The sequence below is a fragment of the Geotrypetes seraphini genome, chromosome 1, assembly GCF_902459505.1.
Source record: "Geotrypetes seraphini chromosome 1, aGeoSer1.1, whole genome shotgun sequence".
In the NCBI taxonomy this organism is placed as follows: domain Eukaryota; kingdom Metazoa; phylum Chordata; class Amphibia; order Gymnophiona; family Dermophiidae; genus Geotrypetes; species Geotrypetes seraphini.
The window spans coordinates 216,572,652-216,814,537 of record NC_047084.1 but is presented as its reverse complement, the minus strand read 5'-3'; the positions used below and the strand labels follow the sequence as shown (position 1 = coordinate 216,814,537).

Here is a 241,886-nt window from a genome sequence, read left to right as displayed (position 1 = left end):
CCATAGCCAGTCGCATTTTCAGGACACTCGCGATGAATACTTACATGCAAATTAACTGGTGATATTTGTTATGGATATTCTGAAAACTTGAGTGGCTGCGGTACCCCCAGGACAAGTTTGGAAATCACTGCATTAACTGAAAAGGAGGGTCAAGGTTTATAGAGCAGTGAGGCTTCGTCGACTCAAAATATCGTTGAATGTGGTTTCCTGGTGGTGATCTGGAAATACAAACACAAAAGCAGAAAACCACCTTAGTATCAACCATAAATAGAAAGTTATTTTTAATTTAGATTTGATACATCCACATGGTTTTGAACATGACTATAGTCCTCTTTTGTAATTTCATCTTTGGGCTCCTTTTAAATTTATTCCCCTGAGGCAAATGCACCATTCAACTCCTATGGGCTTTGGTGTATTTAGGGCCCCTTTTACAAAGCTGTGGCAGTCCTTAGTTTGGAAGTTTCTGTTTCCATTAGCTTTTCTATATTTAATTATTTCTTTTCTCCTTCTTTCCTATCCCCTTTCAATTCCTTTTATGTATATTTTTCACATTTTATTTTTTATTCAATTTTATTTTTTCCTTATATGTGTTTTTATTTTTCTCTCCTACCTCGTTTTCTTGTTTTCTGCCTCTAGACTATCTGCACTTTTTCCATGGGTATTGACTCCAAGGTGTGTCTAGGGACCTTTTTTTCATTTATATTTACATAGCATCATTTTTTATAATACACAGCAGGGGTAGGGCTTTGTCCGGGTTTTGAAAAGCTTCCAACAAATCGCTGTTGGGCAGGAGGGTATCCGCAGGCAGTGTTTGGGGGGGGGGGGGGGAGGCTGGGTGGGTCTAAGGGTCTGGATTTTCCTTAATCTTAAACAGGGCCAGCCTTATAATGAGGCCAACTGAGGCACTCTTGAAGGAACGGCATTTTACCACTGCCCAGACTGCCTGTTTGACAGCATTTATTTCTCTCTTTCTGCAGAACACTAGGTGTTCAATCCCTTCCCGCAATCTGGGAGTTGCAGAAATCCAAACACTTTTTTGAGCATATGCTCCTCCCACAACAGAGAGAGAATTAGAGCCCCCTGAAGTTTTCTATTTCTGCAAGCAATCCATGCAGAAGTCTTTTGGATTTCCTCTGCATATTTTTCTTATTTTTTTTGCTTAAAGTCCGTCTTTTCAGTGGCTTGAGTGTCTTGAGACCCCTTAGCAGTGGCTCTCTTTCGGAGGAAAGGACACAGTCCCGCTGAGCCGAACTACTGCTTCACTATGAACCTTTGGTGGGTCTGTGGAGCCAGCCTGCTGTGTGCCACCCTTCCTGGACTTGGGATCCATTCCTCTGGAAGCTCACTTGCCCCAGACCATGTCAGGGGTTTAAGCACAGGCTGTATTCGCCCTAACCAAAAAAAAAAAAAATCCTCCGGGTTTCAGGGCGCAGGCTGCATTTCCTGCCCCCGGTCGCGTGGAGAGGATCTGTGAGAGCAGAGATTACAGTTGGTGTCCGGCTGACTAGCAATCCAAAGATTTTCAAGTCTGGTCATTTTGGAGTTGTTCTGAGGCAGAAAATCCTTTCTTCCATTCAGCTGCAGTGGAAAAAAAGCTGACAGGCAAGGCACTTCAGTGACTGTGAGTAAACCTCCATTATTTCCTATGAGAACTTTGGGGGTGGACTCTGAAACTCTGTAAAACTATTTTTTCAGAGTTTCTGAGGATAGAACTCAGGTCTCCCGCCTCCCCAAACCCCAAATCGCTATTTTTTATTTTCAGATTTTGCTTATTTTCGGCGTTTTTGGCACGAATTTGCTGGTGGCAGCCACCTTGGATTTTAATTGATCTTTTATTCAAAGTTTTATTACTGCCTCAAAACCCCTTGATTTGATTGAAAATAATTTGGGATGGACTCCCCAGCATCTACTCTGTTGACCATGTGCATTGATTGTGCCAGATTATCGACTGTATACCGCGTGCTATAGCGCACTGGGGGAGGAGGTGGGAGCTTCAGGCTTTGCCTTCTTCAGGTCCTTCAGGGATGGGGAGCTGGCATGGGTCTGTACTTTCAGAAAAATATCTCGCCCAGCAACTGTTCTGGAGTTTGGCGCCAAACGCCTGCGTTCTGAGTCCGGGGACTCAAAGTGTGGTGCAAGACCCTCAACAGGGCCCTGCAGTGGACAAGGTGTGACTTTTCACCTGAATTTTTGGCTACTTTGGAAAGTGTATTCTTTGGACCCAATTCGTTGGACACAGCAGGTGGGCATGTTGGTTTCTTCTAAACCAGTTGCGCCAATGGCAGAAGTCCCTTTTCAGGAGCCCTCTCATCTGGCTATGGCAGAGTTTGATTGTATTATGCCATATGGATATTATGCTGCTTTTGTCTCCTAACATTGCTTTTATTTTGGATCCGACTGATACCATTGCTGGGACTAGTCAACATGGTCACCCTGAGAGTTCAGATTTGGATGAGAACCCCTCCATCATGGCTTTGTCCACCATTTTATTGCTGGGGTTCTGAAAGAGCAAAAATAAAATAAAATTGGAATCTCCTCTTTCCATGTTACAGTGTTCAGTCATGGACCGTTCTAATGTGCTGTTCTCTTTTTCCATCTCACACACAGCTTATTGGTATAGTTATGGAACAATGGGATATCCCAGAAAGCTCTTTCAGGCTCTCTAAAGCTATGTCTAAGCTTTATCTGCTGGCTCCTGATTTTCAGCAGTTTTTTGAGCAACCTAAGGTGGATTCCACCGTGGTACTGGTTAGCAGACACACGGCCTTCCTTAGTGATGGAGGAGTACTGCTTGTGGACTTTATATTGAAAAAAGCTTTTTGAAGTGGCTTCTTCTGGTATTAAGGTGGTGGCAGCAGACTCTTTTGCGATGTGTGCTTGCGCAGTGTGCGTTCTGTGGAAGTGGATGCCTGTCCACAGCTAGTGATGGACTGTGTGGATTATGTGGCGGATGCCCTTTATGATCTCATCCAAGTTATTAGTAAGGTCTCAGCTTATGTGATGTTCTTCGCTGGACTTTTTTGATCCATCATAAGAACATAATACCCTTACTGGATCAGTCCATCAAGCCCAGTTGCCTGTCCTCAAGGTGGCGAAAACCCAAAAAGTAGCAACATTCCATGCTACCGGTGGGCAAAAACCCAAAGAGTAGCAACATTCCATACTACCGATCCAGGGCAAGCAGTGGCTTCCCCCATGTCTTTCTCAATAACAGACTATGAACTTTTCCTCCAGGAAATTGTCCAAACCTTTCTTAAAACCAGCTACGCTATCTGCTCTTATCGCAACCTCTGGCAATGCGTTCCAGAGCTTATCTATTCTCTGAGTAAGAAAATATTTCCTCCTATTGGTTATAAAAGTATTTCCCTGTAACTTCATAGAGTGTCCCATAGTTTTTGTAATTTTTGATGGAGTGCAAAATCGATTCACTTGAACCCATTCTACTCCACTCAGGATTTTGTAGACTTCAATATCTCCCCTCAGCTATCTCTTTTCCAAGCTGAAGAGCCCTAACCTTTTTAGTCTTTCCTCATAGGAGAGGAGTTCCATCCCCTTTATCATCTTGGTCGCAGTTCTTTGAACCTTTTCTAATGCCGCTATATCTTTCTTGAGAAAAGGAGACCAGAATTGAACGCAGTACTCCAGGTGAGTTCACACCATGGAGTGATACAGAGGTCTGGAGACGCTGCCTCCAAGGCCACTTTAAACAGCCTTCCTTTCAAGGGTCAGCTTGTTTTTGGGAAAGGACTGGATGACCTCATGGCCAGGGTCACTGATTGCTGCCTTAAGTCTCTCTCTGTGAACAAATCTCGCCATACTTCTGAAGGAGACCATAGTACTTTTTGTCCCTCCCACAGATTTCATCAGGGGTAATCGGGTTCTTCCTTCCAGAGATATTTCCAAGGAAACTATCCTCGTTACAACAATTCCAATTCCAGATGTCCTCAGGCATCTGGATTCCAGGCAGCTACTGCTCCTAAAAATCCCCAATGACACCAAAAGTCAGGCAGAGCTTCCATATATCGGGGTTTAACTCTCTCCGTTTTACAGTGAGTAGACTCGCATATCCTCGGATCAATTGGTGCTGGACATCATTCGGAAGGGGCACAAGATAAATTTCTTTAGCTTGCTTCCAGATTTGTTTCTGGACTCGCCAGCAGATCGGCCAGAAAAGGAGTTAAAGGTCCACACTACTTTGCAGCGTCTCAAGGACATCCGAGCACTAGAACCAGTTCCAGAACACAAATCAGGCTTCGGCAGATACTCTTTTTATACTTCATCATATCAAAGTACGGCTTGGAGGACTGGAGGCTCATTCTGAATCTCATGTCAGTCACACACTTCCTGCGGATTCCTTATTTACAAATGGAAACTGCGCACAGTCATTGCTGCTGTCTCTCCAGGGGAGTTCTAGCGTCCTTGGATCTCATAGAGGCTTTCCTCTATCTATATATATAAAATCGGAGGTATGTATGTGTGTGTGTATGTGCCACGATCACGCAAAAACGGCTTGACCGATTTGAACGAAACTTGGTATGCAGATCCCTCACTACCTGGGGTGATATGTTCTGGGGGTCTCGCGGCCCTCCTGCACACGTGGGTGGAGCTACAAACAGAACATCAGATTTCACCCATTCATGTCAATGGAAAAATTGTTAAAAACTGCCATTCTCACAGTAATTCAAAACCGGCTTGACCGCGTTGAACGAAACTTGGTATGCCGATCCCTCACTACCTGGGGTGATATGTTCTGGGGGTCTCGCGGCCCACCTGCACACGTGGGCGGAGCTACAAACAGAAAATCAGATTTCACCCATTCATGTCAAAGGAAAAATTGTAAAAAGCTGCCATTCTCACAGTAATTCCAACTACCTGGGGTGATATGTTCTGGGGGTCTCGCGGCCCACCTGCACACGTGGGCGGAGCTACAAACATAACATCAGATTTCACCCATTCATGTCAATGGAAAAAATGTAAAAAGCTGCCATTCTTACAGTAATTCAAAAACGGCTTGACCAATTAGAACGAAACTTGGTATGCTGATCCCTCACTACCTGGGGTGATATGTTCTGGGGGGTCTCGCGACCCACCTGCACACGTGGGCGGAGCTACAAACATAAAATCAGATTTCACCCATTCATGTCAATGGAAAAAATGTTAAAAACTGCCATTCTCACAGTAATTCCAACTACCTGGGGTGATATGTTCTGGGGGGTCTCGCGGCCCACCTGCTCACGTGGGCGGAGCTACAAACATAAAATCAGATTTCACCCATTCATGTCAATGGTACAAATGTAAAAAGCTGCCATTCTCACAGTAATTCCAACTATAAAACACTTTCTATGACACTATAACCACTAGGGACATCGTTTCTATTCTACCACGGACACCATACATATAGTGTTTGTATGTAGAATACAAGTCTATTGATACAGTAGTAGATGCTGATGAGGTCATCAATTTCCCAACAGAATTCCTAAACTCACTTGATCCTGCTGGATTACCACCACATCGTCTTTTACTTAAAGTGGGATCTCCAGTTATTTTACTTCGCAACCTTGACCCACCAAAACTTTGCTATGCACCAGGCTTTGTGTAAACAGGTTACTGGCCAATGTAATTGAAGCAACTATCTTAACCGGAAAGGGACAAGGTGAAACCGTATTTATCCCGCGGATACCACTTATTCCAACAGATCTTCCTTTTCAGTTTAAGAGATTGCAAATTCCAGTGAGCCTTGCATTCTCTATCACAATCAACAAATCACAAGGACAGACTATTACATACTGTGGAGTGGATTTAAGATCCCCCTGTTTTTCCCATGGACAACTCTATGTTGCTTGCTCAAGGGTGGGTTCACCCAAGAATTTATATGTTCTTGCTCCTGGAGGTGAAACTAAAAATGTTGTTTATAATCAAGTTTTGTGTTAGTTGTATTTTATTCATTTTGTCAAATATTTCACTTTATAATTTGAATATTGTACTTTTTATAAAGCTGTAAAAAAATAATTTCATTCACCACTATAAAGTATCTTTTTTTTAAATCCATTTACTGTGTTATTGCTATAATTAAATACCCGTGCAACGCCGGGGCTTCAGCTAGTAAATAATAAAACATACATACATTTTATAAAATGTATGTGTATACTGTATATGTCAGAAGAATGAACAAATGTAGCCACCAGATGGAGCATAAAGCACATGTTATGAAAACCACCAATATCATCAATAGGTATCAGCACTTGTTTTGTACAAACACTGTACAGTTTGAAACTACTACTATTAATTATTTCTAGAGCAGATGTGCACAGTGCTGTACAGAATCATGAAGGAGAGAGTCCCTGCTCAAATGAGCTTACAATCTAGACCAGTATTCTTCAACCTTTTTACACCTATGGACTGGTAGAAATAAAAAAATTATTTTGTGGACCGGCATCGGTCTGCGGACCGGCGGTTGAAGAACATTGGGCTAAGACGTGAGCTAGACCCTGTCCATCTCTACCGAATCTCCACCCCAGACCCTGCCCCATAATAGTACTAATTGTAACACTATATAATCTTATTAACAACACATAATGGTTAACTACAAAATTAAACTACACAAAGCACACTGACAGCAGATGTAAATTCTCAAAATTGACATATTTCAGTCACTAAATTCAAAAATAAAATTATTCCCCCCCTAACTTTGTTGTCTCCCTCCCTCTATGCCAGTGGTCTCAAACTCGCGGCCCGGGGGCCACATGCGGCCCGCCAGGTCCTATTTTGAGGCCCTCGGTATATTTATCATAATCACAAAAGTAAAATAAAACCGTTTTGATCATATGTCTCTTTACCTACAAATTACAATATTATTATTAAAACTTAGCCAAAAGGAAAGATTTATAAACTATAAAGAGTTTTACCTCATGCAAAATTGTCATTTCTTTAATAAGAAGAAATTAACTATTCTTTCTGCGGCCCTCCAAGTACCTACAAATCCAAAATGTGGCCCTACAAAGGGTTTGAGTTTGAGACCACTGTTCTATGCTATGCCTTACCTTCTGGTCTGCTCCCGCCTGGCCATTTTATACCGCCCCGGTGTTATCTTCAGGCCGGCTCCCTTTTCCTTACTGATGCAGTGCACAAAGCTGCAGGCAGCGACTCCTTGCACACCCCACACCTCATCTGGAAGCCTTCCCTCTGACGTTGCGACATCAGAGAGAAACTTCCGGTTCAGGCGCAGGACGCACGTAGGAGCCGCTGCTCATGGCTTTGTGCACTGAATCAGTGAGGAAGAGGGAGCTGGCTCGAAGATAACGCTGCACTGAGCACACCGTGGACCGGCTGTTGAAGAACACTGTTTTGGGCCTGATGCATGTGCCGGCCCTGTGGACCAGCAGGACATTTCTGTGGACCGGCACCGGTCCACGGACTGGTGGTTGAAGAACACTGATCTAAACAATCAAAACAGACACAGGATGCCAGAGTAAGGCTTACAGTTAGAGGGAATGGTTAAACTGCTGGCTAGGGTGTTGAGCAGAGGGGAGTAGGGTTATGAGTTGAAGTTTTCAACCTACTTTTGATAAGGGAAGGGGCTTGCCAAATGGACTCAGGTAGTTTATTCCAGGCATACAGGGCGGCGAGATAAAAGGAACAAAGTCTAGAATTGGCAGTGGAGGAGAAGGGTACAGTTAAAGAGCAACTTATTTGAGGAACAGAGTTCTCAGGGAGCCATATAAATGGAATTGCTAGGCTAAAAGATGCTGGGAACCAATATGTGGAGAGTGATGAAGAGAAAGCAAATGTGCTAAACAAATACTTCTGTTCTGTGTTCACAGAAGAAAATCCTAGAGAAGGACCGAGATTGTCTGGCAAAGTTACACGAGAAAATGGAGTAGATTCTGCACCGTTCACGGAGGAGGGTGTTTATGAGCAACTTGAAAAACTGAAGGTGGACAAAGCGATGGGACCAGATGGGATCTATCCCAGGATACTAAGGGAGCTCAGAGAGGTTCTGGCGAGTCCTATTAAAGACTTGTTCAACAAATCTCTGGAGACGGGAGTGATTCCTGGGGATTGGAGGAGAGCGGATGTGGTCCCTATTCATAAAAGTGGTCACAGGGATGAAGCAGGAAACTACAGGCTGGTGAGCCTCACTTCAGTTGTTGGAAAAATAATGGAAGTGTTGCTGAAATAAAGGATAGTGTACTTCCTTGAATCTAATGGGTTACAGGATCCGAGGCAACATGGCTTTACAAAAAGGTAAATCGTGCCAAACGAACCTGATTGAATTTTTTGATTGGGTGACCAGAGAGCTGGATCGAGGACATATGCTAGATGTAATTTACTTGGATTTCAGCAAAGCCTTTGATACAGTTCCTCATAGGAGGCTGTTAAACAAACTTGAAGGGCTGAAGTTAGGACCCAAAGTGGTGAACTGGGCCAGAAACTGGCTGTCGGACAGACACCAGAGGGTGGTGGTTAATGGAAGTCGCTCGAAGGAAGGAAAGGTGACTAGTGGAGTTCCTCAGGGTTCGGTGCTGGGACCAATCCTGTTCAATATGTTTGTGAGTGACATTGCTGAAGGGTTAGAAGTAAAAGTGTGCCTTTTTGCAGATGATACCAAGATTTGTAACAGAGTAGACACCGAAGAGGGAGTGGAAAATATGAAAAAGGATCTGCAAAAGTTAAAGGAATGGTCTAATGCCTGGCAACTAAAATTCAATGCAAAGAAATGCAGAATAATGCATTTGGGGATTAATAATAGGAAGGAACCGTATATGCTGGGAGGAGAGAGGGACCTTGGGGTTATAATGTCCGAAGATCTAAAGGCGAAAAAACAGTGTGACAAGGCAGTGGCTGCTGCCAGAAGGATGCTAGGCTGTATAAAGAGAGGCGTAGTCAGTAGAAGGAAGAAGGTGTTGATGCCCCTGTACAGGTCATTGGTAAGGCCCCACTTGGAGTATTGTGTTCAGTTTTGGAGACCGTATCTGGCAAAAGACGTAAGAAGACTTGAGGCGATCCAGAGGAGGGTGACAAAAATGATAGGAGGCTTGCGCCAGAAGACGTATGAGGAGAGACTGGAAGCCCTGAATATGTATACCCTAGAGCAGGGGTGCCCAACACGTCGATCGTGATCGACCAGTAGCTCAGGAAGGCAACACGAGTCGATCGCGGAGCCCATCCCAGGCTCCGTGATAGACTCGTGTAGCCGTCCTGATCTACCGAGCTATCAGCCTTCCTCTCCAGTGTTCTCTCTAGGGCCTTTTAGCTGGGCGATCCGCCCAGCTGTCATCTGCTGCTGCCGCCGCTGCTGAACATTAAAAAAAAACAAAAAAAAAACCCGGCTTGGAGATTTCAGCCCGTAGCGAACTTATGCTCCGTGGCTCTAACGTGTGCATGCTTCCCTTCTCTTCCCTCCGAAACCGGAAGTTATGTCCGGGGGGGGAGAGAAGGGAAGCCGGCACGCACATGTTGAGAGCCCTGAAGCAAGCGTTCACTATGGGCTAAGGCGGGAGACAGGTTAGTGAAGCATTTGCTCTTCTTGCTGCTGGGTCCTGCCGACTTTCTGTTTCCGCGAAGGCAGGACCCGGCAGCATTTCCCCCAATAGGTCGATCGCGATCTTGGGCCAATCAGCCTTCCTCTCCCTGACGGCAGAATTGACATCGGGGAGAGGAATGCTGGTCGGCGAAGCAGGGAGCACTTGGGGCGTCGTCGCTTTCGGGCCTGTTATTGGTGGCGGTTTGGGTCCTGGTCCCCGATGGCAGTGGCTTGGGGGAGGGCAGGGAGAAAGAAAGAAAAAGGGCAGGCAGAGAGAAAGAAAGGGCAGGGAGAGAGGAAGGAAAAGTTGGGGGAGGGAACGAGGTCTGGAGGAGAGGAAGCATACAGGCTAAAAGAAGGGAAGAAAGATTGGATGCACAGTCAGAAGAAGAAAGTGCAACCAGAGACTCATGAAATCACCAGACAAGGTAGGAAAAATGATTTTATTTTAAATTTAGTGATCAAAATGTGTCTGAATTTATATCTGCTGTCTATATTTTACACTAAGGTCCCCTTTTACTAAACCGCAATAGAGTTTTTTAGCGCAGGGAGCCTAAGAGCGTCGAGAGCAGCGCTGGGCATTCAGCGCAGCTCCCTGCGCTCTAAAAACTGCTATCGTGGTTTAGTAAAAAGGGAGGGGGGTATATTTGTCTATTTTTGTATGGTTGTTACTGAGGTGATAGTGCATAGAGTCATCTGCTTTGACCTCTTTGAAAAACCATGGAATAGGAATGATAATTAACATTTTCTATGCGTACAGTGTGCGTTGTGTTTTTTTAAAATTTTATTGTTGGTAGATCATTTTGACTTGGTCATTTTAAAAGTAGCTCGCAAGCCCAAAAAGTGTGGGCACCCCTGCCCTAGAGGAAAGGAGAGACAGGGGAGATATGATTCAGATGTTCAAATACTTGAAGGGTATTAACATAGAACAAAATCTTTTCCAGAGAAAGGAAAATGGTAAAACCAGAGGACATAATTTGAGGTTGAGGGGTGGTAGATTCAGGGGCAATGTTAGGAAATTCTACTTTACGGAGAGGGTAGTGGATGCCTGGAATGCACACCCGAGAGAGGTGGTGGAGAGTAAAACTGTGACTGAGTTCAAAGAAGCGTGGGATGAACACAGAAGATTTAGAATCAGAAAATAATATTAAATATTGAACTAGGCCAGTACTGGGCAGACTTGCACGGTCTGTGTCTGTGTATGGCCGTTTGGTGGAGGATGGGCTGGGGAGGGCTTCAATGGCTGGGAAGGTGTAGATGGGCTGGAGTAAGTCTTAACAGAGATTTCAGCAGTTGGAACCCAAGCACAGTACCGGGTAAAGCTTTGGATTCTTGCCCAGAAATAGCTAAGAAGAAAAAAAATAAATAAATTTAAATTTAATCAGGTTGGGCAGACTGGATGAACCATTCGGGTCTTTATCTGCCGTCATCTACTATGTTACTATGTTACAAGAGAGAGATACTGAAAGGCTGAAGAACACATACACTTGTAGGTTAGTAATAGAAGATTGAACTGTATGTGAAGAAGGATAAGGACCCAGTGAACTGATTTGAGGGGAGGGGTAGCGTGAATGTGGCGAGGTTGGCAGAAGATAAGTCATGTAGCATAGTTCTGCACAGATTGAAGGGAGGAGAGGCTTCTCAGTAGGAGACTTGTTAGAAGTGCATCATGTTTCCCCGCTTCTATCAAAACTTCACTGGCTTCCGGTAATTTCTAGGATTCACTTTAAATGTATCTGCCTAATTTTCAAGATCCTACATGGCATTCTTCCTCCCCTAATCCTACTATCCTGGAATTCTTCGAGACCTGACACTACCATATCCACCCACATACTCAAACTATCTTTCCCCTCGTGTCATGTATGCAGGTATATTTGGGTAATCCGTTTTCTTCAAAGTCACTGAGCTTTGGAATAACCTCCCTGCCCCGCTGCGGAACCTAGGCTCATTCCAATTATTCCGAAAGCATCTAAAACCCTGGCTTTTCTCCAAAATGTAAAGCTATCTAGTTAAAATGTAAAGCTAGCTATCCTCTTCATAACCTCTAATTTCTTATTATGTCCTTCCCTCATTTATTGAATTACCTGTAAACCGTGTCGAGCTCTATCTTTATGGAGATGATGTGGTATACAAACTTAAGGTTTAGTTTAGTTTACATTGCAGTAATCTAAGCATGAGCTTAAGAGGGTGTGGACAACGGTCCGAGTACTGTGCTCAGAGAAGAAGGGGCAAATTTTGGTGGTTGTAGAAATAGAAGCAACAGGCTTTGGTAGTCTGTTGGATGTGTCTAGAAAATGACAGGTCAGAGTGGAAACAACTCCAAGGTTACAAGCAGAGGAGACAGGAACAAAAACAGTATTATTTACAGAGGCAGAGAATGGAGGGAGCAGAGTGGATGGTTTAGGAGGAAAGAGGAGTAGCTCAGTCTTGGACATGTTTAGTTTCAGGTACTGATGGGACATCCAGGTAGCAATGTCAGCCAAACACGGTGAGAATTTTTCTTCGATTACAGGTGAAATCTTGGGTGTAGAGAGGTAGATCTCGGAATCATCAGCATACAGGTGATACTGTAAGCCATGGGAGGAGATCAGGGCACTGAGGGAAGAGGTCTAGAGAGAGAAGGGAAGAAGTTCTAGGATGCCAACTGTTAGTAGGATAACAGCAGAGGAGGAGCCACTAGAAACATAGAATATGATGGCAGAAAAGGGCCACCGGCCCAACAAGTCTGCCCACTCTAATGACCCTCCCCCCTAAGTTCTTCCTTGAAGTGATCCCACATGCTTATCCCATTTTTTCTTAAAATCTAGCACGTTGCTGGCCTCAATTACCTGCAGTGGAAGATCATTCCAATGATCAACCACCCTTTCGGTGAAGAAATACTTCCTAGAGTCGCTATGAAATTACCCACCCCTGATTTTCAACGGATGTCCTCTTGTTGCCATAGGTCCTTTAAGGAAAAAGATATCTTCTACCTCAATACGGCCCGTAACATATTTGAACCTCTCAATCATGTCACCCCTCTCTCTGCGTTCCTCGAGTGAGTATAGCTGCAACTTACCCAGACGTTCCTCATAAGGGAGATCCTTGAGTCCTGAGACCATCCTGGTGGCCATTCGCTGAACTAACTCAACTCTCAGCACATCCTTTTGATAATGTGGCCTCCAGAATTGTACACAATATTCAAGATGAGGTCTCACCATGGACCTGTACAAAGGCATTACAACTTTGGGCTTCCGGCTGACGAAACTTCTTCGGATACAACCCAGCATTTGTCTAGCTTTGGATGAAGCTTTCTCCACTTAATTGGCAGTCTTCATATCTTCACTAATGATCACTCCTAAGTCCCGTTCTGCTGCAGTTCTTGCTAAAGTCTCACCATTTAGGGTGTAAGTTCTGCATGGATTTCTGCTGCCAAGGTGCAAGACCTTACACTTTTTGGCATTAAAACTTAGTTGCCAAGTTGTGGACCAATGTTCCAGTAAGAGTAGGTCCTGTGCCATACTGTCGGGCACTGTGCTTTTGCCCACTATGTTGCATAGTTTAGCGTCATCGGCAAATAATGTATTTTACCTTGAAGCCTCCGAGCCAGGTCCCTTACGAAGATATTAAATAGGATCGGACCCAAGACCGAGCCCTGCGGCACTCCATAAGAACATAAGAATTGCCATCTCCGGATCAGACCCTGGGTCCATCAAGTCCGGTGATCCGCACATGCGGAGGCCCCGCCAGGTCTACCCTGGCATAGTTTTAGTCCCCATTATCACTATATGCTTCTCAAGGGAGATGTGCATCTAATTTACCTTTACCCGTATCACTCTATGCCACTCTTAAGGAGATGTGCATCTAGTTTACCCTTAAATCCTAGAACAGTGGATTCTGCAATTACTTCCTCTGGGAGAGCCTTCCAGGTGTCCACCACTCGCTGCGTGAAACAGAACTTCCTGATATTCGTCCTGGTCCTGTCCCCCCTCAGCTTCAGTCTATGTCCTCTTGTCCGTGTCACATCGGACATTGTAAATAACTGCTTTCCCTGCTCCATTTTGTCAAATCCTTTCAGTATTTTGAAAGTCTCGATCAGATCCCCTCGCAGTCTCCTCTTCTGAAGGGAGAACAACCCCAGTCTCCTAATTCGTTCCTCGTAGTCCAGGTTCTCCATACCTTTCACTAGCTTTGTTGCTCATCTCTGCACCCTCTCTAGCAGTTTTATATCCTTCTTTAGGTATGGAGACCAGTGCTGGACGCAGTATTCCAGGTGCGGTCTGACCATGGCTCTGTAGAGCGGTATTATAACTTTCCCTTCTTTATCATGCCTAGCATTCTGTTTGCTTTCGCCGCCGCCGCCACACATTGCACCAACGGTTTCAGGGTCCTATCTATCAGTACACCCAGGTCCTTTTCCTGTTCGGTCTTTCCCAGAGTTACATTTGACATACTATACTTGTGATCTTTATTTTTTCTGCCTAAATGCATCACTTTGCATTTTTCCACTTTAAAATTCATCTGCCATTTATCTGCCCACTTCTCCAATTGATTCAAGTCGCTCTGGAGTTCCTCGCTGTCCTTCTGCGATCTGTTTGCCCGGCATAGCTTTGTGTCGTCTGCAAACTTGATGATTTCACTGGATGTTCCTTCTTCCAGGTCATTTATGAAAATATGAAATAAGATGGGTCCAAGTACAAAGCCCTGGGGTACACCGCTAGTCACTTTTTTCCATTCTGAGAACTTCCCATTTATGCCCACTCTCTGTTTTCTGTTCTCTAGCCATTTGCCTATCCATCTTAGTATATCTGCCTCTATTCCATGGCCTTGTAATTTCCTGAGAAGTCTTACATGTGGAACCTTGTTGAACGCTTTCTGAAAGTCCAAGTATACAATATCTACCAGTTCTCAACTATCAATTTAATTATCTGTTCACTGTCTCAAAAAATTGAAGTAGGTTCATCAAACATGAATTCCCTTTCCTGAACCCATGTTGACTGGCTCTCATCAGGTTGTGTGTGCCGGACTATGCTATCTTTGATCAGCACCTCAACCATCTTTCCAGGGACAGACGTGAGACTCACAGGTCTGTAGTTGCCTGGCACTCCTCTCGATCCTTTTTTAAATATCGGCGTGACATTTGCTATCTTCCAGTCGTCCGGTATCTGTCCTGTTTTGATTGACAGGTTGGCAAGTTTTTGCAATAGTTCTCCGATTTCAAATTTCAGTTCTTTTAGGACTCTCGGATGAATTCCGTCCGGTCCAGGAGATTTATCACTTTTAAGTTTGTCGATCTGGTGGTAAATCTGGTCCAAGTCCACTTCTATTGTGGTGAGGCTGTCCTGTACGTCTCCCTTGAACACTTTCACTGTGTCATGTCAGGTATTGTTGTGGTGTCTTCCTTTGTAAAGACAGTCGCAAAGAAGGAATTCAGTCTGTCTGCAATTTGTTTGTCATCCTTGACGCACCCTTTTCCTCCCAGGTCGTCCAGCGGTCCCACTGCCTCCCGTGCAGGTTTTTTCCCTTTTACGTATCTAAAAAAGGGCTTGAAATTTTTGGCCTCTCGCACTATTTTCTCCTCGTAGACCTTTTTGGCAACCCTCACCACCTTGTGACATTTTTTCTGATCATCTCTATGTTTGTTCCAAGCTTCAGATGTTTTCGTGCATTTCCAAGTCTTAAAGGAGTCCTTCTTTTCATTTATGGCTTCCTTCACCTCTTTGGTAAGCCATGCCGGCTCTCTTTTGCCTTTGGTTTTCTTTATTTTGGACATCTGCGCTTCCGTGATAGTATTTTTCAGTAGGAACCATGCCTGTTCCACCGTTATGACTTTGCCATCTTTTCTTGATCCGTTTTTTCACCATGGCTCTTATGCTGTCGTATCTTCCCTTTTTAAAGTTTAAAGTCGTGGTTGAGGTTTTGGTACCTTTCCCTTTCCCGACATCAAGTATGAAGTTGATCATGTTGTGATCGCTCGTCCCCAGCAGGATCGTGACTTCTACTTCCTTTGCCGGACCCGTAATGCCATTTAGGACCAGGTCCAAGGTGACATTTCCTCTCGTCGGCTCTCCTACCATCTGTTCCAGGAAGCAGTCCCCTAGCACTTCCAGGAACTTTGCCTCCTTGCCACAGTTGGAGGGACCCAAGTCCCAGTCTATCCCCGGGAAATTGAAATCCCCCAAGATTATGATATTACCTGTCTTACATTCTTGTTTAATTTCCTCTATCATTTCCAAGTCTGTCTCCTCCCTCTGTGCCCGCGGTCGGTAGTAAAGGCCAATCTTTATGCAAGCATCGTTGTGTCTGGGAATCCTGATCCAGAGGGATTCCAGCTTCTCTTTCTCTTCCGCCATAGTCTCTCTCACGGATTCTAATTCTTCCCGAACATATAGGGCAATACCTCCACCTTTCTGCCCCACTCTATCTTTTCTGTACAGTTTGTATCCCTGTTGTATTGTGTTCCATTTGTTTTCGTCATTCCACCATGTTTCTGTTATGCCAATAATTTCCAGTTCGTTGTTTTTTGCTATTGCTTCTAACTCTCCCAATTTGTTTCCCAAACTTCTAGCATTCATATACATACATTTGAATTCCCTTTGTGTTACCTTCTTGGACTTTTTAAGCTTAGCAGTATCTACTGTTTCTACCACGGCATCCTTTTCTGCTGCTGTGTTGTCTTCCTCATTTGCTTTGTGGTCAACCTCTCCCATGTCTGGGTAGTTGTCCGTAATTCCTTCTACGGGGCATCCAGTTGCCTGGGCCATCGACTGATGGTCGACTGTCGGCTTTCCCCTATCCTTTAGTTTAAAGCCTTCTCTATGGCCCTCTTCATGTTGCTTGCCAGTACTCTTACTCCTTCCTTGTTGAGGTGCAGTCCGTCTTTTCTGTAGTACTTGCTTTTTCCTCAGAACGCCGTCCAGTTGCGCACAAAGTCAAAGCCTTCCTCTTCGCACCATCGTCTCATCCAGGCGTTGATTGCTTGCAGTTCACCTTGTCTCTTTGCATCCGCTCTTGGTACCGGGAGGATCTCGGAGAAGGCCACCTTCACCTCCCTGATCTTCAATTTTCTTCCGAGTGAGCAGAGCTGTCCCTTCATCTCTTCCCTGTCATACTTCCGTCCGCTCACATCGTTAGTTCCCACGTGGATAAGCACTGCAGTGTCCTCTCCCCCCAGTGCTGTCTATGATCCTGGAGATCCTGTTGGCCACATCCTTCACTCTTGCTCCAGGCAGGCAGGTGACGATTCTATCCTCTCTCCCTCCTGCGGTGTGGCTGTCCACATGACGTACGATGGAGTCTCCCACGATGATCCCTATCTTCTTTATTCAGGGGTTTCTTGGGGGTTGTAGGTCAACATCCATGGTATAGGACCAATCTTCTCCCTCCTTCGGTACTCCTTCGGTTGTTTTCTGTTCTTCGGGTGGGGGGACGTCCCCATGCAGTCTCCCTCTTACTCCTGGTGTACGATCGCACCTTATCTCTGCTTCCGTTCCTCCAGAATTTACAGGGCTGTCTTCTCTTCTTTCATCCAGGCCTTCTTCCTGAGTTGTTCGGATACAGTTCTCCACATGCTGTTGGTGAGCTTCCTCAATGTATCTCTCTAGCTTCTTAACCTCGTCGTTTGGACTGTACTCCACTAGAAGCTTCTCCTGTTCGCGGATTTCTTCTTCAAAGGTGAGGAGTTCTTTTAGTCCCAGCACTGTCTCCTCTAGCAGCTGGACCTTCCTTTTTAGGCTATCCAGCTCCATGCAACGACTGCAAATGTATGCCCGAATCCCTGAAGGGAGGTAGTCATACATGTTGCAGCTGGTGCAGAAGACTGGGAAGCTCATCTTCTGGCTTCCTTGGGCATCCATCTCTTGCTCCCCTTCTGCGTTGTCTGAGCAAATCAGTTGTGAACCTTCTGTCTCTGTTTCAGAGAGAGTACCATTTACTACCACCCTCTGAAGTCTACCTCTGAGCCAGTCTTTATCCCATGCAGTCAATGTTTCTCCTAATCCCAACAAACTCATCTTGCTCAATAACCTATCAAAAGCCTTACTGAAGTCCATATCTAACTTTTTAGTTGCCCAGTCAAAGAAACTGATTAGATTGGATTGGCAGGACCTTTCCTTTGTAAATCCATGTTGATAGGGATCTCGTAGATTCTCATCGTTCAGGATCGTATCTAATTTGTGTTTGATTAATGTTTCCATAAGTTTACTCACTATCGATGTGAGACTTACCGGTCTGTAATTTGCAGCCTCCGTCCTGCAACCCTTTTATGGAGTGGAATGACGTTAGCTGTTTTCCAGTCCAATGGTACTCTTCCTGTACTTAGGGAAAGATTGAAGAGCGCAGATAACAGTTCCGCCAGGACATCTCTCAACTCCCTAAGCATTCTGGAATGTAGTTTATCCGGTCCCATGGCTTTGTTCACTTTGAGCCTTGATAGTTCATGGAAAAACATAAGAAGCCTTACTGGGTCAGACCAATGTTCCATCTAGCCCAGTAGCCACCTTTACGGTGGACAATCCAGGTCACTAGTACTTGGCAAAAATCTAAATAGTAGTAACATTCCATGCTACCGATCCAGGGCAAGCAGTGGCTTCCCCTATGTCTGTCTCAATAACAGACTATGAACTCTTCCTTCAGGAAATTGTCCAAATCTTTCTTAAAACCAGCTAACTAAATTAAACCTTAAGTTTGTATACCGCATCATCTCCACAGAAGTAGAGCTCGGCACAGTTTACAGGAATTGATATAGAAAGGAACTCCAAAGAAAAGTAGAAGAACTTGGTACAGAGAAGATTAGAGAGACTTAGTATATCGAAGAGGGAGATATTGTTACATTTTTAGAGAAAAGCCATGTTTTTAAATGTTTTCGGAAGAGTTAGAGGGAGGTCAGACTCCGAAGCGGGATAGTAAAGCTGTTCCAGAGTTCGGTGATCCTGAAGAAGAGGGATGTCCCTAATTTTCCTGCATGGGATATGCCTTTTAAAGAGGGGAAGGATAGTTTGAATTTTTGAGTAGATCTGGTGGTGTTGGGATTCGAGGAGTTCCAAGATAGTGGAAAAAGAGGAGGAAGGATGCCATGTAGAGACTTGAAGGTTAGGCAGGCGCATTTGTAGTGGACTCTAAGGATTACTGGGAGCCAGTGAAGCTTAGACAGAAGTGGGGAGACGTGGTCGAATTTGCTTTTTGCAAAGATTAGTTTAGCCGCGGTGTTCTGAATCCGCTGGAGTCTAAGAAGGCTTTTCTTTGTTAGGCTTAGGTAGATGGAGTTACAGTAATCCAGTCTGGAAAGAATGATGGATTGAACGAGGACAGCAAAGTGTTGTTGATGGAAACAGGATCTCACTTTCCTTAACATGTGAAGATTGAAAAAGCATTTTTTTACTAGGGAGTTAAGGTGGTCATTGAAGGACAGTGTAGAATCAATGATGATGCCCAAAATTTTGCTTGAGTGTTTAAGCTGAAAAGTGGTGCCAGAAGAAAGTGGGCTGATCTAATTTTGGTCTTGTTTAGTTTCATTTGTACGGTGAGGGCCCAGGATTGGAGGTTTGATATAGATGAAGAGATGTTCTCAGAGAGATTGATGAGGTTAGAGTCGGTCTCGAGGAGGACAAGGATGTCATCGGCTTAAGTGTATATTAACCACTCTTACCATAATTTTTGGCAATGTGTTCCAGAGCTTAACTATTTTCTGAGTGAAAAAATATTTCTTCCTATTTTGGTTTTAAAAGTATCTCCCTGTAACTTAATTGAGTGTCCTCTATCTTTGTAATTTTTGATGGAGTAAAAAAAAAATTGATCCACTTGTACCCATTCTACACCACTCAGGATTTTGTAGGCTTCAATCATATCTTCCTTCAGCTGTCACTTTTCCAAGCCCTAACCTAAAAGTGTGACGGGAGTGGTAGGAGACAAACCAGGAGAGGATAAATTTGTAGAATCCAAGTGAGGACAGTATATCAAGGAGTAAGCAGTGATTAACAATATCAAAAGCAGCAGACAGTTCAAGAAAGATGAGGATTGAGTAAAGGCCCTTAGATCTGGCCAGGAACAGGTCACTGTAGACCCTTACAAAAATTAAACCCATTGAAAATTGGAAAGAATTATATAGAAGTGAACATAAGAACATAAGAATAGGCATACTGGGTCAGACCAATGGATCCAGTATTCTGTTTCCAAGCAGTGGCTTCCCACATGTCTATCTCAATAGCAGAGTATGGATTAAATAAGATATGTGAAAAAAAACAAAGAAAGCAAGAAAAAATGTTGATGGGAAGACACAAAAAGGGTAGAAAAAAGCGCTCTTACAGAGTGTCCAAAAATACATGACTTCTTAGCTTCACGGAAGAGTAAGAACTGATGGTCCCACGAGTTGACATCTGGTGGGAAGGTACTGGTGTATGCGCAGTACAGGCGGTTTCGAGACTTCTAAAAAAGTGAATGTGACAATACACTTTTGCACTGTCCATACCAGGGCTCCGTGGATGATGTTACCCATCTGTAAGAATATGCTGCCTTCTTGTCCTGGGATAATGACCTGTACAGGGCATCAACACATCCTATCTTCTGCTGGTTATAGCTCTCTCTATACAGCTTAGCATCCTTCTGGATACAGCCACCACCTTGTCACACTGTTTCATCACTTCAGATCCTCAGGAACTATCACCCCAAGGTACCTCTCCCCATTCGTGCATATCAACCTCTCACTTCCCGGCACATACATCTCCCTCAGATTTCAACTCCCCAAATGCATCACTCTGCACTTCTTTGCAGTAAATTTCAGTTGCCAGACATTAGACCACCCTTCCAACTTTTGCAGATCTTTTCTCATGTTTTCCACTCCCTCTGGGATGTCCACTCTGTTACAAATCTTGGAATCATCCACAAAAAGGCAAACCTTTCCTTCTAACCCTTCGGCAATATTGCTCAAGTGGTGTACCAATGGGGGGGGGGGGGGGGCGCAGACAGCTCTGGGTGCACACCCTATGGGGGGGTGCACAACCAGCCGGGTCCAGGTCCAGAATGTCCTGCCCTACTATGCAACAGGACCTACACCTCACCACGGCTGCCAGTGCACCCCCTCCGACGTACTTGCTCTGGAACAGAATCAGCAGCCGCGCTGAGATGCAGGAAGGTCTCGCAATGACTACGTCTGCTGGCTCTGCTCAGGAAGAAGTAAGTTATGTCAGAGGGGGTGGAGTCGGTAGACGCAGTCATCGCAGGACCTCCCTGTACCTCAGCATGGCTGCCGACTTTGCTCCAGAGCAACTACGTCAGAGTGGGGTGGACCGGCAGCCAGCAGCTACAGTCATCGCGGGACCTTGCTGCATGAAGGGAGAGAAGGGAGCAGGACTGCTGGTATGGAAGGATGGTGGAGGGAGAGAAAGGGGACAGCGTGGTACTGATGGAATTGGTGTGTAGGGAAAGGGGAGAGAGACATAAGGGGGAAGGATACTGGATGGAATTGGATTGGAGGGAAAAAAAGGGGGCAGATGCTGATGGAAATGGGGGAAGTGAGAGACAAGGGGTAGATGCTAATTGAAGAGGGGTAAATGGAGAGAGACATTGGATGGTAGTGGGGAGGGTAGAGAGGGAGCCTATGTTGGGTGGAAGTGCGGATGGGAGAGATAAGGGAGCAGATGCAGGGAGGAGAGAAAGAGGGGAGCAGACACTGGATGGAAGTGGACAGAGAGAGGAGAAGGTACTAGATCAGACATGGGCAACTCCAGTCCTTGAGGGCTGGAATCCAGTAAATTCAACATATGCAGCTGTATTTAACACACATTCATTATGGATAACCTAAGACCCAGACTGGATGGGATGTTCCCAAGGACTGGGATGAGATCCAGAAAACTTATTACCTTGAGGAAATGGCAGATTTAGATTGCTCATAAACTGATATCCTGTAGCTTTTCTTGTTTAGCAACAAGGGTGTGGAGTCTCTTAAATATATATATATAGCAGTCTCTTAAATTGTCTTTCTTAAGAATGACTTAGTCATCAATTTTTTAGAAATCAACAGAGCTCAGCTATTTAAAACACAGTGTAATTATACAGCAAAACTATGGTTACCGTTCAACTGCATGTGACAAGAAGAAATTTGCAAATGGCAAAGCTGCATAGTTCTGTGAGTTATTCACATCTATTTCTAGGCATCCTTGTATGAAGTATTGCAAGAGTGGCTTCTAGAATGATTACCAGCTATGATCTAGTGCTTTGGAGGGTTGAAAACACTACCCCATGTGATGTACCATATCACAGTTTTGATGGCTGTTGGTTCCTTCATAAGAACATAAGAATAGCCTTACTGGGTCAGACCAATGATCCATCAAGCCCAGTAGCCCGTTCTCACAGTGGCCAATCCGGGTCACTAGTACTTGGCCAGAACTCAAGGTGTAGCAATATTCCATGCTACCGATACAGGGCAAGTAGTGGCTTCCCCTGTGTCTTTCTTAATCCAGTGTTTCTCAACTTCTTTAAGCCAAGTATCCCCTAAGTCTAACAAATATCAACCAAGCACCCCCACCCAAGCTCCACCCCAGACCCACCCAGGCACAACCCCAGATCTGCCCATTCTCCGCCCCTGACCCCACCCCCATAATAATAGTACTAATTGTAATGCAATTTCTTCTATCCATTTTTCATATACACACAATATAATCTTATTAATACATAATGGTAACCACAATATCCCAGGCCCTCTTGAATTCAGACATAGTCTCTGTTTCCATCACCTCTTCCGGTAAACTGTTCAACGCATCTACCACCCTTTCTGTAAAAAGTATTTCCTCAGATTACTCCAGAGCCTATCACCTCTTAACTTCATCCTATGCCCTCTCATTCCAGAGTTTCCTTTCAAATGAAAGAGACTCGACTCATGCACATTTATATCATGTAGGAATTTAAACGACTCTATCATATCTCCCCTCTCCCGCCTTTCCTCAAAAGTATACAGATTGAGATCTTTAATTCTGTCCCCATACGCCTTATCTCGAAGACCACACACCATTTTAGTAACCTTCCTCTGGACCGATTCCATCCTTTTTATATCTTTTTGAAGGTGCGGCCTCTAGAATTGTACACAATATTCTAAATGAGGTCTCACCAGAGTCTTATACAGAAGCATCAAAATTTCCTTTTTCCTACTGGCCATACCTCTCCCTATGGAACCTAGCATCCTTCTAGCTTTCGCTGTCACCTTTACAGCCTGTTTGGCCACCTTAAGATCGTCACATACAATCACACCCAAGTCCCGCACATAAGTTCTTCACCCCCTAAACTGTACCGTTCCCTCTGGTTTTTGCAGCCTAAATGCATGGCCTTGCATTTCTTACCAATAAATTTTAGCTGCCAAATTTCAGACCATTCTTCAAGCTTCGCCAAGTCTTTCTTCATGTTATTCACACCATCTGGCGTGTCTACTCTATTGCAGATTTTGGTATCATCTGCAAAGAGGCAAATCTTACCCGATAACCCTTCAGCTATATCATTTATAAAAATGTTAAAAAGAACATGCCCAAGAACAGAATCTTGAGGCATACCACTGATAACATCCCTTTCCTCAGAGTGATCTCCATTGATCACTATCCTCTGTCGCCTTCTACTCAACCAGTTCCTGACCCAGCTCATCACTTTGGGACCAATCCCAAGGGCACTCAGTTTATTTATTAAACGTCTGTTTGGAACACTGTCAAAGGCTTTGCTAAAATCTAAATACACCACATCTAGCGTACATCCTCTATCCAATTCTCTAGTCACCCAGTCAAAGAAATATCAGATTTGTCCAACAAGAACTACCTCTAATTGACTTTCTGAGGTATAGCCTATGGGAAGGGCTTTAGGTGCCTGGGCCAATCAGGACCTTAGGCCCTCCCCGGTGCATCCCAGGATGCAACAGGAAGGGGAAGGCTCACCATTATAAAGAAGCATCCCTCTGGTAGGCCTTACAGCAAAAGGTATGGTGGGGCTTGGGGGTGTTGAGATTATTGGTGTTCGAGGGGGGTCATGGATTTAGGGTGTTTAGGGGTGTTGGTGTTCGGGGGTATCAGTGGTTGGGGGCAGGTCATGGGTTGGGGGGGGGCTGCAGACAGGAGGGAGTAGGCATCCCTCCTGCCATGGGATTTCAAAAGGGGGATTCAGGTTTTCCAGCAGGAGGGAGTGGGCATCTCTCCTGCCAATGTTGGGGGTCCCCTGCTGCAGCTGATTGGCAGATTGCAGTAGGGGTATTGCCCCACAATCAGCTGAGCCGTCAGGACTCCTTGAAGCCATGGCTTTGGGGGAGCATTGTTGGCTCAGCTGACTGGGGATAACTTCCCCTGCCGCGATCAGCTTATGGCTGCTGCAGTCTGACTTTAAGATCCTGTAGCGGCATAGATAGGTGGCTGAAATGTAGGCCAGGGTTTTCCTGGCCTACATTTCAGCTGCCTATCTTGCCATGAATCACAGCTAAGTAGCCTGTCTAGCACCACTTTCGGCATTTGCCACGCCTACTTTGGTGTTACATGGACTAAAGCAGTTACCTAGCCAGAATGCCAGCTGCCTTTTATTTGTAGACTCTTCAACACTGCCATTTTTTGCCGTTTCTGATGGCGTTTTTCAATTAACTTAGGTATCAGCAGGGCACCTACCAATGCCTAAGTTTGGGTGCTGGTTATAGAATTTTCCTGTAAGGGATAATGTAGTAAATGAACCAGGAACACAGACCTGACACAATGTTGACAGGCTAAAGTCTGTCAGCCATTAAAGGGGGATGACACTTGATATAATGCTTTTCCAGTGTGGATTACACAATCAAAGCGGTTTACATGAGGCAATGAAGTGTCACAAAGAGCTGCAGTGGGAATCAAACTCACAATCTCAGGGTGCTGAGGCAGCTGCTCTAACCATTAGATCACTCCTACACTCCATTACCATATAAGGTGCCAGGATTGGCAGCTGGCAGAAATCCAAGCCTCCTCCACCCCAAAAAAATTATGTTGAAGGAAAGGTCATGACACATGGCTGCAACATCATTGGCCACAACCTCAGACCCAACCTTTGCAAAATGGGCCCACCTTTACTCAAATGTTTCCACATGATAAAGGTGAACCGTGTGGGTAAGACACCAATGACATAAACCCAAACCATATGAAGTGTCATTGGTAGAAGAAGGATATGAATGTAGGCACTTCACATAACAGTGCTCTCATGTCTACAACTACTCCCATATCAGTCCTTTCCCTCTATTTTTATGCCATTGTGGATTCTCACAGCAGCTCCTAGAGGCCATGTATTAAACATGTCCACTTCTGTTTTAGATGCTTCAGAGTTCATTAAGACCAGATGCAATGAATCAGTCAATGCCTTGCTTCTGAATGAGGTAAGTAGCAGGTTGACAGCAGCATGACTACTAAGTGGCTGTCATTGACATCAAACAAATACAACAAGACTTTTTTTGTGGCCAAAATTATTGATCTTTTTTTAAATTCTTTATTTAATAATTTTAATACAATAATCTCAATATAACATATAGTTAACATTAAATATAGTTCATAAGCTTAATAAACTAATAAAAATAATGCATCTTATCTATACTACAATTAAAACAATCCCATTTCCTCCCTTCTCCACTCCCCCTCCCTGGAGACCTGGCTTCTAAAACCATAAGGGTAGGATATTATACATCTCAATTCTTTCATAGAGCTTCAAAATTATTGATCTATATGAAAAATAGATAATCAATGAATACAAAATATTCATTTAATATAATAAAACGCTAGAGCGCGCATGCGCTCTCGAAAATTCGTGCGGTGTGGCGCCGTGAGGTGTGCTTCTGTGGCAACATTCTAACCTCACGGTGCATGTGGGGGCTGAAGGCGCGCGACTGTGCTCTCTACAAACCTCCCGGCTCCAGCGGAGTAGGCAGCACCAGTGGACAGCAGCCCCGCTCCGGCCGTTCACCCTCCACAAACCTCCCGGCTCTAGCGGCGTAGGCAGCACTATAAACACGCTGCTTTGTGCCCTTCTCTGCCGCGTCTCTGATGACATCATCGGAGACAGACGCGGCAGAGGAAATCGGCAGTAGAAGGCCGCGAAGCAGCGTGTTTAAAGTGCTGCCTACGCGGCTGGAGCCCCAAGGTTTGTCGGCGGTGGGAGGGTCAGGAGCAGGCCGGATCGAGCAGGACAATGGCAGTACAAGAAGGGGGAGGGGCCGAATGGAGCAGGGAAGAGAAGGGAAATTGGGTGGGGGAAAATGCTGCTACTGCTTCTGCACAAGAAAGGGGGGGATAGGAGGGAAATGCTGTTGCTGCTGCATAGGGAAGTGGGATGGAAATGCTGCTGCACAGGGAAATGGGAAAAAATGACAGACAGACAGCGGAGAGAGGGAGACAGAAAGAAAGACAGACACGGGCAGGGAGAGGGACAGAAAGACAGACAGAGAAAGGGGGCCAGAGAGAGAGTCAGCGGGAGAGGGAAAGGGGGCTGCTTTGGGGGGAGGGGTGTGTTTGGGGCAAACAGCTTTGCTCTGGGGGAAAACAGAAGGGGTCATGGAGAGACAGGGAGAGAGAAAGGGGGCTGCTTTGGGTGGAGGGGTGTGCTGGGGGGAGACAGAAGGGGCCATGGAGAGATTGGGAAAGGGGGCTGCTTTGTGGGGAGGTGTGTTGGGGACAGACAGCTTTGCTCTGGGGGGGAAGACAGAAGAGGGCCATGGAGAGACATTTGGGGGGGAGGTGGGTGCTAGGGGCAGACAGCTTTGCTCAGGGGGAGGGGGAGACAGAAGGATACAGACAGCCGCCAAGGAGAGAGAGATAAAGAAAGACAGACAGACACATCTATTCTAGCACCCGTTAATGTAATGGGCTTAAAGACTAGTATAATATAATTCTCTATAAACAATTGTTATTTGTGATAATTGACCTTCTGAGGTATAGCTTTCAAGGTAATGTGGTCAGACAACGGCCACTAAACACATAGGTATCTGGCCAGTCGGAGTCTTAGGCCACTCCCAGTGCATCCCAGAATGCACTGGGAAGCAGGCTTAAGACTCTGGTTGGCCCAGGCGCCTAAGGCCCCTCCTTAAGCACCCGGGCCAATCAGGGCCTTAGACCCCTCCTCAGTGCATCCCAGGAAGGGGAAGGCACGCCTTTGTGAAAAGGTGGGCCTGCCAGCAAGAGGGTGTAGGCATCCCCCAGTTGGCCTTACAGCAAAAGGTATAGGGGGTTGGGGCTTGGGAGATATTGGGAGTATCAGTGTTTGGGGGGCTCAGGGGAATTGGGGTTTGGGGGGTGTTGAGGTGGGGGTTCGGGTATATTAGCAGTTGGAGCAAGTCATGGTATCCCTCCTGCCTATCATGGTTGAGGGGGTGCTTTGTGGGTTCTGGCAGGAGAGAGTGGGCATCCCTCCTGCCGTGGAACTTTGAAGGGGGATTTGGGGGGTTCCAGAAGGAGGGAGAGGGCATCCCTGTTGTCATGAGACTTAAAAGGGAGGTTCAGGGGTTCCGGCAGGCATCTTTCCTGTCGGTCATGGGGTCCTCCTGATCAGCTGAGCCAGCAGGACTCTCCAAAGCCACAGTTTCAGGGAGCACTGCCAGCTCAGCTGATTAGGAATAACTTCCATGTCTGCGATCAGTTTATGGCTCCTGCAGCCTGACTAGGATCCTGTGGTGGCATAGAAAGATGGCTGAAATGTAGGCCAGAGTTTTCCGGGCCCACATTTCAGCTGAATTTTGGCATGATTCTGTAACTGGAACTGTCGTGATTGACACACGATTGGCGGCCACTGACATAGGTGCCGGTTACAGAATCCAGCCCTTAGTGCAATACTGGTTGGCTTCAGTGTTTCAGAGCTTGTGCAACTGTAGCACTGTTATTTGGTAGGGAAGGGCCAATGCCATATGTCAGTCATTCAAACTGGTATTTGCCTATGTGTCATTTCCTAAGTGGCATCCCTGTTCTAACTATGGCCTGAAAAGTTGTGTGTGTGTGTGGGGGGGGGGGGGGGTGTTTGGGGTTTTTTTTTTGGGGGGGAGAAGGGGTAAGCACTTGAGGACATGTGTTGCAGCTTACCCTGCCTGGATTATCCAGATTCTTTCTCTGACCCTACATGTTTCAGTATTAGGTATCCATTTACTACACAGCCTGAAGAGCTGGACCTCATTGGCTATCATGAAAATTACCAGAAGGCTGCTATCTTCTTGCAAAATGTTCTGCTCTCTCGTGGTAGTGATCTTCCTTATGTTTGATAAGTAGCAGAGACTATTGTACTATGCAGGACTGGAAACACATCATTGTTTGGCTCCACACAGCTCATAGTGTGCAGCCACAAGCCATGCAGGAGCACCTATGTACATGGGCTATGCACAAGGGCTTTATACACATTTCTCTTGAAGATTGGTGGCATCGACGTGTGCAACTCGCCATCAGCAGCCCATTTAAAAAACATATGTATATTGCATACAGAGTAGGAATGCACATCTATCTCCATGATTTCTACATCTTTTCTTCCGTCAATATGTGTGGCCTTTTCAAATGTGGATGCCTCCCTATTTTGGACAGAGCAACTTCTAAGTGCCAATGGGATATCAGATTACCCTCTGAGAAGTATAGCCCTAAGGGGTTAACTCCTCATATTTCCCCGGAGGCACAATCCTCACTGTTCTTATTATATTTTCTTTTTATCCTTTATCTATTATCTTTCTTCTTTCTTAATTTACTACATTTCATATTTCTTATCAAATTTCTATAAATAACTTCATAAATACTTTCTTTCAATAATTTAATATTTATCTTAGCTTAGCTTTCCAGCCATCACTGTTAATCCCTGTTATGAGGAGTTAACCCCTTAGAGCAGTGGTCTCAAACTCAAACCCTTTGCAGGGCCACATTTTGGATCTGTAGGTACTTGGAGGGCCTCAGAAAAAAAATAGTTAATGTCTTATTAAAGAAATGACAATTTTGCATGAGGTAAAACTCTTTATTTTATTTAATTCAATTTCTATCCCATCCTCCCAGTAGCTCAGAATGGGTTACAAGGTTTATAGTTTATAAATCTTTCCTTTTGGCTAAGTCCTAATAATAATATTGTAATTTATAGCTAGAGACATAGGATCAAGAAACTTTTATTTTGCTTTTGTGATTATGATAAACATACTGAGGGCCTCAAAATAGTACCTGGCGGGCCTCATGTGGCCCCCCACGCCGCGAGTTTGAGACCACTGCCTTAGAGCTTTACTGCTCAGAGGGTAATCTGATATCCCATTGGCATTTAGAAGTTGCTCTGTCTAGACTGGACTGTATTTTATATTGTGGAGCGAATCTATTAAAAAGGACAACGAATATAGTATAACAGATCCCTATTTTGGAAACATACTTGCGTATCTGCTTATGAGTGAGTCTATAGAATGCTGGCACTTCCCATTGAGAACACTCCTTCGCATTGTCACAGTCACCTTAAAACCCTAGTCCTGCAGAAGAGGGGTAGGGCCAGGAGGGCAGGGTCCAGGAAATATAAAATGCCAGGCCAGAGCTAGGTTAAGCTGAGAAACTACAACCACTATGTTCAAGTAGGTCACGTTCAACTTGGAGCCTTGAAGAGTTTGAGTTTTTCTTTTGTACCTCCTAGAGACTATGCTGGTAACTCTGGATCTAGAGACCAATATGAGTTGTTGCCGAGCTGAGAAATATTCATGTATGCTGTGGTCCTGTACAGCACTAGCTTTGAGTATTGTTTACTTCCTACCTGTGAAATCAACAGGAACCTTACCTTTAATAAATATTATTGGCTTACACTGTAATTTGCTGAGTGTGTGTGGCCTACTCTTGCTCACATTACCACATTGCTGTTCTTCATAATTTTTAAAAACATTTATTCCAAGTGGCAGAGATGTGTTGATTTTACAACATGCAGGCCTACTCTTATAGAATGATGCCTAATGTGACCATTTATTTTTTTCATCAAAACGAGACATCTATTAATATTCAGTCCCGCCCCAATCCCACCCTAGCCCCACCCCAGCCCTGCCCCCAATTTCTTCCATTCATTTTCATGTACACACAATTTCTTATTAATTCATAATGGTAAACAAAAAATATAAAAAAACCACAAAGCACACTGTACGCAGAGAAAATGTTAATTATCATTTACGAGTTTCGGGTTTTTTTCAAAGATGTCAAGGCAGATTACTTTAAAATATGCAATGTCACCTCAGTAACTATAAAAAAAAAGACAAATATAGTGCAAAATATAGACAGCAGATATAAATTCTCAAATCAGACACATTTTGATCACTAAATTGAAAATAAAATAATTTTCCTACCTTTGTTGTCTGGTAATTTCACGAGTCTCTGGTTGCTCTTCCTTCTTACTGTGCATCCAATCTTTCTTTCTTTTGCATCCAACATTTCCTTAGCAACAGCAGCAGAGGAATCCAGAGACCAATGGGATAACACACCTCTACCAGCAGGTGGAGATAGAGAAACTGATTAGCAGGTGGTCCTATTGGCTGGCACGCCTCCCACATATCCAGTATGCTCTATCTCCCAGCAGGTGATGGTCGCTATTCAACTAGCTCCTGAATTCTGGCTGTGACTGGAAAATTATTTTCTCCTGCTGAGGTTTCTCTTCAGTGAGATGGCAATTTTACTCTCCTGTTGAGGTTTCTCTTCAGTCAGATGGCAATTCTATTTCTCCTGTTGAAGTTTCTCTTCATTGAGACAGGGGTGTCCAGCTGAACGGTGCTGGCTTTAGGGGTTATACCTGGGCCCCCCCAGGTCCCTGCCTCACCCTCCCTCCAATGATAGAGGGTCTGACTGGGTCTCAATTTTTCTTCTTTCCCTTCACTGAAAAAAAAAAAAAAAAGACCACAGTGACTATTAAACAATTCTGCCCTCATAATGCTGAGCAACCGGCATCTCCCGGCACTATCAACAAAGTTGTGAGTATATGTTTTATTTGCACTTCTTTTCTGGTTTCTGGTTGTGGTGGAGCTGCGGGTTCGGTGTGAGTCTACAGAAGGAATATGTTTTTTATCAAACGCTATATATGTGGAAATGGTTTAGTGACTGACAAGTAAAGTTACATTTCTATGAAGTTTATTCAGTAAAGGGCTTCAGGTGTATAGATAGAGCTCTGTTGACAGAACTAGTGCCTTCCCGCGTGTTGTAGGTGCGCGCTTTTTTTCATACTCTGGCAGCAGCGCCACAGCGGTAGTGGGATTTCTCCCCGAGGCGGACTTTGCTTGGCAGTTCCCGTAGCCAGGTGGAGGTAAATATTTGGATGGCTCCCGGTGTGTTCTTCCCATAGCCGGTTCCTGACTGAGCGCAAGAGGCATGTGCTTATTTTCCTAAGTTGAGAACGAAGCAGCATTCCTTTATTTCTCTCGAATGTTTATTTTAAGCATTTTATACCATGATAGTGGGAAAAATATTTTAATTGTTGGCTCATGGTAGGTTTTTAATGCATTGTTGATAAAGCCAGCTCATTTCAGCATGAAACAGGCATGCGCTTGGGTCTCCGGCGTTAGCGGGAGCACCGCAGCGTTCATGGAGTTTATTTTGCAGCTGACTTAGGTCACTATCCTGCAGCTTCCCTGTTTTCGGGGTTCTACGCGTCAGGAGTGTTTCAACAGCTTTTGCCACTGTTGCAGTGATATCCTTGTGTGTGTGTTTCCCTACTCTCTGTTTGAAAAGACTTAACTACTTTAATTGCGACTGTACTGTTATGCCTCATGGTGCTTAAGATAGAGATTCTGCCCTGTGCTCAGCCGCCCAATCTCGGTTTTTTGCCATTATGGGTCGGCAGAAGGCAAATTGCTGCACAGTGATGTCAGCGGCATGAGAGTACCTTGTGTTTCATATGGGTATCTTCTTGTCTCTCTTGGTGTCCCTGAAGGCTGAGTCTATGTAGGTTTAGAGGTTTTCTTATTCTTTGTGCCTCTGTGCAGCACTGTGTGTGTCTGGTAGCACTAAAGCGCTGTGTGTGTCTGGTAGCACTATAGAATTGATTCCTGAACTGTCTTTTCTATTTCTAATGTGCCAGGGACTGCAAGTTAAGCTTCTCGCACAGATTTCTCAGGTTGCCATCTTCTCATGGCACCTGCTAGACAGTCCCTCAAACTGGCAGGAAGAGCTGTGTGGCTCCTTCAAACCAGGGACAAGTTACCTATTCTCCCAAACCCACAGAGTAGCAAATGCTATGTGGCTTTTGGAATCATCCCTGAAGCTCTCTTTAGGGATGTGAGCTTTATCTGATAACAATTAGGGTGCAGATTGTTTCCCATGGGGCGGTCAATGCAGCTTCTAGATTACGTCTAGTACGTCTTCACTTTAAAGGCAGTAAGTTTTTGGCTAACATTACATGGAGTTAGTACTGTTTTCAGAATTCCAACATACTCCATCTTACATCGCAAAGCTGGATTTTTTTCTGGGAAAGTTCCTTTCTTCTTCCAGAATTTACAGCTCTAGTCCAGCCATTCCACGACTGTCTGCTCTTCATTCTGAAGGGGTCTTCACTTCCTCTGGTAACTCTTTATGCTTTCTCATGAGGGGGAGACACTATGATGTTAGGTCAGGGGGCTTTGGGCATTTTTCAGGATGCTTGGAACTTTGAATCCTCCTCCCATTTCAGATTCTTTCTTAGAGTGACCATGTATTGAGCTTCCAAAAGTTACGTTTGTGCGAGACCCCTTTTAAGTGTTACTGGTATTCGGGGCAGTAGCTTTAGTTCTTCCAGAATAAGGGAAATTATTCCATTTACTTCATAGTGCCTAAGATGGGGGATTTGGTCAGAAGGGGACTGGATCTCATTCTGGTAAATTCGTTTCTTAGAGTTAGACATTTCCAGAGAAAAAAAACTGTGAGAATATTTACAATTTCCCTATGGACACCAGATTTGCACTATCTTCGCTTGGCTCTTATCGAGCAGCGCTATCAGTTTTGGCAGATGCCATTTGGCCTAGCCATGGCTCCATGAATATTTTAGAAAATGAGGGCAGTAGTGGCATTTTGGCACAAACAGGGGTTTCAGGTACTTTCTTTCTTAGACGACTGCTTGATTTCGATGTCTTCCAGCCAGGTCAATTTGTTAGACAAAAACAGGTGATTTCTTTTATTTGTACTTCTTTTCTTCAATTCTTTGGATGTTAATCTTCAAATTTCCAAAGAGCTCTGGAATATCAGGGGATGTTGTTCACATAGGAGAGGAATGTGTTTCTTCCCAGAGACTGGGGCAACAGGTTACAGTCTCAGGTTTGTCTTCTTCCATCACCAAGAACAAGAGTATGGGATTCTATACAGGTTCTAGAATCTATGGTGGTGACTCCACTGGGAACTTCGGCTCGCTTTCACATGAGAACGCTACAGCAGTCGCTTTTGTTCCAGTGGTTCCTGGTATCTCAAGGCTCCAATTGTAGTATCTAGTAGGCTCCTCAAGCATCGCTCAATATAATTTGGTGGCTCAGTGAGATTGATCTTTTCAAAGGCATGCCTCGGTCTTTGCTGGACTGGCTCAAAGTCGCCAAACATCCCAGGCTGTTGGGTTGGGGGACTCAGTGTCTTCAATCCTCAGCGCATTGAGTCAGTGCATGGAGTCTTCTGGACTGAAGCATGGTCTGGCTACCGTTTCAGACCATTCTTCCGGAATGACAATAAAGGTCTTTTAGGACAGTGTTATGATGGTGGTATTTCTCTACAGCCAGGAAAGTACGTGATGTACTCAGTTGGCGAGTAATGTCTCTACTTCAATGGGTGGAATCTCTTCTTCCTCTTCTGTCAGCGCATCATTTTACAGGACAGGAAAAGGGTTTAGATAGACTTTCTCACCACAAAATTTGAGCATGGATCGTCTATTGTATGTTAAAATGTGCAGCGCTGTGTACGCCTTTCAGCGCTTTAGAAATAATAAAATCTTCTACATCCTGGAAATTGGGAACAATTTGCTCAGGCATTCCAGCTGTTTATATAAAGGTGAGATATCCTAGAACTAGACCGCATGGCCTCGTCTCGAATTTCAAAGCTTCCTAGCTTCTTCAGCAGACGCAGGGAGTGGCAGTCAGAGGGGGTAGCAAAATTGCTTCTTTCTCGCCTCTGGTTTCTCTTTTTGTTTTCCCCTGGCTGATGATTGGATGGATTTGCCATCTCAAGCTCGCTTTCAGGGCACAGTAATTAGAGAATCTCTGAATTGGCTGCGCCATTCTTGCTATGCAGATCTGATGAGTCTTTTGACGGCTGAACTGTTGAGATTCCTGGTATCTCCGGATTTACTCACCTAGGGTCCAATCAACATGGATATTAGTCCTACTTTGATATTACGACCTAGCTTTTGAAAAGTCACAGCTTTTCCTTTCTTGGGTACTTCTCAACATTGGCACCCATCCAGAGTTCTATGTTTTATATTCTTTCTTTTTTGGCACAAGCGTATTGCCAAGGACTTAGCATTCAATTCCCTTCAGCTTCAAGTGGCAATCTTAGCTTGTTACAAGGGCTAGGTATCTCGCTCTTCGCTTACTATTCAGCTTCATGTAGTTCATTTCCTAAAAGGAGTACAGTATATTCCTTTCCTAAAAGGAGTACACCTCTTAAGAAGCCCTGTCCAGAGTACAGTCTTAAGGTACTTCTTTGCAGTTTACAGAAGGCTTCGTTTCAACCTTGTCTTTTGAGACTCTAAAAGGCTGTGACGTTGAATACAGTGTTTCTTGTGGCCATGGCTTCAGCTCGGCAGTTTTCTGAGTTGCAGGCCTTGTACGGCGGGGATTCTTATTTCTGATTTACAAATTCTGGGGTATCAGTTCGGACAGTACCACAATTTCTTTCTAAGGTGGTGTCATCCTTTCTTTTATGCCGCGCTCACTTTTCCTTCCTTCTTCCTGGAAGGAGAAATGGGGAGGCAAGCTTTTCTTCACTGTTTTTTAAAAGTGCATAGCATTCTCCGCAATCTGTAAGTTTCTAACGACTTTTAGTCATTTAAATCACCTCTTTGTATTATTCAAGGGACGCGACAAACGTATGGCAGCGTCCAAAGCCTCCATCGCTTGAAGGGTCCAGGAGGACATTCTTTATGCTTATTTGATGGCAGGGAAGCAGTTGGCGGAAGAACTTCATGACCATTCAGCCAGAGCAATGGTGGCTACTTGGACTCAGTCCAGAGGTTTTTTTTCCTTGGAGGAGTTTTGTCACGCGGCTACTTGGTCTTCCAAGAATACTTTATCTCAGCATTACCAGTTGGATGTGGGGGCGCATGCGGAGGTTGCGTTTAGTGCTTCAGTTGTTGCGGAGGCGGCGTTTGCTTCCAGCCCAGATTGAGGATTGCTATGTTAATCCCATTGGTCTCTGGATTCATCTGCTGCTGTTGCTAAGGAAGGAAAAATTATGTTCTTACCTGTTAATTTTCTTTCCTTTAGACGCATGTGGTGAATCCAGAGCCCCACCCTTTCTGGATATTGACTGTCATTTTTTTCTTTTGCAACTTTCGAAGTCTGTTATTATTGATAGTTGTATTCTGTATTATTACCTTTTGAAATTTGTTATGGGAAAGAAGTTTTTTACATGCTAAGCATATTGATGGTTACGGATGCTTGGGCAAGGAGCAATACTGAAGATGCAGGAGGCGTGCCAGCCAATAGGACCACCTGTTAATCAGTTTCTCTATTTCCACCTGCTGGTAAATGTGTGCTATCCCATTGGTCTCTGGATTCATCTGCTGCGTCTAAAGGAAAGAAAATTAACAGGTAAGAATATAATTTTTCCTTCTTTCACAATCCAGCCCCATGCCCTTTGGGTCCAGGTCTCTCTCTCTTTTCCCTCTGTTACCCTCCCCAGATCCAGTGTCAGTTCTCCTTTGTGCCTTTGTTCCAGGTCTCCCTCTCTCTCCATCTCTGTCTGAACCTCCCATAGTCCTGCATCTGCCTCTTGTCTTTCCCCTTTTGTCCAGGACTGTAGTCTTTCTAATCTGCTTACAAACCCCCCCACTTTCTCTGCCTCTTTCATTATTTCCTCCCTCCCTCCCAGCAGATTTTAGCATATATCTCTCCTCCTTTTCTCCCCTGAGATCTAGTATCTGTCTCCTTCCTCTTTTCCTCTCAGGTCTGGTATCTGTCTCTTCCTCTTTTCCTCTCAGGTCTGGTATCTGTCTCTCCACTCCCTTCCTCCTGTTCTTCCCTGGTCTTCCTTCTCAATTTATTTTCTTTCTTACTATTCATTCCTCAATTTCCCTCTTTCACTGTGTCTACCTATAGCTTGCCATCTCTTTCCCTCACCCCTTCCAGTATCTAACTCTATCCTCTTCCCTCAATCCAGCATGTGCCCTTTTTTATTTCTCCTCCCTACTTCCTTCCAACGCCTGCTCCCCCTCTCCCCCACACTTCCATTCTGCGGCTGACCCTCCTCTCTCCCACACTTCCATTCAATGTCTGTCTCCCTCTCTCTAGCCCTTTCATCTACTGTTCACCCTCTGTCTCGCCCCTTCCATTCACTATCCTCTCTGCCCTTTCCATCCAGTGTCCGCCCTCTCTCTCTTCCATATGGCATCGTCCCTCTTTTTATGTCCCTTCAATAGACTGTCATGTCTATTCTTGGGCAGTCACTCTCTAAATACTATGCTTGAAGATGTGTTTAAGGTCATTGCTTTACTCCATCGCTGTCTTTCCAGTTTATAGTGCAGCTGTTTTACTCACAAATGGGGAGGATTAGTGCCCAAATGACGGCAGAAAAAGACCAATTCGGAGCATCCTTTCTGACTGGTTGCGATTCTTTTGCTTCTTGAAGATGAGAGTATATATTGCCATGTGCAGCTCTCAACCCTCGTGTCTTCTGCCTGATATTTCAAACCCTTTCCTACCACTGCTATAAGAATCCCTCTCAATCATGCTCAGAAACTGTTTACAGTGACAGTCCTGCCAATAACTAAGGCACACAGGAAGATAACTCACGAGAGCACACGTGTACTGGGCTCAGTTCACTCTAACACTGTGCACGCCGGTTTCCCTTCTCCTCTGAAACAGGAAGTTACGTCATTCCTGTTTTGGAGGAGACGGGAAGGCGGCACATACAGTGTTAGAGCGAACTGAATCTGGAGGGGGGGAGGGGGGTGTTCTAACACTGTGCATGCTGTGAGGGAGTGGGAGGGAGGGAATCTGATTACCTGGCAGTCGGGAACCCCCTGCCCTGTTTGCTCCATTCTCCCCAATGTCAAGTCTCATGTCGGAGAGGAAGTTCCGGGCCAGCCAGGCAGCGATTGGCTGGCCCGGAACTTCCTCTCCGACGTTAGAATTGACGCCGGGGAGAAGGATTCTGGGCCGGAACCTGTACCTTCCGTTTTTGCGCTTGTTGCTGCGGCAAAGAAGCAGGGAAACAGCCCATTCTTCTGCGATCCCCTGTCCCGTTGTCCTCACTCACAGGTTCGGGACGCCATCTCTGAAAACGGGACATTTTGGCATTGCGAAGCTGTGAGTGGGGACAACGGGGCAGGGGATATGAAAAAGGGGCAGTTCCATTCAAAACGGGACGTATGGTCACCTTAATGATGCTCCAAATATACACATTTTTACTTCAACATTTATTGTCTCACGTATACGTTCAATCTAAAATGAACTTTCAAATGTCTTATGAAATATTTTGTTTGTCCTATTTTGATAATATATGTTGTGGTATTAGCAGCCAAGGGTGTGTGTGTGTGTTGGGGGGGAGGTTTCCCCTCAGATTTCTGGATTTTAAATATTAATGAATAAATAAATAAAATGTCAAAGCATGATGGCAGTCAAACCTGAGGTGGGAGGACAGTATTGCCCTGGGGCTAAGGGACTGCTGCTTCTAGTGTAATCAAGTCCACATGAACCAGGGCTGCTCCTGCTCTAGTTCACTGCTGGACCACCAAGGATTGTAAAAGGTACATGGATAAGGCAGGAGGGAGGTAAAGGAAGGCACAGTCAGCCAGGACAGGAGGGGGGAGGGATCCCTCCTGTCCCAGCCCACCCCATCCCCACCAGGGATTTTAAAGGTATATGAGGGAGGCAGGAGGGTGGGTAAAAGATTTTCAAGTCAGCCAGGATAGGAGGTGAGAGGGATCCCTCCTGTCCCAGCCCACTGCTGGCCCACCAGGTCTTACAGAAGACCCAGCGGAGGCCTGTAAGGCATCAGGAGGAAGGGAGAGGGTACAGGGCACAGGAAGGGAGGTGGGACAGGTGCAGAGCCTGGTAAGGCAGGGAGGGAAGGGAGGCTGGGTGCAGAGCCTGGCAGGTCAGGGAGGGAGGGGGGCTAGGTGTATAGCCTGGTAGGAAGGGAAAGGGCAGTGTGCAGAAGCAGGGTACTTGAATAATAACCACTCAGTTTATATTCGAGTCAAACTTTTTTCCTCCTTTTGGAGAGAAAAAGGTTTCCTCAATTTATATTCGGGTCAGCTTATATTCGAGTATATACAGTACTTCTGCTTGTACTTTAGAAAAGGAGAATACATCTTATATTTTCCCATTTTATCCTGTTGCTTATTGCTTGTTTTGTTTTAATTCAACTATTTCTCCATATACTGATTTTCCAGTTCTGTTTCAGTTTTTAAATAAAACTCTATTCTACTATCGCAGAGGGAATCCAGTGATTTAACAGGACAATGCCATTCTAGCAGTAAGGAATGATAGGCATTCTAATGACATCATCTCATTACTGACTTCAGATCCATGCAATTTGAATTACTTTAGGGAATGCCCATGAATTTTATAAATTACATTTAATTATAAATATGATTTTCATTTTGAACCAGTAGAACTTTATACCAGGAACAGTAATCTAGGGAAAGAAGCCAAAACTACTTACTAGATGTGACCATACCATAATTCTGAATAAAAATAAGAATGCTTTACAATTATTAACAATAGCAGCACATTTAGCTGTTTTTTAGAGTTGAACCTATAGGAATCTTCTCTAATGTTTTATGTGTGAAGTGCAAGGACAGATATATGATAATGCTAAACAATGAAATGGGGTGACTAATTCAAAAAATTGGAAAACACTTTAGAACACCAAGAGTACTGTTCTAATTTCCTATACTAACAAAGCATCTCATGTAAAATAGCACTTGATTTAACAAAGTAACAACTACTATGTTTTGGTAATTTTCCAAATGTTTCCCAATAAAATCTTAAAGTACAATAATGTGTTAGGTGTGGGTGTAAAAGTGAACTTGCTATATGTGATTCAGTCCAGCAACAATGTGGTGGTGCCATCAGATGAGATGAAATTGCTGCAGTAATGAAACCTGTCTAGTTAGACAGGTCCTTAGAGAGAGAGAGAGGAGGTGTAGCTGTGAGAGGACTTCCAGAAACAGAGAGATCATCACTGGTAAGACTTTGCTGTGAAATTAAGACCATAGGAATAGCCTTAATGGGTCAGACCAATGGTCCATCAAGCCCAGTAGCCCGTTCCCACAGTGGCCAATCTAGGTCACTAGTACCTGGCCAAAACCCAAAGAGTAGCAGCATTCCATACAGAATCCCCAAAGAGTAGCAAGATTCTAGAATCCCAAGGAGCAGCAATATTCCATGATACCGATCCAGGGCAAGCAGTGGCTTCCCCCATGTCTTTCTCAATAACAGACTATGGACTTTTCCTCCAGGAACTTGTCCAAACCTTTCTTAAAACCACAACCTTTGGCAATGCATTCCAGAGCTTAACTATTCTCTGAGAGAAAAAAAAATTTCCTCCTATTGGTTTTAAAAATATTTCCCTGTAACTTATTTTATTTAAAGTACTTGCTCTCTTAGCAAGGGAGTTTTAGGGCTAAAAATGTTTTCCCTTAGAATAGGAAGTCTCTGTTAGTGTGCATAGGCTAGCATTTCAAGGGACTATTTTACAATGATATTTAAGGATTTGTAAATTTGATTTTCATATGTGTTGATGATGTTTTGAAGAATGTTTTATATCATTTTTGTTTTTTGTATGTTTATTTGGAAACCGCTGTGACTCCAGGTGGTATATTAAGTTTTTTAATAAAATAAATAAATAAAATTGCTATAGTATTAGTATAAAGTACAGCTAATGGGCACAGACAGCTTCGGTTTAGATTTTAATTCCCTTCCTCTCTCACACCCACCCCAGCCTGATTTCTGATATATAGGTCCTTGAACCAATTAGAAGGCTAAAAAGCAATTAGCTAATCTCTATTAGCTAGTAATTACAGTAGCTCTTAAGAAATTGTTTAAGAAATCCTTGGAGGGTATCCTACCAATGACAACATTACAAAATAATAATAAAAATCAAACATTACCATAGCCTAACATATAGGGGGTCTTTAACTAAGGCACGCTAACCAATTTAGCATGTGCTAAATGCTAACACGTCCATAGAATATAATGGGTGTGTTAGCATTAGCACACGCTAAATTGGTTAGCATGCCTTAGTAAAAGAGGGGGATAATTAGCAATCTTAGGGGACCTTAATGTACTTATTCCAACTCCCTTAGCAACTTAACAAATTACCAATATTACGAGGGAAGTAAAGATGGCGAACGGTTTTGATTGAGCTTCGAACGCTCAGTGAAGTATTTCCTTTCTTCTACTAGTTTCGAGTTTGCTGCAAGCTTTTTAGTTTAAAATGGCGCATACTAAACGAAAGGTACAGTGAGGACGTTGAAATTACCAGCTCTTACTTCTGCTCCGCATTAACCGACACTTCAGCAGCTGTTTGAGCGTCGTGAGTGAAAATCGGGGAGCTGATCCTGCTAAAAGTTTGAGTGAGGGAGAGCTCACTTCTTTGGAACAGGACATTTCTTTGTCGCCCCCAACGATCTCCATACCTATCTGTCTAGTGGAAGTGCGGAGTGGAGAATCCAGCCCTGAGGTGGAGGTCGAGGAGATCCCCGCAGTTAGACGAGGGAGGAGCCTCAGCTGCTGGTGTGCCTCTGATTGACCCAGGTGGGCCAGATGGGAGGGGCCTTAGGCACCTGAGCCAATCAGAGTCTTAGGCCCCTCTCAATGTATCCCAGGATACACCAGGAAGGGGAAGGCTCACCATTTTGAAGAGGTGGGCTTGCCGACAGGTGGGAGTAGGCATCCCTCCTGCTGGATTGTCATTTAAGATACGGGGTTATGGAGGGGTGTCAGGGGTTTGAGGGGGCCCGGCAGCAGGAAGGAGTGGGCATCCATCCTGCAGATTTGAATGTTGGGAGGTTAGGGGGTGTCAGGCAGGAGAGAGTGGGCATCCCTCCTGCTGATGGGGGGGGGTCTCCTGTCCGCTGCAGCCAGCTGAGCTGATTGTGGCAGGGGTTTCCCCCAATCAGCTGAGCCAATAGGACTCCCTGAAGCCACAGTTTTGGTGAGTTCTGCCAGCTCAACTGATCGGGGATAAATTCCCCTTCCATAACCAGCTTATGGCAGTTGTGTTCTAGTTTTAGGAACCCACAACAAAGATAGGTGGCTGAAATGTAGGTTTTCTGGGCCTACATTTCAGTCACATATAAGAACATAAGAATAGCCTTACTGGGAATGACCAATGGTCCATCTAGCCCAATATCCTGTCTTCACGGAGGCCAATCCAAGTCACAAGTACCTGGAAAAAACCCAAATAGTAGCAACATTCTATGCCACCAATCCAGGGCAAGAAGCGGCTCCCCACTTCTGTATCAACAGCAGACTATGAACTTTTCCTCAAAAAACTTGTTCAAATCTTTTTTAAAACCAGCTACATTAACTGCTCTTACCACATCCTCTGGCAACGCGTTTCAGAGCTTTACTATTCTCTGGGTGAAAAAATATTTCCTCCTATTGGTTTTAAACTATTACCCTGCAACTTTATCGAGTGTCCTCTAGTCCTTGTAAATCTTGATGGCAGTAAAAAAAATCGATCCACTTGTACCTCTTCTACACCACTCAGGATTTTGTAGACTTTAATCATATCTCCCCTCAGCTGTCTCTTTTCCAAGCTGAAGAGCCCTAACCTCTTTAGTCTGTCCTCATATAAGAGGAGTTCCATCCCCTTTATCATCTTGGTCACTCTTTGAATCTTTTCTAATGGCACTATATCTTTGCAATCAGGCGCAATTCTGTAACCGGTGTTGTCGCGTGATTGACACACAATTGGTGGCCACAAACATGGGTGCCGGTTAGAGAATCCGGAGGTAAAAGCATTAGCAAAAGCTAACCGCTGAAGTCATGCATAGGAATATAACGAGCATCTTTAAGAGTTAGCACACGCTAATACGATTAGAGCCCTATGATGAATTCTCCCCTGTCACAACATATTATAAGTGGGACTGCTTGTCTGTTCTATTTCTTCATTAGTTATGCAAAGATTTGTATATGTGAAAATATGAAAAAGTGTTCTTCATGGAGTCTAGAAAATGACCGAAGGGACAAAATTTGTCCCCTTGCCTGCAGGCTCCGTCTCTATCCCATCCCCATGAGCTCTATCCTCATTTGCCCAAGCACTGAACACTTATGATTTTATATTTAAATGTTTTTATTAAAGCTGTGTCTCCCAAACTTTCTGGCCGGCGGCACATTAAATTAAGTGCCCCGGCCAGAAGGCACAAGGAAGTGTGCGGACATCATCGCATCAACGTCCATGCATGTGCAGAGGCCTATCTGGTCACAACCTACTTCAGTGGAGGGGAGAGGAGGAGAGACACCGGCCAGGAGGAGAGTCATCTGCACCGGTTGACTTCCTACAAGATGTGCCTCTTGCCGCATGGTAATGTGGCTGCAGCCTGATTTTCGCTGTCATGCCCACTCTCTACTACTCTCACCCCCTAGATAGCCAGCTTCCATAAAAATTCACATTTTTTTTAGCACAGCATAGCACATGGTTTGTGCACGGACATTGAGCTAGATTCACTGAGGACACCGATCCTGTTCCGACCACTTTGTGACCCCAACTCGATTCACTAACCTTACTCCCGATCCATGCATGCAAATGAGGGGGAATGGCATGCAAATGTAGGAAGGCAGCGATTCACTAACTAAATCAGGAACACCGACTGGGCTGGCCGATCAACAAAGAAGCGACTGCTGGGGACCAGTCGCTCACATCCTTTCCAACTGCCCTGCTCTCTGGCCCGACTCTCCTGCTCTTGCCGCCCCGCTCTCTGCCCTGACTCTCCTGCTTGCCACCCTGATCTCTGCCCCGACTCTCTAGTTCTTGCCGCCCCGACTCTGTGGTTTTAACCTGCGGGTTTAAAGCGGGGCTGCACTATGGCGTGTTCTGTTAAGTTCCAGAACATGCCGCAGTGCAGCCCCGCTTTAAACCCGTGGGTTAAAACCATGGGCTCGCGATTCAAAATAAAAATAAAAGTCAAAAAACAAAAGAGCAATTTTGTTCACGGAAAGCAAAAGCGCGTGCGCGGACCATCTACAGATAAAGAAGATGGTCTGTGCAAGTGTCAGGATTGCTCTCCAGCGACTCATGCGGTTAGTTCGGGGCGTGACTCCAATCACCCCCATTTGCATGAGGACGCATCATGAATCGGGCACCCAGCAACCTCACGGATCAGATCGCTAACGGATCGGATCTGTGAGGTTAGTGAATCTAGCCCATTGTGATTTTACTTGTGTGTTCCACCGTAAGCGCATGTTAGCACTTACTGCACTTTAGTAAAAGGATCTTTAAATAAATAAATAAATAACCCCCTCCTTTACAAAGCCACGCTAGAGTTTTTAGCGCTGGCTGTGGCGATAACAGATCAGACCCTCATAAGCCTCGGAGCTGTTATCATGGCGGACAGTGCTAAACACACTAGTGCAGCTTTGTAAATAAATATTGTATATCCTTTGACCTCGGTATTTTCCCTTCTTGGAAAATACCTCTTTTTAGTAGTCTCTTTTTAATCCGCCAGCGAAAATCTGAATTGATCAAAGATGGGGGGGGGGGGGGAAAGTAAGGAGTCTTGGGAATAAGATTCAAAGTGGGACGCTGCAGATTGTAAGACACAAATCACTCCTACAATTTGCATGTAAAGCAGTCAGCTGGGAGAAGTTGCTTCCAAATACCCCTACTAGAAAGGAGCAGAAAATACACCTCCTCTGCATCCTCTTCTTGAGCCTAACTTCTTGAGAATGGAAGAGGAAATCGAGTGGGAGGCGGGGTGTCTGGGCTCAATATGCCACGCTTGGCCATGGAGCACTTGAGCTGAGGAAAGCTGGCGGTGCTGCTACGGCTGCTCTTGCTTCAGATGGATTCAGGTGCTGGAGTCCGGGGTGTCCTAGTGCTCCAGGGCGCTCGAAGATAGGTGTCCTGTAGCGCATGTTTCCAGTCGGGCTTTCCTCTTAGAGCCACAAAAGTTAGTTTGTAGCCGAGGTCATAGGAGCCCCTCGGCGCCAGATGGTGGCCGCAGGTGAGGGGAGGGAAGCGATCCCCTCCTGACTGCAGTTGGGGGGGGGGGGAACGGAGTGATGATCTGGCTACATTCGCTTTTGGATGTGGCTATGGGATGCGTCCGATTTCTTTTAACTTTAGTTGAGTGTTAGTTGATTCCTGGGCACCGGTTTAAACCAGCTTGTTTTGTGTGAGTTGTTTTGGTAGCACGGTGCGTAGGAGCTCTGTGAGGACTGATGGAACAGACAATCTGCAGCTCCTGTTCTTCACTGCAGTGAATTGTGGACCAGGAGCATCAGAAGCTTTGTTTAAGAGTTTTAGTTGGAGCTGCTGCTGTATCGTGCTTTATGTACCAAAACAGATATATCCGTTTATTTTGTTTCATGTAGTTGTATTTCCAGACGTTTTATCTAAAATGTAATAAACAATGATTAACAAACATTAAACCTAAAAATTACCACAGCCCACTCCTCTTATGTATCCTTATTTATAAAACGATTCTGTATTTTCAGGTAATTTAAGCATAAATTAAATACCAAGTATCATCAATATTAAATCACTTTTGTCTATTTCCTGCCGAATCACCAGGGTTTATGGCAAGTTACACTTAAAGATTCGCACTAGGCATTCAGCTAGGATGGTAGCAAATGGAGGGCATGGACAGTGGGACAAGTGTGCCTGCATCTCATTTTCTGTTCCCTTGCTATTGCTGCAGTTCTCCCCCTTCTAGAGTCAAAGAAGAAAGTAAATTAGTGTTGAGCACATGCCCAGGCTTGAGGGCCCTGTACAATATGCTGTTGCTTCTGCCCCTCTCCCTACTCTGCAGTATCAGCAGGCTCAGTAGGAGGAGGGGGAAAAAGGAGAGAAGACATGCTGAATGGATGAAAACAAGGGAAAAGGGAGATGATAATGAACTGTTGGGGCAGGGGGCACGGCAGATTGCCAGAGTTTCACCTAAGTCATTATTTACCAATGGACTGGCCCTGCAAGCAGTAGGATTTTATTGACAATGAGGTGATAACAAAAAATTACAAGAATCAGCATATCCATATGAAGCATATCCATATCCAGAAGACCTTCTGGTTGAAGGTCTTCTGGCTGCCCCAAGGATCTGCTTGATGTCATGTCGTAGGTTCAACCTCTCAACCTCCATGCGGTTAGGGCTAAAGACCGCATGATGTGGTGGGGAGTGGAGCTCCCGTGTTGTGTGATAAGATCTGCACTGACTGGGAGGGGGAGTGGCAGGTGAACCGATAGCCGTTGCAGGAACGGGAACCATAGTTGCCAGGGTCAGAACGGGGCAATCATAATCACCGTTGCTCTGTCCTGAAGATTCTTCTGCAGGACCTTGGGTTTGAGAGGCATTGGCGGGTATGCATCGATGAGTCCATGGTTCCAAATCAGAGACAGGGTTGGGGATGAGGCGGTGATGGGCCGGTCTCTTGGAGCAGAAGGCCGTGCATTTGGAGTTCTGTTCCATGGCGAACATGTTGATACTTGGTGTTCCCCAAGTGCTGAAGATCTCCTTTGAAAGCGCAAGGTTGAGGGGCCACTTGTAGGGATCTAGGCTGTCAGCTAAGTTGTTCTGCTCATCTGGGAGGCAAGTGGACTGGAAGGGGCAGTGTATGGAGTTAACGAACTCCCATATGCAGCAAGCTTCCGACCCCGTCCCTCTCTGCTTGTTGATGTAGTACATAGCCACCTGGTTGTCCATTTGAACGAGTACTGTTCTGCCTGCCACTCATTGTTTGAAGGTCTTGAAGGCCTTCCCTATGGCCCTGAACTCCAGTAGGTTGATATGGAGTGTGGAAACTTGGGCGAAGGTGGAGAAAATGCACCCCCCCATCCGTGTTTGGAGGCATCTTTGGTGGCCACCAGCTGGTGAGTAGGTGGTCTGAATGGCTTCCCCTTAGCTAGGTTGTCTCGGGCCATCCTCCAGTTGAGACTTGTGGATGGGTCGGTGGATGGGTATCTTGAGTGGCCAGTGGTTGGGTATGCAGGTTCCAGTGGCGTCTGAGGTGCCCTTGCAGGGATCTCATGTGCAGACTGGTATGCGGGACAATCAAGACCACAGCCCCCATATAGCCCAGGAAGCGCTGGGCAAGAGATGTTATGGCATTGATCTGGCAGTCCGGTAGAAAGGCCTTGGTTTTTGTGGTGTTGATGACTGCTCTGATGAACATAATCCTCTGGGGGGGGGGAGGTATCAAGTAAGACTTTTTGTAGTTCATGAGGAACCCCAGATCTTCGAAAAGGGTTATGGTGGTCGTCGGGGCCAACTGTGCCTCCCTTTGTGAGGGAACCACTATCAGCTAGTCATTGAAATAAGGGAGGATGCATACCCCCTGAAGGGGAAGATGTGCTGCAGCCACAGCCATGCACTTTGTGAACACTCTTGGAGCTGTTGAGAATCCAAAAGGTAGGATCTTATACTGAAGTGTCTGTCTCGGATTTTGAAGCAAAGATACTTCCTGTGGACTGGGTGTATGCGTCCTGTAAGTCCAGGGAGACTAGCCTGTCGTCGGGCTGTAACAGGGGCAAGACTGTACCCAGAGAGTGCATCCGGAATCATTCCTTGTATATGCACCTGTTGAGCTTACAGAGATCCAGGATCGAGCGTCTGTCCTTGTCCATGAGTACGAGGAAGTACCTGGAGTAAAAACCCCTTATTGATCTCCTCTGGTTGGCACCGCCTATTATTGCTTCTGCCCATCGGATGAAGGGTGCCCCACCCACTATGGTGGTTTTTCCGGGGGACAGGAGTGGAGATAAATTCGGTATCCCTGCTTGATGATGCTGAGGAGCCACTCGTCAGTAGTGATCCTGGGCCAAGCATTCGCAGACAATCCGATTTTGCCTCTCCCCCCCAGCCCCTGATGGGCCGAAGGATGGTCATAGGTTCTGCTTTTGTTTGGGGGGGAGGGCTGCCCTTGGTTGCCCCTGTCCCTCAGGCAGCGCTTGTTTGCTTAGGAGTTATTGTACTGTTGCGCGTGCTTGGGCCCGGACTGCTGCCAGCGTGGTGTTATGGGGTATCACTTGGGGGCGGTGAAAGACTTGTGAGTTTGGTTCCTCTGGTGTCTTCATGGGTGTTCCCAGCATTCTAAGCCATTGGAAGCAAGGGTTTGGAAGGTGGTGCAGTCGTCTTTGGTGCCATTGATTATCTCCTTAACCTTGTCCCTGAACAGGTTATCCCCCCTGTGCTTGGTGCATTTGATAGAGACTTGTGGAGGTCGCACAAAACTAGGCTAAGCGCTGGGCTAGGATGGCTGTTTCCCCAGTGTGGCTGGATATGAAAAAAAAGTCAAAGGCTGCCTTGAAGAGATGCTTGCTGCATTCCTCTAAAATCTAAATCATGGAGAAGGGGTGAGAGAGAATCCTGGGCCAGCTTGGTGGTGAGCTGGAAGCCCTGTTTTAGTTTTCTCTCTATGGCCTCCTGATAAAGCAGCATCTGGAACTGGAGTGCAGCAATTTGTGAGCTGAGCATTGTGCCCTCAAAGGTCTTTTTTCCTGTGGAATCCAGGGTTTTTCAGGTCCTTCCCTAGCGGGGAATTGGAGGGGGGTCACACTGTCTTATTTCTCTTGAGCGCTGAGGCTACCACACTGGACTTGTGAGGCAGCTGCAGTTTGTCGAACCCCGGGACCAGAAGGATCTGGTACTTTACTTCCAGTCTCTTAGATGTTAGTCGCCCTGAGGAGGGGGAACGCCAAATCTTGTCTGCAGTCCAGGAGGTTCTAGTGGACCGGAATTGCCACCGCCTGCCTGGAGTTGTCCTGGCATTGTAGGAGTCTGTCTTGGGTTTTGGTGGTCCACCCACGTGGATCTTGAGAAGGGCTGTGAGTTTCTGAAGGAACTTGGGGTAGGTCCTAGGGTTGTTTTTTGTTTTTTTTTTGTGGGTGGTGACTCAGGGGCATGGCTGAAGGCTGGTTTGCTGCTCTTTGGTCTGCCCGCTGATTGGCTGTTCCTCTGTTGCTTGGGTGCATGGCCTGCCGCTGGAATGCGCCATGCTGTTGTGTGTGGCTTTCTCTAAAGGGGGGCACTGGGGGAGTGTTCCTCTCTCAGCGGGAAACACTCCCCCAGTGCCCCCCGCTGAGAGAGGATCTGGGTCAGCAGGAGGATTAACTGCTGCTGCTGGTCCAACCCTGGTGGTTCGCAGATTCATGTGCTGCTCCGCTTGACTGGTTGGGTGGCTCCACGTACCCTGTCAACATTCTCTGGGGTCCTTCTTGTGAGGGGGGTGAGCCTGCAGAGAAGGGGCAGGATGCACCCCTGTGACTGTGCCGCTGCCCCTGGCTGCATTACCTGCTGTGACTGGAGGCAGAGGAAGAGGAGTGGTGATGGTGCCTCCTGTGTGGGCTTCTCCTGCTGTGATTGTAAACTCTTCTGAGCAGAGACTGTCTATTGTATGTTAAAATGTACAGTGCTGCATACGCCTTTCAGCACTGTAGACATAATAAATAGTAGTAGTGTTACCTTGATGAGTGTCCCTCCTGCTGGCTGTGAGCTGTGGAAAGCACATTCTGCCCAAGTTCTTGAAGTACAGTGAACAGCTCCTGAGATTGAGAAGTTTCATCCCCCCCCCCCCCCGGGAGGCGTGGTATGACATGCCCCATCACTGATGATCTCAGCAACCACACACTGTGAAGAGCTCCACAGGACTGCTCCTGTTGCCAAGGAGGAAGGGAAGGTCTGCACTGCAATTGGTTGCTCCTGTCTCCATCACGGCCAGTTGCTGAGGCAGGGGGGAGGAACACTTCTGGAATTGGTAGCCCCACAGATGGCTCCAGTGCTTAATGAGTTCTCAGAGAGGGGAGAAATAGTGAGAGGCAGACCTGAGGTGCTGCAAAGAGTTTTCCAACATAAGGGTCATCCCGGGAGGGAGGGAGGGAGGGAGAGGTCTGCCTGTCTTGATGAGGGGAAGAAGCATCGATGTTGTGTGTTGGGGGGGGGGGGAGGTGAGAGGGGCAGAGCCCTCTGGCTGCAGGAGTTCTCAGAAGATTCAGAGAGCAGGCAGATGGGGGCTTGGGTGGGAGGGAGGAGGGGTACCCCTATCGGCTGCATGCAGGGTGCAGACAGGGGAGTTGCTGGGCTAAGGCATCCTAGAGGCTGGAGGAAATGGGTAGTGCTAGGGCATGCCCAGTGCACGTGCTCAGAGAGAGAGAGAGGAAAAAAAAAATCTCTGAGCTATTGGAGAGCTTATGTGCAAATGGGAGCTGATGGGACATCACCCATATGTGGCTGGCTCATCCTGTTTGTCCTAGGAGAAACACACCTCCTCTGCATCCTCTTCTTGAGCCTGACTTCTTGAGAACGGAAGAGGAAATCGAGTGGGAGGCGGGGTGTCTGGGCTCAATACGCCACGCTTGGACGTGGAGCACTTGAGCTGAGAAGCTGGCGGTGCTGCTGCGGCCGCTCTTGCTTCAGACGGATTCAGGTGCTGGAGTCCGGGGTGTCCTAGTGCTCCAGGGCGCTGGAAGGTAGGTGCCCTGTAGCGCATGTTTCCGGTCGGGCTTTCCTCTTACAGCCGCAAAAGTTAGTTTGTAGCCGAGGTCATAGGAGCCCCCCAGAGCCGGATGATGGCCGCAGGGGAGGGGAGGGAAGCGATCCCCTCTTGACTGCAGTTGGGGAGGGGGGGGGGGCGGAGTGATGATCTGGATTCATTCGCTTTTGGATGTGGCTATGGGATGCGTCCGATTTCTTTTAACTTTAGTCGAGTGTTAGTTGATTCCTGGGCACCGGTTTAAACCAGCTTGTTTTGTGTGAGTTGTTTTGGTAAAATAGAACGGTGCGTAGGAGCTCCGTGAGGACTGATGGAACAGACAATCTGCAGTTCCTGTTCTTCACTGCAGTGAGTTGTGGACCAGGAACATCAGAAGCTTTGTTTAGAGTTTTAGTTGGAGCTGCTGCTGTATCGTGCTTTATGTACCAAAACAGATATATCCGTTTATTTTGTTTCATGTAGTTGTATTTCCAGAGACGTTTCATCTAAAATGTAATAAACAATGATTAACAAACATTAAACCTAAAAATTACCACAGCCCACTCCTCATATGTATCCTTATTTATAAAACGATATTGTATTTTCAAGTAATTTTATTTAAGCATAAATTAAATACCAAACACCATCAATTTCCTGCCAAATCACCAGGGTTTATGGCAAGTTACATTTAAACATTCACACTAGGCATTCAGCTAGGATGGTAGCAAATGGAGGGCATGGACAGTGGGACAAGTATGCCTGCATCTCATTTTCTGTTCCCTTTCTATTGCTGCAGTTCTCCCCCTTCTAGAGTCCCCCTTCTAGAGTCAAAGAAGAAAGTAAATTAGTGTTGAGCACATGCCCAGGCTTGAGGGTCCTGTACAGTATGCTGTTGCTTCTGCCCCTCTCCCCACTCTGCAGTAGCAGCAGACTCAGTAGGAGGAGGGGAAGGAGGAGAGAGGACAAGCCAAATGGGTGAGAACAAGGGAAAAGGGAGATGATAATGATCTGTTGTGGGAAGGGGGTACAGCAGATGGCCAGAGGTTCACCTAAGGCATTATTTACCATTGGACTGGCCCTGCAAGCAGTAGGATTTTATTGACAATGAGGCAATAACAAAAGACTACAAGAATCAGCATATCCATATGAACATTAGCTCCCATCCTTCACAGGTTTAGTTGCATATGTGTTAAAAGACATATGCTGCTTCATGAAATAGGACTAGATTCACTAAGCAAACCGATCTTGTATCGATCGGTTTGCAAGCCCTTTGTGACCAAATTTCCCTCCAACCCATTCACTAAAGGCAGTAGCGATCCGATCCTGATCCTCCCAAGCAAATTAGCCAAGCGATTGATTCACTAACAATTGCTTGGCTATTTTGAATCGGGTTTTACTATTTATTGGCAAACCCGACTGCTGCAGACTTTCGGTAATTGAGTTACTGACAGGTTTTTTGACAGGCCTGCCTGTATTTTGTATTCATTTTTTTTTCATGGCACACACAAAATATCTGCCCCATAAAAAAAAAAGAAAAGACAGGCAGGCTGCCCTTACATGCACTGCGAGCCCGTGGTTTTAACCTGCGGGTTAAAACCATAGGCTCACTGCCCGAAAAAGGGGAAAAAAAAGTTGTGATGCCCCCCCTCCACGTTGATGCCCCCCTACAATGCCTCGCAAAAGGTAGGAGGGATGCCAACTCCCTCCTGCCATGTTAAACCCCTCCTGGCCTGACTGGGACCAACCCGGCCCACCTTCCTCCCTGTTGCAAAATCTAGTCCAGCCGGCTGGCTGAGCCCAGCCCATTCACCCACCAAAAAAACTGCAGGAGGGATGCCAACTCCCTCTTGCCAAACCCCCCCCCCCCCAAGACACCCCCTCAACATTCCAGGCCCCCTTTCCAGCCACCTCCCCATATCTTTAACGGAGCAGAAGGAGTGCTCAACCCCTCCTGCTCCAGTGCCTCCTGCAACAACTCTGAGGCCTTAGGCCCCGCCCCAGCGCATCATGCGAGGCACAGTGTGGGGCCTAAGGCCCTGATTGGCTCAGGCTTCTACCTTGGGAGGGGCTAGGGGCACCTGAGCCAATCAGGGACTTCCTTAGGGCTAAGCCTTAGGAAGTCCCTGATAGGCTATTGATTTGACCAATCAGGGACTTCCTTAGGCTCAACCCTAAGGAAGTCCCTGATTGGCTCAGGCACCCCAGGTCCCTTCCAAGGTGGGAGCCTGAGCCATTCAGGGCCTAAGGCTCCTTCCTGTGCATCACATGATGCAATGGGGCGGGACCTAAGGCTTCAGAATCATCGCAGGAGGCATTGGAGCAGGAGGGGTTGAGCACCCCTTCTGCTCCGTTAAAGTACGGGGAGGGGGGTGAAAAGGGGGCCTGGAATGGGGAAGGGGGTGTCCGGGGGGTGTGGGGTGGCAAGAGGGAGTTGGCATCCCTCCTACAGTTTGTGTTTTGGTTGGTGAGTATGTTGGTGGGCCAGGCCCAGCCAGCCGGCTTGACTAGATTTTGCAACAGGGAGGGAGGTGGGCAGGGCCCAGCCAGGCCAGGAGGAGTTTAACTTGGCAGGAGGGAGTTGGCATCCCTCCTGCCTTTTGTAGGGCATCGGCACGTGGGGGGCATTGTGGGGGGGGGGGGCATCGCAACTTTTTTTTTTTCCTTTTTCCAACTTTTTATAGGCCAGGATGCCCATGGTTTTAACCCGCTGGTTACAACCACAGGCTCCCAGTACAGGAAGGGCAGGAGAGATTCGGGGCGAGATCGGGGTGGCAGGAGAGATTCAGGGCAAGAGCGGGAGAGTTGGGGCAGGCAGATTTGGGGCACAGCTTCACGGCAGCAGAGGCAATTTGTTGGGAGGGGGAGTTTAATTTTTTTTTTTTTAAATCAAGCAGATATTAAAAAAGCTGGCAGGAGCCCTGACAGCAGTGACAGGAGGCTTCAGCGATCTGTGTAGTTGGCTGGGGGCGTGCCAACGATCGTCTCCATTTGCATGCAGGCCTTTAGTGAATTCGTCGGCCTGCATGCAAACAGAAACGGATCGTACACAGATCGGAGGGTTTGTGCTCACTTTCCTACTACAGCTCAATTCACTAACCTTCCTCCAGACTCCATCTGCACCCTATCCGATCTGCGCACGCAAATGAGTTAAAAGGCATGTAAATTTCTTTAGGCATCGATTCATGAAACCATTTAGTCCAAACCGACTGGCCTTTCCGTTCCAAAAAGTTTCGACCGCTGCCGACTATTCCTGCCTAGCAATTGCCGCGTGCATGTTAAGAACCCCATTAAACATATATATCTACCCCGCAAAATATCCAAAATATATCTAAACTTGAATATATTTAAATTTTCATGTCCATAAGCATTAGAAATATTTTTTTTTATATTTTTGAATGCGCATAGCGAGCATGGGAGTGAATCTCCGATTTGTAATGACAAATTTTTAAAAAATCAAAAATAACTTTTAAGGGCCAGCTATCCCTCCCCCCCTCCTTCCTTCCAGCTAGATTGTCGCGTGCACCTGACGTCATGGGGTCGCCTTTGGTTGCTTCGTGCTTCACGGCAGAAAGAGCCACACAGCCTCCTGGAATTCGTAGGTTGTATATAACAGCGTGTGTTAACTGTTGTGCCTTCTAGCAACTTAACAGTTCTTTTCCTGAGAGAAATGTTAAGCTGTTTGGAAGCGTGCAATAAACTTTGAGATCGATCCATAAAAAAATGATGAACTCGAAGAATTCCACAGCTCACTCACAAACCTCTGATGCTATTTCTCCTTAAACCTCTCCAACAAATTTTTCAAAAGCTACGGTCACAGCTTATACAGCTTGCAACAGCACTTAAGAAAAAAAGAGAGATTGGTTAAGACTACAGTTCTTACATTGCATTTTTTACGACAACAGTGCTTTGCGGTAGGCGCATTCGGAGCCCGCCAATGACATCCTTGATTAAACCCCACTCCATTTCTACGCAGTGAAGTCCTAAAGAGCTAGCGCATGTGTTATGTGCTTCAAAACCAACAAGGAGACAGTGTGCACGTGCATCGATCGATGTTACAGTGAGACACGGGGGCATGTTTACAATTTGATCATTTTCATGGACAAGCTTTACTGAATCAATCGGCCAGAATGACTCGGAAATGGATAGGATATGAATAGGATAGATTTGTGGACTTTAGTGAATCTAGCCCATAGTTCAGGTTTGCCTGAAGAGTTGAGTCTTCAGGGGAGTTCTGCATTTATCTTAACTGATATAAAGCATTACACAAAATTATTGTGTATGGTACAGAAATGCTCATCCTCTTGTGGCTTGATTCCTACCCACAATAATGACAATGCATAAATATTTTGTGAACATGCACTAAAGGAGGTGGCAGTCTGCTTTCCCTGCCAGGAGGGTGATTAATAACTGTACAGTTAGGATATGTGCTTGAGAGACTCTTCCCTCCCCCCACCCGAGAACAGCAGTAGTATATATACTTTACAGAACACAGCAAAGATAGAACAAGACAGAAAAATTAGGAAATGGGTTTTAATCTGGAAAGAACTTGAAAAAGAGATAAGTAAGCTGAAAATACTATTAATGCTATTGGTAGACAGAGGGACCAGATGCCTGCTGAATAAATCATCTGAAAAAGGTGTAGGTACAATTTTGTGGTAAAGTGTAAAAGAATTGGATGGTGCTTTGTATAATGTTCTACACACAATAAATGTAATTATTTTTAAGAAATTTGTAAAAATAGGCCATCACTATTATAACTGTCAAATCCATGAAATGCCCTCTTCGGAACTTAAGCTCTCTCCAAGTTTTCCGCAAACATCTGAAAACCTGGCTTTTCTCAAAAAATGTAAGTCTTCCTCCAACTTAGGAATCAAGGAAACTCTTATATCTTGGCATCCCAAGTCCTGTAAATTTTCTTCACACTTCTACCTCTAACCCTCTGTTGTAGTTCCTTCCTATTTCTCCTACTGTAAACCGTGTCGAGCTGTACGAACATGGAGATAATGCGGTATACAAACCTAAGGATTAGATTAGATTAGATTAGATTAAGCCTAGGCTTTAATGCTTTAGGATGTGTAAGGGCCTCTTGGAGAAAAGGACACTTTAAGCAACTCTAGTTTTATAATAAGTAAACAGCAAAGATCTTACTAACTTGTTTCTTAAAACAGAGACACTGGCTTTAACAAAGCTGTAGCAGAGGTAAATGCTCTGACACAGAATTCCTATAAAACCTCTACCACTGTTTAGTAAAAGGCGCTCAGAATTCTTTGAACTAGCTAATAGGTTTGAGTTTGGCTGTGATTGCATAAGAGTTGCTAATTGATGCTACAAGTGTAGTTTTGCAGATGGTATTTATATTGTGTTGCTGTTTTTAAATAGCACCTTCCACTATGGTATTCACCTTATAATTTAATATTCATTTATGGCACACCCACAAGATAATAAGGTATGTTAAGAAGTAGGATGGGGCTGATGGTGTGTTCTATTTATTCTCCATTCTGAAGGGAAGAAAGTTTATAAAGTTGACAGGGGAAAGATGGCCCATAACAGGGTTGTTTATGATTCACACAACAGATTTTTGGGACATACCAGGGAAATTGAGAGGATTCTGATGGGAGCATTTCATTGGGATCCACATATGTGTGGATGCATATGCATCCTAGAATGTAGAATGTCAACTCAATTCTACATGGAACTTTATTTTAAAATTGTTAGCAACAAGATTCTACAAATGATTGAACTTGTGGTTAATATTTATTTGAATGCAGTTCACCTTTCACTGGAACTTCAAGGCATATTCAGTGGTACCTTGGTTTACGAGCATAATTCGTTCCAGAAGCATGCTCGTAAATCAAGTTACTCGTATATCAAAGCGAGTTTCCCCATAGGAATGAATGGAAACTCTCTTTGATTCGTTCCACCAAACCCCCCTCCCCCACCTGAGGCTACCGGCGCTGCTCCCTCCCCCCGCTCTAACCGGCATCGCACCCCCCCAAACCGGCATCGCACCCCTCCCCCCCCGCGAACGCCCCCCCCCCCGCGAGAACCGCATCGCACCCCCCTGCTGAAAGCGGCATCCGCCCGCCCTTCCTCTCAAACACGCTCCTTACCCCTTCTGCTGGTTGTGAGGGTGAAAGCAAGCTCCCGCCTCTTGCCTGGGCCGGGCCTTGAGCATCTGTGCATGCTCAAGGCCTTCTGGCTCTCGTTCTCTCAAGCAGATGCTCAAGGCCCGGCCCAGGAAAGAGGTGGGAGCTTGCTTTCACTCTCACAACCAGCAGAAGGGGTAAGGAAAGTGTTTGAGAGGAAGGGCAGGCGGATGCCGCTTTCAGCACGGGGGTGCGATGCGGTTCTCGCGGGGTGGGGGCGTTCGCGGGGGGGGGGGGTGCGATGCCGGTTTGGGGGGGTGCGATGCCGGTTAGAGCAGGGAGAAGGTGCTCGCATATTGGAACATGCTCGGTTTGCGAAGCAAAAGTTTGCTGAGTGTTTTGCTCGTCTTGCAAAACACTCACAAATCGGGTTACTCGCAAACCGAGGTTCCACTGTACATTCAGATTCAGTAAGTACGGTATTTCTCTCCTCTCAGGGCTCACATTCTAAGAGCTTTGTGCACTAAGTATTCTCATGGCCCATTTTATAGAAGCAGAGGAAAATGAAGGCTGATAAAAACCATATGGTCTATCCATTCTGCCCATTCCTGCCATCTGCCCATTCCTTAAATATTCTAGAGAGAGAAAGAGATATTGGTTACCGTGCATGGGCAAACTAGATGGGCCATTTGGCCTTTATCTGCCATCATGTTTCTATGAGTTAAGATTTAGTATTCATCCCTACCACCTCTACTGGAAGGCTGTTCCACACATTCACCAACCTTTTTGTGAAGTAGTATTTTCTTAGGATACTAGTGTTTAAACCCGTTACATTAACGGGTGCTAGAATATATGTCTGTCATTCTTTCTGTGTCACTCCCTGCCCCTGTCTCTTTCTTCCTTTCTTTCTGTCTCTCTCCCTCCCGATGTCTGTCTTTCTTTCTGTCTGTCTCTCTCCCTGGCCCCCTTTGTCTGTCTCTTTGTCTTTCTTTTTGTCTGTCTGTCTCTCTGGCCCACTGTCTATCTGTTGTTCGTTCCCCTGCGTTGCCTGCCTGTCTTTCGGTTTCTCTCCAAGGCCCCCTTCTGTCTCCCCCCCAAAGCAAATCAAGATTGCTCCCTGGCCCCCTTTCCCTCTCTCCCCCCATTCCCTGTGCAGCAGCAGAATTTCCCCCATTCCCTGTGCAGCAGCAGCATTGCCCCCACTTCCCTGTGCAGCAGCAGCATTCCCCCCACTTCCCTGTGCAGCAGCATCCCCCCTCCTTCTCTGTGCAGCAGCATTCCTCCGCTTCCCTGTGCACCCACCCCTTGCCTGCTCCCCCTGTCCTGCAGTAGCCCTTCTTCCTTCCATTTACCTCCCCCCTGTCCAGCAGCACCCATTCCGTTCTCCCTGTCCTGCAGTAGCCCTTTTCCCTTCCCCCATCCAGCAGCACCCCTTCCCTGCTCCCCCTGTCCTGTAGTAGGCCAGCCATCAGTAGCGTTTCTCATCTCTCCCCCTCCCCTATCTTCAAGGATCTCACACTATGTCGGCAATGGGTAAAATCGGTGCTGCAGGCTCCTCTTATGCACCACAAATCAAACTGCCACAGACTCCACCGCTGCACATGCGCCGCATATAGAACATGGCCATGGAAGTAGAAATCACGGTGGCAGGGATCACGCCGTTTCAACTATGCATGCGCGGGTAAGGGTTTTATTATATTAGATTTCCAAGTCTTTCCCCTTTTCATCTTCATCCTTTTTTCAGAGCTTCCTTTCAATTGAGAGTCTCGCCTTCTATGCCTTTTTACATCACAGTGCAATGGAGGCTTAAGTGATTTGTCCAGAGTCACAAGAAGCTACAGTGGGGGGAAAAATAAATAACATACCTCTTAATCGTGTGATTACAAATTTTAATTGAAATGCAGCTCTAACTTATATATATTTTGTTCAGGTTCTTTGTTCAAACTTCAAATATTTTATGTGGCCTATATTTCTGTAAGTAATCAAATTTCTCTTACATTTACTATATATAGTCCCCTTTTTATCAAGCTGTGTTAAGATTTTTTTTATCACCGGCTGCTGTGATTAAAGCTCTGATGTTCATAGAATCCTGAGCGTTGGAGCTTTTACCTCAGTGGCTGGCAATAAAAAAAACCCTAATGCAGTTTGATGAAAGAGGGCCATAGTACAATTTGGAGTCAAAAATTTGCTGCCTCTTTTACAAAGCCACACAGCAACGGTCCCAAAGCTCTTTAAATCTCTTTGGGCTTCAGGGCCATTAGCGCAGCACAGCCACTAATGCGGCTTTGTAAAAGAGGCCGTTGGTGTATCAACCCTACAGCCCTGATGATGCTAAGAAATGAAACCCATTGCTAACATAACTACCTTATTCTTGTATTTGCTGCTGTCAGGGCAGGATTAACCAATAGGCACGTGCCTAGGGCCCGAAATGGTCATGGGGGCCCGATGAAGGAGGGCATCAACATTGTTTTTTCCAAACGGTGATGGGCCCCTCCAGCATCGATCGGCAACGCGGGCCCCACCCCGATTGGCAATGCAGCTCCTCCCCCCAATCGACGGAAAGTAAGACAAGCAAGCACCGTGGATAAGAAAGGCAACGGGAACTGTAATTGTGCAAGCAGTGCTGCTTGCCCAAAGCTTCCCTCTGATGCAGCTTCCTGTTTCCGCCTAGGTGCATAGTGTAGTTGGGCGGGGAAGGGGGGCCCAGTGTACTTGTGTGCCTAGGGGCCCTCGACAAATTAATCCTGCCCTGGCTGCTGTTGCTATGTTTTATAATCATTGCAAACCCGAGACAGCTCCTTGACTGTCTCATTACCAGACAATTCTACTATCTGGCAGTGAAGTCACAAAATCTCTCCTGGGTAAGTAAAACTGCATCTTCTGTACAGACCCTGCAGTGAATAGCATGCCTTAACAGCATTACTGGTTGTGTAGGAAATGATCTACAAATAGAAGAAACCCTTTAGTAAATAGGCCCCTAAAATTTGAACCCTAAGGGGCTCATAATAATAATAAAAAAAAAAGTCTACAAAGTGGCCTAAATGGGTACTTGAACGATCAAAAAATCTGATCGTCCAAGTACCCATAACCAAAGCTGGTTTTAGACGTATCTAAAACCAGCTTAGGCCTTTCCCCTGTCTCTAAATGCATAGAACAAAAAGAGCCATGTTTAGAGGAGGGGAAAGGGTGAGAGTTGGGCAGGAGGTGGACCGACCTACACTTAGTCATACAATAGGTATAACCAAAACATTTCACAGGTTACCTAGTTGGCATTTATACGTTTTGACTTAGGCACATGGGCTGGGTTGAGCCCGTATGCCTAAGGCCACAGGAGGGGCCTAAGGCAACTGGGCCAATTCTGGTTGACCAAGGCGCTTAAGGCCCTCCTGTGGGCGGGGCTTGAGGTGCCTGGACCATTCAGGCCCTAAAGCCCGCCATTCTGCAGATGGCGGGCCTGCCAGACAGATGGGTTTGGGACCCGTCCGTTCGTCCAACTTTTTTAAGGTACGGGGGTGGGGGGACGGGTCGGCAGGTGGTCTCGTGGGTCAGCGGGTGGGGGGCATTCGGGGGGGGGGCCGATCGGGGGTTCGGGGAGGGCTGTCGTGGGGGGGCTGCTTTGGGGCAGGAGGGTTTGGTCTCCCTGCTACCCGGATCGAGTGGGGGGGGTGGGGGGTCATCGGGGCAGGAGGGGTTGGGCTCCCTCCTGCCCATGTCAAGTCGGGGGGGGGGTCATTGGGGCAGGAGGAGTTGGGCTCCCTCCTGCCCATGTCGAGTTGGGGAGTTGGATCACGGCAGGAGAGATGGCCAATCTTTCCTGCTGCGATGGCGATCACCCCCCCCCCCCCCGAACAGCGGCACTTCAGGGACGAGGATTGCAGCAGAGTAGATGGCTCATCTCCCCTGCCGCAATGCTCACCCCGATGTGCCGCCATTCGTGGGGGTTGGCGATCGTCATCGCGACAGGGGAAATGAGCCATCTCTGGGGGGAGGCGGGATAGATTCTGTAACCGGTGTCCTTTTTGATAGACACCGGTTACAGAATCCAGCTTTTAGGCGAAGGACTTGCTCCTCCTTCGCCTAAAAGGCCTGGTTTTGCGTGTTTGGGACTTAGGTTGTTTTTTTGGTTGGTAATGTATCTTAAGTGTAGACGGAGGTTGTTTTTTTGGTTGGTAATGTATCTTAAGTGTAGACGTAGTGGTGGTCTGGGTGTTTAAACAGCTGAACGTAGAGGTAGGCCATTCTCAAAAAAAAACTCATTTCAGCGTTTAGGGCCTAGGCCAAAGGGGATTTAAACATTTTTTTTTATTATGCCTCTCTAAGCTTTCTTGGAGGGTGGGAAATAAGTCAAAATAAATCATGATGTTTCATTTTTATACATTTGAACAGTAAGACAAATAGAAACAATTAGGAAAATCAAATTTTAATGAAAACTTAAATCCCAAATCTCCATATGGTTCATAGAAGGCTTCCAAAATTTAGAATATGAGAGAAATCTTCAGAATAGGAAAGAGAGAGGATTTATAACCCAAGCAGAACCTATTTTATACATAGAACATTTTAAATGGTGACGGAAACAGAGATTTTCAGTCCCTCCTGCACCCTTGATCAAATCTTTAATTACTGATGTTTGAACATTTCTTTTATCTTCCTTATCTCTTTCTAATTCAATCATGTGTCCAGATTTTTCTCAATTTGCATATACATCATAGAAACATTCTAAAAAAGAGCATTCACCTGAGGTATCATAACTGGTTAAATATAATGGCTTGCTAGATTACTGGATACTGTCCTATTGTCCTAAAATATATTAAAACAATGAACAGTGAAGTACAAACCTGCCTAACTTCACTGCCAAAAAGTCAATATTGAAACATGTACCATGTTTTTTGGCAGTAAGGTTAGATGGGTTGGCATTTCACTGTTTGTTTCTTTACAGACCTTGAATATATTTTAGGACAATTTGACTGTATCTAGTAGATAAGTCCCCTGATGCAGGTGTTCCGCCGAAACATGGACTATGTTGGTGGGGGGGTGTTAAAAAAATAAATTCTGTTTTGATGCCGGCCCATTTTTTTGTTGGCTTAGCATACTTTCTATCAACATTTGTTCATCTAAGGGCTCCTTTTACAAAGGCGCGCTAGCCTTTTTAGCGCACGCAACGGATTAGCGTGTGCTATAGCATACACTAGCCGAAAAATTACCGCCTGCTTAAAAGGAGACAGTAGCGGCTAGCGCGCACGCTAAAACCACTAGCACACCTTTGTAAAAAGAGCCCTATATGTTTAGAATAATTGCTTATATGAATGTACAAAACAATACAATTCCACCTTTAACCTCGCAGCTCAATGCGGATTACAAATTTAATATACTGAATTACATACAATTCATAAAAACCATTCATGTACTGTATTTCAACCTTTTACTTCTCAAAAGTCAAATCAGTTTAGATATTCTTCAAACAATATAGGCTTGACTATCTTTCTAAATTTGAAATAATTTGTAATCCATCTTACTTCCAATGGAATGTTATTCCATATAGCAATGATCTATTCTCCCAAAATGGCCCAAACCAATCCAATACCGTGCCTCAAAAATACCCATGACCTGTAATCTTGCTATCTTTATGCTAGTTGGTGGTCCACAGTAATAAATCACCTCCTGTTCCAAGACTTGCTAATTTCCTAAAAACTGTCTGATAGGGATCAGTATTAAATGCATTCTGTTGTACCCATCAATTTTTTGTCATCTTCTGATTCCTTTTTTTTTTGTAGTCTTAGTTTATTTATTGAAGTTTTGCAATCATACAAAAAATACAAAGAACATAACCATGGATATACATGTTACATAGACCAACATCAGTGTAGCATCAAATCGTAGAAGTGGGATAATCTGAGGAAGAGTTAAAATTCAACATCAAATATGTTTTGAGAGTAGACCATTTTTGTATGAAAGATAGAGGAGTACCAGTCAAACAGCTTCTCTTAACAGAGTAACATTCGTATCTATATGTGAGACATAACAAGTTCTATCAGTGAGTATATGAGACTTTAGATAAGTCTTTCCAACATGAGCAGACAACTTTTAAAGCAGTTGCTAACATCGTGTCTAGTAAATGACAGGAAGATGTTGGCAAAGTGTCAGCAAAAAGAGCCCTTTCAGGATAACAATGTTAAGAGAAATAGGTTTCAGAATAGGGAGAATAGCAGTAATAGTAGACCAAATATTCATCCAGTATTGCTGTAAATGTGATCATTCAGATATATTCAGATACCACCGGTATGGGAACCACAGGACCAACATAATTTAGAAATTTTTTGGTCAATTTGATGGGAATGTAAGGGGGGTCCATAATGCCCTATGAATAAGAAAAAATAAAAATTGGATAGTCGAGGCCGATTTGGAAGATTTATATAAGGATTGCCAAACTCTAGACCATTCAGAGTCAGGAATTGCAGATTTAATGTCAGATTCCCAAGAGGAACGAAGGCCAGAGAGCTGGGAGGGGTGGGGGGGTCTGATGTTTTTGAAGTGTCTGTAAATTTTTGAGGTAATGTGACTCCCTTGGCTTAATTTCTGGGAGAGGTCAAATATGGAGGCATTATCTACTAATGTAGTAATAGGGATATAACTTTTACGTAGGGAGGATCTCAGTTGCAACCATGGGAAGAACTGAGAGTCTGACAATGCATGTGATAACTGGGCTTGAGCAAAAGTGTTCCAGAGTTTGATAGCAGGATTGATAAAAAATGAGATATCCCAAACATTGAGCAACTGCCAGTAGGGCCAGGAGACCTTTTTTTGTCAATTAAAATAGCTGGATTATTCCAAAGGGGGATGTGAAGGGAACTAGAAATAGGAATTGTTAAAGTAGAATCTAGAAATTTGAGAGAGTCGTAAGTGCATTTTATAATAGGGTTATTTTTCCTGTGTTTAGTGAGTCATGCTAAGGAGTTTAGATAAGGAGAGAGGATGCATATAATGAACTTCAAAAAAGAGCCATATAGATTTGGTGGTTATGTGGGATGGTAAAATCCATTCGAGTCCTTGGCGTATGATGAAGGATCTGTGATATAAAAAAAGATCAGGAAAGTTCCTCCCCCCTGCAAATTTGAGGCATTTCAGTTTCTGTAAAGATATTCTAGGGGGTTTTCCATTTCATAGGAAATTAGTCAAGAGTCTTTCCAAAGATTTGTAAAAAGGAGCTGGAAATAGTACTGGGAACATGTATAAGAGATATAGAACCTTTGGGACGAGGACCATCTTAAGGAGATTCCAGTCTCCCCCACCAAGAGAGGTGTAAGGGGAACAATGAGAGGATAGATTGCTTAAGTTTTTGTAATATAATGCCCATATTAATTTTAGCAGAGGTAGAGAAGTATTTACTGAAGTGTTTTCCTAAATATTTAATGGACGAGGGGACCCACTTTAAAGTGTAATTAGGTAAATAGAAAGGGATACACTGATCATTTAATGCCATCAACTCCATCTTATCACAATTGATTCTATAGCCTGAAAAATTGGAAAATGAATTAATAAGATCAATAAAGGCATGCATGGAGTTTTCGGGATCAGACAGATATCTGCATAAGCAGATGCCTTGTATTCTTCACTCCCAAGTGTATATACGTAAATGTTAACATTAGACCTTATTGCCATTAAAAGAGGCTCTAACGCCAGATTAAAAAGTAGGGACGATATAGGGCACCCCTGTCTGGTACCTCTCTGGAGTATGAAGGGGCCAGGGAGGTCACCATTAGCCATAAGCCTGGCAGATGAGGTGGTTTATAGAATTTGTAGCATATGTATAAAGGAGGGTGGAAAGCCAGAATTTTCTAATACAGCAACTAGGTAATTCCACTCGACCCGATCGAAGGCCTTCTCTGCATCTAGAGATACTGCCAAGACAGGAGAGGTCCTCAATCGGGCCGAGTGGATCACATTACAAAATAATATGCTATTTGTCAGATCCGAATATATCATTTAGAAAACCAACTTGATCTTTATGGATAAGAGACTGAACAACTTTTTCCAGGTGAAAACTGAGAAGTTTGGTGTAAATTTTATAGTCCAAATTAAGCAGAAAAATGGGTCTGTAGTTTTGTACCAATTGATCATCTCTTCCAGGTTTGGAAATAAGGACTACCGATGCTTCTGAAAATCTGCCCAAGGAAGCAGGTTGGAAAGCAAAGCTTGGTAGTAAGATTGAAGCTTGATAGACAGAAATGAGGAGAGGGATTTGTACAATTCAGCGTGGAGGTCGTCAGGGCCAGGGGATTTAGCTGGAGGGAGTGACTTGATTGCTGCACAAATTTCATCAGGTTTGATTGGAGCCTGTAGAACTTGAAAATGGGAAGGGTCGATGTGTGGCATGTTGAGATCTGAGAGGAAGTGACAAATTACATCAGGAGATGCTATACACTCAAAGGTATATAGAGAACAATAGAATTCCTGAAAAGCCTGTAAGATTTGGGATATAGAAGTGACAAGTTTGCCAGATTTCACTTTAATGGAGGCGATGCGATGTTTGATTCTGTATCCCTTCAAGTATGATGCGAGTAGTTTGCCTGATTTATTGGATTCAGCATAATATAAAGCACTCTGACAAAATGAGAAAGCTATTGAGATATCAGATAATATAGTGTTACAGTCAAACTTTAACTGTTGTTGTTGTGTAGTAGGGTCAGAGTGGTTATACGAAGTTGCTTCAAAGTCATGAATATCTTTTTCCATATTGGAAATAGTAGAATGAAGAGTCTTCCGCTTAGGGGCGGTAAAACTAATCACTACACCTCTGAAGTATGCTTTGTAGGCTTCCCAGATGTGTACGAAGGAAATTTCAGGATCTTCATTGGAATCAAAGAAGTGTGTAGTATGTTGTTGAAGGTATAATAAGAATTTTTAATCTCAAAGCAAAGATGAGTTGAGTCTCCAAGGATTTGAAAACTTGTGTTCTGAAGACCAGTTCAAGGAGCATTGGATTGCAGCGTGGTCTGAAATTGAAATCCCTTGGTGTTATTTAATATTCATTCATGTTTATTTACAGAATATCACTTAAGTGTGTATATGCAAAAATTTACTTGGATAATCAACTTACAATAGAACAACAGGTTAATTATGGTCAAGAGCATGTTTTTAGCATTGAGAAAACTGAGGCAAATAAGAAAGCATACTGAACCTGCAAAATTAGCATTGGTAGTTCAAGCACCGATTCTATCCAAGTTGGATTATTATAACGCAGTATATGTTGACTGTAGTGTTTTGCAAGACAAGCAAAACATTTTATTAAATTTTAACTTTATATAGAAGAAAGGTCTTGCAATATAAGTGCATACAGTATTTTTTATTAAAGTTTTTAAGTTGTAGAACGAATCGTCTGAGTTTCCATTATTTCTTATAGGAAAATTTTCTTTGATATACGAGTGTTTTGGATTACAAGCATGTTTTCGGAACGAGTTATGCTCGCAAACCAAGGTTTTACTGTATTTTAATGTTTAAGATATATTACATTAGTGATTTCTATTCCACCAATTGCGGTTCAAGGCGGATTACATCAAAGTTATCAAGAATTACATTAAAAGTTTGCAGGAATAGCATAAGCAATTTCATAATATTTACTTAAGAAGTATCAAAGAGTTGTCGAGATCTTAAGGTGATAAGTGTTGGGTAAATTAGAAGCATTTTAGACTTTGTTGGGTAGTTAGAAGCACATTAGAGTGTATTAAGGGTATAGAGAGGGTAGGAGGGACTGGTCGTGCTAGATGGATTTTATGTATTTTTTGAAGAGTATGGTTTTAATATCTTTCTTTAAGGTTTTGTAGTCTGTGGTCGATGATAACAGAATGGTGATTTGTCTGTCCAGTTTAGCTGGTTTGGAGGCTATTAGGTTGTCATATAGTTTTTTTCTTTTGACATTTTTGGATGATGGGTGTGTGAATAGTGAGTGGGTTCTCCTGTGCCTGGTTGAAGAGGATTGAGTTAGTCGGTTATTCCAGTAGGTTGGGTTTTCTCCGTTAATAGCCTTGAAAAGTAGGTAGTAGAATTTGAAGTGTACTCTTGCTTGAATTGGAAGCCAGTGTGAGTCATGGTATGCTTCTGTGATATGGTCATATTTTTTCAGTGAGTAGACGAGTCTTAGGGCTGTATTTTGTATTGTTTGTAATTGTTTTTATCATGGTCGCTGGGCATGGGAGGTATAGTATGTTGCAGTAGTCTATTAGTCCAAGGATAAGAGATTGTACCAAAAGTAGGAGTTGTTTCCTGTTGAATTTTCGGATTTTTCTTAGATTTCTCATGGTCACGAACGATGCTTTTATTACTTTGTTGATTTGTGGTTGCATGGTACAGCCTCTGTCAATTATTACTCCCAGAAGTTTTAGTGTGGGTTGAATGGGATTGAGTTTATTACTAGATTGAGTTTGAGATTGAATGAGATTGAGTTTATTACTAGATTTGTTAAGGTTGGAATTTTGATGTTTTCTAGGAGGATGAAGTTTGTCAGGTTTAAGTTTTAATTTGTGCTCTGTCATCCATGTTGCTACTGTTTCGAGTGTTCTGTGTATTGTGCTTGTCATGGTGGGTTCTGGGTGGTTGAAGGGGAGGAGAATAGTGATGTCATCTGAATAGCTGTATGAAGTTACGCCATGTTTGTCTAGGTAGGAGCTGAGGGAGGCTATGTATATATTGAATAGTGTGGGTGATAAGGGTGATCCTTGGGGAATTCTGCAGGGGTTGGACCATGGTTCTGATTTTTCTTGCATTGTTTTAACCCTGTAGGTTCTGAATTGTAGGAAGCCTTTGAACCATGCAAGTACTTTGCCTGAGATTCCTATGGAGTCTAGAGTTTGTAGAAGAATGTCGTGATCTACCAGATCAAAGGCTACAGAGAGGTCTCGTTGTATGAGCAGGATTTTCTTGCCTGTACAGAGGTATTGTCTGGCAACATCCATTAGTGTTCCTAGTAGGGTCTCCGTGCTGTAGTTGGCTTTGAAGCCCGACTGTGTGGGGTGGAGTAAGTTGTGATTATCTAGGTATGAGGCTAAAGTTTTGGCTACGAGGCCTTCCATCAGTTTGACGTACAGTGGGATTGAGGCTATGGGTCTGTAGTTAGATGGTTGGTCCGTTGCTCCTTTGGGGTCTTTTAATATCGGAGTTATGATTTCTCTGAGTTCTTGTGGGAAATGACCCTCTAGTAGTAAAGAATGTATCCACTGTAGAAGCAGTGAGCGAAATAATGTACTTGAGGTTTTCAGTAGGTATGGGGGGCAATGGTTAAGGTCTCAGGCTGCATGGCTGTATTTATTATAAAGATTGTTGAAGTCTGACCATTGTATGGGTGAGAAATGGGACCAGGTTCTATCTGCTGCAACTGGTTCTTTTTCTGTAGGGGGAAATGATGTCTCTATGTGTGGGGGGGTTCCATTGAATGAGGCTCTGATGTTTGCAATCTTGGTTTTGAAGTATGTGGCTAAGAGGGGGGCTGAAGGAGGGGGGAGTTGCTGTTGGCTATGTAGGGTGTGGTGTTTGTGAGAATTTTTAGTAGCTGGAATAGCTTTTTTGTGTCTTGGGGTCCTTCTATTTGTTTTGAGTAATATGTCTTTCTTTTTTCTTTCAGTTTTTGTATGTATTTTTGGTTTGTTACTATCCATGCTGTTTTTGTGGATTCTTGGCTGCTTTTTCTCCATTTTCTTTCTAGTTGTCTGCATTGTCTTTTGAGTTGGAGTAGTTCGTTGTCGAACCACTTGTCTGATTTTCTGTAGATTTTGGTTTTGGGTTTTTCTGGGGCTAGTTCGTCCAGGGTAGCAGTACTTAGATGGTTCCATTTTGAGATGAAGTCTTTGGGTGTGCAGTATTGGATTATGGTGTCTGGTTTTGTCCAGAATGTGGTGGGTTGCGTGAGTTGTAGGTTGTCTGTTGAGTAGTTGAAATGTTTTTGTTACTGGTCCAATTGATTTCGAAGGAGTAAGTGTAGTGATCAGACCAAAGGGAACAGTTCCATTTTCCGTTTGACGTTTGGATCTCTGGTTGTGTGGTCTGTTGGGGACATGTAGGCTGCGATGTCTAGTTGGTGTCCTTTTTCGTATGTGGTTTGAGGATCTAAGATTTTATATGTTAAGGCCTCGAGATATGCTAGTAAGGTTTTTACATTTTTGCAGGATTGGTTTTCGATGTGGAGGTTGAGGTCTCCTAGAAGGAGGTTGTAGGTTGTCGCTAGAGAGTTTCGATAAATAAATTCTTCAAATATTGGTTTAGCTGTGCTCCAGTTACTTGGGGTTATGTAGCATAGTATGTAGCATAGTATGCATGTTAGTGTTCCTTTAAGTCAGTGGTCTCAAACTCGCGGCCCGCCAGGTACTATTTTGAGGCCCTCGGTATGTTTATCATAATCACAAAAGTAAAATAAAACAGTTTCTTGATCATATGTCTCTTTAGCTATAAATGACAATATTATTATTAAGACTTAGCCAAAAGGAAAGATTTATAAACTATAAAGAGTTTTACCTCATGCAGAATTGTCATTTCTTTACAAACGCATTAACTATTTATTCTGAGGCCCTCCGAGTACCTACAAATCCAAAATGTGGCCCTGGAAAGGGTTTGAGTTTGAGACCACTGCTTTAAGTAATGTGCTTGAAAGTTGACAGGCTAGTAAACCCATATATTAGTCGGTTGTTTTGTCATGTATTTTTATGTTTAATGTGTTTCTGGCTATGATGGCAATTCCTCCTCCTCTTTTATTTTCTCTGCATACTAATGTTATTTTGTGGCTTTTTGGGCAAACTTCAGTTATTCTGGGGTCCGTGTCAGAGGTAAGCCAAGTCTCTGTGAGGAAAAGGCAGTCTAGGTCAGGGGTGCCCACACTTTTTGGGCTTGCGAGCTACTTTTTAAATGACCAAGTCAAAATGATCTACCAACAATAAAATTAAAAAAAAACACAAAGCACACTGTATGCATAGAAAATGTTAATCATCATTCCTATTCCAGGGTTTTTCAAAGAGGTCAAAGCAGATGACTCTAAGCACTATCACCTCAGTAACAACCATACAAATATAGACAAATATACCCCCTCCCTTTTTACTAAACCACGATAGCAGTTTTTAGCGCAGGGAGCTGCGCTGAATGCCCAGCGCTGCTCTCGACACTCATAGGCTCCCTGCGCTAAAAACCTCTATTGCGGTTTAGTAAAAGGGGACCTTAGTGTAAAATATAGACAGCAGATATAAATTCAGACACATTTTGATCACTAAATTTAAAATAAAATCATTTTCCCTACCTTGTCTGGTGATTTCATGAGTCTCTGGTTGCACTTTCTTCTTCTGACTGTGCATACAATCTTTCTTCCCTTCTTTTAGCCTGTATGCTTCTTCTCCTCCAGACCTCATTCCTTCCCCCCAACTTTTCCTTCCTCTTCCCTGCCCTTTCTTTCTCTCTGCCTCCTTTTCATTTTTTTCTGTTTCTCTTCTTTCCTTCTGTCTCCCTGCCTGCCCTTTTTCTTTCTTTCTCCCTGCCCTCCCCCAAGCCACTGCCACTGCCATTACCATTACCATCGGGGACCAGGACCCAAACGCCACCAATAACAGGCCCCAAGCTCTCCCTGCTTCGGCCAACCAGCATTCCTCTCCCTGACGTCAATTCTGCTGTCGGGAAGAGGAAAGCTGATCAGCCCAAGATCGTGATCAACCTATTGGGGGAAATGCTGCCGGGTCCTGCCTTCGCGGAAACAGAAAGTAGGCAGGACCCGGCAGGAACAAGAACAAATGCTTCACTAACCTGTCTCCCGCATTAGCCCGTAGCGAACGCTTGCTTCAGGGCTCTCAACATGTGCGTGCAGGCTTCCCTTCTCCCCCCCCCTCCCCGGACATAACTTCCGGTTTCGTAGGGAAGAGAAGAGAAGCCTGCACGCACACGTTAGAGCCCGGAGCATAAGTTCGCTAGGGACTGAAATCTCCAAGCCGTTTTTGGGGTTTTTTTTTTAAATGTTCAGCAGCGGCAGATGACAGCTGGGTGGACCGCCCAGCTAAAAGGCCCTAGAGAGAACACTGGAGAGGAAGGCTGATCGGCCTGTAGATCAGGACGGCAACACGAGTGCGATCGACTCGAGTTGCCTTCCTGAGCTACTGGTCGATCGCGATCGACGCGTTGGGCACCCCTGGTCTAGGTTATCTTCTTCTATCCAGTTTTTTATGCGTCCTGTTTTAGGGCCTATGGCTCTGATGTTCATATAAGCACATTTGAGAGTGGTGTATTCTATTGGTGCATTGTGAGTTGTTTTCGGGTATTTGAGTGATCTTTGGTAGGGTTGTTTTTTGGTTTTGTATGGGTTTGTTGGTTTTCTACTTGTTGATTTTGGGGAGGGTTGGTATGTGAAAGACTGATGGTTTGAGTTTCTGTTTATTGTGAGATGCCAGTTTGGTTGGGTAATTCCTTTGGAGTTTGCTATGATTGGTATTGGATATATATTGTTTGCAGTTGCTTTCCAGTCTGTTAGGAGCAGGAGTATCAGAAGGATTGCTTGTGTAAAATTTGGAGGTGTGGTTCTCATTGGTAGTACTAAGTGTGGTGATCATTGTACCTAACATATCTAGTTTGGTATAGGTTTGAGGAGTTAATCAGTTTTAATACCTTAATCAATTCTAATATTGTTTCTAATCTAAAATTATTTTGTCTTTTAATGGTAAAAGTTTCCAATATATTATAAATCTGTCATCTAGTGATTAATTAATTCTAATACATTAATCAATTCTAATATATTGAGTTTCTAATCTAATATTATTCTGTCTTCTAGTGGTAATAGTTTCCAATCTGCTATAAGTCTGTTATCTAGTGGTAATAGTTTTTATTAGTCAGACTTTTAAATTCGGCAAACATTAGCTTTAAACTTTTAGATTCAACAAACATTTAACAAAGCTATTAAGACTTTTAAACTTTTAAATTTTTTTTTAACTTTAAATTTTTTTTTTTTTTTTCAAGAGCTAAAACTGGTTGTTATACTTATCAGGTGGTTTTGGTATCAGTCTTTATCCCAGGACAAGCAGGCATGATATTCTCACATGTGGGTGACGTCATCTACGGAGCCCCGGCGCGGACAGCTTTTCAAGCAAACTTGATAGAAGTTTCAAGTTTGCACACTGCACCACGCATGTGCGTGCCTTCTCGCCCACTAGAGGGCGCATCCCACCTCGTGGTCCTCAGTTCAAATTTTTCCGCGGAGCAAGAAAGCCCTGTGGATCTGAGCTCCAGTGTTTTTGCCTTCTAGCTGCCGCGTTTAGTTTATTTTTCCATCGAATTAGTTCGCGGTACTGCTTTTTCTTTTCGGTTCTTTTCAAAAAAAAAAAAAAAAGTATTTCGTTTTCGTCTGGCTCCGGGGGCTCCCGGAAGCCGTGGCCGGGGACGTCGGTACGTTCCCGGCCTTCTTCGTTTTCTTCGTGGATGTCCCGTCCTGTTACGGGATTCAAAAAGTGCAGCCGGTGCGAGAGGTTGCTTTCCATCACTGACCCTCACCGGTGGTGCATTGTCTGTCTGGGGCCCGAACATCCGACAGAGTCGTGTGATCGCTGCTCTACCTTCCAAAACAGGGCCCTACGTCGCCGCAAGGCCAGAATGGCGGATTTGTTCGCCGTCGACGCGCCGCCTAAGGCCTCGACGTCGGCCCCGGCTTCGGCCCCGGCCTTGACCTCGGCCTCGGCGTCCTCAGGGGCCTCGGCCTCGCCCCGACCCTCTTCCTCGAAGGCGTCGTCAGTGAAGCAAGCTTCGGGTAAGTCCTCTGTTCCATCCCCTTCAGCAAAGAAGCCATCCTCGAGTCAGGCCAAAGCGGGTGGGTCGACCCCGGCCCCGCATCGGACCTCGACTCCGCACACCCCGAGGGAATACTCGAGACCGAGGTCGCCCTCCAGGGAGTGTGCCCCGGACTCGGAACTCCCCACCTTCGTGGGGATTCCGGCCTTCCAGGATCTCCTCCGAGCTCTGATCTCATCGGAGCTATCGGGAGCCCTGGAAGTGTTGCAGCGTGCTGCGGTCCCGGCGGCCTCGACCTCGGCCGGAGCGCCTTCGGTCTCGGAGGCCCCGGCCTCGGCCCCCTCGACCGCGGGAGCCCCGACCTCGGCGACCTCGGTCTCGGGTACAGTGACCCCATTCACCTCGGTCCCGGCCCCGCCCCGGACCTCGACCTCGGGGGAACCCCCTGAGCGGAGTGTAAGGCCCAAAGAAAAGTTGCGCAGAGTGCGCCGTCTTTCCTCCTCTTCCTCCGGGTCTTCCAGACACGCCTCGCCCTCGACGCGACCTCGAACAGGGCGTCGATCGAGGAAGTCTAAGCGACCTCGAGGCTCGCCTCGGCGCGACCGTTCCTCGTCGTTCGGGGGCGAGGCGCTGCAGGTGTCGGAGTTGCGCCTCGACAATCCGAGGCTCCTCCGCTCACCTCGTGGGAAGTCTTCCCGGGCCGCCTCGCCGAGGAAACGGGAAAGTGTCCCACGAACCCCGGGGTCCTCACCCAAGGGCTCTGCGAGGAGGACAACTTCCCCTTCCCCCTCGAGGGTCCTCGAGAGGGGATCCTGGGATTCGGGATCGGTTAGGGATCCTCATTATTCCCATGAGGCCTCCCCCCTCTCCTCGTTGGGGCGGTCAAGAACCCCGTCTCCCCAGGCTAGGCCGTCCTCATTTTCATCCTTCGTTCAGGACATGGCCCAAGCCCTGGGGATTGACCAGATGGTATGTTCTCGGTATTCCAAAGAATTTTTGGAGGAACAGGACCTCCCCACTCCTCCTAGAGAGGTGCCTAGACTCCCTCTCAACAGCGTCCTTCTGCAGACCTGGCTGAAGAACTTGTCAAACCCTCTTACAGTCACGTCTGTACCTTCAAAAATGGAATCGAAGTATAGAACGATTCCTCCTAAAGGGTTCGATAAGGCGCAGCTCTCACACCAGTCCCTTCTGGTGGAGTCAGCTCTTAAAAAATCACAGCCCTCACGGGTTTCTGCGACGGTTCCACCAGGCAGGGAAGGGCGGACCCTGGACAAGTTTGGCCGTCGCCTCTATTCAAATTCCCTGATGGCCACCAGGGTTCTAAATTACGCCTTCACCTTTTCCTCCTATTTGCGGGGTATGGTGAAGGATCTTCCTCAATATCGAAACTCGTTACCGGACTCCCAAAGAGCAGGATTCGACAAGTTTATGTCCAACCTGTCTCAATTGCGGTTGTACCTATTCCATGCAGTGTACGACGCCTTTGAGCTGGTTTCGAGGGTGTCGGCCCTCGCGGTGGCCATGCGCCGCTTGGCCTGGCTTCGCACCCTCGACATGGACCCAAACCTGCAGGAACGCCTGGCAGACTTGCCTTGTGTGGGGTCCGAGCTATTCGACGAGTCGTTGGATGCGGCGACCAAACGCTTGTCGGAACAGGAGCGCTCTCTAGCATCCCTGGTCCGCCCCAAACCTAGGCCCCCGCCTCAGAAACCCTTTCGGCCTCCGCCGCGCCGATACCCTCAGAAGTCGACCCCGGCTTTCTCGAGACCGCCTCCGAGACGTCCGTCTCAACGAGGCAGAGGGGGACAAACCCAAGCCCCGGCGCAGGGCCCTTCTAAGCCAGCGCCTTCCTTTTGACGGGCTGAGCGGACGGGGCGGGTTCCCCTCCGCACTTTCACAGGAACCCCTTCCTATCGGGGGCCGCCTCCGGTCCTTCCGGGAGGCATGGACCGGGATTACCTCAGACGCTTGGGTGCTCCGGATCGTCTCCGAGGGCTACTCGCTCAACTTTGTGTCCTCGCCGCCGGACAGTCCCCCGAGTCTAGTCCCCTGCAACCGTTCGCAGCTGCCGACCCTTATAACCGAAGCCAAAGCCCTCTTGAAGCTTCGGGCGGTCGAGCCGGTCCCCAAGGACCAGTGGGGTACGGGGTTTTACTCCCGCTACTTTTTGGTCCCAAAAAAGACCGGGGACCTGCGCCCCATATTGGACCTCAGGAAGCTCAACAAATTCCTGGCCCGGGAGAAGTTTCGAATGCTATCTCTCCCGGTTCTGTATCCCCTCTTGGAGGAAGGGGACTGGATGTGCTCCCTCGACCTGAAGGAAGCATACACCCATGTTCCGGTGCACCCCGCCTGTCGAAGATTCTTACGATTCCAGGTGGGGGACCTCCACCTCCAGTACAGGGTACTGCCCTTCGGCCTGGCCGCGTCCCCACGAGTATTCACGAAGTGCATGGTGGTGGTTGCAGCAGCCCTCAGGTCATGGGGACTCCACGTGTTCCCTTACCTGGACGATTGGCTCATCAAAGCCCCGACCAGGGAGGGGGTTATCTCAGCGACCCGACAGTCTATTACCTTCCTGCAAACTCTCGGGTTCGAGATAAACTTTCCAAAGTCTCAGTTGAGGCCTTCGCAGTCTCTTCAATTCATAGGTGCGGTGCTGGACACGGTGCGCCTACGCTCCTACCTGCCGACCCAGCGGTTGGAAGCCTTGGTACGGATGAGCCGCCAGGTCTCTCAACTATCGAGGGTGTCGGCCAAGCGCATGATGATGCTGCTGGGCCATATGGCCTCGACGGTACATGTCACGCCGTTTGCGAGGCTACATCTGAGGATCCCTCAGTGGACCCTCGCGTCCCAGTGGCGTCAGGAGTGCGACCCGGTGTCTCGCCTCATTTCGGTGACTCCGCCCTTGCGGAAATCGCTGCGTTGGTGGACAGACTCTTCAAATCTGTCCATGGGGCTATTGTTCCGCACTCCGCCTTTTCGCAAGGTCCTGACCACGGACTCCTCGGAGTACGCGTGGGGAGCCCATCTCGACGGTCTTCGCACGCAGGGCCTGTGGTCGGCAGAAGACCGTCAGTGTCATATCAACGTGCTAGAGCTGCGGGCCATCTTCCTAGCACTTCGAGCCTTCGTTCACATATTGCAGGACCAGGTGGTCCTCGTCCGCACGGACAATCAGGTGGCAATGTATTATGTGAACAAGCAGGGAGGAACGGGGTCATGGCCCCTCTGCTCCGAGGCTCTTCGCCTCTGGGAGTGGGCGGCCTCCCGGAACATCTTCCTCCGGGCGGTCTACATCCAAGGAGAACGGAATTGCCTGGCGGACAAACTGAGTCGACTTCTGCAACCGCACGAGTGGACTCTACACTCAGCAGTTCTACGCGAGGTTTTCGCTCGCTGGGGAACGCCACAGGTGGATCTGTTTGCCTCTCCGGAGACACACAAACTACCACTATATTGTTCTCGGATGTACTCGCAGGACCGTCTGGAAGCGGATGCCTTCCTACTCGACTGGGAAGGAAGGTTCCTGTATGCATTCCCTCCGTTCCCTCTGATCATGCGAACGTTGGTACACCTAAAATCGTCCTCGGCCACGATGATTCTCATAGCACCTCGGTGGCCGCGTCAGCACTGGTTCTCCCTGCTGCTCCAACTCAGTGCCAGGGAGCCTCTCCCCCTGCCTGTCTCTCCTTCTCTGCTGTCTCAGAGTCAAGGATCCATGTTACATCCCAATCTGCAGTCATTGCACCTGACAGCCTGGTTTCTTGTTCCCTGACTCCTCCGGACCTGTCTCAATCGGTGAAGGAGGTGTTGGAAGCCTCCCGCAAGATCTCGACGAGGCTTTGCTATGCGCAGAAATGGACCAGGTTTTCCACCTGGTGCTCGTCTTTTCACCTGGATCCGGTATCAGTGCCGGTATCCTCGGTTTTAGAATATTTGTTTCATTTGTCGCGCTCCGGCTTGAAAACCACTTCGGTGCGGGTTCATCTCAGTGCGATTTCTGCATTCCACCAACCTCTGGATGGACGCCCTCTGTCACTCCATCCCCTGGTGACACGCTTCATGAAGGGGTTACTCAGGGTTTGTCCCCCTCTTAAGCCTCCGCCCGTCGTGTGGAATTTGAATGTGGTCCTGGCTCAACTGATGAAACCCCCGTTTGAGCCACTTAACAAGTCCCTCTTGAAATTTCTGACTTGGAAGGCGGTGTTTCTAATTGCCCTCACCTCCGCCAGGCGGATCGGGGAGTTGCAAGCCTTGGTTGCGGACCCTCCTTTCACTGTCTTTCATCACGACAAGGTGGTCCTCCGCACCCATCCTAAGTTTGTACCTAAAGTTGTTTCTGACTTCCACCTCAATCAGTCCATTGTCCTTCCTGTGTTCTTCCCGAAGCCCCACTCCCATCCAGGCGAGACGGCGCTTCACACGCTTGACTGTAAGAGGGCGTTGGCATTTTATCTTCAACGCACCAGGCCTCATCGGAAGGTTCCTCAATTGTTTTTGTCCTTCGATCCCAATCGATTAGGGCACCCAGTTTCCAAGCGCACTCTGTCTAACTGGTTGGCCGCTTGCATTTCCTTTTGCTACGCTCAGGCTGGCCTTCCTCCCCCGGGTCGAGTCACGGGGCACAAGGTCCGAGCGATGGCAGCTTCGATAGCCTTCCTCCGATCCACCCCGATGGAGGACATATGTAAGGCTGCCACTTGGTCTTCGGTTCATACATTCACCTCTCATTACTGTCTGGACACCCTGTCCAGAAACGATGGCCGGTTTGGCCAGTCGGTGTTACGTAACCTGTTTTCATAAATTGCCATCCTCCCACCTACCCTTTTTTGGTTGGCTTGGAGGTCACCCACATGTGAGAATATCATGCCTGCTTGTCCTGGGATAAAGCACAGTTACTTACCGTAACAGGTGTTATCCAGGGACAGCAGGCATATATTCTCACAACCCGCCCGCCTCCCCGGGGATGGCTTCCTTGCTAGTTATGGAACTGAGGACCACGAGGTGGGATGCGCCCTCTAGTGGGCGAGAAGGCACGCACATGCGTGGTGCAGTGTGCAAACTTGAAACTTCTATCAAGTTTGCTTGAAAAGCTGTCCGCGCCGGGGCTCCGTAGATGACGTCACCCACATGTGAGAATATATGCCTGCTGTCCCTGGATAACACCTGTTACGGTAAGTAACTGTGCTTTCTGTTCATTTTCTGAATTTTTCCGTCCTTCCGCTCAGTCTCTTTGCAACGGCTTGTATCTGCCTTGTTAGATCTGCCAAGGTTAGAACTGTGGGGATTAATCCATCTGTGAGAGATGGGAGGTCTGGCCGGGATTGTTCAAATCTGTCATTTCACAAAGGCGCTCACTAAGGCGCAGGCGCCTTTGCCGGCACGCCAAACAGATGTGCGCTGTTGACGCTGTTGATTTTAAAGAAGCTCCCGCTGGTTCAGGGGAGGGGCAGATCGACTCCCACACCTGCAGGATTGGGCTCCTGCCTTTCCCTGCCTGTCTGCCTGCCGGTTTTGGTTGGGCCTTCCTATTTGATTCAATTAGTAGTCTTGTCTTTTAAGAAATCATCTTTTATTTGCAGGAATTGTCTAAAGTTAAACTATCCCTCGGTTAAAGGAGTGAAATATAAGAAAACTTTTCAATATCAATCAGTTCTGTGTTGAGGTGAAAGAGAAGAAATCTGACTGGGCATCTTTGTCCTGTGGGGTTCTATAGGGATCTGCCCTGTTAGCGGTTCTGTTTAATATCTACTTGCTCCTGTTTTGTAAGTTGGGGGTTAGATTTCATCTTTATGCTGATGACATTCAATTTCTCATTCCTGTTGGAAAAATTACAGTATGAAGCTCAAGCATACCTGAATGACTGCTTATGTGTCATTCAGGAATGGATGTCGCAAAATCAATTAAAGTTGAAGGTGATGGGACTAAATCGCACGAGACAACGGCACGCAGACAACTGAGTGCAAGGTTGATGGTGCGCCGAAGAAAAGCACTATTTTTTAAAAAAAAATTTATTCAAATTTTGAACATTATTACTTACACATAATAATAAAAGAAGAATAATACATATACAAAATTATAGAAATAGTATTACAACCAAAAAAGGTTTAGCAGAAAATTCATCTAGTCCTCATAACTGTGGGAGAACAAATACTAAATACCATAACAAAAAGTCTCAAAATAAACATGATCATATAGATCAATCATAATAGTGTTAGAAATTTTCAAAACTCCAAATAATTAATTATGTGGTTACAGAAGAACTACTACTAATAGATTCTTGATGTTGCAAAAATTGTTCTAGCTGAGTTGAGTCCCAATAAACATAATCATTCTCCTTAAATTTAATCAAGCATTTACAGGGAAATTTCAAATAAAATGTGGCTCCTAAAGCCAACACCCTAGATTTCAAAGCCAAAAAGGATTTTCTTCTTAATTGTGTTGCTTGGGCCACATCAGGAAAATCAGCACATTATCTCCACAGAATTTAGTCTGCTTATTTTGAAAATAAGCTTTCATTATCAAGGATTTATCTATCTCTCTTGTACAAGTTATAAGAAGTGTAGATCTAGTTTGGATTATATCCTGTGAATCTTCTAGGAAACCAGTTAAATCAAAATCAATTTGTTTCAACTGATCTATACCTGATTCTGTGGGAACTTTTTTCCTCTGAGGAATATAATATAAATTTGTTAAAGGCAAATTTTCTACGTCAGTCATCCCCAAAACTTCTTTGAAATATTTCTTAACCAATATATCTAGAGATAATAAATGAGTTTTGGGGAAATTAACTAGACGTAGATTTTTTGCTCTATGTAAGTTCTCCATTTTCTCAAATTTCATGAGTGATATGAAAATCCTTAACTGCTGTTGAAGAAACTGCTTGTAATGTAACCACTTGAGACTCAGTTGTTCTAATTGATTTTTCAATAATTTTTAAATTAGAATCAACATTTGCAAACTTTTCAATCACCTCTTGCGAAAATTTTACGTTTTGTGTCGCCACAGATTTTAATAACCCCTTCACACGAGTATTAATTTGCCAAAGATCTTTTAAAGTAACCTCCTGAGGTTCAGTCTGGGGCTCTCTGGCAAACAAAGCTTCATCTTGAAAAGATAAGGCTTTGAGCATCACCCCATAAACTAATGAAGGTGATCCCATCTGCTCAGGGAGTCCATCTGACTGACTACTGGAGCCGGGCTTGGGCTCCAAAACATCAGGATTATTCGGTGGAGGGGGAGGAGTTCTACCTGGGGTGCTAAGAGATGCCCCTGATAGCGAATCCGCTCCCTGGCTGTGACCTAAGGCACTGGATGAAATAAAGTGCCGTTCTATGGGGCCTAATAATATTGGTGTGGACACCTTGGCTTTACCTTTCCTTTTCCCCATATCAATAAAAATTAATACGTACAGTTCCTCCCGTTCCTCCCAGTGTCTCCAAGGGGCTCCCAAGGGGCAAACATGCCCCTTAGGGCACGCCCCTTTGGCCACGCCCTGCGGCCGCACGCAGCAGTCGCGGCGTCTCTTTAACCCCGAGGGCAAGGACCCGCGTGACGTCAGAGCGTCTGTCTCTGCGGGTGCCCGCTAGGAAAACGACCCCCGACTCTCCAGCTTCAGATGACAAAGAAGCGCTGCAGTCCTGGGCAAGGTCAAAGTCCACCAAGATGATAACACTGTAAAGGATCTGCCTCTCCGGTCTCCTGCAGTCGCGGCATCTCTTTAACCCCGAGGGCAAGGACCCGCGTGATGTCAGAGCGTCTGTCTCCGCGGGTGCCCGCTAGGAAAACGACCCCAGACTCTCCAGCTTCAGATGACAAAGAAGCGCTGCAGTCCTGGGCAAGGTCAAAGTCCACCAAGATGATAACACTGTAAAGGATCTGCCTCTCCGGTCTCCTGCAGTCGCGGCATCTCTTTAACCCCGAGGGCAAGGACCCGCGTGATGTCAGAGCGTCTGTCTCCGCGGGTGCCCGCTAGGAAAACGACCCCCGACTCTCCAGCTTCAGATGACAAAGAAGCGCTGCAGTCCTGGGCAAGGTCAAAGTCCACCAAGATGATAACACTGTAAAGGATCTACCTCTCCGGTCTCCTGCAGTCGCGGCGTCTCTTTAACCCCGAGGGCAAGGACCCGCGTGACGTCAGAGCGTCTGTCTCCGTGGGTACCCGCTAAGAAAACGACCCCCGACTCTCCAGCTTCAGATGACAAAGAAGCGCTGCAGTCCTGGGCAAGGTCAAAGTCCACCAAGATGATAACACTGTAAAGGATCTGCCTCTCCCGAAAAGCACTATTTTAAAGGGCTCCGGGTGGTGTGGGGGGAACCCCCCCCACTTTACTTAACAGACATTGCGCTGGCATTGTGGGGGGGTTGTAACCCCCCACATTATACTTAAAACTGAACTTTTTCCCTAAAAAACAGGCAAAAAGTTTGGTTTCAAGTATAATGAGGGGGGTTACAACTCCCCAAGCCCCCCACAACGCCAGCGCGATGTCTGTTAAGTAAAATAGGGGGGTTCCCCACAATATCCCCCGTCGGAACCCTTTAAAATAGTGCTTTTCTTCGGCGCGCCGTCAACCTTGCGCTCAGTTGTCTGCGCGCCGTTGTCTTTCGCGATTTTGTCTATGAACTAAAGTTGAATGTCGCCAAAACCGAAGTTCTATATATTGGTCGTGGAAAGGATTTGGTATCTTGTACATCTGAGATTTCACTTGCTGGTGAGGTTGTACCAGTGCAACAGCAGTGCAGGTATCTGGGGGGTGGTGTTTGATGCCGCTTTGTCCTTTAAGGCCCATTTTAGGGTAGTGATATCTGGTGTGTTCTTCAAGTTGCGTTTACTATAGCGATTGCTTGACTATCTCTCTAATAATATTTTTCGAACAGTCATCACGATGATGATAACACCTTTGCCTATTGCACTTCTATTTATTTAGGATTGCCTAAATGTCTTGCGTGCACTGCAGTTGGCACAGAATGCTGCGTCACGCCTTATTGTTCATCATTTGAAATTCGATCACATTATCCCTATACTTCGAGAGCTACATTGGCTGCCAATAGGCATGCGAGTCAAATTTAAGGTCCTGTGTGTGTTTAAGGTGCTTCAGCATAATTGTCCATCGAGTGTTTGCTCTCTGTTGCAGTGGCATTGCACTTTGCATGAAGTACCGTCTTCAGATAGTTTAAGTTTGGAAGTTCCATCATTAACTGTTGTGAAGTTTTCTGGGAACCGCAAGTCCATGTTCTCTGTGCAGGGCCTGGTGTTGTGGAACGCTCTACCTCTGTCTTTGCGCCAATCTTCCACATTTTGGCAATTTAGGAAAGGGGTGAAAACTGTCAGCGCTTTTTTGGTGTATGTTCTGTGACAGCTTGAGCAACGGTGGTTCTTTTTTTTTGTTTGTTTGTATGCTGTTTTTGTCTTGCTGTATTGTAATTGTTTGTGTGTGATTTTTGTTCTCCTGCTTAGATTTGTGAATAGGCAGGTTATAAATTTTAAATAAATAAAATAAGTGGAGAAAAGGACTAAATGGTTAGTTTTGCCAACAGAAAGGGATAAAAGTGATAAGAGTTTTTTAGGGATCTGATTGGGAACCATTGTTGTTTAACATATTTGGAAAAGGGAACAACACAGCCTCCCACTTAGGCACAGAGAGAATAAAACAAACATAATTTATAATTCACACATATACAATGAATTATGGTGGTAATGACAGATATCTAAATCTCTATATATTAGTCAGAGGAGCCCTACAACAAGGAGTGTATCTCCTCTCCAAAAATAAGATGAGCGCTTTGGTCTGGCATTTGGGCCCAGATTCACTAAGGGCACGGATCTGATCCGTGAGCGATCCGATCTGATCCATGTCCAGGGGGCTGATTCACGAATTGCCCTCATGCAAATGAGGGCGATCGGAATCATGCCCCCAACCGACCACCTGGATTGCTCTATAGCGATCCCGACGCATGCGCAGACCATCTGCTTAAAGAGCAGTGACTTTTTTTTCCCCCTTTACTATGGTACTTTTAACTTTTATCCAAGAACTAGTGGCTCTCAGGATTTTGTAAAGCTCTCGGAAGTTGCCCCAGTGTAAGGCCACCACCGCCTTGGCTTTCAGCATGCTCTCATTCTTGTGGAGGTGGTCGCAGGCGGGCAGAGACTAGAGGAACCTGCCCAGGCGCTCCAGGTTCCACCCCTACAGTAGCACTTCGCACACGGGTGAAGCCAAAGGAAGGCAGCTTAGACATGTCTCGGCTCACCGAACTCAGCCGTCCGGGAGCAAAGGCACAAATGCTGAGAGGAGGAAAGCAGGTCATGGAAGGATCTACGGGCAAAACACTAGTGAGCCCATGGTTTTAACCCACTTTAAACCTGCAGGTTAAAACCACGGGCTCACACTGTGGGGGAAGGCTGGGGGAGAAGCAGGGCAGCGCTCGGGGCAGAGAGAGCAGGAGAGTCATGGCAGAGAGCAGGAGAGTCGGGGCAGAGAGCAGGAGATTTAGTTGGGATCGGCCAGCCCAGTCGGTGTTCCAGTTTTTTGTTAGTGAATCACTGCATGCCTACTTTACATGCCTACTTTACATGCCGTTTCCCCTCATTTGCATTCGCAGATCGGAGGATGATCAGGACAGAGGTTTGTGAATCGGGTTAGAGGGAAATGGGGTCACAAACCGATCGGTACACGATCGGTTTGCTTAGTGAATCTAGCCTTTGGAGTCAGAGGCGAAGCTCTATACTTCCAGATGTGAGGCTCTAATTTATAGATTAGTTTTGCATCATGGCATCTGATTGGATTAAGCAAGTTGTTTGCAGACTCTATTCTGGGTATTAACTAAGGGTAGGTTCAAGTAATGATTCACAGAGCTTTCTGCAAATGTGTCCCAATTTCCCTACAAACATTTACAGAATAGGAGGAGAATATTAGGAAACAAGACCCAATTGAATAAAATACTTAACTAACAAAATTTACATTTCTGCTTCAAAGCTGTCTCTATGACAGGACTCAAATTTAATATGAATAAGTGCAAAGTATTTCCTACATGGAAAAATCATCTTATAAGAGTAGACCAGGGGTTAGGCAATTCCGGTCCTTGAGAGCTACAGGCAGGTCAGGTTTTCAAGATAGCCACAATAAATATGCATGAGATAGCTTTGCATCTCAAGGAGGCGGTGCATGCAAATCCATCTTATACATATTCAGAGCCTGTGGCTCTCAAGGACCGGCATTGCCTACCCCTGTAGTAGACAAAAATGTGTTTAAGCAACAAAGTGTTTAGATTTAGGAAGAAGCTTGGCAGCTGATTTGTCATGTAAAGATAGTTTTCTGAGTTTTGACAATGTGATGCTTCCTTCTCAGGACAAGCACACAACAGATTTAATTCTAGTGATTCTTCTCTACAGGAATATAGTTTCAAGTTTATTAAAAATTTGATATACCACCTTATCATTTATTTCAAGGTGGTTATACATTTTAAAATAGGGTAAAAACAAATAATACAATTATACATAACTTTAACAAAATAAGCATACATATAGTGAACTGAATTGTTAACTGTCCCTTCTTTTCAGTTCCTATGTATACACCTTTGCAGATGAGAAATTCAACATGTTTGTAAGGAAATCTAGACACCTCCAGAACCAGTACAACTACAGGAACCAAGGATAATGAATGTTTACAGATGCAAGCTTTTGCAAATGTTAATAAGGTCTTTTCCTCTGGCTATGTTTAGCCTGTGTTTGGGGAACTGGTCTTAGCAAGTCTGACACACTGCATAGTAAAATATTCATTACCCTAAACAAGGTGTTGTCTTCTCTTCAACTAAATGGAGTTTCTTTAAGGAAAAAACAACTCACGTGCATATGCATGTGAGTGCGTCATGGAGAAGGACTGTTTTCTGTCAATGTATTTATATACTGAGAGCTAAAGAAATGTTAGAAACATAGAAAAAAGCAGCAGAAAAGGGCTATAGCCCACCAAGTCTGCCCATTCCAAGTATCCCCTCCCCTGAATTTACTCCCTTAAAGATCCCACGTGAGTATCCCATTTTCTCTTAAAATCCGTCACGCTGCTGGCCTTTATCACCTGGAGTGGGAGTCTGTTCCATTGATCCACTACTCTTTCGGTGAAGAAGTACTTCCTGGAGTCGCCATGAAACTTCCCTCCCCTGATTTTCAGCGGATGCCCTCTGGTGGTCGAGGGTCCCATGAGCCAGAAGATATCATCTTCTGACTCGATGTGTCCCGTGATGTACTTGCATGTTTCAATCATATCTCCCCGTTCTCTTCTTTCCTCAAGTGAGTACAGCCGCAATTTTTTTAATCTTTCTTCATATGTGAGATCCTTGAGCCCCAAGACCATCCTGGTGGCCGTTCGCTGAACCGACTCGATCCTCAGCACGTCCTTTTGGTAGTGTGGTCTCCAAAACTGAACACAGTACTCCAAGTGAGGCCTCACCATGGCTCTGTACAACGGCATCATAACTTCAGGTCTCCTGCTGACGAAACCTCTGCGGATACACCCCATCATTTGTCTTGCCCTGGAGGAAGCCTTCTCCACTTGATTGGCAACCTTCATGTCCTCACTAATGATCACCCCTAGGTCGCGTTCCGCCGTGGTCCTAACCAAGGTCTCACCATTTAGTACATAAGTTCTACGCGGGTTTCTCTTACCCAGATGCATTATCTTGCATTTTTTAGCATTGAAGCCTAGCTGCCAAGTAGTTGACCATTGTTCCAGCAACAGTAGGTCGTGTGTCATATTATCAGGTAATAAGCTTTTGCCTACTATGTTGCAAAGTTTGGCGTCGTCGGCGAACAGTGATACCCTTCCTCTAAGTCCTTGCGTCATATCTCTTATGAATAAGTTAAATAGAATCGGGCCCAGGACCGAGCCCTGCGGCACTCCACTGATCACGTCCGATGCTTTGGATGGGGTACCGTTCACCATTAAGGAGATATTGATGCAAAAAAGAAAACATTGCATAACTGAAGAATTTGCAGTATCTGTATACTACCAAAATTGCCACAGTATATCCCCCCCCTAAAAAAAAAATCCTAAATAAAGAAAATAAAAACCCAAAACAAAGAAGACTGCTGTACGAAGGGGTGCCAGCCCAACCAATAAGAATGACATGGATATGGTTCAATCAATGAACTGAAACAATGTCAAAACATAGAATTTGGTTTTTGCAAATTGGCACTTAATGAAATAAGATAACACTCTTTTTTTGGTACAGTGGCAAGATAATACTCAAAGTTTAGGAAGTTGATTGGTTGGGCTGAAAACTTTACAACACCCCTCATATATTCTGCTTGAGTTAGCCATGGGGCTTCCCATCCTCTTTATACTTCTTTGTGATCATGCTGCCATGTGGGATGTCCCCGATTTGTCCCCAGATTCAGGTTTTCTGCTCTCTGTGAGGAAGGCAGTTAACAGTTGTTAAAGATAACACCTTGTGGCTGTGTTTAAACTCTATGGTGGCAATTCAAGAAATGCCAGAGAGCAGGGCCAGAGAGCAGGGCAGCCAGGAGAACTCGGGAGACAGAGAGAGAAGGAAGAGAAGCAACAGAGCTAGAAAGGGACGGGCAGGAGAAGGTAGGCGAGAGGGGCAGTGGCGAGAGGTAGCTCCGCCCACTTCTCTGATGTCAGTGCTCGGATCCAGAGCTCCCTCTTAAAAGGGGAGGAGCCAACGGCACTCAGCCAGGCAGACACAGCAGACGCAGAGGGGACACAACCAGGCAGGCGCAGAGGACAACCACAGCAGACACTGAAGACATCCACAGTAAACCGGCAAGCAGGCAGCAATGAAAGCAGCAGACAGAAGCAGGATGTTGAGCTACCCAGTTTTCTGCACCATCTGCCATCTGGGAGGCAGTCTTACATATGCGCTCAATGCGGAGAACTGGAGAGCCTGAATAAACAAGTCAGACTCCTGGAGGGCAGAATACTGGAACTGGAGGCACTTCAAGTAGTGGAGGAGGAAGACAGAAATGCAGATAACATCAAGACAGAGGAAACCATCTAGGAAGAAGTCTGAGAGCTGGAGAATTTCATAGAGGAGGCATACAGGGAGGCCGTGGAAAATCACCAGCAACAATGGAACTGCCGAGATACACCTACAGAGAGTATGAACCACCTGACGGACAACCACCAGGAAGAAATGGGTGATACAGCAGCGAGATCTGGAAACAGCGGAGGGAACCCACAAGAAGAAGAGTATGGTGCAAGCCAACGCCAGGATGAGAGAAAATGGATGGGAATGAAGGACATGGTCCTATGGCTGGAGAGATGGAAATACAGTGGGGACACGGACCTGCGGCTGGAGAATCAAGAGAAGATAGCAATCGTCATGGGGTACTCCATCATCAGACAAGTTGACAGCCACATAGCGGGAAAAAGACCGGATCGGCTGGTGTCCTGCCTACCGGGAGTCAAGGTAGAAGACATAGTGAGCCCCATCAACTGATGATGTCTAGGTTATCTTTTTGTGCCATAGCTTCCAATTCCCCCATTTTATTCCTTAGGCTCCTTGCGTTTGTGTACATACACTTAAGTTTGTGGCCTGTTACTTTCTTGCATTTCCTTCCCCCTTCTGTCTCCCTCGCTTCTGTCCTTTTCGATCCGTTGGGATTTCTATCTTGCCTATGATCCAGTGAGTCTTCCCTCCATTCTTCTTGCATGGTATCCTCTTGATCGACTGTCGGCTTTCCCCTTCTTCTTAGTTTAAAAGCTTCTCAATTTCTCACTTGATGTTGCTTACAAGTAGCCTTGTTCCGCCTCCGCTGATGTGGAGTCTATCCTTCCTGTATAGCTTGCTCTTCCCCGAGAACGTCGTCCAGTTGCGCATGAAGTGGAATCCTTCTTCCTCACACCAGCGTTCCTCTGCCTCTTCCCTTCGGCCCTGGGTACCGGCAAGATCTCAGAGAACGCGACCTTCGGCGTTCTGATCTTCAGCTTCCTTCCTAGCATCTGGAACTGGTCTTTCAGTATTTCCCTGCTGTAGTTCCTGTTGCTCATGCTGTTTGTCCCAACGTGGATCACCACTTCTGTATCTACCCCTTCCACACTGTCGATGATCCTGTCGATGCAGCTCACTATATCCTCTACCTTGGCTCCTGGTAGGCAGGTCACCAGCCGATCCTTTCTTCCTCCCTCTATGTGGCTGTCGACTTGTCGAATGATGGAGTCCCCCACAACGATTGCTTTCTTCTCTTGTTTTTCTAGCCGCAGGACCATGTCCTCGGTGCACTTCCATCTTTCCTCATCCCGGCGTTGGCTTGCACTGGACTCGTCTTCCTGTGGATTCTCTCCGCTCTTTCCAGGTCCTGCTGCTGTGTCATCTATTCCTTTCTTGTGATTGTCCTCCAGGTGGTCCTCACTCACTGTAGGTGTATCTTGGCAGTTCCTCTGTTGTTAGTGATTTTCCACAGCCTCTCTGTATGCCTCCTCGATTAATTTCTCTAACTCACTGACTTCTTCCTCAATGTTCCTTTCTGAAGTTTTCTGCCTCTCCAATCTCCTCCTCAACTGCTTGAAATACTTCTAGTTCTAGTACTCTGCCCTCCAGTAGTCTGACTTGCTTCTTCAGGCCCTTCAGTTCCTCGCATTGAGTGCATACAAAAGACTGCCTCCCAAAGGGGAGGAAGTCATACATATGACAAACAGTGCAGCTAAACATCCTGCTTCTATCTGCTGCTTCCATTGCTGTCTGCTTGCCGGTGTGTTGTCTGAAGTGGCTTCTTCTTGTTTCCCAGGTCCTCTAAGCTTCTTGTTCTTCCCTATATGCCTTCTCACGCTACATGCGAGCTACGTCTCAGTGTTGTCTGAAGTGGCTTCTCCTTGTGTAGGAATTTGTGTAGCGTCCTTGGTGTTGTTACTGTGCAGTCCCTCACCTAATTATATATACCTGCTACCCCTGTTGCTTTTGTGTATGTCCTCTGCGATTACTATGTTTATTTATCTGCTGTTTGTGTCAGTCCTGTTGCCCTTGTGGTACTTACCTGTGTGGGTGTCCTTCCCTGGTGTCTCTTCAGTGCAGTGATTTATTTCTTCTAAAGGCCCTACGCTAAGGCGAGCACCTTTGCCGCTCGCCTTCACGCGCCAAACAGCTGAGTGTCATTGGCCCCTCCCCTTTTAAGGGGGAGTTCCAGATCTGAGGTGGATGACGGAGGAGTGGGCGGAGCTATCTCTCACCATTGCCCCTCACTCTCTCCTGCCTTCTCTTACTCTGTTTTTACTCTTCTCTCTGCCTGATTCTCTCCTGCTCGTCTGCCTCCTCTTCCTGCCCAACTCTCTCCTTACTTTTTACATGTCTCTATATAGACCCCAATCTTAAGAAATTATAAAGAACAGGAGTGAGATTACACAAATCCAGGGGAAACAAAAAAGAAATGTCTTTTTATGAAAGGTTGAAGTTTTTTCTGACGGATTAAATAGATCCCAATCTTAAGAAATTATAAAGAACAGAGGCAAGATTACAGAAATCCAAGGGAAACAAAAAGGAAATGTTTTTTATGAAAGGTTAAAGATTTTTCTGACGGATTAAATGGAGTTCACTCATCTTCTGCATTATTTATATTACCATCTGAGGGAGTAGAGACAGCTATAGGAACTAGAGGTTGCCTTGCTTCTAGGAAATTCTTTAAATGTTCTGGGTTAAGAAATACATAAGATCTCTCCAACAACTTAATACATTTACATGGAAATTGAAGGAAAAAAGACCCTTTGAGATCTAAAACCTGAGATTTAAGGGCTAAAATGGCCTTCCTTCTCAGTTGTGTAGACCTGCAAAGGTCAGGAAAAATCATCACCAATTGTCCCAGGGACTTAACATCTTTGAAACGAAAATACAATCGAAGAATCCAATTTCTATCATCTTTTAAAGCAAAAATTGCAATGAGGGTTGCCTTAGTCACTACCAATCTAGAGTCTTCCAGGAAGCAGGTAAGATCAGAGCTGGCTCCCTCCTCCTGATCTTGTGTTGGTTTAATCATCAGACCTCCCGAGTTTACATAAAAGGCTTTGATAATTGGAAGTATCGTCTCATATGGTATTTGTAGGTTTTCTTGATATGTCTTAAACATCTCAATAGGTGACAACATAGGAGATTGCGGAAAATTTAGCAACCTTAAATTCAACCTACTCTTAATTTTCCAGCCTTTCCAATCTTTGATGGATATCTTTTACCAAAGCCAATTGAGTAGATTGGTCTTTCTTAATAGTTTTTCCCATATGTTGAACTCGAGTATCCAAATTAGTGATCAAGTCCCCACGTTGCTTAACATGAGTTTGTAAAAAAACAAAACAAAACTGCAGTAGAATATACAAGGTATAGGAATTTATTCAATAAAAATCATAAAAACATGTATAACACATAAAAGTAATAAATATATCCAAAAACTGGTCCTAGTATTCATATGGACCGGACCCAACATGGTCCGTGTTTCGAAAAACACTTCTTCCTCAGGGGTCCTACAAAAAATGGTATCGTAAATGGGTGTGAAACATGTAAGTGATACTGTGAATGATATGAAGCATGAAACCAATAGTGAATACAAGAAGAAAGAATGTGATGGGAAGATGAAAGAGGTACTTAAATATGATGAAACTATATAAAGGAAAAAATAAAAAATGGATATCTGATAAGATGGAAAGATTAATGCTTAAGAGATGATCAAGCCAGAATATCAGCGAGGTAATGCCATATGCTATGTGATATTATGACCAACACATAAAGATAGAAAACAAAGAAAAAGAGAGTGTGTGTACCCAGATAATGGTATTAGATTATCTAAAATCAGATTGGAAAAACAAAGTCTATACAAGTAAATAAATGAAACATTATGTGAGTGAGGCATAGATTTCAGAACTTCCTACTGAGAGCTGTGTGAGGTCATGCATAAATTACAATAAATGACAAGAACAGTCCGATGATTAACAAAAGTTCAAGTGCAAGTAAGACGCAAATTTCAGAACTTCCTGTTTCAAAAGTTTGTGTGAGATCATGCACAGGTTGTATAAAATGGCATAAATAATGCAATTATTAATATGGGTTCCAGCGTGCCGGCTATACAATACATTTTAAGAGGCATGAAATCTATCAAAACCTATGAGGAGATGTCTACCAGACCTGTGGAGGTGGCGACGATACTCTACTAGTGCAAATGAATTAGGCATATATGTGCATAATTAAAAAGCTGTATAAGGTCATGCATACAATACATTAAATGACAGCTGTGTAAGGTCATACATGAGATGCATTGAATAACATAATCCAATTAATGGTATAAATACCAGCGTACCGGCCGTGCAATACGTTTTATATATATATATCTCCAGATGTTGGTACGTAGAATATTAAAAATCAGATTGGAAAAAACAAAGTCTATACAAGTAAATAAATGAAACATTACGGGCTGTTGTGTTTGTGTTTTGGTTTTTTTACAGCATTGACAGTGTTTTTCTATGCATGTGCCTATCGCTATCACTAGTGATGGGCACATGCAAATTTAGTGAATCTTCGCTGCTGTTCGCCAACCTCATTTGCATGCGTGATTTTTTAAGAATGTCTCGGGTTTTTAGATTCGATATCAAAACGGCTGCGTTGGAGACCGTCGCTTTTTAACGTGGGTTTTTGAGAATCCTGGCCCGAATGTGCTGTCATATTTGCCGTGCGATTCTCCCTACACAGCTTTGTAAAAGGAGCCCTAAGTCCGTGATTTTTGTCACAGGAATAAATTACAATAAATTAATCTTGCTTTGATGAATGAAACTTATCACCTAATTCAGAACTGATAAAAAATGGACTGAGCTTTCCAAAGTGCTCTTCAGTTTTTAGGTACCATATTGAACTAGAGTCCAAGATCTGTTGAACGCTGTTCTATACTTTCCTCTTCTAAGCCCTCTTCACGCCTGGCACAGGAAATGGTCTGCTTTGTTGGACAAAAGACCAAGAAATTGAAAATGTAATGTAAGTGGAATGATAGCTTTGCACACAATCGAAACAGAGAAACATTTTAGATATATCTTCTGCATATTCCTGTAAAACAGAATGATTAGGATAAGAGCAGCTGACTCTCGTGTTGCATACATGTGCAACTCCTTCTTGCCAACCTTCAGCTGCAAATGGGTATTAGCCATTCCCATTTTTCTAGTCTTGGCAGCGTTCCTTGTGTTTTGCATGCCTTACATGCTTTAATAACACAATTCATTTCATATCCCTTAACATGCTAGCTAGGGTGAGTGTACTTGGCCTAATTTATTGAATAAATAGCAAATGTACATATATCTGGCTTCTGTGGAAAGAATTTAAAAAAAAAACTGGGCACCCCTTTTTTAACACCTAAAGAGTTTAAGTTCCTTGTACACATCTCCTCACAGGTCCTATTGCATTTCTAAGGTTTGCATAAAACTCTTTACTTTAAGAGATGGATCTTTTCTAAAGGATCTTATCTTAGATATTTTATTTTCCCATTTCTTTTGATGATTTGCATAGCTAATAAATGTTGAGGCTTTTTGTACTGACTATAATCAAATGGATTAATTAAACTAGAACTAATATATAATTTTGTTGTGTGGTTTGATTCTGTACTCTAAAATTATATCGGGATTTACTCCATGCATGCAGCCTACTCATTTTGCAAAGCCATTCTTGTATGAAGTACTGTATTGCAATTGTCTTATGGGGAGCTTGGGTCCATCCATCTGTCTTTGACTTTATATCATAGTCAAAATGATGGGAGGTAGGGTGTAATGCTGTGATGCAATACAACTGGTGAGATTTTACATCTTTTTGTTCAGTAACTCCAGAATTCAGATGATGGAGAGAGAACTGTGGTAGAGACCCACTGAGTGAGATACCACTGTGTTTGGAAGTACATTGTGCCGATTAAGTTTATAGATGATTACTGGGTGCATGTGAATTGATATCTGCCAAGTCTTCAAGAATGCTGCTCCCATGCCTCTTATTTTCTTCATGGGAGTATAACTTGTTCTTTTGGATTCAATGTGTGGGTGGTGTTTGGCATTCTTTTAATTGTGTATTTCCAGTAATAGTTCCACTGAGCAGCAGGGCTGTGGAGTCGGTAGATAAATGTTCCAACTCCGACTCCTCAGTTTTTTGTACTTCAGACTCCAACTCCAGGTACCCGAAATTTCCTCTGACTCCGACTCCTCGACTCCGACTCCACAGCACTGGTTAATTTTCAGATCGTTAAAATGGAATGTCAAATTGAGAGAAATGAGCATTTTCGACACCACCTTCTTTTTGCTTTTAATCAAGGTTCTAAGGCCGCAGAAGCTGCTCGCAACATTTGTGCTGTGTATATAGTGGGTGCTATAGCTGAAGGAATCGCTCGTGATTGGTATGCCAAGTTCAAAAATGGAGTCGGTAGATAAATGTTCCGACTCCGACTCCTCAGTTTTTTGTACTTCTGACTCCGACTCCAGGTACCCGAAATTTCCTCCGACTCCTCGACTCCGACTCCACAGCCCTGTTGAGCAGTGGAGGGCAAAAATAAGAAAATTTGAAGGGATAAATGTTAACCCATTTGTCCAGAATGACACACATATTGCACTGGAATACTGTTTATTTCCCCATGACCGCGAGCTTGTGCAGAATGAATCCACTAGATTTTTTCTGTAAACTTCTTACTTCACTGAAACTCTACTGCCATCTACAATTTTTTTCCCTTCTGATACGAGCCAGAAGGAGTGTTTCTGTTCTGCTCTTTTCTTTATTTTCTTTGAGTTATTTTGGATTTCTTCAGTTTTTCGGTGCTAGGAGCTTCCCTGTTTGTGAGTCCAGCTCTGCCTGCATGAAGAAAAAGCAGTTAACAGGCCAATCCCTTGTGGTGCCTATTAGCCAGCCTGCAGAAGCATTTTTGGAGCTTGGGGCTGTCTCTGGATAACATGGCTCAACCTACTGCTTGACAGGGGTTTGAGCACAGGCTATCAGGCATCCGTAAGAGGCTCAACGGTGTCTCGCAGGGTGCCAGCTGCGTTTTTACTTCCTCCCTTTTAGTTGTGCATCCATCGGTCAGTGGGGCTGGGGGCTCAGTCAAACACTATGTCTGTCTGGCAGCCTGAAGATCAGCATTGGCAGAGATGTTCTAAATAAGGCAGTTATTTCTTCTCCCTTACCAGCTACTGTTCAGAACTGAAGCAGGCTGGAACACATTGCCTCACAGGTCACAGTGAGTAAGGCTGTTACAGCCTTTGAGAGGAATTGAGGAAGGTCTGAAATTCAGCTTTCCAGTGGTTTGTGATTGTTCCCCTTCCCCCCAAATCTTAGATTCACCAATTTTTGGCTTTTATTTTGTAGTTTTTCAAGCGTGATTTGGCACCACAATCCTGACGGTGACTATCTTGGATTTTAGCGATCTCTTTTTCTAGAGTTTCCTGCAGTTCCAAATCTTCCAGTTTTGCCTCAAAACTTGTTGGGATGGAGTCCTTGGGGTCTCTAACCACTAACCCATTCCAGGAATGTGCAAATTGTGCACTTCAGGAGTGTCCTTGCACCACGTGCCATCACCTTTCACCCAGCTTACCGCTCTTAATGCCTTTCCCGTCTGGGCATCTCTTTTTAGCGAACACGCTGTTCGAAAGTGCACAGCCATGCCACCTTTCTAGTAATTTGAAAGCTTTTCAGTACTTCACTGCGAACCCAAAATATTTTCTGTAGATGTTAAGTTCTGCAGCGCCACCTACTGGATTGATATCTTCACCCCTGAAGCAGGCTTTCCATTCAAAGTACATAAAAGACAGACTGTTTATTTTCAGTTGTATATGTGATATAATTTGATATACGATTATACTCTATAAACTCCATTTGTTCTCAGTCTGATGTGTACGGCCCCTTCCCCACTTTTCTCTCTTTTTCTGGTTTACTTATCATGGGGTTATTTGCCTTGGTGTTTTTGGATTGTACATGAAAGAGAGGCAGGAGTGTCCGACTTAGCCTCTCCTTTGTGCTCTAAGATTGAAGAAAGGGTGACTAGCCCAGTGGTTCGAGCATTTTTCTTTTCAGGACCTAGAAATGGTGACCACTCTGCTTGAAAGGGTGCAGAAGCTGACTCAAATAGACTCAAATTGCAGGTGACTCTATGCTACCTGGTATGACTTTTCTCCTGAATTTGTTTAATGTAGAAAGCCTTTCAGGAAAGCCATCCTTCTCAGGTGTACATCGCTTAGTATTTGGAATAGGTGATTAATCAAATTGTAAATAAACTTGAAGGCGGGCTGTGCTTTGGACGCTGCACATGAGGGCTTGGCCCCTCTGGGTGCATTTCCCTCTGTCTAATACTGCCCAATGTTTGGGAGATCTCTTTGATGGGGACACAGATGATGACGAGTCTCTCACTGTTCCCTTATTCTCTTAAGATGTGCCTCCCGTCTCTGGGGACAGAGGCACACAGTCAGGCACTGTGGATCCTATTTTGGCTTTTGATTCTGGTCCTGCATTTTTTTAAATCTCTCAGCGCTGCAGGATCTCATTTCTGAGTCCTTGTGTGAGCTAAATTTGGACTCTGTCAGTTCCATCAACTTCTTCCTCTCTTATGAGCTCTTATGAGTGGAGTGAAGGTCTTCTGTGTTTCCTGGCATCCAGCTGAACAGTGAGATTTTACAGAGGGGTCCTTCAAGGTTGTGAGAGCCATGTCTTAGTTGATTCCTATGGCTCAGGACTGCCAGCAACTATTTGCCCAGCCTACAGTGAATTCCTTGGTTGCGCAGATCACTAAGTGTACTTCATTTCCCAGTGAAGGATGTGTAGTGCTCAAGGACATGCAAAATCACCTTGTGGATGTGGTTCTCAAATGGCTTTTTGAGGCATTGGCTTTGAGAGTCAAGGCAGCCTCAGCGGCATCCTTTGTGACACATGCTTGTCTTCCAGGCTACGTACGCTGGAGCATGAGGGCGAGGAGCCTGTACCGCAGCTCCTTTTGTCTGGAGTGGATTATGTGCTGGATGCTCTCTATGACATTATTCATGTCATGAGTAAAACAATGGCTTATTCAGTCTCTTCAAGCAGAATGCTCTGGATCAGACAATGGGCTGGAGATTCCACTTCTAAAGCTACTCTCAGAAGACTCCCTTTTAAGGGGCAGTTGTTATTCAGAAAATGTCTAGACAACCTTATGTCTTGTATGTTGGACTGTCAACCCAAGACTCTGCCTGTCAGCAGACTAAGAACCAGTGGAGACTCGAGTCGCTCTAATTTTTGTGGCTCCAGTCAGTCTCAACAGTATTCCAGCTCCACTTACTAGAGATTCTCCCAGAATTACAAGCAGAGGTTTTCCAGGCCCAGACAAAACCAGTCTTTAGCACCCCGTGCTGTCCTCTCCACCAAGAAGTTCCAATGATGTCATTTCGGAGATGGTCCCTCTCAGGATAGGGGACCAACTCTCTTGACATCTAGAGTGGCTAGAAGCTGGAATTTGTCCAGCCTCTAACAGATTGGTTTGTGAATTTTCCTGTAGGGCGCCAAGAAAAAAATGCCCCGGGTGCAAGCTGCTGTGAGTAGGCTGCTAGATATTTAGGCCAGTGCCGCCTGAAGACTTGGGCTCAAGCAGATACTCCATATACTTCATCATGCTAAAGATAGGCTCAGACGATTAGAGACCCATTCTAGACCTTACTCACATGAACGCAGCGCTCAGGGTCCCGCGTTTCCACATGGAGCCAGTTCAAGCTGTCATAGCAGTGGTGTCTCCGGGGGAGTTCTTCGCCTCTCTGGATCCAACGGAGGCCTACGTGCATATTTCCATTATCCCAGACCATTGAAAGTTCCTAAGGTTTCATGTCATGGAACAGCATTACCAGTTCTTGGCCCTGCCCTTTAGCTTGATGACAGCTCCCTGCACTTTCACCAAAGTGATGGTGGTGGTAGCATCCCACTTGCGAACATAAGAATAGCCTTACTGGGTCAGACCAATGGCCCAATAGCCTGTTCTCATGGTGGCCAATCCAGGTCCCTAGTACCTGGCCAAAACCCAAGGAGTAGCAACATTCCATGCTACTGATTCTGGGCAAGCAGTGACTTCCCCCATTTCTTTCTCAATAACAGACTTTTCCTCCAGGAAATTGTCCAAACCTTTCTTAAAGCCAGCTATGCTATCCGCTCATAACACAATGTCTGGCAGTGTGTTCCAGAGCATAACTATTCTCTGAATGAAAAAAAATTCCTCCTATTGGTTTTGATTATTTCCCTGTAACATTGAGTGTGCCCTACTCTTTGTAATTTTTGACAAGAGTGAAAAATCGATCCACTTGTATCCGTTTTATTCCACTCAGGATTTTGTAGACTTCAATCATCTCCCCTCAGCCGTCTCTTTTTCAAGCTGAAAAGCCCTAACCTTTTTAGTCTTTCCTCATATGAGAGGAGTTCCATCCACTTTATCATTATAGTCGCTCTTCTTTGAACCTTTTAGCACTGATATCTTTCTTGAGATAAGGAGATCAGAATTGAACGCAATACTCCAGATGAGGTGATACCATGGAGCAATACAGAGGCATGATAAAATTCTTAGTCTTGTTAACCATATCTTTTTAAAATAAGGCCCTAGGTTCCCCCACTCTACGAGGCCGTTCACCTACACCTCGTACGGGACCGCTGAGGGTGACGGAGCTATCACTCTCCAACCCGCGCATCCTCCGAACTCCCCCTCGGACCGGGGCTCCGATTCGAGGTTTCAGACTTTCACCGAGGGAGTCCGGGTCGAGGTCACCGATTCGTCATCAATCGGTACCCCGAACCCTGGCATCGTCTCCGAGGGGCTCCGCGAGACGGCGGAGATCCACGACCCCGGAACACTTTCACAGTGCTTCCCCGGTCTCAGAGCGTGGATCGGAGCAGGAACCTCGATACTCGAGGGAAGCCTCCCCATCCTTCTCCACCCGACGGAGGTCTCGTTCACCGACCCCGCAAGGGGCCTCGGGAACATCCCGCCCATCCTTCTCTCGCTTTGTCCAGGACAGGGGCCACGCTTTGGACTTAGACTTCCAGTCCGACTCCAGATACTCTAAAGCAGGGGTGCCCAACGCGTCGATCGCGATCGACAGGTCGTTCACTCAGGCGACCCCAGTCGATCGCACAGCAGGTTCCCTTCTTCCCTTCTCTTTTTTTCCCCTCCTGACTGGCCCGCCTCTTAAAGAACACTGGCCAATTAGAGTGCTGGAAGGGCGGGGTGAAGGTCGGTGGGGGACGGAGCTCAGCGCATCACAAGAAATAGAAGCGCCTGTAATGATTGAGGTAAGAGCGAGGCCTAATGCTGCCCGATATACAATTTTTAAAACCCCAAAATCGGCCTCCCAATCAGTGGCGTACCGAGGTGGGGCGGTCCGCCCCCGCCCCGGGTGCACGGCTTGGAGGGATGCACAGCCGTCTGGGTCCTCCTGCCCTTCCTTTCCACCGGTCTGCGCATGGGGCTCGCACCCGCCGCCCAAATGGTGCTGTTGGTTATCGCGAGACTCGCGAGAGTTGACGGCACCATTCGAGCGTCGGCGCGGGACCAGGCAGGCGCGAGTCTCGAGCGCGGACCGGGGGAAAAGAAAGGCAGGATGACCCGGACCTGGCCGGCTGTGCACCCCTCCAAGCCGTGCACCCAGGCGGATCGTCCCCCTTCTATATCCATTGTACTTGTCTTTTATTCAGTTCCACTAATGAGCATTGTGACAGGCAGTTCTTATGGGGCAGTTCTTGGAAGTATTTCTTTGTTTTTCTGTGCCTAAGTATTCTATTAATTTAACTTCCTTATTCCTGTGGGGATCTCCAAAGGGGACGAATGGGAGATGGCCGGTGGCAGGTGGTACTTTAGCAATTCTTACAGGTTGCCATAGGCCTCAGGAGCTGTCTTCCCTCTGACGTGGTCCTGCCCCTCCTCTAAGTCAGAGACAGGCTTGGGGCAGAGGGAAGACAGCTCCTGAGGCCTATGGCAACCTGCAAGGAACGCTAAAGTACCAGCGATCCTCTCTGCAGACTGCTCTCTGCTGGAATTAGGTAAATGGATGTGGGGAGGGTAGGCCTTCGGGGGGGGGGTGCAGTCCTTCAAGGGGTAGTGCAGGCCTTCAGGGGGGGAGTCAACCTTTGAGGGGGAATGTGCAGACCTTCAGGGGGGGGTCAAGCCTTCAGGGGAGGGGGGCTGTATAATAAAAAAATATTTGAACATAAATACAAAGTACACTCGGTGTACACTCCTTTTGACGGGACACGCGGAAGGGGGCGGGCCCCCTCCGCCGTAGTCCCAGGCCTCCTTCCCATCGGGGGTCGCCTCAAGGTTTTTTACCCTCGCTGGGAACAAGTCACGTCGGACGCATGGGTCCTTGGCGTGATCTCATCAGGATACTCTCTCAACTTTCGGGCCATTCCTCCAGACAACCCCCCAAGGAATTGCCCTCCCAACCGGACGCAGCTACCCCTACTCCTCTCCGAAGCTCGAGATCTGTTTCACCTGAGAGCAGTGGAGGAGGTTCCCCCGGCCAACGGGGGAAGGGCTTCTACTCCCGTTACTTCCTGGTACCGAAAAAAACGGGAGACCTTCGCCCAAAACTAGACTTGAGACGCCTCAACAAATTCCTGGTACGGGAAAAATTTCGGATGCTTTCCCTGCCAACCCTCTACCCCCTGATCGACGAGGGCGACTGGCTCTGCTCCCTCGATCTGAAGGAGGCGTAAACACATGTTCCAGTGCACCCCGCTCACCGCAAGTTCTTGCGTTTTCAGGTGGGAGACCTGCACCTGCAATACCGAGTCCTCCCCTTTGGCCTAGCATCGTCACCTCGGGTCTTCACCAAGTGCCTCGTGGTGGTCGCAGCTACCTTACCCTCCCAGGGTCTTCAGGTTTTCCCCTACCTGGACGACTGGCTGATCAAAGCCCCGTCCAGGGAAGGGGTTATCTCAGTGACCCAACAGACTATTATCTACCTACAAAGTCTGGGGTTCGAGATAAACTTCCCAAAATCCCAACTACGGCCCTCGCAGTCCCTACAATTCATCGGGGCCACACTGGACACGGTTCGCCTCCGTTCCTTCCTCCCCCCTCCGCGTCTAGAGGCGTTAGTAAGTCTGAGCCGAAGGATCTCACTGATGACCTCGGTATCAGCTCGACAGATGATGACTCTCCTGGGCCACATGGCCTCCACCGTCCATGTCACACCCTTCGCCCGTCTCTATCTGAGAATCCCTCAATGGACCCTGGCCGCTCAATGGCGTCAAGACCGGGACCCGATCGATCGTCCTGTGACAGTGACTCCTTCCTTGCAACGATCGCTCCGCTGGTGGGCCGACACTACAAATCTTTCCAAAGGTTTGCTCTTCCTCGCCCCTCCTCACAGCAAGGTACTCACCACAGACTCGTCGGAGTACGCTTGGGGAGCCCACCTGGACGGCCTCCGCACTCAGGGGATGTGGTCAGCAGAAGACCGCCGCTGTCACATCAACGTGCTAGAACTCCGGGCCATCTATCTCGCAGCTGTAGCTTTTCAACATTTGCTTCACGACCGGGTGGTTCTCATCCGAACCGACAACCAGGTAGCAATGTACTACATAAACAAACAAGGGGGGACAGGGTCTTGGCCCCTCTGTCGGGAAGCCATGCGCCTCTGGAAATGGGCAATCTCCAACAACACCTTCCTTCGAGCGGTGTACATACAAGGAGAACAAAACTGTCTGGCGGACAGACTCAGCCGCCTCCTCCAGCCACACGAGTGGTCACTGCACTCTCAGACCCTACGACAGGTGTTCGAAAAGTGGGGGACGCCGCAAATAGATCTGTTCGCATCCCCCCACAATCACAAACTGCCCCTCTTCTGCTCCCGGATACACTCCCCGGACCGACTCGAGGCCGACGCCTTCCTCCTCGACTGGGAGGGAAGGTTTCTGTACGCGTTTCCGCCGTTCCCTCTGATCCTGCGGACGCTGGTCCACCTGAAAACGGTGAAAGCCACCCTGATCCTGATTGCTCCTCGCTGGCCACGCCAGCCTTGGTTTTCCCTTCTACTTCAACTCAGTGTCAGAGATCCACTGCCTCTGCCTCGGTTTCCCTCTCTACTATCACAGAGTCAGGGTTCGCTGTTACATCCCAATCTTCAATCTCTTCATCTGAATGCTTGGTTTCTTTCCCCCTGACTTCTCTCCCCGTGTCTCAATCAGTCAAGGAGATATTGGAGGCCTCTAGAAAGACCTCGACGAGAACCTGCTATGCTCAAAAGTGGACAAGATTCTCAACCTGGTGCTCCTCTCACAGCCAGGACCCGGTGTTGGTCCCCGTCCCTCTGTTCCTTGACTATTTACTTCAATTATCTCACTCCGGCCTAAAGACCAACTCCATTCGAGTACACCTCAGTGCGATTGCGGCCTTTCATCAGCCCCTGGAAGGAAAAGCCCTCTCGCTCCATCCCTTAGTCTCTCGCTTCATGAAGGGTCTTCTGAATATCCACCCTCCTCTCAAACCCCCTCCGGAGGTTTGGGACCTTAACGTGGTTCTGGCTCAACTAATGAAACCTCCATTTGAGCCCCTAGACAAATGCCATCCTAAATTCCTCACGTGGAAGGTGATTTTCCTGCTTGCACTCACTTCTGCCCGGCGAGTTAGTGAGCTACAGGCTCTGGTAGCGGACCCACCCTTCACTGTTTTCCACCATGACAAGGTAGTACTCCGCACACACCCAAAGTTCCTGCCTAAAGTAGTGTCTGATTTTCACCTCAATCAGTCCATCGTCTTGCCCGTGTTTTTCCCCACCGGAGAGGTGGCGCTTCACACTCTTGACTGTAAGAGAGCGTTAGCCTTTTACCTCCAACGCACTCAACCACACCAGAAAGTCCCACAATTATTTTTGTCCTTCGACCCAAACAGGTTAGGCCACCCAAGTTTCCAAGCGTACCTTGTCCAACTGGTTGGCCGATTGCATCACCTTTTGCTACGCTCAGGCTGGTCTCGCGCTGCATGGTCTAGTAACGGGACACAAGGTCCGAGCGATGGCAGCCTCCGTAGCGTTCCTCAGGTCCACACCTATTGAGAAAATCTGCAAGGCTGCCACGTGGTCTTCGGTTCATACTTTCACCTCCCACTACTGTCTGGACTCACTGTCCAGAAGCGATGGCCGGTTCGGCCAATCGGTATTGCGAAATCTATTTGCTTAAATTGCCAACTTCCCTCCATCCCTTTTCAGTTAGCTTGGAGGTCACCCACATGTGAGAATATCATGCCTGCTTGTCCTGGGATAAAGCACAGTTACTTACCGTAACAGGTGTTATCCAGGGACAGCAGGCATATATTCTCACAACCCGCCCACCTCCCCGAGGTTGGCTTCTTTGCTAGTTAAGTGAACTGGAGACCACGAGGGGATGCGCCCCCTAGTGGAGCAGGAAGGCACGCATGCGTGGAGCAGCAGAGCAAACTTAAATCTTCAATCAAGTTTGCTTGAAAACGCTTCCGCATCGGGGCTCCGTAGATGACGTCACCCACATGTGAGAATATATGCCTGCTGTCCCTGGATAACACCTGTTACGGTAAGTAACTGTGCTTTATTATTCAAATAACAAAACACCCAATTTTGTAGAAAACATTTGGTATCATGTTTTGCCCAGTGAGTGTTGTTGTTGTTGTTGCTATTATTATTTGCAGGTTATTTAGAACAGTGTTCTTCAACCTATTGAGACCTGTGGACCGGCAGTTGAAGAACACTGGGCTAAGTCATGGGCCAGACCCTGCCCATCTCCACCCAATCTCCGCCCCCAGACCCCGCCCTCATAATGTTACTAATTGTAACACCATTTTTTCCATTCATTTTTCATAAATATACACACACACACACATTATAATTGTATTAACAACACATAACGGTTAACCACAAAATTAAACTACGCAAAGCACACTGTATGCTGCTCAATATTCATTCCTACCAGAACTCAGATAACCCCATGCAAATACAGGACCAAAAACTAAAAGTACTAATATATACAAACAAACCCTAAGATGCAAGACTCTGCATGCAGTACAACCCCAGAGGAAAAGATACAAATGCATTTCTTCCTGAACAGACAACAGATGCAAATCAATCACTAAATTAAAAAATAAAAATTATTCTCCCTACCGTTGTCTCCCTCCCTCTATGCTGTGCCTTGCCTTCTGGCCTGCCCCCTGGTGTTATCTTTGGGCTGGCTCCCTCTTCCTCAGTGCTGCAGTGCACAAAGCCATGGGCAGTGGCTCATCATGCATCCCGCGCCGCATTTGGAAGCCTTCCCTTTGACGTTGCGATGTCAGAGAGAAGGCTTCCAGTTTAGGCGCAGGACATGCATAGGAGCCTCTGCCCACGGCTTTGTGCACTGCAGCACTGAGGAAGAGGGAGCTGGCCTGAAGACAACGCTGCATCGATCGTACCGTGGACTGATGGCTGAAGAGCACTGTTTGGGGCCCGATGCACGTGCCGGCCCTGTGGACTGGCAGAAAATTTCTGCGGACCAGCACTGTTCCACGGACTGGCAATTGAAGAGCACTGATTTAGAATCCACTCACCAAAGTATCGTATATACTCGAATATAAGTTGAGGCCCCCATTCCCCCACCCCCAAAAAGGAGGAAAAATAGTTGACTTGAATATAAGATGGGGGCTTACTATTAAAGTGCCATGCTCTGCCAGGATCTGCACTTAGGGCTCCTTTTACTAAGGTGCGCTAGCAGTTTTAGCACACGCTTAGCGCGCGCTACAATGCCGCGCACGCTAAACACTAATGCCTCCATAGAGCTTGCGTTAGTATTTTTTGTTTAGCACGTGGTTAGCGCACGCTAATCTTTAGCACACGCTAAAAACACCAGTGTAACTTAGTAAAAGGAGCCCCTAGTGTCCCCTCCCCTGCCAGGTTCTGCATTCAGCCCCCCTCCCTGCCAAGTTCTGCACCCAGCCCCCTTCCCTCCCTGCCCTGCAAGGCTCTACACTCAGTCCCCTTCCCTGCCAGGCTCTGTACCCTGTCCCACCTTCCTTCCCTGTACCCTCTTTCCACCAATAAGAGCCAACCTCATCAGTGATGTCACAATGGCTTGATTGTCCTGAACTCCCCTCTGGCCTCCAACCCAGCCAGCAGATTAAGACCATAGCAAATACATCATCATACAACAGCAGAGGATATAGCCACAAATTAATAGCATATCTAAGGTTAAATACGGCGAATAAGCCTATAACATTTGTTAAGCAGGTAAGAGGATATGGGAGTAAGCAACAGGAAAATGATTTTCCGGATATTTTGAAGCACTTTGGATTAACTATACAATTGGAGACCTGATGTCATGTTTGATGGACTATCTAAGCTAACTTGATGATTTTTTAATGTTAATTTTGAAAATCTCATGTCACTTCCAGTCATGTGGGTACACACCTCAGAGTACTGATAGAATTGAAAAATGAACTTGCAGAGCTATTGGTTGTAATATGTAATGTCTTTAAAATCCAGCATAGTACCGAAAGACTGGAGGGTAGCCAATGTAATGTTCATTTTAGCCCACTCTCTGTTTTCTATTTTTTAACCAGTTCTTAATCCATAATTTCCTCAGGATTCTTTCATGAGGTACTTTGTCAAATGCCTTTTGAAAATCCAGATACACAATAAATCAATCGGCTTACCTTTATCTGTATGTGCATTCACCCTTTAAAGCAATGTAGTAGATTGGTGAGGCAAGATTTCTCTTGACTAAATCCATGTTGGCTTTGTCTCATTAATCCATGCCTAGGTGTATGCTCTGTAATTTTTTTCATTATAATGGTCTCTACCATTTTGCTTGGCTCGGAGGTCAGGCTCACCAGCCTATACATTTTCTGAATCACCTGTGGAACACTTTTTAAAAATTGACGATAATTCTAAATGAAGAAGGGTAGATAGTGGGGTTCCCCAGGGGTCTGTCCTGGGACCACTGCATTTTAACATACTGTATTTATAAATGATCTAGAGATGGGAATAACTAGTGAAGTAATTAAATTTTCAAATAGTACAACAGTTATTTAAAGTTGTTCAATTGCAAGAGGATTGTGAAAAATTTCAAGAGGATCTTGTGAGACTGGGAGACTGGGCATCAAAATGGCAGATGACGTTTAATGTGAACAAGTTCAAATTGATTTATGTGAGAAGGTGGAATCCTTTTTCCCATCTTCACCACTTCATATTGATCTGTATGCATTATAATCTTGTCTTCATTCAATTGCTGCATGGCTCTTCTCACATAAACTTAATCCTGACAAAACTACACCAGTTCTATCAGCCTCAGACTCCTTTATTATTTTTTGATCACCCAATCACTCCTGTTTTAGGTGTCCGTTATTTAGGCATTTGGATTGACTGCAAATTATCTGTTACCCAACATATCTCCAATATTATCAAAGCTGGATTTTTTTAACCCTTCCATAGGCTGAGGGACTCTTTAGATGGGTTCATTGACAACGGCGCAAAAGACAAAAGCGTGCGCCACCGCGCTGCTTTAAATTACAGTTTATAGGGGCTCCGACGGGGGGCTTTGTTGGGGAACCCCCCCAGTTTACTTATTAGACATTGCGCCGGCGTTATGGGGGGTTTGGGGTGTTGTAACCCTCCACATTTTACTGTAAACTGAACTTTTTCCCTAAAAACAGGGAAAAAGTTAAGTTTTCAGTAAAATGTGGGGGGTTACATCCCCCCACACCCCCCACAACGTGGCGCGATGTCTATTAAGTAAAGTGGGGGGTTCCCCCCCCCACGGCCCCCCGTCGGAGCACTAAAAACAGTAATTTAGAGCAGCACGGCGGCGCGCGCTGCGCTCAATTGTCTAGGCGCGCCTTTGTCCCGGCGCGCTTTTGACCTGACACCCTTTAGATGTTAAGAATGTTTAATGCTAAGAAATGCAAGGTCATGCATTTGGGGTGCAAAAACCAGAGGGAACAGTACAATTTAGGGGTAAAGAACTTATTTATGTGCACGATGGAAGAGCGGGACTTGGGTGTGATTGTATGTGATGATCTTAAGGTGGCCAAACAGGTTGAAAATGTGACGGCGAAAGCTAGAAGGATGCTAGATTGCATAGTGAGAGGTATGGCCAGTAAGAAAAAGGAGGTATTGATGCCTCTGTATAAGACTCTGGTGAGACCTCATTTAGAATATTGTGTACAATTCTGGAGGCCGCACCTTCAAAAAGATATAAAAATGATGGAGTCGGTCCAGAGGAAGGCTACTAAAATGGTATGTGGTCTCTGTGATAAGGCGTATGGGGATAGACTTAAAGATCTCAATCTGTATACTTTGGAGGAAAGGCGGGAGAGGGGAGATATGATAGTCGTTTAAATACCTACATAATATAAATGTCCATGAGTCGAGTCTCTTTCATTTGAAAAGAAACTCTGCAATGAGAGGGCATAGGATAAAGTTAAGAGGTGAGAGGCTCCAGAGTAATCTAAGGAAATACTTTTTTAAGGAAAAGGTGATAGATGCGTGGAACAGACTCCTGGAAGAGGTGGTGGAAACAGAGACTGTCTGAATTCAAGAGGGCCTGGGACAGGCATGTGGGATCTCTCAGAGAGAGAAAGAGATAATGGTTACTATGGATGAGCAGAGTAGATGGGCTATTTGGCCTTTATCTGTCGTCATGTTTCTATGATTCACTCTGTATGACAGCCCATACATTCTTGATCTCAAAACTTGATTACTTACTGTAACTTGTTTTCTAGTGCAATAGGTGTGTCATTCTGGACGGATGGGTAATCTCCTCATGCTTGTGAGCCATTCAGGAATTCATTCCAGCTTTTGAATCCCTCCTCCTTCACCAGAAGGCTCTGCTGCTCCCTCCAGGTTTTCCTTCTGAACGCAAGCTGGGAGTTTTTCTGATCTGCTCTGTTTATTTATATTTTTGGTGGTGTGTGTGGGGGGGGGGGGCGGTGTTATAGGTCGGCTGATCTCAAATGTTAGAAAGTTTAAACTAGTTTTATTCATTGGAGTTCTTTTCATTTTCATAATTTTAATTTGTTTATGTATATCGCTTTGTTCCTTTCATGATGTAAGTGATATATCAAGCCAATAAATAAGTAGTAAATTTTAAAACAAAACGGAGAATTTCTTCACTCAATATGTAATTAAAAGTAGCTTAGCAGGGTTTAAAGAGTGTTTGGATAATTTCCTAAAAGGAAAGTCCATAAACCATTATTAAGATAGACTGGATTTTCCCAAGTCTATTTCTAGGATAAGCAACATAAAATCTTTTACTTTTATGGGGATCTTGCCAGGTATTTGTGACTTGGATTGGCCACTGTTGTAAACAGGATACTGTTCTTGATGGACTTTTGGCCTGTCCTAGTTTGGCAATGCTTATGTTCTCTTGTATGTTATACCACATTTATACATGACATTATCAGCAGGAAAAACTACTAGTGATAAAGCTGTTTTCCTGTATTCTTGCAGAGTGCATTATTTTTTAATATTTCAAGAAGCTTTTCTTTTTCTGTACAAAATGTATATACTGTATAGCAGTGTCTCTAAAACTGTGTGCCCCGGCACAGTGGTGTGCCTAGAAGATATTCCAGGTGTACCATGAGAGATTGCAGACTTTTATTTTATTTTAAAAAAATTTCCATTCATAAATATATGCTAGAATAGATGACATGTATGTCGTGTACACAAAAGTCTGTCAGTGTTATGAGCGTCTGCCAGAGATTGTGGTAAGGTAGCTGGTATTAAGAAAGGTTTGGATAATTTCCTGGAGGAAAAATCCATAGTCTGTTATTGAGAAAGACATGGGGGAAGCCACTGCTTGTCCTGGATCAGTAGCATGGAATAGTGCTAGTATTTGGGATTCTAGAATCTTGTTACTCTCTGGGATTCTGAAATCTTGCTATTTGAGGTTCTGTATGGAATGTTGCTATTTTTGGATTTTGGCCAGGTACTAGTGAGCTGGATTGGCCACCGTGAGAATGGTCTACTGGGCTTGATGAACCATTGGTCTGATCCAGTAAGGCTATTCTTATATTCATAAGGATACAAGCATTGTTCTTTGACGTGATTGATCCATGAAAACGAATGGCAAGTAATTTTGGTTTTATATTTTATCCTAACTTGAGCAACAAAACAATCAAGGCTTTGTTACCATTTGGATCTTCTTATCTTTGTGAACTTGGATTTTCAGCTCTGAGAGAAAATTAAAATAAAAAAAGAGAACGACTGCAGATGGTGGATAATGAAATGCATTGTTTAGCAAAGAACTAAAGCATGAGGAGCATATCTACTTCAAAATTGCTGAAAGACTTGGTTGGTAAACTGACAAAACATGTTAAATTGGCATGTGATATTGATGCAAATTGTACTATGCCATACTTTTTTCATACAAGCAGCTATTGTAATGCAGGTGATTGAAACTTTCCTGTGTGCTCATTAGTGCAATAGTAATCAAATCTTTTGGATTGTGCTCTTCTAATCTAATCTAATCTAATCTTCCATTTGTGAGTCACACATACCTATACAGGCACAAGGCGACAGCTCTTCCCACCCTATTCCATCTATGTACAATGGAGACTTCCTACTAGTCTTGCTCTCTTCTACTCTGTCCTCTCTCCTTCTTCTCTCTACCATTCTCTCTCTCTTCCATAATCAATTATTTTTTACTTGTCTTTCTGCTACCTCACTGTTAGTATTAACATACGATGTTGCGCCAGCACAAAATCCCGAAAATCCTGACGCACAGGAAAAGAGCGGGAAACAGGACAGACCCCCTGAAGCAGAGGGGCCCCCATACGTGGGATCTCCGGTGGCGCAACTTCAAAAATGCAGCACCAAGGAGACCTGCTACATCAGGTCTAAAAACTCATCCCTCTGAATATAAAGCGCACCACGGACGCATCTGCTCTGGAAGACGGGAAACCCGCCGCCCCGCTGCCAGCGGGCGTCCCCTCCAGAGGATCCTGGAAGCCTGCCAAAGCGGCCAGGTCCTCAATCATGCCAACACGCTCCTCCGACCACCAATTTGCAATCCAAGCCCCCCCCGCGGGCGCTTAGATGAGGGAGGAGGAAGAGGGGATGCCAAACGAAAAGAGGGAGGCAAAGCCATAGGGGGCGCGGAGGGAAACCACCCCCGAAACCCCCCAGGTGCACGTGGGACCCCCAATTATCTGTACAAAGAAAGAAATTAAATTGGGGGCAAAAAACCCCTGGGGGTCCCCAGGGACTCCCTGCCCCAGCAGGGGTCCTTGCTGAAACCTGCCCCTGTGTTTGCAATACAGGGGGAAGGTCACCTGAGGTTGCAGACAAAATGGAGGGGCCAGACAGAGAAAATGGCGAAGTTCCCGCCAAAAATGCTCCCTCCATGTCCTGTAGCGGCTGAGAAGGCTGAACAGTCCCAGCCACTAAAACAGGCAAGTCGGCATCAGCTGTCAAAAAATCAGCTGAGAGGGAATCCCTCCGTGGGTGGTTGGGGGAAGACCGGGCTTCCCCACTGCTCCCAGCCGACTCGCGAGACACCATCGGCGGGGAGCTCTGGGCGCCTGCAGCCGCTGCCGACGGAGCTCCACCACTTCACCGGCCCAAACTACCGAATTCAGTCCGGCCGCGAGTGCCTCGTGGCTGGACCTAATTGTTTCCCACTCCCCCGGAGAAGGGCACAATTGCTCCATACGCGACCTAGCTAGAAACAAAGTGCCGGTTAGATGAAAAAATACAGTAAAAACCATTAAACTGACAGGGAAGCAACCCTGCAGACCGGCACTACCTCAGGATTTATTTATTTTTTTTACAGAACAGACTCCACAGGCTCTCGAAGCAATATGCCTTGCTTGATTTAGGGGGCAAGGCTTACTGCTGAGGCTCCTCTAAAAAAATGTAGGGAGGTGGAGGAAGTGGGGGGAGGGACCCCGCTCGAGACCCGCCGGGTTTGACACCCCCGAGGTCGGACGGACCCCCAAACAGGGCCCGCCCAAGCTCCGTCCGGCCAAAAACAGGGACTAGAAACCCCCTAAACAAATTCCAACAGCCCTACCAAGGGAGATGGGTACAGATCACTCAACACCTGCTGGAGACTGAAAGAAGACTGATGTAAATAGAGAAGGGAGTATATTATATACTGTCCCACAGTTTTGTTTTCAGTCTCCACCTGCTGGTCATGATTGGATATATACCCATTCGTAAAGATTAACCTCTACTGGTCTGGAGAAGCTAAAAGAAAGTAAATTAGCAGGTAAGAACCTAATTTCTCCATTTTTCATATAGATGGGGGGATGTCAAAAAATGATGGGCCCCGGGTGTCACATATGCTAGGTACGCCACTGGTGAGTACATCCATTATTTCATATGGGAACTTCGGGGGTGGCTTGTGAATAGATTTAAACTTAGTTTTTCACAGTTTCTGTGAGTAGGAGTCAGGTCCCCCACCTCCCCTGACTCCAAATCGCTTGGTGTGAATTTGTGACAGTGGCCATCTTGGATTTTAAATACAATCTTTTTTTCTAACTTTGATTTCTGCCTCCCAAAACTGCTCGATTTGATTCGAAATTGATTGGGATGGACTCCCCAGCCCCTAATCTATTGAATGTAGGCATTAATTGCGCCAGTTGGGAAGGGCTGACATGTTGGATCTGCCCCTTTCTCTCCCGCCAGCACCCTTCCATACCACCCTGATTCCCCTTTCTCACCCTCCACCACCCTTCCATACCACCCTGACCCCCCTTTCTCTCCCTTCTGACCACCCTTCCATACCACCCTGACCCCGCTTTTTCTCCTTCCACCACCCTTGTATGCTCCTTTCTCTCTCCATCCAAATCAGCATGGTCCTGCAATGACTGCTTCTGCTGCCTCTTCTCCGGAAGAGGTAAGTGACGTCAGAGGGGTGTGTGCTGGTAGACGTAGGGAGTTGCGGCAAGGTCCTGCGATGACTGCGGCTGCCGGTCCACCCCCTCCGATGTCACTTACCTCTTCTGGAGCAGAGGCAGTAGACGCAGTCATCGCGGGACCTTCCTGCACATCAACACGGCTGCTGACTCTGCTCCGGAATAAGTACAGCAGTCGCGCTGAGGTGCAGGTGCTGTTTAGAGCAGCACGGGAGGTTCCGTACCCGGTCGGCTGTGCACCCCCCTAGGGCTTGCATCCGGAGTGGTCCGCACCCCTGCCCCGCCCTTGGTACACCACTGATTTGGCTTGAAGAAGTTGAAAAACTCTGCTTTAGATAATCTGTTAGGCTTTCTTTACTGTAGGTCCTTCCAATGAATAAACTAATCAAATTGGCTAAACAATTGAGATTATGGTTTTAAGGGTTTGCATTTTGAATTTCTTGAAAGTGGGAGCTTGCAGGCAGCGGGGCTAGCATACCCTCTTTGATTTTATCCATAGATGCAGAAAAGACATTTGATCAGGTATGCTAGACTTTCATGGTTTAAGGTATTGACAAAGATGGGTATCATTTTTAAATGCCTCTATAAAAATCTCCTAGCAGCTTTGAAGATCACATGGAAGTATTTGAATTGGGAAGAGGTGCTCATCAGGGATGTGTGCTACCTCTTGTTTTCTCTGTCCATAGAATCCTTGGCCTGTCATGTGAGGATGTATAGGGGAGTGACGGGAATTATGCTGAAAGATGTTCAGCATTAAAATCATGCTGTTTGCAAATGATATTCTATTAATGGTGAAGTAAAGGCTGCTTTGTTTACCTCATTGGAATGACTACGAGACAGCATTGTATGTTCCAAAAAGCAGACAATATTTGTTTATTGTTAGTATAAAAACTTACAAAATTACAGCAGCAAAGGCATAGCAGAAAAATATATTGTCAGTTCAGAATATGCAATGGAGAGAAGAACTTGCACCCATATGCTTAGCAGGGGGCTAGCAGTTCCCCGTAGCATAAGTAAGTGAATCTCTCTCTGGCTCTACCTGTGGTGCACATGTTTTTTATACACATCCCCGAATTCTGGTCATGTAATTCCCTATTGGTACAAAAATGTATATCTAACTATTCCTCCCCTCAGTCCACACCTCTATCACTTCCCCCCCCCCAGGAGGGGGGCCCAAACAGAAACAGAGGGCACTTCATGAACTTCTTCTTCTTACATGTCTGGAATTCTTATCACCTTGCTGAGGCTGATTTGTGGTTTTACAACACTGTATATCTTCAGGATGGTGTCCTTGCAGACAGTCTTATGCAGAAAGTTGAAACAAAGATGCAAGGGTGACCTTCCAGCAGCCCAGCTGCACCTGGTTCCCATAGGCAAATGTCCAGCATGTTTTTTTAAAAGTTCTGTCTTGGTATCAGTCGCCTACGTCTTCTGCAGAGGATGTTGCTCATTATAAATGGTTTATGGCTTTCCAGGATGCCTTGCATCTGTGAAGTCACCCAGCACTGATAACAGCTCAGCAGAGCCTTAGAGAAGTATCCTAATCTAATCTAATCTAAATCTTGGGTTTATATACCGCATCATCTCCGCAGATGGAGCTCGACACGGTTTACATGGTTAGGGAAGGAACGGAACTCCAGTGGAATTATATAAGTATGAGAGAAGAGAGGTTGGTGTGAGAGTGCCAGGAGCGGGATGGGGTTACGTTCTGGAGAAGAGCCAGGTCTTCAGATGCTTACGGAATGGTAGAAGGGGGCTCAAATTGCGGAGAGGGGAAGGGAGACTGTTCCAGAGCTGAGTGATTCTGAAAGGGAGGGAAGAGCCAAGTTTACCAACAAGGGAGATGCCTTTTAAGGAGGGGTAGGATAGTTTTAATTTTTGAGTGGATCTAGTGGAGGTTGGATTTGAGGAATTCCAGGATAGAGGGATAAAAGGAGGAAGGATACCGTGGAGGATCTTGAAGGTTAGGCAGGCACATTTAAAGTAGACCCTGGAAATAACGGGAAGCCAATGGAGTTTGGATAGGAGCGGTGTGACATGGTCAAATTTACTTTTTGAGAAGATAAGTTTGGCCGCGGTGTTCTGGATTAGTTGGAGTCTGTGGAGGCTTTTCTTTGTTAAGCTTAGGTAAATGGAATTGCAATAATCCAATCTGGAGAGGATAATGGATTGTACGAGGACGGCAAAGTGTTCCCAGCAGGGAATGGAGACAAAAACTTTGTAGCAGAGGTCAGCTGGGTTTAGCATTTCAAAGGATACATATGTTCACAGATAGCAAAGTCCAGGCTGTTCCATCTGGTTAGCTTGTAAAGGAAGGCTGATTTAGGCTGTGGAAAAATGTGTTAAAATATCTGTAGTGTCCAGCATACACAAGTGAGGCCTGTATGTCCAGGTTATCCATCTCAATGGTAACAAATCCAGAGGACAACTTTACCAAACATTATAGAGATCTTCCAAAAATATGGAGAGGTTTCTGTATTTAAGGCAAACATGAATAAATCTGAAATTTTAGATGTGAACTTAGCATAGCTCATTGCAAACAAAATACCCTTTTAAATAGGCTACTAGACATATAAGGGCAAAGGGATTGGGATTTGTATACTGCCTTTTTGTAGTTTTACTCAAAGCAGTTTAGATACAGGTACGTTACGCATTTTCCCTATCTGTCCTGGTGGACTCAGATTGAGGCAATAGAGGATTAAGTGACTTGCCCAAGGTCACAGGGTGCAGTGCAGGGTTTGAACCCCCAACCTCAGGGTGCTGAGGCTGTAGCTCTGGCCACTATGCCACACTCTCCATATGTTAATCCTACACTAATTACTCCAGTCAGAATTTGCCACAATAGATCAGGTTTCCTTAAATACAGAGCAGGCTAATTTTAAAGATTGCAATTATCCATGCCAACTGTAGCAGGCGTTCTCTGAGAACAGTAAGCATATATTCTCATAACTCACCCACCTTCCCTAGTTGGCTTCTTGGCTTTGTTATTGAACTATATGTCCCACATGCTGATGCCGGATGGAAAGGTACCAGCACACTTGCAGTATGGGCACTGCCTAAAGATTTAAACTGATGGTGCACATGATAGTATCCGTGAATGATCATCATCCACATGTGAGAATATATGCCTGCTGTCTTCGGAGAATACCTGCTACAGGTAAGTATCTTTTCATTTTAATGGTGATTGGCCAAAAGGTGTCTAACGAAAGCCTCCCAATGTACTAAAGCTTGTGACTTCTTTTGCAAACATTAACACATTTAAACAAACTATTAATGCACATAATCTAGTTTTATATGGAACTACCTTAAATATATATTGTACAATATGTGAATTTTAATGCAAAGACCTGTGCTAATGAGCTGATCAGATAAATAAAATAACAGTCCAAAACAACAGAAGTACCAACTTATTCCACAGAACACAAGGGGGAAACCAAAAAAAAAAAAATAGAACTGTGAGACAATGCTCTTTATATAAAAGTTTTTAATTGCAGTGATTCTTCACCAAATAAAAGCAATGCAGTCAAAATAAGGTCAATACATATAACACTCAACAAAGAATTGTGGTGTGGACCCAACACGGTCCATGTGTCAGTTGCAGTCACCTTCTTCTGGGGTCCAATTAGCTCCACAAATAAAATAACAGCACAGATCCGTTAGGGCCAATAATTTAACTGCATCTCATTTGTGAACAAATGTTTGCAGTAACATTTACGTTAATGCACTTAGGCTTGTAAATTAATTCATGTGTGTTTCATTAATAAGGGCCACTAAAACACATTTAACAATTGATGTTAGTGCACTTCAATACATAGGGCTAGATTCACAAAGGCCACAGTTTGGATCCGATCCATGAGCGATCCGATCTGTGGTCGGGGGGCTGATTCACAAATCACCCTCATGCAAATGAGAGCGATCGGAATCACGCCCCCATCCAACTGCACAGATCGCTCTCCAGCGATCCCGATGCATGCGCAGACCCTCCGTGCCCAGCAGAGCTGGAAACATTTTTTTACTTTGCGAACTCGTGGTTTTAAACCCGCAGATTAAAACCACAGGCTTGCACTGCTGGGAAGGGCAGGAGAGTCAGGGCAGAGAAGAGCGAAGAGTCGGGGCAGAGAGCAGAGCGGCAAGAGCTGAGAATTGGGGCAGAGAGCAGGGCGGCAAGAGCAGAGAATAGGGCAGTCGGAAACAACCTGAGCGACTGGTAACATAGTAACATAGTAACATAGTAGATGACGGCAGATAAAGACCCAAATGGTCCATCCAGTCTGCCCAACCTGATTCAATTTAAATTTTTTTTTTTTTTTTTTTTCTTAGCTATTTCTGGGCGAGAATCCAAAGCTTTACCCGGTACTGTGCTTGAGTTCCAACTGCCAAAATCTCTGTTAAGACTTACTCCAGCCCATCTACACCCTCCCAGCCATTGAAGCCCTCCCCAGCCCATCCTCCACCAAACGGCCATATACAGACACAGACCGTGCAAGTCTGCCCAGTAACTGGCCTAGTTCAATATTTAATATTATTTTCTGATTCTAAATCTTCTGTGTTCATCCCACGCTTCTTTGAACTCAGTCACAGTTTTACTCTCCACCACCTCTCTCGGGAGCGCATTCCAGGCATCCACCACCCTCTCCGTAAAGTAGAATTTCCTAACATTGCCCCTGAATCTACCACCCCTCAACCTCAAATTATGTCCTCTGGTTTTACCATTTTCCTTTCTCTGGAAAAGATTTTGTTCTACGTTAATACCCTTTAAGTATTTGAACGTCTGAATCATATCTCCCCTGTCTCTCCTTTCCTCTAGGGTATACATATTCAGGTCTTCCAGTCTCTCCTCATACGTCTTCTGGCGCAAGCCTCCTATCATTTTCATCGCCCTCCTCTGGACCGCCTCAAGTCTTCTTATGTCTTTCGCCAGATACGGTCTCCAAAACTGAACACAATACTCCAAGTGGGGCCTCACCAATGACCTGTACAGGGGCATCAACACCTTCTTCCTTCTACTGACTACGCCTCTCTTTATACAGCCCAGAATCCTTCTGGCAGCAGCCACTGCCTTATCACACTGTTTTTTCGCCTTTAGATCTTCGGACACTATCACCCCAAGGTCCCTCTCTCCGTCCGTGCATATCAGCTTCTCTCCTCCCAGCATATACGGTTCCTTCCTATTATTAATCCCCAAATGCATTACTCTGCATTTCTTTGCATTGAATTTTAGTTGCCAGGCATTAGACCATTCCTCTAACTTTTGCAGATCCTTTTTCATATTTTCCACTCCCTCTTCGGTGTCTACTCTGTTACAAATCTTGGTATCATCTGCAAAAAGGCACACTTTTCCTTCTAGCCCTTCAGCAATGTCACTTACATACATATTGAACAGGATTGGCCCCAGCACCGAACCCTGAGGGACTCCACTAGTCACCTTTCCTTCCTTCGAGCGACTTCCATTAACCACCACCCTCTGGCGTCTGTCCGATAGCCAGTTTCTGACCCAGTTCACCACTTTGGGTCCTAACTTCAGCCCTTCAAGTTTGTTCAACAGCCTCCTATGAGGAACTGTATCAAAGGCTTTGCTGAAATCCAAGTAAATTACATCTAGCATATGTCCTTGATCCAGCTCTCTGGTCACCCAATCAAAAAATTCAATCAGGTTCGTTTGGCACGATTTACCTTTTGTAAAGCCATGTTGCCTCGGATCCTGTAACCCATTAGATTCAAGGAAATACACTATCCTTTCTTTCAGCAACACTTCCATTATTTTTCCAACAACTGAAGTGAGGCTCACCGGCCTGTAGTTTCCTGCTTCATCCCTGTGACCACTTTTATGAATAGGGACCACATCCGCTCTCCTCCAATCCCCAGGAATCACTCCCGTCTCCAGAGATTTGTTGAACAAGTCTTTAATAGGACTCGCCAGAACCTCTCTGAGTTCCCTTAGTATCCTGGGATGGATCCCGTCTGGTCCCATCGCTTTGTCCACCTTCAGTTTTTCAAGTTGCTCATAAACACCCTCCTCCGTGAACGGCGCAGAATCTACTCCATTTTCTCGTGTAACTTTGCCGGACAATCTCGGTCCTTCTCCAGGATTTTCTTCTGTGAACACAGAACAGAAGTATTTGTTTAGCACATTTGCTTTCTCCTCATCACTCTCCACATATTTGTTCCCAGCATCTTTTAGCCTAGCAATTCCATTTTTTATCTTCCTCCTTTCACTAATATATCTGAAAAAATTTTTATCTCCCTTTTTTACATTTTTAGCCATTTGTTCTTCCGCCTGTGCCTTCGCTAAACGTATCTCTCTCTTGGCTTCTTTCAGTTTCACCCTGTAGTCCTTTCTGCTCTCCTCTTCTTGGGTTTTTTTATATTTCATGAACGCCAACTCTTTCGCCTTTATTTTCTCAGCCACTAGGTTGGAGAACCATATCGGCTTCCTTTTTCTCTTGTTTTTATTGATTTTCTTCACATAAAGGTCCGTAGCCATTTTTATCGCTCCTTTCAGCTTAGACCACTGTCTTTCCACTTCTCTTATGTCCTCCCATCCTAACAGCTCTTTCTTCAGGTACTTTCCCATTGCATTAAAGTCCGTACGTTTGAAATCTAGGACTTTAAGTATCGTGCGGCCGCTCTCCACTTTAGCCGTTATATCAAACCAAACCGTTTGATGATCGCTACTACCCAGGTGAGCACCCACTCGAACATTAGATATACTCTCTCCATTTGTGAGGACCAGATCCAATATCGCTTTTTCCCTTGTGGGTTCCGTCACCATTTGTCTGAGCAGAGCCTCTTGAAAGGCATCCACAATCTCCCTACTTCTTTCCGATTCCGCAGTCGGAACATTCCAGTCCGCATCCGGCAGGTTGAAATCTCCCAACAGCAGAACCTCCTCTTTCCTTCCAAACTTTTGGATATCCACAATCAGATCCTTATCAATTTGCTGCGATTGAGTCGGAGGTCTGTAGACTACACCCACGTAGATAGAAGTTCCATCTTCTCTTTTCAGAGCAATCCATATCGCTTCTTCCTCTCCCCAGGTCCCTTGCATTTCGGTCGCTTGGATATTGATCTTTACATAGAGAGCTACTCCTCCACCTTTATGACCATCTCTGTCCTTCCTAAAAAGATTATATCCCGGTATGTTTGCATCCCATCCATGTGATTCACTGAACCATGTCTCTGTGATAGCAACAATATCTAGATCTGCCTCTAATATCAGGGCTTGCAGATCATGAACTTTGTTGCTTAGACTACGAGCATTTGTGGTCATCGCTTTCCAGCTATTTTTCAGCGATAATCTCCTTTTTCGTATGGATTTTTGTGTCGTTTCACTTTCCGCTGCAATACTAAGAAATGAGTTGCTGATATTGCTTTTGTTGCAGCCTTTACTACTATCACATCTTTTCTTTTGCCGGGGGTGGTCTCTACATACACCAACCCCACCTTCTAGTTTAAATGCCTAGAAAAATATTGTCTAAATTTCTCTGCAAGGTTTCTTTTTCCTGCTGTAGTAATATGTAGCCCATCAGTGCAATATAGCTTCTTGTCCTTCCATGTATTTCCCCATCCTCCTATGTACCTGAAGCCTTCTTGATGACACCAGGCTCTGAGCCATCTATTAAAGTCCTCTGTGTTTTTCATTCTTTGCTCTCCTTTTCCATATGCAGGCAGTATTTCAGAAAAAGCTAAAGTCTTTACAAAAGGTTTCACGCCCTCACCAAGCTCCCGAAAAGCTTTCTGTGCTGCAAGTGTGGAGTTGTTGGCCAGGTCATTTGTTCCCAGATGGATAACAACATCAGTGTTAAAATCCTTAGTTTCTTCCTTAATTATAGTCAGTATTTGCCTGGAACTCCTGGTAGCTGAGGATCCTGGAAGACATTTCACTATTTTGGACTCCTCGCCCTGTGTTCCAAGGTTAATGCCTCTGATGATGGAATCTCCCAACAGTAATAGTTTTCTGTTTTTGGCTTTTTTATTTGTACTTAGGGTGCTCTTGTTCTCTTGAGTTTCTTTCATTGGTTCCAGTCCCATCTCCCTTCTGTTTTCCTGAGTATCGCAGTGCACTAGTGGAGCGAAGGAATTCTGTAGAGGTAATATTAGTGAAGGTGGATGTTTCTGTGTTACATGTCGCAGTCTTCCTGAGCCTACTGTGACCCATTTGTTCCTGGGTTGTTTTATTCTTTGAGGTAGAGGTGGTAAGTTGGTATGATTTTGTGGAGTGATGGAAGCTGCTTTAATTGTATTCAATTCCTGTTTAAGTTTACAGAGCTCCTCCTTAATACTGGCAAGTTGAAGACAGATGGGGCAAGCCTTAAGCCTCCAAATAGTATGTCTTGGAATTAAAGCACCACAGTGATTGCATAGAATAAAGGTCATCTTGATTGGTTGTGAAGTCCTGATTATATGGGTCTCTATATACGAATAGTGGTCCCTGGGGTTGGTGGGACTATAAGTAAGACTACTAGTAAGGCAGAAATATAGGCTCTATACCACCTAAAACACAGTATTTTAAACAAAACTGCAGGTTCTATCAGTGCTACCCTAAAACACAGGATTTATAACAGGATTTTCCCTACTTTAGTCACCCTGAGCCACAGGCACCAGAAATATAGGCTCTATACCACCTAAAACACAGTATTTTAAACAAAACTGCAGGAAGAGGAAATAAGATTTAACAGAGGAAAGAGAAGGATTTTTTTGTGCTTTTTTTTATATTTTTTTAGTAAGAAACAGGGAGGAGAAGAGAAATTAAGCAGATATAATGCTGAAAACCAGTGAAAAGCTGAAATATGAAAATCTGAGTAACTTAGCTTTTAGAAGTTCACAGTATTTTAAACAAAACTGCAGGTTCTATCAGTGCTACCCTAAAACACAGGATTTATAACAGGATTTTCCCTACTTTAGTCACCCTGAGCCACAGGCACCAGAAATATAGGCTCTATACCACCTAAAACACAGTATTTTAAACAAAACTGCAGGAAGAGGAAATAAGATTTAACAGAGGAAAGAGAAGGATTTTTTTGTGCTTTTTTTAATATTTTTTTAGTAAGAAACAGGGAGGAGAAGAGAAATTAAGCAGATATAATGCTGAAAACCAGTGAAAAGCTGAAATATGAAATGCTGAAATATGAAAATCTGAGTAACTTAGCTTTTAGAAGTTCACAGGGCAGCCTTGTTTCAGCAATGGTCTTCTGCAGTTGCTTATTTTTCGATCGGCCAGCCCAGTCGGTGTCCATCATTTTTTTTAGTGAATCACTGCCTGCCTGTCTGTATTTGCATGCCATTCCCCTTCATTTGCATCCGCGGATCGGATCGGGTGCGGATACGCTCGGGAGGAAGGTTAGTGATTCGGGTCAGGGTCACTAGGTGGTCGGGACACGATCGGTGGGCTTAGTGAATCTAGCCCATAGTGCCCTTGATAAAATTTTAGAACATCTGTACGGTTTTACATGAGTGATCTTCCTTCAAGTATGAAGTCACATAACTAACTGGGCAGTATCTGTCTTCTTTCTAACTTGTAGCTACTGTTTTTATCCAGTATAATAAATACATGTTTAAAATGCAGTTCATCTAAGAAATACTAAGATGCATTTGAATTGTACTGTTGTCTTAATTCTTCAAGCAACCTTGGCCACCGCACTAAACAAATGTCCTTTGTCTTAATCCTGTATATTTTGTTCCCCAGTGCTTAATTTAAGGTTCTGCTTTAACAAATATAATACTTGGCAATGGAATCATCAGAAATTCTTGTTTCCAGTTTGATCTTCATTAGCTTGGTCACAGTAGTTCATTGTCCCTTGATATTTGAGTATCAGCATGCTGGGTTGCTATCTTGAGACTTGCTGTTGTGCAATTTAGATTGTGCTGTGTGAATCTTAATTAGTATCTTTGGAACCTGAACGAGTTTATTTAAAAGATTTATATTCTGTGATTTACAATGCATAAAAAAATGGAATGAGTTAATAAGACAAACGTGAAATCCAGACCTCAGAATACTAACCACTGTACAATCACGGCCAAGGCAAACATGAAATCCAATGAGTAAAACAAAAATAAATGAATAAAGATTTAATTTATTTATTAGTTGAAAGCCAAATAGATGTTTATTCAATTTTTTTTTCTCTGGTCCTAGTACAATAATAAAAATTGTTTGGATTACTACAGATTATAAACCTGTGCTATAAAGAAATACCTTTGCTAGTCAATGTTGAGTTAGTGGTGGTCAATGTTTTTTACATGCTGACTGCTGCAGGCAGATTGTGCCTGAGTATTCAGTGTTGGGCCATGTCCAGGGACCAGCAATGTATATCCAAGGCATGCCATCATCCGCTAGCCACTGGATCTTATGCATGTCCCGACCAATATTCATCTGGGACATTCATAAAACACATGTGAGCCTCGGTTGAATATTAGCCATAATCCACATAAGGGAAGCAGGTACCTTTACCCCCTCCTTCCTATTTTGAGGCCAGAGCCACAAAGGCAGGAGCTGAGTGGGCATCAGGCCTGGTTGGGACTTGTGGGATGAGGCCTGGTTGGGACTTCTGGCCTTTGTTAGGGTGAGAAGGGAAGGGGATTGGAAATCCCAAAGCTACTACCTGGTTCTTGGTTAGCTCTGCAGATAAAGTTAGGACATCCTTTTTGCTGTCTTAACCTTACTTATCTGGAGGCTGAAGATCAAAGCTTCAAGGAAGAATCAAATACTACCATAAACCTAGCACAGCAAAATCACCATGGCATGCTCAGATTAATGACAGGCAAACAGAAGAGCATCTCGCTTTAAAGCAGTGGTCTCAAACTCACGGCCTGCTAGGTACTATTTTGAGGCCCTTGGTATGTTTATCACTGAGAGTAATACACGCTTATGCAATCAAACACACCATTTTGTACACTCAGTGTTGCTTCAGCTAAGTATCCCCTGAAGAAGGTGTGTTTGTACGCCGAAACTGGAATCCCTGTTGGGACCACTGTTCCTAATAAAGTTTTCATTACTAGTTGGAAAGATTCCTCCCTTGCCTTTTTGCTTGACTGTTTATACTTTAAGCATGTGGAATAGACAATAAAGTATCACAATGCTGGACTAGTGCAAACAGTTTCACATAATAGCTTTTCTTTATACTTATTTCATGAGTATGCCTCAGCCCCACCACTCCTCCACTGTACTATCTTGTGACTGCAGGTAGATTTATGTGGTTAGACTCCCAGACGTTGGCTGATAAGCTAAGTATTTACATTACTCTTATAATAGAAGACAACATCTCTTTTATAAGAATGCATGAAGAATTTTCACAATATCAAAAATATGAGCAGCCGGTGATGAAGTACCACATAAATCTCCCCGTAGTCACAAGATAGTACAGCAGAGGAGTGGTGGGGCTGAGGCATACTCATGAAATAAGTATAAAGAAAAGCTATTATGTGAAACTGTTTGCACTAGTCTAGCATTGTGATACTTTATTGTCTATTCCACTATTTGGGACTGGTAAAATAATCTATTATCATAGCCATATTTGTGGAGGTATACTTTAAGCATGGACAGGAAAATCGACTTTGTTTGAAGAAGAAGAAATACATTCCATAGTCCCATACCCCAACCCCTTCCCTATAAAGTAAAAGAAAAAAAAACCCTGGTCTAGTCGGTCATTGGTCTGACCCCGCCAATCTTCTAATTTAAAAAAAAAAAATCCCTTGTGATCTAGTGGACTCCTAGCCTCCCTCCCCCCTAAATATAGAAAAAGCCCCCAAATCAACTGTGGTGTTCCCCCCCCTTACCTTTTCATACCTCTGTGGAGGTATGCCTACTCCCTACTGGTCTGGGTGCCATTATCAAAATGGCAGTGTATTTAACTCACTTATATGATAGTTGGTCCCCACCGGTACATCCCAGGCTGGGTGGGGTGCCACCACTTTAATGATGGTGCCCAGCGCAGGAAGGAGTAGGTATCCTGCCTTCTACAGAGGTATGAAGGGATCTGAGGAAGTGAGTCATTCCTAGTCATCAGGGATAACTTTGGTAGGGGTGGGGGCTGTCCTAGTCTGGCGTCTCCTCTGGATCACTAGGGTTTTTCTGTTCTTTTTTTGTTCAGGGGGAAGTTGGGGATTCATTGGACAACCAAGATCTTTTATGAGGAGGCCAGAAGAGATCCAACAGACTACCAGGAATTTTTATTAAGTTTGGGGGTAGGGTAGGTTGGGCCAGTTCTTGGGAGTGGGGGGGGGGGGGTTCAAGACATGACAAGGTGTGGCAGCATTGTTGGAGAAGCCTCTCTGAGGCAGGGTTGTCAGGTTGGTGGGAGAGAAGGGGTGTTAGACATCTTTGCTCTCAACTAAACCTTCTAACACTGCCCTATACCTAGCACTAAACATGCCTGAGAACTTTAAAAGAATTTGTGCAGGGTACAGAAAGACCACATTCAAATTAGGTCTGCGCTAATGGTTTCAGTGCTTGTGCTGAAACAATTAGAGTATTTGGGGCACACTTAATGCCATCGTTGGTACAGCACTAATTGTCTTTAGCGTTGGTCTTAGGTTTTGAGTATGGTCCTGCTGGTTAGCAGTTTTAATGTTGCTGCTAACCAGTTAAGTACTGGCTCTGCCCACAGACTGCCCCTGCACTAACTAGACAGTGCGGGGGTAGTTAGTGCTGATATTCAGTGGCACTGAATGTTAGACCCTTAATAAACAGTTGGTCCTTTAATCAATAAACAGTGACGCTCTAATGCAGATCTCAGAACCTGTCAATAATACTGCACTTTTCAGAATTTTTTTACTTAGGATTCTAGTGAATGAATGCTTACTAACACAGACCCAATCCCTCTTAGTATCAAGCCAACGGAATGCTAACTTTGATCCTCAGAATCACCACTCCAGGTTCAAACAATTTCGTCACGCTAAGCTTTATGTGCAAAATCTTCCCCGGATCAATTATATTTTTAATTTTTTTAAATTTTTAAATACTTGTTACTGTTTTATAACTTAATAATTTCTAATTCATAAATACTGACTGTATTTTTCGCTCCATAAGATGCACTTTTCCCCCCCAAAAAAGTGGGTGAAAATAAGGGTGCGTCTAATGAAGCGAATATACCCCCCCCCCTACCCCCACGGCATAAATTGGATGGCTGCCTGTTGAGTATGTCGGGGCCAGCGGCGCTGGTACCTAGGCCCTTAGCACTGCCTGAGTTGGACGGCTGCCTGCTGATTGCCGGTGTGTTGGGGCCGGTGGCGCACTAGCGCTGCTGGCGCACGCCATTTCCTGAATGGCTCTTGTCAGTCCCACGAGAACTGGCGGCAGCTGTTCAGGGGGTGGCAAGTGCCCATGCAATGGCGCGCTTGTGCGCTGCTGGCCCTGACATGCTGATGGTCGGTATATTCAGGAGGTGTCGTGAGCTGGCTGGCCCTGATGTGCCGGTGGTCGGTAAATTCGGGAGATGTCGCCAGCCGGCTGGCCCTGATGTGCCAGTGGTCGGCGAGTTCAGGAGGTGGTCGGCGAGTTCAGGAGGTGGTCGGCGAGTTCAGGAGGTGTTCAGGAAGGCATTAACGCACTTGTGCGCCGCTGGCCTCTTATCCATGTCAGCAAGTAATGAGAACAGAAAGTGAGGAGAGTGTCACCCACACTTCCTTTCTTATTTTGAAAGATACAGACTGTGAACTCCTTAAACTAGAGTGGGGATTTATGTCTCTGATCTTCCCTCTTTTGATGCAGAGAAACTGAAAGACTAATCTGCAAAACAGTTGAGTGATTTGTTGACCTTTATTCCTGGTTTCTGCAAATTGAGATGAACAGCAAAGGGGACTGGAGAACTGAACTTCACAGGCTGAACAGGGGCCTTTCTCCCTCACCACTAGCACATTTTTGAATAGCCATGTCACCCCTCTCCTCCGTGAAGCACATTGGCTACCTGTTACTCATCGTCTTTCCTATAAAATACTTAAAACAAAAAACTAACCAACCGACATGCATAGATAAACTTTTGGCCCCTTACTCATCATCAAGGGCCCTCTGATCAAATAATCAAAATTTACTCTACATACCGTCAATACGGGAATTGTTTTACGACACTACTCGTAAATCCATCTTTTCAGTTACCGCTTCTTCTCTATGGAATGCCCTTCCATTAGACATTCGATTAGAGAACTCACTAGGAAAATTTAAAACCAAACTTAAAATTTTCCTCTTTAAAGATGCTTTTACTCTTTAGAATCAGCCTCTGCATTTTAATTCCCTGACTTATGTGTAGCTTTGAAACATCTAATACTTCTTTTGAAATGATCCCCCCCCTAATGTCTTTACCGCTCCTCACTTACCATCCTTTTTTATTAATTTTTCTTCGATGGATTTTAAACAACCTCTCCCTCCCCTACTTTCCTTCCTTTTCTTGTATGTTAATCTGTATTTGTCCAGTATTTTTAATATCTGATAAATTATTGTTTTTATTTACTTATTTTAACTGTTTCCTATAATTTTTTTTATAATGTACACCTTCTAGACATGTATTTTGATAGACGGTATATCAAAAATAAATAAACTTAAAACTAGCCACCAGCTCTGTGATGGTACTGTGGCACTATGTGGACTTGGGAGGAGTTATGGCTGTGAACCTGAAACACTACATTCTGGAGGAAGTGGTGGCTGGATGGCTGTCAAATAACAGATTTTTTAAAAATGCTTTGAAGTTTTTACCTTTTAAATTAAACTTTGGTAACGATGCTTTTACTGGCTCCAGAGGTTACTGCTGCTGGATGCAGCCTCTGGAAATTGTATACCTTACCTGGCCTGACTTCCCTTCTGCTAATAGGGCTGGCGCACAGTGGAAGAGTTTGGCTGCAGGGCCCTGTGCAAGATGCTGGAAGATGTGTATTTTAAATAGATTTCAGTTAGTAAAATGATGTAGAGGGGAGGGAGGACAGGGTGCAGAGCCTGGCAGGGAGTGAAGGAGGTTGGGTACAGAGCCTGGTATATATTAGTATACAATGTTTTTTTCCTTGTTTTTCTACTCTAAGGGCTCTTTTTACAAAGGTGCGTTACGGTCTTAACACACGGAATAGCGCACGCTAAAATGCCAAGCGCACTAGCCGCTACCGCCTCCTCTTGAGCAGGCGATAGTTTTTTGGCTAGTGCGTGCTAATCTGGTGCGTGCGCTAAAAACGCTAGCGCACTTTCGTAAAAGGAGCCCTAAATATAGGGTGCGTCTTATGGTCAGGTGCGTCTTATGGAGCGAAAAATACTTTGCTTTGTTTTTGTGGTCAATGTTTGGGACTATTTTTGCCAACATGTTTCGCGACAAACGCTTTGTCAAGGCTGGGTCCCTACAAGGAAACACAGCTAAAATTAACAGGGTACACACAAAATATAATGTTTTTGCGTGCCCTGTTAATTTTAATTGTGTTTCCTTGTAGGGACCCAGCCTTGAAAAAGCATTTGTCGCAAAACATGTCAGCAAAAATAGTCCCTAACAGTGACCACAAAAACAAAGTATTTATGAATTAGAAATTATTAAGTTATAAAGCAGTAACAAGTATTTAAAAATTAAAAAATTAAAAATATAATTGATCTGGGGAAGATTTTGCATATAAAGCTTAGTGTGATGAAATTGTTTGAACGTAGAGTGGTGCATCTGAGGATCAAAGTTAGCATTCAGTTGGTTTGATTCTAAGAGGGATCGGGTCTGTGTTAGGTATCTCAGAACCTGGACACACTGTTTTTGGCACAGGTCATGGATACAATCTTAGGGTCATTATTAAGAAGTTTTGTGCTGTAATGAAGTCCAGTGTCTCAAAACTGGTGATGTAAGGGATCTTTGTGTTGTGCAAGTCCTGAAATATGTATGTAATATTGTGATCCGCCTTGGATAAAAGTGGATTAAAAATGTTTTAAATAAAATAAATAAAAACTATATATGAAAACTTTGAACTGTATTTAAATATGCCAGTATGACGTACTCATTTATCTGATTTCAGGTAGTGCTGCAAGAAAATCTGTCCAATGACCTACAGCAACTGTCAGGCAGATGAAAGGTAACCCCCTCCCCTAAAAAAAAAAGTGCTTGTGTTTAATGCTGTCTTTTCCATCTATTGCAACCTGAGGGTATCTCTGCAGAAGAAATAGAAAACATTACCATGGAACCAGAGTGGATAAAAATCAATGATTTTTTTTTTTTAAAAAAAGGGGGGGTTAAAAAAAATTTTAATTGAATTGTTTTAAATAAAATGCTTTTTTGAGGAAAAATCTATCTAAAGATAGTTTTCTATTTAAAGTGCATTATAGTCCAAAAGTTATTCATCATGAAATTTATTTATTTATTTTTATTTGGTTAGTTTTATATCCCATCCTCCCCAACGAGCTCAGAATGGGTAACAAGGTTGACATACATAAAGCATAGACAAACAAATTAGGATTAGTTTTTAATTACCGTATATACTACTACCAATTACTGAAATATAAACCAAGATTTGGGGAGACAAAAAATGGCCCAAATAGGGGGGTCTCCATTTATATTCAAGTCTACCAGATAGCCGGCGCTTTTGCTCTCCATTTCTAATGACAGATGATGCTTTCCTTCATTTCCACCACCACCACCAATGACTGGTGCTGCTCTCCTGCACACCCTCCCCCGATGATGGGAGCTGCTCTCCTCCCCCCCCTCCGATGACCAGTGTTACTGCACTCTGCCCCCATCCATCCCCATCACCACATTCTCCTTATCATTCTGGCACTCAAGAAAGCTGATATCAATGCTCTGTCCTGGGCCATTGTGGAGCCTTGAGTATATGTGCCATAATCAAGGCCTGCTGGCTCCCATCCTCTCTGAGATTCCCAGAGAGGGCAGGAGCTAGCAGGCCTTGAACATGCGCAGATGCTCAAAACCCCGTACCAGTCCAGTAGAGAGGCCAAACCTCCGAATCCCAAATGTAGGCTGAGCTCTGGGACCCAATGGTGAATGGTGGCTAAGACTTGAGACCGAGACCCTGATATTTTCCCTGCTAGAAACTAGTGTTCTGCCTCTCTGATGCCTGGTACTCCCTGCTAGCATGAGACTGGAGCTAATGAGACCCTATTTGCCGCTTCTGCTATCTCACAGCAGGGCCGATGAGCACCTGCACACAGTAAGAACATGGTCAAGTGGAACTTAGAGTACCAACGTTTAGTGTAATCTCCATTCCTTCCTGCCCTAGTAGCTGCTTCTGCAAAAATGGCACCATCTGAACCCTGGTGATAGTTTTAAGTACCCATAACCAAAGCTGATTTTAGACGTATCTAAAACCAGCTTAGGCCTTTTCACTGTCTCTAAACGTATAGAGTGAAAAGAGGCATTTTAAGAGGAGGGGAAAGGGTGGGAGGTGGGCTGACCTATACATAGGCGTACAGCAGGAATAACCAAAAGTTTAAGCAGGCTGCTGTGATGAGCTCAGCGGCCCCAGCAACCTGCCCAGCCCCCACCGCAATCATCGCGGCAGGAGAGATGGCTCAGGAGAGATCGGCCACCCCCCGAACCGCGCCTCTTTGTAGCAGGAAGGAACCCAACCCCGACAGAACCCCCAACCCGCCAATCTGATCTGGGCAGGAAGGAGCCCAACCTCTCTTGCCAAGGCGAACCCCCCTACACCCCATCCCCACTAAGATACGGGTAGGAGGGATCCCAGGCCCTCCTGCCCACGATGTACCCCCTCCCATGAACCCCCCCCGAGCCCCTGATTGGCCCGCCCGAAACACCCCCGTCTACTTTGCAACACTCCACCCTCACCCCCAAGACCCCCCCCTTTACCTTAAAAAAGTTGGCCAGACGGCAGGCCCAGGCCCGTCCATACGGCAGGCCCACCATCCCAGAATAGCGGGCCTTAAGACCTAATTGGCCAGGCATCTCAAATCCCATCCACAGGAGGGGACTTAGACGCCTTGGTCAACCGGAATTGGCCCGTTGCCTTAGGCCCCTCCTGTGGGCTGGGCCTTAGGCACATGGGCTGTGTTTAGTTATTTTTCTTACATCTTTATTTTGGAGGATTTTTTTGATGGGAGGGGAGCTACTTTCCCAGCCTCTCTTTCTTTTTTCAGGCATTGTAAGCATTTATAAGAACCCCTGCTGGGCAAGTTTTACAGTATTATCTGCTAGAAGATTTCTTTCTGTAGAGAAACTGGGATCTCCAGACTTCCCAATCAGTATTTAGCAGATTGAAGTCTTGTAACGATAATACTTTTCCCCTTTTATATCAATTTTGGGAATGTCTTGAATTAAACCTTTTTTTTCTGCCTGTGAAACTTCTGTATATGTCACCAATACAGAGACACATGTTCATTCCCTCATTTCAGATAAACCTACACCTCCTGGCTTCATACAACCTGAAGCTCTGTTGCTTTAACACTTAAAAAAGAATGTTATTGCCACTCTTTCTCCCTTTCTTCTTGGCTAGTTTATAGTCGTGGTTGTTTATGTTCCATGTTTTTGTAAATGTGCCACTAAATCTTAAGTTGGCCTCTTCCATGACTGCCTCTAGATGCAAAACCTTTTTTTAAAAAAATAAATCTTTATCGAGTTTCAAAACCAACAAAAATGCAATATAGTATCTATACAAATAATATTAATCATATATGCATTTATAATCAATCAAAATCCATACAACAAAAAAAAACCACTACCCTACCAACATTTCATAAGGGAATAGAACCATACAAAGAAATATCCCCCTCCCGCCATCCCTCCCCCTGGGTGTGTGTGCTAGATGCAAAACCTTTTATTTCTCATCCTGCAAGCATTTGTATGCAGGCTTGCCGGATGCTGTTTCTCCCCCATTCTTATACAAGTGATTATTGTTTTACTTATCTGAAAGCTTTGTCCACAGAACATCCCCAGTTCAGTGCTGTCCTAATTACAGTTGAAATGATCCCCATTATTTTCTATGGGGTTAATGTTCAAAGCAATTTAAGCAAGAAGGAAAAGCTCCTGCCCATTTAAATTGCACTCAGCAGGTCATCTGGCAATATTCAGTGGCACTTTAACTAGGCAGTGCCGCTGAGTGTTGGCTCTAACCACGTTTTACAACAGCGTGGAGTCGGGAGGAGCCAGGAGGTACTGGCAACCACATAGCTAAATGCCATAATAAGACTGCTTTTTGTGCAGTGCTATGTTTGAGCACTTAGTCGGTACTGGCAGACGCCCACACCTGCATAGCTTCTGGGTCACAGCCCAATGTTGTTGGGGTCTTTTATCTCCACATCTTTTATCTCCCCTCCCCCTTCCCCCATAACAGCATCTGGCCTACCTTCACATGTCCTGATAATCTAGTGGTCCATAGTCACTCTGCCCATGCTGGCTCCTGCACCAAAATAGCTACTGTGACATCTAGCGGCAATTCTGTGGTACTACCATGAGGGGAAGGGGGGTGCCTACAGAGGGTGGGAGACTCTTATTAGTAGGTGGGGGGGGGAACACTGCACTTGGGGAGGGGTAGTTTGAAATTGGTGATCCCCTTAAAGGGGTGCTGACTGATTATTGTCCAGGACCTGCGTAAGTCAAAGTAGCTGGCACATGCTCAGTCATACCTGGGTATTCAGTGCCAATGCTCGGACATGAGCCTGTATTGAATAGCCAGGTCTAATTTAGCCAGCGACAGACAGTACTTAAACGCCAACCACTGCCAGCTGAACCAATTATATGACCAATTATGTGAATATGGCAGTCTGTTTCCAATAATTGTTGATATATATTTTTGCAAAACCAACTGTAGCAAGTCGCTCTTATTTACCAGAGGTTAGCCCTAGAGCTCAGAGTTGGGTGTGGTGCCCCCAGCTATTAGCATTCATCAACATAACCGTTGGTAATTTATTTTTTCTAGGCTTGATTTTGTTCTTCCTTAGGCTCAAGCACTTGAAAATAAATATAACATAACATAAATTCAACTTATAGATTGCATAACCGTGAGGAGCTAAATGGTTTACAAAAGAATAACTATATATCTCCTTGTTTCTCAAATATCCAATTAACTGAGAGAATCTAGAAACAATGACATTGTGTTTCTTCCAAGCCCACACCTCTTTTTCAAATTGTTATATGGATGTGGCACTTAAAATTAACTATCTGTCCTAGTGTGGCTGTGTGTCAGTTGCAGAAGTAGGAAATTGCAAGTTGCTGTGTATATCCTAATCATTATCTTATCACATTTATGAGTATACACCAACCATTTTCAGAAATCTTTACAACTGTCAGTAATAATTTTTGCAAAATAGTGAACTTAAGTCATGCATGCATTTCTTAAAAATATTTAACAGAGTTCATTCCCCTTTGACTCCAAAAATGTGAGAGAATGCTGATTCAGATAGGGTAAAAATGAGTTTTGAGTAAAGCAGTTGATTGAGCCAAAAGTTCCCCAAACAAGTTGAAACTTCGAATAAACGAATTTGTACTTCTGTTTTGATTTATTTCCAAACAATTGTTTGTACAGGCTTCATTTTCTCTTCAAGTGAGTTTGCTTTGTTGATAGGTGTGTTTGCATTTATTTTTTTAACAGAGAACTGAACTTGGGCACAAAGAAACCTAAAGGAGCATGGCCGACCTTATTCAATGGGTCAGATATCAGTGGCAGCGTTTATTACCTGGAGGAATCAGGACTTTCAGCACCAGCCAAGACCATTACTCACAAGATGGATTTGTCAAACCAAATCGGCCACCAAAACCAGCTGGCAAACACCGAATAGTTATTCCTTGCTTAGGGCACTTCAAGGAAGAATATGAGAGGATCTCCAAAGCATATATGAACAACAAAATACGCACTACAAAATATACTTTATTGAATTTTATACCAAGAAACCTATTTGAACAGTTTCACAGGTACAGTAATTCTGCCTAATCTAATCTAATCTAAACCTTAAGTTTATATACCACATCATCTCCATGAGAATGGAGCTCGACACGGTTTACAAGAACTTAAAATAGTGGGTAGAGAAGAAGAAAAAGGATTACATGAACTTATGTGTAGAAGGGGGGAAGGATAGAGCTACAATTTGCTGAAAAGCCAGGTTTTCAGTTGTTTGCGGAATAACTGAAGGGAGCTCAGGTTCCGCAGCGGGGTGGTGAGGTCGTTCCAAAGACCTGTGATTTTAAAGAGAAGGGATTTTCCCAGTTTGTCTGAATAGTGGATGCCGCGTAGAGAGGGGAAGGCTAGTTTAAGCCTTTGGGCAGTTCTGGAGGAGTTGAAAGACAGTAGGATAAGAGGAGGCAGGATTCCGTGAATGATCTTGAAAGCCAGGCAGGAACATTTGAAATGGATTCTGGAGATTATTGGGAGCCAATGAAGTTTGGCAAGGAGTGGGGAGGCATGGTCAGACTTGCGTTTTGAGAAGATCAGTTTGGCTGCAGTATTCTGGATTAGCTGGAGTCTTAGAATACTTTTTTTTGATAGATTTAAGTAGATGGCATTGCAGTAATCTAGTTTGGAGAGGATGATGGATTGGACAAGGATGGCAAAGTGTTGTTGGCTGAAGTAGGATCTAGCTTTCCTCAGCATGTGAAGGCTGAAAAAGCATGATTTTGCCAAGGAGTTGAGGTGGTCATTGAGGGAGAGAGAGGAATCGATAGTGATACCAAGGACCTTGCAAGAGAACTGTTGCCGTAATGTGTGTTCTTGTTTTATAATGCCTTAATTTTATTGCTGTCTTATTTAAATGTATTCCATTGGCATATCTATGTATATGGCTGCCTACAGTGGGGTTGGTTTTGGCTTTTTTTTTTTTTGTGGCTTTTATTTTGCTCTGTTTGATGCAAATGGACTATAAAATGATATGTTTGAATACTTTATACTATTGTGATGAAATGCCTAGCCTTGCATTTGTAATGTTAGCTTTTATGTAATGTGGTAGACCTCTTTGTGATAAGTTGATTAAGGAAACATTTAACTCTTTTTGGGTAGGTCTGGGATTATATTCTTGTGTCTGTTTTTATAAATTTATTTTTGGATTCTATCAGTAAGTGACCCACAGAGTTCAAGTGGCCCAGTAGGACACTTTAAAACTGAAAGGAGTTACTGTATGTACTCGAATATAAGTCAATCCGAGTAGAAGACGAGGTACCCTGTTCCCCCATAAAAGGAGGAAAAAAGGTTGACTTGAATATAAGACGGGGGTGGAGGGGAGGAGGTTAATATTCATGTGCCCTGCTAAAACTGATTGCAGCCATTCTAAAAACGAGGCGGGCACAGGCAGCATCGCAGACAACGCACTCCTGCCGGCCCATACACTGCTGGATCACCAGGCTTAAGGGATGCTTAAAAAGGTACTGCGGGGTGTTTTAAAATGAAAGGCGGGTGGGCCGTGTTTTAAAAAGTACCCTGGGGAGGGAGGAGAAAAAATTGTTCATCAGCTGGGACGGATCTTTCCTGTCCCAGCCTACCACTAGACCACCAGAGGTGAGGGGGGTGGTAAGTTACAGGTCAGGGAAGAGGGGATAGGGTGCAGAGCCTGCCAAGGAAGGGGGGGACAGGCTGCAGAGCCTGGCAGGGAGGGAGTTGTTTGGGAGCAGAGCCTGGCAGGGAGTTCCTGTCGTAGTCTCTCGAGAGACTAAGGGAACTCACGTAGCCATTTTGTATGAGTGATCTGCATGGGGCAGGAGCATAGGAAGATTGCTCCTGCCCCGAAAGACCGCTAGAACACCAGGTAAGGTCCAGGATGCCGGGGGAAGGCAGGGGTGGGTCAGAGCCGGCCCAAAAGTTATTCGCGAATTTTCAATATTCGCGGACCGGCTCTGCCCCTAACCCCCGTAAATATCGAGGGAGGAGTGAATAGCAGAACTAGAAAAGGAGTGGAAGCATGGTCACAGTGCACTTTTTTTCAGGAAGCACTGAGTTGAGGAAGATGAAGTCTTGCTGTTTCCTCTCTCAAGCCTCACTTTGGTGCTCTAATAGCTTATCTCAGTGAAATCCAAGCCTCATTTCTGAGGCTCCAATAGTGTTTCTCAGTGTGTTACCAGCCTCACTGTAGTGCTTTGTGGTAAGTGATCGTTGACCTATGACAATGTGATCTCTGACCTGGGGGGGAGATGACATTGTGGGTGCATTTTTTCTTTTTACAGCAGAAGCAAGACTTTTTACTGCTCCCATGGGGCGGTAAAAGACCTTGCTCCCTTTCCTGCAGTAAAACGATTGCAATTTTTCCTGTTCCCACAAATTTCCTGTGATTTGTTGTGGTTTACCATGGGAACCTGATTCCATGTCATTCTCTACTGCCACCTATTCAGATAGCTGTGTTGAATATAAATGATTTTTTAAAAAATACTGCAGCCATAGGTGACTCTATCATTTAATTTATACAGCTAACATCGTGGTTTTGAAAATCTGTAAACATTGTCTTTAAAAGGCTTTTTCTATGTAGGTTTGTTTACTGTGAGAGTTGGGAATATTAAGCCTAACTATAATACTGCATTGCTAATTATTCATGTTGTCAAATTAGATCTGATCATTCTTAATTGTGTTTTGTTTCAGAGCGGCCAATTTATATTTCCTGTTTTTAGTTGTCTTGAACTGGGTTCCACTTGTAGAAGCATTCCAGAAAGAAATTACAATGTTACCACTAGTGATAGTAATTACAATTATAGCTATCAAAGACGGACTTGAAGATTATAGGAAATACAAAATGGATAAGCAAATAAACAACATGTTAACTAAAGTATACAGTAGGTAAGTACTATATCTATGGTATGTTAAACAGCTTTGTTAAGCTAGTTTGGAGGGAGCCAGGTGAGGCACCAGAGGGTGGGTTTTAAAAACCATACCATTGAGCGAGGCCAGCAAAATGCCCAGGGCTGCCCAATGGTAGGGGCCACCTGCAGTTGCACCCTACCTCTCAAGTTTGGCCTTTCTGCTGAGGCTAGGTCCAATCTTTCTCTAGCTTCTTGCCTCCCCACACCCCCACTCCATGCATTGGTCCTCTAAACTGATGCAGTAGTAAAAACTGGCTGTCTTTGGCTGGCAGAGACTTTACGTTGCTGTGTCCCACCCACAGGAATTTGCATCAGAAGGCAGATAGGTGAGACTTGGAGAAGAAAGGCTCTACTGTTCTCACCACTACAGCAATTTAAGAGGACCAGTATATGGAAAGGGGGAGAAGGATTTGAGAGAGATGCAGGACCCAGGCACAGTGAGGAGGATGAGGTGAGGATGGACCTGTGTGAGGGGGGAGTAGGGATAAATGGGCGAATGGAGAGAGACGTGTAGAGAGGGGGACGGAGAGAGCCTGGACCAACACAGTAGAAGGAGCGATGCTGGACTTTGGGAAGGCATGCAGAGCAAAGGAGAGAGAGGGATGCTGGACTTTGGGAAGGCATGCAGAGCAGAGGAGAGAAAGGGATGCTGGACTTTGGGAAGGCATGCGGAGCAGAGGAGAGAAAGGGATGCTGAATTTTGGGAAGGCATGTGGAGCAGAGGAGAGAGGGATGCTGGACTTTGGGAAGGCATGAGGAGAGAGAGGGATGCTGGACCTTGGGAAGGCATGCGGAGCAGAGAAGAGAGAGGGATGCTGAACCAACAGGGAGGGAAGGAGGGAAAGATGATAGACCATGGAAGGTGTGGGTGAAAGGCTGCTGGAAGAAGGGAGGAGACACTGCTAGCAGGAGAGAGTGAGCATCTCTCCTGCTGCGGGGTGGGGGGGCCTTTCAGTCAGGATTTTTTAAAAATTATTTTATTTGCAGCAGGAGAGAGTGGGCATATCTGCGGCGGGGGAGGGAGGGTGTGTTCGGGTCAGGTCAGGCAGGATTTTTTTTTTATTGGATGGGTTTTCTAGCAGTTTCTGACACCGACCGGCACCCCTATACCAGTCGATTTTTTAGTCGCCAAAAGCCAACGCCACTTTTTAAAAATGGCTCGGCATTTTTTAAGAATCCACCGGAGGGCTCATTTCAGTGTTTAAGAGCCCATCTGCATGTCAATGTCGGAGACTGCTAGAAACCTCGCTAAAGACGTAAATAATCCGTTTTGATAATACGCCACTAAACTGCATACAGGCTAAACCGCCGAAAAACAGTTTAGCGATGGCATTAAACTTTTGAGAATCTTGCCCCAAGTTCAGCTTGGAATGTGTAATCCTATTAATTAAATTGTCCATTAACTAAGAATGTTTGTCACAACGTAAACTCTCTGTGCTTATCAAAAAGCAAAAATATGAAATCAGCTTCCTCTTTGGTTAAAACAAATAGACTTATCTGTTCAGGAAAACCTTTTTGTTTGAAGCTGTTAATGTATAGAATACTGAATTAAGTATACATGTCCTTGAATTGAGGATCTTTTAAATATAATCTCCATAGAATCTATAAAAAAATTGCAGAATATGTAAGCACCAATATAATATAGATATAAAATAATAGTTTGTTACACGCTCCATTATCCATAGCCAACATTATCTATATGGGTTTTGCAGATCCTTCTCACAGTGAAAACATATGCATTACAACTACAACTTTCAACAAATTCCCAGAATCCTCCAATCCATGTAGGGTTTTGTTGTTTGTTTGTTTTTTGGGTGGGGGGGTTGTACCCATATTACATTGCAATTGATCAAAAGTGGTCAAATTATCACTGTAATCAAAAGACATTATTAATAGTGTTGTCAATTTTATACAGAAAATCTTAACCATAATTTTTTTAGATTGCTCATAGTGCTGAATTTCAGGCCATTGTTTAGTGTATTCCTTGGTACTATTCAGTGTGGGCACCCTGACTGATGCAGTAGAAATGGTGGAATATATGGATGCACAACCAATATAACAAAAAAAGGTGTAGAGGACAATACAAACCAATATGGTATTTGCAAAACCTCAACAATGAAAATATATTCATGAATCTCCCTTTAAAAATTCTTAGGGAACTATCATTCAGCAGAATGGAAAAGCCTTGGGATTACAAAGGGCACCGAAATACATGCATCAAACCATTCAATCATTTTGCTTATTGTATCGTTTGTTCAATTCAAAGGCTGAAGTAAGGCAATGCCCATAAATCTTTTTTAAGCCATTTGGCATGTTTAAGAATAACCAACCTTCATTTGTTAAGGCCTCTATTTTTGCTATATACTGTATTTTTAACTTTTAGTTTTATTTTTTATTTTTTTTATTTGAATTCCACCTTCATTTATTTATATATGGGCATAATAGAGTATATTATATTAGAATAAGTTATTAATTTATATGATCTAATGTTCTTTTATGATTTTAAGAATAAATTTTGTGTTACACGTTTTTACAGTCATTTTATTCATTATTCATGTATTTATTATTTGTTGTTTTCCCTTATTCTTTATTTGTACATATTGCTAGTGCAGTGTATGTGTGTAGAGGGCATTATGTCCTTTTTTGCCTTTTGTGCATCCTAAATCACTAAAGTAAAAATATTATTAATATTATGTTGAAATGGTTGTGCATATATCACCACAACAGACAGAGGGGTGGTCAGCTATGTTCAAAATACTATTTCAAAATGATTTTTAAATATTTTCTTGATGTAATTATGAGAGTAAAGATAAACTTCAAAATTTTTCTTTTTCAAAAACAAGAAATCAAGGAAATGCCATAGGTGTCCTTTACTAAACTCATGAGAAACCTTATTTTATGTTTGCAGAAGAGAGAAAAAGTATGTGGAAACTCGCTGGAAAGATGTTATTGTGGGGGATTTTGTTCGCCTTTCATGTGATGAGATTGTTCCTGCAGATACGGTGCTTCTCTATTCTAGTGATCCAGATGGAATTTGCCATATTGAAACCTCCAGTCTCGATGGTGAGACAAACTTGAAACAGAGGCAGGTGGTGAAAGGTTTTGCAGAGCAGGTAAAACTGTCCCTATCACCTGTACTAAGGTATTATAATTAAGGGGGAGGGAGTTGGAGAGGAGAAAAACAGCCTAGCACTGTGTTTTCCTCTGGATACCCTGGAATTACCTGCCTTGATGATACATGTGACACCAGTATCCTGTTTGTATCCTGTAAAAGCAGTGTCTCTCAGACTTTTATTTAGCTCTGACACACTAAACGGAGCAAATGTTTTTCATGTCACATTCTAATTGAAATTATAAAATTGCAAAACCAACAAAAAATTAAATTTGAGGTTTATTTATTTAAAGTTCTTTAAGTTATGTATGGGTAATTGTAACAATGGTGAAACTAAAGTAGATATGAGATGGATACACTTGCTTTTGAGTGCAAATTAACTCAAAACGCGGTTCGATATTCAACATGCAAACGCACATTTCATCATTCACCATCTGCAGTCATTCTTTTTTTTTTGTTTTAATTTCTGTCAAAGCTGAAAATCCAAGTTTGCAAAGATAAGAAGATCCAAACTGTAACAAAGCCTTATTGCTTTGTTGCTCAAGTTAAGATAACTACTACATAAAAAATAAAAATAAAATTCTTGCTGTTAGTTTTTAAGGACCAATCACAACAAAGAATGATGCTTGTCTGGGCACACAGAAGCTCATAACATTGACAGACTCTTTCATATACAATGTACACTATTCTAGTGTATACTTATTGAGAGAATTTTTTAAAATAAAATAAAATTCTGGAATCTCTCATGGCACACCCGGAATCTCTCCGGGGCACACTACAGTGCCATGACACACAGTTTGAGAGACACTGCTGTAACGAGAAGAGGAGCTATGCAGCAGAGACAAGGCTGTTTAAAAATTCATGTTCAGAGACTTGATTCATCACAGTATTTTCCCATAGAAACAGAATACAAACAGTAAGGCCCTGATTCTGCAAAGTGCATCCCGATTTTAGGCAGCTGTAGGCGTCCTAAAGCTATCTAATCAGCCAATCAGGACACATCGTTTTTAAAAAAATGCTTCCCAGGCAAGCCACCTATATTGAAGGCGCCTCCGGGAGCTTAGGGAGGCCTGCAAGACTGTCTAAGCTCGCCTAGTGGCCTTAGGCGCCCTACGCGTCTCCCTAGTAGAGGGAGAGACGCTTACAATGTAGGCCAGCAAAATGCTGGCCTACATTGTAAGTAGACGCGGACGCTATACTTATCGCAGCAAGGGATCTCCCTGCCGAGATAAGTATAGCAGCCGCCTGTCCCCCCTCCCCCCCGGATCACCGGCAGGAGGGTGCCCAACCCCTCCTGCCAGAATGCTGCCCACCCAACACCCCCGATCACCGGCAGGAGGGTACTCAATCCCTCATGCTGGAAGGCCACCCACCTGACACCCTCAATCACTGGCAGGAGGATGCCCAACCCCTCCTGCTGGAGGACGCCCCCCTCCGCTAACACCCCCCGATGATCCCCCTAACCTCCCTCCCAACTAACCTCTAATTGTTGGCTGGACGGACGGGTCTTGCTGCCGTCCGGTTGTCTGGCCTGCCTCGTCGAAATAACGCGGGCCCACCCCTTCCTGGCCCATCCCCGCTAAGCCTAAGGCCTGATTGGCCCAGGCTCCTAGAGCCTGGGCCAATAAGGCTTTAGGCTTAGTGAGGATGGGCGGGGATGGGTGGACCTGATAAGCCTAAGGCCTGGTTGGCCCAGGCTCTAGCGGGGATGGGCTGGGAAGGGGCGGGTCCATCTCATTTCGATGGGCGGGTCTGCCGGACGGACGGCAGCAAGAACCAGCCGGCCGGACAACAATTAGAGGTTAGTTTGGGAGGAGGTTTATGGGGGGTCATCGGGGGGTGTTAGCACGGGGAGCATTAGCAGGGGGGTTTGGAGGGGGGGCTTCCTCTGGTAGGAGGGGTTGAGCACCCTCCTACCAGCGATCGGGGGGGGAAGGACAGGCGGCTGCGGCTGCTATACCTATTGCAGCAGGGAGATCCCTTGCTGCGATAAGTGTAGTGGCCATGTCTACTCTAACCCAATTCTGTAACCGGCGTCTGTAACATGGACACCGGTTACAGAATCAGGGTTGGTGTAGGCCCTCCCGGGCGTCCTATACAGAATCTGGGCCTAAGTTTATATATGCCTTTCCCATTCGTTGCTGAAAATTATTTATAAACAGCAGTAGGGGAAGAAAGCAAATAGCAGAACTCGGAGCTTTATCTCCAGTGGAAAACAGTGAAACAGTATAAACTTCCAAAAGAATTAAAAGGGGGGGAAAAAGCCCTATTTGATCATTTCATGGAATACTTCTCTCCTTCCTGATGCAGCTTATTGGAGTTGTTGTATCTTTTTTATTTGCTATCTTTACTGAATCTTTCCAACAGAAAATCTTGAGGAAACCAAAACAGAAACAATGTAAATAACCAAGTTTAGTTGGTAACCATTTTCTTTCTCTCCAAAGATGATAAATCAATTATTAACATAAAGATTCAGTCTTTCCCACATTTGTGAAAGCCATACTGATACAGTCTGTTCACTCAGGCTACCTTCTAATATCACCAGTGTAGACATAACACATTCAACCAACGAATCCATGTCTAGGCTCTCTGGCATTCCAGTTGTTAACAATTAACTATGATAAGGGATCACTACATATAAGCATATAACATAAGGAAATATAAGAACAATTCTATTATCTGAATATCTGCAATTATGTGGTGGAAATGATAGAATATCCTTTCTATAAATGTACCCGTGATCTCATTCACATTCCCATTCTGGCTATTGTCCAGGAAATCCATTGTTATATAGGATTTGTCTCCATAGCCATTATTCTTGTTGTTGACTATTGTCAGGCCGACGTGGAATTAATGGAGCTTGGCAATTCATGATTGGGCCAGCGTCAAGGGAATTGGTCCTATGATGCAAAAGCCTAGTCAGTTTAAGCATGTACAGCTCATTCTCTGATAGGCCCAAAGGGGAGTCTCAGTCCTCTGACCACCTTAATGGGTGGGCATAATTGTCCCAGATCATCATGACCTAAATGGTCTTCCACCATGGTTCTTCTGTCCCATGATCTCTCCTACTGTAGAATAAACAATCCAGCTCCACGTTGAAATGTTTTTTCAGTATGCCAGCATTAATCAATAATGCTGACAGTTTAATTCTCTTAAAAAAAAATAAAATACAGTTCAGGCCTGGTCTCGGAGTGAACAAGAGCCAGAAAGCCTTGAGCATGCGCAGATGCTCAAGGCCCAGCCCAGGCAAGAGGCGGGATCTTTCCTTAAATGGCACCGGCACGCAGCAGATGGGGTAAGAAACTTGTTTGGGTGGGCAGATGCCACTTCCAGCACGGGGGTGCGATGCGGTTCTCATGGGGGGGGCGTTCATGGGCGGGGGGTGCGAAGCCTGTTTGAGTGAGGAGGGGGGGTGATGGAGCAGCGTCGGTAGCCTCGGGGGGTGGGGAAGGAGGAGGTGGAACGAATCAAAGCGAGTTTCCCTTCCTATGGGGAAACTCGCTTTGATATACGAGCAATTTGATTTACGAGCATGCTTCTGAAACGAATTATGCTCGTAAACCAAGGTTCCACTGTATTAGTGATAGGAAGAAGTGCAAAAGTGGTATTGTGAGACTCAAAAGGTGAAGGGGAGGAATATGTAGATGTTCATAAAGAAAAGGCTGAATTGCTTAACAGATATTTCTGTTCTGTATTCATGGCTGAAGCGCTGGGAGCGGGACCGCAGAAGACAAACGTGAATAGGGATGGATGAGTAATAGACCCCGATCGATTTTCAAAGGGTTGTGTTTGTGAGGAGCTAGCTAAAATAAAGGTAGTCAAAGCAGTGGGGCCGGATGGTGTACATCCAAGGGTGCTGAAGGAACTTAGGGAAGTTCTGGTAGCTCCGCTGACTGACATTTTCAATGAGTTTCTAGAGTCGGGAGTGGTACTAGAGGACTGGAGAAGGGTGGAGGTGGTCCCTCTACACAAAAGCAGAAGTAAGGAAGAAGAAGGGAATTACAGGCCAATAAATCTGACTACTGTGGTAAGCAATTTGATGGAAATGCTTTTAAAACTGAGAATGGTCAAGTTTCTGGAATCCTGTGGATTACAGGACCGGAGACAACATGGATTCACTAGAGGTAGGTCTTGTCAAACAAATCTGATCAATTTCTTTGACTGGGTGACCAGAGAATTGGATAGAGGATGTTTGCTAGATGTGGTGCATTTAGATTTTAGCAAAGCCTTTGATAGTGTTCCAGACAGATGTCTAATAAATAAACTATGTGCCCTTGGGATGGGTCCCAAACTGATGTGCTGGGTCAAGAACTGTTTGAGTGGAATGATTGAGCCATAACCATGCCATCTGAACAAGATATAAACTTGGGAGTGCATGAAGAAGGACACGGTACTACTTGAAAGGGTCCAGAGAAGAGCGACTAAGATGGGTAAGGGGTTGGAGGAGTTGCCGTACAGCGAAAGATTAGAGAAACTGGGCCTCTTCTCCCTCGAACAGAGAAAATTGAGAGGGGACATGATTGAAACATTCAAGGTACTGAAGGGGATAGACTTAGTAGCTAAGGACAGGTTTTTCACTCTCTCCAAGGTAGGGAGAACGAGAGGGCACTCTCTAAAGTTGAAAGGGGATAGATTATGTACAAACGTAAGGAAGTTCTTCTCCACCCAGAGAGTGGTAGAAAGCTGGAACACTCTTCCGGAGGCTGTTATAGGGGAAAACACTCTCCAGGGATTCAAGACAAAGTTAGACAAGTCCCTGCTGAACAAGAACATGCGCTGGTAGGGTCATCCAATGGTCCCACCGCTTCCTTCACAGATCGTTTCCTCTTAATATATCAAAAGAATGGCTTGAGGTTTTCCACCTCCTTGGTTATTTTTTCCTCGTAGTCTCTTTTGGCCCCTTTTACCGCCTTATGGCACCTGCGTTGATGTTGTTTGAGCTTATTCCAGTTTTCGTCCATTTTTGACTTTTTCCATTCCTTAAACAAAGTTTTCTTGTCTCTGATGGCTTCCTTCACTTCTACAGTGAGCCACGCTGGTTCTTTGTTCTTTTTCCTCTTGGATCCCTTGTTGATTTTGTACCTCGGTGACTGTGTCCTTAAAAAGGGACCAAGCTTGCTCTAGCGTTTTTACAGTGCTTATCCTTTTTTTAATCTTCTTCCACACCATGCGTTTCATCCCTTTGTAATTCCCTTTCTGGAAGTTCAGTGCCGTGGCCGTCGTTCTGGATGTTTCACCCCTGTGTCCAGGTCGAAGCGGATCATATTGTGATCGCTGTTTCCCAGCGTCCCTTCTACTTCTACACCTTGTGCCGGTCCTCGCAGGTCATTTAGAATTAAGTCCAGAATTGCATTTCCTCTTGTATTTTCCTTGACAAGTTGTTCCAGGAAGCAATCGCCTACAGCACCAAGGAACTTGGTCTTTCTAGCACAGCCGGAGGTGCCTAGGTTCCAGTCTATCCCTGGACAGTTGAAGTCATCCTTGATAACTGCATTGCCTCCTTTGCAGTTGCGTTTAATCTCATCCGTCATTTCTCCATCAATTTCTTTGGACTGCCCTGGGGGTCGGTAGTAGATGCCGATCTTCGTTTCCAGTCCATTTGTTCCTGGAATATTGACCCATAGAGACTCTAACTTATCCGTCGGTTGTGACATGTTCTCTCCAGTAGATTCAATTCCCTATTTGACGTATATAGCAATGCCCCCCACCTTTTTGAACCACTCTGTCTCTGCGGTATAGTTTGTATCCTGATAGCACAGTGTCCCAGATGTTTTCCTCAGTCCACCATGTTTCCGTGATGCCAATGATGTAAAAGTTATCTTTTTCTAATTCACACATATTATTCCTTAGGCTCCTTGTGTTTGTATACATACACTTGAGTTTGCGGCCTGTTCCTTTCTTGCATTTCCTTCACTCTTGTGTCCCTTTTTATCTGTCTTGCCTGTGATACGGTGAGTCTTCCCCTCTATCTTCCTGCACAGTATCCTCCAGGTATACCAGTTCCTGAACCATCTACTCTCTCTCTCTCGGTCGACTGTTGGCTTTTCCCGTCTTCCTAGTTTAAAAACTTCTCAACTTCTCTCTTGATGTTGCTTGCAAGTAGCCTCATTCCATCTCTGCCGAGGTGAAGTCCGTTCTTCCTGAATAGCTTGCTCTTCCTCCAAAATGTCATCCAGTTGCGTACGAAGTGGAATCCTTCTTTCTCACACCAGTGCCGCATCTACGCGTTGACTGCTTGCATGTCCATCTGCCTCTTCTCGTCATCCCTGGGTACCGGCAGGATCTCGGAGAATGCTATCCTCTGCATTTTGGTCTTCAGCTTCCTTCCTAGCATCTGGAACTGGTTCTTCAGTACTTCCCTGTTGTAGTTCCTGGTGCTCACATTGTTCGTCCTCACATGGATCACCACCGCTGTATCTTCTTCTCCTGTCGATGTGCTTCACTATGTCTTCTATCTTGGCTCCCGATAGGCAGGTCACCAGCCGATCCAGTCTTCCTTGTCTGATGATGGAGTCCCCCACGATGATTGATGTCCTCTCTGTCTTCTCTTGATTCTCCAGCTGCAGGTCCGTGTCCCTTGTGTATGTCCATCTCTCCAGCCATAGGTCCGTGTCCTTTGTTTCCAGCCATTTTCTGTCATCCTGACGTTTGCTTGCACCGGACTTGTCTTCTTGTGGGTTCCCTCCACTGTTTCCAGATCTCGCTGCTGTCACCCATTTCTTCCTGGTGGTTGTCCGTCAGGTGGTCCACACTCTCTGTAGGTGTATCTCGTCAGTTTCATTGTTGCTGGTGATTTTCCACAGCCTCCCTGTATGCCTTCTCTATGAACCTCTCCTGCTCTCATACTTCTTCCTCGATGGTGTCCTCTATCTTGATGTTCTCTGCATCTCTGACCTCCTCCTCCACTTGAAGTGCTTCCATTTCCAGTATTCTGCCCTCCAGGAATCTGACTTGTTTCTTCAGGCTCTCCAGTTCTCCGCATCGAGCGCATATGTAAGATCGCCTCCCAGAGAGGTGGTAATCATACATATGGCAGACGGTGCAGAAAACTGGGTAGCTCAACATCCTGCTTCTGTCTGCTGCTTCCATTGCTTCCCACTTGCCGGACTGCTATGGATGTCTTCTTTGTCTGCTGTGGTTGTCCTCTGTGTGTGCCTGGTTGTGTGTCCTCTGTACCTGCTCTGTCTGCATGGCTGTGTGTCCTCTGTGGCTGTCCTCTGTGCCTGTTGTGTCCTCTGTGTTTGTCTTGTTGTGTGTCCTCTGCGCCTGCTGTGTCTGCCTGGTATGTCCTCTGTGCCTGCTGTGTCTGCCTGGTTGTGTGTCCTCTGCGCCTATTGTGGTCTCCTTCTGCTCTCTTTTAGCGGTTTCTCATCCATTCTCAAGGTTCTTCGCAAAGGCGCCTTTAACGCTTGCCTTCAACGTGCACTGAATGGCTGAGCGCCATTGGCCCCTCCCCTTTTAAGGAAGAGCTTCAGTGGTCGATATCAGGGGTGGACGGAGCTAACTCTTGCCGATTCCCCTCGTAGTCTCCTGCCTCTTCTTCCCCTCTCCTGTGCTTTTCTCTCCATTTGCTTCTCTCTCCCTCTACTTTTTTCTATCCAACTGCTTCTTCTTTCCTGCTTGCCTTCCCAAGCTCCGATTAACTCTGCTGGATTGTGAAAAAAATGTTGGATGCACAGTTAGAAGGAAGTCCAACCAGAAACTAATTAAATCATCAGATAACAAAGACAACAAAGGTAGGAAAAATTATTTTATTTTCAATTTAGTGATTAAAATGTGTAAGTTTTGAGAATTTATATCTGCTGTGTGTATTGTATGTATATGAAAATTGAATGGAAAACAATTGCATTACAGTTAGTAAAGGGGGCAGGATCTGGGGCAGAGCTTGTGTGGGTTTGGGGCGGAGCTTGGGAAGTCTATAGTTGGGGGTACTTAGCTTGAAGTAGTTGAGAAACACTGCTATAGGCATTCAGCCACCACCAGTGCCTCTCCTTCTCTTCTGCCCTCTTCCCTGCTGGCACCCCCTATTGTTGTCGCAGGGCCCATCTCAAAGGCCTCTGCACATTCGCGGATGCCCACGTGATGAGGTTAAGCATGCAGGTGATGTCATCACGGCAATGTCTTCGTACTTCTGGGTGCCTCTGTAGCTGAGGCCACTACCTGCGGCCCTCGCTACATTTTTCGACTTTGTATCGGCCCTGGATCATTTTTGAGTTGTGCAGGCCTGCTCTACAACAAGCTGGTCAGCAAACTCCATGATCTCTTCCAGGTTTGAAGCTTCTTCAGCATCCACCATTTGCTGGTCATTACCTTGTCAGATGCTTGATTCTCTCTTTGGAAAGTGTACCTCCTTTTCCTTCCCTGCCACCTTCTGATGAGGAATGAAAGTTCCCTTGCTTTTCAGTGTTAGACCTGGAACTCAACTCTCTTGGGCTCCCCCTGTGGTCACTCTGCACATTGCTGGATTCTAAAACACAGTGCCTTTCTTCTGTTTTCTGACTACAGATTTGCAGCTTTCTCACTGGGCATGGTTTCCATGTCACTATCATTCAGGACATCCTGACAGAGTTCATTTTCAGAGTGGGATGCCACATCAGCCGGTGAATGCAATCTGGACTTCTGGGGAGTTTTATTAACTCCCGCACTGCTCTTCTGATTTTTAAAGGGGGCCAAAGCAGGCACAGAGCCTGGAAATTCTTTAGAATTGTCCAAATAGTATCAAAGCCAGTATATATATTATAATTTAAATATTGAAAGAACATAGTTTACCTCCAAGCAAAATAGCCTCTGCACACAAGTTTCAGGTTTCAGCTAACGAAACCTGAAACTAAAAGCTACAGTGCTTTCACAAGGGCTGACTTTGGCATATTTGGAGTAACAGCTGATATCACATCTCCACAGAAAGACTAATTCCTAAGCAGCTTATGATACCAAATCTATGGATTTTAAATTCCTGCTAAACATTTGAATCCAAAGCATTTATTTGAGCATGGGCAGGAGCGACGACCTGCCTTGACTACACTCTTATACTGCAGGGATTGTAAGATAGGCTCAAGGGGGCACCTACAGATAGACAAGGGGGCAACTTCTGTTGGGAGAGGAGAGGGGGAGACAAACAAACAGGACAGAGCACAAATTTTCATCTTCCTCTGAAAACATACTGTTGGTTTTAACCAAAACCGGGCAGAAAGGATTTGGGGCCATTTTTGGCACCATAACTGAAACTGAAATTTGATTGGCCTAATTGTCCTTTGCCCAAAACCTTTCCTACCTATCCTGCTTATTTTTAAAGCAAAGGAGATCATCTTCAGATAAATGACATATTTTAACAAATGTTTTGGGGTTTTTTTTTGTAAACTTAAGAGGCAAAAAATTAAATTCCTCCTTTAAAGATTTGTCAGTTGTAAAAATGTACACATTTCTTGTTGGGAGAAAGAACGATATGCTGCCTCCTGATGTAATGACACAGTTCCTTGGCTGGAATTGTTAAACCTATTTTAATTAGCATTATTACTCATTGTTTTAAGTATTTTAGGTAAATACAATTCCATTCAAACAAGTCAGATAAAATAATAGTATGGACAATGACATCCTATTTCCAAAGACATTAAAAAATGAGAAATAAAGATAATTAGAGCACTGGTGTGTTCTTGGGGCAGAGGGCAGGATCATTGTAGAATAATGTCTTGTGGTGTGGCAATTTACTGTTTATCACTTTCATATTATAAATATCATCATGCTGATTTTAGTCATAAGGTTATATGATGACCTGTAATGCTGGGAAAGAAATGTTTATTGGAATGCATAAGCAATGTTATACAAAGAGTTAGAAATTTATTTCCTATCAGTCAATAAATAGCATGAGAACTCTATTGTCTGGCACTGCCTGCGTAAACCAAGAAACATCATTAAACAGAGACACATTCTTTGCTATATAAGAATGTTCAGCATCTTAGTAGAGGAGCAGCCTAGTTGTCAGAGTAACAGGCTGATAACTAATGTCAAATCATACTGCAGTTCCCTGTAATCTTATGCAAGTCACTTATCTCAAAATGGCTGCTAGGACATTCTGTGGCAGGCAGGGCAAGAGCGACTGGATTGCTTTTGCCCAGAAGAGGCCATTAGACCACCAGGGCGTTTTAATGGTGGCTCAGAGAGGCCTTGGGTGGGGGGTGGGTTGAGGGTTTGTGATTGTTGGGGGGAGGGGGGGCAGTGGGTCCAGGAGGAAGACCTGCTCTTTGTGCAGATTGGAAGAGATGCCATTTTCAGTCAAAACAAATAGCAAATTTCAGCCGCTGATTCTGTTTCAATCAAAACAGAGAAGCTCAGGTAATAACACTCCCGCTTTATCTTTTGGGGCTTTGAGTTTTTTAAGAGCAATTTTGGGGGGCTTACAATTCCAAATGAAATTAGAAATATGTTTATCAATCGATTTGTAAGTAGCTTTTCATAGCTTCTGGTATATGTGTCTTATTAAAATCATTTTGGTTTGAGCTTCCTACCTTTGTCATCATCATGAGATTTCACTAAGCTGTGCTAACGGATTTATTGTGCGCTAAATGCCAAGAGGCCCATTTTGTATTTATGGACTTCTTAGCATTTAGGGCTCCTATTACAAGGTGTGATAGCGGTTTTAGTGTGCACTAAAATGTCACGCTCGCTAGCCACTTCCGCCTCCTTTTAAGCAGGCGGTAATTTTTCAGCTAGTGGCGCTAATCCAGTGCGTGTTCTAAAAATGCTAGCACACCTTTGTAAAAGGAGCCCTTAGTGTAGGCTAACCTTTAGTGTGTGCTAAATCCGTTAGCGTACTTTAGTGAAAGGACCCCTTAAATACAAAGATTCCATTGTAGAATTTTTAATTGGTATTGAGAAAACTTTTGTCTGCTCTATGGCACTAATTCCATTCTGTGTCTATCTCCTCCCCCTTTTTTTTTCTTCAACAACATACTGATTTTAGTTGACCATTGCTTTTATAAAGGATGATATGCCTTTTTTTAATGTGAAATAAATTGATGTAATTTTTTTTGTTTTTAATTTAGGCTTTTGAGGTTGATCCTGAGAGGTTTTCTAGTAGGATAGAGTGTGAAATTCCAAATAATGACCTCAACAGATTCAAAGGCTTCATGTAAGTAGTTGGGAACATTCCCCCAAAAAATTGTTAGCTTATTTTGTATAGGCTTTTTTTTATTTTATTGGAAACTTCTTTTTTTTTCTCCTCTCAGATGCTAAGGTTAATTACCTGTTAGTGTAATTTCCACATATGTCCACCTGTGTTTTAGTACTTTATATATATGCCCCTGGATTCCACCTAGGTTTCCCAAAGTTGTGCATATAGTTTTAGTTACAGATGCTAGATCCATGTCTAAACTACTTAATTAATGAGGCGATGTCATTCAGTTATTGCTTAGAGTGAGGCACACATCTATCCTAGGCTCTGTTCTATAAAAAGCATGCCTAATTTTCATAGCGTGCAACTCCAAAGGGGCGTGGCCATGGAAGGAGTGTAGGTGAACAGGGGACATATGCAGAATTTAAGTGCGGTGTTATAGAATATTATAAATTGTGTGGCCAACTACAATAAATTGGACACCAGGTATAAATACTGGTGCCTAAAGTTAGATGCGATAGCTACCCTTAGCTAGTATTCTTATATAATACCAGCTTTGAACAGATCTTCCTGGCACCTAACTTTGGGTACCATTTATTGAATTCTGTCCATGGTATTGGACTCTGCTGCACTGTGCATTCTGATGCTTGAGAGCAATGGGATCCCAACTCTTTTTCATGTGCACCATATTTTTAAAACTGCAAAGACAAAAATGGAGCTCATATGTGTCATTTTGCTCCCTAAGAGCCCCTATTATCAAGCTGTGCTAGAGGTTTTTAGTGCAAGCCAGTGTGGTAAATGCTCTTACGCTCATAGAATTCCTATGAGCATCACATCACTTACCTCACCAGCCCATGCTAAAAACCTCTACTGCAGCTTGACAAAGGTGGGAGTGGGGATATAAATTAGTTCTTATACACAATTAATATCATGGTCAAATTCTAACACATTTATCTCTTCATTTGGTATTCTGCATTAGCACAAAGTGGGTTGCTTAGAGAAATCATAAATATATATACAGTATACCCCATTATATATTGCTAATTCATCTGCATTGTGTGAATAATTTGTTAGGGATTTCCTGTTAAGGTGCCTTTTGGAAGGCAACTATTTTGAAATGCAGCTTGTTCTAAAACAAGAGAAACTGACATCTGTGTATTGGGGATGTCCAGCATGAACATCCATTTCACAAACTAAAATGTTCAAATTTTGAACAAGGAAAAACAAAGAGCATGGACGTTCTTCTGCTACCACAGACATCCATGTTATAAAATGACCACATTAACATCCATGTGGAGCAGAGAGGTGCCAAATATGAGGTCTAAAGAACGCTCATCTTTTTAGACTGACATCGCTTTCCCTTCTGAAACTCACTTTGAACTGCAGAGTTAACAAGTTTCAAACCCTTATAATTTTTCAACTTCATTCCAAGTTCAAGTTTTTGTCTTAAGGTGGTACCAGATTTCTCCATTCTATCATCCCTTTATTTTTCCCAAGCTGAATCATCATAAAGGTAAACAAGTCCTCTAGTCTTTCAACTGCAAAAGAGCAGTTGCCTATTTTGATGGACTAAATCCATAGTAAGTCTAGTCAACTTGTATATCATTTGACCCGTATAGGCTTGGGAATACAATGAAATACCATTTTGAATTGGATAATGAATTGCATCTCCTTTTGATTTTGTCAGAGCACTCCTTACATTAGTAGTGCACATCAAGGCTTCTGATGTTCGGACTAAAGTGATGTGTCTCACCCGCCTAAAGTTTGCAAGTATTTCATCTGTCTATCTATCTATTTGGATTTATGACCCATTGTTCCCCCTTTTTTGCTAAGCTGCGCAGAAAAGCCCTGAAGCCCTTTAAATCCCTATGGGCTTTGAGGCAGTTATCAAAGCGGCAGCCGCTAGCATGACTTTGTAAAAGAGGGGGTTTATGAAGAGATTCACCCATGGCAGTGTACAGCAGGTATAGTTCAGCTCCTACATATGTCCCATTGCTGTGTAGTACAGCATCTTGGTAGGTTTGGTTAGTACTGTCTACTCTCTAAGGTCGTACATTGAAAGATTAGAGAAACTGGGCCTCTTCTCCCTCGAGCAGAGGAGATTGAGAGGGGACATGATCGAAACATTCAAGGTACTGAAGGGAAAAGACTTAGTAGATAAGGACAGGTTGTTCACCCTCTCCAAAGTAGGGAGAACGAGAGGGCACTCTCTAAAAGTTAAAAAGGGATAGATTCCGTACAAATGTAAGGAAGTTCTTCTTCACCCAGAAAGTGGCAGAAAACTGGAATGCTCTTCCGGAGTCTGTCATAGGGGAAAACACCCTCCAGGGATTCAAGACAAAGTTAGAAAAGTTCCTGCAGAACCGGAACATACACAGGTAGGGCTAGTCTCAGTTAGGGTGCTGGTCTTTGACCAGAGGGCCGCCGCATGAGCCGACTGCTGGGCACGATGGACCACTGGTCTGACCCAGCAGCAGCAATTCTTATATTCTTATCTTTAAGGAAAGGGAGGCCATTATATTTTGAGGTATTGTGTTTGGTTGGGGGTCTTTTTTTTGGGGGGGTTGCATTTAAAAAAAAAAGAGAAAATTTGTCAAACACACAAAATGTTTTCCTATCACTGATAGTGATAGTGGTAATTTTCCCTTTTTTGTTGTAGGTAACCCTTAGCTAGGGAATTTCTCTTGCAAGACCATGGTGAATTGCTTGTTCAGAGAAACTGAAGTTGCCTACCACAAATAATTACTTCTCAAAAACATAGTTCCTTAGTCACATGAATGGCCTTCCCCTTTGGAGTTGTTCTCCCCTATTCAAAGTTCTAAGAACTTTGGTATGAAACAAAGCTGTGGCACTGTCGGAACTCCCAAGCATGCTTAGGCCTTCCTGAAACCTCTGAAAGAAATGTCCATTCAGTGGTGAGTGCCATTACCTCCAACTTTTGTCACTGGTGAGCTGAAGATTTCAGAGAACATTTACTATAGCTAAACAACTTTCATTTCCCCTATACAACAGAAAAAAATAACTGTGGAGCTGATTTTTATTTTTTGCTACTGATTACAAGTTCTCTTGTAAAACCTCCTGTTGATACAAGTGAATGTGATATAAGATATAATTACTGACTTGATGCTGAAATCAGGGAAGTAATTGGATGATTAAATGTTTGGGGCTATGGACTAGTTAACCTTTGGATAGGCAACAAATTTGGAGCAAACATTAGCCAGTTGAAAGGAGAAGAGATTGGAAAGAGACATGGCTTAACTTAAACCATGTTTTTGTGTTTGTTTTTTATTTTAACTAACAAAAAATATAGGAACACTTGTAATATATAATGTGTATGTTTATAAACAAGGGAAAAAAGACCTCAAAATACCTCTAGAATGTGATCAATAAGTCACAACTTTTTCGGGGTGGGTATCATCACTGGTCAAAAACCCTTGATTATTTTATATTATTTTAAATACAATTTTTTTGTGTATGCTTTTATCTTTTTATTTTAACCATAAGTCAAAAAATGACAATGTTTTCTTTCTTCTTCTGAATGAGCATATATGAAACTAGCATCTTATATATCACGTATTCACATGATATTCATCATACTTTAAATGTGAAATACTGAAAAAGCACTTATCTCAACAACCCGACGGAGGCCCAGCCCGTTTCGCACTGATGGGGCTTCTTCAAGGGTAATGATAAAGCTTAAGATAGTGCTAGTGTGGTGTTCAATGTTGCTCAAAACTCTTAAACAAAAGAAGAAAAGAAAGAAAAAACACATTATATTTATATTATATTTGACAAATCATTGGATTTTTTTTATATAAAACAATATTAAATATTTAAAGAATGACTGCAAAAAGCACCTAAAGTCTTTACATGGTATTAAAGCAAATTTTAGAATATTGAAATATTTCCCTTCAGAATATTTCAATATTCTAAAATTTGCTTTAATACCATGTAAAGACTTTAGGTGCTTTTTGCAGTCATTCTTTAAATATTTAATATTGTTTTATATAAAAAAATCCAATGATTTGTCAAATATAATATAAATATAATGTGTTTTTTCTTTCTTTTCTTCTTTTGTTTAAGAGTTTTGAGCAACATTGAACACCACACTAGCACTATCTTAAGCTTTATCATTACCCTTGAAGAAGCCCCATCAGTGCGAAACGGGCTGGGCCTCCGTCGGGTTGTTGAGATAAGTGCTTTTTCAGTATTTCACATTTAAAGTATGATGAATATCATGTGAATACTTGATATATAAGATGCTAGTTTCATATATGCTCATTCAGAAGAAGAAAGAAAATATTGTCATTTTTTGACTTATGGTTAAAATACAAAGATAAAAGCATACACATAAAAAATTGTATTTAAAATAATATAAAATAATCAAGGGTTTTTGACCAGTTGATGATACCCACCCCGAAAAAGTTGTGACTTATTGATCACATTCTAGGGGTATTTTGAGGTCTTTTTTCCCTTGTTTATAAACATACACATTATATATTACAAGTGTTCCTATATTTTTTGTTAGTTTTTATATTTATTTGGTCACTTTATATTTTTTCCACTACTGTTTCTCAGTAAATACTGTGTTTTTTATTTTAAAAATTTGTATTCTGCACAACTTAAAATTCTTATATAATCCATCTAAAAAGCACGCACATAAAACATACAAATACATAAAACTAAACACATACACACTATTACATATAATCAATCACATGGTCACATGCACACACACTCTTATGAATAAATACATATGCATACTTTCCAGCCCATCCAGAACTGTCTACCCGTAATCAGGGCACAGACTATTAATAATAGTTATTTACCACTTTTACCATGAACTTCTACACAGTTTTCATTTATAAGAAACCAAGCTAGTCACTTGGGAGTTGCAGAGAGAGAACTTATAATTAAATGAGCGCTAAACAAGAAATCATTTTGCTATGTTTCATTCAAACCATCATTGTCCCCTGAGGAAGGCAATTTTGTTTGCCGAAACCTGGATCCTGGTTAAAAGGGACTTTTTTAGGATTCCACCATTTGGGACTTCTAATTGTCTTTTTAAAGACCTAGGACTTTGTTTTATTTCATGTTGCCTTGTAATAAATGTAACTTTTGGTTGGTTTAGACATCTCTCTTGCCTCTGTTGTGTTTGTTTCATTATCAAGGCTAGCCCTCTTCTTTTTCTTCTGTTATGTTTCTTTTTGAACCATGTCTCCGTGACTGCCACTAAATCCAAATTAGCTTCTACCATTAGAGCTTCTATATCTGGAAATTTGTTTTTTTATAATGTGGCCATTGGTGGACAAACCTTTCCAGATATTACCCTATTGTCTCATTTCAATATTTGATGTCTTAAATTCCTGAGAGTTATTAATGACTTTGGAGCATTTTTACACCCATCCCTAACAAATTTAATTTATTGCTCAGCCAGTCTGTTATAAAAGATACTTTGTCCCTTTTTTGATAGATGGACATTATTTCTGCTCAATAGCTTTTGGAAAACTGCTAGTTTTCAAATCTATGATCTATAATGAACCCCAGTTCATCACTAGATTGCTCATTCCATACAATGTTTCACGGACCCTCCGATCAGCTTCAAACAATCTGTTAACAGTTCCATCTTTAAAAATTATTGGAACTAGAAGACAAGACATGTTTTCAATTATCGCCCCTTCCTTATGGAACTCTATGCCTCAGTACATTAGAGACATAAAGGACCTCATTTCTTTTAAAAGAGCTTTAAAAACTTATTTTTTCAAGGATGCTTTTAATATATGACTCTCAGATTTATAAATTTTTTTAACCCTAGGTTTTATATCCCATAATTTTGCTTTTTTTTCCCCTTCCTTGAGTTATTTTTCCCTTTAATGTCAATTATCCCAGGACAAGCAGGCATGATATTCTCACATGTGGGGTGACGTCATCTACGGAGCCCCAGCGCGGACAGCTTTTCAAGCAAACTTGCTAGAAGTTTCAAGTTTGCACACTGCACCACGCATGTGCATGCCTTCTCGCCCACTAGAGGGCGCATCCCACCTCGTGGTCCTCAGTTCAATTTTTTCCGCGGAGCCAGAAAGCCCTGTGGATCTGAGCTCCAGTGTTTTGCCTTCTAGCTGCCGCGTTTCGTTGTTCTTTTATTTGAATAAGTTCGCGGTGCTGCTTTCTTGTCTTTCGTTTCTTTTCTTTTCAAAAAAAAAAAAATATATATATTTTATTTTTCGTTGGGCTCCGGGGGCTCCCGGAAGCCGTGGCCGCGGGACGTCGGTCGTTCCCGGCCTTCTTCTTCGTTGATGTCCCGTCCTGTTACGGGATTTAAAAAGTGCAGCCGGTGTGAGAGGTTACTTTCCATCACTGACCCTCACCGGTGGTGCATTGTCTGTCTTGGGCCGGATCATCCGACAGCGTCGTGTGATCGCTGTGCTACTTTCCAAAACAGAGCCCTCCGTCGCCGTAAGGCCAGAATGGCGGAATTGTTCGCCGTCGATACACCGCCTAAGGCCTCGGCCTCGGCCTCGGCCCCGGCCTTGACCTCGGCCTCGGCATCCTCGGGGGCCTCGGCTTTGCCTCGGCCCTCGTCTTCGAAGGCGTCTACAGGGAAGCCGGCTTCGGGTAAGTCCTCTGTTCCATCCCCTTCAGCAAAGAAGCCATCTTCTACTCAGGCTAAGGCGGGTGGGTCGACCCCGGCCCCGCCTCGGACCTCGACTTCGCACACCCCGAGGGAATACTCGAGACCGAGGTCGCCCTCCAGGGAGTGTGCTCCGGACTCGGAACTCCCCACCTTCGTGGGGATTCCGGCCTTCCAGGAACTCCTTCGAGCCCTGATTTCATCGGAGCTGACGGGGGCCCTGGAAGTGTTGCAGCGGGCTGCGGTTCCGGCGGCCTCGACCTCGGCCGGGGCGCCTTCGGTCTCGGAGGCTCCGGCCTCGGCTCCCTCGACCTCGGGAGCCCCGGCCTCGGTGACCTCGGTCTCGGGTACTGTCGCCCCCTTAACCTCGGTCTCGGCCCCGCCCATGACCTCGACCTCGGGGGGGCCGCCTGAGCGGAGTGTGAGGCCCAAGGAAAAGTTGCACAGAGTGCGCCGTCTTTCCTCCTCTTCCTCGGGGTCTTCCCGGGACGCCTCGCCCTCGACGCGACCTCGGACGAGGCGCCGATCGAGGAAGTCTAAGCGGCCGCGAGGCTCGCCTCGGCACGATCGTTCCTCGCCGCTCGGGGGCGAGGCGCTGCAGGTGTCGGAGTTGCGCCTCGACAACCCGAGGCTCCTCCGATCACCTCATGGGAAGTCTTCCCGTGCCGCCTCGCCGAGGAAGTGGGAGAGTGCCCCCCGGACCCCAGGGTCCTCACCCAAGGGTTCTGCGAGGCGGAGAATTTCTCCTTCCCCCTCGAGGGCCTTGGGGAGGGGATCCTGGGACTCGGGGTCAGTTAGGGATCCTCATTATTCCCATGAGGCCTCTCCCCTCTCCTCGGTGGGGCGGTCGAGAACCCCGTCTCCCCCGGCCAGGCCGTCCTCATTTTCCTCCTTTGTTCAGGACATGGCCCGAGCCCTGGGGTTAGACCTGATGGTCGGTTCTCAATACTCCAAAGAATTTTTGGAGGAACAGGACCTTCCCACTCCTCCTAGAGAGGTGCCTAGGCTCCCCCTCAACAGAGTCCTTCTGCAGACCTGGTTGAAGAACTTGTCAAACCCTCTTACAGTCACGTCTGTGCCTTCAAAAATGGAAGCGAAATATCGGACGGTGCCCCCTAAAGGGTTCGAAAAGGCGCAGCTCTCCCACCAGTCTCTTCTGGTGGAGTCTGCCCTTAAAAAATCTCAGCCCTCACGGGTTTCTGCAGCGGTTCCGCCCGGCAGGGAGGGGCGGACCCTGGACAAGTTTGGCCGTCGCCTCTATTCAAATTCCCTGATGGCCACCAGGGTTCTAAATTACGCCTTCACCTTTTCCTCCTATTTGCGTGGCATGGTGAAGGACCTTCCTCAATATCGAGACTCGTTACCGGACTCCCAGAGAGCAGGATTCGATAAGTTTATGTCCAACCTGTCTCAATTGCGGTTGTACCTATTTCATGCGGTGTATGACGCATTTGAGCTGGTTTCGAGGGTGTCGGCCTTCGCAGTGGCCATGCGCCGCTTGGCCTGGCTTCGCACCCTCGACATGGACCCAAACCTGCAGGAACGTCTTGCAGATTTGCCTTGTGTGGGGTCCGAGTTATTTGACGAGTCCTTAGATGCGGCGACCAAGCGGTTGTCGGAGCAGGAGCGCTCATTAGCATCCCTGGTCCGCCCCAAACCTAGGCCCCCACCGCAGAAACCTTTCCGGCCTCCGCCGCGCCGATATCCTCAGAAGTCGACCCCGGCTTTCTCAAGGCCACCTCCGAGACGTCCGTCTCAGCGAGGCAGAGGGGGACAAGCCCAAGCCCCGGCGCAGGGTCCTTCTAAGCCCGCGCCTTCCTTTTGACGGGCTGAGCGGACGGGGCGGGTTCCCCTCCGCGATATCACAGGAACCCCTTCCTATCGGGGGGCGTCTTCGGTTCTTCCGGGTGGCATGGGCCGAGATAACCTCAGACGCTTGGGTGCTCCGGACCGTCTCCGAGGGCTACTCGCTCAACTTTGTATCCTCGCCACCGGACCATCCTCCAAATCTGGCCTCTTGCAACCGATCGCAGCTGCCGACCCTTCTGGCCGAGGCCAGGGCCCTCTTGGTACTTCGGGCGGTCGAACCGGTCCCCCAGGACCAGCGGGGTACGGGGTTTTACTCCCGTTACTTTTTGGTTCCAAAAAAGACCGGGGACCTGCGCCCCATACTGGACCTCAGGAAGCTCAACAAATTCCTGGTCCGGGAGAAGTTTCGAATGCTGTCTCTCCCGGTCTTATATCCTCTTTTGGAGGAGGGGGACTGGATGTGCTCCCTCGACTTGAAGGAAGCATACACCCATGTTCCGGTGCATCCCGCCTTCCGAAGATTTTTACGATTCCAGGTGGGGGATTTGCACCTACAGTACAGGGTCCTGCCCTTCGGCCTGGCTTCCTCTCCACGAGTCTTCACGAAGTGCATGGTGGTGGTTGCGGCAGCCCTGAGGTCTCGTGGGCTTCATGTGTTCCCTTACCTGGACGATTGGCTTATCAAAGCCCCGACCAGGGAGGGGGTTATCTCAGCGACCCGACGGTCTATTGCCTTCCTGCAGAGCCTCGGGTTCGAGATAAACTTTCCAAAATCTCAGTTGTGCCCGGCTCAGTCTCTTCAATTTATAGGCGCGGTGCTGGACACGGTGCGCCTGCGCTCCTATCTCCCGCCCCAGCGGTTGGAAGCCTTGGTCCGGATGGGCCGTCAGGTTTCTCAACTATCGGTGGTGTCGGCCCACCGCATGATGATACTGCTCGGGCATATGGCGTCGACGGTCCACGTCGCTCCGTTTGCCAGGCTGCATCTGAGGATCCCACAGTGGACCCTTGCTTCCCAGTGGCGTCAGGAGTGCGATCCAGTGTCTCGCCTCATTGCGGTGACTCCGCTTTTGCGGAAATCGCTGCGTTGGTGGACAAACTCTTCACATCTGTCCAAGGGTTTGCTGTTTCTCACCCCTCCGTTTCGCAAGGTTCTGACCACAGACTCCTCGGAGTACGCGTGGGGAGCCCACATCGACGGTCTTCGCACGCAGGGCCTGTGGTCTGCCGAGGACCGTCGGTGTCACATCAACGTGCTAGAGCTTCGAGCCATCTTTCTAGCACTCCGAGCTTTCGTTCACATAGTGCGGAATCAGGTTGTCCTCGTCCGCACGGACAATCAAGTGGCAATGTACTATGTGAACAAGCAGGGTGGAACGGGCTCTTGGCCCCTCTGCTCGGAGGCTCTTCGCCTTTGGGAGTGGGCGGTCTCCCGGAACATCTTCCTTCGGGTGGTCTACATCCAAGGAGAACTGAATTGTCTGGCAGACAAACTCAGTCGACTTCTGCAACCGCACGAGTGGACTCTACACTCCGCAGTTCTGCGCGAGGTTTTCGCTCGCTGGGGAACGCCACAGGTGGATCTGTTTGCCTCTCCGGAGACCCACAAACTGCCCCTGTATTGTTCTCGGATGTACTCGCGGGACCGTCTGGAGGCCGATGCCTTTCTTCTCGATTGGGAGGGGAGGTTCCTGTATGCATTCCCTCCTTTTCCTCTAATCATGCGAACGTTAGTACATCTGAAATCGTCCACGGCCACGATGATTCTCATCGCACCTCGGTGGCCGCGTCAGCACTGGTTCTCCCTACTGCTTCAGCTCAGTGTCAGGGAGCCTCTTCTTCTGCCTGTGTTTCCTTCTCTGCTGTCACAGAGTCAAGGATCCATGTTACATCCCAATCTGCAGTCATTACACCTGACAGCCTGGTTTCTTGCTCCCTAACTGCGCCTGATCTGTCTCAATCGGTGAGGGAGGTATTGGAAGCCTCACGCAAGATTTCGACAAGGCTTTGTTATTCGCAGAAATGGACCAGGTTCTCTACCTGGTGTTCGTCTTTTCACCTGGATCCGGTATCGGTTCCGGTGTCCTCGGTTTTGGACTATTTATTCCACCTGTCGCACTCTGGTCTGAAAACCACTTCGGTGCGTGTTCATCTTAGTGCTATTTCTGCCTTCCATCAACATCTGGATGGCCGCCCTCTGTCGCTCCATCCTTTGGTGACACGCTTCATGAAAGGGTTACTCAGGGTTTGTCCCCCTCTTAAGCCTCCTTCAGTCGTGTGGAATTTGAATGTGGTTTTGGCTCAACTGATGAAACCTCCTTTTGAGCCACTCAACAAGTCTCTCTTGAAATTTCTGACTTGGAAGGTGGTGTTTCTGATTGCCCTCACCTCCGCTAGGCGGATTGGGGAGTTGCAAGCCTTGGTTGCGGACCCTCCTTTCACTGTCTTCCATCATGACAAGGTGGTTCTCCGCACCCATCCTAAGTTTGTACCTAAAGTTGTTTCTGATTTCCACCTCAATCAGTCCATTGTCCTTCCTGTGTTCTTTCCTAAGCCCCACTCCCATCCTGGCGAGACGGCGCTTCACACGCTTGACTGTAAGAGGGCGTTGGCATATTATCTTCAACGCACCAGGTCTCATCGGAAGGTTCCTCAATTGTTTTTGTCCTTCGATCCCAATCGATTAGGGCATCCGGTTTCCAAGCGCACTCTGTCTAACTGGTTGGCTGCTTGCATTTCCTTTTGCTATGCTCAGGCTGGACTTCCGCCCCCGGGTCGAATCACGGGGCATAAGGTCCGAGCGATGGCAGCTTCAGTGGCTTTCCTCCGATCCACTCCTATGGAGGACATATGTAAGGCTGCCACTTGGTCTTCGGTTCATACGTTCACCTCTCATTACTGTCTGGACACTTTATCCAGGAGTGACGGCCGGTTTGGCCAGTCAGTTTTGCAAAATCTGTTTTCCTAAATTGCCATCCTCCCACCTGCCCTTTTTTAGTTGGCTTGGAGGTCACCCACATGTGAGAATATTATGCCTGCTTGTCCTGGGATAAAGCACAGTTACTTACCGTAACAGGTGTTATCCAGGGACAGCAGGCATATATTCTCACAACCCGCCCGCCTCCCCGGGGATGGCTTCTATGCTAGTTATGGAACTGAGGACCACGAGGTGGGATGCGCCCTCTAGTGGGCGAGAAGGCATGCACATGCGTGGTGCAGTGTGCAAACTTGAAACTTCTAGCAAGTTTGCTTGAAAAGCTGTCCGCGCTGGGGCTCCGTAGATGACGTCACCCCACATGTGAGAATATATGCCTGCTGTCCCTGGATAACACCTGTTACGGTAAGTAACTGTGCTTTTTCTTCTACAAATATATTGTAACTTTCCCCCTCTACCCTCATGTTTCATATGTGTTAACCCAGTATGTTTTTTTTATTTAAAAGTCAGTGTATTTGTATTTCTATTTTACTTGAATTGTACATCACTTAGGTATTCAATAAGCGATTTATCAAGCACTAATAAAACTTGGAAACTTGGAATCTAAAGCATTCCTGTTGCGCATGTGTTCAGCTCCAGGCTGCAACTTTCCTTCATTGTGCTTTACCTATTACAGGATCAATAAAAACACTGCCTGTGTATCTAGCCCAGGGGTGTCAAAGTCCCTCCTCGAGGGCCGGAATCCAGTCGGGTTTTCAGGATTTCCCCAATGAATCTGCATGAGATCTATTTGCATGCACTGCTTTCAATGCATATTCATTGGGGAAATCCTGAAAACCCGACTGGATTCTGGCCCTCGAGGACCGACTTTGACACCTGTGATCTAGCCACTTCACCCTCTGACCCAGAGCCATGAAGTCACTTTTGATACGTTCAATGGAATGTCTGGCAGTATCATTTGTTCCAACATGGATGAGCACAGATGATAATGATCCTTAGGCTTGATGAGTCTCAGCAAACTTTCTTCTACATCTTGAATCTTTGCCCAAGGCAGATAGTACACCTTATCCTAGGGCAGGGATAGACAATTCCAGTCCTCGAGAGCTGGAGCCAGGTCAGGTTTTCAAGATATCCACAATGAATATGTATGAGATGGATTTGCATGCACTGCCTCCTTGAGATTCAAATCTATCTCATGCGTATTTATTGTGGATATCCTAAAAACCTGTCCTGGCTCCGGCTCTCGAGGACCGGAATTGCCTACCCCTGTCCTAGGACAAGCAGGCATTGAAAAGTGTAGTATCATTTTAAGCCTTTGAAAGCTTTTAGACTGGCCGTACCACACATGTGCAAGTGCCTTCCTGCTCGGTTTTTCATTTTCTGTGGAGTGAAGACGTATCTCTTTTTTCTTCACTTTTTCTTATTTCTGTTCTTTACTTTTCTTTTGAAAAACAAAGAAAAGTAGAAAGGAAAATAAATTTTGGACTTTCTTCAAACTTCTTTCGACATTCAACAGCCTTCACATAAATTTCCATCCTTACTTCCTACCGTAATTATCGATGGATTTTCGGCCTTGTTTCTACTCTACCCCGGCTGGGCCTCTCCGACTGTATCTGACTCTGATTTGAAGAAAATAAACACTATTGACTAATGTCAAAGTTTTCTTCTTTTGTTTCTTTCTCTTTATTTCAACATGTACGTCTGAAGTTGGACTTCCAGTGACTTGGACTTGTCGGTACCAGTAGACATAGATACCGTCATCTACTTGCATCGGTGGTATATTAGCATCAAGTCTATTTGATGCATGCTTTTTTGTAACTGACATTTCAACCACGTCGATGCAGATGCATCGCAGTGGACAGTGCCCTGCCAATTAAGCATTAAGTCCATTTGATGCATGGCTTTCTGGACAATACAGGTTGTCGTTTCTGAAGCACATCACCTTTTCAGGCACTCGCGCTTTGACACCTATGGCACCTTTGATATCACTTGATATTATTTGGTCATAGTGCCTCTTCTTCATCAATGAACATCGATACAGATTGTCATTTTGAAGTGCATCGCCTTCTCAGGCTTTCACGCTTCAATGCCTGTGATATCTTTGATACCATTTGATATAATATGGTATTGGTGCCTCTTTTTCTTAATCAATCTGCATCAGTACTGATCCATGCTAAGTGTAGCACATTCAACAACGGTACCTTCTCCAGGTTCTTCTTGCATCGTAGCATCGATGAACATTAAGCCTTATTGCAGTATTTTATTGCAGTAAGTCGGATCCAAGGGTATGGATGTACATCGTCGAGGAATATAGAAACATAGAAACATAGAAATAGACGGCAGATAAGGGCCACGGCCCATCTAGTCTGCCCACCCTAATGACCCTCCCCTACCTTTCTCTGTGAATAGATCCCACGTGTCTATCTCATTTGGCCTTAAAATCAGGCACGCTGCTGGCCTCAATCACCTGTAGTGGAAGACTGTTCCAGCGATCAACCACTCTTTCAGTGAAAAAGAATTTCCTGGTGTCACCTCGCAGTTTCCCGCCCCTGATTTTCCACGGATGCCCTCTTGTTGTCGTGGGACCCTTGAAAAAGAAGATATCTTCCTCCACCTCGATGTGGCCTGTAAGATACTTGAACATCTCGATCATGTCTCCCCTCTCTCTGCGCTCCTCGAGCGAGTATAGCTGTAATTTGTCAAGCCGTTCTTCATATGGAAGATCCTTGAGTCCCGAGACCATCCGGGTGGCCATTCTCTGCACCGACTCCAGTCTCAGCACATCCTTGCGATAATGTGGCCTCCAAAATTGCACACAATATTCCAGGTGGGGCCTCACCATGGATCTATACAATGGCATAATGACTTCCTCCTTACGGCTGACGAAACCCCTTCGTATGCAACCCATTATTTGTCTTGCCTTGGATGAAGCCTGCTCCACTTGATTGGTAGACTTCATGTCCTCACTGACGATTACCCCCAAGTCTCGTTCTGCTACCGTTTTTGCTAGGATCTCGCCATTAAGGGTATAAGACTTGCATGGATTTTGGCTGCCCAGGTGCATAATCTTGCATTTTTTGGCATTGAAGTTGAGTTGCCATGTCCTAGACCAGCGCTCCAGCAGGAGTAGGTCGTGCATCATGTTGTCGGGCATTGAATCTTCGTCTGTTGTGCATTTGCCCACTACATTACTTAGTTTGGCGTCATCGGCGAATAATGTTATTTTACCTCGAAGCCCTTCTGCCAAGTCCCTTATAAAGATGTTGAATAGGATTGGGCCCAAGACTGAGCCCTGTGGCACTCCCCTGATCACCTCCGTCATTTCGGAGGGGGTGCCATTCACCACCACCCTTTGAAGCCTACCTCCAAGCCAGTTCCCAACCCATTGCGTCAATGTGTCACCTAATCCTATAGAACTCATCTTGCCCAGCGACCTGCGGTGTGGTACGCTATCGAATGCTTTGCTAAAGTCCAGGTACACGATGTCTAGGGACTCCCCAATATCCAGCTTCTCCGTCACCCAATCAAAGAAGCTGATCAGGTTGGATTGGCATGATCTCCCCTTAGTAAATCCATGTTGTCGGGGATCCCGTAGATTCTTTTCATCCAGGATTTTATCCAATTGGTGTTTGATTAGAGTTTCCATTAGTTTGCTCACTATCGATGTTAGACTCACTGGTCTGTAGTTTTCTGTCTCCATCTTTGAGCCTTTCTTGTGGAGTGGAATGACGTTAGCCGTCCTCCAGTCCAACGGGACGCTGCCTGTACTAAGGGAGAGGTTGAAGAGCGCGGACAGTGGCTCCGCCAAGACATCACTCAGTTCCCTAAGCACCCTGGGGTGCAGGTTGTCCGGCCCCAATATCTTCACATTGACAACGGTGTTTTTCTTCTGTGCAGGTTGTGTCTCATACTGGGCATGCATCCTCTTTGAGGTCTTCCACCCTTCGACACCCTGTTGCACCATTGATACCAGCTCAGTCTCAGATATCAGTGCAGGATATTCCTTCCAGGATCGATGATTTTCTGTGCTAACCTCGGTACCGGAAGTATTTTTTACCGTGGTGTCGAAGCTATGCATCTGGGCCTTAGTTCTTGTATTATTTTCATGAGGAATTCAATATGCATACATCTTGCACACGAGTCCAGTCCCTTACTTTGGATCAAGCATTCAGTCTGGACAGAAAAAAGCTATAACAAACATGTTACAATACTCTAGAGCAGTAAATATAACAAAAATTGCACCAGCCTCATGCTTTTGGATGGTAAGATATAAATTAGACAATATTATTTAAAATATATTTTTGCTTTCTTATTAAAGTATAATCTATAATGATATATTGTCTTTGCAGGGAACATCCAAACAAGGAACGAATTGGCCTCAGCAAAGAAAATTTGTTGTTACGAGGATGCACTGTAAGAAATACAGAAACACTTGTAGGCATTGTGGTATATGCAGGTTAGTTTAATATAGATTCCCTTGGCTGCTTAGCAGAATATTTTCATGGTTTTTCTAATATTTAAGTATGGAACTACAACTTTTTTATTTCTCATCACAATGTTTTTAAATATTTGCTTTATGATACATAGGGAGCCAATGTAATAAAGAATGTGGTGTGCCATCCTTAGCATGCATTTAAAAATATAACAAAGGTTTAGCAGAGGTAAGTGAGTAGGCATCAGGGGTTTGGTCAGTGGGTGAGTAGATAATGATAGAAGCTTTCTGTTCCTGGGGTAGAAAGTTTCCAACTCTGGGTGGGGAGTGGAGTATTCCAGGCATGACCAAGAAGTCTTTAAATTTAATAAGTGGGAAAGCATGCGAAGCATGGCTCATTGAATTCTTTCCAATCTTTTTGTGTCTGTGGGTGTATGTGTGTTGTTTCTGTAAGTGTCTTGACCTAGAGTGGAGGTATCAGCGTGAGTGGAAAGAATACTAAATAAAACCAAGTGTGATAATGTATCAGTCCATTAGAGGCCATTATCAGCAGATTTCCAAGTAGTGGATTTTAGAGTTTAACCACAGGGTATCCTATAGCAAGGTATTAATTGGTAGTATACATAGCAATCATTAAGGAAAGATATATAGTTCATTAGATTTCACAGTAAAAATTTACACCAAAGAAAGTAAAATGCACATCCAAATCACTAAGAGGCAGCCCATCAGTTATGGTGGTTGCTTGGTGGGGGAAAGTATGTAGAGCATGCCTCTTGGAATTATTTTTGACCTTTTATGTTTAATTTATTTTCAATATTTGTTGGGTTGAAAAGAATAAAAATAGTAGAAAATTAGGTGCCCTTTTAAACTTTACTACCTTTAATGCATTGCCCTATGTAAAAATGTGTGCTAAGCTTAGTGCATATTAGGGCTAATTTTCAAAACAGAAAAATGTCCAAAAAGTGGTATAAAGAGGCTGGGGGGGGGTTGGCCAAGAAGTCCAAATTGCTATTTTTGAAACCCATTTTGTAAGCATTTTTTATGCTGTTCATCTTCAGTGCATCTAAATCTCAAAGAGGCATATTGGGGGGGGGAGGATGTTTTGGGTGGAACTAGGGTGGGCTTATGGTTTGGACATTTTTCTGCAGTATTGGAACATTGTAGAAAATGTTCAGGGCAAAAATTAGATGTTTGACGCTAGACCTATTTCAATCACAAGTGCCAAAAAGATGCCCAAGCTGACCAGATGACCATTGGAAAGATGAAGGTATGACATCACTTAATTCCTCCAGTAGTCACTGACCCCCCCCCACCTCCCAAAGATGTGAATGAAGCAGTACATACCTGCCTGTATGACAGCTTCAGATGTTATGGCCAGTCCTATTAGAGCAGCGAGCAGGTTCGCAGTGACTTATTGTACCAGCAATCGTTTTTACAAAACTTTGAAAGCAGTTTTTAGCGCTGGCTGGCGGCTGAATGTTCCACACTGCTCTGCCGCTCATACAGTTTCTATGAACATTGGGAGCATTGCGGAGCATTCAGTGCGCCAGCTGGTGCTAAAATCTACTGTTGCGGTTTTGTAAAAGGTGGGGGGGGGCTAAATGAACTTTTGTGCATTTGCTGGGGGGAATCGCTACTGCAGCTTTGTTAAAGGGGCCCTAAGAGTGTGTTGTTGCTTGTTCCAATATTCAAAAATTGCTTATAATTTGCTTAAAGTTCATGAAATGTTTTGAAAGTAGAAAATTTTTTTTTTTTAAGGCCATGAAACCAAAGCAATGCTGAACAACAGTGGTCCACGCTATAAGCGTAGCAAGTTAGAAAGGAGATTGAATACAGATATCCTGTGGTGTGTGTTGCTTCTGATTTCAATGTGTCTTGTTGGAGCCATAGGTAAGTTCAATTTAATTAACACGCAAAACACAAAGAGAACATAATTCTTTTCAAAATACCTCTCTGTTTTGATATATTATTCCTGAAAACTATTCAGGTGACACGATTGATTTCTAAATTAAAGTCTTATATTGGTATCCCTGATCATCACTAAAATGTTTTCTTTGTATCATTTGTTTCAATTTATTATTGATTGTTTATTTATATAATTATATATATTTGTATATCCACTCTTCATATTATTTGTATTTTCTCATGTTCAATAAAAATGATTTATAATAAATACCCACAAGGTGTTTCACAGTCATCAAATACAATTATTGAAAAAACTCTTCACAGAATAAATCAATCATAATAAAACCCTTAGCGTGCATGCACACTTTAATCTCCATGCCTCTGTGCGTTGTGCTTCTATGTCATGCATGCGCAGTACAATAATACGCCTGCCGCCAATCACCCGTGCCTGCCTCAACTGATTTCCTGCCTTCTGCCCCGATCTCCGACTCCGGCTGACTTCCTGCATTCTGCCTACACTGCCGGGACGCCTCTTCTTCTCACCCCCAGACCTGCAGCGGCAGCAGCCGCGGTTTCATCAAGCAGTCGCGGGGCCTTTGCTAGGCCGGTCCACTTGGATAATGTGAGGCAGGCCGGCCTAGCAAAAGCCCCGAGGCTGCCCTGGCTAGCATTGTGCTAAAAGTTTACACATCTGTTCTAGCATCTGGCTAGATAATGTAACTGGCTTAAACACTAGTTATAAGATAAAATTTCATATAATATATCCCTTTTACACTTACACATGTGGACACATAGGGGCATATTCTATAAATGCACGTTAAGTTAGGTGTCGTTAGGCGCCCTACCAGCACCTAACTTAATTGGTAAAGCCATTAAAAATGATTTTGTAAAAATCATTTAAAAAAATGTAGGCGCCTACAAAAATTGCACCTTCATGGCATCTATGGAGGCACCTTAGAACACCTAAAGTTGTTTTACTACTTGGGATCTAGCTAAGTAATTGAGACCTGGGTTGGCCACTGTTTGAAACAGGATAACGAGCTTGATGGACCTTCAGTCCCAATATGGCAATTCTTATGTTCTTAAGGTCGAAGTAGGCATGTCTAATGCCTGAAATGGTCTTAGGGGTTCTTAGGCGCCTCCATAGGTGTGATTTACGTCAAACTTAGGTGCTGAAAATGTAGGCCTTCAAAACCCTGGCCTACATTTTCCTCGCCTGTGTTTGAGGTAGCTGCAAATCCTACAAACAACACTGTTGCGTGATTGACACACAATTAGCTGTTTTTTTAGGCATCCGCTGATATTGGCACCATTTGTAGCATCTGTCCCATACAGTCCAAAATTATACATGGATGTTCTATCAGAAAATATTTGCTTAAACAACCATGGTTTTAACTAGCTTTCAAAAAAATTACATCTCCATTTCAAATTAACTCCCCCTTTTACAGAAATGCGCAAGAGGTTTTTAGTGCTGGCCAGCGTAGAATTCTTAGACCGTCAGAGCGGCACAGAGCCTTCAGCACACCGGCCAGTGCTAAAAACATCTTGTGTGGTTTTTTAAAAAAGGGGGGGGAGTAAATCAGACAAAGAATTCCAGAATGATAATAATAATAACTTTAATCTTATATTCCGCCACACCACATAGTTCTAAGCGGTTCACAACAAAGAGGACTGTACAATCAGTGAAAAAAATACAATTAACATAGAAGTACATTCAGGAAAGGTCAAAATTATGACTTTACATTGAGGTAAAATATCAATTTACAAATTTACCAAATAAATCAGTTTAACAGCTTCCTAAAAGACAAATAAGATTGAGCCTGAGAAATAATGGGGAACCAGGAAGGAGGAGATACCAGACTATGGGGAGCTACCAGAGATACCAGACTATGGGGAGCTGGGTGGGGGAGGGGGGATGTCAGACTGATTGAGGGAGAGGGGCATTAGCAGACAAATGCAATGTTTTTGTAGCATCCAACATGGCAGCAGAATTATATTACTTATAATTATATATGTGTAAATGATAAAGTGAACTATGCCTTATCTTATGTATGCAAATTATTTAAACTGCCTTGAACAAGTTTCACATTTTTATTACAGTTCGGTATATCACAAATCAATAAAGTCGGCTAAATGGTATACAGTACTATGAAGAAGATTATAGAGATACTAGTGTTTTAGCTTGTTACATTCGTTACAGTAACGAGTGCTAGAATAGCCCCACCTATACCCTGACCCTGCCTCTGACCCCACCCATGCCCCGCCTCTATCATGCCCGGACCCTGCCTCCCACTGATCCCAGTCCCACCACTTCACCTTTCACCATTTCCTTTGTACCCTTTTGGCCCTCCTGACAGGGTCTTTACTTACCTGAGGCGGCAGCAGCAGTCCTGACGTACCAACCTTTCCTCCCTCGGTGCCCCAAAGCAGCAGTGGTCCTACCATTTCCATCTCTCCCTTTCACACCCTCTACCATCTCTCTCTCTGACCCTGTTTCACCTCTTTTGCCATCTTTCCCTTTCCTGTCCTTCCCCAAGACCATCTCTCTCTCCTGCCCCCTCTACACTCCCTGAAGTCTATCTCTCCCTATCCCTTACCATCTCTCCTGGTCCCCCTAGTAGCCCCTCTGTCCTTCTCATCCATCTGTCTCTCTCTCCTCACCTCCTGCCTCTGCGGAGCTCTTCGCAGCTCCTCCTCATCCTCCTCCAGCCAGGCTTCAGCCATCTTCTGCCGCGGCCTGCAGCTGCCGCCTCGGAGGATTCTCACGCATGCGCATTCCTACCTGCGGAGCCCTACAGCACACAGAAAACGGGAGCATGCAGGTGGGAGTGCGCATGCACGCTTAGGGCTTTATTATATTAGAAGTAATGTAGACAAGTCCAAGAAAAAGATGAAAATAGAGAAGATTGAGCCGTGCTCCATCATACATCTTAGACCTCCCCTCATCACCCATCTAGTAGCAATGTATTAAAGTTATAGGGGCCCTTTCACTCTTCTGTGGGTCATTCCTGTTCGCTAAGGCCATTTTTACCACTCAGATGAAATGGCTGATTTTTAGATCTTTTTTTCAATAATGGCCACACGCTGTCTTTCCCATTAACACATAGCCATTAGTGCATGAGCCTGTTTGTAGGTGGTAGAGGCCCTGCGTTAACTGATTAACAAGCAGCAATGTAGCTACACTAATGGATTAATGCAGAACATAGCTACTCAGCCCCCAGACACAACCCCTGCACTAAAAATTTTCTTTAAATTTTTTAGCGTATGGATAGCATGTACACATGGAAAAATTACTACAGGAAGCCTCTGTGTGGCCCATGTTATGTCATTTTTGGCTGACTGGTAAGATTTGCGGATGATACAAAATCTGCAATAGAGTTGACACCCCTGATGGTGTGAAAAACATAAGGAAGGACATAGCAAAGCTTGAGGAATGGTCTGAAATTTAGTAAGAACATAAGAACATAAGAAGTTGCCTCCGCTGAGTCAGACCAGAGATCCATCTCGCCCAGCGGTCCGCTCCCGCGGCGGCCCATCAGGCCCATTGCCTGAGCAGTGGTCCTTGACTATTTTTATAATCTATCTCTACTCCTATCCCTATCCTTAATTCTTATCAGTACCCCTCAATTCCCTTGTTCTCTAGGAACCTATCCAAACCTTCTTTGAAGCCATGTAACTTGTTCTGGCCTATCACAGCTTCTGGAAGTGCGTTCCACATATCCACCACCCTTTGGGTGAAAAAGTACTTCCTAGCGTTTGTTCTAAACCTGTCTCCTTTCAATTTCTCTGAGTGCCCCCTTGTACTTGTGCTTCCCCCATAATCTGAAAAATCTGTCCCTGTCCACTTTTTCTATGCCTTTCAGGATCTTGAAGGTTTCTATCATGTCTCCTATAAGTCTCCGCTTCTCAAGGGAGAATAGCCCCAGCTTTTTTAGCCTGTCAGTATATGAGAGGTTTTCCATACCCTTTATCAGTTTAGTTGCTCTTCTCTGGACTCCCTCGAGTACTGCCATGTCTTTCTTGATTGTAGCTATGATTTAATGCTAAGAAATGCAAGGACATGCATTTGGGCTGTAGGAACCTGAGGAAACTGTATAGTTTAGGGGGTGAAGATCTTTTGTGTACGAAAGAGGAGTAGGACTTGGGTGTGATAGTATGTGATGATCTTAAGGTGACCATACTTGTTGAAAAGGCAACGTCAAAAGCTAGAAGGATGCGTGGGTGCATAGGGAGAAGAATGGCCAGTAGGAAAAGGAGGTATTGATGCCCCTTTATAAGACTCTGGTGAGACCTCATTTAGAATATTGTGTACAATTCTGGAGACCGCATCTTCAAAAAGATATAAAATGGATGGAGTCGGTCCAGAGGAAAGCTACTAAAATGGTGTGTGGTCTTCATCATAAAGCGTATAGGGAGAGACTTAAAGATCTCAATCTGTATACTTTGGAGGAAAGGCGAGAGAGGGGAGATATGATAGAGATGTTTAAATACCTACATAATGTAAATGCACATGAGTTGAGTCTCTTTTATTTGAAAGGAAACTCTGCAATGAGATGGCATAGGATGAAGTTAAGAGGTGATAGGCTCAGGAGTAATCTAAGGAGCTGTTTTTCTTTTAATCCATCTACTAACTTTGATACAACTGAAGTTTTTTCTTATTAGGATTCCTTGTGGATATATGAATTCTTTGTTCATCCTATCAATGTTAAAACCATTATGTAACAATTGTGATGATCTTTACTGAAAATCTGATTTGTCTTTGAATGCACATTTCTTGTATCATCTTTTCTGTGTCCTAATAATCTATTTTTGGCCTCAAGGGTGAATGCTAATGTCTATCAAAAGTACTTTTCTTATCATTTCATTGCTTGTAATGTGCCTTTGTTGACATTTAAGTGAAAGAAAAGTCCTTTGCTATGTGGATTTTTATCATTTTCTATCAAATCTGACTTGCTCCCTTGCTAGTTTTCTTTCTTTGAGGAGATTTGAAGACTGATGTGAAGCTCAGGTCTCGTATCCTATTACTATCTTTAAACCCAGGCTCTTGGAACAATAGTAGATTTGGAATGTCCATTCTCATAGAAACATAGTAGATGACGGCAGAAAAGGGCTACAGCCCATCAAGTCTGCCCACTCTGCTTACCCACCCCCTGTCTATGTCCTAATGACCCAATTTCCTTATCTTGACCCTCATAGGGATCCCACATGGGTATCCCATTTATTCTTAAAGTCTGGCACGCTGTCTGCCTCGATCACCTGCACTGGAAGCTTGTTCCAATGATCAACCACTCTCTCTGTGAAGAAATACTTTCTGGTGTCGCCATGAAATTTTCCACCCCTGAGTTTGAGCAGGTGCCCTCTTGTGGCCGAGGGTCCCTTGAGAAAGAAAATATCATCTTCCACTTCGACACGTCCCGTGAGGTACTTAAATGTTTCGATCATGTCTCCCCTAGAGAGCTGCACGGGAATGGGGACGACAGGAATCCCGCGGGACCCGCGGGCATCCCGCAGGTTCCCCCTTCAGGTCACGGGGATCCCGTGGGGATGCCCCCTAGGGTCACGGGGATCCCGTGGGTACGACCCCTAGGGTCGCGGGGATCCCATGGGGACGCCTCCGAGGGTCGCGGGGCTCCTGCGGGGCTGCATGTACTCAGTCGCGCGGCTCTTCTTCTCCCTACCTTCTCTGCTTGCAGCACAGAGCCGAACGGAAGTCTTCCCAACGTCAGCGCTGACGTCGGAGGGGAGGGAGGGCTTAAACAAAGCTTAAACAAAGCCCTCCCTCCCTCCGACGTCAGCGCTGACGTCGGGAAGACTTCCGTTCGGCTCTGTGCTGCAGGCAGGGCAGGTAAGGAGAAGGAGAGTAGCCTCGCGGTTCGAGTGGCTACCAAGGGAGGGGGCGGTCCGCCCCGCCCCGGGTGCAGCACAGCCGGCCAGGTCCCCTTACTTTTGTGGCACTTCCCCGACCGACCGATAACAGCCCGGGTCCGACAATCCTCCCTGCCCTGTAGCCGCAAATCTAAATTACCTTCTTACAGCAGCTGTAAGAAGGTAATTTAGATTCGCGGTTAAGGGCAGGGAGGATTGTCGGACCCGGGCTGTTGTCGGTCGGTCGGGGAAGTGCCACAAAAGTAAGGGGACCTGGCCAGCTGTGCTGCACCTGGGGCGGTAGAGAAGGAGGGGGGAGAAGGACGCTGAAAGGCCATGGTGAAGACAGGAGGGGGTGGGAAGGACTCTGAAAGCACTTGAAGACAGAGGAGGGAGAAGGACGCTGAAAGCACATGGGGGAATACAAAGGGGGTGGAGAAGGACGCTGAAAGGCCATGGGAAGAGCGGGGGGGGAAGGATTCTGAAAGCACTTGTGGAAGACAGAGGGGAGAGAAGGATGCTGAAAGCACATGGGGGAATACAAAGGGATGGAGAAGGACGCTGAAAGGCCATGGGAAGGGCGGGGGGGGGAAGGACTCTGAAAGCACTTGTGGAAGACAAAGGGGTGGAGAAGGACGCTGAAAGGCCATGGGGAAGACAGAGAGGGAGAAGGACGCTGAAAGGACATGGGGAAGATGGGGGGGAGAAGGACACTGAAAGGAAATGAGGAAGAGGGAGTAGGGAGAAAACGCTGGCAGGGAAGAAGACAGATGCCAGACTATGGGGGGAGCGGAGAGAAGAAGATGGGTGCCAGATCAATTTGGAAGGGGGAAGAAAGGGAGAGGCACAGTAACAGAGCAAATGGAAGATGCAGAAGGAAGAGAGACAGTGGATGGAAGGAATTGAATGAGAACATGAGGAAAGCAGAAACCAGGCAATAAAGGTAGGAAAAGAATTCTATTTCTTTTTTTTTTTTTTTTTTGCTTCAGGATAAAGTAGTATATTAGTTGTGTTGATAAAAATTTATAAACATTAGAGGCTCTGGTAGAAACCCGTTTACAAAGTATGTATTCTTCCCAATTAATATTTTCAAATTAATAAAGTCTTTTTGCTTATTTGTAAATGGGTTTCTACCAGAGCCTTTAATTCAGTAGCATAATTAAATGAAATAACTATTTCTGAAGTTTATAGGGACGGGCGGGGACGGGTGGGGACGGAGGGGATTCCTCGCGGGGACGGGTGGGGACGGAGGGATTCCTCACGGGGACGGGTGGGATTCCTCGCGGGGACGGGTGGGACTTTGGCGGGGATGGGTGGGGACGGGTGGGATTTCTGTCCCCGCGCAACTCTTTATTATCCCAGGACAAGCAGGCAGGTATTCTCACTAGTGGGTGATGTCATCAGACAGAGCCCCGGTACGGACGTCTCACAAGCACGTGTTGCTTGTAGAAACTTAAAAGTTTCTAGATGCCCGCACCGCGCATGCGCCGGTGCCTTCCTGCCCGGAGGTCCGGGCGTGTCTCCTCAGTTCTTTTCTTTCCGCGGAGCTGAGAAGTTCAACTTCATCATGCGCTAGCTGAATTCAGTTAAATTTGCCTTCCTTGTCCGCGTTTTCGCTTTCTTTTAATTACAGTTAACAGTACTTTTCTTTTTCAGTAAAAAAAAAAAAAAAAAAGAAGATTATTTCCTCCGGCGGGTCGAACGGGCCGGCCACGTGGCTCAGGCCCACTGGCTTCGACCTCGCGGCGGAGATTTTCCGGCCTATGTCCCGGCCAATCACCGGGTTTAAAAAGTGCAGCAAGTGCCAACGCGCGATTTCACTCACGGACCCTCACCGGCGCTGTTTGCAGTGTTTGGGCCCTGACCACATTCCGAAATCGTGCAGGCCTTGCTCTACCCTTACGGCACGCTCATTCAAGCGGCGTTGCCTATTGTGGGAATCGATGTTCAAGATGGACGCAGCTAAGGATCCCTCAGCCTCCACTTCATCTGATACCTCCCCGGTTCGGGCGAAACCGGTATCGACCCCTCCTGCATCGAGTGTGGTGAAACCGGCATCGTTCATCCCGACACCATCCACGAGCTCGACGTCGGTGCCTGCCCCGGTCTCCTCGGTTCAGGTACCTCTTCCTTCCACAGTGCCACCAGTGGTCATCAAAGTGCCGAAAGCTACTAAGCAGAAGCACTCGGCCTCGAAGGAGCGCGATGACCGTGCAGGAGGACCCCCTTTCGGTGCGGATCCCTCCTTATCGGCTTCGCTACGGTCCGTGCTGGAAGCTCAATTCGTTGAGCTCATGCAGACCATCTGACCCGGGCTCATCGCTGCCATACAGGGTGACCTCCCGGTACCGGTCCAAAGGGGCGGTCCGCCCCCTCCCCCTCCCCCACGCCGTTCGACCTCGAAAACCGACGAGGACGAACGGGGGAGGGCGGCGATGCCCATGCGGCAAGCCTCGCTTACCGATATGCCGCCATTAGAACCCATTACGCCTCCGCGCCAACATGGGACCAGACCTCCGATCGATACTCAAAGCCCTGGGCATAGTCAGGAAGAGTTCTTCCGTACTCCTTACCAGACTTGGGTAGCATCGCAAGAATCCGCATCGCAACCCCAGTTGCGATCCACCGCTTCCAGCCCTATCCACTTGGGGGCCTTGGGAGACCATGCGATGCACAGACGATCCCGATCCCCGTCCCGCCACCGAGACGGGCACCGATCAAGACACTCATCCTGGCACTCTTCACGCCATTCGGAGGTGTCACCGCAGAAAAAACTGCAACGTAGGGGATACTCCTCATCAGAGGTGTCCCCTCCGGAGGGCCCGGAGTACGAGGAGACACCGGTGCCCGATTCTCCTTGCCACTCCCCGATGTCCATGGACCCGGAGGCCTCCTCCTCCTCCAGCCCGTCCCACAGACCGACGCTGGCGGATCAATTGTCCTTCTCATCATTCCTCCGACAAATGGCGGAGGATCTGGATGTGACCCTTGACACGGGCTCCCGATACTCCAAAGAGTATCTGGACACCATGCATTTACCTAACCCCCCAACGGAGTCGCTTCGGCTCCCCCTGCATAAATTGCTGGATCAGACCTTCATGCAGTGTTTCGAAACACCGTACTCCATACCGGCGATTCCCAGCAAACTCGATGCTCGATACCGCATCGTGCACCATAAAGGGTTTGAGGGCCCTCAACTCTCCCACCAATCCCTACTGGTCGAGTCCTCTCTTAAACGCTCTCATCCCTCCCAGGTCTACGCCTCGGTACCGCCGGGCCGAGAGGGGAGAACGATGGACAAATTTGGTAGAAAATTCTATCAAAACTCCATGATGGCATCACGGGTCCTGAACTACAATTTCTTTTTCTCTTCCTATCTGGAGTTCTTCTTGCCGGTGCTCCGCAAGTTCACTCCGTTCATAGACAACCAAGCTCGATTCGAGTTCGAGGAAGTGGTAGCCTCCCTCTCCCAATTACGCCTCCAGCTGATGCAATCCTCCTTCGATGCATTCGAACTCTCGGCACGTGCTGCCGCAAGCGCGGTAGCCATGCGTCGCCTGGCATGGCTCCATACAATCGATATGGATCCCAACCTCCAGGACAGACTCGCCAACGTACCATGTGCTGGAGCTGACCTGTTCGATGAGTCTATCGAAACTGTTACCAAGAAGCTGTCGGATCATGAAAAATCTTTTCAATCCATCCTGCGGCCCAAACCCAAACCTCAACAGTCTCGACCTTCCAGGCCACCCCTGATTTACCAGCGGCGTTACATGCCCAGACAAACGCCTGCTGCGAGACAACCTGCGAAGAGACAACCTCCCCAGAAGTCTCAGCAAAAACCTCAGCCACCGGCTGCACCTAAGGCTCCCCAGCCCTTTTGACGCCCCTCCCGGGAGCATAACCTCAGCCTCTCCCATAGGGGGCCGCCTCCATCTTTTTTACCATCGATGGGAGGCCATAACCACGGACCTATGGGTCCTTACCATCATAAGAGAAGGATACTCCCTTCAATTCCATCGGGTCCCCCCGGACCATCCTCCAAGAGAGTATCCTTCAAGCTCGACGCAGACCGCCCTTCTTCTTCAGGAAGTCCAAACCTTACTTCAGCTTCGGGCTGTCGAGCCGGTCCCGTCAGACCAATTGAACCGAGGGTTTTACTCCCGGTACTTCCTCGTCCCGAAGAAAACGGGCGACCTGCGACCCATTTTAGACCTTCGGGCCCTCAACAAGTTTCTGGTCAAAGAGAAGTTTCGCATGTTGACTTTAGCTTCTCTATACCCCCTCCTCGAGCAGAACGACTGGTTATGCTCCCTGGATCTCAAGGAGGCCTACACTCACATCCCCATTCACCCGGCCTCCCGAAAGTTCCTCAGATTTCGGGTGGGAAATCTGCACCTACAATATCGAGTGCTACCATTCGGCCTATCTTCGTCCCCCAGAGTCTTCACAAAGTGCCTGGTGGTAGTGGCCGCGGCACTCCGGGACAGGGGTCTACAGGTGTTCCCATACCTCGACGACTGGCTCATCAAGGCCCCGTCAGCCCCAGAGGTCACTTCGGCGGCCTTGGCTACAACCTACTTCCTCCAGAATTTGGGCTTCGAGATCAACTTTTCCAAGTCTCATCTACAACCCACCCAGTCCCTCCCCTTCATCGGAGCGGTCCTGGACACCACCCGACTCCGAGCATTCCTGCCTCTGCAACGCATGGAGTCTCTTCTTCATCTCTGCCAGTCGGTGTCTACTCGCCAAACCCTACCGGCGAGACAACTGATGGTGCTCCTGGGCCATATGGCCTCCACAGTACATGTGACACCCTTTGCCAGACTCCATCTCAGGATTCCCCAGTGGACCCTGGCATCACAGTGGAATCAGACGTCCGATCCACTATCCAAACACATCTTAGTCACACCTGCTCTTCGGCAGTCTCTACTTTGGTGGATGACCTCTTCGAATCTATCCAGAGGTTTGCTGATGCACTCTCCCCCCCATCGGAAAGTTCTCACAACCGATTCGTCGAATTATGCATGGGGGGCCCACCTGGATGGTCTCCGCACCCAAGGATTCTGGACCAGTGCGGAAAGACTACACCAAATCAATCTACTGGAACTCAGAGCCATCTTCAATGCGCTCCAAGCTTTCCAACACCTACTTCACGACATGGTAATCCTCATTCGCACAGACAATCAGGCCGCCATGTATTATATCAACAAGCAAGGAGGCACGGGCTCGGCCCTCCTTTGCCAGGAAGCTCTACGAGTCTGGGACTGGGCGGTGCGCCACAACGCCCTCCTCAGAGCAGTCTACATTCAGGGGGAGAACAACGTCTTAGCAGACAAACTGAGTCGTCTACTACAACCGCACGAATGGACTCTCCATTCCAGCCCCCTTCACCAAATCTTCACACAGTGGGGGACGCCTCAGATAGACCTCTTTGCGGCTCCCCACAACTCCAAACTGCCTCAGTTTTGCTCCAGGATCTACACCCCTCATCGCCTCGAGGCAGATGCTTTTCTACTGAACTGGGGGAAACGATTCCTATATGCATTCCCACCATTCCCGCTGATCCAGAAGACTCTGGTCAAGCTGAAACTCGAACAGGCCACCATGATCCTAATAGCTCCTCGGTGGCCCAGACAACCTTGGTTCTCCCTCCTACTTCAACTCAGCAGCAGGGAACCAGTACCACTTCCAGTGTTTCCTTCACTACTTACTCAACATCAAGGATCACTGCTTCATCCCAACCTGCAGTCTCTCCACCTGACAGCTTGGTTCCTCTCAACGTAACCCCTCACCACTTCTCTCAAGAAGTGAGGGAGGTCTTGGAAGCTTCCAGGAAGCCCGCCACTCGACAATGCTACTCCCAGAAATGGACTAGATTCTCCTCATGGTGTGTTTCTAAATCAAAGGAACCTCAGCGAGCTTCCTTATCCTCCGTGCTGGACTATCTCCTACACCTATCTCAATCCGGGCTCAAGTCTACATCCATACGAGTCCACCTGAGCGCTATTGCGGCGTTCCACCAGCCCCTACAAGGGAAACCCCTCTCGGCCCATCCGGTGGTCGCCAGATTTATGAAAGGACTCTTCCATGTTAACCCTCCTCTCAAACCACCCCCAGTAGTTTGGGACCTCAATGTAGTCCTTTCCCGTCTCATGAAGCCCCCGTTTGAACCACTCAACAGGGCCCCTCTTAAGTATCTCACCTGGAAAGTGCTTTTCCTGGTAGCCCTTACGTCCGCTCGCAGAGTCAGCGAACTCCAGGCACTGATGGCGGATCCACCATTCACAGTATTCCATCATGACAAGGTGGTCCTCCGCACTCACCCGAAATTCCTGCCTAAGGTGGTCTCAGAATTTCATCTCAACCAATCCATTGTACTTCCAGTATTCTTCCCTAAGCCCCATTCTCACCACGGAGAATCGGCCCTTCACACTCTAGACTGTAAACGTGCGCTGGCTTTCTACCTGGATCGCACCAAGCCACACAGAACCACTCCTCAACTTTTTATCTCCTTCGACCCTAATAAGTTGGGAAGACCCATATCAAAGCGCACCATCTCTAATTGGATGGCGGCTTGTATCTCTTTCTGCTATGCCCAGGCTGGATTATCACTTCCCTGTAAGGTCACAGCCCATAAGGTCAGAGCAATGGCAGCCTCAGTAGCATTCCTCAGATCAACACCAATCGAGGAAATTTGTAAGGCTGCCACCTGGTCCTCGGTTCACACATTCACCTCACATTATTGTCTGGATACTCTCTCCAGACGGGATGGACAGTTTGGCCAAACAGTATTGAAAAATTTATTCTCTTAAGTCGCCAACTCCCCCTCCATCCCACTGAGGTTAGCTTGGAGGTCACCCACTAGTGAGAATACCTGCCTGCTTGTCCTGGGATAAAGCAATGTTACTTACCGTAACAGTTGTTATCCAGGGACAGCAGGCAGCTATTCTCACGTCCCACCCACCTCCCCTGGGTTGGCTTCTCAGGCTAGCTACCTGAACTGAGGAGACACGCCCGGACCTCCGGGCAGGAAGGCACCGGCGCATGCGCGGTGCGGGCATCTAGAAACTTTTAAGTTTCTACAAGCAACACGTGCTTGTGAGACGTCCGTACCGGGGCTCTGTCTGATGACATCACCCACTAGTGAGAATAGCTGCCTGCTGTCCCTGGATAACAACTGTTACGGTAAGTAACATTGCTGTCTCCCCTCTCCCTACGTTCTCCATGGTCTCTTTTAATCCAAACACTGGAGAAAAGTCTGAGAGACTTCTACGACTGAAAAGCTAGCTTATAAAGTTTTTTTAATTGACGTGATGACATCAGCAGGGTGTTTATTTAACTTCCAACTATTGAGCATGCTTCCTTTTCTCTAATGACCACAAGCATATGCCGCAGCCACTAGCAGCTTGCTCTATTACGCCTTCATGTTGGTTAATTTTCATTATACCAACCAGATCATTGACATTTGATTCTTGATAATGGCAATTCCTGCCGAAACATGGTCAGTGTCGAGTCAACTATTGCAATTTTCAATACAGTTTATCCTGTTTGACCCATGCTTGAGTTGGTGACATCTCTCCCTCACGACTCCTGTGTTTGCTCTTATAATCCAGTCCAGTTCCTTCCAGGCCTATTTTTAAGATTTTAGTTTGGTTTCTCTGTTTATTAAAGAAAACAAAAACCAGCTCAAATAAACAAAAAGCAAAAACAAAAAACAAACCTCAAAAAAAATATGTAGTGATTTTTTTTTCCCCAGAAAAAATATCTATCTCCCTCCTTTACCATTGGCTTTTATTAGGGATAGGCATGGAAAACATTTTCGTTCATTTCTGGATTTTTTTTCAGACTTTTGTTCTTGAATTTGGGGCTTTTTGTATGGTTTGTTTTTCACATTTGTGTTAATCTACGGATTAATGCATGTTAAAAAATTTTATAAGATGTATTCCAGTGCAATAGAAATGGTATGCTGTTACCTTAAGGTTATCCTTGTATAACCAAGGGATGATACTGGCTAGATTGGATTACTGTAATGCTTATTTCATGGGGTGGATAATACAAAGGTTAGAGCCTTGCAGTTATTAATGAATTTTGCAGAAAAAATTGAACTAGCTTCCTATAAAAGAGAATACAGTATAAGGTGTTATCAATAGTTCACCAAATTTTGCTTCGTTTAAGCCCCTGTATGTTTCCAACAATTATTAGAGATATATTGACCATTGAGATCATTAAGGTCAGAACATTGAATGTGATTGTCAGTTTGTAGAGGGTTGGCAGTATATTATGCAGATACCAGAACCTCCATGTTTTCAGTAGCAGGGATTAGGCTCTGGAATGCTTTGCCAGGTCAATTACATTTAAGTGCAGAATGAGTCAGTTTTGAAAAAATTATCAAAAACACAGCTGTTTGTTAGTGTATTCATGCGAATGTGATGTTAGTTTGAACAGATGTACAGGATTTATGACAGCTGTTAATATATGTATTTGTTTTTATTATCTTAGTTATGTCTTTTGGAAACTGTCTAGGTTTTAAGCGGTATATACATTTTAAAATAAATAGTAAGTATAGTCATGATCACTCTGCAGAAGATGTCAATCACAGCTTTTCAGCACCTCCTCCTTCCCATCTCTGCTGCTCCCTTCAGTTCTTCCTTCTGCAAGCGAACGTGAAGGTGGTCTGAACTGCTCCCTTTGGGGTCCTTTTACAAAAGCACGGTAGCGGTTTAACAAGCGGAATACCACGCGTTAAACCACCTGTTGCGCTAGTACCTAACGCCTCCATTGACGAGGCGTTAGGATTTTAGGCTGCCGCAGGGGCTAGTGCGTGATGAAATGTCCGACGCACTAACCCCCATAGCGTGCCTTGATAAAAGGAGCCCTTTGTGTCTTTATTTTTGTAGTGTTTTTTTGCGGTCTGTGGAATGCATAACATCTGGTCTCTAGGTCCTGGACATCAAAGAGGGTTACAAAATAGCGTTCGCACACCCTCTATATGACTGGTTCATCAATTCACTGGCAGGTAAACCAGAGAATGCAAACAGGTTCAGTGCAACACTATGCAGATTGCTTGATATCCAAGCCATAGAACAATTCCTCCAGATGATTTGGACTCTTGCAGATACTCCATATACTTTGCCATGACAAAGAATGGCTCAGAAGAGTAGAGGCCCATTCTGGATCTCAAACATGTCAATGTGGCAATGAGAGTTCCTCGGTTTTGGATGGAAACCATTTGCTGTCATTGCAGCAGTGTAGCCAGGAGAATTTCTGGCTGCCTTAGATTTGGTGGAAGCTTACCTTCACTTCCCTATCTTTTTGGAACAGGAACTTCTTCAGATTCCATGTGCTAGAAAATCACTATCAATTCTCAGCACGTCCCTTCAAGCTGGCAACGGCGCACCATACATTCACTAAGGTTATGGTGATAGTGGCCGCTCATCTGTGCAAAGTGGGTTGGCAGGTGCACCCGTACTTGGATGAGTGGCTCATCAGAGCTCCGTTCTGCCTGGATGGAGAAAAGGTGGTTGCAGCAGTTGTTGAGATGCTGTACAGTCTGGACTGGATTGTGAACTTCCAAAAGAGCCACCTGGTGCTTGCACAGGCCCTGAAATATCTGGGAGTCTTATTCCACAAGGTAAAAGCCCAAGTCTTTCAGAAGCACGCAAACAGAAGCTTCATGTTCAGATTATAGTCTTTGTTAAACAAGCCAGAGTCTGCTGCATGGAATTACTTGCAAGTCCTGGCTCTATGGCTGCCACAATAGAGGTATTGCCTTGGACATGGGCACACATGTTCCCTCCAGGTAACACTGCTGTCTCACTGGATAATGGCAACCCAGTGCAGCATGAGCAGGTAGCTTTAGCTACAGTCTTTGGCAAAGTGAATCCCCCTTTGGATTGATTCTTAGGTCATCCTCACAACGGATGCAAGCTTGTTTACTTAGGGTCTCATTGCAAGGGTCACCCAGTCCAAGGCCAGTGGACATTTGTCTATCGACAGTCTTGAACTCCAAGCAATTTGGATAGTGCTGTTCCAAATGAGGGCAAGACAGTCAGAGTATTCTCTGACAATTCCACAGTGGTGGCTTATGTCAACAGACAGGGAGGCACCAGGAGCCCTCTGCTAAGACAGGAGGCAAAAGCATTGTTTCACTGGGCAGAAACACAACTGCAGGCCATCTAGGCAGCGCATGTGGCCGGAGTGAACAGTATTCAAGCAAATTATCTCAGAAAGCAGCCATTAGATCCCAGAGAGTGGACATTGTCTTTGCAAGCCTTCCAGGCAATTGTGAGAGCCTTCCAGGCCATTGTGAGCAGATGGGGGTCGCCCGATGTTTGACCTCATGGCAACTGCAAAAAACAGGAAGACAGATCGGTTATTCAGTTGAATATTCGAACCTGGAAGTGCAGGCATAGACACCTTAGTTCAGCCATGGCCAGAGACCGAGCTGCTATACATGTTTCCCCTTTGGCCCATGATAGGGCAGGTGATTCACCACATAACTCATTAAATGGGACAAGTGATTTTAATAGAATCGTTTTTAGTATTTTTAAAATACTATTAACCCTGTTGTAAACCGTTAATGTATATATAATTGACAATATATCAAGAAACTATTAAACTTGAAACTTGACAAAGCCTTGGTTTTGGACATCAGAAGCATACTATTGCGTTACCTGGAAGTAACCAATGCATTTCGACTCTCAGAACATCTTTTTGTGTTAACTTAAGATTAGACAAAGCAGACCCGCCTCCAAGGATACAATCTAGTGGATTCTTAGAGCTTCAGTTGCAGCAAATAACTGCCTTTCTCCTTAAAGGTGCATTTGACAAGAGGAGTGGCCACCTCTTGAGTGAAAACTCAGGCAATTCCACCTGAAGAGATTAGTAGATCAACAACCTGTTCTTTCCTTCGTACTTTCACCAAATTCTATAGGTTGGATGTAGCAGGGAGGATGCTGCCTTTGGATCCTCAGTCCTATGAGAAGGCTTCTCTTTCCCTTCTGAGTTAGGGAACTGCTTAGATTCGCCCCTGTGGTTCAGTATACCATTTCTATTGCACTGAAAAAAAGAGATTAGGTTCTTAACTTGATAATCTCTTTTCCAGTAGATAGGAATGTTATGCTGAACCTCCTGCTCAGCAATTATCTGATGTACCTGCTTTCTGACTGAAGTTTAATGGTCAGCTTCACAGTTCAGATTTTCTTGTCAATCAGACTATGGGATTATGAAGAGTCTCTGTATATACTTGAAGGGAGGAATGTTTGAGCTCCATAAATGTTCAGGCTGTTATGTTCTTGTTACGATTTTCCCTTGCATTACTGTTCATTCAGTGATTGTTTTGCATTTATCTGAGCAGATCAGATATTTTGTTTCAGGAAGTTCCCTTTTCCTGTCTTCCTGTAGGGCTGTCACCAACTTTAGTATGAACTGAAGGGTGCAGCAGAGACTGGGGAAGAGGAAGAGGAGCTGAAAAGCTGTGATCAATTTTTTTTTTTCTGCAGCATGCTCATGACTATGTGAGGATAACCCTATGGTTCAGCATACCATTCTATCTAATGGAAAAGATTATCAAGGTAAAAACCTAATCTCTTTTTAAATTCATTTAGTAAGTATTAAATTTCTTTCAGGTATGCAAATGAATACACACTCCTACTTATATTTATTAATTGTCGTATTCGGCTTCTTAACAGTGTACTGCTTGTTCCCCCTTTTTATTCAAGGCAGGTCTTAGGAAATTCCTTATGTATGATACTACCTTAATAGAAAGTAGCATTGCTTACCTTCAGATATATTAACTTTAAATGGAAGTGGGAGGGATTGCACATCTGAGCTATTATTTCTGAAGATAGCAGTTCACACATGCAATTCCTTTCACCTTTATGAAAAAGTAGAGGGTAAGAACTGTTACAGGTTTGCTTTTCTATAAAGCTCTGGAAAAGTCATGTATAGGGCTGAGCATAGTCACATGATCCATATGTGATTTGGTATGACTGAACTGTCTTAGAACACTTATTGCAGATGAACAATTTTGCTGTTCTTTATTGTTCTGTGCCCTTTTTGTTTCTATTATTGATATGTAAACAATTACAAATTTGTTTTGAAGGTCATGGAGTGTGGTTAAGTACCTATAGAGAAATTCCACTTTTTAAGGTTCCTGAGCCAGATGGAAATCATACTCCTCCAGCATTAGCTGGGTTCTATATGTTTTGGACAATGATCATTTTATTACAGGTAATTTCTCTAGTTTGAAAGCAATACTCTATAGCCAATATTGTAGCTTTTTATCCTTGTGCATTGAATACTTTTTTTTTATTATCTTGATAGGTTTTGATCCCTATATCCCTCTATGTTTCAATTGAAATAGTCAAACTGGGGCAGATTTATTTCATTCAGAATGATGTAGACTTGTACTGTGAAAAGTTGGATTCTTCTATTGAATGTCGTGCTTTGAATATTGCGGAAGACCTAGGACAAATCCAATATATTTTCTCTGACAAGACTGGCACTCTTACAGAGAACAAGATGGTTTTCCGCAGGTGCAGCATCGCAGGAATGGAATATTCCCATGAAGAAAATGGTAAGAATCAAAACATCAGTAGTGAGACTTTCATTCTAAGGCAGGGGTGTCAAAGTCCCTCCTTGAGGGCTGCAATCCAGTCGGGTTTTCAGGATTTCCCCAAAGAATATGCTTCAATGTATGCTAATAGATCACCTGCATATTCATTGGGGAAATCATGAAAACCCGACTAGATTGTGGCCCTCTAGGAGGGACTTTGACACCCCTGTTCTAAGGGCAATGCAGATGAAAAGGAGAGAGCATTAACTCTGTTACTTAGCTCTGGTGTGGAAAAACTGATTGTATTTCAATTTGTCAAATAAATAAATGGGAAAGAGGTGAAATATAGTGTATTTTTAAACTTTTTAGGGGCAAACATGTTTACCATATTTTTACTTTAAGAAGTACTTTTAGGGGCATAGTTATCAGCTTGGGGTTACCATTAAGATGTTTTACCACCAGCTCATGCTATTATAGCACAGGTCCCATTTTATGTAAGGAGACGTGGAGGGGCATAATCAAAAGAAACGTCTAAGTCTGTTTTTGGCCTAAGTTGCTAGTCTCCCAAAGTCGGCTAAGTAAAATAGCCATTGCCGAAAAATAGGTCCACAATATTATTTTTGGAAAATCGTCTAATTGGACGACCAGCTGTTGATCATCCAGACCACTAAATTGTCTATCGTTATACCCCATTCTTGTCCAAAAATTCATCCAAATCAAAAACACCCAGAACAAGGCCTTTTGGACGTTGGGGGGGGGGGGTCAGCAAAGTGATGGGCTGGACACCCAAACATTGCACCAGAGTAGTGGAGTACCTTATAGGGCACTGCTGTGAACGTCACAAAAAGGGTGCCACATACACATCTCACCACAACAACCTTACAGGTCATGGTGAGCCCCACAAAACCCACTAGACCTACCTGTGTCTACTATCCAAAGCAAGTGACCTAACTCAGTGCACACAAACCTCAGCCGAACAGTTCGTGAGGTTGTTTTGATAACTTGGTAAGGCTCAAAATAAAAGAGTTCAAAACTTTGGGTGCAATTTTCTTGGGTGCTGTTTATTGTTTCACCAGCATAAACAAGTGTCAAATAAATTCTCAGGTTTGCATCACCTTGTGCTTAAGTCCAGCATTCACAAACCAAACCAAAACAATTGCAGTTTAAGCCAAAAAATATGCCAAAACATAAAAGCCTTATTTCAACAAAATGAAAGCTTAACTCCCTTGGGGTTAGGCTTAATGCCCCAAGGGTGGGATCCTCTCCAATAATTTTCCCTCAATGGATCAGCTTGGAAAGATCCCTTCCCCAGATCCCAACAAAATGGCTGCCTGTGGCTTGTATTTAAAGTTCAAAACAAAACTTCAACATTTCCAATAAACTTGAGCAGACTTTACTTTTCCCTCCAGCTCCCTTATTAGCAATGGCTCTCAGCCTATGTCCATACCTTCAGAGCTCGGCAAATCAGAACATTCTATTTCCATATCATAGGTAATGTCATTAGCCGCCATTTCACTATCCTGCACAAACCCAGAATCAACCTTATTAGCCTCTTCATCATAAACCTCTGCCTGAGTTTGCTGCCATGAGGTGGACTGTTGCTTTCTGGTTCTCTGTGGCTGTAGTCTGCTGCTTTCTTTTTGCAGTGTGGCTCTGGCTTGCTGAGTCTGGAGCAGGTGTGCACTCTGAGGCTGGCCCTGGAACTGTCTCTGTGGAAGCTAAACCCTTTTCTTTTATTGCAAGGAGCTGATTAGTCCTCCCTGCAGGTGTGTTAGGGTAGCCTGCTCTTAGAGAACTTCTCACCTGGCCTAAACCAGTTTGAGCTTGATTTGGGTGTGGCCAGTACTCCATTCCTGCTCCTTCCTTTCTCTGGTACTATGGCTGCTGAGACATGTAGTCTTCTTGGCCGTTTCCTTACAGCTGGCTTGGGGAAAGCTAAACCAGTGCTGGATGCTTTAGGCATGTTTTGAGGAGGTTTCCTTGCTGGAAGGCTTGGCTTGTGAGTACTCCTAGGGGCTGCTTTGGAAATTAAATTAGCAGGCTTAAGAATGCTTTTAATGTTTTTAAATTTACCCTCCTCTTTCCTCACTAGGAACAGGGGCAGCCCTGTGACAACATTCAGCAGCACTGAAGAGGCCTAAGTCATTTTTAAATACATCTAAAACCCAGCTCAATTATCGGCACTTGGACAACTTGCTTTACTGATCATCTAAGTGTCGATTTAGGCTGGTTTTTAGACGTATTCCCCCTAGTTTCTAACAACAGGGACTAATAGTAAAATAAAAGGTCTTAGAGGTAGCCCATACTGATAAATCCCCCTCCCCTTAGTTGCATAACATGTTAAATAGTGTGCGAGTTTAATAAACCGATGCAATTCTTTTTTAAAAAACTTAATGCTTTTGTAATTAAATAGTAGGATGTCTTGCCTTTTTCTTAATCAAAGATAATAGGATTAGAGGAATAAAGTCTCTTCAGAGTGCAAACTAATGTGGCTCTATTCCTTGAGGAGTTGTCCCTACAGTAGCAGTTACGCTCTGATTTATCAGCCCCTTAATATTTACTAAAGATTTTTATGCATTTTTGAACAGAGATAAAGATAGGTTGTCCTCCAAATTGAATACATTGCTAGTGTTGTCATTTGTGTTAGAATCGTCAGGGATCTCTAAGTCCCTCCTTGAGGGCCGCAATCCAGTTGGGTTTTCAGGATTTCCCCAATGAATATGCATTGAAAGCAGTGCATGCACATAGATCTCATGCATTGGGGAAATCTTGAAAACCCGACTGGATTGTGGCCCTCAAGGAGGGACTTTGAGACCCCTGTCCTGTGTTAGATCATTTTAGTCTTACCACCTGAATGTAGCATTTTTTTTAACCTACCCTTTCTAAAATGATAGAGGAGCAGTTTTGTTTGGGAGAGAGTTATTAGAATATTGTGATCTTATGCTAATTTCTTACAAGCCTTTTCATTTCTGAGTACTATGCCTATAAGAATTATTCAGTAATGATTGTGTATGTTTTAAAATAGTATTGTGTGTAAGGTAAGATTTTTTTTTTTCTTCTGTGTATAGCCAAGAGACTTGAAACCTACCAAGAGATCGACTCTCAAGATGAAGATATAACAGATGCTGCATGTGGTCTCCTAAGCAATACAACCAGACAGAAGGCACACAACTGCTGTGGAGCAATAAGCAGGCCTATGAGTTGCAAGTCTTTGAATAATCTAACTGACAGCAGCTCATTGCTAAGCAGGGAAGAAGATGGAGCCAGTAGCATCCCACGTTGTAGACATGTAGCCTTTAGTAGCCCCATGGTAAGTAGGAAGTAATTGGTATTGTTCCCAATGATCTGCTGAAGTAATTCATAAAAGGCTCTTGTTTTTTTCATTTTCTTATAAGGACAGATAAATGACTTTGTAAAGGAATTGCATCACCATTGGTATATACAGTATTTAATTTGCAGGAAAAACTAATCTAGCATACATCGGTACCAAATAATACTCATCTTAGGCCTACTTGATTTTCTGGCATAATCCGTAACGCTGTGGGTCATCAAAAATGCAGATCACGTGTACTAATTGAGATTGTTTGCTATACAATGATTTATTGCCATCTTGTTTGTAGGAGTGCAGTGGCCTGCAGTTAAGGTGGGGAATATTTAACTTAAGTCTGTTCTTAATAGCACCTTAATCCCTAGTACTCCATAAACTTGCCCTATGTTCATATGCATTACAGTTGCATATAACTGAGAGGCTTCTGAGAAGTCTTAAGAACAGGTATGGAGAGGGGGGGGACCAAGGTGTGAGTGAGGAATAGGCAATACAGCTGGATATTTACCTGGATTTTCCATCTACCCGCTTAAAAGCATTACAGATTATACAAAATTCTGCGTCACGAGTCTTGACGTGAGCAGCATGATGTGAACATATTACTCCAATTTTAAAGAAATTGCATTGGTTGCCAATCTATCATTGGGTACGGTTTATGGTTTTGAAAATAATCCATCAAGGGATATATGACACTCTTCCAGACTATCTGACCAAATGCTTGAAAATATATAAACCTAATAGAGTTTTGAGATCGGAAAATAGGATGCTGTTAGATGCAAGAATGAGAGATAAAATTAAGTATGCCTCCACTAGAAAGTCTTGTTTTCAATTGTGGATCTGGCGCTTTGGAATGGACTGTCCGGAGCAATACGCTTTTGTAACAATGTACTGCTATTTTAAAAATTACTAAAGGCTCTTTTTTTTGTCTTAGCTTTTAACTGTCCCTCTTGCGTCCAATAAAATGTTAAGAGGATGACTACAATTTTTGTTGAACAATATAAACAAAGCTGATTGATGTTTGTAATGTGTTGTGAAATGTATTGTAAACTTCGACCTTTACTGTATATGTTTACTTGTAAGCTGCTTAGGAGATAAGCGGATAATAAGTTCTGTAAATAAATAAATAAATAAAATAAATATGAGGGGAAGAATAAGAAGATTATTGGGTATAAGGAGGCCAGAGAAACTACTGGACATGAAGAGGAAGGAAGGAGTGTGGCCAAAAAAACAAAACAAAACCTAATAACAATGAAATGGCTCCTCTGCTTTCAGTGGATGGAGACAAAATTTCACCAGCCTCATGCTATACTTTATATGGGGAGCTGGTTTGTATAGTCATCTTTTCTAATTTGAATTGGTTTGGGGAATTGCTAAAAATGTTGTACATGAAAACCCACACTCCATTCACGTACCCTCCAATCAAAGAAGTCAAACGGAAAAAACTATATGATGGCCTCCTAGCCACGCAAGCAGCAAAACTCGACAACCAAATCTCCAATCTACTAATTATGACCCCAGACTACAAAACATTCAGAAAAGAAATAAAGACTCTACTCTTTAAAAAATTTCTGCAAACAACTTAATACCGCTTGCTCCTTCCCTAATACCTTTCCAATTCCCCAAAGCAACCTCATCTACTCCGTTTCTCCTCTAGAAATTACCAGATATCTTCTTCATGTAATACCTTTTTGTAATTCTTTTGTAGTCCAGCTTGAACTGCAAGGCAATGGCGGATTAGAAATCTCTAATGTAATGCAATGCTGGTATATTTTTCTCTCAGTTGAGATGCAAGCTGTTTGTGGCACTTAAATAAAATACCATCTGAATACAAGGCCGGAAGTCCGGAATTTGTTAAATAATTGTGCTTTGTTTATGGTGTAATGAGAGATCCTGTGGACTAATAAGAGGAAAAAACCTATCTGGGCTGACCTTTCCCTACAGTCTGCCCCTAGATAATTGTATTCATGTTTTGTGATCCACTAAGACCAGCAGAATATAAATGTTTAAGTAAATCAAAGCACACCAGAGATTAAGGGGCATGTGCTGATAGTGACAAACTGAGACCAGTGTGATAGTGAAGAAAATATTATTTAACCTGAAAAGGATTAAGATCAGAAAGCAAATAGCATGTAAGAGGAGAAGCAGAGGTGATAAAGAAGATTGGCAGTAAAAAAAACAGACAACAAAATATGAAAGAAGAATAAGGCTTAAACAATGTGGTATCAACTACCATTGAAACCATTGGATAGGTAATTTCTTAGATACCTTTAGCTTGGCAGAAGATAACCAGACATAAGGGCCAAAAAACAAAGCTCTTGTATTCATACTAGTATATTAGAAATAAGGGATGTACAATGTGTTAGAGAGCTTCTCTGTACAAATTTGGGATAGCAGGGCATTATCCTTCAGGGAAAGGTAAGTGTGCATATTGGGATGCTATGTGCACATTGGTGAAATCAGCCCAGTAAAAAGGGCAATCAATATGTGCAACAGGTAACAGCAAAAGAGGGATTAACTGAGTAGTATGAAATGGAATAAAATTTCTCACTGGACCTGCCCTTACTTCCAGAGCAATTCAGTTTTGGGATACTGACAGTCACAACCTAGAAAGACTCCAGTATTCCTCAGGACCAACATGGTTATTAAACCTCGCAGAACAAATGAAAACCATTTTGTATTAAAATTCTTCATTATTTCTATAAAAGTATTTTGAATCTAGCACCAATAAGCATTCATTGAGTTATTTCTCTTTTTGATCAATAGGAGAAAGATGTTATTCCAGATCCATCACTTTTAAGAAAAGTTTACCAGATAACACCTCATTTGCCTACATTATCAGAAGATACTGATGGAGAGTTGTTCATGGAAACTATGTACATTATGGATTTCTTTCTTGCTCTGACAATCTGCAATACTGTAGTGGTTTCAACCCCTAATCAACCCCGGCAAAAGGTAAAACAATTGACTCCCAGTGGAGCTGCAGTATATATTTTTATTATTGCATACTCAAGAAGAATGCACACATTAGAGCATAGACCTGTCGCTTATTATTGAAATTGTTTGCCTTGGCAACTAAAACTGAAATGTTCAGGCTTTTTTTTATATTTTTATATGTTAACAGGTCCGAGTGCCTTCACTATTCAGAACGCCAGTGAAATCTCTTGAAGAGATCAAACAGTTGTTCCAGCGGTTTTCTGTCCCAAAACTCAACTCGCCATCTCTTTCAAATGGAAAAGAGCAATCATCAGAAGGCAGTGGCACTGGCACTTTAGCACGGAAACTCTCTTTTTTTAGTAGGATGAAGCAGGCTTCACCTGTCCCAGATGGGACTTCCCTTAAACCTAATGAACTACAGGCCGCTGGTGACCAGCCACCTGTAGAAGAACTTATACCTAAAGATATAGCTAACATGGATGCTGCAGTAGCTACGGATAGCAGTTGTGTTGATGCTGGGTCATCATTTGAATACTCTTCTGCATCCAAGCTGTGCTATGAAGCAGAGAGTCCTGACGAAGCTGCTTTAGTTCATGCTGCCATGGCGTATAAATGCACGTTATTGGCCAGAACTCCTGACCAAATCACTGTAGAGTTTGCATCTGTAGGACCTCTAACATTTCAACTTTTGCACATCCTGCCTTTTGACTCCGTAAGGAAAAGAATGTCAGTAGTTGTTAGGCATCCTCTCTCCAATAGAGTGGTGGTATACACAAAGGGTGCAGACTCTGTTGTTATGGATTTGCTGTGTACTTCCTCAGGTAAGTGCATTACTTTATATAGTATTTTTGTTTTCTGCATTTGATTTCAGTGCCTTTGCATTTAAAAAAAATACTTCAAACATCCTTTTAAAGGTGTCCTTTTCCAAAAATATAAATGTGATCACAATGTATTTTAATGCAATCACAGAATCTTACAGAGTTCTGTGAGAAGTGGAAAACAAATTTAGAAGAAATATAGGATCTGTGAAGCTCAAATAACCTAAACAACCTAAAAAAATGCAAATAGCTTTATTAGGTATTTAATGCTAGATGTACTGTTCAACACTGGGGCTTAAACAGCTTACTTGATGCTAATATGTTAACACTTCAAGGGGTGTAATTATCTTCTATCAGTATTCTTTGGTCCTGTCAATTCTCATCTCTCAGGCCTGAGAGCATCACTTCTGCCCAATTTCAGCCTTGAAATATTACACAGGGCCTTAAAGAACCTAATCATAGGAAAACTACTTTCATAAGTATCATGGCATCTTCTAGGCCTGAATATATAGCAAAAAGACCCAAGTTGCCTAACCACCTTTAAACCACCATTGTGGTGGTGGGAGGGCCTCAGTCTGAGGCTTTTTCCTCTGTTTTTTGAATTGCATCTTATGATTAATGGAGCTATAGACATCCATTAGACGTCATTCTTACATTTTTTGTGAAAGTGTTTATTAGAGATAGAGATATTCTAGGCCTGACCCATTTTTTCACCAGAGTACTCCTATCCCCACCTCTCGAACATAACCAGTATCCTCCATTTTGCACTCGGACTTGCTCCTTCACATTTTTAAAGAGGCCAAGAAAATGGAAACATGGGTTTCTTTTCCCCACATTGCATTTTATGATAGGCAAGAGAATGAAATTGTGTAACATACAAAAAAGATGGCCTATATGTTAAAGCACCCTTTAAATGGTGTTGCGCAGTAACTGGAGCCATAATTATGTCTTTTTTAGGACAGGAAAAATATGTGTTTAGGACTTTCCGGTAGTTGTTTATGTGAAATGAAGCAATTTAAAGTGGCCTCTTCATTGACAGAGCTGAGGGCAGTAGCGGAGTGTGTATGATAGACTTTGGTATGTAGCACAAGCTATCAGATTTTTATTGAACATTGTGGCAGTGATATATTTTACAAAAATTAATATTTGTGAGAACCCAAATATCTGTTCTAGTGCAATGTGTCTCTTGGTCATGAACCGTAGGGTCTTGTATCTAAACCTGCAAGTTGCTTGCAAATAAAAGGTCAATCATGTTTTCAACTCAACCTCCTTCCCAGGGAGCTGCTCCTGCCCCCTCAGTTTATTTTCTGCAAGCGAGTTTCTCAGAAGTGTTTCTGATCTGATTTGCGGTTTTGTTATTTTCAGGTATTTTTTTCAGTATTTGTTTGGGGGCTTGGTGTCCAGAGGTTTCTATTTGGGACCTCTGCCTGGGAGAAGACACAGACTCATGCCATGGAAGTCTGCTGCTAATAGGATCAGCCCTCAGGACACCTGGCTAGGCAGCCTGCTGATATTTTTTTATGGTTCCTCTTCATATTAGTCTTGCTTATTGACGACTTATATGTTGGAGCACTGAACACACCATAAACAGGACTATATAAATCATGATAATATATTTATACTGTAATAAGTTTTTCTTCATTAATTTCTGTTTTATACTTTTTTTGTATTATAAACTGCATAATTTTGGTTAGTTTAGTAAGTTCAACAGCAGAGGGCCATGTTTTCCTTCCAGAGCCTCAAACTGACAAACTTGGTTCACTCTAGGAAGGAAGCCTTTTATTTTATTCCAAGTATTCTGTCTTAAGGAAAACCAGGGGGTGTAGCCTCATCCTGAACCTTGGATATTTTAAACATTTTCCATTATAGTTAATAGCTAGACTGAGTTGCATTTGGTTCATCAATGCATGGCTCTACTTACCCAAAACTTATCTAGAAAGCTCTAGAGATGTAACTGCTTCATATAGCTCAAATCATGCAGTCTTTATAAGTCATATTAATAAGAAAAACAGTATGTATATCAAAAATCTGTTCCTGCTACAGAAGTGAATCTTTAATATTACAATTTACTCAAAACTGCCTCAAAGGCTCTACAAGCATAGAGGACAGCCTAAACTGCCCAGAACCACTGCTATACTAGAGCGCAGAATCTTATCAGCTAATAGGTACCAGATAAAAAGAGCACTTATCAAAAAAATAACCCAAAACAGTACTCCCCCAAAACTGGTATCCTATTGTAAATATTATATCAAAAATTTCCTCATAGCTCACTTCCATAATCAGGAGCAAAATGTTATCATTCAAAAAGTTCTCAAAAAAAGAAAAGAAAAAAATTGAAAAAAAAGACCACTTATCTGAGAGGAAATGTCCAATCCTTCGGTAGTAGCACTTCTCTTCATATGTTTGGCTATCATATGCAAATAAATCACGGGGAATAAGCCCCATCGATCTTCACATCTCATGCACCAATTCCAGGGTGACAAAGTATTTAACTGCTGCACTGCTTTCAACTGTGGCGCAATTTCAAAGGATGTTGAAAAGGAACAGTGAATCTCACTGCCCCCAAAGACACCTTCAAACCCAGCATCTAGCTATCGTCAATATTATTCACTCACATCCGGAAAGCAGGTTCTTCCTCTATAGTTCTCCCAGATCAAAATCATCTTTTCTTGTTTTTTCTTGTTGCATAGGATTTTCTGGACCCCAGTGTGTTTGCTAAAGTTAGACAGTTCTAAGTCTAATAGATGCTGATACTGTCATATTGATATAGGGACTTTGGATCGTCTGTTCTATTGTCCATTGATACTTAATTTTTGGAAGTAAACATTAATGTTGTGCTTGGGTCATCAATTCTGTTGACTTATGAAGCCATAATTTGTGGTACTCTACTACATGTTAAACTTTCTTTGGATCGTTATAAAAGCCGGCTTTTCTTAATAATGACGGGAATAGCCATGCAAATGATAACACGCAATTGGAAGAGTTATGATCGACTTAATTATACTTTCTGGTGGGCGAACTTATGTTCCAGTTACAAGTATGAAAGAATGAACACTGAATTTTTGGGATATAGTAATGCATTTAAAATGGTGTGGAGCCCATTGACATCATTTATTGCATCATATTAGCTGTCATGTACCTTTTCTTTTTAGTTGATTTTCAGGGTGAGAGGGAGGGAGGAGGAAAGCATTATTATTTATTGAAATTATATAGGTGTTTCTACTTTTATTGGTGAAAGGGAAGGGGGGAGAAAATGATTGTTTTCAACATGTTTGTATATTTAAAGTGCTTTTCCTGATTCGTTTATGTTTAAATTCTTTGTAATGCACTGTTAATATTTGAAAAATAATAAAGATTTTTTTTTTTTAAATCATCTTTTCTTTATCAAATACAGGTTTCCAATCCTCTTCTTTTCCAAATTCTTTACTTGTTGAGCCTTTTTTGAGTAAATTGTAATATTAAAAATTCACTCCTGTGGCAGGAACAGTTTTTTGACATTCACACTGGTTTTCTTATTAATAGATACTTGAGGTGTGTCCCTACATTTTGAAGAGTCATTATAAGTCATTCCATGATGCCATTCAAGGTTTGGCATTACATGCAAAAATGGTTTCATTTTTTTCTTCGTGGTCATGAAAAGTAAGAATTCATATAATCTTTTTATTTGTAGGTGTGACAATTATTCATGAGTGACAATTACAGAAGATTTTTTTTGTGTTTCAGATGCTGACCAAAAAGAAATGCATCAGAAAAAAATTAAAAAGATAACTCAGGAACATTTAGATGAGTATGCTAAAGGAGGCCTGCGAACGTTATGTATTGCTAAAAAGGTGCATATGAAATTAATTCTGCTTCCAAATAATAATACAACCAAACAGAAAAATCATGTTTGGTTGTATATTTTTCTATTAATAAAAAACAAAGGAATACAAAAGTATGCTAAATGGTCAAAAAGAACAAATGTTCAGCAATGGATAACTGTTACATACAATTGTGAATTTTAAACTGACTGACTTGTGGTAGAAATTGGCATTAGTGACGTGCTTTTCTGTTATTGTCATAAGGACTAAGGGCTCCTTTTACTAAGCTGCGATAGCGGTTTTAACGCGCGCTTAGCACGCGCTGGATTGCCACGCGCGCTAGACCTTAACGCCAGCATTGAACTGGCGTTAGTTCTAGCCACGTAGCACGGGTTTAGCGTGCACTAAAAACGCTTTTGCAACTTAGTAAAAGGAGCCCTAAGTCTACTTTTATATTCAGAACTCTTCAGTGGTATCTTTATTTATTGTTCTGAAATCGGTGACATCTGTTTTGCTGGTAATAATCCATTTACATGCATGCTGTCAATGAGTATTTGCATAATTGAAATAGATATTGGCACCCCAGAAGTTATAGCATAACCAGTTTGAGCTTGTTTAATGAACTATATTAGGAAACCTGACACTGTCTATGCAGTAGAATAACATTTTTCAGATACAGAAATACTGTAATTACTGAAAGAGATCACACTCTTTTCATGAATGCAGCTGAAACCTTCTGGGGCTCATTAGCATGCACTAACCTTTAATAAATGACCCCCTTTGTATGTTATCGGATATGCTTTTTGCTCTAAGATTTTCATTTTTGACAAAGCCATCCCTGCATGGAAGAATCAAGCTATGAGCTATAGTGACAAAACCAAGCCTTGATCAGTGGAAATTATTTGTGTTTTCTGTTGCCGACACGAGTATCAGCAGTAGAAGACAGGAAGTTGCAAGTTAGCTGATGCCGGTGCCTCTCTTCCTGCCCCTGTATGCTGCAGCTTAAAATCTAAGAAGGCACAGTAGTGTGCCACGGCACACAGTTTGCTATACACTACCATATTGGGTAAAACCAATGGTCCATCTAGCTCAGTATCCTGTTCAACAGTGATCAATGCATGTCGCAAGTACATGGCAGAAACCCAAATAGCAGCAACAATCTACGCTACTAATCCAGGGAAAGCAGTGGCGTCCCCCATGTCTGTCTCAATAGAAGACTATGGACTTGTCCTCTAGGAACTTGTCCACCCTTTTCTTGAATCCAGCTATGGCAACAAGTTCCAGATCTTAACTATTCTTTGAGTGAAACAATATTTTCTCCTATTTGTTTTAAAAGTATTTCCATATAATTTAATTGCAAGTCCCCTAGTTTTTGTATTTTTTTGAAAGGGTTAAAAATTGATTCACTTTACTCATTCTGCACCACTAAGAATTTTGTAGATTTCAGTTATATCCCCTCCCCCTTTATTCCAAGCTGAAGATCTCCATCCTCGTTAGTCTTTCCTCAAGAGAGGAGCTCCATCCCCTTTTATCATTTTGGCTGCTCTGCTTTGAATCTTTTTTTAATTCATCTATCTCTTTTTTTTTTTTTTTTAGATACAGTAGCCAGAATTGTGTGTAATGCTCAAGATTGCATGCGGTTTGTGAAGCATTGCAGGCAGACCTTAGGAAATTGGAAGACTGGGTGTCCAAGTGGCAGATGAAATTTAATGTGGACAAATGCATATTGAGAAGAATAACCCAAATAACAGTTACCGGATGCTAGGGTCCACCTTGGGGGTTAGCGCCCAAGAAAGGGATCTGGGTGTCATTGTAGACAATATGATGACACCTTCTGCCCAGTGTGGCGGCAGGCAAAAAAGCAAACAAGATGCTAGGAATTATTAAAAAAGGGATGGTTAACAAGACTAAAAATATTATAATGCCTCTGTATCGCTACATGGTGCGACCTCACCTGGAGTATTGCGTTCATTTCTGGTTTCCTTATCTCAAGAAAGATGTAGTGGCATTAGAAAAGGTTCAAAGAAGAGCAACCAAGATGATAAAAGGGGATGGAACTCCTTTCGTATGAGGAAAGACTAAAAAGGTTAGGGCTGTTCAGCTTGGAAAAGAGAAGGCTGAGGGGAGATATGATTGAAGTCTACAAAATCCTGAGTGGAGTAGAACAGGTACAAGTGGATCGATTTTTTCGCTCTGGCAAAAATTACAAAGAGGGGGGGGGGACACTCAATGAAACTGCAGGGAAATACTTTTAAAACCAATAGGAGGAAATATTTTTTCACTCAGAGATTAGTTAAGCTCTGGAATGCGTTCCCAGAGATTGTAGTAAAAGTACTTAGCATAGCTGGTTTTAAGAAAGGTTTACTGGAAGAAAAGTCCATAGCCTGTTATTAAGACATGGGGGAAGCCTTTGCTTGCCCTCAATCAGTGGCATAGAATGTTGCTACTCTTTGAGTTTTAGCCAGGTACTAGTGACCTGGATTGGCCACTGTGAGAACGGGCTACTGGGCTTGATGAAACTTTATGGTTTGATCCAGTAAGGCTATTCTTATGTTCTTGTAAAGCTGATATCTAGTCATGTATATAAGAAGAAAGTGAAACGTGATCAGTGGAACTAGAGCGACTTTTCTTCTAATTAGTAGGTAATAAGGGATTGGATAGGATATTTCAGGACACAAATTTGGTCTCCTCAGTGTGACCTATGAAAATTCTCTTCAATCTGTGATACTTGATTAGCAATAATAGCATAACTCTTACTGTAGCCAAGTTAACCTCTCCAGTGATGACTATATGAAGATTATTTTGTTAGGTTAGAAAAATGAAACATCTCTTTTGAAGAGAAGATAACTAAATGATTTAAATCATGGTCGTGGTTTTGTGTTCACCTACTTTTCAGGTAATGAATGAAACTGAATATGCTGAGTGGTTAAATTCACACTTCTTGGCTGAAACCAGTATTGACAATAGGGAAGAGCTGCTGCTTGCTTCTGCCATGAGATTGGAGACTGGATTGACATTGCTGGGTGTGTAGAAGGCACTTTATTTTAACATATTATCGTTGTATTCAGCGTATAACAAATCTGCAAGGCCTATTGCATGATCGGTTAATTTCAAAATTTTTTTAGAATGAATTGAAAAATAGTAAGGATGAATGTTAAATCAGAATATGTACTTTGAGAAGAAAATTTTATTATGTATGTCTTGATTTTATTTTGTTAAGATTTTGTATGTTTTTTGTAACCCACTTAGTAGGCTATAAGTTTTTTTTATGCTGAATGGCAATGCAGTCTGGCTAAATTGAATTCTTGCCCTTGGCATTTATCTAATTTTGAAGATAACTGTGTCCAGTTAGAAGAGTTGGAATCTAGGGCAGATGCAACTTTCTGTGTCTAGGAAGAATGTGCATATGTACCTGTTCTTATCTTTCCACCTAAACCCACTTCCCCCCTCCCCCTGTTCTCTATTTCTGTGGACAACACTCTCATCCTCCATGTCTTATCTAATCTTCTATTTTTGCGTCGCTCAAGGCAACTTAAAGAGAGGGGTGAGGAAGGAGAAAGGGGAGGAGGGGTGGGAGAAGAGAAGAGGAGGGTAGGAGGGGGGAGGAGAGGATACAGGTGGTTAAGTGTCAAATAGATGAGTTTTCAGTTTCTTCCGGAATATGGTGTAGTTAGGTTCCATCCTGGTCATTTCAGTAAGGTCATTCCAAGTTTTTACGCCTAGAAAGGTGAGCATGGAGTGGAAAACACGTTTGTATTGCAGATTTTTTGTGGAAGGGAGATTTAGAAGTATTCTGTTGAGGGTTCTGCGGGAAGTAGACCATGCCTTTGAGAAGAATTGGATGAGAGGAGCTGCGGAGTTTCCATAAAGTTTCAAGTTTATTAAAGATTTGTTTGACCACTTAATACAATTTCTAAGCGGTTAACATAATAAAATTACACAAAAACATGTTAAACATATTAAAACAGGGAAGACAAGCAAACATACAGCAAACATACAGCAACAAAAGGACAGATGGGGAAGAACTACAATAAATATAGGATAGGTAAGTCATAAAGACTAAAACAGTAGGTTAGGTAAAAAGATTGTCAAAAAAAAAAGGGCATTTAACAAAATGCGTCTCGGAATAGAAATGTTTTTAATTCTATTTTAAATTGTTTTATATCTGATTCGTTACGGAGATATATAGGCAGTAAATTCCAAAGAGAAGGGGCAGTGAAGTATACGGTGAATGATGCATGCAGTTTTGAAAGTTATTTGTGATTGGATAGATAGCCAGTACAGTTGCCTGATGAAGTCTGCTCTGTAATCGAGTCATTTTTTTCTCAGGTTGAAGATTAATTTGACAGATTGAAGATTAGTCTCTGGTGTTTTGGATGAGTTGCATTTGTGACTCAGAGTGGTGTTGATTCCCATGTAGATGGAGTTGCAGTAGCCCAGTTGTGGTAGTATCATCAATTATACAACTAAGGCAAAGTGGTGTTGGTGAAAGTATGGTCTGATTAGCCTTGGTTGTCTCAAGGTATAGAGGGATTTCTTTCGGAGACTGGAGATTTGTGGTTCCATGGTAAGTGTGGAGTCCAGGAAGTAACCTAAGATTTTGGAGAATTATTCTACAGGGCGGGTCTTACCCGATTGAAGAGTGATGCTTGTTGGTGCCGTCTGTTGGGGTGTGTGGAAGTATAGAACTTTGGTTTTAGTTGAGTTTAATTTTAATTTGTTAGTAGGAATTCCCTGGCGGAGAAGGCCGCGAAGCCTGTCTAAAGTGCTGCCGGCCTAACACTGCTTTTGAGGGAAGTATGTAGGGGTTCAGATGGAAGGGAAGGATGGAGGGTCAGTGGGGGTTAAGGGGCTGGGTGGGGGGAAGAGTTGCTGCCAGTGAATCCAGGGACTAGGGCTTATTTTTGGGACAGGTGTTATTTTCCAGGAAACACGGTATAATTGTTACTGGCTTTCTTTTGGTATTATCCATCAAAATTATACAAAGCTTTGGTAGAAAGTGGCTAGCGTGCACCTACATGAGTCTTTCCCATGTGTTAAGGCCATTTTTATCACTGCCGACAAATCAGCATGCAGTAGTGTAGAAGCACTAACTGGGAGCACAGAAATGCCCTTTCCCAGAAAAATTTAATATTTTTTAACATGTGATTTGTACGTGCTCATTTAGAATTTGCCACAGGATGCCTATGTCCATCATAAACCCTATTAAACTGCAGTAATCGCACACCAGAGCTTTCCAAGTCTTTAAAAAAGGAGCCCTAAGTAAATAGCAACAATTGATCAAAACGTTGCTCATTCTTAGGTTGTAGCCTAGTGGTTGTAGAACTTCCAAAGGCAGAATTAGAGTTGCTAGCTTGCTACCAACATAAAACTTTTTTTTCCCTATGATATTTTTTAATGGTGCTCTTTATGCCTTTTTGTTAGCTTCTGTAGTATCTGCAGCTGTTTCCTAGTTTTCCATAGAAGTATAACCTGCTTTTTTAAATGAGTGTTACTTCATTTCATATATTATATATGGGAGGAAACAGTGACTTATTTTTGCCTGATTTCTTGTTAAATGGGTAGTACTGAAACCATAAGTGCTGGAGACTAGAAGATTTGTTTTCCACAGAAGTAGCGTAGAGCAGAGTTTCTCAAGGGTACGCAAGCTGTGGCACTCCTGCCCCCCTTCCTCAATTGATGCCGACGCCGCCGGGATCCCATTCCCTCCATCCTGCCCTCCAGCTGCATGCCTCCCTCCACTGACATCAAAGGGAAGGCTTGTGGGTCAGCCATATGCAGCATGTAAAAGCCACTGCCCGTGTCCCTGCTAACAAGTGCGGTTGAAGACAGGAAGGTAGCAGCCCAGATGGATGGCCCTGAAAAGAGTAAGCGAGCACGTTATAATAAGTAAGAGAGAGAGGGGACATGAATGTGGGACAAAGGGAGAAAGGAGGGAGGATGGAGTGCATTGAGACATGGGAGGGGCACAAATTTGGGACAAAGGCTGGAAGGCAGGGAGGGGGCAGGAACTCGGGACACAGAAGGAAGGGAGGAGGCATAAAAATGTGACACAGAAGGGAGGGAGAAAGGGGGCACAAACTTGGGACATAGGAGGGAAGGAGGGAATAGAAAGGGAGAATTGTTGGGCATGAGTGTGTGAGTGAGAGGGAAAAGAAATGGTGCACATGGGAAAAGGAAGAAAGAGGAAAATTGTTGGGTATAGAGAGAGAGGAGTGAGGTAGAGATGCTTGGGGAAGAGAAGGAAGAGGGAGAAATGTTGGATATGGTGGCGGAGAGGGAACAGAGGGACAGATTGAAGGGGATGCAAGGGGGAGGAATGTTGGACACAGTGATGGAGGAAGAGATGTGGCATGTGCTGGAGAGGGGTGATAGAAGGAGAAGTGGGCAGTGGTGAAAAATACTGCACATGATCCGCAGAATGAAAGAGGGAGAAATGTTGGATGTGGCAGTAGAGGGGATGGGAGAGATGCACCCTGGATATCTATCTATCTTTTTTTCTCTCTCTCTCTCTTTCTCTTTCTTTCTCTCTCTCTCTCTATGCTCAAGGGAGAGAATGAGAGAAAGACAGATGGATAGTGAAACGTTGCCATTAGGGGTGGAGGAGAAAGGAAGAAAAGTTGTTCTCATGGAGGGCCAGAGAGAGATGTTGGTTGGGGAAGGGAATGAAATCCGGAGGAAAGGAAGCATGCAGGAGGCAGAAAGAAAGAAATATTGGATGCACAGTCATAATGAAGTGCAACCAGATACTCATGAAATCACTAGACAACAAAGGCAGGAAAAATTATTTTATTTTCAATTTAGTGATCGAAATGTGTCAGTTTTGAGAATTTATACCAGCTGTCTATATTTTACCCTATATTTGTCTATTTTTCTATAGTTGTTACTAAGGTGACATTGTATATATTAAAGTCATCTGCCTTAACCTCTTCGAAAAAAAGAAAAAGAATATAAATGACAACATTTTCTCTATGTACAATGTGCTTTGTTTTTTTAATTTTGTGGTTACCATTACGTATTAAGATTATATTGTGTGTATAGTTAAAATGAATGGAAGAAATTGCATTACAATTAGAACTATTATTATGGGAGTGGGGTCAGAGGTGGAACTTGGGCGGGTCTGGGGTGGAGCTTAGGCGGGGTACTCTGTTGATATTTGTTAGACTTAGGGGGTACTTGGCTTGAAGAAGTTGAGAAACATTGGCTTAGAGAATTTTAAACCAGCTGGGAATCTTTCAGCTTTTGTAGGCATTGGGAATGTAGCCAAAATTATCTTAGTTTCCCCCTCAGTCTATTATCATCCCATTCACTTCCCCACCACCCCCCTAATTTTGTTTCCTCTTTAAACATCACAACCTTTGCTGGTCTGTTTAATTGTCTATTTTTCTTTGTTGGAAAATTTGCAAGTTTAAAAGATTGTATTCCTTATGAATGTTTTATGGTAATAGGTGCTACTGGAATTGAAGACCGTTTACAGGAAGGTGTTCCAGATACCATAGAGGCCCTGAGAAAAGCAGGAATAAAAATTTGGATGTTGACAGGAGATAAACAAGAAACCGCGATCAACATAGCTTATGCTTGCCAATTATTGCAACAAGATAGTGTGATTTTCACTCTCAACACACAGAGTAAAGTAAGAAATTTTGCTTGAGTCTACCTGTAGCATTTTTTCCTTCCAAAAATTGGCTGTAAATGTAACTTCCAGTGTCTGTTTTGCACTTAAAACTAAGGGGCTTTTGCTGGTGTTTGTATAAGAATCATGTATTTACCGTATTTTTCGCTCTATAAGACGCACCGGACCATAAGATGCACCCACCTGTAGAGGAGGAAAACCCAGGAAAAAAATTCCCACCGCCCTGCCCTGTACCCCTTTGGTGGTCTAGTGGTAGGCCGAGACAGGGTCTTATAGAGCGAAAAATCCGTAGGCAGCACAGGCACTCTCCCCCCCCCTCTCCCGTAGGCTGCAGAGGCACATCCCCTCATAGGCAGCAGAGGCACACACACCCATAGGCAGCACAGGCACAACCCCCCCCCCATAGGCAGCACAGGCACCCCCCACCCCCACACCCCTGTACCTATTTTAAAGTCTCCTTACCACGGTCCTGCCTGTCTCTCCCCGATTGGCTGCAGTCAGTTCTCACGAGTCGCGAGAACTGACTGCAGCCAATCAGGGAGCGGTGCCGGACCAGGCAGGAACGCGAACAGCACGTGCCTGCCTTCTGCGCCGCTCTGCCCGAACCGAAGAAGAGCCGTCCGGCAAGGCAGACAGGCAGGAGCATGGAAAGGGGACTTTAAAAAAAGGTACGGGGGGCTGCCTACGGGGAGGGGTTATCACTCCATAAGACGCACCCTTATTTCCACCCCCTTTTTGGTAGAAGGAAGGGGTAATTTAAGGGGGGTGAAGGGGTAGATTGCAGTTGTAATTTTAGTTGAAGAGGAGGGTCTTCACCGCTTTCCAGAAGGTCATCAATGAGTTCTGTAATCTGATTTGCGGTGGGAGTTGGTTCCAGAGTTGGGGATGAAGTGGCTGTAGGAGCGTTTGCAGGCAGTTTCTGACAGGAGAGACCTCTTCATTTGCCTTTGCTTTATCAATTGAACCTCTGCTTCCTATCAGCTGTTCATATTAGATATAGATGCATTCTATTCTGATTTCTTATCATTCGGCAAAGTTCTGGAACTCATTGCCACCTGCCATTAAATTAGAAACAAATTACTGAGTTTTCAAAAGAAACTTAAAACTTTTTTAGTCCATTTTTAGGAGGTTAACACCCCCTCTCTTTTTTTTTTTTTTTTTTTTACAAAGCTATACAGCAAAAGCCCCAAAGCCCTTTAAATCTCCTAAGAAATTGATTTGATTCATATGAATGAATCCTAACCTTTCCTATTATTCTTTGTTTCCTTTATTCAATGTGGTTGTAAAGTAGCATGTCTCCCCAATATTGTGGGCTTGAAAAGGATTATTTTGTGTTTGTATAATTTATAACTTTGTATGTGTACCTTTTTCCTTGGTATCACTTGATATTGTTAATCATTAAATTTTCAATAAAAAATTTAAAATAAAAATAAATCTCCTAAAAGCTTCAGGGTAGTTTCTACAGCGGCAGCCACTTGTGTAGTTTTGTAAAAGGGGATGGGGTAAATTTTTAAACACAAATGTAGCAAATTCCCAGACTTTCTCTGGTCGCCTTTTACTGTTATCTGCATTGAACCTCTCTATAAGGTAAATATGGAATAAAAGTGTAGCTTTGTTTTGGAGTCTTCTTTTTTATTTTCTTTCAGAATTCAACATAATATTCAAGCATATACATTGAATAAGAAATCAGAAAAAGACAAAAATTCAGGGAAACCCCTTGATACAGGAAATAAATATCATTCTTTAGTCCACAATATTGCTGGAGTCTAAGAAGCTCTAACTACAAAATAGATGAATCAGTGACAGCCAGATTACATGTGAACCAAAGGGAACTACCATCACAGCTGGACTTCCCTCCCAAGGCACTAAAAATTCTAACCATTGCTTAGGTTCAAGAAATAAATTGCCACCATTAAATTATACATGACATATAACAGGAAATTTTTAACAAGTAAGACAGCCCCATCGCCAAGATCCTTAGTTAGAATCCCCACCAAATTCTTATGGTGCCTTGGGGTCATCAAAGAAAGATCAGGAAAAAATACAAAGATTGGAATCCAGAAATTATTCATACATACAGTATTCTATATTAGAGTTTTCTAATAGAGAGATTCTAGACCATAAACTTTCAAGATCATAAAGGTCTCTAACTTTCAACTATATTTGGAAAAGGAACATACTAAAATATAAACTAGGCATTTCTCCAAAGGGTAAAGTATGTTTATACAGCTGTGGAAACTAAAACAAGTAGCTCTGAGAAATCAATGATAAAAGTTATTGAGCATCTTCAAATTCTTCCCCCTTCCTTCGCCCAAGGTTGCCTGTGAAGTCCTAATTAAGAGCATCCTAAAGGAAGTCCAAAATGATGATGATCCTGTGAGGTGTGTCAAGCCACGTACAATTCCATCTGCAGAAACTCCGGAGCAGCACTATGGTTTAGTTATTGATGGGAAGACTTTAGAATATGCATTGCACGAGAGCTTGCAAAGTAAATTCCTGGAACTGGCAGAGAGGTGTCGAGCTGTCATCTGCTGCAGAGCAACCCCGCTGCAGAAAAGTGAAGTGGTGAAACTGGTACGGAACACCTTGAAAGTGATGACTTTAGCAATAGGTAAGACAAGTACTCTAGCTCTTTTATTTATACATTGGGAAAGTTTAAATGAATGTGGAAAGGAGTTAGTCATGGTTATTATATGTACATTGTGGTGTCTATAAATTTATTCTCAACCCCCTTCATTGTGCTACTCTAAATCAGTGTTTTTCAACCTTTTTTGGGCAAAGGCACACTTGTTTCATGAAAAAAATCACGAGGCACACCACCATTAGAAAATGTTAAAAAATTTAACTCTGTGCCTATATTGACTATATATAAAGTAATTCTCTTGAATAGGAATCAAATAAACACAAAGAAAGTATTTTATAATTACTTTATTATGAAATATTAAGTAAACAGAATAGTGAAAAATTATAAAATACTTTATTCAGTGCGAAACCTGGGCCTGTTTGGCTGAACACAAAGCTGATATTCTGGCTGGAATCGAAGAAAGACACACACGTAGCTCTTTGCCAACAGCTCTCAGTCTCTCTCTGTATTTGGTTTTTATAGCATACAAAAATAGACAAATATACCCTCCATCCTTTTTATTAAACCACAATAGCAGTTTTTAGCGCAGGGAGCTGCGCTGAATGCCCAGCGCTGCTCTTGACGCTCATAGGCTCCCTGCGCTAAAAACCACTATTGCGGTTTAGTAAAAGGTGACCATATTGTAAAATATAGACAGCAGATATAAATTCAGAACTGTGCATAGTAAGTGAAGGGAAGTTTTCATCTCTGGGAATTTACCCAGTTAACTATTAAGTTATTTGGGCAAATTCCTTTGAAAACTGTGATAATACTGCCTCCACTTTGCTAAATTTAAAATAAAATCATTTTTCCTACCTTGTCTGGTGATTTCTGGTTGCACTTTCTTCTTCTGACTGTGCATCCAATCTTTCTTCCCTTCTATCAGCCTGTATGCTTTCTCTCCTCCACACCTCATTCTCTCCCCCAACTTTTTCTTCCTCTCTCCCTGACCTTTCTTTCTTTTTTTTCTGTTTCTCTTCTTTCCTTCTGTTTCCCTGCCTGCCCCCTTTCTTTCTTTCTCCCTGCCGTTCCCCAAGCCACTGCCACTGCCGCTGCCATCGGGGAACAGGACCCACCAATGGATAACAGGCCCCAAAGCCGACGCCGACGCATGCTCTCCCTGACGTCAATTCTGCAATCGGAGAGGAAGTTCCGCCCAGCCAGGCAGCGATTGGCTGGCCTGAACTTCCTCTCCGACTGCAGAATTGACGTCGGGGAGAAGAAGACTTATCGGCTCGATAGATTAGATCGCCAAGACAAAGTGAGTCCTGGGTGATCGACTCACTTTGCCTTGGCGAGCTACTGGCGCCCCTGCCTCGGGCCCCCTGTCAGCTCCGGGCCCCTGAATGCAGGACTGGTAGTACTGCCCTGATGGCGGCCCTGCAGCACACCAGGCAACATCTCGCGGCACACTAGAACAGCGGTTGAAAAACACTGCTCTAAATGACTTCTTTGTGTTCCATATTCTTATTTACCATGCATCATGCTAATAAAATATGTTCTAATAGTAAATAACCAAATGAAACGTTTTCCAGTTTACCAGTATACTTTTATTAATGTATACCAGTGGTTCCCAAACCTGTCCTGGGGGACCCCAGCCAGTCAGGTTTTCAAGATATCCCTAATGAATATGCATGAGAGAGATTTGCATATAATGGAAGTGACAGGTTTGCAAATCTCTCTCATGCATATTCATTAGGGATATCTTGAAAACCTGACTGGCTGGGGGTCCCCCAGGACAGGTTTGGGAACCACTGATGTATACAATAAGTACCAGTTGCCAGAAATCAAAGCAAATCATTCATAAGAACAAAGGAATGGCCATACTGGGACAGACTATCAAGCCCTGAATCCTCTTTCCAAAAGTGACCAGCCCAGATCCCAAGTGCTTAGCTAGAACACAAGCAGTAAAAGAGATTTTTATGCTGCTTATCCTAGGAATAAGTAGTTGATTTCCCCAAGCCATCTCAATAATTGGCCTGTGGACTTTTCTTTTAGGAAATTATCCAAACCTTTTTTGAACCCCGATAAGCTAACTGATTTTACCACATTCACTGGCAACAAATTCCAGAGTTTAATTACACGCTCTGTGAAAAAATATTTTCTCCAGTTTGTTTTAAATCTACTACTTAGTAGCTTCATTGCATGCCCCTTGGTCCTATTATTTTTGGAAAGAGTAAACAAGTGATTCACATCTAACCTTTCCATTCTACTCATTATTTTATAGACCTTTATCATATCACCCCTGAGCCATCTCTTCTCCAAGCTGAAGAGCCATAGCCGCATTAGGCTTTCCTCATAGGATAGTTGTTCATCCCTTTTATCATTTTTGTCATCCTTCTCTGTACCTTTTCTAATTCGGTTATATCTTTTTTGAGATATGGCAACCAGAATTGCACACTGTATTCAAGGTACAGCATGCATAGAGTAATACAAGGGCATTATAACATTTTCATCTTCGTTTTCCATTCCTTTCCTGATAATTCCTAACATTCTATTTGCTTTCTTAACCGCTGAGGATTTCAGTGTATTCTCAATGATGACACCTAGATCATTTTCCTGGGCAGTGACTCCTAATGTGGAACCCTGCTTCATGTAGCTATAGTTTAGGTTTCATTTTCCCATATGCATCACTTTGCACTGGCTCACATTAAACATCATCTGTCATTTTGATGCCCAGTCTCACAAGGTCCTCTTGAAATTTCTCACAGTCTTCTTGCAATTGAACAACTTTGTATCATCAGCAAATTTAATTATCTTGCTAGTTATTCCCATCTCTAGATAATAATAATAATAATAATAACAGCTTATATACCACAATACCGTGAAGTTCTATGCGGTTTACAAAGATTAAGCAAAGGTACAAATTGATTGACTTTAAGAGGGGAGGAAGAAAGAGGGTTAATAGGACAGGAAATCCATTTTTGAGGAGAGAGTGATCAATAGAACAAGTTAATCGCTATAGAGGGGAGAGAGAAGAGAGGATCAGTTGTCTAGATACTTTAGGAACAGGTGTTTTTTCAGACGTTTCCTAAATTCCTCATAAGTAGTGGGCGAAAGCAATTGTTCTAGGTCTTTACCCCATGATGCTGCTTGGTGCGAGAGAAGATGTTCATGGTGTTTTTTCAGTTTACAACCTCTCACTGGGGGGGGGAAAACGAAGTTGGAATGTGAGCTTCTCTTGTGTCTGTTGGCTGAGAAGACGAAAAGGTCAGTTATATATTTAGGGGCAAGTCCGTGTAGTGTAGATCATTGATAAATATGTTAAAAAAGCAGCGGTCCCAGCACAGACCCCTGGGGAACCCCACTATTTACCCTTTTTCCATCGAGAATATTGACCATTTAAACCTATTCTCTGTTTTCTGTCTTTCAACCAGTTCTTAATCCATAATAGGACATTACCTTCTATCCCATGACTTTCTAATTTCCTCAGAAGTCTTTCTTGAGGTTCTTTGTCTTATGCCTTTTGAAAATCCAAATCAGCCGGCTCACCTTTACCACATGTTCATTCACCCCCTTCAAAGAAATGCAGTAGATTGGTAAGACAAGATCTCCCTTGACAAAATCCATGTTTACTTTCTCTCATTTATCCATGCTTATATATACGTTCTGTCATTTTGTTCTTTAGAAATAGTCTCTCTTCCATTTTGCCCAACACTGATGTCAGACTCACCAGTCTATAATTTCCCAGATCATCTCTGGAACCCTTTAAAAAAAAAAATATAAGCATCACTTTGGCTAGCCTCCAGTCTTCCGGTACTATGCTGGATTTTAAAGAAAAATTACAAATTACCAGCAATAGCTCGGCGAGTTCATTTTTCAATTCTATTAGCACTCTGAGATATGTGCCATCCAGTCCAGGTGAAATTGTATCATATCAAAAATACACAGAAAAAATTTTAAGCCTTAGAACTGAGTTTGAAACAAGATTTGCAGATTTTAAATCTTTGGAAGACAAGTTTTCTATGTTTTCTTCGATTTTCTCAATAAATATAGGATCAGTACCTAATCATATGCAAATGGAAGTACAGTAATTGAGATCCAGTGTGATTCAGATTTTGAAGACGAAATACAGTGAAGTGAATTTGACAAATATTTGCCAGCCAGGTTTGAAAATACTTGAAAATTCGCATATGAAATTCTTTCCATGTTTGGAAGTACTTATTGATGCAAGCAATTATTTACACTTATGAAAGGAAATAAATCTCCTATCAGATCCAGAATTACTGATGCATATGGAACCTTGGAAGAGATAGGAAAATACCCTGTGTCAGTATAAGCAATTGCAAGCTCTTCGCTTTTTCTATTTAATGTATTCAAGTTGAGTTCTGGAGCAAAGAAAAGCAGAAAATTCTAATTAGAACTGACTGGACCTTATGTTTTGAACTAGTAGGATGTTCACAAATCCTCTTTGGTCTCCCTCCATTCTGAGATGGAGATTATACTACTTCTTTATCACACCCTGTTCCCTTTCAAACATACAATGTGATCATCTATATTCTTCTTCCACTCTTTGTTGGTCAACAGTCTCTTTTCTCCTGCTACGAAACCAAGTGGTCTTTGGCATTAGGATGATGATTCTCGATAATCATTTAAAATGAAAACCAAAACAAACAGATAATACTTTTTTCACTCTTTTATAAGGTGATGGTGCCAATGATGTGAGCATGATCCAAGTTGCAGATACTGGAGTGGGGATCTCAGGCCAAGAAGGCATGCAGGTACAATACACAAAATATCTGTCCCATAAATGAAAAAAAGTCCCCTACCGCCAATGACAGCCCTCCCCAACAACCCCTGATGAACGTGGCATTGGGAAATCCCCCCCCCCATGAAAGAAAATTGGCAAGAGTGATGCTCACTCTCTCCTGCCAATGGAGGTGCCACCCAACCATCCCTTCCCCCCTTCCTCCCGGGGAAAAAAAAGATAGGAGGGATGGCCACTCCCTCCTCCCACCAGATGCTCTCCCTCGAAGTCCACTCCCCGAAACCCCTCTCCCCACACACACACACACCTTGGTAGACATTGGGAGCTGGAGGAAAGCACAGTCCCTCCAGCTCTGAGACCCGCCTGTGAAAAATGATGGGTCTTCCCCTCCCCAGTGCGCCATGTGATACACTTGGATAAGCTTAAGGCCCTGATTGTCTCAGACACCTAAGTCCCGCCAATCAAGGCCTTAGGCTCTCTCTATCCTATGTGATGCACAGGGAGGGGCCTAAGGTCCTGGTTTGCTCAGATGCCAGACCTCATGATTAGCATTTAATCAAAATTTTAATGCAAATCATTTGCATGCAAACTTGGTAGCGCAATGATCGCTCTAATGCAATCGGCCAGAGAATTGGCCAACAGCGATCCAGATGGTATTAGCTATGTTTAGTGATTCCAGGAATAAATATTTCTGGGAGAAAGACAATGTTATAAAGCTCTTGCAGCCTGTAACTTTATATAACAAATGAAATATTATAGATAGTAAAATAATGCAATAAATGAGTTTATAATCCAAACATTATAATAACAGAATGCTAAAGATATATGCCTATAATTTTCAGTGTTCATGTCCAATATAAATTACAATTATTACATCAAATAACTAACATTTTAAGTTACAAGAAACATGTGTTGCTGTGTTATAATTTCAGGCTGTGATGGCAAGTGATTTTGCAGTGTCTCGTTTCAAGCATCTTCTCAAGTTGCTACTTGTTCATGGTCACTGGTGTTATACAAGACTCGCCAGTATGATTCTTTATTTTTTCTACAAAAATTTGGTAAGTAGATATTCGGAAAAGGTTATTGGTTTTTATGGGAAAAGAGGTAGATGAGGCATTTCTAATTGTCATAGAGTCCACAAATTTGAAGCAATTATAGGAAGTTCATTGAGATCAGTGTAACAGTGTCTTGATTATAATGTCTTTTTATTGGACCAGACTAGAATAAAGATAGTGGGGGTGGAACTGAACACATCGACCAGGGACAAATATAACTTTGATATAGATATTTTTAATGTAAAAATTAAAGAAGTTTCTGTTAAAATATACAAATCAGACCCGTTGCAGCAAAAAAACCTGGTGAACCTCCAAATTGCTGATAGCATAGCGTGAATTTCCTTACATACACTCTTATAGAACGGTTGACATTTCTTGTTTGTTTACGTCATATGTGATTATATCTTCAAGATCATCACCCACTAGATCACACATGTACCCCTGATGCAGGCTTTCTAGCCCAAACATGGACTGTGTTGGGTCTGATTTGTATATTTTAATAATAATAATAACTTTATTTTACTATACTGCCATAATCTTGCGACTTCTAGGCGGTTCACAATGAAGAGAGCTGTACAATCAACGAATTACAGGGTACAAATAGTGAAGGTATCACTGAGCAGTCAGTGATTGTAGAGTACACAATAGCTAAAAATATCTATATGAAAGTTATATTTATCCTTGGTTGATGTGTATGTTTCCATCCCTACTATCTTTGTTCTAGATCAGGGCTGCCTAAGTCCAGTCCTCGAGATCTACTGGCAGGCCAGGTTTTCAGGATATCCACAATGAACATGTATGAGAGAAATTTGCATACCAAGAAGGCAGTGCAGGCAAATTTCTCCCATGCATATTCATTGTGGATATCCTGAAAACCTGGCCTGCCAGTAGATCTCGAGGACTGGACTTGGGCAGCCCTGTTCTAGATTGTGTCTCGTGAGGTTTTGTTTCCTTGGGGTTTGTTTGTTTGTTTACTATTAAGCTTCCAAGACTACAGTTCTTTCAGGTATGAGCAAAGAACCAATATGGTCTCACATTCATGTACAGTACTTTTCAGTTTTCCAATATTTGGCCAGTAAAAGGTCTCACAACCATAGAGGAGTTTCAGCGCAGTAATTTCAGCATGTCACATAAGAACATAACAATAGCCTTACTGGATCAGACCAATGGACCATCTAGGCCAGTATCCCATCTTCACAGAGGCCAATCCAAATCACAAGTACCTGGCAAAAACCCAAATAGCAGCAGCATTACATGCCATCGATCCAGGGCAAGAGGTGGCTTCCCCCATGTCTGTCTCAACAGCAGACTATGGACTTTTCCTCCAGGAACTTGTCAAAACTTTTTTGAAAACAGCTACATTAACCGCTCTTACCACATCCTCTGCTTAACTATTCTCTGAGTGAAAAAATATTTCCTCCTATTGGTTTTAAAAATATTGCTCTGTAACTTCGAGTGTCCTCTAGTCTTTGTAAATCTTGAAGAAGTAATCTACTTGTACCCATTCTACACCACTCAGGATTTTGTATTCTTCAATCATATCTCCCTGCAGCCGTCTCTTTTCCATGCTGAAGAACCCTAAACTCTTTAGTCTTTCTTCATACAAGAAAAGACTTGGTCCCTCTTCTTTGAACCTTTTCTAGTGCCACTATATCTTTTTTGAGATTTACTAATTGTATTAGTGATACTGAATATTTATTTTAAATTACTGCCTTAACACTTCATTATTTGTTTATTTTTGATAAAGATATTAAAGGTACTGCTTTATTTAAATAAATAATACAGTATGAACTAAGAGAACCCACTGAAACTCAGCATTACACGCTCCCTTTTCTGTGGCTGACCAACTTAGGCTGCCTTTAATCTGCTGAATCTGCAAGAGGGTTTGGGTTTTATTATGAAACGTGAATTTTCTACTTCTGAGTGCAGGACTTTGCTATTTAATCATTTGATTTGTTTTGTGTAGGCACTTTTGGGCAATCCACAAGTAACAGAATGACAAAGTAACTTAATACAGTGGTACCTTGGATTACGAGCATAATCCGTTCCAGGAGCATGCTCGTAATCCAAAATGCTCGTTTATCAAAGCGAGTTTCCCCATAGGAAATAATGGAAACTCGCTTTGATAGGTTCCCCCCTCCACCCCCCCCCCCCCCGAGGCCAGCAGCGCTGCTCCCCACCCCATGAGAATCGGCATTGCTCCCCCCGAAGGCCCCCCGTGTGAACCGGCACCCTCCCCCCCCCCCGCGATCCGGCATCCCCCCGCAGCCATCGGGCATGCCCCCACTGCCATCAGGCACCCCCTGCCGCGACCTGAGGTCCCCCCAATCCACCCAAACCCTCTTCTTACTTTGATGTAGCCTCCGCACTGGCACCAGCATGTCCTGTGCTGTGCCGGTGCCCGAAAATCTGCCTCCGGTGCTGGGCCTTGAGCATGTGCGCATGCTCAAGGCCTGAGAGTTCACGTTGGACGTTTGACATGAACTCTCAGGCCTTGAGCACGCGCACATGCTCAAGGCCTAGCACCGGAGGCAGATCTTCGGGCACAGCACAGCACAGGACATGCTGGTGCCGGTGCGGAGGCTACATCAAAGTAAGAAGAGGGTTCGGATGGGTTGAGGGGACCTCAGGTCGCGGCGGGGGGGGGGTGCTGGATTGCGGGGGGGGAAGGTGCAGGTTCGCAGGGGGGGGCGCTCGCAAATCGAGGCGCGCTTGGTTTACGAGGCACCAAGTTTGCAAATGTTTTGCTCGTCTTGCAAAACACTCGCAAACCGGTGCACTCGTAAACCGAGGTACCTGCAATATTTTATCACATTGACACATGACTTTTGTACTTTGCAGTTGGGCCTGCTTGTGGTGCTTTAGTAAACTTAAGTCTTTCCTTTTTTATTTGATGTACCTCTTTGGGGAAGATTCTCAAAACATAATGTGCCTTTAACGCAGTTGCTAAACCTGCTCCAGCCGGTTTGCGGGGCAGTATTTTACCGGCCGATTATCAGAACGGCTCACTGTGTTTTTTTCTGAGCTTCCTAGCTGTCTCTGACTCTGTCATCGCCAGATAATTCCTTAACCTCGTTGTAGTACATTTGTGGACAAATGTTTCCAGCAGGGTCTGAGCAGTTATCGCCTTACTTTCCAATCAGTGCCCGAGCGCTGATTGGCTCAGGCACTGACAAGAAAGTAAGGTTTGATCTATTTGCATGCACTGCTTTCATTGTATGCTAATAGATCTCATGCATATTCATTGGGGAAATCCTGAAAACACGACTGGATTGCGGCCCTCGAGGAGAGACTTTGACACCCCTGCTTTAAACAATCATTTTGTTCTAAAGATTCTTATGTGATTCAGGATATTGTAGGCTTTCTGACTAACCCCTTTCTTCTACGAGCTGACTAAAATTATCTGTGTTGTTCAGTGGAAATCTTACTGTTAACATTAAGAAATTTACAAATTAACATCAATTTGAGAGCAAACATACCTTGAAACCCCTCTTGTAAATTACATTTCTCATTCCATTATGTTTTTGCCTTTAAATTCTTAGGCCTTCGTTAATCTCTTGTTCTGGTACCAGTTCTTCTGCGGTTTTTCGGGAACATCAATGACAGAGTCTTGGATGTTGATCTTATTTAATCTTCTCTTCACTTCTGCACCACCCATCATTTATGGCATTCTTGACCAGGATGTGTCTGCAGAGATCCTCGTACAACTGCCAGAACTCTACAAGGCTGGTCAAAAGTCAGAAGTAAGAACTTCATAGGTCCTAACTGTATTACAGTGTCATAATGAGTGTCCACTTGGCTAGCTGTTTTATGAGAGTTAAATGAGAAGTAATGCCTCCATCTCCATAATTCATCAACAGATGGCAGTACTGGCATACCAAGGGCTAAATTCTAAATATGACACTGAAAAAATCAGCATCGAAAAAAGTGCTAATCTATAAGCCGTGCTTAGTTAGGCGCAGTTTATAGAATAACATGTACATTGGAGACCTGCAACACAATTTAAGCATGGCCATTTACAAGAAACGTGGTGTAAATGTTTGTGCCTAAATTTAGGAACATTTGCCCATATTCTACAATTATGTGCGTAACTGAAAGTAGTGCCCCTGATTGACCCATGACCTGTCCATTTCTGTGCCCCCTTTTTTGACTCCTGCATAAAATTTAGGCACGGATTCTGCATCTAAATTATGCATGTAATATGTAATTGATTTTAATTAGCAGAAATAATTGCTTGTGAAGTCAATTATTGATGCTAATTAGCTTTAGATTGCACATGCAATTAGGGTACGTGACCAAAATTGTACGAGCAATTTTTAGCCCACTTATAGAATTTGGGGGTATATGTGTTCACTTTTTCTTTGAAGTCTCTTCTTCATGTCAGTTGGCAAGAAGTGTCTGTGTGAAGAGACTGGCTATTTGCTATTGATTGTGAAATGGAAGCATACATTGAGCACTCGGTTCAATTTAAGCTATGTGCCATAATAGAATTTGGTTGTTGAAGATGTCTCTTTAATTGAAATTCACCATCATATGCAGGTTGTTTTGACGATGACTGTTGATGTGAATACTTTGTGTTGCAAGCCCCAAAAATGTAGATTGTGGACCTGGAAGAGCTGATTTATGTAACCAAAAACAACTTGGACGACCCATGACTTGACGAGTGTCACACAAGAAAGTTTGATAAACTCATAAAGGAATAGCAAAGGATCACTCAAAGGGAAATTTCTGAAGTCTTTGCCATGCGACACTGAATTACAATTGGAGTCCTTCAACAATCGAATTCTATCCAGCGTGTTGCTTAAGTCGCACTGAAGAGTGCTCACTGTATGCTTCCATTTCATAGCCTCTTCACACAGATACTTCTCTCCAACTGAAGAGATTTCATACAACAAGTGAACATGTGTAGCATATCAGTGCTGCCATCTATTGATGACTTATGGAGGTGGAGGTATTCCTACATTATTTAGCAAACTCTTTATACTGAACTTTCTGCAAAACAGAACAAGTACAAAAGGTACACGCCCAAGAAGAATATACTGTGGTGATGGTTGTGTTTTAACACTGGAGTTCCTGAACTAACTAGCATGAAACTTGGCACTGGTAATCTTAAATCAGCACACTATACTCTTAAATCATACCAAAGCACATGCTCTTACGCCTCATTGTTTTTACCACTGACAAGAGGTCTAAGAAGGGCAGACACAATCTACCCATAAGGTATTTTGTTATACTTCAAAGATGCCTAAAACTTGTAATCTGTGGGAACCACACCACTCCTGTACTGCACTTTCTTCATTGATAATCAATTAATATGATTTATCAAATTCTATGTATTCATTTTATTGTATTTTATTTTGTTTATTTTAGCATTTACATTCCACCTAAAACACTAAGGGGCTCATAATCGAAAGACAAAAATGTCCAAAAACCGGCCTAAGTCGGCACTAGGACGATCATCAGTTAAAAACGTCCAAGTGCCGATAATAAAACCGGGTTTTGGACGTATTTCTAAAAGACCTAGGCCTTCATAGTGCCGCTGAATAACCATAGCTAAACGGGGCGTATCAGGAGGCGTGTCGAGGGCGGGATTTGGGCGGGACGTAGGCAGGCTTAGACTTAGTCGTACTGCTTGTATAACCGAAAGTAATACAGCACAGGATCAACGGAACTTGGACGTTATGACTTAGACCATTTAAAACATGGTCTAAGTCACAAAAGCCCACCTAAAGTGACCAGATAAGGACTGCAAACACATAATACAGACCCCACACACTACCCCAGTGATCACCGACCTCTCCCCCCACCCCCATAAAAATATTAATCACAACTTGAAAATTGTGCCTCCAGAACATCATCACCTGGGCAACCTGGCATAGGAAAGCCTAGTTGTGCTGCACAGAGGCATCTTAAATCATCTTGGGGGTGGGTTAGGGACCCATGGAGAGGAGGACCCATGCCCATAAGCCCCTGTAATCACTGCATTGATATTGAAACATGTGCACTCCCCTATACCCCACCAAACCCTTTTTTACTGGCATATAAATGGCTCCTGCAGCCATAATGGCTATTGGGGTGGTAGATAAGTGGGTCTAGGGGATTCTGGAGGTGGTTTGGGGGGCTCACCATGACCTATAAGGGAGCTGTAGTGAGGAGAAGACATGGCACCCTTTTTGTGAAATTCACAGCAGTGCCCTGTAAGATACCCCACTATTTAGGTGCCATGTCTGGGTGTTCAGTCCATCACTTTGCAGACCCCTCCCACGTCCAACAGGACTTGTTCTAGGCGTTTATGATTTGGATGAAAAGTTGGACGAAAATGTGGCATGAAAATGGACGATTTAGTGACTTGGACGATCAGATCGGCAGGACATATACTTAGACGATTTTAAAAACGCAAAAAAATTTTGGACGTATTTTTTGAAAATGTGTCCTAAGCTGTTTTTTTTACTTTGGACGACTTGCGACTTAGATGAAAACGGACTTGGACGTTCTTTTCGATTATGCCCCGGTTAATTCTATACAGGTTGCTTAAAGTGTGTGCATTAAGTGTGAATTCTGTAATGCTAATTGTTATAGAAAACTCAAAGCAAGATCCTACAGAATATGTAACTGTTAAATCGGTGACACTGAATATTTTAAAGTTCTGTTTCACATACACTGGCAATTAACGAGCTTAGATCTGTTTATGAGGGTGTTGATCTTTGTGACCCTAGAATAAATTTTATCAAATTAAGTACACTACTTGATATAGTGTCTTAATGAAGATATGTAAGATTTATATTGATGGTATAACGTGAAATTGGAAGTCATAGCCTTCTGGGATGGTTACAAGCATGCTTCAAATTTGCTCTTCTGCAATTTTAACCAGGCTTTACTGTTCCCTTAAAATGTTTTTTCTATTATGTAGACTAGAGAACGACACAGGGACAAATTTTTCCCCATCCTCGCAGGAACTCATTTTCATGTCCCTGTCCCGTTCCTGCAAGCTCTGTCCTCATCTGTAAAGCCTCAAACACTTTAAAATCATAAGTGTTACAGGTTTGTGTGGTTAAGGCAGAGCTTACAGGAATGGGACAAAGCCAGAGACGGAGACAACACTTGCGGGTGTCGGGGAAATTGAGTTCCTGCAGGGACAGGGACAAATTTGTCCCCGTGTCATTCTCTAATGTAGACTAGGGAGGTTGAGAGTGACTTTTCAGTTTGGAGAAGCTCAGCTGATGGGGTATGTTAGAGATCTACAAAATCCTGAGTGGAGTGGAATGAGTAAATGCAAATTGGGGTACACACCTGTTACCAGAGGATGTGGTGATAAAAAGCAGTTAACATAACTGGATTTATAAAAAAGGTTTGGACATATTCCTCAAGGTAAAATGTATAAATCATTGTTAATGTACACCTGGGAAATGTTATCCCTAATCCATGGGGATAAATAACAGGCATCTTGCTACTTTTTGGAATACTGTCAGACACTTCTGACAGAATGGCCACTGTTGGAAACGGGATGCTGAGCTGTATAGACTGTTGTTCTAACCGAACATTGCAATTTTTATGTCTTAGATCATTTATTGTTTCATTGCCCATTTATTATGAATTTCTGGTAATCAATTTGGGACCAAATTAATAATTTATGAGATAACCCAGTGGCATTATCCTATGATACTGTGCTATTTGGTATGGCAATGAGAGCAAAAAGTCAGATTTCTGTGAACAACAATAAATTATTACTTATAATGACTGGTGTTGCCATTCAGCAAATTACATATAATTGGAAGGATTGGAGGAGATTAAATTATAACTTTTGGTGGAACTCTTTATGCCATATCTATAAAATGGAAAGATTTATCGCAATACAGCGGGGATATTTCAGGAAATTTCAGGAAGTGTGGAAACCATTAACAAAATATTGTACAGATTAGTTGAAATTGTTTCCCTTAAATTTATCAGTTTAATTGTGTAGGGGGGGGATATTTTATTAGTACATATTCTATATGATAATGGAATATATGGTAGGGAGGGGTGGGAAAAGGGGAGGGATAAGAATTTATGTAATGTACCAATGGTAGCCTATAAGTTAATGTGATTGAATATATATAACACTTATTGTAATTTTGAAAATGAATAAAGAATTTTTTTTTTTTTTTTAATTTGATGTATTTTACAGAAATAAGTAGTGTATTTTTTTATTTGAAGGTGTACCTACCGTCAACCTTCTGGATCACCTTGATGGATGCTTTTTACCAAAGTCTAGTATGCTTCTTTGTTCCTTACTTTGTAAGTATAATATTTTTATTTGCATGCATTGGCTGTCTCATTATGTTTCTATATGTTAGGGCAGTGTTTCTCAACTCGGTCCTAGAATATCCCCTCGCCGGTCAGGTTTTCAAGGTATCCACAGTGAATATGCATGAAAGAAATTTGCATATAATGGAGGCAGTGTATGCAAAACAAGTTTATGCATATTCTTTGTAGATATGTTGTAGCATGTGTTGGGGTATGTTATACAGTGATTAGATTATTGAAAAGGGAGTCCAGAGGATTCCTGGGATTTGACCCTGTTACTGTGTAATCCTGAGCAACTTCCTTTTAATTTTATGAAAAAGGCAGGTCGCAGAGCTGTTCAAGTGGGAAAGCTGACCACAGTTGTCAAACAGTTTGACTTCCAAAATACCACGTATATGCTGGAGATCCATCCCGCTGCTATTCCACAGCTGTCCTCAGTCTCTCTTCATCTGTCAGAGGATAGATATCAAATAGCTTCCACTAGTAACCCTGCTGTGTTTTGGATGTAGCCCAGCTGGTCAGGCTGTTAGCTTACTTTATTAAGAAGATAAAGTCGTCCACTGGAAAATCTGATTCATGGAACATGGTGCCTAAAGTCATGTGAAGGAGCCCTCACCCCTTTAGCTCCTCTTGGGTAGGCCCAAGGCCCTAGGCAAAACTTTCTTACATAAACCAATAATGGCTTCAATTTCTGAAGTTTTTGGGGGGATGAAATCATTGGAAAACTGTTACACTTTTACTTACTGTCCTGCCAAATATGTACACAGCCCTTATAAAGAGGCTCAGATAGGGGTGCGGAGTGGGAATATTTTATGATTTCTTTTTCTTATAAATAATTGTTGGGTATAAGGGAGGGAGGATATTTGATGAGAGTTAGAATTTGATGATATATTAAGTGATGTTAAAGTATACCTACACTAAAATTGCTAGGAGTCACAATTGACAGAGGCTGCACCATGCAACCCCAAATTAACAAAATAATAAAGGCATCGTTCATGACCATGAGAAATCTAAGAAAAATCCGAACATTCTTCGAAAAGAAGCAATTTCTACTATTGGTACAATCTCTTATCCTTGGGATGATAGACTACTGCAACATACTATACCTACCTTGTCCTGCGACCATGATGAAGCAATTGCAGACAATACAGAATACAGCCCTGAGACTTGTCTATTTCCTAAAAAAATATGACCATATCACAGAGGCATACCTTGACTCACACTTGCTTCCAATAGAAGTGAGAGTGCACTTCAAATTCTACTGCTTACTTTGCAAGGCTCTCAACGGAGAAAGCCCAACCCACTGGAATAACCGACTAAATCAATCCTCCTCAACCAGACACAGAAGATTCCACTCACTATTCACTCACCCATCATCCAAAGATGTCAAACGAAAAAAACTTTATGATAACCTAATAGCCTCCAAAACAGCTAAACTGGACAGACAAATCACCACTCTGTTAACTTCGACTACAGACTACAAAGCCTTCAGGAGAGATATTAAAACCATACTCTTCAAAAAACACATAAAACCTATCGAGCACAACCAATCCCAACCCAATATCCAACACTCTATTTACCCTTAGATCTCTCTAATACTCTTTTATCTACCAAACGTTAACTAAAACCCATAATTTCACCCTATTCTTATCTCCTAAAGACCTCCACTTCCCTTTGATAACTCTTTACCCAACATATATTACCTTAAAAATTCTATGTCATCGCTTATTCTATTCCTTCAAATTTTGAATGTAATTTTTGTTTTAGTTTGGATGTAATCCGCCTTGAACCGCAAGGTAATGGCGGAATAGAAATCACTAATGTAATGTAATGTAATGTTACACTTATTGTTTTAAAAATGAATAAAGATTTAAAAAAAAAGAAAAACAGTCTAAATTGCTTACTGTAATGGAGACAAGTACGAAGTGTAAAAAATTGTGCATACTCAGAGGTGCAACTTAGTTGTTAGTCTGGAGTGGCAAAAATGACAGAGGTTTATGACATATTTATAGACTACCTAATTTATTGAGACATTAGCTATTAAGGTCAATAGTCCACCTCATCAGATGCCTGAGGTATAAATACATTCAAGAGGTAGATAATATACAGTATATGAAAGTAATGACAAGAGTTGGTGCTGGGTGGGTAGCAGATTACAAATAAGGTTTTAAGAAGTGCAGAGCTGGGCATGATAACAACATAAGCCATGGTCCCTATTCAGGTTTAAGATGATAGCTCTAGATTTTTTTAAAGTTGCTTTCTTTCTCATCAGGTCCAGGACCAGTAGCTCTATGAAATAAGTCATTTGTAGCTTAAAGAAACTACACCTTCTTAGCATGACCCAGTAAGATATTTATCCAAATAATATTGAAGTAATTGAAATCTAACCAAAAATAAAGGGAAATGGACAGACTTAAAATCTAGAAAATCAGCAGTTAAATTTTAATGCAAAGAAGCGCAAACTTGATTTGCGTACACTGCCTCCATTAAATGCACATTTCCTTCATGCATATTCATGGTGGATATCCTGAAAACCTGATTGACAAGGGGTCACTCCAGGACAAAGTTGAGAAACATTGCACTAGGGAATAAGAGGCTGCTTGTATTTTAATAATTTTGTGTCCTCTGTAAATTTGTTCACATCAGTCTCCCAGATAATTTATGTAAATATTAAACCATTCTGGTTTCAATACAAATACCCAGCCCACTACATTATTCACTTCTCTTCTTTGAAAAAATTAAGAACATAAGAATAGCCATACTGGGTCAGACCAAGTCCATCTAGCTCAGTATTCTGCTTCCAACAGTGACCAATCCAGGTCACAAGTCCCTGGCAGAAACCAAATAGTAACAACATTCAATGCTACCAATCTGTCTTTCTATCTGTCTCTTTCCCTAGCCCCCTGCCTATCTCTCTCTGGCCCCCCGAGCAAACCAAGATTGCTGCCTGCCCCCCAGCACACCCCTCTCCCTAAAGCAGCCCCTTTTCCCTCTCCCACTCCACTTCCCTGTGCAGCAGTAGCAGCCGGCCACCTCGTAGCACCTCGGAGGACACTCTCCTGCTGTTGCTCTCACCGCCGCATGCACCGCAAGCCGCTGCATGCTCTGCAAGCTGCCACATGCTGCAAATGGAACACAACATGGAAGCAGTAGCTTCCCCTGGATCTGTCTCAATAGCAGACTAAAATTGCTGCCTCCAGTCCTTTGAATTTTTAATTTCTTGAATCAAGGGCTCCTTTTACAAAGCCGTGCTAGGGCCTTAACGCGCGCTAGCCGCTACCACCTCCTTTTGAGCAGGCGGTAGATTTTTGGCTAGCGCGTGCTAATCCGGTGCATGCGCTAAAACCGCTAGCACACCTTCGTAAAAGGAGCCCCAAGTCTTTCTGAAACTTCAGATACACAAAATTAACCAGTAAATAAACATGTTGCCTTGATACATGCTGCATTAATTTTTCAAACTGCATAGCTATGTGTTTAATTAAACTTGAGCACCATGTAATATAAGTGTGGTTTTTCAAATCTAAATACCAGGGCTGCCCAAGTCCAGTCCTCGAGATCTACTGACGAGCCAGGTTTTCAGGATATCCACAATGAATATGCATGAGAGAGAGATTTGCATACCAAGAAGGCAGTGCAGGCAAATCTCTCTCATGCATATTCATTGTGGATATCCTGAAAACCTGGCCCGTCAGTAGATCTCGAGGACCGGACTTGGGCAGCCCTGCTATATACAGTAAGATGGTTTTTTTAAGGTAAGGTAATATCTGAAAATTTCAGCCTTTTTATTTTGCAGACTTATTGGGGTTCTGATATAGACATCTTTTCTTTTGGAAACCCTATGAACACAGCAGCCATGTTCACATCTTCATTGCACCTCCTTACTGAAAGTAAATCCGTGGTGAGTAGATGACGCGTCCATCAAAATTTATTATGCTCAATGTTTTTCATGGCGTTCTGCTCTAGGAAAATGTGTAGTCATAGTAGGGCTCCTTTTACAAAGCTGCAATAGCATTTTTAGCGCACGGAGAATATTAGCGGGCGCGAAACCTGCACTATGCAGCTAGAACTAACGCCAGCTCAATGCTGGCGTTAGCGTTTAGCATGCGCAGCAATTTAGCGCATGCTAAAACCACTAGCACAGCTTTGTAAAAGGAGCCCAGAATATCTCTAATCGGAAAATTAAGGGTATAAATTAAAGAACCAAGCCCGGTACTGGTCAGACTTGCACATCATGTATCCCGTATATGGCAGTTCGGTTTAGGATGGGCTTGGGGAGTGCTTTGACAGGACCTCCAGTAATTTTATAGTCTGTATCCTGCAAATGGATAGTCTGGAGTGAGCTTCGACTGCAACTCCAGTAGTTTGAACCTAAGGACAGTACCGGGTGGACTTTATAATCTATGGCCCCGAAATATCAAAGAAAAAAGACCATTTAATTTAATCATGAATTTATAAAGCGTGTAAGTATTGAGCAGACTGGATAGACCATTCAGGTCTTTATCTCCTGTCATTTACTATGTCACTAGTAGAGGTGATAACAGACCAAACTGTAAAAGAACGTGATCATATGTTGGATAGACAAGAAAAATCCATGGTGGTGATAAAAGGGATGACCACAGAATAAGCAATATATGAGAGCATCATAGGTGGTCATGAATGGATGACAGATAGTGTTGAGTAAGTAGTTTCTATGAACAAAACTTTGAAAATATAGTTGACAAATCAGTTTATTTAGGTTTTTAGTATACTGTATATGCAGGAGGAGTGTGTGGCATAGTGATTGGAGCTACAGCCTCAGCACCCTGGGGTTGTGGGTTCAAATCCTGCGCTGCTCCTTGTGACCCTGGGCAAGTCACTCAGTCTTCCATAGCCCCAGGTACGTTAGATAGATTATCCCAGGACAAGCAGGCATGATATTCTCACATGTGGGTGACGTCATCTACGGAGCCCCGATGCGGACAGCTTTTTCAAGCAAACTTGATTGAAGATTTAAGTTTGCTCTGCTGCTCCACGCATGCGTGCCTTCCTGCTCCACTAGAGGGCGCATCCCCTCCTCATGGTCTCCAGTTCAAATTTTTCCGCTGAGCCTAGAAGTCGTTTTTTCTCAGGCTCTGCCCCAACTGCCTTCTAGCACCGTGATTTTTTCTTGTTTTTTCGATTAAGTCGCTGTGCGCGTTCTTTTATTGTTCCTGCTTCGTTTTGACCGACCCGGAGGCTTCTGGGTCGCCGCGGCCGTGTGGCTACTTGGGCCGCGGCCAGTTTCAATTTCTATGTCCCGGCCTTTGACCGGCTTTAAAAAGTGCACCCGGTGCGAGCGGCTCCTTTCCATCACAGACCCGCATCGCCGTGTATCCTCTGCCTGGGGGCCGCCTATCCAACCGAGTCTTGCCCCCAGTGCGCTACTTTTCAGAACCGGGCCCTCCGTCGAAGGAAAGCCCGCATGGCGGACCTTTTCACCGCCTATCAACCCACTACCTCGGCCTCGAGGTCGGCCCCGGCCTTGACCTCGGCCCCGAATACCTCGGCACCGCCTCGAGACTCGACCCCGAAGCCCTCGGGACAGCAGAAAGCCTCGGCTCCGGGTAAGTCTCCTCTTCCTTCTTCAGGTTCCGCACCGGCGAAGAAGCCAGCCTCGGGGACACCGGCGACGCATGGTGGAAGTCCCATGCTTTGAGCCCTGGCGAAGTCCTTCAAGCCTTCGGGCCGTGCCTCCACCACACGGGAATACTCTGATATGAGGTCGCCCCCGGTGGAGTGCACTGAGGCATCGGACATGCCTTGGATGCTGTCCGTGCCCATTTTCCAGGACATGCTCCAGGCGATGATCTCGTCGGAGCTGTCCGCTGCGCTGGCCCATCTACAACCGGCCCTGACCTCGACCCTGCGTGTGCCGGACCAGCCTGAGCCTCGCGTCGAGCCCCCTCAGGGAAAAATGCGCCAGCTTCGCCGCATCCCATCCTCCTTGGATTCCTTGCCGAGGCGCCTGAGACGCTCTCCCTCCACGGACCGCCGCGGGGCAAAGCGTCGCGCTAAAACGACCGAAACCTCGAACCGCCGTACCTCTAAGAAGGCCCGCAGTTCTCCCACACTACGAGGCCGTTCACCGACGCCTCGTGCAGGACCGCTGAAGGTGGCTGAGTTATCACTCTCCAACCCTCACATCCTCCTAACTCCCCCTCGGACCGGGGCTCCGAACCGAGGTTCCAGGCTTTCGCCGAGGGAGTCCGGGTCGAGGTCACCGATTCGACATCGATCGGTACCCCGTACCCCGGCATTGTCTCTGAGGGGCTCCTCGAGACGACGTAGGTCCTCGACCCCGGAACACTTCCATAGTGTTTCCCCGGTCTCGGAGCGCGGGTCGGAGCATGAACCTCGATACTCGAGGGAAGCCTCCCCGTCCTTCTCCGCCCGACGGAGGTCTCGTTCACTGTCCCCACACGGGGCCCCGGGAACATCCCGCCCCTCCTTCACTCGCTTTGTCCAGGACATGGGCCATGCCTTGGACTTAGACCTCCAGTCCGACTCAAGATACTCTAAAGAGTACCTGGCGGAGCTGGATATGCCGTCACCGCCCAGAGAATCCCTTCGCTTATCGCCCAATCCGGTACTCCATCAGGCTTTCTTCAGGAATCTGGAGACCCCCTATATGGTAACGGCTGTCCCCTCCAAAATGGAGTCCAAGTAGCGTACACTACCCTACCCGGGGTTTGAACAACCGCAGCTCTCCCACCAGTCGCTGTTGGTAGAATCTTCATTGAAAAAGGCTCACCCCTCCCGGGTCTCAGCGGCCTATCCAACCGAGTCTTGCCCCCAGTGCGCTACTTTTCAGAACCGGGCCCTCCGTCGAAGGAAAGCCCGCATGGCGGACCTTTTCACCGCCGACCAACCCACTACCTCGGCCAACTAGGTCGAGAGAGTCGGACCCTTGACAAGTTCAGCAGGAGACTGTATCAGAACTATGATGGCCTCTAGGGTGCAAAGTTACACTTTCACCTTCACGTCCTACCTGAAACATCTCATTGGACTGATGGGAGCCTTTGCGACTGACCTGCCGGCCTCACGCCAAGGAGCCTTTGGCCTGCTCCTGGAGGTTTTCTCCAACCTACGCCTCCATTTGTTCCACGCGGCCTATGATGGCTTCGAACTTTCCTCCAGAGTGGCAGCCTTCGCTATCGCCATGCGCCGCCTAGCTTTGCTACGCCTCGTCGACATGGACCCCAATTTACAGGACAGGTTGGCTAACCTCCCCTGTGTGGGCAAAGAACTTTTTGATGACACTATCGAGGCAGCTACGAAACGCCTTTCGGAACACGAACGCTCGTTTGCCTCCCTCGTTCGGCAAAAGCCTAAACCGCCAGCGTCCAGGCCGTTCAGGGCCCCTCCACGCCGCTACCCTCAAAAATCTACCCCTGCTTTCTCACGGCCTCCACCCCAACACCCGCAAGCTCACCATTGGGCTCCGCCCAAGTCCCAGCCGCCTGCGACTGCCAAACCATCCCCGTCCTTTTGACGGGATAAGCGGATGGGGGCTGGCCCCCTCCGCCACAGTCCCAGGCCTCCTTCCCATCGGGGGGCGCCTCAGAGCCTTCTACCCGCGCTGGGAACAAGTCACGTCGGACGCATGGGTCCTTGGCGTGATCTCATCAGGATACTCTCTCAACTTTCGGGAAAATCCTCCAGACAGCCCTCCAAGGGTGTGCTCTCCCAACCGAACTCAGTTACCCCTCCTTCTCTCAGAAGCTCGAGAACTGCTTCGCCTGCGGGTAGTGGAGGTGGTTCCCCCCGACCAACGGGGGAAAGGGTTCTACTCCCGTTACTTCCTGGTACCGAAGAAGACGGGAGACCTGCGCCCAATTCTAGACTTGAGGCGACTCAACAAATTTCTGGTGCGGGAAAAGTTCCGGATGCTTTCCCTACCGATTCTCTACCCTCTCATCGACGAGGGCGATTGGCTCTGCTCCCTCAATCTGAAGGAAGCCTACACACATGTTCCAGTGCACCCCACTCACCGCAAGTTCCTGCGCTTTCAGGTGGGGGACCTGCACCTACAGTACCGAGTCCTCCCCTTTGGCCTGGCATCGTCACCTCGGGTCTTCACGAAGTGCCTCGTGGTGGTCGCAGCTGTCTTACGCTCTCAGGGCTTCCAGGTATTCCCCTACCTGGACGACTGGCTGATCAAAGCCCCGTCCAGGGAGGGGGTTATCTCAGCGACCCGACAGACTATTATTTACCTTCAGGGTCTGGGGTTCGAAGTAAACTTCCCAAAATCCCAGCTGCGCCCCTCTCAGTCCTTACAGTTCATCGGGGCCGTGCTGGATACGGTTCGCCTCCGCTCTTTCCTTCCCCCTCCACGTAAAGAGGCGTTAGTAAGTCTGAGTCGAAGGATTTCGCTGCTGACCTCGGTATCAGCTCGGCAGATGATGACTCTTCTGGGCCACATGGCCTCTACCGTCCACGTCATATCCTTCGTCCGCCTCCACCTGAGGATTCCTCAATGGACCCTGGCCTCTTAATGGCGTCAGGATCCGGGACCCAATCGACCGTCCCGTGACAGTGACTCCTTCCTTGCAACGATCGCTCCTCTGGTGGGCCGACTCTTCAAATCTTTCCAAAGGTTTACTTTTTCTCGCCCCTCCCCACAGCAAGGTACTCACCACGGATTCGTCGGAGTACGCTTGGGGAGCTCATCTGGATGGCCTACGCACTCAGGGGATGTGGACCGCCACTGCCACATCAACGTGCTGGAGCTTCGGGCCATCTATCTCGCCGCTGTGGCTTTTCAACATCTGCTCCACGACCGGGTGGTTCTCGTCCGAACCGACAACCAGGTGGCAATGTACTACGTAAACAAGCAAGGGGGGACGGGGTCTCGGTCCCTCTGTCGGGAAGCCCTGCGTCTCTGGAAGTGGGCAATCTCCAACAACATCTTCCTTCGAGCGGTGTACATACAAGGAGAGCGGAACTGTCTGGCAGACAGACTCAGCCGCCTCCTCCAGCCACACGAGTGGTCACTGCACGTTCAAACCTTACGACAGGTGTTCGAGAAGTGGGGGACTCCTCAGATAGATCTGTTCGCCTCCCCCCTCAATCACAAACTCCCTCAATTCTGCTCCCGGATGTACTCCCCGGACCGCCTCGAGGCCGACGCCTTCCTCCTAGATTGGGAGGGAAGGTTTCTATACGCGTTTCCGCCTTTTCCTCTGATTCTGCGGACGCTGGTCCATCTCAAACCGGTGCGAGCCACGATGATCTTGATTGCTCCTCGGTGGCCACGCCAGCCTTGGTTTTCCCTCCTACTTCAACTCAGTACCAGAGATCCGCTGCCTCTGCCTCTGTTTCCCTCTCTGCTATCGCAGAGCCAGGGTTCGCTGTTACATCCCAATCTTCAGTCTCTTCATCTGAATGCTTGGTTTCTCTCCCCCTGACTTCTCTCCCTTTGTCGCAATCAGTCAAGGAAATATTGGAAGCCTCGAGGAAGGCCTCGACTAGAACCTGCTATTCCCAAAAGTGGACCAGATTCTCGTCCTGGTGCTCCTCGCACAGCCAGGACCCGGTATCGGTCCCCGTCTCCTTGGTCCTGGAGTATTTGCTTCATCTATCTCACTCCGGCCTGAAGACCAACTCCATTCGGGTACATCTTAGTGCGATTGCTGCCTTTCATCAACCCCTGGAAGGGAAAGCCCTTTCACTCCATCCCTTAGTTTCTCGTTTCATGAAAGGTCTTTTGAATGTCCACCCTCCTCTCAAATCTCCCCCGGTGGTTTGGGACCTTAATGTGGTTCTGGCTCAACTCATGAAACCTCCATTTGAGCCATTAGACAAATGCCATCTGAAATTCCTCACTTGGAAGGTGATCTTCCTGCTTGCACTCACGTCCGCTCGGCGGGTTAGTGAGCTACAGGCTCTGGTGGCGGACCCATCTTTCACTGTATTCCATCATGACAAAATGGTCCTCCGCACTCACCCTAAGTTCTTGCCTAAAGTGGTGTCTGATTTTCATCTCAACCAGTCCATCGTTTTGCCAGTATTTTTTCCCAAGCCCCACTCTCACCCCGGAGAGATGGCGCTCCACACGCTTGATTGTAAGAGAGCGTTGGCCTTTTACCTCCAACGCACTCAGTCTCATTGGACAGTTCCTCAATTGTTTTTGTCCTTCGACCCTAATCGGTTGGGTCGCCCAGTTTCCAAGCGCACCTTGTCCAACTGGTTGGCTGCTTGTATTTCTTTTTGCTACGCTCAGGCTGGTCTCGTGCTGCATGGTCGAGTAACGGGACATAAGGTCCAAGCGATGGCAACCTCTGTAGCTTTCCTCCGGTCCACACCCATTGAGGAAATCTGCAAGGCTGACACGTGGTCTTCGGTTCATACTTTCACCTCCCACTACTATCTGGATACATTGTCCAGGAGCGATGGCCATTTTGGCCAATCGGTATTGCGTAATCTATTTGCTTAAATTGCCAACTTCCCTCCATCCCTTTTCAGTTAGCTTGGAGGTCACCCACATGTGAGAATATCATGCCTGCTTGTCCTGGGATAAAGCACAGTTACTTACCGTAACAGGTGTTATCCAGGGACAGCAGGCACATATTCTCACAACCCGCCCACCTCCCCGAGGTTGGCTTCTTTGCTGGTTAGGTGAACTGGAGACCACGAGGAAGGGATGCGTCCTCTAGTGGAGCAGGAAGGCACGCATGCGTGGAGCAGCAGAGCAAACTTAAATCTTCAATCAAGTTTGCTTGAAAAAGCAGTCCGCATCGGGGCTCCGTAGATGACGTCACCCACATGTGAGAATATATGCCTGCTGTCCCTGGATAACACCTGTTACGGTAAGTAACTGTGCTTTGTGAGCCCACCTGGACAGATAGGGAAAATGCTTGAGTACCTGATTGTAAAACTGCTTAGATAACCTTGATAGGCGGTATATAAAAAAACTTAATAATAAGATATTATCTAACCAGATGCTGTGCAGTTGCAATGTTAGTCCACTTGAATTTGTGGAAATAGTTGGCAAAGAAAATACACTGATACCTTTTTTTATAGTCTAGCTTAATGTATTTCTTGACTAAATGTCAGGAGCTTTTGACCTGATGAAAGTTGTAGTATTCCAAAAGCTAGTCGAGAAATGTAGTAAGTCCATTAAAAGAAAGTATATCTTGTATTTTTTTTAATTGACCTTTATCTTTGCTTATTGCCAAATCAAGAAAAGATTTATCTAGCTTTTGGGAAAAAGACTTGTTTTTCAGAGATTTGCCCTAATTACTGATGTGGTGAAGAGTGTACTCTTGTGCATGAAACATTTGGTGTGAATGTGATATGTTTTTTTTAGTTACAGTTATGAAGAATTGTTTCTAATGTTAACCTAACTGACCTGTAATGTGTGGTGTTTGCTTCTTCTGGATTTCCATATAGACAGCAGAGGTGTAGCTAGGTGGAGTGCAAGGGGAGCAGCCACTCTCCCAAACAGATTTCTGAATAAAAAGGTGTCTGATGCAAATTGGTCCTGCAGCGTCTTACTGGCACCTATTTTGCAAACAGTCTACACTTTTCTCTCTGTATTTGCGGTTTCAGTACTTGCGGTTTCGCTTATTCGCAATTTTTCGCATGCTGACTCCGCACCTCAAAAATTCCATCATGAGTATAGTTCCTTTTCTTTTACTGTAGCGATAAAAACGTTTAGCGCTTACCAATATTCACTCTGAAAATCGCTGCTTCTATGCTTTCTCCCACATAATCGCTGCTTCAAATCTTTCACCCTGAAAATCGCTGGGGATCGCTGCTTGGCTGCTCCAAGCCCTAAAATCATTGGGAATCGCTGCTTGCCTGCTCCAAAATCGCTGGGAATCGCTGTTTGCCTGCTCCAAGCCCTAAAATTGTATTGAACTTTTTTTTTTTACCCTGAGATTATTACTGTACACTACAGTACTGCATTGTTGTGCAGTAAATATTGTTATTCCCCCCAAATTGCAAATTTCAATTCAGTAGTAATAATAGTGGCTGTTCCCCAAAACCGCGAATAACTGTTGAAAAGTTATTCGCAGTTTCAATAGTAAAAACGCTGACTTTTACAAAAACTGCGAATAACTGTTGAAAAGTTATTTGCGATTTTTTATTTGCAGCTATGTTCTGCCAATATCCACCGCGAATACGGAGGGAGAAATTTACTTGCTCAGATGTCAAAACCTGGTTATGCTTCTGTTAGACAGATCTGTTAAACAATGAGTCTTTTGATTTTGCTATCAACTTTATAGTATATCAAAGAATTGTATGCACCCTAGCTGACTGTAGAGTACATTCAGTACAAATCTTTCCTAGAAAAGCAATACAATTCCTTATTAGATATCTGAAGAGATGGATGTGGTTAGGAGGCATCTTTTCCTTGACACTCTTTTTGAAAATACTACTGTGCAACCTGTTCTAACCTAATTTCCTGTTTTGAATTCTAGACCTGGATACATTCATTCTTCATGATTGCAAGCTTCATCCTCTACTTTGTCTTTGCACTGGCTTTTGGAGCAATCTGTAAAGTTTGCAGCCCTCCAGCAAACCCCTACTGGATCATGGAAAAGCATATAGCAGACCCAGTCTTTTACCTGGTCTGTACCCTTGCTACTTGTGTAGCTCTTCTGCCCAGGTATTTGGCAGGGTTTTTTTTTTTCACTCTTAGTGATCCACTCTTGGCGGTTTCTGCCCTAATACTCTCTAGATGTACAGTATTAGATTTCAAGCAAAATAAGTTAGATGAACCTTTTCTCGAGAACCTGTATATACTGCTGTAAAAAGAACTGAAGACATGCATGAACAGAAAGCATTAAAGGTATCCCAAAACTGCCTAAATGGTGAAATACGGAGTTCTAAATAGATTTCAATGCCTACATCACCCTATGCAGGGTTAGCCATTTTTTTTGTAACAACATTTTCACTATGGGGGTAATTTTACAAAGCACCAAATACACATTTATGTATATGTGTGCATTGTGCAGAGATAGTCTGGGTGAGCACATTTGCACCTACAAAGTGGGTATAGCATTGTGTGAGGATTTGTGTGCTGTAGGGGCTGATTCAGGAAGCCTATTTCATAATACAGTATAATCTCGTTATAACGGACTTCAAGAGACCTGGAATAACAGTCCGTTATATCCAGAGTCCGTTATATCCTAGAGTTGCATTTTTTAAAAAAACTTTATTTAGGTCAACTTGAAACAATGTACAATCAATGAACAACAGTCACTGCACAAGCATATCAGCGACATTAATAACAAAACTCAGCAAAGCATTGGTATGGCACAAAATGATTGCAAAATCAGAACACTAAAAGATGTTCTAAAGCATTATGTCGTACTGGAAAGAAAAATAATCTGTCATTTTCTTCTGAGCTGCATTTTGATACTGTATCACCGGCACGCCTGCATGTCCGTTATAGCCGAACAAAACTACAGCTAAAAGCGTCTCTGGGGACCAAATTGTTTCTCCGTTATATACGAAATTCCATTATATGCAAGTCCGTTATATGCAATATTCCATTATAAGCGAGTCCGTTATGACGAGATTATAGTGTAGTGACCTTTTTCAACTTTGACATAAGCATTCTTTATTAAATTACTTCCTATAAGCAGAAAACCTTTTTTCTTGGTTTCGTTGGAAAATATCACTGAAATATCCAGATTACTGTAAAGATTAACATTGTTTCCTCAGAAAACATATCGGCTAAAACCAACAATTTATTTCATAAAAATATGATTTTCTGTTATCCTCATTTCTTTGTTTATTAAACAATTTAAAGTTACAGTCACCAAATATTAATTGAAAGAAACATTATATACTAATAATCAGTGGTGTAGTGAGGATGGGAGGTGCCTGGTGCACTTCCCACCCTCTTCTCTGCGCCCGCCCCTTCCCCTGTACCTCTTCAACTTTCCCGGCACAAGCAGCAGCATCAACCAGCTACCTGTGCCAGCTCTCTCTCTGATGTCATTTCCTGGTTGCAGTACCCGAAAGTGATATCAGAGGAAGAATCGACACCAGCGTGAGCAGTAGATTGGAGTTGCTGCTCACACCGGTGAAGAGCTAGAGGTACGATGGAGAGAGGGAGTGAAGGCGCACACATGGTGGAGGGAGGAGTGGGAAGGAGCAGAGAGAAGGAAAAATGCCGGCACCCCCACCAAGACGGTGCCAAGGGTGGACCGCCTAAACTGCTAATAATAGAAAAAGAAGAAAGGAAATCTAATCTTAAAATATTTATCTACAAGTAATATAAAGAGAATTCTTAGAGGATCCAAAAAGGAAATAAAGCCATGTATAAGATAAAATATATATATATTCTAGATCTTATAAATAAAACATAATTCCAGTAATTTCATCTCTTCTTTAACGGCAATAAAGTCTTCTGGCTGCTTAGAATAAAAAAATAGATAATTTTTACCCTCAAAGACAATTACATAATTACAAAGAAAATATAACACAAAACTGGCCCCTAAGGCCAGGACCCTAGGGCACAAGGCCAAAAATTCCTGACGACAGGTCTGTGTGGCTCTAGACATATCGGGAAATATTCCGATTTTTGATCCAAAAAACAGCTGATCTTTCTGAAGTACAAACACATTATATTGTTGTAGTCACTTTCCAGGGCAAAGGTTTTTACCAAAGTCACCTGTTGGGTGACTACCTCCAATGAAGATTCTAGAAACTCTGTGAGATTCATTCCTGCCATGTTGTCTCTATCCTTTTCCATAGTATCAACACCCCCTAAAGATATTGATAGTATGCTTTCACCAAGGGTGGCAAAATGTTCTCTGGAATCTTTAATACTTGCATAAAATATCTTCTTGCCATATCCATAGGAGATCTTATAGGGGGGGAATCCATTTTAGTTTCTAAGGTCTCAATTTTGGTAGCTTGCTGATCCAGTTTTTGACTTTTCATCACGCGTTAACCCCGCGCTGTCCAAAAACTACCGCCTTCTCAAGAGGAGGCAGTAGCGGCTAACGCGTCCCACGTTTTAGCACGCGCTATTACACGGCTTGATAAAAGGAGCCCTTAGAATCAAACACAAACATATAAGAAATCTTTAGAAGAGACGGATTAAACTCATGTATGGCTTCCCAAAGCACCTTCAAGATAATGGTGGCTAGTTTCTGGATAATCTCTCAGCTATAATTCCCGGATACTATCTCCCTCTGTGGTCCGTTGATTTGCAGCAGGAGAGGAAATTGCAAGAGGGGATCCCACCGACAAAGATTGGCACTGGAAATGTAGGCTTTGAAATCCCTGGCCTACATTTTTGGCACCTACTTTTGCTGGAGGCGCAATTCTCTAAACGGCGCCATCGAAAAGGTCCAGAGAAGAGTGACTAAAATGGTTAAGGGGCTGGAGGAGTTTCCGTACAGTGAGAGATTAGAGAAACTGGGCCTCTTCTCCCTTGAAAAGAGGAGACTGAGAGGGGACATGATTGAAACATTCAAGATAATGAAGGGAATAGACTTAGTAGATAAAGACAGGTTGTTCACCCTCTCCAAGGTAGAAAGAACGAGAGGGCACTCTCTAAAGTTAAAAGGGGATAGATTCCGTACAAACATAAGGAAGTTCTTCTTCACCCAGAGAGTGGTAGAAAACTGGAACGCTCTTCCAGTGGCTGTTATAGGAGAAAACACCTTCCAGGGATTCAAGACAGTTGGACAAGTTCCTGCTAAACCAGAACATACGCAGGTAAGGCTAGTCTCAGTTAGGGCACTGGTCTTTGACCTAAGGGCCGCCGTGTGAGCAGACTGCTGGGCACGATGGACCACTGGTCTGATCCAGCAGTGGCAATTCTTATGTTCGTGTGATTGACACACGATCAGCGGCCGACAAATGCAGCATTTAGAGAATCCGGGCCTTAGTCATACCATTCACCAAGTAACCTAGCCTGTCCTAATCCCTGCTCAGTTTTAGTTCCCACTATGCCCCCCCTAACTCCCCAAGTCCTTATTTTCACAGCCTACCCAGTCTCCTCATTTTCACTCATGCTTCCTGCCCAAGCTCAAGCACATCTGGCTGGTTTATCTCAGGATTCAATTTAAACATGCTTGCATCACTTTCCAAATCCTATATGGTATTTTTATTCCCCTTGTTCCTTTGCTATGGAATGTTTACAGATTTTCCTATGCAAGAGGTATCCAACAATTCAAACTCTCCCTTCCTTCCAGAAAAGGAATTAAAGGCGTTAAGATCTTTAGCCAATCTTTGGCTTTCAAATTCTCTCAACTATGGAATTAATTCCTCTTAATTTTGAGGAGTTCCAGTCCTTTTCAATTCTTCCGCAAATCTTTAAAAAATTTTCTATTTGCCAAACACTTCGAAAATTAATCCTTTTGAAATTCTTGTTGTTGTTTTTTCAGTATTTTTAAATTATTGTTAACCAAGTCGAGCTTCCTATGGTTGATGACCCGGTATATAAAGCTAAGTTTTAGTTTAGTTTAAGAGTTCCTTTTACTAAGGTGCGCTAGCATTTTTAGCGCGTGCTAGAGATTAGTGCGCGCAAACCACGTGCTAAACGAAAAATACAAATGCAAGCTCTATGGAGGCGTTAGCATTTAGTGCATGCGGCATTGTAATGCGCACTAAAACCGCTAGTGCACCTTAGTAAAAGGAGCTCAAAATATTTACAATAAAGACAACAAAGCAGCTTGCCATAATTCAAATAAAGGACAAAAAAGAAATGAACTCCATGTAAACAGTAAAAAGGACAGAGCAGTGACTGCAAGGTTAGTATGCCAGTTTTGTGGACGCTTGAGCACCCCCAATATTGAGAGAACTCCTTGACTGTCTCTAGGGAGGTATAATTTCTATTGCGTTTAGCATCCCCAATCATTTTGAAAAGTTGGCTCTTATGGCTTAATTTACAGCCACCACTGCCCTGACATCCCAAACTGACTACACCAGAAAAGTGGTATTTTAAAGGTTGGTTTGTTTGTTTTTTAGGATAACTTAGTACAAATAAAACTGAGTAGTGACTTTCACAGAGAGGGAGCCAGAAAGAAAAAAAATAGAGCAGTGGGTAGAATCCAGACTTCAACAGGAAAGATAGGCAGGGAAAACAGTAAGTTTTAACCCTGAGAATGGAGATACAGAAGAGGGCATATGATGTCCAAAGGGCAGACAGGTAAGAGATCTCTGAGTTCCTGTTCTCCAGCTTTCCTGAGTCCCTATATCTCCACCTCCTCTTCCCTTTCCCTAGCATCCACCAATCTGTGTTCTTATCCAGTATTCACTCACCCCCTTCCTTCCTACCTCAACATCCATCCTGCTTCCCCCTCCCCTCTCTCTTAATTCTTCTCAACATCTGCCCTTTCTCTCCACCCCTTTCATTCTCCAACCCCATTATCAGCATTTCTTTGCTCTTCTTTGAGTTTACACATGCATTTCCAGTTCATGATCATCCACAGGTAAAACTGTTTAATTGGGATTCATTGTAAAGACCGAAATCTTGTTTGTTTCAGGTTTTTGTACAGAGTTCTTCAAGGCAGCATGTTTCCAACACCACTGTTGAGAGCCCAGCATCTTGGAAAACTGACTTCTGAGGAACGTAGGGAGTCAATCAGACAGTGGAAAGCGATGAATATTGAGAAACAAACTTCTGTTAATAAGGCAGCATGTTTAAATTCAGCGAATGTCACCATATGAGGAGAAAGCAACCCAAATAACTTCTTATGGTTTTCCAAGAAGGGTGACACAATCTTTTCTCGAAAAATAGAGAAGACTTCCTTCATATCCAGCATACTTAGACCAGAGGGGAATAATAGACAGTGTTCCCTATCTGACATCTCCAAATAAACTCTGCAACATCGTTAAAAATCTCCCTCTTCATTCTCCTTCCTCTCCACTTCAGCTGTTAACAGCATAAACAAATTGGACAGTGCGGCATCTTCTAATCAAGAAATATGCAAAACTCCTCAGACATCATGTGTTTACAATCCTTAAAGAAGCAAGCAATTTTAAACATATCAGTGGATCTTATTTTACAATAATGAAGTCATATTAACTTTTAAGAATATTGGAAAGAAATGACAGATCAGGGATTTCTATCTGGCTCTTTAAAATACTGGAGGGAAGATGTTATTTGGTTGCTTTTGACAGGTTTTCTCTAATTCTTATTTTATTTGCAATGATTCATTACAGCTGGTATGTAATGAGCAAGGTGCAGTGCAATGCAGGTGCATACTGTAGTATTCTGTCAGAAATGCTTTGTCTTTATAACCTTTCTTAGAAAACAGTATGATTGTTGTCATGCTTTCATGATGACTTGAACAAAATCAGAAATGCTGAAAACCTTCAAATCTCCCTATCCTGAACATTTCAGTAACCAGTATTGATCATTTGGTACTCATCTGGGTTTTAATCCTGGGTGTTCAAATTTATTTTTCTAATGGACCAAATCCAAACATCAGTATTTAATATGTATCAGTGTATTCAATTGTCATGCAAATGGAGCTTTTGCAGGATGAATTGATTAATTGAGCTGTGTTTGGGTTGCAATATCCTTTACATATATCACTGCCCCCTATTTTCTTTGGGGGAAACCACAGGGCTCAAAACCTGTTGAGATAGTTTCCAGGTAACCAACAGAAAAGGCAATTAAGAGATCAAATAATTTGAAAGCCATTGCGAAATCATAACCTAGTTTCTGCTGTCCTGAAATTTTACCCTTGTAACACATCATCTAGTTTAAAAACATTCTTGCAAAAGGACATTTTTGATATTAAAAAAAACAACAACCCAAATAACAACATAGAATAGTCTTACTGGGTCAGACTAAAGGTTCATCAAGCCCAGTAGCCCATTCTCACAGTGGCCAATCCAGGTCACTAGTACCTGGCCAAAACCCAGAGTAGCAACATTCCATGCTACTGATCCAGGGTATACCAATGTAGACTCGGGCTAGAACAACATTAACCTATGTTTTTATTGCTAAAGGAAAGCCTCAGCCCCACCACTCCACCGCTAGTTATAAAATTCAAATGCGGGAAGAATTATGCAGGAACTCATCATTGGCTGCCAGTAGCGTGTTTTATCAAACTAATTTTTTTGTGTGCATATATCTTAATTGCTTATATAGTAAACATTTTCAAGTGTCATGTTTTTAAAGCTTGTACTTAGCTTATTCGATTACAGCCAATATCCAGGAGTGGAACCCGACATGCATGTTTCGCACCATAGAATAGTGCTGTGTCAAGGGTCTCCCTAGGATAAAAAGGGGAAAAAAGGGGGCCATTAAAAACATTCATAACCCCCTCCCCCCACCTACAAAAGCATTCACATCATGGTTATCACTATATCCATGCCTACCAGAAACGCTCATGTCATCCGACTCTACTAGTTAAAGGAGTAAAAGATGGCTGCGGCGTCCTGACCGGGAGTTTAAATAGCCCGCACAAACAGAGTAAGTAAAGTAACGCCCCTCGAGTCCCATTGGCCTAAACTCTTAGCCAATCAGAGAGACCCACTCAATTTCACAGCGGTGGAGTGGTGGGGCTGAGGCTTTCCTTTAGCAATAAAAACATAGGTTAATGTTGTTCTAGCCCGAGTCTACATTGGTATATTTTGAATTGTTTGAATGACCTGGGCTTTCACTATTTTGCTTTAATCTAAGCCATTCATTTTGGAAACTGATCCAGGGTAAGCAGTGGCTTGTCCCGTGTCTTTCTTAATAATAGACTATGGACTTTTCCTCCATGAAATTGTTCAAACCCTTCTTAAAACCAGCTATGCTATCCGCTCTTACCACAACATCTGGCAATGCATTCCAGAGCTTAGCTATTCTCTGAGTGAAAAAATATTTCCTCCTATTGGTTTTAAAAGTATTTCCCTGTAACTTCGAGTGTCCCCTACTCTGTAATTTTTGAAAGAGCGAAAAATCAATCCACTTGTACTTCTACTCCATTCATATCCAATTATATCTCCCCTTAGCTGTCTCTTTTCCAAGCTGAGGAGCCCTAACCTTTGTAGTCTTTCCTCATACGAGAGGAGTTCCATCCCCTTTATCATCTTGGTCGCTCTTCTTTGAACTTTTTCTAGTGCCGCTATATCTTAATTGAAATGAGACCAAAATTGAATGCAGTACTGTAGGTGAGGTCGCACGATGGAGCGATACAGAGGCATTATAACATTCTTAGTCTTGTTAACCATCCTTTTTTAATAATTCCTTGCATCTTGTTTGATTTTTTGGTCGCCGCTCATTGGGCAGAAAGTTTAATCGTATTGTCAATGACTCCCAGATCCTTTTCTTGGCAGCTAACCTCCAATGTGGACCATAGCATCCGGTAACTGTGTTTTCGGGTTATTCTTCCCAATGTGTATCACTGTGCATTTGTCCACATTAAATTTCATTTGCCCAGTCTTCCAGTTTCCTAAGGTCAGCCTGCAATTTTTCACAATCCACATGCGTTTTAACAACTTTGAACAGTTTAGTGTCATATGCAAATTTAATCACCTCACTAGCCGTTCCAATTTCCAGTTCATTTATAAATAAATTAAATAGCACTGGTCCCAGTACAGATCCCTGTGGCACTCCACTATTCCACTGTATACTTTTAACCCTACCCTCTGTTTTCTATCCGATAACCAATTCCTAATCCACAACTGAACTTTGCCACCTATCCCATGACTCTTTAATTTTCTCAGGAGTCTCTCATGAGGAACTTTGTCAAAAGCTTCCTGAAAATTTAGATACACTCCATCAACCAGCTTACCTTTATCCGCATGTTTATTCACGCCTTCAAAGAAGTCAAGCAAATTGGTGAGGCAAGATTTCCCTAAGCTGAACACATGATGAATTTGTCTCATTAAATCATGTTCCACAATTTTATTTTTTATAATAGTTTCCACCATTTTGCTCGGCACTGAAGTCAGGCTTACTGGTTTGTAATTTCCCAGATCTCCCCTGGAACCCTTTTTAAAAATCAGTGTAACATTGGCTACCCTCCAATTTTCAGGTACTTTAGACAATTTTAATGACAGGTTACAGATCACTAACAGCAGATCAGCAATTTCATGTTTGAGTTCTTTTAGTACCCTGGGATGTATACCAGCTGGTATTTAGGGCTCCTTTTACAAAGGTGCGTTAGGGCCTTACCGCGCGGAATAGCGCGTGCTAGCCGCTACCGACTCCTCTTGAGCAGGCAGTAGTTTTTCAGCTAGCGTGCGCAAATCCGGTGCATGCGCTAAAACCGCTAGCGCACCTTTGTAAAAGGAGCCCTTAGTGTGTTGACTTTTTGATGAAGAAAAGTGTGTTGATAATCTAGACCAAATCCTTTGTGATAAAGTAAGATGGTTGTGTTTTAAAATACATAACTTGAAAACGTTTAATCCCAGCATAAGGTTTAAAGTAGTTTAGAGCTACAGCCTTGGCACCCTGAGGTTGTGGGGTCAAATCCCATGCTGCTCCTTGTGACCCTAGGCAAGTCGCTTAATCCCCCATTACCCCAGGTACATTAGATAGAGTGTGAGCCCACCAGGACAGACTGGGAAAAATGCTTGAGTATCTGAATGTAAACCACTTAGATTATAAGTGGTATATAATACTATAAATAAAATATGCAGCTAAGGAATTCAGTCATTCCAATCAGTAATGATTTTGTCAATCTGTGTTAAGTATACCATTGGGTTTGCAGGGAAGCTGTGTGATTACCCCCCAAAAAATTTTTAATCTTATTTGAGGACAACTAAGTAAAAAGAAGTTACCTTATCATTAAATCTTTTCATTCTCAGTTTTATCTTTAATAAGATGACCTTCACTCATTGACTCTTTCCAAGAAGCCCACCAAAGTGAGCACATATAACGAGGGTAGCATTTCTGTACTTTATTTTCTTTTCATGTTGGTGCTTTAATTTTGAAACGACCGAGGTTGCTTAAGAATAAGCAAATCCAGTAGAATTTGTTTTGCTGCATATATGTAGTGACCCTTTTTAGTAGCAGATAATTAGTATTTGAACATTTTAATTATTGGCCTTAACATGGAACATTAGTTTGGTCAAATGTTTGACTACATGCTTTCCGAGTAGTTTATTTGGCTTTAGGTGACAGTTCTCTAGAGAGATACCTCCTTATCAGTAAATTACTATAGTTGACATTTTGGAATCCTGAGACCACTGTGTCATGGTTGACCAAACTATAGGTGAATCAGGTAGAAAGCTATTACTCCTGTGTATTGCTTCTGCTTTTAATTTTATTTTTTTTTTTTTTTTAGTACAACAAAGGTCAGAGCTTACTGTACCTGTATAGCTTAAAAAAAAAAAAAAAAAAAGTGTCCCCACTAGAACACTCCCTTCTATTTACCAAGGGCCTGATTTGCAAAAGGCAGTTTTTACGAATAGTCTCTCAAAACTATTCTGACTGTTGTGACGATGTCAGTTTTTGCCAATGGGTGTATTTGCAGTTGGCCTCTGTGCCCTATCGGGCAGTTTTTAGTCAGCAACCTAGAGAAAATTGCCTGAAGATAATTTCTTTGCCATGAGGTTTCCACTATGGGATTATAAATAGATTTGCTGTGATAAGTATTGAGAGCAGCAAAAAGAAACATTTTGTTATTTAAATATTGTAATCAGCAGAATATTTTCTGTTTAAAAAAATGATTTTTAAGAATAGTCTGGACTGCACAAAAGTGAGTAGCGTTATTTAGCCTTTCACTTTGGGCTCTTTTTACTAAGGTGTGTTAGGGCCTTAACGTGCGGAATAGTGCACGCTAAATTGCCCCACGCGCTAGACCTTAACGCCAGCATTGAGCTGGTGTTATTCTAGAAGCGTACCATGCGGTTTAGCGCGCAGTAATTTTGTGCGTGCGCTAAAAACTCTAGCGCACCTTAGTAAAAGGAGCCCTAAGTTTACTTCATATAAATAGGACCCAAAATTCCTTGGGCAATGTAGCCGCAAGGTAAATTGTCTAAAATTAAGTTGTAATAATTTGTTCTTATAATGCATTTTTTAGACCTAAACCAATGTGATTTCTCAAGACCAATTCTTGCTGTAGTAATTTCAATTTTTATATATAAAAATGGTTTCTTAATTACTTCAGTAGAGGTGCTGATACATAGAGGGAGGTAAAGCTGACACTGGATCAGTGAAGTTAATGCATACAGTTTCACAGAGATTCAGAGAGTTTATACCTCTAATAACAGGAAGGTTTCCCTCTTCACAGTAAAATGTAATCAGTTGTATTGGTGGACATCAGAAATGTGTTTACAGCAGAGATGCCACATGTCCAAGTGGTTAGTAATAGAATTAAGGAATCCCTTCGACAGTACAGGTGTCAAAGTTGATCACAAACTCAAGTCCTCAAGGGCCGCACACCAGTTCGGTTTTCAGGATACCCCTAATGACTATAGAGGAAACAGATTTGCATGCCCTTAGTCTTAGTCATTAGGGGTATCTTGAAAACTTGACTGGTATTTGTAGTCAAAAGGGATATATACGTAACCTAAGACTGATCTAAAGTTTCCCCATGTTGCTGTGAATACTAAGATTTATTTCCCAGTAGATTCATGAGCTGTATTGTGCATTGCTGAGAAGTGGTTCAGTAAAAAGTATTTTGAAAAAAAAAAAAAAATTACTTATGTGGGAGTTGAACTGGACAGAATGAAGAATGCCAGTACAGGTTATGTGAGAAGATGAACCCTGTATCAAGAATGCTATTTTATATTTAATATTTTGTAAATACTTGTAAAATGAAGTTTTATTTATTGAGAATAAAGGAAAGAATATGGTTGCAGTTGTATTATATTTGATATATCTCTTTATAATGGTTTTGAAGTAACCTGCCTTGAAGTTAA

At 44.2% G+C, this 241,886-nt stretch overlaps 1 protein-coding gene across 2 annotated transcripts; it reads left to right on the top strand.

The window, feature by feature from the left end:
- The first annotated feature begins 24,792 nt into the window (after positions 1-24,792).
- On the top strand, positions 24,793-237,852 carry ATP10D (ATPase phospholipid transporting 10D (putative)). Of its 2 annotated transcripts, none has more exons than XM_033946099.1 (24): positions 24,793-24,854; positions 124,830-124,886; positions 129,372-129,691; positions 132,336-132,530; positions 135,462-135,666; positions 146,705-146,790; positions 162,497-162,603; positions 164,338-164,469; positions 182,456-182,583; positions 182,677-182,929; positions 185,977-186,218; positions 188,997-189,185; positions 189,355-189,988; positions 193,709-193,815; positions 196,682-196,808; positions 201,234-201,418; positions 203,735-204,029; positions 208,686-208,762; positions 209,682-209,807; positions 213,347-213,547; positions 217,998-218,078; positions 221,881-221,985; positions 230,531-230,718; positions 235,562-237,852. In XM_033946099.1, exons 3-24 carry the CDS (start codon positions 129,408-129,410, stop codon positions 235,743-235,745), a joined length of 4,131 nt encoding a protein of 1,376 aa, XP_033801990.1. In that variant the 5' UTR covers positions 24,793-24,854; positions 124,830-124,886; positions 129,372-129,407; the 3' UTR covers positions 235,746-237,852. The 2 variants fall into 2 exon arrangements, with proteins under 2 accessions (XP_033801990.1, XP_033801980.1); XM_033946089.1 differs by lacking the exon at positions 24,793-24,854 and adding an exon at positions 49,016-49,236.
- The last annotated feature ends 4,034 nt before the right edge of the window (positions 237,853-241,886 follow it).

Excerpts from the sequence above, each read along its gene's own strand:
- ATP10D (XM_033946099.1), top strand. The coding sequence starts at position 129,408 with ATGGCCGACCTTATTCAATGGGTCAGATATCAGTGGCAGCGTTTATTA. Across the intron at positions 196,809-201,233 it reads GACTGGATTGACATTGCTGG|GTGCTACTGGAATTGAAGAC; the intron begins GTGTGTAGAAGG and ends TTATGGTAATAG. Across the intron at positions 221,986-230,530 it reads TTACTGAAAGTAAATCCGTG|ACCTGGATACATTCATTCTT; the intron begins GTGAGTAGATGA and ends TTTGAATTCTAG.